The 288,358-nt window shown below is 38.3% G+C and overlaps 3 protein-coding genes and 1 long non-coding RNA gene across 4 annotated transcripts; 3 read left to right on the forward strand and 1 right to left on the reverse strand.

Moving 5' to 3' along the window:
* Positions 1-33,343: 33,343 nt before the first annotated feature.
* LOC149148517 (uncharacterized) lies at positions 33,344-241,666 on the reverse strand. Its single transcript, XR_016263098.1, has 2 exons — positions 241,482-241,666; positions 33,344-33,599 (listed from the first exon to the last, which is right to left on the reverse strand). It is a non-coding gene; the product is annotated as an uncharacterized LOC149148517 (long non-coding RNA).
* Positions 186,065-186,803, forward strand: LOC149148518 (uncharacterized). Its single transcript, XM_089438984.1, has 4 exons — positions 186,065-186,168; positions 186,289-186,381; positions 186,479-186,546; positions 186,659-186,803. The coding sequence occupies exons 1-4, from the start codon at positions 186,127-186,129 to the stop codon at positions 186,774-186,776; spliced, it is 321 nt and encodes a 106-aa protein (XP_089295110.1). The 5' UTR covers positions 186,065-186,126; the 3' UTR covers positions 186,777-186,803.
* LOC149148519 (uncharacterized) lies at positions 228,942-229,724 on the forward strand. The gene has a single exon (XM_089439058.1). It carries the CDS (start codon positions 228,945-228,947, stop codon positions 229,722-229,724), a length of 780 nt encoding a protein of 259 aa, XP_089295184.1. The 5' UTR covers positions 228,942-228,944.
* LOC149148520 (uncharacterized) lies at positions 236,686-237,495 on the forward strand. Its single transcript, XM_089439064.1, has one exon. It carries the CDS (start codon positions 236,689-236,691, stop codon positions 237,493-237,495), a length of 807 nt encoding a protein of 268 aa, XP_089295190.1. The 5' UTR covers positions 236,686-236,688.
* Positions 241,667-288,358: the final 46,692 nt, after the last annotated feature.

Consider the following 288,358-nt stretch of genomic DNA (forward strand, 5'->3'; position numbering starts at 1 on the left):
AACTACCGAAAGAGATGCCATTACTTATAAGAAGGTAAAATGCATGTGTCTAAGTTATCACTATCTGAAGAAAACATCTTTTTGTATTTTTGTTTAAGTTATTAGAATGATCATGCATGTGCTTTTAACTAGTTTTCCACTGCGCAGAGGTGGATCAAGGAGGAGAAATGCTTGGAAAAGGTTGGGAAGACTCGGAGAGGGTCTAAGGGATCCCTATCATCCTTTCAAAGAGTTTCACAAAGTCAGGATGCCATGCAACCGTGTTTATGAACTTCTACAGGAAGTCTGCAGGGGTTTCTACAGGATGTTCAAAGATTTCTACAGGATGTTCTGAAAATGGGATTTTGGAGCATGGATGGAGGGAAAAAGATGGAGGAATGAGTATGGAGGTGAAATAGGGGTGTGAAGAGGTCTAGGGCTTGGTGGATGAGGCTAAGGAGCGATTGGATTTGTTCAAGGGAGAGTGAAGCAATGTTGCACAAAAAATTAGGGTTTTGGGAGCGAATGGCAAACGTGAAGCAAGGGTTCTAAGTAGAGGGTGGAGTGGATGGTGCTGATGGAGAATAAGCAGATGAAGGGGTGGTACAGGTGCTATGCAAGTCGTTTTTCCAATCTGAACCAACAAAACTTATAAATTCAAAGACCTAGTTACGTTGATCTAATTTGCTAGCTGTTAGTAAAGAGAATGAACAAAAGTGTGACCTGCAATGAAACCATGTATTTTAACTCATGCAAATAAGAAAATGAAAGTTTGAACTCGTAACCAACTTCTACACATGAAAATCAAACACTAGTGATTTCATGGCAAAGCAAAATCAGTGTTTTTGTGGGCAGCAAAGTCATCCTAGTCACAGCTCCTGATCCCACTGAGGGAGAGGTGAAACCATAGATGTTTGTTGGCCTTTTTCTTGAAGCTTTTTCTGTTAACAACCTATCAACTAAATCTGAGCATGAAAACTATTTTACTCATCAAAAAATAAACTAGATAACAAAACAAGAGTTAGATCTAAATAACGAATTTTATTCTAAGAATGCAACAAAACACATAAAGATAAACGAAGGAGGTAATGGGCGCTTGAGATGGGCCCAACCCCAAGAGCTACAGCCTCCTAAGAGAGATTTAGAACTGGTGCAAAGCTGGATTCATCTTTATTAAACAAGAATCAAGAGTTACATCAAAACTGTCCACAAGGAGAGCTTGAACATGAGATGAAAGCAAAGCTAATCTATTGCATAAAAATCGAACTACAAACTAGCTAACTAATGGCTAAAACAAAATGACTAACTGGCTAACCAAATTGACTAACTACTAGCTACAAAAATGACTACCAACTAGCTAACCAAAATGAGGCCCTAAGCCTTCTTATTTATACAATTTGAGGACCCAACAGTCCTCCTAAAATTTAGGGACTTGGCTGCCCAAGACTTGTAGTTAACAGCAGTCCTACTTGACTTTCTTGGCTGCCCTTGTGCTCATTGATTTGGTGGCCTTTGAACTCCGAGCTGATGGTGGAGAATTCGAGGTAAGGGCCCATAAATGAGGGGAACACCTTCCTATAAATCCTCTAGCTTGTTCTCCCACGAATTTGGCTGCCAAGTGCTCATTAAGACCTTCAATTTTGTCTCCAAATTGACCAAAAAGGCTACACAAAGCACCCATTAGACTTGTTGGCATAATGACTAACCAAATTCACTCTATTAACATAAAAATAATCGAAAACATGCAATAAACTAATGAGAATGGTGGATTAAGTCAAATTAGGAGGTTGAATGAGCCCAAATAATTATCCATTTTTGGGGCTCATCAGGTGACCTGGGTGTGATGAAAATTACTTTGAAGTCGAACACGAAGCCTATTAAGTAGAGGCCATATCGCATTAATCCCAAATACAAGGAAAAGGTCCACTTGGAGTTGGACAGGATGCTTGAGGCAGGCATTATCGAACCAATGGAGGAATCTGATTGGGTGAGCCCAATGGTAGTCCAGGAGAAGAAATAGAATGTCGAAATAGGTATTTGCGTAGATCTAAGAAAGATTAACGATGCCTACATCCATGATCGTTTCTTGATGCCATTTACAGATGAGGTATTGGACAATGTTGGAGGGCAGGAGGCCTACTCGTTACTGATGGGTTCTCTGGGTACCATCAGATTAAGATTGCGCCAGAGACTAGAGCAAAACAACCTTCACGACAGAATGGGGTTGTTTCCAATGTACAGTGATGCCATTTGGACTCAAGAATGTGTTGATGATATTCTCTCGCATATTCATCGCGACATTGAAGGAATTTATTCACAAGTTTTTAGAGATATATTTTGATGATTGGACAATGTTTGGGTTAGTAAAGCACCATGTAGACAATCTACCCTTAATGTTGGATATGTGCCAAAGATATCAAATAGCGCTGAACCTGAAGAAATGTTTATTCTGCGTCCCCTTTGGACTTTTACTGGATCAAATGGTGTGCAAGCAAGGGATGATGGTGGACCTTGCCAAGATCATGGTGATAGTAAATTTTGAGGCCCTAAGGAGTGTCAAACAATTGTGCGCAACACTGGGCCATATTGGATATTATCAAAAATTCATCAAGGCATAAGCTCAGGTTACTGTGCCTATGAAGAAACTAATGAAGAAGGATGCTACATTTTTTTGGGATGAATAATGTCAACGCAGTCTAGATGTATTGAAGGAAAAGATGGTCATTGCACCGATCTTGGTCTTCTCAGATTGGAAGAAGGAATTCCTTGTGCACGTTGATGCCTTGTGTATTTACATTGGGAGCAGTGTTCACATAGGCCAGTGAAGGAGAGATGGATCACCCCATAGCATTTGCAAGAAAGAAATTATCAAAGGATAAGAATAATTACTCAACAACAGGGAGTGAAGGATTTGCTTTGAGGTAATTGCCAATACAGGTAGGATTAATGCAGTTCCTAACCACTTGTCGCGGATTGAAAGAGGGGAAGAGCCTACTAAATTGGAGGAAGGGCCGCCTGACACGCAACTCTTCACGTTGTACGTAGTGGATAATAATTTTGCATATATTATCCACTTTCTGACTACAGGGATGGACCCAAAAGGATACACCAGTCAGAAAAAGAGAGAGTTAGTAGTACGCGGGGCAGATTTCTCATTAATTGTAGGATATTTATATAAGATGGGTGCAGACAAGATACTATGATGATATGTGCCTCATTTTGAATGAGGTAGCATACTGTGTGAAGCTCATGGAGGGGCCGTTGGAGGACATTATGCAGCAAAGGCAACAACGAAGAATATTTTTCATGTTGGTTTGTGGTGGCCTACGCTGCATAAAGATTCTAAAGCATATTGTAGGGAATGCGATGCATGTTATAGAACGGGCACACCATCATGGAGGGACGAGCTGTCATTAAATCCTCAAGTGACATTGCAGCCATTTGAAAAATGGGAAATTGACTTTGTAGGACCGATTTATCCCCTAGGCAAGAAGGCAGGGGTGCGCTATATCATCATCGCGACAAAATACCTAACCAGGTGGGCGAAGGAACAACCGGTGAAGGATTGTACAGGGGCCACAACAGAAAAGTTCTTGTTTGAGTATGTGTTAACCAAATTTGGCTGCCCAAAAGTGTTAATGAGTGATCGTGGTATGCACTTCCTCAATGAAACGATCAACGCGCTAACCGAAGAGTTCCAAGTTTATCATAAAAAGAGTACACTGTATCATCCTGAGGCTAGTGGAATAGTTGAAGCCTTTAACAAGATCCTGGAAAACACACTGATGAAGATTTGTAACATGCAATAGAATGATTGTTACATGTGCGTATTAGCAGTACTGTGGGCATACAGGACTACTTGCAAAAAGAAAACATGTCAGACACCTTTTCGATTAGTCTATGGCATAGATGCTGTGATTCCTATGGAATATATCATGCCTACTCTCCGCATAGCAAATTTCACAGGGATGGTGGACCGTGGAGCCTTGGAAGAACGACTCGCGTAGCTAATGGAGCTCGAAGAAGACATATTCTTGGATGGATTCCATCAACAAGTTAAGAAGGAACGTGAAAAGGCTTGGTACGATTAACACATCAAGTTGCGCACATTCAGGGTAAATGATCTGGTCTTATTATATGATAATAAGTTCACTAAGTTTCCCAGAAAGTTTCAGATGCACTGGCTGGGGCAATATGTCATCAAAGAGATCAAAGATGGGGGCGCAGTTCAACTCACAAAACTGAACTGAGAGCCATTTCTAGGAAAGGTGAATGGAAGCCGATTGAAGCCATATGCAGGAGATATGGTACAATGCCTATATGACAGTAGGATAGTCTTAGTGCTCCAGGCAGCTGCAAGGGAGCACGAGACCATAAAGTACACTTCCTGGTTTTAGGGACTACACAGTAGCTGTTGACTTGTATGGGATTGACCAAGGTTCAGAGGTTATTTAGCCAAACAAATCCTAGTAATACTAGCCCTTTTGGCAACAGTTCGCGGAGCGTGGACTGAGGTCTCACCTGAAGTAGTATGGGAGGGTGCTATAACCAGGTTTCCGCACCCTGGGATGTTTGATGAGCTTTTGGCGGTCTGCGGTTTAACCCTGCGTGTATGTCACTACACACATCTATTAGTCGCTTGCAACCTGTGATGCTGCCTTTGCGCAGCCCTACTCGGGGCGCGATCCGTGTTATTACCCAACTTCCTCACTATTAACCTATTATTACTCGATTACTTGACTTATTTGTGTAAGTCTAGTGATATTTAACAGTATATTCAACCTTCGTATAAGTGTGTGTGTTAAGAAAAACAATATAAATGCATAGAACATAATACAAAAGCAGATACACATAAATTGGATTCAACTTCTCTTTATTATTCTTCGTTCAAGGTTATAGATTCGACACTGCCCTGTGTTTCAGCTGCAAGCCTCTGCACACTCAGCTGCAGAGCCTCTTCCTACTACTACGACCCAATGCACTTAGACTCTTACTTTATGCATGAACCATTCATATTCATCTTTCTCTTTTTCCTTTGCTCTCTCTTCGACTTAGAGCCTCGCTCTATTTATACAATCCTATGGTTTGCGAACCATGGGTAGGCCGACATGACATTACATTACATTACAAAACTTAGGGCGGACAACCCTATGACTAAACCTATACTTCGCGCGCCGCGCCCACAATTCGCGAAGTCTTATAATACATTTGACCAAAAACTGGGCTTTGAGCCGCAAAACATGCTATGGGAGGATCTTATTCCCAAAAGTAGGGGATCTGTGCACAAAAGCATGATGTCACAGTATCAGAAGCTGCGCGAAGGGAGATGCACTATGAAAGGAGATACCATGCATCATAGCCAGAAAGTGATGTTTAGAGTCACTGTTCATGATTTGACAGCTAGGCAATGGTTAACAGGAGTGGGTGGGTGGCATTTAAGGCCAAAATATTTGAATATCTGCCACCAAATCATCATTAATGGATGAATTTTGGGGGCAACAGTCAGATTTGAATTCAAACTTTCCTAGAAATTACGTGCGCCACTCCAATAGAGAAAACTTTGCACCCTTAGAATTTTTGAGTTGTGCTTCCTATCACTTATGAATCATGCATTCTTTGAAGATTTGGTCGCAAGACATGCATTCGATAATTTTCCCGAGTTAACCCAAAAATTCTTTGTGATACCATGTTAGGACCGGGACGCGCATAGACTGCAAGCACTAGAGGAATTGTCGCCTTTGAAGGAGTTGCTCTAGAGGTAGTGAGAATGGAAGCCACGACTTCTGTGCCTATGATGCCGAGGTCACCTAGGCTGAAGCCTAAACCTGTGCGAGAGACCCAAAAGCCGAAGAGAAGGTTCAAATGGAAAAGGAGCGCACTGCAAAGGAATTGGTTGAACAAGAACAATGCGACTCTAAGTAAAGCGACAAATCTCCTTCACCCGAAACCGAGGAGGAGGAGCAGTCTGTGCAGGGTGGTGGTGGCGATGAGGGTCAGAGTACCCCATTTCAGCTAAGGAAGCATAGAGAACAACAACAATAGGTTTCCCACAAGAAGACGAAGTTAGCTAAAATGCAGGCAGATCCTGTCACCCTGACAGAGGGTGATCATGACGAGATCGGCGACAAAATACACGACACTACAACCGAACTATTGCAAAAATTCGAGTAACAGTACATGTAATGGCTCGGAAATTTCTAAAAGGATCTGTGCGAACTGCATGTCCAAACTAGCAGAATACAGGTGGGTCCATGTCAAGTGAGCGACGCACAGATGAACCTGGCACCGGGGACAATTCAGGCTGCCGAACTGATACAGACATTGGACCTTAGAACAATTGCTTTACCAAAGGGGTCCCTGAGCATAGAAACAGATGATGAAAAGATCATGATCAGTACCCTTAAGAACACTGGCCTAAATATTGGAAAAATCCCCAACAAATTTCTTCATGCTTTGTAGGAAGGAGTGACAGAGGAACTGAGAGCCTAGGAGCGGTGTGCTCTCATTTTAATAACAGAGTACTGAGTGAACAATGATACGGCTAAGTTAGTTGAACTTTGCCTTACCTCTACCTTTTTCAGCTTCGAGGGAGAATTCTATGAGCAGACATGCGGAGTTGCCATGGGCTCCCCTTTGTCCCCTGTCGTGGCTAATCTCTTCATGGAGGAGTTTGAGTCTAAGGCTTTGGCCTCCTCTCGACTCTTACCAAAGCTTTGGAAAAGATTCGTCGATGACACTGGTGTTGTCTGGCCTCATGGACCTGAAGAGCTGGATCCTTTCTTCAGTCACCTCAATAGCCAATCCGCCGCCATTAAATTCACGATGGAAAAAGAAGATAATGGTTGTCTCCCGTTCTTGGATGTTCTCATCTCTAAGAAGGTGGATGGTTCCTTTTCTCATCAGGTATATAGAAAGAAGACGCACACTGAGCAATACTTGCATGCTTCTTCGCATCATTTCCCCGCTCAGAAGATAGGGGTTCTTAGCACGCTTGCCACCCGTGCTGTTAGAATTTCGGATGAGGAGAGCCTGGAGTCAGAGAAGGCTCACCTCCTAGAAGTCTTTGAGAAGAATGGTTACAAGAGGCACCTCGGTCAAAAAGCCTTCCTCAGGGCCAAGAAGGAGCCTTCAACCCGTAGGGTTCCTAGTGATCATATCTTGGGTGTGAATCTTCCTTACATCCAAGGAACCACGGACAGGATTGCGAGGATTCTGAAGAAGTATAATGTTCCCGCAACTTTCAGACCTCTCAATACTATCCGTGGCTCCCTCAGGTCGGTGAAAGACCCGATTGACCCTAAGGACATGAAGGGCGTCTATGTCATTCCATGTTCCTGTGGGACCCCTTATATTGGTGAGACGGGTCGCTCTATCAATCAGCGGATTAGTGAGCATTCGGTGGATTTAAGACATGGTAGGACCAAGTCATCGGCCCTGGCTGAGCATGCTGGGAAGACTATGCATCATGTATGTATAGAGGAGGCTCAAGTCATTGCCAAAGTTGCGCAGTTTCACCACCGAAAATTTAGAGAGGCCTTGGAGATTGAGAAAAGGCCAAACAATCTTAATAGGGATGATGGCTGGAAGATTAGCAGTTGCTGGGTCCCAGCCTTATCTTCCTAGCCTCCTCATTCCCCTGTTCTTGTTTGGTCCTAGGGTTTCTATCTTCCCCTTCCTTTATTTTCTTTTGGCAGATTTGTCCGTTTATTTTGGAGTTTTGAGTCTTTAATAAGTTAGGAATCTGTCTCGGGCTTATTAGTGTATTAACCTTAACATGGTTATGATACTATTGGGCAGTTTTTATTAGTTTTTCATAAATTTATTAATTAGTTCCTGATAAATTGAGTCCCCCTTTTTTTATCCTTATAAATATTAATGAATATATTTACCTTATGACATAATTGTATATTTACCTGCTAATTTGTTTGGGATTGGAAATTATTTAGTAGTTATAGAGTATTCAATAAACTTTTATTATTTTATATAACTTATTATTTTAAGGACCAGTACATTTAAATAAGGAATATGATATATTTTAAAGAACTAAATAATGAAAATCTAACTTACCAATGGACCATTAAGTAATTATTACATAATTACCTATTGTAACTAAATTATAAAAATAGTAGTGATTTATTACCATTCACTTGTATTTAAATAATAATTGAATAATAATAAATCATTTAATATATATTATATAATTACCAATGGACCATTAAGTAATTATTACATAATTACCTATTGTAACTAAATTATAAGAATAGCAGGGATTTATTACCATTCACTTGTATTTAAATAATAATTGAATAATAATAAATCATTTAATATATATTATATAATGACCATTTTAATTAAAATATTAATATTATACTATAGAAATAATATTAATAATATATCTATTTTTAAACTAACAAATGAATTCAATTATTTAATAATATATCTATTTATTATTAAATAGATATATTATTTATTAAGATGATTAATAATAATAAATTAATATATATTATATAATGACCATTATAATTAAATATTAAGATTTTACTATTTTGTTATTATTTAAATTATATGTGAATAATAATAAATCATTCAATATAGATTATATAATGACCATTATAATTTAAATTATTAATATTTGAAATAATATTGATAGTATTTTTATGAATTCCTTTATTTACCTATTTTAACTATTTCTAGAAATATTAATTAAACTATTTTAGTAGTTTGACCATGTTCATTAGGTAAAATTAGCCGTTAGCATTATAGCTGTTGGAGTCTCTGCACGCTCTATTTAATCTAGCTAAGCCAGATTGGTTCTTAAACTTGTCCTGACGATGAACCACACTGGTTGGTTCAAAACGCGTCGACAAAAGATTGGTTATGTGATTTTGCCGAAGACTATCTTAACAATGTTATGGATCACAAAAGTCTAAATTCCTTGAAAAAATGTTCGTCGAAAAGACGCAATCCATGAATGATAGGGATACTATCCAGGCGCAAAACTCCCAACTGGCACCCGCGGTTGCAAAGGCATGAAGAATAGTGCCAGAGTCACACATACCTGAGGACGCACAACTAGAGGTCAAGATCTGGAAACTAGTTGCAAGCGTACCAAGGTTTGCAATGTTCAGCGAAGTGATTGGGACCTATTTGGGAAGCCTAAGATGCAAATGACAGACAAATATGATGGGTAGGATGATCCGCGCATGCATTTGGCTAAATGGACCCAGGGTTATGGAGAAAATCCCCGACCTGAGTGGGTGCACTTATAGTGTCATACCCTGGATGTTGTCCCGATGAATTGGTACGTAGAAATAGAGGTCTGCCATGGTACATGTGAATGGTATGTTCTATGCGAGGGCTTTGTGATGACGTTCAATTTGATAGGTTTGACTGCATTAATGAGGCACTACAAGAAGTGAAAGCAGCTATCTTTCAGATACCATAGGATCCTTTGGACCTGATTCAGTCTGAGTGGGCTACTCAGCTAATGTGACCACTGAGGAATAAGATACGGATCCATAGAAGATTAACATTCCAGAAGCAGAAGGTCACCATGAGGTTAGAGGTCTAGAGATTGAGATCCCTGATATAACCACGCCGTTGAAAACAAAACAAGTGAACATTGGTATGGAGGTAGAACCTAAATTCGCCAATATTGGAGACTATTGAGACAACGCAACGGTGGATAAGGTTTCTAAATTTCTCTGCGAATACCATGATCTATTGCCGCCAAGTTTACAAATCTGAAGGGGATAATCAAGGACCTAGGCATGACGAAGATTACATTGAAACCCAATGCGAAGCTGGTTAAGAAACAACCTTACCTTCTCAATCCAAAATATAAGGAGAAGGCCTGCTTAGAGATAGATAAGATGCTTGTGGCAGGCATCATCGAGCTTGTGGAAGAATTTGACTGGGTAAGCCCAATGGTGGTGCAAAAGAAGAAGTAGAAGGATGAAATAAGGATATGCATAGATCTCAGGAAACTGAATGACACTTGTGTGCATGATCCTTGTTTGGTCAATTTAGTGTTGTCTAAATTGCTATCATTAATTGTCAACCCGGGGCTCGTAAGCTGATGAAGTGATATGTATAGTATGTACTTAAGTAACCTTTCCTAGTTCTTTTTGTCGTTTTTAGATGATGTTTGTGGTTGATTTAACTTCCTAAGATGGAGTGATGGATTTATAAACAGATGAGTGTGTGTGTGTATATGGTGATTACTAAATGCTTCTAGAACTTTTTAAAGAGAAAGCTTGAAAAGTGACTTGCAATGAAATTGAAAGTTCAAATGAAAGCAAAGCATTAAACAAAGTGACTAATGGCACTAGTCCACTATCTACGCTGTTGATAAGAACAAAAATAGCATCTATGTTAACTCAATGGGAAGTGAAAAACACTACTTTAGCTGCAAAACTTAAATGACAAATCATAACACTTCATTCTTTCTTAACACTCTGCCTCTAGCTGTAACTGTTCATGTGAAAAACAGTTAAGAAGAAATCAGTAATATGAGTCAAAAAGCTAATCAAACCAAGCTGCCACTCAATGATATTTTGGTCCAATAAAAGTTATATGATTATGATGAGAAGACCATCAAAAGGTTAGTAAGCAACTTGTCAAAACTTGATGAAGTAAACTAACAAATGAAACTACGTAAGCAAGGTAAAAATCAGCAGCTAAGACAAGACAACTTCAAATACCATCAGTGATAAAAGAAATAAAAACACACTATTCCGGGCTCCTAACACACCTGCATAAACAAACTGATCAGCTCTGAAAAGTGCTAGAAATGTAAAGGCATGAAATCAAACTGTACATTATTATACATGTTCAAAGAAATGAAAAATTGCAGAAATCAAACTATACATTATTGTACATGTGAAAATGAAAACAAAGAAAGGCAGGAAAATAAAGTTAAATGCTACTGTACATAGGTTGTGGTAGATGGGGGCCCTCCATCCACTCAACCAGCTAAAGATCAGCTACGTAGAGATGAGCAGAAACAGTGTTCTTTTATTAATTCAACATGTCAAAATACAGTGAAAAAGTGTTGTAACAACAGTCTTTTAAAACAGAGTTTTACAACCAAAATGATTACGGAAATTACAATAACAAAAGCTAATCTCTAAGCGTTGGAGAACACTTTATTTATAGGCACAGGGACAAATTGTCCTCTGCGTAAACTAAGCAACTACAGGCCTAACTAATTAACTACGCAACAACACGCAGGCAGCTCCGTGCACATTTGGAGGAAACGGTCATCATGGGGAGTAAATCTATGGTTAGATCCTGTCCCTTGCTGTCTTCGTGGCGTGGAGGAAGTGCCAGCTGTGGTTCCGTGTTTCAGTTGCTCACGCAGAGTCGTGCCACCGTCTGGAACTTAACTGTTTGACCGTGGGTACTCCTGCGTTGACCAGGGGCATACGTGACTGATTTGGCCCAACCAATAGCATATGATCCATGTAGACATCCATACCAACATGCCCATGTGGCTCGTTCCTGGAGAAGACACGTGGAGTATAGAAAACAACAAAAAGGCTGCAGAATCTCTGAACAACTGCGGAATTGCTGAGTAGCTGCGGAATTGCAGAATAGCTGCGGAATTGCTGAACATGTACTAAAATTCTAAACAAACAATCAATCATTAGCACAGTCAACAAGTCATGTTAAAAGACATATAATGCAATGAATTGAACAAGTTGATGGAGGAAATGATGTCAGAAGAGAGAAGTGAATAGGGAAAAGCTGTTGGGAGGACAGGTAAATGAGTGCAAGGTTGAGGCTCAACATACCCCCACTGCGAGGGTGTTGCATGTCCTCATGCAACCAAAACTTTATCATAATATTTCAGTTCACATGTTCGGATGCCTCTGCCAAGACATCCAACCTTCTCCTTTTCCTTCCTGTTGCCACATTTGTTCTTGGTTTCTTAACCAAGCATCTGAATTTCAAGTTGACCAAGGCTCTACTCAATTTCCTGCATTTCTTCTTCAATTTTCTGTTCTTTCTTTGCCAAAGACCCAAATGAAGCATTGTGTTATCGTGGATCATCTTGTCCATGTTTCTCTGTTCTTTTAGTGCTTCATTTTCCTGTTTGATGTGGCGGTTTAGGACCTCTAGCTCAAACACTTCTTGCTTCAAAGATTGAACCTGATGTTCGAGGGGCAAGACAATACTAGGGCCAGCGACATATTGCTCTATTGTTTCCAAATAATCATATGCCTCCTGCTGGACAGGGTCAATGTCAGGTCTTTGTCTTGGTCTAAATTCAAACCCTTGAAAACTGCTTTCTCTCTCTTGCTGGACAGGACTTTCCTCTCTTGGAGGACTTAGCTCAATAGCTAGTCGAGTTGGAGTCTTCTCAGGTGTGCCCAAATCAATGAAATGGGACTGTTTCTCTTTAGTCACACTCTTCTTCTGTATAAGTCTACTGCTTCTCCTTATTTGCGGGCTAGTACTTTTTGGTTCTTGCTGTTTTTGCTTTTGTTTCTTTTTGGATCTGGCAGTTTCATGAAGCTGAGCAAGCCTATGAGCTAATGTTTGGGTATCTTCTTCACTTGAAGGTTCAGGTGAAGGGTATGACTCTTGCAAAATAGCTTTTCCTTTATCCTCCTTTTGTCTTTTTGTTCTGCTTCCCTTTTTCTTTTCCTTTTGAATAGTTTCTTGAACAGTTTCTTGGGCAATTTCTTGAAGAGTTTTTGTAACAATTTCTTGGGCAGTTTCTTCAACTTCTACAGCAGTGTCTTGGGCAACAGTCTCTTCTTTCCCTTTTCTTCTACTTCTTTTTGGCACCCTAGGAGAGCTACTAGAGGCTTCTGCTGCCTCTTAAAAATGGTTTCTAACAAGGAATTTCTCCCATGTATCCTTTCTGATTTTTAACTGCTCCTCAATTAAGATTTTAATGAGTCCATGGTGATATAGGTGGGGCTCAATGTTTCCCGCATTTTTCTGAACAGTGGCACTCATTTTTTTCAGAATAGCTAGCAAGAAATAAGGAAGATTGATGGTATGTTCACCCATAAAATGCATCATTATCTTTGTATGATAAACATACATTATACCAAATCTGCCTTCACATGTTAAAAATTTCTGAACTAGCAAAAGTAAGGCAGTCCATTCCTTTTTAATGACACTTACAGGTATTCCTTTGGTGAAGATAGTGGTATCCATACCTGGATTTTTCAACATGTTCTTCCACTCCTGGCCTTCAACAGTTCGATTTTTGAACCAACGTTCCCCAGTACGAGGCAAAGTAGTTGCTTGAGCCAAGCTGCTCTCTGTGACAGTGAATTGTAGGTCTCCAATCTCCACAATATTTGTTTTTCCATCAAACGACCAAGCAAAGGCCTTGGTAACTTCCTTGTGATATCCTTTGAACTTCTGAATAAATTTTAACCACTTGGCCTTCTGCAGAGCATTCTTCATTTGTGGGTAACCGTCTAAAAAATTAGAACCTTCCGGCTCTTCTCTTAATAACTTGCCCATTTCGGTTACCAGCTCTCTTGCTGCTCTGACAGCGTTGTTTGAATACTGGAGAGAGAGTTTATACGAGAAAAACAGTGGTCAGCAGTGGGTATTATGGCTACAGCAGAATGGTCAGCAGTGGTATTACGGGACTGGTGGTCAGGGTTTTGAGCGGAAAGGTGAGGAACAGAACAGAGTATGTTCAGGGTGAAACAGCGTGATGAATGAAACCGGGAGTGAAAACGGCGAGGGCGTAGATAAGAATGTGAAGATGAGGTTATGCATGCGAGAAGCGGAGTTATGGGTAGAGGATACAACGGCCAAATCCCTGAATGTCGGGTGGCTGCGTACACTTGGCTGCGGAATGATCAATTGGAGAGCTGTGATACAACAGTACACGTCACTCTGGTACGAAGAATTTATGAAAAAGAGCATGTCGTATTAAGTTCAAATCACAGCGATTAGGGAACCGTTAGGAAGGCGGTGAGGTGGATTACGTAGCGTAATGGATGAGGATTATGAGGAGTGGATAGGGATCTTGTCAATCATTACATTACATGCCTCCTACCATAATCCGAAAACCATACATAAATGATATAACTGTTAGTTAGAAATTTAGAACATACCTTCGTATAATTGCATTTTGATCCCTAACCTTTGATTTATTGCTGCCTTTGTATATGCCATGTGTCCTTACTCTTTAATGATGATGGTGCTTTTGACTACAGATTTTTCTTTTTGAAACAAAGTTTGTTTTTGTTGCAGGAACAGAGTGTATTAGCTGCGGAATCTTGATATCAGCTGCGGAATTGGCTCCTAGCTGTGGAAATTGCAGCAACACTTTTTTGCCTGCACAAAGAGGATTAAAACAACTTGACTGAATGGAATAGTCCTGAGAGGGACTTTATTGGTGAAAATGGGATGGAATGAATGGACTGAAAGAAAATGGAGTGGAATGAAAATGATGAGATGGATGAGATGGATGAGATGGATGAGATGAACAGAAAAAAGAGAAAATATAAAGTGTCAGGTGACCCTAATTTTCACTTCATATTTTCTGCATAAGACCGCCAATCCAAGATTGGTTTTCAGGCTTATACAAGAGGTTTTTTTTTTTTTTAACTGAAAGAAACAAAGATCAGGCTAATGGAGGAGAAGAATTCTTCTCCACTAGCCTCATTGCAGAATCTTCTTGGAACAACTTAACAAATTCCTCCCTTGAGAGTGGCTTGTGGTAGACTTTCAATCCATGGCCATTCACAATGAGAGGAGTCTGAAGCTCATCAATGGTATTCACTCGAACTGCTTCATTTTTAAAGACTTCATCAATCTCATATGGCCCAAGCCAATGAGTTTGAAATTTTCCTTTGAAGTCCTTAAACTTGGAATCAAACAATAGTGCCCAATCTCCCTTCTGAAACTTTCTTTCTTTGATGTGTCGATCATGCCATTTAGTTCTTTGGTGCTGAACTAGATCGGTTCTTAGAATTTCATCTTGTCTTATTTCATCTAGCTCATTTAGCTGGTCCATTCTGTGTTTTTGAGCTTCTGATAGGCTCATCCCCAATTGAACTGCCATCTTGAAGGTCTTGATTTGGAACTCAATGGGGAGCAGGACTTCTTTCCCATAAACAAGTTCATAGGGAGAATGTCCTGTTGTGTTCCTCCATGTAGTTCTATAGGCCCATAAGGCTTCAGGAAGCCTTTCCGCCCAATCTCTTCTATGAAGATGAACAGTCTTGGTGACAATGCCTTCAAGGACTTTATTTGTAGATTCCACTTGACCATTTGATTGCGGATGGTATGGAGTAGATGTTCTGTGCTTGATCTTGTATTCCTCCATCAGCTTCTCCATCAATTTAGATGTAAATTGGCTTCCTTGATCTGTCACAATTTCTCTTGGGACACCAAAACGAGTAAAAATATCCTCAAAAAGAAATTGAACAACTGAATTTTCAGTGGTAGAAGGCAATGCCTTGGCTTCTACCCACTTAGTAACATAATCAGTGCAAACCAATATGTACTTCTTTTGCTTAGATGGTGGATTAATAGGTCCAACGAAATCTAGAGCCCATTTCTCAAAGGGTTCGATGCATACCTGAGGCTGTAGTGGCATTTCATTTGAAGGAGTTGGTCTCCCAACTCTTTGGTAGCTGTCGCACCTTCTAACATACTGCTTTGCATCTTTAAAGAGAGAAGGCCAATAATATCCTAAAGAAAGGATTTTATAGGCTGTCCTCTTGTCAGCAAAGTGTCCGCCGCATGGTTCATCATGACATGCCTTAAGGATGTCAGGCATTTCATCTTCCCAAACACATCTCCTGATCATACAATCTGGCCCTGTTTTGAACAATTCATTAGAAATCCAAGAATAATGTGAACTCTCCTGAATGATTTTCCTTTTCTCATTAGGAAATAAGTGTGGAGGTAGCTTCCCTGTAACTAGATAATTAGCAATATCTGCATACCAAGGAGTCTTGGTAGTTACTGCAAACAAGTATTCATCTGGAAACTTATCCTCTACAGGAGAATCTTCGTTAGTGTTTTGGATTCTAGACAAGAAATCAGCTACTGTGTTTTTTTTTCCTGGTCTATCTAACACAATAATGTTGAATTCTTGTAAAAGTAAAAGCCATCTTGTAACTCTACCATTAGTAATAGGTTTGTTCATGAGATATCTAATTGCGGAGTGATCAATATGGACAAAAGTTTCATAGCCGGTTATGTAGTGTCTAAACTTGTTGATTGCATGAACAACGACTAAGAATTCTTTTTCAGTCATAGTGTAATTTAACTCGGTGGGAGTCAAATTTTTACTGGTGTAATAAATGGCATAAGGGACCAAATCTTTTTGTCCCAAAACAGCTCCTAGAGTTGTGTCTAAAGCATCAGTAGAAATGTGGAAAGGGAGTTTCCAATTTGGCCCTCTCAAAATGGGTGCTTCAGATATTCTAGTCTTTAAAGCTTCAAAGGCAGTTTGACATTTAGGATCCCATTTGAACTCACAGTCTTTGGTAAGTAATTTGAAAAGAGGAGATGCTATCTTAGTGAAGTTTTCAATAAATCTTCTATAATATCCAGTAAACCCAAGAAAACTTCTAACATCTTTCTGGCAATTTGGAACAGGTAACTTGGAGATGACTTCTACTTTGGATCTATCAACTTTAATTCCATCTCCTGAAATATGATTTCCTAAAACAATTCCTTCAGTAAACATCATAAAACACTTTTCATGACTTAATGAAAGATTTGTTTCTTTACATCTAATTAGAACATTTTCCAAATTTTCTAATGCTTCTTCAAATGTGTTACCATATACTGTGAAATCATACATGTAGACCTCTACACAATCATGAATTAGATCTGAAAAAATTCCTAGTACAGCCCTTTCAAATGTAGCGGGTGCATTGCATAATCCAAAAGGAAGTAATCGGTAAGCAAAAGTTCCCCAAGGACAAGTAAATGTGGTTTTGTCTTGATCTTCAGGTGCTACCTGAATTTGATTGTAACCACTAAAACCATCCAAAAATGAGAAAAAAATTTTACCTGCTAAAGTATCTAATACTTGATCAATAAAGGGCAAAGGAAAGTGATCCTTAAAGGTTGCTTTGTTTAATTCTCTGTAATCAATGCAAACCCTCCATTTACCATTCTTTTTAGGTACTATGACCAAGGGAGAAACCCATTGGCTATCTGAAATAGGGTAGATGAAGTTTACATTGAGTAACTTCTGGAGCTCTTCTTTCACTATCTCCCTAAGATTTGGATTCATCCTTCTTTGAGGTTGTCTGATTGGTCTACTGTTTTCCTCAATGTAGATGTGATGAATGCAAGTCTTAGGGTCAATACCTTTCATGTCGGTATACACCCATGCAAAAGCAGTAGAATGTCTTTGCAAGACTTTGGTTAGCTCTTCCCGTTGGAATTTTTCCAAGTTTTTGTTAATGTTTAATGTTTTTCCTGGAAAGATTTCAATGGCAGAACTACCAAATTCTTCCATAGAGAAAAGAGACATTTGTCTAGATGATAGACACTCTATGTCAGAATCCAACTGAAATTGTGTAGAGTCATATTCTGAAGATGGTTCAAAATTTTCTAATGTATTCAGAATTTGACTATCTTCACTAATCTCAGAAATGGTAAAGACAGGTTGTATAGTATCTTCATCATCAACCCACTCATTATCTCCTATTTCTGTAATTGCTTTCGCTGGAGGATACAAATTGAACTTCTTTGTTGAATTGCCATCAGAAATATACATATCTCCAGACCTACAACTTATGAAAGCATCAGCTGTGGCCAACCAAGGTCTTCCTAAAATAAGAGTATGTCCTCCTAGATTGTTTTTGGGAGTTAAAATCATAAAATCAACTTGATATTCCCAAGAGTCTAGGGAGACTGGAATGTCTTCCAATACACCATCAGGTTTAATGATTGATCTATCTGCAAGCTGCAGTAAAGTAGGTGTAAAGAGAAGGTTAGGAAGTTTTAACTGGTCCATGGTCTGTCTACTCATAATGTTGATAGCAGACCCTAAATCAATCAAAGTATTTGGTATTTCTACCCCATTGATATGTGTTTTGACAATTGGACTACCGGGGTCTACATATTTCTGCATGGTAATCTTTCCCGTCATAATGTCTGCAACTTTTCCTACCAGGAGGATCTTTCTGGTATCTCTTGGTTTCCTTCCTGGTCTTTTAAGGCTCAACTCCTTTATTGTTTTTGCTAGAATGGGAATCTCTTTAATGGCTTGTAACAAGGGAATCTTGATACAGACATTCTTCAACTCATCTAGAAAATTATAGTCAGGCAACCAAATTTGCTTTTCCACTCCTTTGTCGATTTGTAACCTTTCAGGAAAAGGAGGTGTGGCCATAGATGTAGGTTGCTCAACTATGGGAGTTGTGGGGGTTGATTCTTTTTCTTTTTCTTTTTCTGTTTGAGTGTTTGGGTGTTGAAGGGATGCTTTGGAACCCTTATTAGCTCTAAGAGATTCTTCCTCAGAAATTCTTGGTTGTTGAACATTTATATAAGGTTGATCTAAGATTTTACCTGATCTGAGTTGTACTTCATTGAGAGGAACAATCATATAGGTAGGGAATGGTTGACCTTCCATCATGTAAGCATTTTTAGGTTCCTATTATTGGGGTTTGGCAATGGCTGAGAAGGAAGTTGATTTGACTTTTGTTGGGATTGGAACAAGAGTTGAGAGTTTTGATTTTGTGGAGAAGGTTGTTGTTGTTGAGGGAATGGTAATGATAGTTGTTGACTTTGATTTGGAAGTTGTGGAACTTGTTGATTCTGAAAAGATGGAGGATATTGATAGAATTGAGCAAATCTCCCATAAGGATTTTGCATGCTTTGCATCCATGCTTGAAAAGGATTTTGAGGTTGAGGCCAAGGTTGTTGCCAAGGATTCCAATTTGGTTGGGGTTGAAAATTCATAGAGTTGTTAAACCCTTGATTTTGTTGCCCCTGCCATGGTCTCCTTGCAACAAAACAAAGAGATTCAAGTGTATTTGGATCTTCTTGAAAGACTGCTTTGAGTCCAAGGATTGAAGGACAAACCTTGGTCTCATGGTTTTCTGAGCAAATTACATATGTTTCCACAACTTGTGCTTCCAAGGGACATTCCCTTAAAGCATGTTTCTTCCTACATTTCGGACAAAAGATGGCCAAGGCCTCAGCTTCTGCTTTTTGTTTATTGTGGATCTTAAGGGTGTCTAATTGTTCACTAAGACTCCCTAGGATGTCAGTTTTGAATTCATCAAGCATATTGCCGATCTCAGCCCTACTTAATGATCTTGTTGCAGATTTATTTGCTCTGAGGAGAGAAGGATCTCTAGGCCCTTTTTGAGTTTTTGATTTGCCCGTTGAGAGATGGACACATAACTCTGCTATATCAGAAAGTGGAAGCTGAGATATATCTCCCTTCCCCATCATATTCAAAAGATCTATCCATTCATCCCTAATGGCTTTTAGTAATAGGGCTTTCAAGGTCTCTTCATCCAAGTTACTCATTTTTGCTCTTTTCAAATTATACTAAAATCTTTCAATCAATTCCTCCAAATTCTCATCCTCTCTTTTTACCATTTTAAATACCTCATCTTTGTGGTTGGTGGGCATACAATAGTCTAGGTACCTATCCAAAAATGTCTGTTTCATATCATTCCAAGACCTAATGGATTGAGTGACTAACCCCATGAACCATTTCAAAGCTTGTCCTTTCAGTGTGGAAGGGAACAATTTGAGTTTTTGAGTATCATCCAAATAGTCATAAGTTCTACATGCGACTTCAAACTCAAATAAGAATGTTTCAGGGTCCTCATTCCTTGATCCATGAAAGTTTTGGAGGACAGATGGTGAGATGTTCTTCATGGTGGCTCGGGAATCCTCATCAACTATAGGGAATCCAAATGAGCTATCCCCATCCCTATTTCCTCCAATATTACCTCTACCTCCTCCATTGTTTCCTCCTCCTCCTCTACCTCTACCTCTACCAAATCCAGGTGCTTCTTCCTCTGCCATGGTAGTTTCCCCAGAGACTTCAGAGTCTTCTGGTTCTTCTACTAATGGTGTATGAGAAGGATTCCCTCCTTCTTCTTCAGGTGTTTCTACTTCTTCAATTATAATTTGCCTCTCTGGAGAAAGAAGGAAAGGATCTATTTCAGACTCGATGGAAGGTATGGGAGAGTCAACTCCTGCTTCTTGAATTCCGGGAACCCTAGGGCTAGGAGTGTCAGTTGGAGATAAGGGAGGTGTCTCTTGTCTATCCCTTGAAGTAGATGGACTTGTAAAAATCGAACTCTTGGCTCTAGCTAAAAACCTTCCCCTGGAATCTCTAGCTCTATGCATGTCATTTTTTTTTTATTTTTATTCAAGTCAGGTTAATAATTCTTTTTCTGATCTTCCACGTCACTCTAGGTGCAAGAAGAGAGCATACTTAAGAAACTATTAAACCAATAACTTTCTCTTTTCTGATCCTCCAGATCACTCTAGGTGCAAGAGGAGAGCATACTTTGAGAGGTTATCAATTTCCCTTTCTTGAAATTTTCTTAATTAATTTTTCTTTAGAATTGGCTACCTAATTTCACTTCCCCGGCAACGGCGCCAAAATGTTTGGTAAATTTAGTGTTGTCTAAATTGCTATCATTAATTGTCAACCCGGGGCTCGTAAGCTGATGAAGTGATATGTACAATATGTACTTAAGTAACCTTTCCTAGTTCTTTTTGTTGTTTTTAGATGATGTTTGTGGTTGATTTAACTTCCTAAGATGGAGTGATGGATTTATAAACAGATGAGTGTGTGTGTGTATATGGTGATTACTAAATGCTTCTAGAACTTTTTAAAGAGAAAGCTTGAAAAGTGACTTGCAATGAAATTGAAAGTTCAAATGAAAGCAAAGCATTAAACAAAGTGACTAATGGCACTAGTCCACTATCTACGCTGCTGATAAGAACAAAAATAACATCTATGTTAACTCAATGGGAAGTGAAAAACACTAATTTAGCTGCAAAACTTAAATGACAAATCATAACACTTCATTATTTCTTAACACTCTGCCTCTAGTTGTAATTGTTCATGTGAAAAATAGTTAAGAAGAAATCAGTAATATGAGTCAAAAAGCTAATCAAACCAAGCTGCCACTCAATGATATTTTGGTCCAATAAAAGTTATATGATTATTATGAGAAGACCATCAAAAGGTTAGTAAGCAACTTGTCAAAACTTGATGAAGTAAAATAACAAATGAAACTACGTAAGCAAGGTAAAAATCAGCAGCTAAGACAAGACAACTTCAAATACCATCAGTGATAAAAGAAATAAAAACACACTATCCCAGGCTCCTAACACACCTGCATAAACAAACTGATCAGTTCTGAAAAGTGCTGGAAATGTAAAGGCATGAAATCAAACTGTACATTATTATACATGTTCAAAGAAATGAAAAATTGCAGAAATCAAACTATACATTGTTGTACATGTGAAAATGAAAACAAATAAAGGCAGGAAAATAAAGTTAAATGCTACTGTACATAGGTTGTGGTAGATGGGGGCCCTCCATCCACTCAACCAGCTAAATATCAGCTACGCAGAGATGAGCAGAAACAATCTTCTTCTATTAATTCAACATGTCAAAATACAGTGAAAAAGTGTTGTAACAGCAGTCTTTTAAAACAGAGTTTTACAACCAAAATGATTACGACAATTACAATAACAAAAGCTAATATTTAAGCGTTCGAGAATGCTTTATTTATAGGCACAGGGACAAACTGTCCTCTGCGTAAACTAAGCAACTACAGGCCTAACTAATTAACTACGCAGCAACACGCAGGCAGCTCCGTGCACATTTGGAGGAAACGGTCATCATGGGGAGTAAATCTATGGTTAGATCCTGTCCCTTGCTGTCTTCGTGGCGTGGAGGAAGTGCCAGCTGTGATTTCGTGTTTCAGTTGCTCACGCAGAGCCGTTCCACTGTCTGGAACTTAACTGTTTGACCGTGGGTACTCCTGCATTGACCGGGGGCATACGTGACTGATTTGGCCCAACCAATAGCATACGATCCATGTAGACATCCATACCAACATGCCCATGTGGCTCGTTCCTGGAGAAGACATGTGGAGTATAGCAAACAACAAAAAGGCTGCGGAATCTCTGAACAGCTGCGGAATTGCTTAGTAGCTGCGGAATTGCAGAACAACTGCGGAATTGCTGAACATGTACTAAAATTCTAAAGAAACAATCAATCATTATCACAGTCAACAAATCATGTTAAAAGACATATAATGCAATGAATTGAACAAGTTGATGGAGGAAATGATGTCAGAAGAGAGAAGTGAATAGGGAAAAGCTGTTGGGAGGACAGGTAAATGAGTGCAAGGTTGAGGCTCAACAATCCTTTCCCGACTCCATTCATTGATTTAATGTTGGACAATGAAGGTGGCTAGGAAGCATATTCCTTCATTGATGGGTTCTCTGGGTACCATTAGATCAAAATTTCGCGAGAGGATAGGAGCAAGACAACCTTTGTGACTAGGTGGGGTTGTTTTCAGTACACTAATGTTGTTTGGATTGAAGAATGCGTCTATGATCTTCTCGCATGTAGTTATTACCGCGTTCAAGGAATTTCTTCATAAGTTCCTGGGGGTATACTTTGATGACTGGACTGTATTTGGGCTAGTAAAACGCCATGTAGCGAGCTTGCACCTGATGCTGGATACCTTACCAAGATACCAGATCACACTCAATCTCAAGAAGTGTATGTTTTGTGTTCCTTTTCGGAACTTGTTGGGGCATGTGGTTTGGAGACATGGACTGATGGTAGATCCCACAAATATAGCGATGATATTGAACTTGGAGTTGCCAAGGAGTGTGAAGCAGCTATGTGCTACCCTGGGACATACAGGATATTACAAGAAGTGTATCAAAGGCTATGCCCAGATCACCGCACATATGGAGAAATTGTTGAAGAAGGATGTCACATTCTGTTGGAACGATGACTGTAAGAAGAGCTTGGATATTTAAAGGAAAATATGGTCACCACGCCGATTGTAGTCTTCTCGGACTGGAAGAAAGAGTTTCATGTACATATTGACGTGTCATGTATAGCGTTGGAAGAAGCACTGACACATGCTGGCGAAGAAGGCTTGGACCATCCTATCACATTCGCAAGCCAAAGATTATCCAAAGCAGAGAAGAACTATTCCACCACTGAGAATGAAGGGCTAGCCATGGTGTTTGCACTCCAGAAGTATAGGCACTACTTGGTGGGAGGCCATTTTAAGATGTATATGGATCACTTCACACTGAAGTACCTAGTCAATAAGCCTGTGTTGGGAGGGAGGATTTGCAGGTGGCTCTTGTTGTTCTAGGAGTATGATTTTGAACTTGTTGTGAAGCCTAAATGACTAAGCATGAGACCAAACCATCTTTCGTGCATTGAAAGACGGGAGGAACCCACTAATTTGGAAGAAGGATTTCCTGACGCACAACCATTTTCAGTTCGCATCATGGATGGTCATTTTGAGGATATAATACATTTCCTAATGACAAGAACTGCTCCAGAAGGATACATTGTCTGGCAAAATAAGGAATTAGTGGTGTGCTCGGCAAATTTCTCTGTGATTGCTGGGCATCTGTACAAGATGGGGAATGATGAGATATTGCAATGATATGTACCTGAGTTCGAATGAAGCTGTGCCGCAGGAGGACATTATGCATGAAGAGAAACCACACAAAAGATTCCCATGGTCTACATGCAGGGTTGTGGTGGCCAACCCTTCATCAGGACTCAAAAACATATTGCAAGGTGTGCGATGTGTGTCAAAGGACTTGCATGCCATCACGGAGGGATGAGATGCCTTTGAATCCACAAATGATGTTGCAATCCTTCGAGAAGTGTGCGATAGATTTTGTAAGACCCATTCAGCCACAAGGAAAGATAGGAGCAAGGTACATTATCACCGCAACGGAGTATTTGACTCATTGGGCAGAAGCACAACCTGTGAAGGATTGCACTAGCACGATTGCTACAAAGTTCCTCTTTGAGCATGTATTGACGCGATTTGGATGTCTGAAGATCTTGATAAGTGAACGTGGTACAAACTTCCTGAATGAGATGATTAGCGTGCTAACGGAGGAATTTCAGATATACCACTAGAAGATAACACCTTGTCACCCACAAGTTGATGGGACAGTGAAGATGTTTAACAAAGTGCTCGAGAAATGCTGACCAAGGTTTGCAATGTTCAATGAAGTGATTGGGACCTACGCATACCTGCGGTATTATGGGCTTATCGAACGATATGAAAGAAGTTGACTGGACAAACCCCCTTTAGGCTTGTCTATGGGGTTGAAGTGGTAATGCCTATGGAGTATATTGTGCCTAGTCCATGCATAACGGCACTCATAGGTATGACAGATCATGAAACCCTAAAGGAAAGGCTTGCATAGCTCGATGAACTGGAGGAAGAGAGATTTTTAGCTGGATTTCACCAATAGGTCCAAAAGCAGTGCGAGAAGGCATGGCACGATCGACACATTAAGTTGCGCACATTTAAGGTAAATAACCTGTTTTTCTATATGATAGTAAGTTTGATAAATTTCCAGGGAAATTAAGGATGCACTGGTTAGAGCCTTATGTCATTAAGGAAATTACTGATGGAGGAGCGGTACAGCTGGTCAAATTAAATGGAGAACCCTTCCCAGAAAAGGTGAATGGCAGTCGCTTGAAGCCATACAACGGCGGTCCAACCATGTGACTAAATGATGGTAGCACAGTCTTAGTGCTCTAGGCAGTTGAAAGGAGGTGCAGGACAATAAACTACACTGCCCGAGTTGGGGAGCTGCGTGATTGGAGAAGCAAGGAAGTGTCACTAGGTGTGTGACAACACAGAGGGAGTTGCGATACCCAGGTATAAATCACACAGGTTGGTCGTAAAGTGACCTTTATGGTTATCGTTCATGAAAAGATGGCAGAAGTGAGGCCAAATGGAGCGGGCAGCCGACATTTAAGATGAAATTTATCGCTCAGATCCTTGAAAATCTGCCGCCAATTTTGCATTAATGAACTGATTTTGGGTGGAACGACCAGATTTGAATTGAAAATGCCCTATAAATTACAAGTGGTTGTTCAACAAGAAACACTTGGCATTTTGAGAATTAAGCAGTTGAGCTCTCAGTTGCATATGAATCATGAGAAATACGATCTTTTGATAGCTTCTAGGGTCTTTGAGACTTTGCTGACGGACATAAAAGAATTCTTGCAGAATATCATGTCAGCACTCCTCGAAGTTATAAATATTGAACAACTAGTAGAGGAGCCAGCATAGGAAATGGAAAGAGAGGCAGAAGTAACTGCTCCAGAAGTGGCTGAAGTATTGGCAGAGGTCCCTAAATCACCGATAATACCGAGACCGAAGCCAAACCCAACCAAGGAGACCGTGAAGGAAAAGAAGGGTAAGCAGCCTTCCATTTCGGTGCATGTGTCGCCAAGGAGAAACCCACCAAAGCCCACTGCACATGAGAAAGGCAAGGCTATAAACCTAGAAGAAAAGGAGGAGGATATCCAAGACATCCTAAAGGACGATGAGGATGTGGGAATGGAAGTAGAGGAGGTCGAATCCTAGGGTGCAGACCCTATTATATGATTGCCAAAGTATGTCCCTCTGCGCAAGCCTAAGTCTAAGGTCCCAAAGGAGATTGATGAGAGTAAGACTCCCTTGCAAACCCCTCCGCTACTGGATGAAATTGCTTTCAATGCACTGCTTTTGGCATGGGTGTCAATATTGAAGCTAGAAGATTGGGACTTGGCAGGCCACGAGAACTTCCCACACTTGGTGACTGAGCAGTTGATGCGCCACATCATAGACACGAATACAAGGATGACTGCATTGGAGCCATGGAAGTGGCTCAAGGGAGTAGAGAAGGCAGGGTTGCTCAACCTGCTCCAGGTGCTGCACTATAACCGCACCCCAGTGATAGTTTTGGTCATCAAGCAGCTGATGTGCTTGGTGCATGATGGGTGTCTGTGGCCAAAGGAGCCAATACCCATCACAGATAGGTTGATTCACCAAATAACACACCTGCCATATACAGGAAAAAATCTAGCGATGATCTTTTGTGGCAAGGGTGGTGAGTAGGCTCTCGTAGAGTCAATGAAGGATAAATTCAAGTTGATGAAGAAGCCTCGTGTGTATGCTATCTCCATCATATGCAACCCCACTGTGAAGGTAGAAACACAGATCCTTGGAGGGAAGGTGATGCAGAAGTGCCACATCGATGAGGTGTCGGTGCCTGTCATTGCGCTCGCACAACAGTACACTGAAGGAGTTCAGTTTAACTGGTCATACTACCTTTGTGGAGAGTTCCTTACGAGCTTCTGCGAAGAACAAGAGCTCAACAAGATGTTCCACTACTTGTGGCTCTTGTTGTCAATTGTGCTAGTAGCATGGGAACTAGTAGAGGATAGCCAGTTCCCTTCGGTCATGCCAGACCTCCCTGAAGAAGCGACATACGCTTCGCTATGCGCAACCAAGGACGTGCAGCTAGTTCGAGACAACAAGATCTTTTGGATCTTGATGGAAATGAATATCAAGATGGCCATCAATCGCAAGGCGTGATTTTCGCCCAGAGTGTACGCTAATCTGTAGAACTATGTCAAGTTCAAAGCCGATTTCCATCGAGTATCAATTAGGGTGTGGAAGGACCCTGTGTAAAAGTGGTACGACTTGTTGTATCTAGCCACAGATGATGCCATTGATGTGGTGCTTGATCAATGGCCGACGAAGTGGTGCACTACCACAGACTTAGCGGTGGGTGGAAGCAAGTCTGTTGCACCAAAGAAGAAGGAGGAGGCCAAGCTGAAGATGGCGCAGCTGGTCGAGAAGAGGAAAAAGAAGGCCACTGAAAAGGCCCAAGCATAGCAGACAGGAAAGGAGGTAGGAAAACAAATAGGTGGTACAGAGTGGGGCTTTGACGAAGACACATGTTCTATTTCACCTAAGACCGAAGAGGAAGAAATAGAGCAACACGACGTGGACCCTCAATAGATGTTCACCCACATTAAGCACACAAAAGAGCTGGAGAAGGGAGGGTCCAGAAAGAAATCGAAGGCGACCAAGACCTTGCTGGACCCTATCACATTGACGGAGGGTGACTTACATGATATTGGTGACACAGTTAGAGATGTCACCGCGAAGGCCCTGCAACATTTCAAGCAACAATAACAGATCATCCTAGGGCCATGCAGACCAGGTTGCAAGAGTTGCAAACCTGTATGTCGCAGGCTGGCACGATGTCTACCAGCTTGGCTATTGGCACTTCAGAGGATGTCGATATGTTGTGCAGGAAGACTTTCGGTGCGATAGTGTTGCCAGATGGGGCACTAACCGTGAAAAAGGAGATGACAGGCCCACTGTCAGTGCCTTGAAGGGAGATGGGCTGAACCTGGCAGCGCTTTCGTGCGAAGCACTCAACCTCTTGTAGGATGGAGTAATTGCAGAGCTGAGGACCTGTGAGCACCGTGCCCTCTAAGTTATCAATGAATAGTGGATCAAAAATGAACAGATGGCCCTCCAGAGAAATGTTTCCATCACCACTAAGGCCGAGGTGTCCAACCAGAGAAAGAATATTATGGAGGTCATGTAGGTTTTAACCCCGTATAGAAATTACCTGCATACGAATTCTAAAACACAGAAAATAAACAATGCGAGAGCATAACACATAAAACACATATACACGAAGATTTTCCCCTGGATCCCAAAACCAAGACTACCAACATGATTTTTCATTATATTCCTTTCAATTTTATAATACATATTTATATATGCCGAAGAATCCAATACCATGGACCGAAAAACCATCGCGCCAAAACCATGGACTAAAAACCATTGCGTCCAAAAAACATGTGCGAAAATCATGCACACAACAATAGGTTGGTCTGCCCAACCTAACATAGGTTCCAAAACGAAAACTTTCCAGGACACTACCCTGAACCCCATAAAGTGGGTTTATGAGTAAACCTCAAACCCCCTGTGACCGCCCCCGCTACACAATTGGTGCAAGGAAGGGGGAGCTCCACCCCCCCTCTAACCTCCCGGTTCACTACGTGGGCTAGTCGTGGAAAGAATATAACACAATCCAACAGGTCATGGAGGAGGCATGCAGAATGGTCCCAGAGTTGGCCATTCCGAAGGAGGAGCCAGTCGAGGTCTACATCCGCAAGTTGGCCACAGGGGTGCGTGACACTCACACTGAGATGGAACAGGTTCAGTTGGAGTTGAACTTGCAAATTAAAGAGCTTTAGTTGAGGGCCCAACCTTCAACATCGCTAGAAGTAAAGGAAAAACAGGAAACTGTTGTCACAGAAGCAGTCGCAACGGTGGAGAGTGCAGTAGAAGACTGCACACACTTGTTCAAGCAATCATTTGAGATCCTGACAAGCTTGCAGGAGGACCCAAATATACGGAGGCTAAAGACGGAAGCACGTGAACTCCAACAGCACTACGATGAAGTTAAGGGCACAACGCAAACTGTTACACTGACATAGAGGCTAGCCAAGCTGGAGGAGGCCAAGCTGCTGAAGGAACAAGTGGACGCAGCGCTACACATGGAAGCAGTGCTGAAGGCATGACTAAATCCCTAGCTGGAGGAAGCTTACGCAATCACAGGAAATATTGAAGGTAATCTTACGACTTTGTAAGCGACACAACAAAAGCTTCAGGCTCACAACGCAGGAGTAGTGACCGAGAAGATAGTGGAAGATGTGAAGCAAGCGACAGCTTAGTACATGACCGAGGTAGTGGTCATACAGGTCGAGCTGGATGGGCTTCACACGAAGATATCCATGCCTACCGAGTGACTCAAGTGTGAGTCACGATGTTTGTGTTGGGGGCTTGTTGGGAGCGGGATCCCCCAAGGGCAGTTTTGGGGCTAAAAGCCCATGTTCGAGTAAAATTTTGCAATATAATTGTAAAGACTCTGCATTTTGTGGTGATGGAGTGAGAAGGTGTCATGGGTCAAAAAGGGTAGTCCACCCTTAGTTTTGTAAAGTAAATCTAGCTGTAAGAGATCTGCCCATGGTTCGCGGGCCATGGGATTGTATAAAAAGAGCTAAGCTCTAAGTAGTTGGAAAGACATACCATGAGAGACGATGTAATGGAGTCATAGCTTTAAAGCAAGAAGTCTAGGTCTTGGGTTGTAGTGTATATAGAGGCTCTGCAGCTGAGTGCACAGAGGCCTACGGTAGAAGTCTATAGCTGAGTGGGGGAACCCTGCAGCTATGTGTGCCAGACGGGAAAAGTTTGTAAACCCTTGGAAGATATTAATATAGAGAGATATTCTGCAATTTCTGTGTCTTAGGTCTGTTGATGCATATGGATATTTTATGTATGAATTTACTTTATTATGCTTATATGATGTATGAATGATTGCAATCACATTAAATAATTCAATGCATTTACGAATATCTATTTACACGGTATTAACTTTAAATATTTGGTAAGATAAGCAAGTCACTTAGATTAATTGGGGAATCTGCATGACACACTACCATCGCAGCACGAAGGTACCTGGGCATCAGGTTGAGGCTGCACGAAGGTCGATCATCTCCTTTTGTGGAGGTATTAAAGGCCAGAATAGAGGATTTGTCTTGCAAGCCCTAGAGTGAAGCAACCTATGCGAAGGCAGGGATAGAGGGAATCAAATGACATCACAACCATCTCAGGGTGTAGAAACTTGGTTCCAACATCCCCCCATACTGCTTCGGTTGAGAGATCGGTCTACATTCCGTGGGATGACGCCGAAAGGGCCAGTAGTGTAGGGATTTGTTTGGCTAATTAATGCTGAACATGGGTCAGGGCCCCGCAAGCCAACAAAGTAGCTTGTCGAACAAGTAAAGCAGGTTGCTACATAAAGCATCGCTGAGGTAGAAGGTGTGAAGGTGGAGATGGGGGATCTTCACAGCAAGATCATCGCAGTAGACAAATGAATTGAGGGCAAGTCACGACCTTTATGTTGGGAGCCTATTGTGATAGGGTCCCTTTGGTCAGTTTTGGGGTAAAAACCCAAGTGTTGTTGTAAATTTTGATGAAAAGATGTAAAGTCTCCACGAATTGTGGACGTGGAGCGCTTAGTTAGTTAAGAGTCAAAAATGGTTTTTTCCCTTGTTTGTGTAAGGATGAGTTGGTTTTTGAGATCTACCGATGGTCCGTCGACCATGGGATTGTATAAATAGGTGTGCCTCGGAGAGTCTAAGGCAGATCTATGTTTTTGTCTATGGGTACGACGAAAAGAGTCTTATAGAGTTAGTGCAGAGAAGTATGTCTTAGATGAGGAAAATGATCTACAGATGAGTGCACAGAGGCCTAGAGTAGTGTCTACAACTGAGTTCATGGACCCTTGTAGCTGAGTGCAGATGGAATTTTTGAGTCTATAAACTTATATTGAAGATCAATAAAGAATAGTGTTGGAGAAATTCATTTATTTTATCTCTTTACTTGTGTTATTTATGCTTATAATCTCTGTTGTGATAAGTCTTATTAACTGAACACAATACAAGTTAAGTATTTACGTGAAGAATATAATATGATTTGTTACATTCATTAAGAACTTAAGTAGATCTGAATATATTATTATCTAACAATAATTTATGGTGTGCATAAGTAGATAATTCACATGTTCAGGGTCTGCAAAAGCCGATCGTAGACCTTCGCGAAGTTCTAGTGGCCATTCGAAGAGAGTTACAGTACCAAGTCCGTAGGGCTTATAGATTTGCACGGAGGTAGATCTAGGGCATAAAAAGGACATCGCACTGATGTATTGATGTAAAAACTTGGTTCCAGCATCTCCCCATACTGCTTTGGGTGAGACTCCAGTCTGCGCTACACAGGGTGATGCTGAAAGTGCCAGTAGTGTAGGGTTTTGTTTGGCGCAATTAATTTTGAACCTGGGTTAGGGCCCACTTAGCCAACAACTAGCAACTTTCATCCACAAGTTACAACCACACATGGCATCAATGCTGCTCATGATGGCCTTCCTCAACTCCTTGACATACCTCCTCTATGCCATCGCTTTTTTTATGCTACTAGCTTTGAGACAGTTGAACCTAAACAGTTGTAAAATGCCTCCACCAATAGGTGGATTACAAAAGATTGGATGTATAAATAGTATCGTACTAACACATTATAGTAGAAATCCATTCTCAATAATGTACTTTACCCCCTGAGTTAATTTTTCATAGGATTCCATATTCTGGGTCCTCCCGTGAGAGATTTAGGGTCAGTCTTGCTCTGACATCAAAATATTTGAGCATTCTCTACCCTAATTACCACTCAAGTGATTCTTTTTTTTAGACATAAAAAAATTATAATTATATTGATCAATGCTAAGTTAGTAATTGTTAATACTCTTGCTTTGACATGAATTAAAAAATTGAGATGTGAAGTGGATAAATTAATAGTTAAGGGTTTCCATAAGTTTTGGTGGTAGTAATCACTAGTAAGTCTACATATTCATCATTCTACTCCTACATAACCATTGAGGAAAACATAAATAATGGTGTAAAGTAATTTTACAAAGTATATTTATTTATATCTTATTTAAATTATGATGGAAAGTAATTCATGGTAAATATATTTCTTACCTAAACTATTGTCAAAGATTTTATTTTTGGATGGTTTTAATGCAAAGTTTAAGGATAAAATATTACCACAAAATATCTAAAAATCAGGCAAGAATATCTCAATGATATCCATAAATTATGCCATAAAATATGTGAGGTAATTATCCACAACATTTTTTTGTGCAAAGGTTACATTAAGACCTTCAAGTTATAGTCCAATGAAATATATACAAATAAAAGCGTGCTCATTCCAACCAGCTAGATTTATTGCATGCTTAAAGGTTTTAAACCTTAACGTGCACACTTTATTGAACACTATTGAAAAAACTAATAACAAGAAACACAAATTCTTTACTCTTAGAGGGGGGAACATTATTCATCCGTAAGCAGACTCTTTAAAACAATTATCAGTGTGCTCGCCTCCCATGTGGTTTCACATGGTCGTGGCTCCCTTCTACCATGGAATGCGTGGAACGTGTGTGGGGTGTGGTCAACTTTATTTTAGTGGGAATATTTTAAAATCTAACGAAGGTTCAATAATTGATTTGTTCCCCTCTTTAAGAGTTTGGATTTTTATCTCAAAATTGCAATGCAGTTAAATTTAACTAACCAACTTTCCGAGACTGGATTCCTATCAACTCGGTGTGCTTCCTGCCCCAAATTCCACTTCTGTTTCCACTGAATTCATCAACCCCATTTTATTCATTTTTAATTTCAATGTGGACATCGTTGAAACTTAACCTTGAAAAATCAACCACAACCCTTTTAATTTTATTATTAGAGATGTTCAAAATAAAAATAAAAATAAAAACTGGGTTAGCTACAAGATTGCCTAGGAGGCTCAACACATTATGGAAAATGCTTTCACACAAACACATTTAACATGGAAGAAAAAGTTGTTATGATTAAAAGGGGAAGGACAAACCAAGTTTGTTGTGAAACTGTTGTTTCTCTTGTCTCGAGAGAGTAATTGAAATCAATTTAGGAAGAAATTATATATAAGTTTTATTCCTGATATAAAGTTGTTATTTATTTTGTATTTGGAAGTATTTTGGATAAATATATATAGAATGCTTGATATTTCCAAGTAAATTTTATAGATATGGAGATTGAAACCAATTTGGACCAACATGTTATATAATTTTTCTTTAGGATGTTCAACTCTGGTTTATTTTTTCTTTGGGAGTATTTTGGAGAAGAATATACAAAGTGCATGATATATCCAAGTAAACTTTGTAGTTGGATTCAATCCACCAACTTCTTAGTTTTTAGAGTTTGTACGCACATAATTTAGCATAAAAATGACACAAATAAAAAAAATGTGAGTGCACAAGAATTTACATGGTAAAATCCTAATGATTTGTCAAGGAAACATCCATGAACAAGGAAAAATGATCTTATCATAGGAGAAATATTACAATGAGGCTTTCACATATATTTGGTCATCTCTTGGAATTATAAATGAAGTAGACAATGTTACAATAGTTTAGTAACTATCTTTAGGTTCATAAACTACCCCGGTTAGAATAACCACAACTATATTTAGAACAATAAATTTAGTTTTGAATTTTACTTTAATTAACTTTTGTCATATTATAACAATCTCCACTTGGACAAAATATTTCCTTATTCCTTGCCAAATCCTATCACCTTTTTTACAAGCAAGAGAAGCCAAACACCACTGTAGCTTCTCTATCAACACTGGTTTTGTAAATATGTATGCACATTTTTCTTGAGTGTGGACATTTTTAGGATCAATTCCACCTCCATCGGTAACCTATCTTACAAAATGGTACTTTATATAATCAGTATGTTTGGCCTTTCTATGATAAGTTGGATTTGTATCCAATTGTATAACATTTGACTATAAAAAATATAGTGACATTGTACTACATTCTCCCAAGTTCACCTAGAATACCCTTCAACCAAATTGTCTCTTTTCATGCATGTGAAATATAAATCTACTCTAACTCTATGGTGGATAAATCCAATGTTTATTGAAGCTTTGATATCCAACTGATAGATACCCCTGCAAGAGTAAAAACATATCTTGAAGTAGGGCTTCTTTTGTCCAAATCACTTGTACAATCCAAATGAACATATCCATAGACATAATAATTACAACTACGAAAGGTGATACAATAATCATCATGGCTTTTAAGATACCGAAGCACCCATTTTGCTGCAAACCAATTCCTTTTTTCCTAAATTTTCCATTAACCTACTGACAACACCCAATGCATGTGAAATATCTAGTCTAGCATAAACTATCAGATATATCATACTTCCTACTATATTGTCATACAATACATGAGACATATAATCGTTTTCATCTCCATTACTAAGACATAAACTAGAGGAAATATTAAAATGGGAAGTGAAAGGGATATTAATAGTTTCAAATAGTTCATCTTGAATTTCACAAGTATTTTTTCTATATACTTCTGCCATGAAAATTGGAGTTGAACATTTTTATTATCTATGTGTATTTCAATGGCCAAGATATGTCTTGCATCTTGTAGATCCTTCATATCAAACATCCTAACAATCTGAGCATTCAACCTATTGATTTGTTCCATGCTTTTACTTGCAATGAGTATATCATCAACGTAAAACAATAAGATAATGAATATGTTATTCAAAAATTCAAAGTACACAATGATCACACTGCCCTTCTAGTATAATCATGGTTCATTATGAAAGAATAATACTTTTTATACCATTATGTTGGTGACTACAGAGCATACCATGATTTATTGAGATTGTAAACTGATCTTTCATTTTAATGTTGCATAAAAGCTTCTAGTTGTTCCATATAAATCTCCTCATCCGAATCTCCATACAAGAACTTTGTTTCAACATCTATTTTCTCTAAATCCAAATCAAGCGAAGCAACTAGTGCCAACACAATACAAACAAATACAAGTTTAAAAATTGGAAAAAATATTTCATGGAAATCTATACCTTCCATTTCAGATTAACCTTCTGTGACTAGTCTAACCTTATACCTTTCAATATTACCATTAAAAACATTTTCAATTTGAAAATCCTTTTACATCCAACAACCTTTCTATCTTTTGGAAGTTCTACCAGATACCAAGTTGTGTCTCTCTAAGGAATCCATTTCTTCTTTCATCATTGCCATATGTTTAGAATTATTGATATTTTCTACTACTTCTTGATAATGAGAAGGTTTTCCATCATCAGTAACCAAAGAAACAAATGAAGTGAAATCAATATAACTTTTAAGAAATTATCATTCTTTTGTAGATATTCTCGATGTTGGTTTCTGACTTTAAAAATTTTCTTGAATGTCTTCACTATCTACAACTTCTTTATCAACAAAAGTTTCTTCTTATAGATGGTTTAGCCTCAAACTGGATTTGTTAATTTGGTGCATGTTCCTATAATTGTTTCTATTTCAAAACACATTCTGCATGATCTGATTTAATAAGGAAATATTCATCTTATATCACATCTCTACTAGTGACGATTTTGTGGGAAGTATGATACCAAAACCTATATCTCTTAGAAATATCATCATAACCAACAAAAATGTGTTTCTTTGATTCATGGTCCAAGTTAAAATGATGATTCTTAGGAGTAAGAGCATACACATCACCAACAAAAAAAAAATCAACCAATCACAAGGATGACTTATCCATACTTCTTTGAGAATTTTGTAGTTTATTACAATGGATTGTGATTGATTCACTTGATAATAAACAATATTGAATGTTTCTTCCCACAACTCTTTCTGGAAATTGCCATTACTTGGCACGCTCCTTGCTCTTTCAGGAAAAGTCGTGTTCATGGCTTCTTCCACACCGTTTTTCTTATAAGTATTGACTGTGTTTTTTGGTCTCATAATCCCAATTTCCATGTAGTATTATTCAAAAATAAAGAAATGAACTTGGCTTCATGATCCATTCTTAAACGTTTTATTGATCTACTAGCTATTTTCTTTACCATAGTTATAATTGTTTAAAATTTTTAAATACATTGGCCAGAGATTTCACCCCTACTTGGCCAACTAGTTAACAAGCTCGGCCAAGTTACCAGCTTGATCAACTTAATCTAAGGGCTCCACATTGAAAGAGAGTCAGGGTTGGCCCTCACCACAAGTAACCACCTTGCACACATAGCTACAGTTCTAACTTTTTTGACCTCTGACCTCGAAAGTGCTCGACCAAGCAATCACACCTAACTATGTTATTCGGTCTAAATCTTCACTAGTGGGCCTCGCTTGACTAGTTCAACTTCACTTCCTTTTTGAGGTGCAAGCTCACACCAAGTTGCATATTTTGACCAACTTTCCTAACCCTTAACCTAGAGGGTCTCACAGGAAAAACCTACTCCATTTTTAAGGATTTCAACACTTCAAAAAATTTCCATCTTTTTTCCTATTTTAGCATATGCATGTAACACTCATTTGACGACCATTTCTCAGTGCTTGCATCTAATTCAATGCTAGCCCTCCTAATATTATATGGTCTTGTCCTAGCCTGGAAATATGCATAAATATATATATACTCAAATAAACATAGTTATACTTCTTCTAAGGCCTCGGCCCAACCCTTTAATGCATGTATAGATATACCTATATAAAAAAAGGTTATGCTACCTAGGATTTATGGTTTATAAAACAAGGCCTAGTAGCCATTATTTTGATAAAATCATTCATATGGAAAAATTATACCCATTTTTAGTTACTCAGGAAATTCACTTATTTCTCTACATTGCACGACTAGGAAGAGTCAATTGAAAACGATCTAACCAATTGAATTACCTCGACTAGATAAGACTAGTTGAGATGACCTAAACTAGTCAACTTACCTTGTATAGAAAAGACCATTCAAATGACTCAAACTAGTCGATTTACCTCTACTAATAAGACCGTTTGAGAAACTCATACCTATCAACTTACCTTGACTAACAAGACCAATCAAAGCAATCCAACTAGTTGACTCACTTGACTACATAAGACTAGTCAAATCCTTTTCCTTAGTCGACTGCAATAAATGTGTCCCATGCTCTTCAAGACCTTTGTCATGTCTTGACCACTTTATACATGTAAGTGACAACCAAGCCATAACCTCATCATTTCATGACCTCAAATGACTAGTGTAATAACAATTTTGGTCCTCCCACAATGGGCCCCATGCTAGCTATCGAGCATTGATGTGGATGTTTGTCACCTTTTTAACCACATACGTGACACAACTTGTCGACTCAACTCAACCCTCAACCGACCATAGAATTCGAGTACCTTTGGATCGACCTATAGTGAAAATATGCAATATTCCTCACCATCAACTTATGCCTTATATTTTAAACATCCGACAATGTAATAACCATCATGTTAGACCATCATTGACTTGAACTTCTTGTTGAAAAGATTACCCATTGAGGGAATTCACACACATTCTTCCATATTATTCAAACTACATTCCACAGTCACATAGGGCCATCTTTGAGGTTTGTGTTTCATGAATGTGTTAGCTTAACAAAAAGGCCTTGAGACCCCTTATAACTGATGGGCCTCTAAATTAGACATGAATTAAGGCCCATGCCTTTAAATTAAACATAAATTAATGCCTATGACCATCCTTCAGCACATTGAACCTCTCTTTTTGCATTAGATAATGTATTTTTAACTTTAATATATTCATTAGGAAGATTTATGAATAATTGCATATTTGTGCCTAGTATTATTTATTTTTTGTGGAATATTATGAGAATATTGGGAATATTATGGAGATTTGGAGGAGGAGATAATTTAGGGACTTGTTCCCTACTATCGGAGGATGAATAAAAAATAATAAATCAAAAAGATATTATGGAATTATGGCACATATTGTGGAACTCCAATGATTGAGGAAATCTAGGAATATGTTCCCTGCCATTTAATGGAGATTCCTAGTATTGGGACCAGATCCACTAATTAAGGGATTTTGGTGGGGAAAGCTTCCTCCTTTCACAGGGAATGATTTCTAATAATTTTTTATAAGTACTAAGTTGAACTTTCCTATAGGGAAAGATTTTCATTAGTGTTCTTGTGGAGAGAACTCATATTTCGGCAACTCCATTGTATTTTCTTGTGGGGATGTAATTGTATTGATGAAATAATGAAGATTGGTGTCATGTTCAGCTTCTAAATCTTGTTCTCCTCCATATGTCTTTGAGTTTCATTGGGCTTGGCCATCCCAGGATCCTCAGAGCCCTTTTGTATCATTTTCTTTCCTTCTTTTCGCTTCTTATTCACATGCATCTCTTGTTTTTATTTATTTCTACTCCTGCATTCAATATTAATGATTTATTGATGTAGGATTGAGTTCAATGGTTAATATAAGTTCTTTGGAAGGATCAATAACATCATTTCATCCTCGGAAAATATTTGGAAGGTCATAGTAATCATTGAGCTACTTGGATTAGCTTTCTTATTCCCAAATCTAGATTTCTGGAACTCCTTTGTGGCAAAGAACACTACTGCTATTTTTTAGAGCATGCTAACAAGCTTCATTTAGGTTGGTTCCACTTGCATTAGATCAAAAAAACATTCTAGTTCATAACAAAAATTACCCCATTGCATTTTCACTTGATTAGGTTAGGCTTTTATAGATTTACTAGCTCACTAGTTATCGAATTTCTAGTTTTTCGACTAGTAATTTTGTGCTATTTTTTAGCATGGGTTAACAAAGGTATTTTTGAGTGATTCCACCTAGAATGGGGACCTAAGACATCCTAGTCAATAATTTTTTTTTCCCATCCAAGTCGGATTTGATTTCCTGGGTCATTCAATGAATTATAATTTCATATAGTAAATCTGTAACATCCTGTTGTAAATCAGGGGATCCTGTAGGAAATCCTGTAGCATCTTGTAGGAAAGCCTGTTTTGAGCCAGAATTGAGAAAAATCACCATTGAAGCTTGGATTAGGCATCTACTTGACCTCCATGCCATTAAGACCATTTTAAGCCGCTTGCTCCACACTTTTCTACCCTGCCAAAGTTCAAGGAAAGATTAGCATTTGCATTTATAAAGCAAAAATATTTTAAAAATGAGTTCTTTTATATTTACACATGCACACAACAGTTAGTAATCTCTAGACTAGATTTCATGCTCAATTAGTTTAAATCATTACATGTGATAAATAAAGTTAAGATAGGTTTATTTTACATTTAGTTCACGATCTTTATGCAATTAGAATAGGTTTCTTTCCTTGTACTTTCTTTCTTGCAATAGGTTAAGGTTCCATTTCGAACATTTCATTTTCTGCAATTAGTTTAGGATTTTATTTTAGTACATGCACTCCATTACATCATGACAACAAATGAAGGACACATTGTATGGTGTACATATAGTCGTAATACCTCTTAATTTTTTACAAACTATGAGTTGAGAATTAAAGTCGGTAGCCTTGGGAGTTGCAACATTCTTGTTGCAATACTGAGGGTCATCACTTTTTGGCGCCGTTGTCAGGGAGGTGTCAAAGCATGCATTGTTTTCTTCCCTTGTCAATTAATTTCTTTTTACTTTTTGCAAAAACAAAAATTATTTGCATTAAGCATATTTCATTTAAAAAATAGAAAAGTTCATTTCATTAGTGTTTTCATTCAATCATAAAAATAAAAATAAAAAATATCCAACACCAACCCACCCCCCCATTTGATCACTTGGTGCAGTAAGAGCCACATCACCATTCAGTTTTGCCGATAGAAGAAGAAGATGGCAAAGAACGTAGAAGAAATGGATGGATATTATGGCAATGAGGAAGATGCTCTTGGATTTACCATTCAAGATATTGATATCAATGTGCACATAAAGAACACCCCTCCATATTTTCTTCCAAAATTTCATGGTCTTAAATTGTTCATGAGTTTAGGGACCAATTCAATAAGATCATGGAATGATATGAAAAATATATTTCTAGAAAAATATAAAGATCATGATCTCAAAGAAGAAATATTTAGAATGAATCAAATAGAAGATGGGAGTCTAGGGGATCTAATAGAGAGGTTCATGTACAATGTTAAGAGGGAAAAACTACGTCATTTAGGATCCAACACACTGAAAACCCTCTTACTTAAAACAATTAGGGATGAGTGGATTGATCTCATTGATCTCATGAGTAGAGGTGATGTATACGAATTATCATTTGATGAAATTTGTGAAACATGCAAACACATATCAAGAGGAAGGGAAAGAGTAAGTTAATTAGCATTAAGATCGTGTTGTGCTCTACAACAACCCCCCATTTCATAACATTTTTATTCACACAAAAAATTAACATATGGAATGGGTCCCTTTTAAAATTTAATTGGCATCAATGCTTTTTGTGTTCAAAAAGGTATGATAATCAAATGAGTTTATGTATTTAAGCCTTTTTTGAATAATAGTGTTCTAATAATAAAGCAATCTTTTGTTATTGCGATAAAGCGATCGCAAGATCGCATATCGCAATGACATGAGAAATACATTAAAACGACACCTTGTTCTCCGCCGATGCGATATCGTTGTCGGCGATCGGCGATATTCCATGCACACCTAAAAAGGGCACATAACTCACGCTCCGACGCGACGCGATATCGGCGATCGGCTATCGGCGCTGCCTCATGTGGGAAAAAAACACTTTAAGTTATAAACCCCGACCCGATGCGATATCGCTATCGGCCGTCGGCAGGATCTCATGCACTTTGATAAGGCGCTCGGGTCTTACCCCGATGCGATGCGATATCGCAATCGGAAATCGGCAAATCACTTTATATGCACTTTGTAATGTTTCCACGCGCTAGTCCGATGCGATGTCGCTATCGGCACTCGTCAGGATCTTTTTCTAATGATTGTGTACCATCTATTCCCCGATGCGATGCGATATCGCTCATCGGCGGTCGGCATTCTAAAAAACTCATCGCTTGAAGCCTCGAAGTTATATTGATATCCAGTTGATAAAGCGCAAATTTCAAAATGCCGTTAAATGCAGGGATAAGGTAATGCATGTGTATTTAAAACCTTGCTCCTTCGATTAACGAACACTTGCGTTTAACCGCCAAAATATCTGTTGCACGCTTAAGGGGGTCATTCAGCCGGATAACGGTGTGATACTCATTTAATGAGTAGCAGGCCTTAAATCACGATTAATGCATATGCAATATCTTCCCAGTGATTGGATCCGCAGCCACTTTTGAGAATTAATATCACCACGCTTCAAATGATATATCTTTCCCGTTATGGATCGTCATTGTTATTTCCTTGTTATGATTTCTCTTGCATTTGTGTAGAATTCATCTGTTGAGAGAAGCCTGAGCATGATGGGGAAGAAATCCAAGAGGACCACGGGCTCCGCTGGTGCATCTGTTGTAGGACAAGCTGCCGCGGATAAGAAGAAAGGCCTAATTTCAGACACTACGTGCACTGGTCTCACTAGGACTTCATGGCAGGACACATATAATCTATTAGAGGCTGAGCAACCGAAAGTGATAGTGACAGAGGCTAGTGTGGATGTACTAAAGAAGTCCGATGCTACTCTCAAAGACTTGGCCAACTCCTTTCTTCACAGGATAGCGGCCAGAGAGCAGGTCCTTCCCTACACTGATGTAGTGCGCTGGGCAATCGAAGAAATTCCGATCATCGATAGAACGTTTCACACAAGGGATGGAAGGATTTTCGGGTCGTTCAAGCCAGAACACCTAAGGCAAATGTATCAATTGCCCGAGCCAGAGAAAATCTATAACAAAGCCTTCGTGGAGAAATTTGCAGCAGAAAATGAAGTACAATCTGAACCCATCCGGGATTGGAGGCAGAATCCGGCCAAACACAAGCACGAAAGCTCGGGTAAGTACTCTGTCGATTCTTTGGCTTCTCCCTATTGCTATGCAGGGATTATGATGTGTAGGCTATGGGGGTTACATGACTCTGCTAATTTCGACATAGAAATGGTTCCCCTGATGGAAGCAGTTGTTAATAGTATAATCATGGATTGGGCCACCATTCTTTCTGATAAGTTGGCCGTAGCTGTTCGTGACTTTAGAGCAAAATCCAGAGTTACCGAAAGGAAAATCCCACCATTTTATTATAGTGCTTACATTATGGATACCTTGTGCTTTAATTCTGAGTTTCCTATCCTCAGTTGGAGGTGGACCACCCAAGACCCCTCACCCATTCATTTATACCATCAGAAATTGTGGAAGTCCTCTTACAAGGACCATTTGTATCAAATTTGCAATGGTTTTATGGTTCCCATTCATTATTCCATTTTTGATCGGCCTATTCCCAAAATCTCCTATCTGGCTTCCTTCGACTTACCAGCTGTAGCAGGTTGGTTTGGAGAAGAGAATTTTACCTATATTAGGGTTTATGGGAGCCAGGCCAAGCCGCATGTTCTCCCTCTATATGTTCCAGACAAATTGTTGGCCCGAGAAATCTCCTACCAGATTATGGCCGACAGTGTCACACAAACTCTCAAGAAAGAAAAGAAGAGGGGCTGGCCCTCTTTTCCCTTGAGAATTAGTGTTTTTACTTTGCATGATCTCAAGCATGCAGAAAAAGAGGCAACAAAGATGCAAGCTTTATCTCTGGCCACTATCCCAAGCAGACTCTATGATCCACATAAAATTGTCTATACTGCCCTAGAACAGGCCAAATTAACAAAATTTGACCATCAAGAGGATATGTTTGATGACCTGTTCGTCGCTGCCGATACAATAGGCCAGACCAAAGAGCTTGCTAGAATGAGATATAATGATGAGACATTAACTGAGTTCAATAAACTTAGAGAGCAGAGGTTGCAAACTCTGCCTCTAGATTTATTGACAACAACCCCAGCGTCTTCCTCAAGCGAGCCTGGTCGGCAACCGACGAGCCAACCTCCTGTTACAACTAATGATCAAGAGAAACAACATGAGGAAAGACAAAAGATGTTGTAGGCAGAAAAACAAAGAAAAGAGCAAGCTGAGAGGCAGAAGAAGGAGCAGATAGAAAAACAGCAAAAGGCACAGAAGGATCAAGAACAGAGAAAGCAGAAAGAGATAGAGGAACTGAGGAAGAAAGAAGAAGAGGAGAAACAAAAGAAAGAACTGGCAAATAGGCAGAAAAAGGAATTGGCAGATAGGCAGAAAAGGGAGCAAGAAGAGAGACAAAGAAAAGAACTAGAGGAGCAACAACGAAAAGAGTTAGAGGAGCAGCAGAAGTTAGAACAAGAAAAAGAGCGGAGCAAATCCCAGACTGAGCAACATAAACAGACCTCCATTGATCCTGAATTGCTTAAACAATGGAACCAATTCGATTCCATTATCAGTGGAAAGGAAGGCTCCAAAGATACAGACTCCTCTAAGACAAGCGATGTACCAGATACCACTTCTTCTCAGGTTCTAAGCGGAACCAGAGGCCCACCCATTTCAAAGGATGTTGAAGTAATTACTATAGATCCTTCTGATCAAATTGTTCTCCAGGTGGAAGATATTCCTCCCGTGGATGTTTTCTATAGCCCAAAGTATAAAGCCATTGTTAAGCGCTCAAGGAAGAGACGAAGGCTTGATCAACCTTCTATCTTTCCTGAGCAAACGATCACGGGCAATGTAGTCTGGAAGGAGGAATTGGATCCCTCCGATGACCTAACCAAGCTGTCGCAGTATGTGGGAGCTTATTCTGCAGCGACTATTGACAAAGCATCGGAGGGAAGTCTTCTATTGAAGACTAAGGACCAGGAGATTTGTGCATTACAGGCAGAAGTAACCGAGGCGAAAAACAAGGCAGCGCAGGTAGAAGAGCAGTTGCTGGCACAACAGCAAGAAAACAATATATTAACCCAGCAACTGCAGACTGAAAAATAGAGAATCGACCAGAGCGCAATCCAGAAGCAGAAAGAATTGTCGGAGGCATTGGCACAGTTGAGAGAGGCGAATGAGCTGATGATGAAATCAAAAGACGAGCAAATAGCTCGACTATTAGCGCAGCTTGAAGACATCAAGGGCACCCATAAATTGGAAGATTTCAGAGCAGAAGCAGCTCAAATAAATGGCGCATTAATATCTCAGATTAGACTCCTATGCCAGCAACTTACTGAGGCTAAGCCATTATGCGAAATATCTACAGCAGTATGTCAGCAGATAGACAAAGCCAGAAATGAGCTAGATCAGGCCGAAGAAACCATAGCCGGATATCTTGATTGGCAAGATACTGATATGGGGAAGGCAGCGAACTTGCCTAGAATCTATGAGACATACAAAGACATACTCTTCATGGAGTGGAACACTCAAGTGATGAAAGCGGAAAGGGCAGCTTCAAGGTGTAAAATGATTGCCAGCAATATGATTGATTTAGTCAACAACACACTCTATTTGGAAAACATGATTTCCCAGTGCACACCTGGAAGCATAACAACAGCAAACATGATTGAACAAACAAGTTATCATGACTTGGAGGAAAGGGGAAGGTTAATCGCTGGAGTAAATACTTTAACCTCCGAGGCATATTGGCTCTTTCTAATCAAGCCACACACTCAAAGGTCGGCCCTCAAATGTTTAACAGATGCTCTTGGATGCCTGATCCCCAACATTCAAGATGCCACATATGATACCCAACTCACTTCGCGTCTCAACACTCCACCAGAAGTAGATCCAATGCTGGCGATATGTCAGCTGAGGTTTAAAGGCAAAGAGCCCACCTAATGAAGCATTGCTGCCGACTGCCAGATCACCAAGGAAGATTGAAAAATATTTATTGATGCCAATTTAATAGCTTTTCAGTTTCTTAGATATTTAGATTAGCTTAGTATTTATAGACCCTTTCATTGTTTTGGAAAGGGTCGTAAAATTTTGTAACAGACTTAAAGGCTGAAGTTTGCACTACTGTGCTTCAGCCTATATTCTTTTGTGAAACTCGACCGATAGTTCTTAATTTAACGAGAAGGCTGTTTTAAACAATTGCGCACTATTGTCTCTTGTTTGGAATGCTTTCTGGTTTGAAGGAAGGACTGCGACATAGCGATTAATATATTGGATTGTTAAGCAACTTACATGGTACTTTTATCTGCATATGTGTTCTTTCCTCTTATATGAATTGTTGTGTTATTATTGTTGCTATTGTTGAATACATGCATGCGCTGTAACAGTAAATCTTCATTTCGTTCCACTATTGGATGTTTTGTGATTTGCCCTCTCTCTTAATCATGCATGTAGCAATGATATGAATGACAAATTGTAGTAATTCGCTATTATCGCTCTGCATAACTAATTATGCAGAGCAATCTTAAATGTTTTAAACATCTATGCTTTAGCGTTAGAGTAATCTATATGCCTACCTTAAAGCACAGATTATCAAACGCTATGCTTTACAAATTGATAAGTCTCGGGATTAGATTATAGTTAGTATATTTCGCCAATAGTTTTAGTTGTTCGCTTATCACCACCATATATCATAAGTCACTCATCCATCCCGTTTACTTATAATTCTTGGGAAACTGGTCCCATTATCCCCAGTCGGAGCCACTATTCCAAACGGAAAAGGAGCTGTACTAAGGTCCGGACCGGGTGGTTTCCCCAATGTTGTTGCAACGATTTTCGGGGCATCAAAATTTTTGGCGCTAGAAGGAGGGCCTCAACTGTGAATGGCACATAAGTCCAAACCTATAAGCCATTCCAAGAGTATTTCCCCCTCTGAATCCCCTCGACCTTCCCATTTGCATACTGGTTCGCCGGTATCTAAACAAGGAGAAGGGGAATCAACTACCACTGCTCAAACCCATCATACCACAGAAAAATTAGGTCTTGAATCACCTGAAGTCCAGTCTCTAATCCACAAACTTCAGAGCTTCTCGATTTCACCACAGAAATCTGAGGTATCAGAAAGCAGTGCCACTTCACAATTCAACCTCACTCACCCTCTCACCAGACTTCAGAGCGAAAAACTCGGTATTGAACCCACTGGGTTTCCTTTACCTAAAAGGAAAAGGGCGAAGAAAATTACTGAAGGATCTGATAGTGAAGAGCTTTCATTCGCATCCTCCATATCATTTTCTCCTCTGCGAGGTCAACCATCCACTCCCCCATTGCAAATTGTCGTTCATCAGGGATCAGAAGCCTCAATATCCCAACCTATTCACTCCTCATCTTTATTCCCTTCCCATACATCTGGAATCCCAACAATAGTGTCAACCACTGTCGCTATCATAATGGCAGACCCATGGACTAGGCCAGGCGCAGTCAACATGCCTGCACCATTGCATGATCTACCAGATGCTCCCGAAAAATGGCTGCCTAAATTTAATCCAGATGATGGGACCCAGGTTGAAGAACACATCAACAATTTTATGTTAGCAGTTAACTTAAAAGGAGTGACAGAGCAAGATGTTGTTGTAAGACTCTTCCCTTACACCTTACAAGGATCAGCAGGATCCTGATATTTTTCCTTACCTTCTGGTTCAATTACCAGTTGGAACACATGCCAAGAGCAGTTTCTTACCAAATATGGAGATGATAGATCCTTAGCTACTTTAATAAACGACCTCTCCAATCTGAGAATAGAGCACAGGGAACCAATAAAGGAGTTTAATTCCAGATTTAATAAACTCCTGAATAAAATCCCTACCGCTTCTAAACCAAGTGAACAAATCCGAAGCGAATGGTATATTACAGCCCTACCTGCCAACATAGCTATTTTTGTAGACAGGGCTGGGAAACCTACCTTAGCTGAAAACATGAGAGAAGCACTTGCTGTTGAAAAGAGCATCAATGCTCTAGAAAATAAAGCTGCTTTGGAAGATAGAAAAGCTAAAAAAGTCTCGTTTAAATAAGATTCCAAGAAGAAAACCTCAAAGGACCCGTATGACATGGAAGGTTTACAAAAGGTCCTTAAAACATTGTCTAACGAAATGGTTGAAATAAAGAAGCAGGTGGCCGAAACCTCAAACAAAAGACCATTTAGAACTTATAAGAAAACAGAATCAAAGCTGCCCAATGTTATATCTAACGCAGATTCAGATCAAGAGGAAGAGGAAGAGGAAACAACTTCACAAACCGATGATGAGGAAGAAGTAGCTGAATGCCACGGAATGTGGGATTTTATACTCCCAAACTCTGATACCGAGAATGAAGAAGAAGCCTTTCCGGTTACTACAAGAAGTAAAAGTACTTCTGAACCCGCCCAGGCAACTTCAAAGAAGAGGAGCGCAGGTGCTGCTACAGCAAAGGAAAAAGTCCCCGCAAAGAAGTCACCTGTAGTAGTTCCCCAAAACCAGCCTTCAACTTCTAATTCTCCTTCAACATCCAAGACATTAGTGGTATCCGATTCAATGGAATATAGCATTGTTGATGACATGAAGAAAACTAAGGAAAATATAACCATGTTTGAGCTTAACAAATTAAAGCATCAACAAAAATTACTTCTTAAAGAATTAAATGTTGTTCCCTCTATTCCCCTTCCCAGTGCAAGAGCTGCCAACGATTCAGGTCAGCCTCCTGCAGGTATGGTTGAAGCTACTGATTCAGTTCTAATTGGAGATAAATCAAATTCTCACACTCCACCCTTCCTACTGACTTATGAGATTTATAATAGAAACCTGCACAACTGTTTAATTGATTCAGGGGCCTCATCTAATATAATGCCAGCTTCAGTTTGCTCTAAGCTGAACATTGAACCCCAGAAGTCTGCCATTCATATTGTAAAGTTGGATAGGACTAAAGTGCAGGTTGTGGGAGAAATTAATTCTGTAACCATCAGGTTGTCTGCCGACCCCAGGATTGTACAGAGGATTGACATCTTAATTGCCGACATACCTGAATTTTATGGTTTAATTTTGAGCAGAGATTGGTCCGAAAAACTGCATGGGTATATTTCCACAGATTGGTCACATATGTGGCTTCCCTACAAGGGAAAGCCAAATCAAATAAGGATCGATCGAGAGAAGCATATGACCCACACAGTTACTGAATTTGAGCAAGAAAACCAACCTGTGGCATTCAACAACAACATTCTGGGGAACTATTCGTCAGAATCATTCTTTGGCAACTTTGTTGCCCAACCATCTCCTTTTTCAGTCAATCATTTTACATCTCAGATTGAAAATTTTTCACAAACTGATAAGTCCAGATGTTTTAATGATGCTGAGAAAAATGTAGATATTTTTGTTAATACTCCTTTATTTTGGTCTTTATATTTTGATGGCTCTAAGTCCAGTGAAGGCTGAGGAGCAGGTTGCATTTTGGTTAGTCCACAAGGAGAAAATACAATGCTGTCTTGTAGGTTAGAATTTGAGTGCACTAATAACACAGCCGAATATGAAGCTTTAGTCCAGGGATTATATAAAGCAATCAGCCTTGAAGTGCGATATCTAAAAGTATTTGGCGATTCAGAAATCATTTTCAAACAGGAAGGAATGCAATTCATTGTCTTTCAAGTCACCTCAAGCATTATCAATCGCTAGTACAGGATCTTACCTCACACTTTTCAGCATTCAATATTTCTTCCATTCCTCGATCCCAAAATTCGGCAGCCGACCTACTGGCCAATGTAGCTTCTAAGCTTCTACCTTCTGAAGACTACAACCTTGATAGATTTTCTGTAGAATTACTGTTTAGGCCTTCAATTCCTGACAATGTCACTAATTGGAGAGTATTTAACCATGACGACGATATCTTGTGGTTTCTAACTTCAGAAAAATCCTATAACAATCAAGTTATTGAGGAAGATGATCATGATCTACAGATGAAAGAAACGCCTCAAGAAAATTCAATCCCTAAACCAGTGGTAAAGCTTGAAGACCTTTATGATATCAAAGACAGGTTTAAACCTGTAATTAATGCAAAGCTTCAAAGTTCTACCCTTAGGTTTGAATTGATAAATCTAGGCACTAACGATGCTCCTCAAAACATCAACTTAGAAATAGGACTTTCCCAGGAAGAAAAGGAAGCATTTATTAAACTATTAAGAAAAAACAAACAGGTCTTTGCTTGGAAATATGACGACTTGAAGACATATGATACATCTGTTATCCAGCATACCATTCCTATGCTTCCTGATCAGAAACCGATTCAGCAAAAGTTAAGAAAAATACATCCAAATTTGGAGAGCCAGATAAAGTCGGAACTTAACAAGCTCTTGAAAGCCAAGATTATTTTTCCGGTCCGACATTCAAACTGGGTCTCTAATATGGTGCCAGTCAGAAAGAAAAATGGCGACATTCGAATCTGTATTGATTTCAGGAACTTGAATAAAGCGAGCTTAAAAGACAATTTCCCATTGCCTACTATGGAGCAAATTCTCCAATCAGTGGCAGGCTCTGAATTGATGTCCTTTCTAGATGGTTTTTCAGGGTACAATCAAGTTCTGGTTCATCCTGATGACCAGCTTAAAACTACATTTAGAACAAAATGGGGAACCTATGCATATCAGAAAATGCCTTTTGGACTAATAAATGTAGGAGCGACTTTCCAAAGAGCTATGGATACAGCTTTCAGAGGGTTAATTAATAGAACAGTGGTGGTCTATCTAGACAACATAACTGTATTCTCTAAAGAGAGATCTAATCATTTGCATGATTTAAATCAAATCTTTCAGCGATGCAAAAGATATGGTATTTCTCTGAACCCAAAGAAGTCTTTCTTTGCTCTTGATCAAGGAAAACTCTTAGGCTTTATAGTATCCAAAGATGGCATTTATATTGATCCTGATCGGATTAAGGAAATTTCTGAAATCCCTTTCCCACACAATAAAAAATCGATGCAGTCATTTTTGGGTCAGATTAATTTTGTCAAACGATTTGTTCCATATTTTTCTCAAATTGTATTACCACTTCAGACAATGATCAAGAAGAATTCAGTCTTCAAGTGGGGATCAGAAGAAAAGCAATCTTTTGATGATATCAAGCAATCAATAATCAATGCCCCAGCCTTGAATACTCCCAATTTTTCTAATCATTTTACATTGTATACTATCTCATCCAACTCTTCATATGTTGTTGTACTTACACAACCGAATGACAACAACTTAGAAGCACCCATTTCATTTTTTAGCTCAAACCTTCAGGGTCCCGAATTAAATTATTCCGACGTGGAGAAACAAGCCTTTGCTGTATTCAAACCAGTCAAACATTACATACCCTTCCTTTTGAAAACTCACACAAAAGTTATAGTCCCTTTCCCAGCGGTAAGGCAACTATTAATTCAAAAAGAACTGGGTGAAAAAAGGGCCAATTGGGTCACAACGCTTCAAGAGTATGACTTAGAAATAAAGCCAGCAAAGATTGTTAGGGGCCAAGGTTTTTGCAGGATATTGGCAGGAGCATCAAACATTCCTGAATCAAGCGATATGGATCAGACTGAATCAATCAATCAGATAAGTGTCACTGATTCTGAATCCCAATATGAAGATTTAATATTTTATTTCAAGAATGATTACACTCCTCCAAATCTATCGTACAAAAATAAAAGGGCCATTAGATTAAAAGCAAAGAATTTCACTCTTATTGATGATGTGCTTTTTAGACAAAATTATGATTCTATCCTGTTAAGATGTCTTGAGAAACCTGAAGCTCAAAAGGTTTTGCAGGAGCTACATGATGGACCAGCAGGAGGACACTTTGGAGCAGACACAACAGCTCACAAATTTATTCATGCTCGATATTATTGGCCTACTCTGTTTAGAGATGCTCATGAATACATAAGAAAATGTTTCAATTGCCAAACTTCAAGTGGAAGACAACGGAAATCAGCTTTCCCTCTGCAACCTATCAACATTGAACAACCATTTGAACAATGGGGATTAGATATCATTGGGGAAATTACTCCACCATCTTCCAAACAACATAGGTATATCCTCACTGCTACCGATTATTTTACCAAATGGGTGGAGGCTATTCCTTTGAAGGCAGCGAATTCAGAGGCAATCATCGAGTTCATAGACCAATTCATCATTACCAGGTTTGGTGTCCCAAACGCTCTCGTTTTTTATAATGCTTCATATTTCTCAGGAAATGCTATATATGATTTCGCTATTAAAAGGGGATTTAAACTGAAGTATTCTGCTAATTATTATCCCCAGGGAAATGGTTTAGCCGAATCTACTAATAAGAATCTCATCAAAATCATTAAGCGAACTGTTGAATAGAATCATAGAAACTGGCACAAATCTTTAGTGTTTGCATTATGGGCTGATAGAATAACACAAAAGGCTTCTATAGGTTCCTCCCCATTTAATCTGGTATACGGAAAAGAAGCAGTATTGCCTACGAATCTTGTTCTACCCTCTTTAGCCCTAGTACAGTACATTGAAGAGACTCCTTCTTCTTCCATCCAATTTAGACATGACCAAATTCTTAAATTAGAAGAAGAAAGGGAAAAAGCCAGAATCACTCACGCCAAACATCAACAAATCATCAAGCATCCTTTGACTCAGCCTCATCCGGTTCCAAACAGTTTCAAGTTGGTGACTTAGTTCTCAAATGGGACAAGGCCCATGAAGATAAAGGTAAGCATACCAAATTTCAGAAAAATGTGGCTTGGACCATTTCAGATCTGTGAGAAGATAGGCCATTCAACCTTTATATTGCAAGACTTATCAGGGTTGAGAGATTCTCTCCCTGTTAATGGCCTGATCTTAAAGAAATTCTTTAATTGAGAAGGTAATCCCTTCTCCTCTTGGTAGATTTGCGTAGTTTGTAGGATCGGTAGGAAATAAAACTGTAGAGTATCCCCATTGACCTTTTGCTGTGTTTGAAGCTGTCTCACAAAAATAATAAGAATATTTGCTTTTAGATAGTAGAACCCTCAATCAAAAGGAATAATTTTTAGGAAATTAGATATCCTTGTGTTCTGAAATCTAACTTTTGAAGACTCTTCTCAAGATGTAAAAGTTCTGTGAATCATTTTCTGTTTTCAAAAATGGTCTCCAAAAGTTATCCATTTTAAGATAGAAACCAACCCATTTTCAACATCTTCAACTCTTCACCTGTCATCCATTTTCTCTTAAGGAGAAGATTGTTCACCCCTTTCACTAAAGTTTATGGTTACTCAGAGTGTAATTCTAAAATATAAAAGATTAAAGATAAGAGGTCTTATTACAAGCCTGCTTACCATGTTCATAGGAAAATAGTTTTACTGACATTACCAATACTGCCTACCAAAACAGGGTAATGGCTTGAAATTTCAAGACAAGAGGTCTCATCACGAGCCAGCTTGTTCAATTAAAATTATTACCAGTGAATGGCATTGTCAACAGCTGGCCACCAAACCAGGACAATGGCTTTTTATCTCATCAATGACAAAGAAGAAAAAACAGGTGAAGAATAAAATATGATAACATGTTTTAGATTCATTCTGTTAACTACACTTATGTGAATGGAAAAGTGAACAATACTATGGTTAAAAGGTATCCCTGTCGAGACTATAAACGTTTGCTGGCAACAGAGGCTCTACCTATGACAGAGGAGTTAATTATAAAGCTGACCTGGGAAAGTTTTCTGTTTTATCATTATAAACCAATAAAGGCCTATTTTAAAAACTTAGAATGTATTTATTTTCTTGAAACTAAATGAGAAGAGGTTATCAGAATAAGTTCATTTTGTTCAGAATGCATGGATATCCAGTTATATTAGAAGTTTCCCCTTCTGATTGAGTTTCTATTTTGGAAAAGCTTAAGTGTTTGTATTAGTTTCAGAGATAACTGGTTCTTCCAGCGAATCGCCAATGGTTGTGCTCTACAACAACCCCCCATTTCATAACATTTTTATTCACACAAAAAATTAACATATGGAATGGGTCCCTTTTAAAATTTAATTGGCATCAATGCTTTTTGTGTTCAAAAAGGTATGATAATCAAATGAGTTTATGTATTTAAGCCTTTTTTGAATAATAGTGTTCTAATAATAAAGCAATCTTTTGTTATTGCGATAAAGCGATCGCAAGATCGCATATCGCAATGACATGAGAAATACATTAAAACGGCACCTTGTTCTCCGCCGATGCGATATCACTGTCAGCGGTCGGCGATATTCCATGCACACCTAAAAAGGGCACATAACTCACGCTCCGACGCGACGCGATATCGGCGATCGGCTATCGGCGCTGCCTCATGTGGGAAAAAAACACTTTAAGTTATAAACCCCGACCCGATGCGATATCGCTATCGGCCGTCCGCAGGATCTCATGCACTTTGATAAGGCGCTCGGGTTTTACCCCGATGCGATGCGATATCGCAATCGGAAATCGGCAAATCACTTTATATGCACTTTGAAATGTTTCCACGCGCTACTCCGATGCGATGTCACTATCGGCACTCGTCAGGATCTTTTTCTAATGATTGTGTACCATCTATTCCCCGATGCGATATGATATCGCTCATCGGCAGTCGGCATTCTAAAAAACCCATCGCTTGAAGCCTCAAAGTTATATTGATATCCGGCTGATAAAGCGCAAATTTCAAAATGCCGTTAAATGCAGGGATAAGGTAATGCATGTGTATTTAAAACCTTGCCCCTTCGATTAACGAACACTTGCGTTTAACCGCCAAAATATCTGTTGCACGCTTAAGGGGGTCATTCAGCCGGATAATGGTGTGATACTCATTTAATGAGTAGCGGGCCTTAAATCACCATTAATGCATCTGCAATATCTTCCCAGTGATTGGATCCGCAACCACTTTTGAGAATTAATATCACCACGCTTCAAATGATATATCTTTCCCGTTATGGATCATCATTGTTATTTCCTTGTTACGATTTCTCTTGCATTTGTGTAGAATTCATCTGTTGAGAGAAGCCTGAGCATGATGGGGAAGAAATCCAAGAGGACCACGGGCTTCGCTGCTGCATCTGTTGTAGGACAAGCTGCTGCGGATAAGAAGAAAGGCCTAATTTCAGACACTACGTGCACTGGTCTCACTAGGACTTCATGGCAGGGCACATATAATCTATTAGAGGCTGAGCAACCGAAAGTGATAGTGACAGAGGCTAGTGTGGATGTACTAAAGAAGTCCGATGCTACTCTCAAAGACTTGGCCGACTCCTTTCTTCACAGGATAGCGGCCAGAGAGCAGGTCATTCCCTACACTGATGTAGTGCGCTGGGCAATCGAAGAAATTCTGATCATCGATAGAACATTTCACACAAGGGATGGAAGGATTTTCGGGTCGTTCAAGCCAGAACACCTAAGGCAAATGTATCATATTCCCGAGCCAGAGAAAATCTATAACAAAGCCTTCGTGGAGAAATTTGCAGCCGAAAATGAAGTACAATCTGAACCCATCCGGGATTGGAGGCAGAATCCGGCCAAACACAAGCACGAAAGCTTGGGTAAGTACTCTGTCGATTCTTTGGCTTCTCCCTATTGCTATGCAGGGATTATGATGTGTAGGCTATGGGGGTTACATGACTCTACTAATTTCGACATAGAAATGGTTCCCCTGATGGAAGCAGTTGTTAATAGTATAATCATGGATTGGGCCACCATTCTTTCTGATAAGTTGGTCGTAGCTGTTCGTGACTTTAGAGCCAAATCCAGAGTTACCGAAAGGAAAATCCCACCATTTTATTATAGTGCTTACATTATGGATACCTTGTGCTTTAATTCTGAGTTTCCTATCCTCGGTTGGAGGTGGACCACCCAAGACCCCTCACCCATTCATTTATACCATCAGAAATTGTGGAAGTCCTCTTACAAGGACCATTTGTATCAAATATGCAATGGTTTTATGGTTCCCATTCATTATTCCATTTTTGATCGGCCTATTCCCAAAATCTCCTATCTGGCTTCCTTCGACTTACCAGCTGTAGCAGGTTGGTTTGGAGAAGAGCATTTTACCTATATTAGGGTTTATGGGAGCCAGGCCAAGCCGCATGTTCTCCCTCTATATGTTCCAGACAAATTGTTGGCCCGAGAAATCTCCTACCAGATTATGGCCGAGAGTGTCACACAAACTCTCACGAAAGAAAAGAAGAGGGGTTGGCCCGCTTTTCCCTTGAGAATTGGTGTTTTTACTTTGCATGATCTCAAGCATGCAGAAAAAGAGGCAACAAAGATGCAAGCTTTATCCCTGGCCACTATCCCAAGCAGAATCTATGATCCATGTAAAACTGTCTATACTGCCCTAGAACAGGCCAAATTAACAAAAGTTGACCATCAAGAGGATATGTTTGATGACCTGTTCGTCGCCGCCGATACAATAGGCCAGACCAAAGAGCTTCCTAGAATGAGATATAATGATGAGACGTTAACTGAGTTCAATAAACTTAGAGAGCAGAGGTTGCAAACTCTGCCTCTAGATTTATTGACAACAACCCCAGCGTCTTCCTCAAGCGAGCCTGGTCGGCAATAGACGAGCCAACCTCCTCTTACAACTAATGATCAAAAGAAACAACAGGAGAAAGGAAAAAGAAGCTGCAGGCAGAAAAGCAAAGAAAAGAGCAAGCTGAGAGGCAGAAGAAGGAGCAGATAGAAAAACAGCAAAAGGCACAGAAGGATCAAGAACAGAGAAAGCAGAAAGAGATAGAGGAACAGAGGAAGAAAGAAGAAGAGGAGAAACAAAAGAAAGAACTGGCAGATAGGCAGAAAAAGGAATTGGCAGATAGGCAGAAAAGGGAGCAAGAAGAGAGACAAAGAAAAGAACTAGAGGAGCAGCAGCGAAAAGAGTTAGAGGAGCAGCAGAAGTTAGAACAAGAAAAAGAGCAGAGCAAATCCCAGACTGAGCAACATAAATAGACCTCCATTGATCCTGAATTGCTTAAACAATGGAACCAATTCGATTCCATTATCAGTGGAAAGGAAGGCTCCAAAGATACAGACACCTCTAAGACAAGCGATGTACCAGATACCACTTCTTCTCAGGTTCTAAGCGGAACCAGCGGCCCACCCATTTCAAAGGATGTTGAAGTAATTACTATAGATCCTTCCGAACAAATTGTTCTCCAGGTGGAAGATATTCCTCCCCTGGATGTTTTCTATAGCCCAAAGTATAAAGCCGTTGTTAAGCGCTCAAGGAAGAGATGAAGGCTTGATCAACCTTCTATCTTTCCTGAGCAAACGATCACGGGCAATGTAGTCTGGAAGGAGGAATTGGATCCCTCCGATGACCTAACCAAGCTGTCGCAGTATGCGGGAGCTTATTCTACAACGACTATTGACAAAGCATCGGAGGTAAGTCTTCTGTTGAAGACTAAGGACCAGGAGATTTGTGCATTACAGGCAGAAGTAACCGAGGCGGAAAACAAGGCAGCGCAGGTAGAAGAGCAGTTGCTGGCACAACAACAAGAAAACAATATATTAACCCAGCAACTGCAGATTGAAAAACAGAGAATCGACCAGAGCGCAATCCAGAAGCAGAAAGAATTGTCGGAGGCATTGGCACAGTTGAGAGAGGCAAATGAGCTGATGATGAAATCAAAAGACGAGCAAATAGCTCGACTATTAGCGCAGCTTGAAGACATCAAGTGCACCCAGAAAATGGAAGATTTCAGAGCAGAAGTAGCTCAAATAAATGGCGCATTAATATCTCAGATTAGACTCCTATGCTAGCAACTTACTGAGGCTAAGCCATTATGCGAAATATCTACAGCAGTATGTCAGCAGATAGACAAAGCCAGAAATGAGCTAGATCAGGCCGAAGAAACCATAGCCGGATATCTTGATTGGCAAGATACTGATGTGGGGAAGGCAGCGAACTTGCCTAGAATCTATGAGACATATAAAGACATACTCTTCATGGAGTGGAACACTCAAGTGATGAAAGCGGAAAGGGCAGCTTCAAGGTGTAAAATGATTGCCAGCAATATGATTGATTTAGTCAACAACACACTCTATTTGGCAAACATGATTTCCCAGTGCACACCTGGAAGCATAACAACAGCAAACATGATTGAACAAACAAGTTATCATGACTTGGAGGAAAGGGGAAGGTTAATCGCTGGAGTAAATACTTTAACCTCCGAGGCATATTGGCTCTTTCTAATCAAGCCACACACTCAAAGGTCGGCCCTCAAATGTTTAACAGATGCTCTCGGATGCCTGATCCCTGACATTCAGGATGCCACATATGATGCCCAACTCACTTCGAGTCTCAACACTCCACCAGAAGTAGAGCCAATGCTGGCGATATGTCAGTTGAGGTTTAAAGGCAAAGAGCCCACCTAATGAAGCATTGCTGCCAACTGCCAGATCACCAAGGAAGATTGAAAAATATTTATTGATGCCAATTTAATAGCTTTTCAGTTTCTTAGATATTTAGATTAGCTTAGTATTTATAGACCCTTTCATTGTTTTGGAAAGGGTCGTAAAATTTTGTAACAGACTTAAAGGCTGAAGTTTGCACTACTGTGCTTCAGCCTATATTCTTTTGTGAAACTCGACCGATAGTTCTTAATTTAACGAGAAGGCTGGTTTATAAAATTGTGCACTATTGTCTCTTGTTTGGAATGCTTTCTGGTTTGAAGGAAGGACTGCGACATAGCGATTGATATATTGGATTGTTAAGCAGCTTACATGGTACTTTTATCTACATCTGTGTTCTTTCCTCTTATATGAATTGCTGTGTTATTATTCTTGCTATTGTTGAATACATGCATGCGCTGTAACAGTAAATCTTCATTTCGTTCCACTATTGGATGTTTTGTGATTTGCCCTCTCTCTTAATCATGCATGTAGCAATGATATGAATGACAAAGTGTAGTAATTCGCTATTATCGCTCTGCATAACTAATTATGCAGAGCAATCTTAAATGGTTTAAACCTCTATGCTTTAGCGTTAGAGTCATCTATATGCCTACCTTAAAGCACAGATTATCAAAAGCTACGCTTTACAAATTGATAAGTCCCGGGATTAGATTATAGTTAGTATATTTCGCCAATAGTTTTAGTTGTTCGCTTATCACCACCATATATCATAAGTCACTCATCCATCCTGTTTACTTATAATTCTTGGGAAACTGGTCCCATTATCCCCAGTCGGAGCCACTATTCCAAACGGAAAAGGAGCTGTACTAAGGTCCGGACCGGGTGGTTTCCCCAATGTTGTTGCAACGATTTTCGGGGCATCAACAGATCGGTAAGTCAAGCTAAACTTGGAAATTTGTTTGATGACTTTAAAACAGGAATTCTTAGCAATCTAACCAAACAAGTAGAAATGTTAAGAATGCAAGATGAAGAAAAGAAGAAGTTTATATTTATGTTGTCCATGCAAAATCACAAGATGTTAAACATTGTCCATCACTACCAAGGTTGAAGGAAGTTTACCAAGAGGACAATGGAGCAAGTCAATTGCCAACGCAGATATGTTATGTAGCTCCAAGAGGACCATGGTAGCCTAGTCAACCTAATATGATGCAAGAGCCTAATTCACAATTTCAAGGTTATTCATCTCGACCTCAAAGTAATTGGAACACATCATTTTCTTGGCAAAATTGGCCATCTCAACCCCAAAACCAATCTTGGCAACAAGGTTGGCAAGGAACTTATGGGAGCCATCCAGAATATCCTCATTATTTTCCTCAACATCCTCCATACCCAACTCCATGTTATCCCTATCATTCTCCTCCACCACAACCACAACCCCAATCACATCCATCTCAAATATACAATCCCACTCAACTACCTGTACCACCATTTCCAAACCCATATAATGAAGTAGCTCATCCCAGTTATAATGTTGAGGTACAACACTTCTAAATATATCCTTTTGATCTCAATGGTATTCATCACAGCTCAGGAAGAACATTACAAGAAAGTGATTCCCTTGATGCCAATGAAGGACAACATGTAGAAGAAGAAGATTCAAAAGAGAAGATCAAAGAACCATGGGCTGCATTTGATGCAGAGCAGACAACAAAACTAGAGATTGATAAGGCTCCCTCATGGTTACTGTTAGCTTCGTTGGCGTTTGGCCCAAAAATGGATCCAAAACACTCCCAAAGTCTTCAAAAGTGCTTAAGATCATCCAAAGATCGAAACAAGCGAGGGAGGAGAGCCCTTGGAAGGGTAGAAATGCACTGTTGAGAGGCTAAAACACTTCAAAATCATGAAAAAACCATGTATCGGAGGCTTAAACTCAAGAATTCACAGCAGCGGTTAGATCTGGTCGATCAACGGCCTAGATCTAAGTGGAAAATCACAAGTCCGCAAACAAACAGGACTTTAGGTTGGGAAGAAGGCACCGCCGATCAGTGATACCCGATGATCGGATCGATAGTCATAATCGGCGGTCGTAGATAGTGGAAATCGGTGCAAGACACTGCCGATTAGTGATCATTGATGTTTGGATTGACGGGTCGCAATCGGTGGAGGCAAGTCGGTGGTTATCGGTGCAGACAATATGCAATGATCAAACGAGATCGGGGATTCAACGTTGACTGCTGATCACGCGATCAAATCGACGGCCCACATCGTATTGCCGGATCGCAATTGGGAAAACAAAGGGGCGCAACATTTACATGTATATGTGCGCAATGCGATAAGACCCGAACCCAATGGGTTTCAGAAGCAAAATGTATAATCTTTGAAATTTGCCAAAGCCAATTTTCAATGTATTTTTGTATGTTTTCGTTGTTTAAATGAAATACAAAGGAACCTTGGGGTAGTGTGATAGTGATGAAACCCAGATCCGATGGGTTTTCAGAATAAAATTGTATCTTATTTGAAGTCCAGGGAAAGCCATTTTCCATGTATTTTCAGTGATTTACGTATTTCACAATACAAAAGAAATATGCAGGGAACGGGACGAATGTGACTTGCGATAACCCAAAGGGTGGACCCAATAGAGGAATTAATCATTTTTGAGGACTGTTGAAATCCGAAAGAAACAGAAATCGGTGGGATTTTTCAGTATTGCATCATTTCTCTATTTATAACAGAAAGCAGTCATTGTTTGCATTTCAAAGGGAAAATAGAGGCCTGAGGACCCTTTCCACCTCACAACATAGTCCAGGAGACAGTTTGCCGGGAAAACAGAGGCCGGAAAGTGATCATGGAGCCATAGCACACACAGCTTTTCCAAACAAATAGAATGGTCATGGAGCAGACAACGCGGCTTGCCCAAAACATCAGAAGCATCAACAGCCCAACGCATCTCATAAAACCAACATCATGGGGCATCTCTAGCATGAGAGGGCTCCCAGATAGTGCAACAAACTATCCAAAATATTTGAATACGGTTATTCTTCTATCAGAAGAAGAAACCTCCAAGCCATGTTGGCCTCGTGAGAGATCAAACAGTTAAACAAGACAAAGGAATAGATTAAGATCTCTCAAGCCTTAGAAGGCTCAGATGATTGTAAAGAACTATAAATAGTTGAAACTAAGATGTAATATAGGTTCAACTTCTAGAGACTGTAGAGACTTTCCTACTCAAGCATCTCATCTTCATGCATTAGCAATACAATCTTCTTTTGCTATTATATGTTCAATGTTCATTTTCTCTTCTATTCTAAGCTTGCACTTGAACAGGTTGTTCATGTTTCTTTTGTGTCTAATGCTAAATAATTGTCATCTTATCTCTATGTTGATAAATTAGATTTGCAAGCTTCTCTACTGCTTGTAGCTAGCCATTCATATGTGGTCATATATGCATATACTAGTACAGTAAGTATTCTCTTTTGCTTCCTGTAGCTAGCCATTCATTTTTGTTTATATATGCATCTGTCAGTATGGTCAGTATTCCCCATCCATTCATTGGATCTACAAACTATTGAGCATTAGTGGTCTAAAGCCTTGTAAGCTGAGGGTGTTCATGCATGTCTTGAGTAAAAACATAGTTGAAATGGTTATATGGCTTGATCCAAACCATCATTTATTCCAATAGTTCAGAAAACAATATTGAAGATTTTATGTTACCAGGCATCTCCGAGCTGCAACCTAGGAGAGTTTCCTGGAGTGATAACATAATTGGTGCCATTGCTGAGGAGAGGAAACTAAAGCTCATCTTCCCTAGGAAACGACATAGATCCAGCTTTGATGATAGACAAAGTCTGGGCACTTTTTTGGTTGTAATAATCTATCTGGAAACTCTACTGGAGGCCGAACCTCTTGGCGACTCCACTTCATAGTTCTGGCTCAGTTTGTGAGGCATACTCAGAGAAATCCTCAGAAGTCACAAGCTAACTAAGTACCTGACCCTGAAAATATCATCAAAGAAAGAAATTTATTGCAGAAAGGAGCATTAGGTTTAGGTAAACCTAAACAATCTTCTATATCTCTTCAAGAAAGACCTGTAATAGAACAAATACATGTTGAGAGTATAGCATCCAATACTAGCAGTGAAGAAAAACTCTTAGAGATTCATAAAGCTCCTTATTCTTTAGGTTCTCCTTTTGTTGTAAGCCCAAAGGAAACCTCACCTCCTATCCATCATGCTCCTTTAGTCTTATCAGTCACTCCTCAACCCTCTATCATTCAGACTTCTAGTACTCTTTTAGCCACCACAACCATGGTAGGTCCACAAGCACCTGCCAAAATGGAAAGAATCATGGTTGCTAGGTATGGACCTCTAATACTGCCCACTCCTTTGAATTATATGCCTACTGGATAATATCAGAAGTATATGCCTAAGCTCACTGGGACTGAAGGTGTTTCAACTGAAGAACATCTTGATTCATTCTGTAGCTATGCTGATAACCTGGACATTAGTGAAGATGATGTCTGGATGAGAGTCTATGTCCAAATCCTAGATGGAGAGGATAGAAAATGGTTCAGAGAACTTACCCTAATATCTATAATAGACATTGAGGCTTTATACGATGTCTTTCTAAACCAGTGGGGGGATAAGAAGGATCGTCTTTACTACCAAACTGAGTTTAGGGACCTAAAAAGGGAAAATGGGGAGCTGCTGTCTAATTTTAGTAAGCGATTTAACCGCATGTACAACAAGATACTAGCTGAAGTAAAATGCACCACTACCTCTGCTAGACTCATCTATGCCAGTGCCATCGATTCTGACTTCTGTTTACTGTTGAAGGAGAGGCGATGTGCTTCTTTGGATGATATGCAAGATGTAGCCTTGGAAGTAGAATCCATCATGGCTGCAGAAAATCTCAAAGGTAATGCTGATAGAAGGAGACAGAGAGGCGAGTCTTCATCATCTTCAGATCCCAAGATCGATAAAATGGATAAGATGATAGATTCATTAGCCTCTGAAGTTTCCAAATTAAAGGTTGAGCAACATTCTGGGAAAGGAAGGGTTCCTAATACCTTTGTTCCTAGAGATCCAAATCCATATAGAAGAGCTAATGAGAAGTTGCAGATCTTGCAAAGAAGAAAAGATGCCAATGAAGACCAAAGGGTGAAGACCTCTCTTCAAAATGTAGTCATGGAGGAAGAGTAGTTTGAAAAGGATGATGAGATCCATTGTATGGAAGACAAAGGCAGTGCCCTTTTTTTTACCTTAGCTGCCTATGAGAAGTCATTATTAAATGACTAGATCAACCAAGAGTGAGACTGTGAAGCTATTCTACAAACTGAAGATCAGCACAGATATAATCTGAAGTCAAAGATGAATAATGTCAAGGAAACTCCTGCTCATAAAGCTATTGTCCCTGCAAACAAGAAGCTAATAAGAAGAAGCAACCAGTCGTTGATCCTATCATCCTCAAGGCTCCAGCCATAGAGGTAAGAGGCCTTGACAAGTCCCCTTCTTCTTTCAGTTTTCAATTAGAAATTCAGAAGCTAAGAATACTTATGCCTCTGATTGAACCAGTGAAGAATGAGTCCTTCAAGAAATCTATCCTTGAGGCTCTTGAGCCTAATGCCATCCAAGCTTCCACTGACTATGTAAATCTGTAAGATGACCAACCAGTGGTTATTCTCAACCCAATGATTGGAAATTGTGAAGAAAGATCCCTATCATTCTATGTCTCTCTGACCATTCATGATAAAATCCTTCATAATTTCCACTGGAGCGCCAACCATAATCCAATGCCCAAGGCTATCATGGATAAGCTCGTTCTTGACATTACCAATCCTTATCAGTTGACCTCTACGCAACTTAAAAACCCAGTTTGCCAGATCATAAAGGAAGAAGGCCCACAGATTTGGGACATGTTCTTTTATGGGGCTTTCTCTAGAAAGCTGCAGGAACAGGTGAAGTTCTTGTGTCCCCCACAGAGGAATACATTGATTCATCTTTTATATTAACTTTTCAGGTCACAAATGACACAACAGAGTATGAAGCAGACCTTATCATTCAGCAGGTGTACACAACCTTCCAAACAAAACATCCAAGGCTGAAAGCATATAGAGAGTAGGGGAAATATAGACCATCTCTACCTGATAATACCAAATGCTAGAAAGTTTTTGAAGTAGATGATCAAATAAATAGGCTTTTGAAAGTCTAATGAATTTTCTGATATGCACATTGACCAAGAGAAAGAAACTTTTGATACAAAGGTAAAAATGGTCAATTATCAATTTGGTGATTGTTTTCTCAAAAGGGATGCATTAAAGGAAGGAGGAAATGTTTTTGATGGCCCAGTTAATGGGTTATTCTTCAAACTTTATTTTGGTTAAGGCTTTCAAGCCTTGGTATTGTAAATATGTTTTTTCAAGTTTTTATTTCATGCTAAATAGACTCCATGCCCAATGCAACACTAGGAGGAAGATTTGATATTGTTTCTTACAGGAAAGGCATTGTTCTGTAGTTCTTGAAACCTCACAGGGAGGCTTTCATCCCTAGAAGGAGCCAGTGTTTTCTTTGTTGGAATTTGGCCCAAAAATGGATCTAAAACACTCTTGAAGTCTTCAAAAGTGCTTAAGATCATCGAAAGATCAAAACAAGAGAGGGAGGAGAGCCCTTGGAAGCGCAGAAATGCATTATTGGGAGCCTAAAACACTTCAAAATCACAAAAAAAGCATGTATAGAATGCTTAAACTCAAGAATGCATAGCAGCTGTTAGATCTGACTAATCAACGGCCCAGATCTTAGTGGCAAATCGCAAATCGGCAAGAAGAGAGGACTTTGGGTTGGGTGAAAGGCATTGCCAATCAGCGATCCCTGATGATCAGATCGGCAGTTGCAGAAAGTGGCAATCGGTGCAAGACACTGCCGATCAATGATCCTTGATAATCGGATCGGCAGGTCGCAATCAGCAGAGGCGAGTTGGCGCTTGTCGGTGCAGACAGTATGCAATGAGCGATCACGATCGGTGATTCAACATGGACTGTCGATTGCGCACACAGATCGATGTCCCACATTGCATTGGCGGATCACAATCAGGAAAACCAAGGGGCACAGCCTTTACATGTATATGTGCGCGATGCAATAATACCTGGACCCTATGGGTTTCGGAAGCGAAATTTATAAACTTTCAAATCGCCAAAGCCCATTTTCAATGTATTTTTGTATGTTTTATTGTTTAAACGAAATACAAAGGAACCTTGGGGCAGTGCAATAGCGATGAAACTCGGACTCGATCTGTTTCCGGAATGAAATATTATATTATTTGAAGTCCAGGGAAAGCCATTTTCCATGTATTTCCAGTGTTTTACGTATTTCACAATACAAAGGAAATATGCAGGGAATGGGCTGAATGTGACTTGCGATAACCCGAAGGGCGGACCCACTAGAGGAATTAGTGATTTTTTAGGACTGTTGAAATATAAAAGAAATAGAAATGGGCGGGTTTTTTCAGTATTGCATCATTTCTCTGTTTATAACAGAAAGCAGTCATTGTTTGCATTTCAAAGGGAAAACAGAGGCTTGAGGACCCTTTCCACCTCAACGTAGTCCGGGAGACAGTTTGCTGGGAAAACAGAGACTGGAAAATGATCATGGAGCCACAACACGTGCAGCTTCTCCAAACAAATAGAATGGTCATGGAGCAGACATCGCAGCTTGCTTGAAACATCAGAACCATCAACAGCTCAACACAGCTCATCAAAACCAACATCATGGGGCATCTCTGGCCTGAGAGAGCTCCCAGGCAGGGCAAAAAACTATCCAAAATATCTGAATATGGTTATTCTTCTGTCAGAAGAAGAAACCTCCAAGCCATGCTGGCCTAGTCAGAGATCAAACAATTAAACAAGACAGAGGGATATATTAAGACCTCTCAAGCCTCACAAGGCTAAGATGATTGTAAAGAACTATAAATAGCTGAAAGTAAGATGTAATATAGGTTCAACTTCTGGAGACTGTAGAGACTTTGCTACTCAAGCGTCTCATCTTCATTCATTAGCAATACAAGCTTCTTTTGTTGTTATATGTTCAATGTTCATTTTCTCTTCTGTTCTAAGCTTTCACTTGAACAGTTTGTTCATGTTTCTTTTGTGTCTAATTCCAGATAACTATCATCTTATCTCTGCGTTGATAAATTAGATTTGCAAGCTTCTCTACTGCCTGTAGCTAGCCATTCATTTATGTTTATGTATACATCTACTGGTATGGTCAGTATTCTCCATCCATTCATTGAATCTACAAACTATTGAGCATTAGTGGTCTAAAGCCTTCTAAGCTGAGGGTGTTCATGCATGTATTGAGTAAAAACATAGTTGAAATGGTTATCTGGCTTGATCCAAACCATAATTTATTCCAATAGTTTAGAGAACAATATTGAAGATTATATGTTACCAGGCATCTCCGAGTTGCAACCTAGGAGAGTTTCCTAGAGTGATAATAGTTACCATCAAATCCTCCATGTATTTAATAGAACAATCAACAAAAAGGGGAAGATTTGAAGGTCATGATATAAGAAGACATCCAAGATGGTGCAAATCAGCAAGTGGACCATAGGCATCACAACTATGTTGAAATATGGTTCTAGACAGTCACTAAGTTGCAACAATATTCTCTTCTTCAATTGTGCTTGGTATCATCAAGGTTAAATCATTTGGTCTCTGAAATCTAGGTACATGTGAAAGCATACATTTCAAGCCTACACATCATTTTGTCTATCATCTTGATGTGTACATGGCTCCATTGGAAGTATTCTTATACTTGAAAGTGATTTTGTTTTTCAAGTAGAGTAGGGTAGAAGAAAAAAAAATGAAAAATAAGAGAAAAAAAAAAGCTTAGTTGAAAACCTCCTTTGAGGCAACTCAGATTGGCTCATTGATTGAAAACCTCCATGAAGTGGTCAATGGGTTGTAAAAAAAGAAAAAAAGGGGAAAAAAGAAAATATCCTAGGTGAAAATATCCTTTGAGGTGCCTAGGTAGATCTACTAGTTGAAAACCTCCTTGAGGCGGCTAGTAGGCCTAGAAAAAAAAGAAAAAAGAAAAAAAATTAATCTTTGCTTCATGTATCTCTCTGATGAATGTGTGTACTCTCCAACATCTACAAGCAACAAGAACAAGTTGGTACCAAAAGGAAAATTGGTCAAGCGTAGTCAAAAGAAGTCAAATTTCGACTTTCTCCTCTTTTTCTCAAATGCTCCAACAAGGCCAAGGCCATGCAAATCCATTACCCTCATTTGTTTCCCCCATCCACCTATCATTTTAAAGCTTCTACCATTTAGTTTTCTTGTTGTCCTAAAAAACTACAGGATGCTCTGTTTTACTACAGGAAACAAAAATACAGAAAGCAGAAATTTGTTTTTGCCATAACTTCAAAACCATGCATCCATTTTCCAAACGGTTTCATGGGGAGATGCATATGGCTGATGGTAACATGCTCAAGTAATTTCAGAAAATTCAAGTGCACAGTTTTTGAGAAATCATCCTCCATCACCTACAACCTGTTTTGCCTTTTCTTGATATCTGTGCATCCATTTAAAAAGATGTTTCATGGAGACATGCATATGGATGATGGTAACATGCCCAAGAAATTTCAACAAATTCCAGTGCACGGATTCTAATAAATTTACCTCCATCACCTTCAGCCATTTTTAGTTTTTCTCAAGATCTGTGCATCCATTGACTAAATTTTTTTATGGGGAGGTGCATAATGATGATGGAAACATTCTTAGAAAGTTTTAGGTCAGTCCTTTCTATCGTTTGGGAGATATGGACAAAACAAGTCGGTTACAAAAGGTTGTCCTGTAAACCTACAGGATTCCCTGAAAACCTACAAGATCCTGTGGGAGATCCTACACGATATAGAAAAACACCTACAAGATTGGCAGTGAGTAGTTCTAAATGGAAAAACTAGAGGTTGGGTTCATCAGATAGTGATAAGGAGACATATACAGCTCTCCACATCCATCGAAGAAACATGACAGGGGGATTTAACAAGAGGGAACCCACCAACATAGTGAGGATTCATCAGCATCACCATCCAGTACTGACACATCAAGGAAAAACATCGAAGAAAAAAGAAGAATAGAAAAACACATGCAACAAATACAAACAAGGACTTCACTCTCCAACAAGAAACATCTACAGGGAGGCCGAGAAGAAACTACAAGAGGAAATATGATGAAGAAATTGGTCAGATATTCTTAAGGAAGGTTGATATAGGTTCCCAAAAACCTGCACATCAACATCAACTTAGCAGCAGCATGCATGTCACTCCAACAACCATCAGGTAGGTACGAGTATGCAATATTATTAACCTCTTCTGTTGAGCATATTATAGTTATAAATTTGTTGTCAATGCATGGGAGATGATGTTTTATAAGCTAAGGATGGGTCATCAGCCTCAACCGCCTTCAACTAGTTAATTGCAACTCACTCTTTCACTCATGCAATGTTGAAAAGCCAAATTATGAATGGTGATGATTGCAAATTCCAAGTCACCACAGCACTCCAAGCCCTCCATCCACTTCATATTCACTATCTATCCATCATTCATCCATCCCATTTCATAATTTCAAGAACAGATACTATCTCACCTTGAAAATTTCTTAAAAAACACAAAGCATCCTCTCAATTTTCACAAACCTACATCATTTCTCTTCACTCCCATACAGTTAGAAGACTCTGAAGGAAGAAGGAATGATTACTGTAGGAAGGAAAATTGTTGTTACAAGAATGAAGAAATAAAAATTGTGCTAAAACGAAAAATGACAATGCCTAAGAGAGACCTAATCAAAATAGAGAACTCCAAGGCCATTAGGCAACCATCTAGGCCACAAGAGAGAAGAAGAAGACAACAAAAGGAAATGAGGCATCCACCATCAAAACAGAACTCAAACTATAGTGATGAAAAGAGTCTTTCCAAGAGGTCTCTAATCTATTTCTAGCTTTTGTCCAAGGCCTAAAAGATGTTATAGAAATAAGAGAAAGGCATGGGAGTCAAGTTGAGGGCATGTCCTAGGCTCAAACTATCAGTTATGCTCAAAAAGGGTTTACTGTAGTTTTAATAGGGTTTCCTGTAGTTTTCACAGGAATTACTACAAGATTTCCTAGTTCTCATCTAAAGGTAGTTTGAAGGTTTTGTAGGTGTCCAAATGGTGGAACGAGGTAGCAAAATGTTGATAAGGATATGGAAGACCTTGCTAAACTGAAAAATATTCAAGAACCCATCTTAATAAGGGAAAGAAAGCAAGCTAATGGTCTCAAGAAAAAAATATTTTTCTTTCCACAAATATGTTTTTGGGCTTGTCCTTGCAGAAATTACAACCAAGATTCTTAATGCACAAGAAAGAGGCCACTAGGGCCATGGATGAGGCACAATGAGGTCACTAAGTTGCTCAGAGGATGAGCAACACTTTCAGCAGGGGGGTATGATGGGCCCCTAAATTAGACATAAATTAAGTCCCATGCCTCTAAATTAAACATAAATTAAGGCCTATGACCATCCTTTAGCACATTAAACCTATCTTTCTACATTAGATAATGTATTTTTAACTTTAGTATATTTATTAGGAAGGTTATGAATAATTGCATATTTGTGCCTAATATTATTTATTTTTGTGGAATATTATGAGAATATTGGGCAGATTATGAAGATTTGGAGGAGGAGATAATTTAGGGACTTGTTCCCTACTATAGGAGGATCAATAATAAATAATAAATCAACAAGGTATTATGGAATTATGGCACAGATTGTGGAACTCCAATGATTGAGAAAATCTAGGAATATGTTCCCTGCCATTTATTGCAAATTCCTAGTATTGGGGGCCAAACACTAATCAAGGGATTTTGGTGGGGAAAGCTTCCTCCTTTCGTGGGGAATGATTCTTAATCATTTTTTTTAAGTACCAATCGAATTTGCCTCTAGTGATATATTTTCATTAATGTTCTTGTGGAGAGAACTCATATTTCTGCAGCTTCATTGTATTTTCTCGTAGGGATGTAATTGTATTGATGAAATAATGAAGATTGATGTCATGTTCAACTTATAAATCTTGTTCTCCTCCATACGTCTCTGAGTTTCCTTGGGCTTGGCTATACCAAGAGCCTCAGAGCCCTTTTGTATCATTTTCTTTCATTCTTTTCACTTCTTATTCACATGCATCTCTTGTTTTTATTTATTTCTACTTCTGTATTTAGAATTAATGATTTATTGGTGTAGGATTGAGTTAAATGGTTAATGTAAGTTATTTTGCAGGATCAAAAGCATCATTTAATCCTCAGAAAATATTTGGAAAGTCATAGTAATCATTGAGATACTTGGGTTAGCTTTCTTATTCCCAAATCTAGATTTGTGGAATTCCTTTGTGTAAAGAACAATACATTTCTGCTATTTTTTGAGCATGCTAACAAGCTTCAATCAAGTTGGTTCCACTTGAATTAGATCACAAAAAAATCCTAGTTCATAACAAAAATCAGCCCATTGCATTTTCACTTGATTAGGTTATGCATTTTATAGACTTACTAGCTCATTAGTTCTTGAATTTCTAGATTTTCGACTAGTAATTTTGTGTTATTTTTTAGCATGGGTTAATAGAGGTATTTTTGAGTGATTCCACCTGGATTGGGGACCTACGACATCCTAGTCAATAAAAGAAATTGTTCCATCCAATTTGGATCTGATTTTCTTAGTCATTCGATGAATTATAATTTCATATAGTAAGTCTGTAACATCCTATAGTAAATCAGCGGATCCTGTAGCATCCTGTAGGAAATCCCGTAACATCTTGTAGGAAACCTTGTTTTGAGCCTGAATTGAGAAAAATCATCATTGAAGTTGGGATTAGGCCTCTACTTGACCTCCATGCGATCAAAAGAATTTTACCTCTCTTTCTCCACACTTGTCTCCCCTGCCAAAGATCAAGGAAAGATTAGCATTTTCATCTATAAAGCAAAAATATTTAAAAAATGAGTTCTTTTATATTTACACATGCACACAACAGTTACTACTCTCTAGATCATATTCATGCTCAGTTAGTTTAAATCATCACATGTGATAAATAGGGTTAAGCTAGGTTTCTTTTACATTTAGTTCATGATCTTTATGCAATTATAATAGGTTTATTTCTTTGTGCCTTTCTTTTGTTGCAATAGGTTAAGGTTCCATTTCGAACATTTCATTTTCTGCAATTTGTTTAAGATTTGACTTCAATACATGCACTCCATTACATCATGACAACAAAGGAAAGACACATTGTATGTTGCACATATAGTGCTGATACCTCTTAAATTTGTAAGAACCCCAAGTTGATAGTTAAAGTCGGTAGCCTTGGGAGTTGTAACATTCTTGTTGCAATACCGAGGCTCATTAATAACCATGAGAATTTCACATATACATAAGGCATCTAATCATAGGGAGATAGGAATAACATATCCATACATTAACAACGCTAAAACATGAATTCATCACACAACAACAAAACTCATCTTTTCAATGCATCAAGTATATAAGTAAGCAAATTATCTTATTAACTTCAAATGACTGCAACTGAGATTGGGAATCTAACTCACTATTCTCATTTACCAAAAGTAAGGGAGGTAAATGTCCAGGATAAGGAGATTCCCAATCTCAGTTGCAGAAACTCTAGGATATCAATCAAATGAACATCAGAGCTGAATTTACCAAGGAGCAGCAAAAGCTAACTGGCGCTTTGCAAAGAGAATGGGAAGATCGATGCTTGCAAGAGGAAATTTTCTGGAAACAAAAATCAAGAATACAACGGATTAGAGAGGGAGAAAGGAATAGAAAATTCTTTCATAAAACCACGATGGCTCACAGGGCACATAACAGAATCACAAAGCTCAAAGACTCTCAAGGGATAGAGCTTGTTACTCACAATGATATGGAATCAATCCTTGTACAACACTTCCTCAGTATAGCAGAGAAGCCCCCGGAGGATAGATCCAGGTTCATCAACCTTTTCACCTAGTGTATCCCTCAGTTGGTTACCAGAGAGGACAACCATAATCTTAATAGGCCAATGTCGGAAGAGGAGGTCAGTGAAGCAATTAATGAAATGCAAAATGGAAAATCCCCAGGCCCAGATGGATTCAATGTAGACTTCTTCAAAGCCTGTTGGGAAACAGTCAAACAAGACATACTTGAGGTTGTGGAAGACTCAATAAAATCCAAAAAGATTCTGAGGGGTCTTAATGCCTCATTCATAGCTTTGATCCCAAAATAGGAAAATTCCATGGCTCCGGAGGATTTTTGGCCCATAGCATTATGTAATGTGGTGTACAAAATTATTTCCAAAGTGATTGCCAATAGACTCAAGCCCCTTCTACCATCTCTCATCTCGGAGGAGCAAACTAGCTATGTGGAAGGAAGACAAATCCTCAACAACATCATCCAAGCTCATGAGGTAATACACTCTCTCAAAAGCAACAAACAAGTTGGTATGATCATTCAGTTGGACCTTGCAAAAGCCTATGACAAGCTAAGTTGGTCTTATGTCAGAGCAATTCTAAGAGCCTTTGGCTTCGACCAAAATTGGATAAGATGGGTCATGGCACTCGTCACCATGACCAGTTTTTCCATTTTGCTTAATGGAGCTCCATCAAGAACCTTTACACCCTCCAGAGGTCTCAGACAGGGAGATCTGCTCTCTCCTTTCCTATTTGTCCTCATGATGGAAGGGCTAGGCAGAGCAATCAAAACAGAAAATGTTGAAGGACAGATACAAGGAATCAAACTCACTTTGGATGGTGCAACAAACACTCATAAACAATTTGTGGATGACACAATGCTACAAGGCATACCCACAGTCAGGGAAGCCCAAGCAATAAAACACATCTTAAATGACTTCGCTATGGCAGCAGGCACAAAGGTATGCCTCAACAAATCGAAAGTTTTTTTTAACACTAACATTGCTATTCAAAGAAATATTACCATAATTCTTGGGTTTCAAAGGGATCAACTTCCATCAAAGTATCTAGGTATCCCTCTCACTGATAAACCTATAATCAAGAGAGTGTGGGAACCATTAATAAATAAACTTCAGGACAAGGTCAAAAAGTGGACATGTAGGACACTTAATTTAGCAGGACGCCTTGTGCTCACACAGGCTGTCTTGCAGGCAATTCCCGTTTTCATGTTCTCCGCTCTTCCAACTCCTAAAGGCATTAAACAGAAAATCAGGAACATACAGAGAGATTTTCTGTGGGGAAGAGGAGAAGAAAAAAAGAAGTGGGCCCTAGTTTCCTGGGAAAATATATGAAAACCTAAAAGCCATGGTGGTCTGGGGCTACATGACCCTGAACCCCTCAGTAAAGTTTCAGGAGCCAAACTTTGGTGGAGATGGATTAAGGAGCTGACTGCTCCTTGGGCTAAGCTTTGGAAACAAAAATATGCCAGGTATTGGCAGGAGAAGGATCACATTATAATGTTAGGGCAAATCAAATATCTAGAACCTTACATGGGAAAATAAAAGTATTGTTCAACAACATAGCTTCTGGGAAATTCGAGCAAGGAACCTTGCACGCTTTTGGGAGGATAATAGGCAACAGGAAGCCAACCTTTATAAGGAGGAATTAGTAGCTCTCAAAAGTGATACATATAACAAAGGTTTACTTATGGTCAAAGACTTCTGGGACCGGGATAGTAATGAAGGAAAATGGAGGAAGTGGAAGGATCTAGGCCACCGTGAGGGGAGTCCTATGAAAGCCCTAGCAGATGCTCTCTCCTAGGAACTACAACATAGAAGGATTCTGGTATCCTCCTTACCTGACCAATTAATATGGGGAAATAATGCTAAAGGTGACTTCAATCTCAAAGAAGCTAAATTGGAAGTATCAGGATTTAACTATTTGAATCTTAATCAAGTATGGAAAAAACTATGGCAGAACCCCCACTGGATGAAAATTAAGCTATTTATCTGGTTAGTGCATCAAAGGAAAATCCTAACTTGGGAGAATCTCCTCAAAAAAGGCTTTATTGGTCCCTCCAAATGTTACCTCTGCGACTTACATGAGGAGACGATGGATCACCTTTTTAACCTCTGTCCGTTTACATCCCATGTGTAGGACTGGGTGGCCTCAATTTTTAGACACACAGAATGGGATAACCTTAGCATATCCAACACTTTGAAGAAATGGAGGAAGAATTTCTCAGGACCTCTTAAGTTTGTAAGAACCTCGGGTTGATAATTAAAGTCCGTAGCCTTGGGAGTTGTAGCATTCTTGTTGCAATACCGAGGCTCATCAATAACCATGAGAATTTCACATATACATAAGGAATCTGATCATAGACAGATAGGAATAACATATCCATACATTAGCAATGCTAAAACATGAATGCATCACACAACAACAACACTCATATTTTCAGTGCATCAAGTATAGAAGTAAGAAAATTATCCTATTATCTTCAAATGACTACAACTAAGATTGGGAATCTAACTCTCCACCCAACCTTAGATGAGATACAACCAATCTTTCTTGTAGTTGTCACCCCAAGCTAGCTTCTATAGGTTTCTTTTACATGAATGCATCACACAACAACAACACTCATCTTTTCAATGCATCAAGTATATAAGTAAGCAAATTTTCCTATTAACTTCAAATGACTGCAACTGAGGTTGGGAATCTAAATCATTGCCCAACCTTAGATGAGATACAACCAATCTTTCTTGTAGTTGTCACCCCCAAGCTAGATTTCATGCTCACTTAGTTTAAATCATCACATGTGATAAATAGGGTTAAGCTAGGTTTCTTTTACATTTAGTTCATGATCTTTATGCAATTATAATAGGTTTATTTCCTTGTGCTTTCTTTCTTGCAATAGGTTAAGGTTCCATTTTGAACATTTCATTTTCCCCATTACATCATGACAAAAAAGGAAGGACACATTGTATGTTGCACATATAGCGCTGATACCTCTTAAGTTTGTAAGAACCCTGGGTTGATAACTAAAGTCGGTAGCCTTGGGAGTTGTAGCATTCTTGTTGCAATACCGAGGCTCATCAATAACCATGATAATTTCACATATACATAAGACATCTGATCATAGACAGATAGGAATAACATATCCATACATTAACAACCAATCTTTCTTGTAGTTGTCACCCCCAAGATAGATTTCATGCTCAGTTAGTTTAAATCATCACATGTGATAAATAGCGTTAAGCTAGGTTTCTTTTACATTTAGTTCATGATCTTAATTCAATTATAATAGGTTTCTTTCCTTGTACTTTCTTTTTTGCAATAGCTTAAGGTTCCATTTTGAACATTTCATTTTCTGCAATTAGTTTAATATTTGACTTTAGTACATGCACTCCATTACATCATGACAACAAAGGAATGACACATTGTATGTTGCACATATAGTGCTGATACCTATTAAGTTTGTAAGAACCCCAGGTTGATAATTAAATTTGGTAGCCTTGGGAGCTATAGAATTCTTGTTGCAATACCAAGGCTCATCAATAACCATGAGAATTTTACATATACATAAGGCATCTGATCATAGAAAGATAGGAATAACATATCCATACATTAAAAATGCTAAAACATGAATGCATCACACAACAACAACACTCATCTTTTCAATGCATCAAGTATATAAGTAAGCAAATTATCCTATTAACTTCAAATGACTACGACTGAGATTGGGAATCTAACTCACCACCCAACATTAGATGAGATACAACCAATCTTTCTTGTAGTTTTCACCCCCTCAGCTGAAATAGGGTCTTCAAAGGCTACACCATCTTTACCCACCATCTATTTAGGAGTCAAATACAATGATTAGGGAACCACTTCCCTTGGGCCTCCTCAACAAATTCTAGCTGTTCTACCTTTGAGCCTTTACTTTATTCAATATCAATTTAAAGGTTCCTTCACTACAACAAAAAATGGCATTGGCGAGGATTGAAAAATGTCACCATAAGTTCATTGGTGATGGTTAAAATGGATTTCATCACAAAAAATTGAACGTCACAAAAAGTGGTATCGCCAAAAGTATAGATGTTGTGGTGAAATTCAAGGTTCATCAAAAATAATGATTATAATGATAAATAGTGGCTGTCACCATTTCATATGAACAAAAATGATTTATGGTGATGGACCTTTCATGGCCCTTGTTATTGATGCATATATGACGATGTTTTTTGACCTTCACCTTTTCATATTTTGATGAGTGTTGAAAAGTGTCACCATAAACTCATTGCTGATGGTCAAAATAGCTTCCATCACCAAAGGTCACGTCACCAAAAGTATAGGTGTTATGGTGACATTCAAGGTATGTCATCAATAATAATTATAATTATGGATAGCGATTGAAACCATTTCACATGAACAACAGTGATATATGGTGACGGACCTTTCATGACCCTCACTATTGATGGATATATATGACAACATTAATTAACTGTCACCATTTCGTATAAAAAAATGACTTTTGATGATGGCCCTTTAACGACCCTCATTATTGATATACATATATATATATATATATATATATATATATATATATATGTATATATATATATATATATATATATATATATATGTATATATATATATATATATATATATATATATATATATATATATATATATATATATATATATATATATATATATATATATATATATATATATATATATATATATATATATATATATAGGGATGGATAGTGATCATCATTATTCCCTATGAATATTAGGGCACGATGGAATCAAACTACCAACCACTTGCTTGTAAAGCAAGTGCTTTTCCATTGAGATAAAGCTAATCGAAGAATTAGACCTGGAAACTTTAAAAATTCTAAATTCTTAAACTTTAATTAAATTATAAAACTTTGTAAAATCTTGGTGGATCTTTTACTAAACACACACAACCACGAAGGAAAAAATAAAAATAAAAATATCTAATGTCCCATCCTAACACTCATTATATAATATTAACATCTATATACAATTACATGAATCAATAAGAGCCACAATGTGACAATATCCCTGCTATAAGTAAGTAGTTCTACAAAAATGAATGAATCTTGAAATGTTCATTGGAATCATAGATGAGAAATGAAAGATATTATTGTGTGCATGGTCAAACCATACACTAGTTAAAATAATAATAGTTAGTTTGACAACCTAGGTACAAGATATTTAATGTGTGACATATGAAACATAGTTGAATTATTAAAATGAGATTGGTCACTTAATATATATTACAAAGGTATAGATAGAAATAAAATATTTATATTACCAAAAAAAACAAAAGAGTATGGATAGGCATAACGTTTCAAACTATTCTAATTTTAAAAGAGTGTATGGATATGCATATCGTTAGAAATTATAATTTGAAAAAGGATCCACACCATTTCCAAGAACTAAGAATATTTGTAATACCCAAAACCTGCAAAGGAAACACATATTAAATGCATTGAATATCCATTTGAATGATGGCAATCCTATAGCCTACCAAGGTTAAAAGATAAAGTTACAAAACAAACACCACTTCACCAATGCCAAATTTCATCTAGTTATTTTTAGAGATTTGAATGATCTAGGGGACTTAAACACTGTAAAGTGTGATATGTTGTAGGTCTCTTTGTTATCTGGGTTCCCATTTATATTTCTTTTTTATAGAGTCCTCTCTATTTTTAAAGTCTGGTGCCAAAGAACTTGAAAGAGGGATGGAACCAGGCCAAAATTAGTTGTATTGTTTGTATTCTTATAACCTCCTTCATATTGATTAGATTTACTTTTGGTCAAAGACATTTTGTTCAAATTATCTGTGAAGTGTTTATTTTCTTTTTGATCCTACAATTTCCAAGAACCAACTTCAATTTATTGTGAAACAATTGCCACAACTAATCCAAAGGTCAATAACTATGTTTCCGAAACTTAGACTCCAAAATGATAATTTTCTTACCATACCTTCTTGAGTTCCATATTTTGAAACACTATGCCCACTATTGTCGTCATCCTGACCAAATATGTAAAACCTATAACTTTTTGGACCCTACTTGTGCAATGTCTGCAATGAAGAATTTGTTGTTGGACCAAAGAAATACGACTCCAAGATCAAAATGTTCTTAGTGCTCAACCTCTAGCCTCTCAAAAGTATCTAATTCAAATTATCATATACCAAATTTCTAGATCTTGTAAATAGATAGTATCCTTATTTACAAGAACAAGGCTAGTTTAATAACAATTCCTTGCTCATGTAAACAAGCAGTAAATGCAGAAAAGACGAATCCTTTATACAATCACCATAATATTTCTTCTTTTTTAACTTTTCAAAGGTTTAAGAATATTAGAGAAAATCAATCTTATCAGAAACACTTATGTGTTCTAAATATTTCTTTAGGAAACCTACTATTAACAAGATAACATACCTTTTAAATAAACAAAACTTGAGACTAATTGGCACTTCTTGAAACTTTTGCATTAACTATAATAAATAAATCTCATAAAATGAATTAAAATTAGTATGAAGTATCTCCTTTAAATGCATAGTTGAACTACTTAGAAAAACACTAAAATATTTAAAAACAAGACACTTTATGCTAAATTGATAGTTAAAAAAATCCTATGCAAAATGAGGGTTGAAGAATGTCATCAAAGAAAATTCCCCTGAGAGTCAAGGGTGCATCCTTTAGATTTATTAGTTGGAACATAAAATTATGGAAGGGAGGATGAATTTATATAAAACCTAGTTCGTGGAATGCTGATAAAGGGAGAAAAATGCTTGACAAACTTCATGGAAGCAACACTAAGATGAATATATGGGGTGAAGGTCAATTCAAAGGTGGAATAGAGGCATGTCTAGTCTATGTAACAGAGTTGAGAATGAGTAAAAAATTTCCCGAAACCAACTATTTTACCTAAGGGTGCAAATCTTCTATAATCATAAAAAAAATTGGAGTTATAAACTTTGCTCGGTTTTGGGAAATTTGCCATTTCTTGAATCTTATTTAGAAGATATATATAGTTATCTTCCAGAATAGAAGGAATCCTATCCCCATTCAAGTTATGGTTGGTATTAACTATGATTTAGAAGGCCAAATTTTTATAAGGGGCGCATTCTCCCTAAGATATCATCTCTGCTGATAATTATACCTGAGGGCAAGCATCCACTCTCCTTAAGGAACATATAGGATATATATGGAAGGAAAAACCATTAAAGCATGTATAGAGGCTTTTTTAATAGTTGGAGCCATATCAAACCAATTAATTCATTGTTGTGACCATAAAATAGAAATCTGGGTGCGCTCTAAGAGGTGTGGAATGCCATACTCAAGTGGAAGGACCAGTTCAAGGATAAATATGACCTGCAACAATTTTTAATCAGACATGAGATTTATTTCAACACAAAATCCCGTACGTTTTGGAACAACTACACTCATTTACAACCTTTACGAATTTCACACCACTGGGTGATAGATATTGGGCACTATTCTTTCAAATTCAAGCCTTAGAAAGGTTTTGGAGTACCTTCTGAAGCATATAATCAGTTCTGAAATCTATTGCAGCTACAAGTCTTCATTGAGGAGAATAAACAATTATCTACAGACACACATTATTCCAGATTTGTAGTTATAAGAGGTTAGAGTCATTGTTGGTTGTTTAATGTAAGTTTCTTCATGACTGTTGAAATACATTTGAAAGTATCAATTTTCTATTGGGTTTATTATTTTGCATGGTACTATTTTATGTGAGCATTTATATGCAACCAAAATCCAATCCAAAATTTCAACCACATAAAATCCATAAACTAAAAAAATCAACAAGTGTGAGAAGTGTTTCTCAAAACACTTCAACCAAAATATTCATAAACAGGCTAGTACTCTATAAAATTTGGAAAGGATAGATTTGGTCTACTACATTTATATATACTTTGTCTATGTATTGGAGATTGTTTCTTTTGTACACATGTTAACCACCTTATGATCTATGGTTTACAAATGCAACCAACAAACCATGCACCCAAACTAGTCTACTTAGAATGCGTTAGTTTTTTGTTATCCACTGAAGCCTACTGATCTATTAGGCCTTAAAAGGCTAGTAAAATTACAATGTTAAAATAATATATGCATAACCTATTGCACGATCCTTCATAATATTTATCAAAAATGTGCCTTTATTGTAGTTTCATTCCTCTATGAACATCTTGTGGACTTGATGACAACATGCTTCATTTAATAATTGTCCTTTGTTCAATCCACGATAGACATAGATCTTGGGAGAATGTAAGTAAGAACTTCATCAATATCACTAATGGTCACATTCCCTACACTGTGATGTTGTCAATAATCAGGGAAGAACGACCTATTACCACCAAATTTTCATGGGAAAATTTGTGAATTTTCTATCTTATGATTGGCATCACAAAGTATATGAGAACAAAAAATCTTCTCCACAAGGAAACAAGGGCAAAACTATTCTAAATCCATCCATGATTGTAAGTAATTGAAATAGCATCTCAGCTTCTGCAAGATGAGAAACGTTATAGTGGTAATCAAGGAATATTATAGCTCTAAGACTCAACACAACTCACCAGTTTGGACTGAGAGATTCAACCCTAGCATATGTGAGAGACAAGCTTAAAGGAATGTGTTCCAGGGAGTGCTAGGTATCATGGTGGTGCATACCATGGAAGAATTGTATTGTTCAATGCTTCATTAAAATTAGTAAATCTTCCCACTAATTTCATCATGGACAAGATATAGTTGTATGGAAAAAAGTACCATGAGGATAAGGAGCCTCCTTATGCATAACTTGTGTTTGATTGTGCTACCAGGCTTAGTTTTGATTTCGATAGAGGCATCCTTAAAGGAAGTTTATGCGAAAGGATTATAAAAGGGGAATGCAACAACTTTTTATACCTTGGGAACTCTTGTGTGTTCCTCTTATGTATTATGTAGCAATGCATTTACCTTCTATACCAGCATGTCAAGCACATCAAAGTATACCTTCTAAATGAGCCATCAATAAAATGATTTATGGTTGGGGCAACTTTCATGCAACCTGTTACAAAGCCCCAACAATAAATCATTAACAATAAATCATTTTGTTTATGACTCATTTACAAGGTATAATTTGATGTGCTTGACATGGTGGTATAGAAGGGATATATATATATATATATATATATATATATATATATATATATATATATCACACATGCACATCCACATTATAGACTGTATCAACACATTTTGGAGTCTTAAATCCACCATGGATAAGTGTAGCTCACTGAAAGCACCATGTTATCTTTGCCTAGGAAAGAACAAGAGGTAAGGGGTCGAAACTTTGTGACATTCGTAGGTGATTCAACCAATCTATAGCAGCAATCAAGAAACCCTTTTCTGCATGACAAGTAGCCTCATTGTGGTGGAAACACATTGTTTCAAATAACATCTAACTTGAGTATGGTATGGAATACTGGGTAAATATGCATAAAAAATCAGTTAAGGTGCTATATGTTTGCAAACGAAGGAGACAATTATACTAGCATAAGGGCGTTCTACTGATAGATAGATTTGGAAGGTTGTTATAGAGTAGTTTTGGAGAGATTTTAACTAGTACACAAAACTTTCTATACTAACAACCTTGAGGTGAGCACAATACCCATTCATTACAACATCCACAATAATTTTCTTTTATAGTTGTAGCATTATTCCTTAAACTTGGAAAAATGTGTGAATTAGACCCTTTTATAGTGTTAAAGGGACTGTATTGTGGCCAACAACAGAGGAGTTCTTGTAGTAGCATATTGAGGGGATTTGTGTGGACTGAAGTATCTCACAGAACATTACAATAGAACAAAAATGGATATTGGCTCAGGGTTGAGAATATATGTTTCATTCTGGGGCTGCAAACAAAGTACCCCAACAAAAAGTCACTTTTGTCTCAACATCAATACATATACACATGGAGTTGGGGAGATGGCTTAACATTTGGGGGATTGACCTATCCTCCACTCAAGTACGAGCATGTGATCTCTGATACATTATTATGGCATTTGTGCATGTATGGAGATGGTTTACCTCTGATATGAGGATTTATCTAACCTAGTTCCATACTTCAGGGTTAGTCCATTGTTTTATTGGCTTGTAGTATTAGAACTTCTAACCTAGTTCCATACTTCAGGGTTAGTCCATTGTTTTATTGGCTTGTAGTATTAGAACTAGTGCACACCTTTGGAGGGTTATATCATGTACTTGGAATAGATATTTAGGTGACCACAAATGGATTGTTGATTTGGAGGGCTTTGCAACCACCATTTTTTATGGAGTTTGGTTTTTATGGAGTTTGGCTTGGTTTGGATGGGTCCTCAAGGTGGCTCTTCACCGTCCACACCACTTGGAGCCCTTTTTCATGGATCTATGACCTTTGGAAGTGGAAACCAGTTTTGAAGGCTTTGGAGGCCACATATGCCAACATTATCTCATTAATCATTCACTTGGATAACCTAGTGCCCTCTTTACTTTGTGGAACTTGAGGGATTTTGGTTACTCTTCACATTCCTTGCCTTGTTGATGCATCTTGGACACTGCACATGCATAGTGCCCATTAACCCCAAATATTGGGTACCCTTAAAGTTTTTGAGAAAAATGTATAAGTCAACTAATGGCCCTAGTTGGAGCAAATCTTTGTCAATAGACTAAGTGTGATCCAAGTGGATGTTGGTGGCCACTCGCCTATCCCACTTGGACCCCCACAACTATCCCTTTCATTTTTTCAGTGTCCTTAATTGTAGCAAAATTTACTATTTTTGGCAGGTTTTTCGAGTCCTGAACTTCCGGAGTCATTTTGAGGCCCTAAACAATGTTTTTTGGGAAAACTGGTAGTTCACTCAAATGTTTTAGTCCTCAGATAGATCTTTCCAATGAGGTATTGTGTGCATCAAATGAATATTGTATGCCAAAGTTACGACCTTGGGAAGTTGATGTACCAATTTACCCAAATGGGGCCCATAGTTTGGCGCTTCATCTCCTAGGGTTGGGTTTTTGGATGTTTAGGGTTTTCCATTGTTTCTCAAAAATAAATAGGCCTTTGATCCTCATTGTAAGACAGTTCAGAGACATGTAGCCACCACATCTCTTCTCAGAGATAAGCTACCATTGCCCTAGCTGGTTTATTTTCATTTTTGTTTGTAAGCATATTTTAGAAATTTACATTAATGAATGAAGCATTATTTCTGATACATCTCGGTATTTATGGTTATATCTATAATTTGTTGTGTTCCTATTTAAATTCGTATCAAAGTGATACCTATCATGCATTTGAGCTATCCCTTCACTAAATATTATATGTTTTTCGTGGGTAAAATTTGACTGAAGGAGACTTTTAGCAATAATAACAATCATATTTATGACAATTCTTCAAACCCTGAAATAAGAAATGTTGTGCCCAAAATGTGACACTTTATGATTTGAATCATGCCTTAAAAATAACAAGCTTGGTTTTCCCAAATGAAAATTACATTAGAAGCCAATTTTGTGTCCCCGTTGAACTACTTTGTGATCTTTATTGAAAATAGTGAATTCAGCCTCAACAAGACTCAATTCTTGAATGATGACATTGTCAAGAGTAGAATTGATTTTATTACAGCCTAAGGGGAATTATAGTTACAATGGTTAAGGTAGCGTCAATCCACATTCAATCACAGGTAGATAACAACATCAAAGATAAACTGAAATGGTTTGTAGTACCCTTCTTCCAACAACAATGTTGGGTTTCTAATGCTTAACCATAACAATCACAAACTAATTGAGTTAGCAAAAATTTGGAGGATAATGTGCAACATATTCTGACTAAATTTATGGTATAAAGGTTCCTAATCCTTACAATGAATTGACATCGGGTCTAACACCTTGAAAATTACACTGTTGTACTTGTGCAGTGTTGGGAGGATGGAGTCCCCAAGGGTAGAATGGAATTAATTAGTCATTTTTTATAACAAGTTTTGTAAAATATGTAAAGGCTCTACGATATATGGAAGTGGAGCGCGTAGATGAATAAGAGTCAAAGGGGCATAGCCCCTTGTTTTAAGTAAAGTTTTGAGTCAGTTTTGAGCCTCATCCATGGTCCGTGGACCATTGAATTGTATGGAAAAGTCTCTAAATAGTCAAGTCTTAGTGAGTCTTAGGACGAGTTGGGGAAAAAATTTGGATAGAGAATTGGGTTCATTGAAGAGTTTGCGAAGGAGCTAAGGCGAGAAGGCCCTGCTTCCTGTGCTTAGGTAGAGAAGGGGAGGCTCTGCAGCTGAGTGCACGAAGGCCTAGGTAGAGTCCATAGTTGAGTGTGTGAACCCCTGCAGCTGCGTGCACATGGTAGTTTGAGTCTGTAATCAGTCATTGAAGATAAATAAAGACAATTTTCCAAAGAGTTAATGAGTATTTTCGTCGTATCTATTTATGTTATATGCTACCAATGAATGACATGTTTTATGAAATAATGATTGAATGCTATGCGAATTTATTGAATATGTCTTAATAATGTATGAATGAATGCTTAGCCGCTTCCATGAAGTTTCAGATCATTTCTCTTATGTTTTATGACGAATAAAGTAGATCTACGCGAACTCCAATATAGGGTTACTTTTTTATGCATGTAAGTAGGTAAATCGTCTATTAAGGGTCTGCTAGGACTCATCGTGGACCTTTGTGAAGGCCTGAGGCCAATTTAACTAATTTTTAGTGACGTGCCCTAGAAGTTTATTGATTTGTGTGAAGGAAGATCCAAGGCACTCGAAGACATCACACTAGTCTTTGGATGCATAAACTTGGTTCTTGAATCCACCCATATTGCTTTGGGTGAGACTGCAACATGTGCTACGTGGGTTGTTGCCGAAAGGGGCAGTAATGTAGGGTTTTGTTGGTTGGCACAACTAACTCTAAACTTGGGTCAGGACCCCTTAAGCCAACAAATGGTTATGTTGCTAGGACGGGGATCTGCTTAAAAGAGATGTGTGATGTTGCATCATTAGAACCCGACCAAGAAAGAAATTAAAAAGTGGTTTGATCGGATGATTCGCGAGTTCGCGGCATAAGAAAAAAGGAAAACGCGCATGTCAAAGGAAGATTGGTTGAATAGATGTCTATATACAAAGATACACGAAATATTCTTCTGCAGCTTCCTAATTGAATTGTATGAGTGGTTAGCTAAATTGATAGAAAATCAAGGAAGCTGGAAGCTCAATAGTCCCTTAGTGTGGACTCCAGATTAGTGCGACGACTAGAAGCCTCTAAAAAAAAGATTGTGCGGGTTGTTGATCATTGACTCAATCAAATTTTGGGAGGATTTTTTATAGAATTTGCAGTTGATACCTCAGTCAACTATAGCGAAGATTCTTCAAAGGACTAGGAGGTAAGTATTTAATATCATTGAATACTTGGATTAAAATTCTATTATGTGAAAAAAGGGTAATGGTATTACCTTGATGTTCGAAGCTACACAAAATGGGAGATTCTTTAGAAATAGCGCAGGATCAGGAACAGAGTATAGCGCATTGGTTAGACTTCCCTCAAGTGACGATGAAGGGGTGGCATAGACCATGCCGTGAAGTGTTGTTCAGCTAATAACTTAGGGCATTCCTAGGGAAAGCCATCCATCCACTTGACCTCCACCTCCATCTCCACGACATACACCTTCACCTCCACCGCCACCATTCAACATGGTAAATGCAATGAACATGCCGATCTTCAAGGGCATGGGAAGTGAAGATCCAGAGTAGTTTTGGTTTGTTGCTAGCATTTTTTGGAAAATGAATCTAATCACCGATGATAATATAAAGAAGGCTCAGTTGGTTACCACCTTTAATAATCACACACTAACTTGGTACATTAAGTATTGTACTGACAATCCTTGTGCAGCGCTAGCAGAAACTCAGACAAATTTGAACAAAGAGTTTAGTGAACCAAAATATGACTCACAGTTGGTGATTAAATTTAAAGAGATCATGATGAAGGTTGAGGAGACGCCTTGGGAAATTGATTAGAGGTTGAAATGCCAGATCAGATAGGTTAACATGCACATCTTAGATAGCCATCATCGCAACTGGTTTATAGCGTCGCTTTTCCCCCATTTGAGAATTTCTCTATCACAACAGAATATAGATACACAGGCAGAAGCCTTGGAGATCATGATGATGATGCATGCATTACCTATTCAGGACATGAATCTAGGGGTGCATCAGATCCACTCACAATTAGTAATCCTACACCTAAAATTATAAAGTTTGAAGAAAGACAAGGAGAACAACATCAAAGATAAACTGAAATGGTTTGTAGTACCCTTCTTCCAACAACAATGTTGGGTTTCTAATGCTTAACCATAACAATCACAAACCAATTGAGTTAGCAAAAATTTGGAGGATAATGTGCAACATATTGTGACTAAATTTATGGTATAAAGGTTCCTAATCCTTACAATGCATTGACATTGGGTCTAACACCTTGAAAATTACATTGTTGTCATGACATGAAATCTGTGCAGTGTTGGGATGGAGTCCCCAAGGGTAGAATGGAATTAATTAGTCATTTTTTGTAACAAGTTTTGTAAAATATGTAAAGGCTCTACGATATATGGAAGTGGAGCGCGTAGATGAATAAGAGTCAAAGGGGCATAGCCCCTTGTTTTAAGTAAAGTTTTGAGTCAGTTTTGAGCCTCACCCATGGTCCGCGGACCATTGAATTGTATGGAAAAGTCTCTAAATAGTCAAGTCTTAGTGAGTCTTAGGACGAGTTGGGGAAAAACTTTGGATAGAGAATTGGGTTCATTGAAGAGTTTGCGAAGGAGCTAAGGTGAGAAGGCCCTGCTTCCTGTGCTTAGGTAGAGAAGGGGAGGCTCTGCAGCTGAGTGCACGAAGGCCTAGGTAGAGTCCATAGTTGAGTGTGTGGACCCTTGCAGCTGCGTGCACATGGTAATTTTTCATCATATTGCGATGCAATATGATGACAAATTAGTTACACTATGTTTCGTCGAAGGTAAGAAAGTTACCTTATTATAATGGTTTAACTGACATCAATCTGTTTCTAATTGACTTTGAACGTGGAGTGCCTAAGGACGACCACTTTTAGGCATTAGAGTTGGTGCTGCGCACTATGCCTGCATGATGGTTGGATACACATAAGGATAGTTTTTCTGGATGGAGAGGTTTACAGAAGAATGATGAAGCTATGATTTGGGCATGTTTATACTAGAATGACTGAGAAGTATAATGGAAAGGATGATCCACGCGATCACCGAGAAAAATGGGCAAAATCATGGGGGACAGAACCACAGCTATAATGGGTACACATATTTTGTCATACCTTGGATACAATACCCATGAATTGGTATCGTTGAAACAAAGCTCCGCCGTGGCATTGAGGAATTAGATGCGTTGAAGGAAGGTTTCTTATTGACTTTCAACTTTGAAGATGGATTTGCAAGCATCGATGAAGCATTACAAGAGATTAAAGCGGTTATCTTCAGAACATCAAAGGAACCTATCGAATGGACCCAACCGGACTAGAGAAACTAGCTCTGCCACGCATTGGAATACTATAAAGTGATCACTGAAGAGGAGGAAGAAGACCCAAGGAATATCAATATTCTGGAGGAAGAAGGGCATTGCAAAGTCAAAGGCCCACAAATAGAGAACCCAGACATCTCTACACCTTTGAAAACGATGCAAGTAAACATTGGAATTGAAGACGAACCAAAGTTCACGAAAATAGGAGATTATTGGGACGATGCTACAATAGATAAAGTTGTTGAATTACTTCGGGAATACCAGGATCTCTTCTGCACTAAGTTTTCGGATTGAAAGGGAATAATCGACGATTTGGCCATTATGAAGATCACATCGAAGTCAGATGCGAAGGCTGTTAAATAGAGGCCTTATTGTCTTAACCCTAAGTACAAAGAAAAGGTTCGCCAAGAACTGGATAAAATGATAGAGGCAGGCATCATAGAACCTGTTGAATAACTTGATTGGGTGAGTCCGAAGGTGGTCCAAGAGAAGAAGCAAAAGGGAGAAATAAGGATTTGCGTAGATCTGTGGAAGCTTAATGATGCATGTGTTTACGATCCATTTCCAATTCCATTTATAGATGAAGTGTTAGGCAATTTTGGAGGACAGGAGGCCTATTCTTTTACTGACGGGTTTTCTGGGTATCATCAGATCAAGATTTCCCTAGAAGATAGAAGCAAGACCACCTTCACAACAGAGTGGGGTTGCTTTCAGTACACTATTATTCCTTTTGGATTGATGAATGCGTCTATGATATTTTCCCACGTAGTCATGGAAACTTTCAAGGAATTCATTCATAAGTTCCTGGAAGTGTACTTTGATGACTAGACAGTGTTTGGCTTGGTGAATCGCCATGTAGAAAGTCTGCGCCTTATGTTGGATACATGTCACAGATACTAGATAGTGGTGAATTTAAAAAAAAAATGCATATTTTGTGTTCCTTTTGGGATCTTGATGGGTCATGTTGTGTGCAAGCAAGGATTGATCGTGGACCCTGTAAACATTGTGGTAATTGTGAACTTGGAGGCCCCTAGGAACGTCAAGAAACTATGTGCGACATTGGGACATATAGGTAGTATAGAAAATTTATCAAATCTTATGCTCAAATTATCGTGCCCATGGAAAAAATGCTAAAGAAGGAAGCGACATTCTGTTGGGATGAAGAATCTCACCGTAATTTAGATGTGTTAAAAGAAAATGTCATTGTAATTTAGATGTGTTAATTTAGATTGGTATTTCTCGATTAGAAAAAGGATTTTCATGTACATGTGGATGCTTCTTGCATTGCGTTGGGTGCAGTGCTAACAAAGGTCGGTGAAGGAGAAATGGATCATCCTATAGCCTTTGCAAGTAGGAATTTTTCAAAGGCCGAGAAACATTATTTAACAACTGAGTGCGAATTCAAGAATTATCTGTTAGGTGGGAATTTCAAGATGTATACAGACGATTCTGCCTTAAAATACCTGGTCAACAATCCTGTGTTGGGGGGGAATATTGCATATGGTTGTTATTATTTCAAGGGTATGAATTTGAAGTCATTGTGAAGCGAGTGAGGTTGAATGCTGGACCTAACCATCTATCGCGAATTGAAACAGGCAAAGAACACAATAATTTGGAAGAAGGGTTGCCAGATGCACAACTCTTTCTGGTGCACGTAGAGGATGACCATTTTGCAGACATTATCCACTTCTTAAATACATGGATGGTGCCAGAATGATATACAAGTCAACAAAAGAAGTAATTAGTAGTGTGCATGACCGAATTTTCAGTCATTACAGGACATTTGTACAAAATGGGTGCCGATGAAATATTGTAGAGATATGTGCCAAACTTTGAGCATGATAGCATTCTCGCTGAAGCTCATGGGGGAGATGCAAGAGGCCATTATACGGGAAAAGAAAATGCATAGAATATTTTGCGTGGAGGTCTATGGTGGCCAACATTACACAAGGATTGTAAGGCATATTGTAAGGCGGGCAATGCATGTCAAACAAATGGCATACCGCCGCAAAGGGATGAGCTACCACTACATCCTTAGGTATCTCTGTAGGCATTCGAAAAGTGGGTGATTGATATTATTGGGCCAATTCAGCCCATTGGAAAGAAAACAGGCGGGCGCTACATTATCGCTGCGGCGGAATATCTCACCAAATGGGCGTAAGAAAAACCTGTAAAGGATTGTACAGAGGCTGTGACAACAAAATTCTTGTTTGAATATGTCTTAACAATGGTTGGATGCTCGAAAGTGTTGATGAGCGACAGGGGTACACACTTTTTGAATGAAAATATTAGTGCATTGACTGATGATTCCAGGTCTACCATTAGAAGAGTACACCATATCACCCACAAGCAAACAAAAATGTTGAAGCTTTTAACAAAATGTTGGAGAACGCGCTGACAAATATCTACAATGTGCAGTGGAATGATTGGGATGCACGTGTACCTGCAGTGTTATGGGATTATGGGACTACTTGTAAAGAGTTGACAGGAGAATGCCATTCAGATTAGTATATGGGGTTGAAGTCGTAATGCCGATGGAATGCATTGTTCCTAGTCTACACATAACAACTTTAACAGAAATGGAAGATTGCTAGGCCTTGGAACAATAGCTCGCGCAACTCATGGAGCTCGAAGATGACTGATTTTTGGTAGGATTCCATCAACAAGTACAAAACGAAAATGAAAAATCATGGCATGATCACCATATCAAGCTTCACAGATTCAAGGTAAATGGCCTTGTACAGTTATATGATAGTAAGTTCAATAAATTTCTGGGTAAACTCTAAATGCATTGGTTAGGGCCATATATTGTCAAGGAAATTACAGATGTCGGCACAGTTCAGTTCACAAAGGGAAATGGGGAACCATTCTTGGGAAACATGAATGGGAGTAGGTTGAAGCTATATATGGGGGATTCTGCGCAATGGCTATATGGAAACATGATAGTATTAATGCTTGAGGTAGTTGCAAGGGAGCATGGGATTATAAACTAAACTTCCTGGTTTGGAGGAAAAAGTAGCAAGTGGGCTGCGTGAAAACTGATGAGGGTGCACCAGATGGAGCTGCGCTTAGAATGATGTGTGAGAGGGAAAGTTACTACACAGCCAAGCAGGGAAATGATCATTGGAGTTACTATTAAGGATGACATGGCCAGAAAGTGGTTAAGAGGAGAAGGGAGGTGGCAAATAAGGGAAAAATATTTGAAGATCTGCTACCAAAACAACATTTATTATCATAATTTGGGGGGAATGGATGGATTTGAATTCAAATTCCCCTATAAATTACATGTTTCAGTCCAACAGAGAACACTTTGCATTCGAAGTACTGGAGCCTTTCGCTATTTGACACATATGAGCCGAGCATTCTGTGAAGAATTTATGTCACTCACGAATTGTTCTTTAGCAACTCGAGAGTTATTTATGGAAAGAATGACTACCACTAACCTCGCCAAAGCCCTGAGTTTGAAAGCAGTTGTGTTCGAAGCGCCACAACCAGAAGTGTCTAGTATGGAGGCTACCCCTGCTATGCCCACGACGCCGAGGTCATCTACGTCGAAACAAACTATGGCTAAAGAAAAGAAGCTTGCTATGAAATAAAAGCAACTAGTCACGAAGGAAAAACTGAAGAAGCCTGTGTCGGTGTGTGCGTCACCAAGGAAGCATAGTGAGACACAGGTGAAGAAGAAAAATGATAAGCGACCAAAAAAAGTAGTGGACCTAGAAGAGGGAGAATTCCAGGGTATCAAGGATGTTGATGCCAAAGGGGTGGATCCTATGATGAGGCTACCTGAGTATATCCCTCCATGGAAGGGAAAAACTAAAGTCACGAAGGATCTTGATACAGGGAAATTTTCAGTTTCGACACCTTTGCTGCCTAATCAGGTTGTGTTTGAGGGTCCTATGCTAGTGTGCATTCCATTTCTTAAAAAGGAATATTGGGACCTTACAGACCATACAAAGTTTCCACACTTGGAGACTCACAAGTATATGTAGAAAATATATTATAATGACACAAGGGTTACAATTTTGTAGCCTATGAAGGGACCCGTAGCGTTGAGTAGTCAGGGTTGCTCAATTTCTTGTTAGTGCTGCATTTTCATCGCTCCCCCATTAATATGATCTGTGTGCGCTAGCTCCTAGAGCTAGTACATGATGGGTGTCTATGGCTAGAGTAGCCTATCCCTATCATCGACATTTTGATCCATAGGATCACTAAGTTAGCTTACAAAGGGGTGAACCTTGCCAAACAGTTTGGAGGAAAAATCAGAGAGAAAGAGTTGGAAGATAAGATGAAGAAAGAGTTTGGTTTGATAAAAAAGTCATGAGGGTACTCTATCACGTCCATATTATACCCCGTAGTACAGTCGGCTGCCCAGATTCTAGCAAGAAAAGTAATGAGAAAATATCTCGTGAATGAAGATCTGGCACTGGCATATCACTCACATCACAGTGTGTGTGGTGGTTTAGTACAACTGGGCCAAGTATCGGTGTCAGGAGTTCCTTGCGAACTGCCGAGAGGCCCAAGTGGAGAGAAAGACATTTCATTATGCCTGGCTTTTATTTTCAATTTTTTTGGTTGCTTGGAGGTTATTAGAGGATAGCTAGTTTCCTATGCACAAAGAAGAATTTCCAGAGGCAGCATGATTTGCCTTGTTATGGGCCTTGTAAGATCTAGAGCGTGTTAAGGAGACAAAGATGTTTTGGATTTTGATGGATATGGACATGCACATGGTGATTAACCAGTGGCCAAGGTTGTGTCCCACCTTGTACGCGCAACTATCAGCATATGAAGAATTCAAAGCTGAATTTCATAGTGTTTCAATCAAAGCACGCAAAGACCCTGAGCAGAAATGGCACCTGTTGCGTTATATAGTGACGGATATAGATATCCAAGAAGTTGTGGTCCTTTGGCTACAAGAATGGTGCATGCCTATGGAGCTAGATGCAGGAACAAGCACAAGCACAAAAAGCTTTGTTGCGCATAAGTGGAAGGACGTCGCTTAGAAATCTGCACGCACATTGGTTGTGCAAACCAAGAAGGAGGTTGCTATGACAACTACAGAGAAGGCTTGTATGGAGGAGTGCGTTGCCAAAGCATAGGAAGAGTGAGATAAGAAGGATGCAGAAGAAAGCGAGAAGTCTATTTCCCACCATACTGATGAGCAAGAGTTGTTAGAGCAAGGAGGCACTGGCAGTGAGGAGAAAACCACTCCCTTCATCCTGAAGAAGTAGGCATAGGAGCAACAAGGTGGGCAACAAAAGAAACAAAAGTCTGATAAGAAAACACATGTTGATCCCATGGTGCTGATAGAGGGTGATCTCGATGAGATCAGCAACAAATTTGGGACACGATGATAGAGTTGTTGCAACAATTTGAGAAGAAATACATGTAGACACTTGGGAGCATCCAAAAGGTTCTGCACGAGTTGCAGATCCAAGCGAACAGAATTCAGGCAGATGTCAGGAAAGCGAGTGGCACACAAGAAATGCTAACTTAGGGAAGGAGTGGAGTATCAAAGATTGAATGGCCTTAGGAGAGTCTTCCCTTTACCTTAAGGGTTAGTTTGCGTGGAGTCGGATGAGCATTATGCGGTGCTTCACACAGTAAAAGACATGGGGCAGAACCTTTCCGTGCTTCCGCTCAAGTCTCTTAATGCACTACATCAGGGGGTCACTGATGAGCTAAAGATCAGATAAAAACATGCACTCACTTACGTCAGCGAGTTCCAAGTCAATAACCAACAACTCTTTGTAGAAAAGACTCAGGGCATGAAGGAGTAGGAGGGGTTGTGGAGACAATGTCAGAACCTGGTCGCAACGATTGAGCAGCTTAAAAATTCGTACCTGAGTTGGGTATATCTGATGATGCAGAGGCGTCAACCAAGGTAAGGAAATTGAACGTTGTAGTGCACATTTCAAAGGAGAAGGTCAACAAGGTGAATTTCCACCTACAAATGCAAATAGTTGAGTTGCAGTTGAAGTTGCAGCCGACCACACTGTTGGAGGTTCAGGAACAAAGAGGTGCGACGATTAAAGAATCCATGGATTAGCTAGACGTCGCCAGTCAAGGGTTCAACATGCTCTTTACTCAGGAATTGGGCCTCTGGGATACACTGTAGGAGGATCCTATGCTGTAACAATTGAGCACAGAACTCAGGGAAGCGCAACAGCAGTACGATGAGATCAGTACGACAACATGGATGTTGGAACTAGTCCAGCGTTTCATGCGCTTAGAGGAAGGAAAAGAAAAATTGCTACAAATATAGGAATTGCAGAAGAAGAATTATGTGCCCAGCACACGTATTGAGCCTTGGATAGAGGAAGCCAACTAGTTTTCACAGACCATTCTTGGGAAGATGAAGGCTATGCAACAGACACAGAGGAATATGCAGCTAGTAGTAGATGGGCCAGCCACAGAGAAACTGGTCCAGGAGGTGCAACAAGCAGCATAATAGAGTATCGTGGAGCTACAGTCATTGACCAAGGCATTAAGGGAACTCTGCTAGAAAGTAGAATAACCAGCTGAGTGACTCGAGGGTGAGTCATGTTCTTTGTCATGGGGGCCTATTAGGATGGGGTCCACAGGGGCAGAATGGAATTAATTAGTCATTTTTTGTAGCAAGTTTTGTAAAATATATAAAGCCTCTATGATATATGGAAGCAGAGCGCGTAGATGAATAAGACTCAAAGGGGCTTAGCCCATTGTTTTAAGTAAAATTTTGAGTGGGTTTTGAGATTCACCTATGGTTCGCAGACCATGGCATTGTATGGAAAATTCTATAAATAGTCGAGTCTTAGGACAAGTTGGGGAAAAAGTTTGAATAGAGAATTGGGTTCATTGAAGAGTTTGTGAAGGAGATAAGGCAGGAAGGCTCTGATTCTTGTGCTTAGGTAGAGAAGGGTAGGCTCTGCACTGTGGAGGCTTGGGTAGATTCCGCAATTGCGTGTGCGGAACCCTGCAGTTGCGTGTGTAGGTTAGTTTGAGAATGTAATCAGTCATTGAAGATCAATAAATACAGTTTTCCAAAGAATTAATGAGTATTTCCAGTGTATCTATTTATGTTATATGTTGTCGATGAATGACATGTTTTTATGAAATAATTATTGAATGCTATGTGAATTTATTAAATCTATCTTAATAATTTATGAAATGCTTAGCCGCTTCTGCAAAGTTTCATATCATTTCTCTTATGTTTTATGACGAATAAAGTAGATCTACATGAACTCCAATCTAAGGTTACTCTTTGATGCGCATAAGTAGGTAAATAAATTGTTAAGGGTCTTCCAGGACTGATCATGGGCCTTCGTGAAGGCTTGAAGACTGCTTTAACTGAGTTGCAGTGACGTTCCCTAGAATTTTATTGTTCTGCGTGAAGTAAGATCCAAGGCGCTGGAAGACATCACACTAGTCTCTGGATGAAAAAACTTGGTTCTTGCATCCTCCCATACTGCTTCGGGTGAGACTGCAGCGTGCACTACGCTGGCTATTACCAAAAGGGGCAGTAGTGTATGGTTTGGTTGGTTGGCACAACTAACTTTGAACCTGGGTTAGGACCCCTAAGCTAACAAGTAGTGTTTTTTTGGATCATGGAAAGTAAATTTGGTATGTTTGTTGGCTTACTAAGAGTATGGAAGGATACTTGTCTAACCCACTATATATCAACAATATTAGCTGCAATGGGTGGCCTAATTTCATGCACTATTTACTCCTAGACACAATGGTTTGGAAGCCTTTATTTGGCAGTGACTACAAGGTATACCAGCTTGATTTTTCATTATGTTCCTTTCAATGTTATAAGACATATTTATACATGCTGAAGCATCCAATACCATGGACCGAAAACCATCATGTCCAAAACCATGGACCGAAAACTATTGCGTCCAAAAACATGTGTGAAAATCATGCACAAAACCATAGGTGGGTCTGCCCAACCTAACATAGGTTCCAAAACCAAATTTTCCGGGGCGTTGCCCCGGACCCCATGCAGTGGGGTTACCTACACCCTCAAACCCCTTGTGACCCTCCCACTACGCAATCGGCACAACGAAGGGGGGCTCCACCCCCGCTATAACCCCCCGTTACTACGTGGGCTAGTCGTGGAAAGAATATAACACAACCCAACATTCTCCCAGTTATTGTTTTCTTTCCACAGGGGGCCACAAGAGAGCTTATTCATTCATCCAGCCCTGCAATGGCCATTGTTTTTGTACACCAAGAGAACTTCTCAGAGTTCACAAATTTTTTCAATGCATCTGCAGTATTCTTCAAAGTGTCCACCTTTACCTGTAACGCTTTTTTGTCTTCTATCATATCCCTCAAAAAGTGATACTGAACATCAATGTGCTTTGTCTTTGAATGATATGGAGGGTTCTTTGCCAAGAAAATTGCACTTTGGCTGTTACAGTTTATCCTTATAGCTCCCTGTACTAACCCCATACTTGAGCACAATATCTGCAACCAAACTGCTTCCTTGCTTGCATGAGTGGATGCCATGTATTCTGCCTCTATAGTTGATAGTGCCACTATAGATTGTTTCTTACTCATGCAACTGATTGCACCTCCAAATAGGCTAAACACATACCCACTTGTAGATCTTCTTTGATCCAGATCTGCAGCCCATTCTGCATCAACAAAGCCACGAATATCCAACTCTTTGTCCAATCCTGGTCTTCCTTGGTAGCACAAGCCATAATCACTAGTGCCATGTAAATACCTGAAAACCCACTTCACTGCTTTCCAATGCTCCTTTCCTAGTTTTGACATAAACCTGCTTAATACTCCCACTTCATGTGCAATGTCTTGTCTAGTATAGACCATTGCATACATCAGGCTACCGACTGCGCTTGCATATGGAACACAAGACATGTCCTCTTCCTCTTCTTGTGTCTTGGGACACTGTTCAACAGATAACTTTACACCTACAGGAATAGGAACCTCCACCGGTTTACTATCCTGCATATTAAATCTCTGCAATATTGTCTCGACATACTTCCTCTGGTTTAACCAGAGCTTCTTCTTTGCCCGAACTCTTTTAATTTCCATGTGCAAAATATAGTTTGCAACACCAAGATATTTCATGTCGAATTTGGAGGACAATTGGGTATTCAAATCCTGGATAATTTCTTTGTCATTCCCAACGAGTAACATATCATCCACATATAAGAACAAATAAATAACATGGTCACCAATTAGTTTAAAATACACACAGTGATCTGCTTTGTTTCTGGTGAAGCCAAGTCCCTGTATAAATGTATCAAATTTCCGATACCACATCCTTGGTGATTGTTTTAACCCATACAGAGACTTCTCTAACTTGCATACCAGTTCTTTCTTACCCTTCACTGCAAAGCCTTCAGGTTTCCTCATGTAGATTTCCTCTTCTAGATCCCCGTGAAGAAATGTTGTCTTCACATCCATCTGTTCTACCTCAAAATCAAAAGCAGCAGCAACAGATAAAAGTAATCTAATAGAAGTTACCTTGGCAACAGGAGAAAAAATATCACCAAAATCAATTCCCGACACCTGGGAATAACCTTTTGCTACCAACCGAGCTTTGTATTTCTCCACCTTTCCTTCTGCATTTGTCTTTTTCTTGAACACCCATTTGCTGCCAATGGGTTTCCTTCCAACCGACAAGTCCACTAGATCCCAAGCCTCATTTTTGTGCAAAGATGCCATTTCATCAACCATGGCCTCTTTCCATAGTTTTCCATCCTCGGAATCTACTACTTCCTTCACAATTCTGGGATCATCATCAGTAATAGATAAAGCAAAATTTGAATAGAATGCAGATGGACTATACCTTTCTGGATGCCTTCTTTCTCGAATTGATCTTCTCACACTTGGAGTTTGTGGCTCTTCATCTTCTGATTCCTCCTCTGGTGTAGAGTCTGATTCTTCCTCCTCTAGCTCAAACTCTATCTTATCATGTTCCTTTGGTTGGACTTCATTTTTAATAACATCTTTCACCTCTCTGAACACATCTCGGCTGTACACAACCATCCTTGTTACTGGGTTCCAAAGCTTATAACCCTTTAAACCATCCTTATACCCAATAAAGATGCACTATTCATATTTACTATCCAATTTGGTTTGTTTCTCCTTTGGAACATGTACATATGCATCACATCCAAATACCCTCAGATGTGAAAGAGAGGGTTTCTTACCAGTGCATACCTCTTGTGGAGCTTTATCCTCTAACGCTAATGAAGGTGATCCATTGACCAGGTAACATGCTGTCTCCACCGCCTCTGCCCAGAATTCCTGTCCTAACCTGACACCATTAAGAATGCTTCATGCCCTTTCCATCAACGTCTTATTCATTCTTTATGCAAATCCATTTTGCTGAGGTGTATATGGAGTAGGTTTTTGTCATGCTATACCACACTTCTTACAAAATTCTTCAAATTCCTTACTGCAAAACTCTCCACCGTTATCTCTCCTCAGCACCTTTATCTTCTTCTCTGTCTGGTTTTCCACTAGAGCCTTGAATTCTTTAAACCTGTCAAAGACTTCAGATTTCTTTTTAATGAAATATATCCATGTATTCCTTGATAATTCATCTATAAATGATACATAGTACATATACTTACCCAGTGATGGAACGCTCACAGGTCCAAACACATCACTATGCACAAACTCTTATATCTGTTTCGCCCTCTTACCACCAGAGGGGAAACTCACCCGATCCTGCTTCCCATATACACAATTTTCACAGAAATCAAAATCCAGATAGCTATTACTCATACCTTCTACCATTCTTTTACCATGAAGTATTCGAAGGCCCTTCTCTCCAATATATCCAAGCCTTTGATGCCACAACATGGTCTTCTTTCCAGAGACCACTATATTTTCTACTTCACTTTCAGGACCCATAGAACTGTTGCACCCATCAACAAATGTGCTACCTTGCAGCTTGTACAGAGTTCCAATCCGAACTCCCTTCATCAATACCAGTGCTCCCCGAACCATCTTGTAGGTATCCTTCTCGAACACTATTTTTACACCTGCATCATCCAACTTGCCTATAGAAATCATATTTTTGGCCAATGCAGGAATATGCGGAACACCCGGAAGTGTTCTAACCCTTCCACCTTGCAACTTCAACTTTACTTTTCTGCGACCAAAAACTCTAGCCTTCCTATCATTCCCTAATAAAACATCACACCATCGTATTTCTCGTACTCACAGAACCACTCTCTATGGGGAGTGAAGTGAAAGGGTGCACTTGAGTCAATCAACCATGCCTCATGATCTACATGTGTACTTGAAGAAGCCAAGTATTGTTATAGACATTTTTGGGCACTGCGACCCAAATCATACATGTCCATAAACCAAGGACTCCTAAGTCCCTAAAAGTGTTGATTCACACCCTAAAGGAACAAGGTCAACTGATTACATCATCTCCCAGAAGTTCTCTATACAAAACTGCTCAAAACTGGTCAAAACTGGACCATACAAACTGTGCAATGCAGAAGGTGTGATGCATCCCACCTGCCCAAAGTAAAGGGTGCGATGCATACTGGATAGCCCTTCTATAGGGAGCGAGAGTGGACAAATGGCAAAGACAGTTTGCAAGGTGGATCGACATGGAATCTTCTAGAAACTTCTCCTATGATACTTGCCTCTCTGAATTCACCCAGGGATGAGTAAGGGATCATCAATCTCCAAGTGGAATCAAGAACTATCAGAGAGAGGACACTAATCAAATATTAGAAGCTGACTCACACCCCTACAATCATCTATATATGGATCCCTCATCCCAGAGATCCAGAGGCTGGAATTTTGTATCTTGTAAGGAAGTGCTTCTGGTTTCTTGGTGCAACATCATAGTGTTGGGTGATCTAAGCTTTTCATGAGGTGAAGAAGGGATTTCTTGCTGAGAGGATGACGTTGGGTCAGAACAATTGGTTGTAATCCTCTTTGCTATTTTTGATATTAATAAAGTTATTCAAGTTTTCCTCCACATTTTTGTATGTTTGATGATATATGCATTTGTGTGGTGAATATATATCTAGTCCTATATTGTTTATGATTGTAGATCTCTGTTCTTGGATAGTATTATGTTGCTTTGATTCCACAGGTGCTCTTTGAAGCTGGGTAGACGAAGGAAAAGTGGCAAGGATCTGTCAGAAGGGAGAGGAATCAAGCAAGGAACCAAGCGCAAGACTGATGTTGGTGTCCTTCATTCCCCTCTTATCTATTTCTCATAAAGGAAAACGAAAGTAGTTTTGGTTTGTTTGTTTCTAAGATAGCTACCAGTCTTAGTGGGACTAGCAGCTCTGAGTGGACACTAGATTTCCCGATAACAAAATGGAGACTCCGCTGGGGAACGAATAGCTTGTTTACTTTTATATATTTGTTTGTTTTATAAACATATAGACGGAGCCTGACGTCAAGCCAGCTAGCCTTCGAACTGCATTTGCTATTGAAGTGCAAAGTAGATCAATGCTGCTTTAGTCTATCTCCGGGTTTTGTTTATAAACTAAACAATTCATTTGCAAACATCCTAATTTCCCTAGTGGTGGCTCTAGTAACCTCCTTAGATCCACCCCTGTGATTTATGTTTACTGATTATCACTTGCTCGGCCTAAATCCCTGAATTGTGCTACAAACTGTGATCAAGAACTCGATCAAAAGTCTCGCACTGTACCATCGCACCCTCTCTTCAAGGCAATCAGTATGCATCACACCTCTCGTGTGCAGTAGGTGGGATGCATACTGGAATCCCTGTGTAACAGGTGCGATGGTCAGAGAAGGTTAATTTTTCCTTTAGACTTTGGTTTTTCTTCACTCTTTTCAGCTCTATTCAGGAGTTTTTCTGTCCGTAGTTAGTACACCTCTATGGAAACCCCCTTCCTTTCCATTATTCTGCCTCCATTGTGCAAAGAACTGTAAATGTTTTTATGTATTGTGCGCCACTTTCAGTTCTCTTTTACAAAGAAGTAGTGTATTGAACTGTCGTTTGTTGATTTGGAAGTGTCGCAAGTGTTGTTTTCAGTCATAGAAGAGAATCCAATTGTTCTTGATAGTCGATTACATTGTTACTCTTGTATTTGATTTGAATTAGTAGTTTTTCAAGTGTCGAAAGCAATTTTTCAATTCAAAATCGCAAAGTGTCGTCATTGTCTTCATTTTGTCTTGAAAAAGAACTTGTTAGTAATGTCACTTTGAAAAATAATTCAGATTTGTACTTAGCATTCTTCTTGTCATTCACACATTAAGAAGGCTGAAAACAAATACATGTATGTGCATTTGCATTTAGAATGCTTGTTGGTTTGATTTAGGACAATGCATATAGTGTGTGCTCTCCACTCTATGTTGAAAGAATATCATCTCTCTTTCTTTAGTAGCTAGGATTTTCATTGCAAAAAGAAGATTAAATGATCGTTTATCATCTTAGATTGCATTTTAGGAATTGCATATCTACATCATGCGGTGAACCTGAAAGGAAAATTTCTTAAGCAAGATCAACTGTAAAATAAATTTAATGAATCTAAAAACGCTTTGGAACCTAACGCACAACATTTAGAAGTCTAGGCTAGAGAAGTATTCCGGCGTCGTAAAGCCTAGTAATTGTTGCTTTCATTGCTGGTTGGGTGATTCCTCCACTTTGAGACGACAAGTGCCAGTGCGGACTTGTGCTCCCACGTACCATCGAGTATATATTGGGAGACCACAATATGCTATATCCTTTATCCATAGGAAGCCATGTCTTCCGCCCTATCGATCGCAATGCACTGAACACATCATTCAGGAAGATTGACTACCGTACCGTAAAAAATATTCTGCAGTTTTGTGATTGGTTTGGTAATCCCTATGTCTACATTTCCAGAGTAGTCTCTTTCATCCCTTTTCAGACTCCTTAAAGGAAAAGGTCCATCTGAGCACTTGTCACTTCAGGCTCATTAAAAATCGAAGGCGACTAGAGTCATCTTTTTTTTTTCTCGACTCTTAAAAATTGAAAAAACAAGTTGTGTCAAAGTGTCTAAAATTCATTTAATTCAGAAACTTCTTTCCCATTTATTTTTTGTTGATCGAGTAATCCGTATTCATGGAAGAAAGTCAATTGAAACCCTGTCGTTCGCGGAGGCTCACGAGTCAATCGTCTTTGTCTCCAGAATGAAAACTATTCCGAGCAAAGCGAACTCGTATAACCGGTTCAAAATCCCCTGGTAAGGTTGGAACAAGTGTTCCAACACCATCGGAGACTACGGTTACTCCAAAAATTTCTGGTATTCCTGCCTTTACAGAAGAAGTTCCGCATCCGCCAGAGGACAGTAGAGATAATCCTAGTGTGAAGGTAAACACTTATATTCCTGAACCAGCTCCATCTACAGCTGATTCGGAAGGTGTTATTCCCCAAACATCTGTCGCTGCAGAATCTATACCTTCTTCGGCATCGGAAATATTTTACGGACCTGATGGTCTTCCTCTTCCACCTAGATTAATAGCTATAGAAGAGATTGTGGAGGATCCCCCGTCTAGTACTCCATGGCATTTTGGAGTTGGGATTGCCCTATATCCTTCTTCGTCAGAAATTAGTCCACCGTTATCAAAAGCTCCTGTAGAATTGTTAGGAATTTTTTTGGATAGACTAGATATGTCTAAAAAATCGTCGACATCTAGGACTGTGTCATCTGACACAACAGCGGCAGAACTCCCTACTACTACTTCGACAATGTTTGTCGGCGTACCATCTGTCCGAAATAGCTCTCAATCGCTAGATGGGGTCCATCCAGGGGCTATTTCGACAGTATGGTCTGTTCCCATTTGTTCGTCTGGAATAATATTTGGAATATCTTATGTTGAGTCTCAACAAATTGATCCTTCACGGTGTCAATTTGGGCAGTCTGGTCCTCAAGGGCAAATCATTCCTCTGAGTTCTGGATTACCGCCGTATGGGGGGCAATATACCCTTTCATTGTCTCCTCCGGGAGAACAAACATACGTGAGTTCACAACAAAATTCAAGTTATGCTGGAATTACATCCAGTGGTTGATGCCAATATTGCCTCAACAACCAGGAGTTGTATACTCGATCCAACAATGTTTACCTATGTCAAATATACGAACTACGCCAACTATTGTGACGGTGTGACAAGTAAAAGCATTGCCTGTTGTATGCCAACCTCGGATTTCTCAGGTCGTAATGCAACAACATCTTGTCCCTACGATTCAACCACAATTTCCAACTAGTGGAATGACACAGGCCCAAACGGGTATTATTACCCCTCATCTTGATCAAACAGCTAGTATTGGGCAACAAAACATGGCTTCACAACCATGGCTGGTGCAATATCAACAACCGCAATTCCAACAAGCTTACCTAGGATCTAAGCAACAAACCTTTGCAAGTAATGGGCAACTGTATATTCAAAACGGTTACCATCAACCATTCCATAATGGTTATGCCCATCAACCTTACCAAATTTACCAGCATCAAATGCATTATGCTGGTATGCAAAGACCAACTGCTCAAGCAATTCCATCTTATCTTGGGTATGCTTCGCCAAACCTGAATCAACAGTTGCCCTTCATGGCGACTTTAGAGTTACCGGATCTAAATCGGCTAACGAATGATCCAATTGCTTACGCCCCTTGGTGGCTAGCGATTCCGCACAAACTTCCGTCAGATATTCCTATTTAATGGAAATCCGGGTGAAGACCCTTCGAATCATGTGATGACCTTTCATCTATGGTGTTCATCCAACACCCTGAACGATGATTTGATTAGGCTTCGCCTTTTTTAGAGAACGTTAACTGGTCCGACAGCAAAATGGTATATCGAATTACCTAGAGCTTCATTCGATAACTTCAGTACCCTACCCACAACCTTTTTAACCCATTTTCAGTTACCCATAAGGTACAAAACGGGAACAGAACTTCTTACCAATTTCAAGCAAATGACAGCCACTCACATATCCGATCATATTCATGAGTGGCAGCGTCATCGTAGAATGGTAAAAACATACGTTCCTGATCAGCTGTTAGCTGAATGGTTTATTAAGTCATTATTACCTTCCATTACAGAAGATGTGGCGAAGGGAGGAGTTGTCACTGAAGAGCAAGTTATTGCTCCTGCACAATATTTAGACTTGATTTATACTCAGTCTGGCACGCTATATGATAAAATCCCTAACGCTCCCAGACTGGAATTTTCCGTTTTTCCTCTTCCTAAATCAAACAATGACTCTCATGCACGACAAACACGAAATCGACAAAGGCTACATCTAAAAAAGCGTGTCATATTTCAGGTCAAAATGCAAATGAGGAACTTCTCGCCTCGGAAGTAAATGTCGTCTGAACTGACAAAGGAAAAGAAACCAAGCAACCAGGAGGCAAGAAGAAAACAAAGGGAAGAAGAAAAACAACAAGAGTTATCCCTTGAAAAAACTTCTGCAAACCCTTCTGGAGATAAGAAACCAAATCGTCCATGCCTTATATGTGATGAGGATCATTGGATGAGAGAATGTCCATATAGAGTTGAGCTTAGAAAATTCTTCAAAAATTCGAAAACCTCGACAGTATTGACATATCCGTTTCCAAATCCAGGAACAAATCTGGTTTCTAGTGACAATGCTTCCCAGTCCCAAGTGCTAATGTTGTTGGTTTTGAAGCAGCAAAACGATGCTTTGATATTGACAAGAAATAAAGATTACGGGAATCCACCTAACGATCAACCTAGTAGTTCGACAACAAGTTCGACAGAAGTTGTGCCACCCATCACTCCAGAGCTAACAATAAAACCGCCAAAGGGAGTGGTACACAAGTCGACATTTAATCCTTGTCCCAGAGCAGCACAACATTATAATATAGTGGAAGATCTGGTCCAATCGCCGTCCGCTATGTCGACACTTGAGGTACTGCGAAATTGCCCTCCCAAAAGCAGGCTTTATTATCAGCAACAGGTGGGATTGACCCAAAGGATTCCAATCTTGTGTCCTTTAACCACAAAGGATATGATCGTCAGTTACCGGCTCAACTAGCTTTCCTCATTCAAGTGAAAGCCCTCAACAAAACTGTTCATCGAACAATTATTGATGAGGGGGCATCTACATGTATTATGTCAATGAGTTGCTGGAAAACTTTAGGATCCCCACCCTTGTCGCGATCTTCGATGACATTAAAAGCATTTGATGGACGAACATATACCCCATATGGGATTCTAAGTAACTTGCAAGTTGAACTGGGGGGAAAAACATTAGAAATAGATGTTTAAGTAATTGAAGGAAACCTCGATTACAACATACTACTAGGAAGGCCCTAGACATATGCTATGGTTGTTGTTGTGTCGACCTACTTCAGGAAGATTTCATTTCGTTTTCAAGGAGGAATTACAATCGTTGACCAACAAACATTTCTCCCCAACAGTTCCCAAGTTGCGAGAAGCATTCCGATGATCCATGGAAGTCCTCATTCGCTTCAAAATATCGGAGTAGTCCTGCTAAAAGACCCTATATTAATGGGGACTTTCACCCTACCACCTCCAATAAATATGGTGGAAGTGACAATAGTGGGAACCTGCAATATGATATCTTCTATTCAAAAGATCTCAGAAAACGATATTAACATGGATCATCTGCAGGTATTGCCTCCAAGCCCAATAGAAATATTGTAGCAATCAATGTTTTCAGCATGGGAGGCAAACCTGAATCAACACTCATCAAGCGTTTGGATAGATAGGTCTAAGGAATATGGCACCCCTTCAGATCCTTGGTCGAAAGTACATTACACAGACGAAGGAATTGTTCTGTAAATGATAATTGATGGGGCGCCATGGGAAGATTACCACCATCATTCCCATCTTCCGGATTGTCAAGAAGATACTCCCAGTGACCTTCATCATCCCTCAGTTTTTTATTTCCTATCAAATACTGTAAACATGGTGGATTTCGAGCAAAACTTGTCCATTATTGAAGTGACTATCGCCATAAATATCTCGACCAAAACAGATGTTGTAGAGAATATTCATGTTGGCAAATGTTGTTCTCCTTCAGAACTGGAAATATACCAAGCTCTTTTTCGTGAATTCAGAGATATCTTTGCTTGGTCATATGGTGAGATGCCAAGCATTGACTCTAGCATAGTTGAACATGAAATCAAGATGTATCCAGATGTCAAACCAGTACGACAACAGCTACGGTAGGTGAATCCCAAGAAATCCGCTGCCATCAAGGCAGAAGTTGAAAAGCTTCTCCATGCTGGTTTTATTTACCCGGTTCCTCTAACTGATTGGGTATCAAATATTGTTCCTGTAATGAAAAAACAAGTAATAATTAGAGTGTGCGTCGATTATAGGGATGTAAATCAAGCTTGTCCGAAAGACAACTACCCTACACCCTTTATTGACCAGATAATTGATGAATGTGCCGGATGTGAAATTTTTTCATTTATGTATGGATTCTCCGGGTATAATCAAATAAATATCAGCCCACAGGACCAGTCAAAGACTGCATTTATTTGTTCGTGGGGAACATTTGCATACCGCAAGCTACCCTTTGGTTTAAAGAATGCAGGGGAAATTTTTCAGAGGGCAATGAATTATGCCTTCCATGACATCAAAAACATCGTTCAACCATATCTCAATGATATTCTGACTCATTCGCGAAAGCGGACCGATCATTCGCAGCATTTGAGAGCAATATTTCTACGTTGCCGACACTACAAGATACGACTCAATCCACGCAAATGTGTGTTCTGTGTTAGTTCTGGTCGTTTGCTTGGCTTTGTGGTCTCAAAGGACGGGATTCATCTCGACCCATGTAAGGTTCAGGCAATCATTAATTTTCCTCCACCTTCAAATTTGCTTCAGATTCATAAACTCCAAGGGAAAACAAAATTTCTGAGGAGGTTCATTCCAAATTACGCTGAACTTGCTAAAGGTTATACACTTCTATTGAAAAAATAAGTACCCTTCATCTGGGGTCAGGTCGCGCAAGCTTCCTTTGATGCTTTAAAGGAATCCCTAATAAAAGCATCATTAATGTACGCTCCTGATTATCAAAAAGACTTTAACCTGTATCTAGCTGCAGCAGATAAGACCATCGAAGTGGTTTTAGTTCAAGAAGACAATGGAATTGAACATCCTATATATTATTTGAGTAGAAACTTAAATGATACAAAAAGCAAGTACTCCTACGTTGAAAAGCTGGGTCTCGCAGCTGTTCAAGCGATACAGAGATTTCGACACTATGTCCTCTTTCGAAAAACTACCATTTTGTCAGATTGCAACCCCATGACTTATATATTGTCGCGACAGTTGCTGGGGGGAAAATATTCAAAATGGATAGCAATTCTTTAAGAGTTTGATCTGGAATTTGTAAAATCCAAATCGAAGAAATCCCTGGGTTTTGCAAAATTACTATGTGATTTCCCATTGTCATCCAACGATGCAACATCCGAAGAAACCATCGTGGACGAATCTTTGTTTCTGATATCCTCAAGCAATCTGTGGTATGGAGATATAATAATCTATCTCCAAACCCAAAAATATAGGTCTAATACCTCCTACTCGGAACGAAGACGTATCTGATATCAAGCAAAAGACTACATGATCGTCGGTGATACACTTTACCATCATGGTGTCGATACAGTTCTGAGGAGGTGCCTCACCCACGAGGAGGCCGAAAAGGTCCTGAATGACTGCCATTTAGGCACATGTGGGGAGCATCAATCTGGTTACGCTACAACGCAAAAGATTTTACGAGCAATATACTTCTGGCCAACAATGTTCAAAGATTGCATAACCACAATCATAAGTTGCCATGCATGTCAAATTTTAGTTAGAAAAAACAAAAGACCACCCACACCTCTGCAACCAGTAGTTGTTGTTGGACCATTTGCAAAATGGGGCATAGACTTCATGACATGTAACCCCACCTCAACCGGGGGGCATGGCTATATCATAGTCACAGTAGACTATTTTACCAAATGGGCCGAGGTGATGCCTACATTAAACAACAGTGGCAAAATGACTGCCCTTTTCTTTTTTGATCATGTAGTCTCCAGATTCAACATTCCACAGGCCATAGTAACAGATCATGGATCACATTTTCGCAATCACATGATGGTTGAATTGGCTGCCAAATTAGGGCTGTCCCACGACAGCTCTACTCCATATTACCCACAGGCCAACGGACAAGTTGAAGCAATCAACAAGGTCCTGAAGCGGATGCTGCAAAGGATGATTAGAGTCCACAAAAGGAGTTGGCACCTAATCCTGTACTCAGCCTTGTGGGCATATCGGACATCGGTAAGGAATGCAACCAGGTTTACACCCTTTCAACTGGTGTATGGACTAGAAACAATCTTACTAGTTTAGTGTGAAATCTCGTCCCTCAAACTCGCAGTCGACCTTCTCCCTGGAACTTCAGAAGAGGAGGCTCGTTTCATGGAACTAATCCAATTGGATGAAACCCATCATGATGCCGCTTTGGCTAACGAAGCCCATAAGAAATGAGTCGAGGCGCAATTCGACAAGAATGTCAAACCCTATGTCTTCTCAGAAGGTGACCTGGTCTTACTTTACGACCAGGAATCTGATAAATTGGGAGCAGGTAAATTCAAGTCTTTATTGATGGGCCCCTATATTGTTAAGCGTGTGCTAGCAAAAGGGGCCTACAAGTTAGTGGATTATAATGGGACTCCACTGGCGCAACCCTGCAATGGGTTGTACCTTAAGCGTTACTATGCGTGATTCAGCGTAGTAACCTCTATGCTTTTGTTACATTTTTGTTTTTGCTAAGGGTAATTTTTTTGGTTAGGTAATCCACTTTTTACATTTGTTGCAGATGTCGAACCTATTGGAATCATTTGTTGGATATGCCGACGGAGCGAGTCGTAGTTCACGGAACCTATCTTCTGCGGCCTGGGCCATCTTCGATCCGAGTAGCGAGTTAGTAAGTTTCAGAGGGGTATGTATTGGTCGCTCAACAAATAACATCACTGAATAGAGCGCGTTGATAGAATTCCTCTCTGATGCCATCACACATGGCATATGCTGACTTATCGTGAGGCTAGACTCACACTCGTCATCCTACAACTTACTGTTATCTACTCCGTACAAAATCCAACTATCTATCGCATGTTCCTAAAGGTCAAGATTTTGGAAAGGCAGTTTGATTCTATTCAATATCAGCATATTTCCAGAAACGTAAACACATTAACAGACTCATTGGCAAATTATGTGTTAGATAGACATTTGCAACATTTATGAAAAGAAGCATTTTATCAATATTTGCATCAGGATCACGTAACTAAACCAAAATAAAGCTCCGAAAAAAAAAAATAATAATAATAATAATAATAATATATATATATATATATATATATATATATATATATATATATATATATATATATATATACTATTTATGGTTTACACATAGTGTTCTGTAACCAAGACAAAATTGGTCAAAAGACCCAAAAACTCAAAATGCTAGGGGCACCCTAGTCTAATGGTGCTCATGAGAACAAGTCACCGCCTATGCAACCATGCGTAAAAGCCTAGTCCATCGACTCGGCACGCCAGTAGTATGTCGCTGCAACCTCAGAGGCAACTCGTCGGTCCTCACATCCGGAATACCAAGAGTGAGGCCCTCGACCTAATCCTGCAATGTTGAAAGAGCCTCGGCCACATCAAGGTCGCGAAGGACGTACTGCTGGTTGCACTGGTCCAATGTCTGCATGAGCACATGAGTTTTGATTAGTCCTGATAGAAGAAAACATAGAACATTATGAAAATAATAAACACGGATATGGTCAGAGAATTTACCTATGGCACCCCACTGTTCACCAGCCGGCAACGCTAAATCTGGGTCACCCCGAAAATCCATACCAGCGTATGGACGCTCGGCATAAACCATCTGCTGATGGTTGAACCACTCAAAGAAGGTATCAAAGAAAGAAATCTGGGACTGACCCGCATGCCGGGCCATGAAATCAACCCATCGTTGCATCTGTGGCTCAGTCGGCGGAGGTAAACCAAGTGAAATGTACTGTAATTGCATCAGTGGGATCTTTTCCAAGGCGAAAGCAGTCAAAATAGAACCATATCCAAAGTTCTTGGATCTTCCATTTTTCACCTAGGTCAGTTGTTCTTTCATCACAGGAAGTATTGCATCACACTAGTTGAACACCTTTGGTTCAAGGCATTCCAAGGCGTACTACATATAAGACCTGTTGGCGACATGAAAAGCCGCACTACCAGCCAGTCTAACAAAAGTGAATAGAATGGTCCTCAAGGACCTATCAGTGACGTCTTGGATATTGATCTTGCCGTCCCTACTCGGCTGAGATCCCTCTCTGTAGTACCCGGCGAATGTAATCTCTCACGGATTCACCCCCACAGACGGAACCTGATAATGAGATAGGGGCACCACGCCTCGATAAACTGGTCAAAAAATAGATGTCCCCGACAGTCAAGGGGATGGATTTACCCCTAATCTGGAACACTTGGTCGGTAGGATCCCATGCATTGAGAAAATATTGCAACAAGTTGATTTGTTGCCTCATGCTAGAGATGCAGAAAAACTTCAGAAGGCCACATTTCCGCAATGTAGTTACCATACCTAGATCATGTAAAGCAACCATGTCCTCTTCTTCATGCTCACATTCTCGCCATGTAACAACCATTTTTCTCTGATGAATCTCTGAAAAACAAACAAGAGAAGAGTCAAGGTCCTGATTTGGCAAAGTGCAGGCAAAACTTCCAGGAGAAAACAGTGCAAAAGTTTCCCTCCTTGCACCCATCGTACCCCAGCAGTGTACTAGGTGGGATGCATACTGACTCGCCAATGGCCAAGCTAGTATGCATCACACCTTTCGATATAAGAAAGGTGCGATGGTGCCAGGGAGAATTTTTCAAACCCTAGGGGCTCAGAAAAACCAGGAAACATGCTCAGAATTCAAAAAGGAAAGAATGCAATTGAAGAGCTCAGTTTTATCTCTTACCTAGTATAGACGGCACCAAGAATCGTCCATAGAATCTCCTGGAATGAGCTAGTGAAATTCATGGGGGAAAGCACCTCCAAAGCTCCAACAAACCAAAGTTCAAATGAAATGGTAAAATGAGAGGTAAAAACCACTTTTAAATTACTTTTCACGTAATTCAAGTAAATTATTAGTGTTTTAACTCATTTTTAAAACATGTATTGTTCATTTCTAACTGGTTTGATGAAGAAATTGAATGGGCAGTGCAACCTTTGAAGGAACAAAGTTGTCAGCGGTGAAATCAAAGTAATCAATGACCATTATCATCGAGCAGTTTTTATGTGGAGTTCAAGCTCGTTAAAAATTAAACATAAGCAATGAGCAAATGTTTCCCCCAGAGTTTAAGCTCATTTATTAAAAAATTAACCAATTTTCGGTAAATAACCATCGTGAATGCATTATCATCAGCTTTTACACCTTGGTTGTGTTCTCATCATCACCTCCACTCTGTTTTGGCCGATCATTCACCTCCATTTGATTGTTTACCCTTTTTGAGGAATAGTTGTGAAGAGTGATCCTGTTAGCCATCCTTGTGACACTGCCGTGATTGGAAAATTCCAAACCTTACCTGGAATCAGCTGCTACCCGAAATTATCACTCATTCCTCAAAAAACGAGTCTCCTTTAAGCTCTTTTCATCTGACTCGTAAAATATGAAAGGATTGTGGGGCAATTGGGCTCTTCAGCTCGTTAAAGTAACCGGAAGTTCTATCCCTCCTCTAGATTTTAAGTTTTTTGGACCTGAGGGATTATTACACAAAAAGATCCAGCGTTTTTTGTGTTCAACTCGTTAAAATTACCGAAAATTCATCCATTTTGTATTATTTTATATTTTTTCGGACTTAAGGGATTATATGACGAAAAAGGATTATTGGAGTTTTCTTTACGTCCCTTTCAAAATCTCTAAAATTGAAAAGGACCGAGTTATCTTTGTCGTTAAACGCGTTAAACCGAATAGCGACAAACTTGTCCATACAGACAAGAACGAGTTTCACCGTCGCTAGGCTCGTTAAAATATAGCGACGGGTTTGCCCGAAGGGAAAATTATAGAACAAGCATATGTTATCCTCCTCAAGCTTGACAAAAACAAAGAGGTACTAGTCAGCAATGACTGGGGAAAATTGGGAAGAAAACTTGAAGAAACTTTGTTGGTAGCAAGGTTGCTCTTGAACATGACACTTTCACTCCATTACAAAGTCGGGTTGGGTTATTCCGTTCACCGACCATATCACCATTGGTCCATCACACTATCCATATTTGGGGTTAACGCCACCAATCCATGTCAATGTCACCGGTATGTTCAAGAGAATTCGTTCAAAGAATTCACCTGTGTCTCATCCGCTGCAATACATTCACGCTCCATTCTTTCATGACCGCCACCGTGAACCTTTATCATCAAATTATTTTCACCTCCATTAAAATCATTTGCTTCATTCCGTGTCGTAGATGTGGGATTCATTAAGGCCCTCCTACGGCGGGTCGCTTCTTGTCGACATCAGCTCATTATCTAGGAGGTCGATTTAGGAACAACCCTTTCAGTACTTTGAAGCTTGCATGCCTTAATGGCAAGTTTCTCACTTCCGGTGACAGGTTTACATCAATGGCCTTCGACCGAGAGATTTTGTGTGGTGTTCGACGCCAAGTCCCTTTTTCACATCACGTGAATTGTACTGTCGTACCTTGAGGGTTGTTTGGTCAATTTAGTGTTGTCTAAATTGCTATCATAAATTGTCAACCCGGGGCTCGTAAGCTGATGAAGTGAAGTGTACAATATATACTTAAGCAGCCTTTACTATTTCTTTTTGTTGTTTTTAGTTCATGTTTGACTTATCTTCCTAATGTGATGTGATGAAGTTATAAACAAGTGAGTGAATGTGTGTGTATGTGGCGATTTCTAAATGCTTCTTGAAATTTAAAGAGAAAACTTGAACAATAACTTGGAATGAAATTAGAGCTTCAAATGAAAGTAAAGCATCAAACAAAAAGACCAATGACACTAGTCCAATACCTCTACTGCTGATAAGAATGAAAATGACATCTACTTAACTCAATTGAAAGCAAGAACACTACTCTAACTCCTCTAAAGCGATGCAAAAATTAAGTGACAAATCACACTACTTAATTCTCCCTTAACATTCTGCTTTTAGCTAAAATTGATCATGTGAAAAAAGAGTTAGGAGTGAATTAGCAATATGAGTCTAAAACTAAATAAACCAAGCTGCAATTGGATGATGTTTTGGTCCCATAAAAGTTAGTGAATTATGATAAAAAGAACCATCAAGAGATTAGCAACTTGACAAAACCTGATAAAGTAAACTAGGCAAGGAAACTAACTAAGCAAAGAAACTAATGAAAATCAAAGCAAAAGTCAGCAGTTTAGATAAGACAACTTCAAATGCCACTAGTGATAAAAAGAAGGAAAAGCACATTGTCCCGGGCTCCTAACAAAGTTGCAAAAACACACACTGATCAGTCATGAAAAGTACAGAAACGTAAAGCAGCATAATTCAAACTGTACATTAATATACATGTCAAAAGAAATCAAAATTGCAGAAATCAAACTGTATATTAATATACATGGTAAATTAGAAAAAAAAAGGAATGCAGGAAAATAAATTTAAAAGCTACTGTACAATGGTTGTAGCAGACAGGGGCCCTCCATCCACTTCAACCAATTAAAAGGATCAGCTACGCAGGTAAGAACAGAACTGTCTTCTTGGTATTAAATCAACACATAATAAAATACAGTGGGGAGCGTAAACGCTATGTAAAAGAGTCTTGAAACAGAGTTTAACAACAACAAAAGACTAACTTCCAAAAGCTAACTAATCAGCGTGTGCAAACGCTTTATTTATAACAGGAACACAAACTGTTCTGTGCGTAAACTAAGCTAACTAAGAGTTGTGCAAAAGACACGTTCAGCAGCACCGTGCACGGATTTAGGAAACGGTCATCACGGTTGATAAATCCACTGTTGGATTCTTGTCCCCTGCAGTCTTCGTGGCTAAAGAAGAGGCCAGTTGTGAGTTCTGTGCTCCACCTGAAGACGCAGAGTCGTGCCACCATTTGCAACCTTGCCGTTTGACCAGAGTTACTTCCACGTTGACCAGGGGTGTAGACTGCCAGTTTGGCTGAGCTGACAGCACACGCACCATGTACACAGTCATAAAAACTTGCCCATGTGGCTCTTTCCCTGGGGAACACCTGGAGCATAGCAAATAAGAAAATGGTTGCGGAATCTGGGATCGGCTGCGGAATTAGAGATCGACTGCGGAAACCCTATATAAGCTGCGAAATTGCAGCACTTAAACCAAAAATCTAAACCAACAGTCAATCATTAGCACAATTAGCAAATCATGTTAAAAAGTCCTATAATGCAATGAATTGAACAAGTTGATGAAGGAAATGATGATAAAAGAAGGAAATGAGTAGGAAAAGGCTATTGGGAGGATGGGTAAATGAGTGCAAGTTTGAGGCTCAACATACCCCCACTGTGAAGGTGTTGCATGTCCTCATGCAACCAAAACTTTGTCATGATTTTTCAATCCATATGCTCAGATGCCTCTGCCAAGACATCCAACCTTCTCCTTTTTCTTCTTGCTACCAAATTTGTTCTTGGTTTTCTAACCAAACACCTAAATTTCAAGTTAATCAAGGCCCTGCTCAATTTCTTGCATTTCCTCTTCAATTTCCTATTCTTTTTCTGCCAAAGACCCAAGTGAAGCATTGTGTTATCGTGGACAATTTTGTCCACCTTGCTTTGTTCTTTCAATGCTTCATTCTCCTGTTTAATATGCCAGTTCAAGACTTCCAGTTCAAACACTTCTTGTTTTAGAGATTGAACCTGTTGATCAAGAGGCAAGATAGTGCTAGGACCGACAGCTGATTGCTCTAAGGTTTCCAAGTAATTGTACACCTCTTGCTGGTTAGGGTCAATGTCAGGTGATCTTCTTGGACTTGGTTCATATTCAAACTCTGTTTGAGGGTCTTGCTGAAATGGGCTTTCTTCACGTGGAGGAGTGACCTCAACACGTGGGGAACTTGATTCAAAATCAAGCTGGGTAGCAACCTTTTCAGGTGTACTTTCTCCCAAGTCAATAAAATGTGGCTATTTGTCCTTAGTGACCCTCATTTTCCTTTCTATTCTGCTGCTCCTTCTCACAGCACTAGTGCTCGTTTGCTTTTGCAAGGTACTTTGTTTTTGCTTTTGTTTCTTCTTTGAGAGGGCAGTAGCATGGAGTTGAGCAAGTCTATCAGCTAGTGTTTGGGAGTCTTCTTCAATTGAGGGCTCAGGTGAAGGGTATGACTCTTGAACAATGGCTTTCCCTTTATCCCTCTTTTGTCTTTTAGCTCTGCCTCCCTTTTTCCTTTCTTCTTGAGCAATTTCTTGGGCAGTTTCTTGAACAGTTTCTTCAGCAGTCTCTTGGGCAGTAATTTCTTTCCCTCTTCTCCTACTTCTCTTTGGTATCCTAGGAGAGCTGCTAGAGGCTTCAGCTACCTCTTGAAAATGGTTTCTAAATAGAAACTTCTCCCACGTATCATTTTTAATTTTCAACTGCTCCTCAATTAAAATTCTAATGAGTCCATGATGAGACAAGTGGGGTTCAATGTTTCCCATGTGTTTCTGAACAGTGGCACTCATCTTCTTTAGACTAGCTAACAAGAAATAAGGTAGGTTGATAGCATGATCATCCATAAAGTGCATCATGATTCTTGCATGGTATACATACATGACACCGAAGCGGCCTTCACATGTTAAAATTTTTTGAAAAAGCAACAGTAATGAAGTCCACTCTTCCTTAATGACACGTACAGGGATTCCCTTAGTGAAAGTGGAGGTATCCATACCTGGATTCTTGAGCATATTTTTCCACTCTTGATCTTCAACTGTTCTGTTTTTGAACCAACGTTCTCCTTTTTGAGGCAAATCGGTTGATGTGGCCAAGGTGCTCTATGTTATGGTGAACTGCAGGTCTCCTACCTCCACGGTATTTCCATTAAATGACCGGGCAAATGCCTTTGTCACCTCTTTATTGTACCCTTTAAATTTCTGGATGAACTTCAACCATTTGGCTTTCTGCAGTGCTTCCTTTATCTGTGGGTAACCCTCTAAAAGTTTCGAACCCTCTGGTTCTGCTCTTAACAATTTCCCCATTTTTGGCTCTCAGTTTTTCTTGAAGCTCTGACAGTGGTATATGGACGCTTGAGGAGAATGCTCACGGGGAAAACAGAGGAATTACGGTTGTAACAGAGTAACCGTAATGTAATAAACGGTATGGTGTAGAACTTGTGATCGAGGTTTTGAACAAAGAGGTGAGGAAAAAGAACAGAGAGAGATTTACAGTAAAAACGAGAGTGGTGTATGAAAACGAGAATGGAAACGGTGGTATGAGAGAGTAGAGAACAATACGGCAATGAGTTTATGCATGCGGGAAATAGAGATATGAATAGATGAAGCAACGACCAAATCCGTAAGCGTCGGGTGGCTACGTACACTTGGCTGCGGAAATGATCATATGTAGAGCCGTAGTACACTGGTATACGTTACTGAGGTACGAGTAGTTAATGGAAGAGTAGCTCGTATTAAGTGTGAATCAATAGTAATTAAGGGACCGTTAGGAGGGTGATGAGGTGGATTAGGCGTGATCGTGGATGAGGAATGGACGATGAGTGGGATAATCTTGTCAATCATTGCATTAAGTGACTCCTACCACGATTTGAAAACCATGCATAAATGACATTAAACTGTTGGTTAAAAATTTGGATATACCTTCATACGTTTTGTCCCTTTGTTGATTATGGTGGCTAACTTTTGATTGCTTTCTGGCCTTGTAGGTGCTATGTATCCTTGCTGCTCTTTGATGATGATACCTCTGACTGTAAATTTTCCTTTTTGAAACAGAATTGCTTTGATTGCAGAGACAGAGTGTATGAGCTGCGGAAACTTGGTATGAGCTGCGAAAACTGCAACAACACTTTTATGCCTGCACAAAGATGATTAGAACAAACTTAACTGAATGGAATAGTCCTGAGAGGGACTTTATTGGTGGAAATGAGATGGAATGAATGAAGTGGAAGAAAAATGAAGTGGAATGGAGATGATGAGATGGATGAAATGGCGGATGAGATGGAAAGAGAAAGAGAGATTTTTTTTTATTTGGAAAATATAAAGTGTCATGTGACCCTGATTTTCACTTTATATTTTCTGCATAAGACCGCCAATCCAAGATTGGTTTTCAAGCTTATACAAGAAACTTTTTTTTTTTTCAACTGAAAGAAACAAAGACTAGGCTGATGGAGGAGAAGAATTCTTCTCCACCAGCCTCATTGCAGAATCTTCTTGGAACATTTTAACAAATTCCTCCTTTGAGAGTGGCTTGTGGTAGACTTTCAATCGGTGGCCATTCACAATGAGAGGAGTCTAAAGCTCATCAATGGTCTTCACTCAAACTGCTCCATTGTTAAAGACTTCATCAATCTCATATGGTCCAAGCCAATGAGTTTGAAATTTTCCTTTGAATTCCTTAAACTTGGAATCAAACAATAGTGCCCAATCTCCCTTTTGAAACTTTCTCTCTTTGATGTGTCGATCATGCCACTTAGTTCTTTGGTGCTGAACTAGATCAGTCCTTAAAATTGCATCTTGTCTTATCTCATCTAGCTCATTCAGCTGCTCCATTCTATGTTTTTGGGCTTCTGATAGGCTCATCCCCAACTGAACTGCCATCTTGAAGGTCCTGATTTGAAACTCAATGGGGAGCAGGACTTCTTTCCCATAAATAAGTTCATAGGGAGAATGTCCTGTTGTATTCCTCCATGTAGTTCTATAGGCCCATAAGGCTTCAGGAAGCCTTTCTGCCCAATCTCTTCTGTGAAGATGAACAGTCTTGGTGATGATGCTTTCAAGAACTTTATTTGTAGATTCCACTTGACCATTTGCTTGCGGATGGTATGGAGTAGATGTTCTGTGTTTGATTTTGTATTCCTCCATCAACTTCTCCATCAATTTAGATGTAAATTGACTTCCCTGATCTGTCACAATTTCTCTTGGGACACCAAAATGAGTAAAAATATCCTCAAAAATAAATTGAACAACTGAATTTTCAGTGGCAGAAGGCAATGCCTTGGCTTCTACCCACTTAGTAACATAATCAGTGCAAACCAATATATACTTCTTTTGCTTAGATGGTGGATTAATAGGTCCAACGAAATCTAGAGCCCATTTCTGAAAGGGTTCGATGCATACCTGTGGCTGTAGTGGCATTTCATTTGAAGGAGTTGGTCTCCCAACTCTTTGGCAGCTGTCACACCTTCTAACATATTGCTTTGCATCTTTGAAGAGAGAAGGCTAATAATATCCTAAATAAAGGATTTTATAAGCCGTCCTCTTGTCAACAAAGTGTCCGCCGCACGATTCATCATGACATGCCTTAAGGATGTCAGGCATTTCATCTTCCCGAACACATCTTCTGATCATACAATCTGGCCCTGTTTTGAACAATTCATTAGAAATCCAACAATAATGTGAAATCTCCTGGATGATTTTCCTTTTCTCATTAGGAAATAAGTGTGGAGGTAGCTTCCCTGTAACTAAATAGTTAGCAATATCTGCATACCAAGGAGTTTTAGTAGTTACTGCAAACAAGTATTCATCTGGAAACTTATCCTCTACAGGAGAATCTTCGTTAGTATTTTGGATTCTAGACAAGAAATCAGCTACTGTGTTTTGTTTCCCTGGTCTATCTAACACAGTAATATTGAATTCTTGTAAAAGTAAAAGCCATCTTGTAACTCTTCCATTAGTAACAGGTTTTTTCATAAGATATCTAATTGCAGAATGATTAGTATGGACAAAAGTTTCATAGTCGGTTATATAATGTCTAAACTTGTTGATTGCATGAACAACGGCTAAGAACTCTTTTTCAGTCACAGTATAATTTAACTCAGTGGGAGTCAAATTTTTACTGGTGTAGTAAATGGCATAAGGGACCAAATCCTTTTGTCCCAAGACAGCTCCTAGAGCTGTATCTGAAGCATCAGTAGAAATGTGGAAAGGGAGTTTCCAATTTGGTCCTCTCAAAATGGGTGCTTCAGATATTCTAGTCTTTAAAGTTTCAAATGCAGATTGACATTCAGGATCCCATTTGAATTCACAGTCTTTTGTAAGTAATTTGAAGAGCGGAGATGCTATCTTGGTGAAGTTTTCAATAAATCTTCTATAATATCCAGTAAACCCAAGAAAAATTCTAACATCTTTCTGACAATTTGGAATAGGTAACTTGGAGATGACTTCAACTTTTGATCTATCAACTTTAATTCCATCTCCTGAAATATGATGTCCTAAAACAGTCCCTTCAGTAAACATCATAAAACATTTTTCATGACTTAATGAAAGATTTGTTTCTTTACATCTAATTAGGACTTTTTCCAAATTTTCTAATGCTTCTTCAAATGTGTTACCATAAACTGTGAAATCATTCATGTAGACCTCTACACAATCATGAATTAGATCGGAAAAGATTCCTAATACTGCCCTTTGAAATGTTGCGGGTGCATTACATAATCCAAAAGGAAGTACTCAATAAGCAAAAGTTCCCCATGGACAAGTAAATGTGGTTTTTTCCTGATCTTCAGGTGCTACCTGAATTTGATTGTAACCACTAAAACCATCCAAAAATGAGAAATACTTTTTGCCTGCTAAAGTATCTAATACTTGATCAATAAAGGGCAAAGGAAAGTGATCCATCAAGGTTGCTTTGTTCAATTCCCTGTAATCAATGCAAACCCTCCATTTACCATTCTTTTTAGGTACTATAACCAAAGGAGAAACCCACCGGCTATCTAAAATAGGGTAAATGAAGTTTACATCAAGTAACTTTTGGAGCTCTTCTTTCACTATCTCCCTAAGATTTGGATTCATACTTCTTTGAGGTTGTCTGATTGGTCTACTGTTTTCCTCAATGTAGATGTGATGAATGCAAGTCTTAGGATCAATACCTTTTATATCGGTATACTCCCATGCAAATGTAGTAGAATGTTTTTGCAAGATTTTGGTTAGTTCCTCCTGTTGTGACTTTTCCAAGTTTTTATTGATATTCAATGTTTTTCCTGGAAAGATCTCAATGGCAGAACTACCAAATTCTTCCATAGAGAAAAGAGACATTTGTCTAGATGATAGACACTCAATGTTAGAATCCAACTGAAATTGCGTGGAGTCATATTCTGAAGATGGTTCAAAGTTTTCTAATGTGTTCAGAATTTGACTGTCTTCACTAATCTCAGAAATGGTAAAGACAGGTTGTATAGTATCTTCATCATCAACCCACTCATTATCTCCTATTTCTGTAATTGCTTTCGTTGGAGGATACAGATTGAACTTCTTTGTTGAATTGCTATCAGAAATATACATATCCCCAGACCTACAACTTATAAAAGCATCAGCTGTGGCTAGCCAAGGTCTTCCTAAAATAAGAGGATGTCCTTCTAGATTGTTCTTGGGAGTTAAAATCATAAAATCAACTGGATATTCCCAAGAGTCTAGGGAGACTGGAATGTCTTCCAATACACCATCAGGTTTAATGATTGATCGATCTGCAAGTTGCAGTAAAGTAGGTGTAAAGAGAAGGTTAGGAAGTTTTAACTGGTCCATGGTCTGTCTACTCATAATATTGATAGCAGCCCCTAAATCAATCAAAGTATTTGGTATTTCTACCCCATTGATATGTGTTTTGACAATTGGACTACCAAGATCTACATATTTCTGCATAGTAATCTTTCCCATCATGATATCTGCAATTTTTCCTACCAGGTGGATCCTTCTGGTATCTCTTGGTTTCCTTCCTGGTCTTTTAAGGCTCAACTCCTTTATTGTTTTTGCTAGAATAGGAATCTCTTTAATGGCTTGTAACAAGGGAATCTTGATACAGACATTCTTCAATTCATCTAGAAAATTATAGTCAGGCAACCAAATTTTTTTTCCACTCCTTTGTCGATTTGTAACCTTTCAGGAAAAGGAGGTGTGGCCAAAGATGTAGGTTGTTCAACTATGGGAGTTGTGGGGGTTGATTCTTTTTCTTTTTCTTTTTGAGTGTTTGGGTTTTGAAGAGATGCTTCAGAATCCTTATTAGCTTTAAGAGACTCTTCCTCAGAAATGCTTGGCTGTTGAACATTTATAGAAGGTTGATCTAGGATTCTACCTGATCTGAGTTGTACTTCATTGAGAGGAACAATCATATAGGTAGGGAATGGTTGACCTTCCATCATGTAAGCATTTTGAGGGTTCCTATTATTGGGGTTTGGCAATGGCTGAGAAGGAAGTTGATTTGTCTTCTGTTGGGATGGAAGCAAGAGTTGAGAATTTTGATTTTGTGGAGAAGGTTGTTGTTGTTGAGGGAATGGCAATGATAGTTGTGGACTTTGATTTGGAAGTTGTGGAGCTTGCTGGTTTTGAAAAGATGGAGGATATTGATAGAATTGAGCAAATCTCCCATAAGGATTTTGCATGTTTTGCATCCATGATTGAAAAGGATTTTGAGGTTGGGACCAAGGTTGTTGCCAAGGATTCCAATTTGGTTGGGGTTGAAAATTCATAGAGTTGTTAAACCCTTGATTTTGTTGCCCCTGCCAAGGTCTCCTTGCAACAAAACAGAGAGATTCAAGTGTATTTGGATCTTCTTGAAAGACTTCTTTGAGCCCAGGGATTGAAGGACAATCCTTGGTCTCATGGTTTTCTGAGCAAATTACACATGTTTCTACAACTTGTGCATCCAAGGGACATTCCCTTAAAGCATGTTTCTTCCTACATTTCGGGCAAAAGATGGCCAAAGCCTCGGCTTCTTCTTTCTGTTTATTGTGAATCTTAAGGGTGTCTAATTGTTCACTAAGACTCCCTAAGATGTCAGTTTTGAATTCATCATGCATATTGCCGATCTCAGCCCTACTTACTGATCCAGTCGCAGATTTATTTGCTCTAAGGAGAGAAGGATCTCTAGGCCCCTTTTGAGTTTTTGATTTGCCCCTTGACAGATGGATACATAGCTCTGCTATATCATTGAGTGAAAGTTGAGATATATCTCCTTTCCCCATCATGTTCAGAATATCTATCCATTCATCTCTAATGGCTTTTAATAGGAGGGCTTTCAATGTCTCCTCATCCAAGTTACTCATTTTTGCTCTTTTCAGGTTATATTGAAATCTTTCAAGTAAATCCTCTAAGTTCTCATCTTCTCTTTGTACCATTTTAAATACCTCATCCTTGTGATTGGTAGGCATACAATAGTCCAGGTACCTATCAAAAAATGTTTGTTTCATATCATTCCAAGACCTAATGGATTGAGTGAGTAACCCCATGAACCACTTCAAAGCTTGTCCTTTCAATGTTGAAGGGAACAATTTGAGTTTTTGAGAGTCATCCAGATAGTCATAAGTTCGACACACGACTTCAAACTCGAATAGAAATGTTTCAGGGTCCTCAGTTCTTAACCCATGGAAGTTTGGGAGGACAGATGGTGATATGTTTTTCATAGTGGCTCGGGAATCCTCATCGACGATAGGAAACCAAAATGAGTTATCCCCATCTCTATTTCCTCCAATGTGACCTCTACCTCCTCCATTGTTTCCTCCTCCTCCTCCTCTACCTCTACCTCTACCACCTCCTTCCTCTGTCATAGTGGTTTCCCTAGAGACTTCAAAGTCTTCTGGTTCTTCTACAAAGGGTGAATGAGAAGGAATTTCTCCCTCTTCTTCAGATGATTCTACTTCTTCAATTACAATTGGTATTTCTGTAGAAGGAAGGAAAGGATCTCTTTCTGATTCAAATTCAATAGAAGGAGGGGGAGAGTCAATTCTTGCCTCTTGAATTCCAGGAATCCTAGGGCTAGGAGTGTCAGTTGGAGATGAGGGAGGTGTCTCTTTTCTATTCCTTGAAGTAGATGGACTTGTAAAAATCGAACTCTTGGCTCTAGCTAAAAACCTTCCCGTAGAATCTCTAGCTCTATGCATGTCATTTTTTTTATTTTTCTTCAAGTCAGGCTAATAATTCTCTTTCTGATCTTCCAGGTCACTCTAGGTGCAAGAAGAGAGCATACTTAAGAAACTATTAAACCAATAACTTTCTCTTTTCTAATCCTCCAGATCACTCTAGGTGCAAGAGGAGAGCATACTTTGAGAGGTTATCAATTTCCCTTTCTTGAAATTTTCTTAATTTTTTTTAGAAATTAGCTACCTAATTTCACTTCCCCGGCAACGGCGCCAAAATGTTTGGTCAATTTAGTGTCGTCTAAATTGCTATCATAAATTGTCAACCCGGGGCTCGTAAGCTGATGAAGTGAAATGTACAATATATACTTAAGCATCCTTTCCTAGTTCTTTTTGTCGTTTTTAGTTCATGTTTGACTTATCTTCCTAATGTGATGTGATGAAGTTATAAACAAGTGAGTGAATGTGTGTGTATGTGGCGATTTCTAAATGCTTCTTGAAATTTAAAGAGAAAACTTGAACAATAACTTGGAATGAAATTAGAGCTTCAAATGAAAGTAAAGCATCAAACAAAAAGACCAATGGCACTAGTCCAATACCTCTACTGTTGATAAGAATGAAAATGACATCTACTTAACTCAATTGAAAGCAAGAACACTACTCTAACTCCTCTAAAGCGATGCAAAAATTAAGTGACAAATCACACTACTTAATTCTCCCTTAACATTCTGCTTTTAGCTAAATTGATCATGTGAAAAAGAGTTAGGAGTGAATTAGAAATATGAGTCTAAAACTAAATAAACCAAGCTGCAATTGGATGATGTTTTGGTCCCATAAAAGTTAGTGAATTATGATGAAAAGAACCATCAAGAGATTAGCAACTTGACAAAACCTGATAAAGTAAACTAGGCAAGGAAACTAACTAAGCAAGGAAACTAACGAAAACCAAAGCAAAAGTCAGCAGTTTAGATAAGACAACTTCAAATGCCACTAGTGATAAAAAGAAGGAAAAGCGCACTGTCCCGGGCTCCTAACAAAGCTGCAAAAACACACACTGATCAGTCATGAAAAGTACAGAAACGTAAAGCAGCATAATTCAAACTGTACATTAATATACATGTCAAAAGAAATCAAAATTGCAGAAATCAAACTGTACATTAATATACATGGTAAATTAGAAAAAAAAAGGAATGCAGGAAAATAAATTTAAAAGCTACTGTACAATGGTTGTAGCAGACAGGGGCCCTCCATCCACTTCAACCAATTAAAAAGATCAGCTACGCAGGTAAGAACAGAACTGTCTTCTTGGTATTAAATCAGCACATAATAAAATACAGTGGGGAGCGTAAATGCTATGTAAAAGAGTCTTGAAACAGATTTTAACAACAGCAAAAGACTAACTTCCAAAAGCTAACTAATCAGCGTGTGCAAACGCTTTATTTATAACAGGAACACAAACTGTTCTGTGCGTAAGCTAAGCTAACTAAGAGCTGTGCAAAAGACACGTTCAGCAGCACCGTGCACGGATTTAGGAAATGGTCATCGCGGTTGATAAATCCACTGTTGGATTCTTGTCCCCTGCAGTCTTCGTGGCTAAAGAAGAGGCCAGTTGTGAGTTCCGTGCTCCACCTGAACACACAGAGCCGTGCCACCGTTTGCAAGCTTGCCGTTTGACCAGAGTTACTTCCGCGTTGACCATGGGTGTAGACGGCCAGTTTGGCTGAGCTGACAGCACACGCACCATGTACACAGTCATACAAACTTGCCCATGTGGCTCTTTCCCCTGGAGAACACCTGGAGCATAGCAAATAATAAAATGGCTGCGGAATCTGGGATCAGCTGCGGAATCAGAGATCGGTTGCGGAAACCCTGGATAAGCTGCGGAATTGTAGCACTTAAACCAAAAATCTAAACCAACAGTCAATCATTAGCACAATTAGCAAATCATGTTAAAAAGTCCTATAATGCAATGAATTGAACAAGTTGATGAAGGAAATGATGATAAAAGAAGGAAATGAGTAGGAAAAGGCTATTGGGAGGATGGGTAAATGAGTGCAAGTTTGAGGCTCAACAAGGGTCATCATCATTATTGGTTATTCCTCTCGCGCCTGTTAACAGCTTACATCATTGGCTGGTAATCAGGCGATGTCTTTTCATGTTCGACTCCAGAACATCATTCACATGGATCGACTTGTACTTTGAGTGAAGATTGAACGAGATTAAAGACCTCGGATCTAGTTTCATCCATCCGGGCTGCGATATATATTCAAGAAAATAAAGACATCAAATGTACATCATTGCTGCATAGATAATCATCCAAACGAAGGGATGATGGCTCTACCAGAATCATCAGTCTGCACACAGATGATTGTCTGTCCTATGTACATGAAAATGAATTTTTAAAGCTGAGCATGGGAATGCCCGCTTCAGCTAGATCATGAAAATATTATGAAGATAATGTATTGTATTGTATCTTATTACAGGTCGCCTTCCAGCTTGAAAAAACTTCGGATCCTCATGATAAAGCATTTCACTTGACATCAAAAGATTAACGACCTCATGGTTTAGGGGGAAACTGTTATAGACATTTTTGGGCACTACAACCCCAATCATACATGTCCATAAACCAAGGACTCCTAAGTCCCTAAAAGTGTTGCTTCACACCCTAAAGGGACAAGGTCAACTGATTACATGATCTCCCAGAAGTTCTCCACAGAAAACTGTTCAGAATTGGTCAAAACTGGACCACACAGACTGCCCAGTGCAGAAGGTGCGATGCATCCCACCTGCCCAGAGTAAATGGTGTGATGCATACTAGATAGCCCTTCTGCAGGGTGCGATGAGCAAGAGTGGACAAATGGCAGAGACGGTTTGCAAGGTGGATCGACATGGAATCTTCCAGAAACTTCTCCTATGACACTTGCCTCTCTGAATTCACCCAGGGATGAGTAAAAGATCATCAATCTCCAAGTGGAATCAAGAACTATCAGAGAGAGCACACTAATCAAATCTCAGAATCTGACTCACAACCCTACAATCATCTATATATGGATCCCTCATCCTAGAGATCCAGAGGCTGGAATTTTGTATCTTGTAAGGAAGTGCTTCTAGTTTCTTGGTGCAAAATCATAGTGTTGGGTGATCTAAGCTTTTCATGAGGTGAAGAAGGGATTTCTTGCTGAGAGGATGACACTGGGTCAGAACAATTGGTTGTAATCCTCTTTTCTATTCTTGATATTAATAAGGCTATTCAAGTTTTCCTCCACATTCTTTTATGTTTGATGATATATGCACTTGTGTGGTCAATATATATCTGGTCCTATATTGTTTATGATTGTAGATCTCTATTCTTGGATAGTATTATGCTGCTTTGATTCCGCAGGTACTCTTTGAAGTTGGGTAGACGAAGGAAAATTGGCAAGGATCTGTCAGAAGGGAGAGGAATCAAGCAAGGAACCAAGCACAAGACTGAGGTTGGTGTCCTTCATTCCCCTCTTATCTACTTCTCATAAAGGAAAACGAAAGTAGTTTTGGTTTATTTGTTTCTAAGATAGCTACCAGTCTTAGTGGGACTAGCAGCTCCGAGTGGACACTAGATTTCCCTATAATAAGTACACATCCCCACCTTCATTTCAGGTGGTTTTCGCCTCTGCAAAAGGAGCATCATCAGATGCCTTTCCTTTTTTAGGAGCTTTAGATTTACAGTCCCTTTTGTAGTGCCCTTCCTTTCCACATTTCCAGCACACCACCTTTACAGGTTTTCCTAGAGATTTAGATCTCCCTCTAGATTTGGATCTCCCACTCGATGGATTATTTTTGTTTCTATTCTGGGACCATCCTCGTGCAGACAAGGCATCACCATTTTGGCTCTCCATATTTTTATATCTCATCTGCTCCATCAACAAGGATGAGACTATTTCATCAAACTGCAGGGCAGTTGCATTGCTCTTTGTTGCAATAACTAGACTATCCCACGAATCTAGTAGAGAACACAATAAACTAATGCACTTATCTTCATCTAAAATTTTAATATCAACAGATGCTAATTGACTTACCATATTATTAAATGTGTTAAGATGCTCTATCACCGAGTCTCCATCTTTCATCCTCAGGTTATATATCTTTTTCCACAGGAATAGTTTATTCACCAGAGATTTAGATTGGTACAAAGTCCCTAACTTGTCCCACAAAGCCTTCGTCGTAGCTTCCCCTGATACATTCAGCAATACTGAATCTGAGACACATTATTGTGCTCTTTGCCTTCTGATCCAACTTCTTCCATTCTTCATTAAACACTCCTGTGGGTTTAGTACCCCGATCCACGATGATCCACTGATCTTTATCCACCAACAAATTTTCCATCTTGAGTTTCCACAACTCAAAACTCTAACCATTAAATTTTTTGATCTCTATCTTTCCACTACTCACCATCTTCTTTCACCACCAGAATTGATATCATAGATCTCTTACTGAACAGGGTCTATGACAGGCCCGAATGAAGCCCTTCAGCAACAAAGGCATCCCCTTGAAGCCAAAACAACTTTGATACCAATTGTAGGTTTTAACCTCGTGCAAAAATTACCTGCATACAAATTCTAAAACACATAAAATAAACAATGTGAGAACATAACACATAAAACACATATATACAAAGATTTTCCCCTGGATCCCAAAACGGAGACTACTGGCTTGATTTTTCGTTATGTTCCTTTCAATGTTATAATACATATTTACACATGTCAAAGCATCTAATACCATTGAAAAAAAACCATCATGTCCAGAACCATGGACCAAAAACCATCGCGTCCAAAAACATGTGCGAAAGTCATGCACAAAACCATAACTGGGTCTGCCCAACCTAACATAGGTTGAAAACCAAAATTTTCTGGGGCACTGCCCCACACCCCATAGAGTGGGGTTACTTGCGCCCCTCAAAACCCCTGTGACCCCCACACTACGCAATCAGCACAAGGAAGGGGGCGCTCTACCCCCCCTCTAACCGCCCGGTTAACTACGTGGGCTAGTCATGGAAAGAATATAACACAACCCAACATTATGCCTTGGATCACTTTCCCATACATAGATCTTCAATCATTGAGTTACCTCCTATGACTCGCTATGAATCCTTTATATAGCTTCTTTCATTACAATACCATGGTTCACGAACAATGGGTAGGTCACAAAACATCTTACCTTCTAACAAAATAAGGGGCTTTGACCTTCCTAAAGCCCCTTTAACTCCTAAACCTTCGTGCTCTACTTCCTCAAAATGCAAATAATTTACAAGGATAAAAAGAATTATTAAAATATTGATCCCAGGGGACCCTGTCCCAACATGCCCCTAACACAAGTCGTGACTTGTCGTTGAGTCACTCAATTGGTGGCACCTCGATCTTGCAGGTATGTGGTCCTCTACGTAGTGGCCTTATTGTATTCTTCAATCAATTTCTCTTTGGTTGTGCCTTCGATTACAAGGCCCATTGTTCTCTGCATTTGTTTCATGGCCTTCAACTTTCCTTCAACTGACTAGCTTCGTTTGCCCAAGGTTGCGTTCTTGAAGATATGATGGGTGATGCAACTCATAAATTTATCTCTAGATGAGCTTTCCTTCCTGTAACTTGGTGAAACTTTGCACAGGAGCTATGTTTCACGCTATCGATGTGATTTCATTGAACTACCTATGCTTCCCTTTGATTTCCGCTTCAATCCTCTGCATAGTTGGATCCTCTTTCAACGAGGTTGATAGTTCCATGGCCTATTCAAATAACTGAGTGCAGCCTTTGACTGCTGCTTCCAAGGTGGCCATCCCTTCTTTAATAGCATCTTTGCATTGCTCTTTGACTTTTTGGAGGGGTAGTGGGTTGCATCTTAAGTTGTAGCTCTGAGATTTGCAGTTGCAGCTCAAACCTAACTTTGCTGATTTCTACTTGTGACTCCTTTAATGCAGCGGCGAGCTTCTGAATCTTATCCATAAGGGCCACCTCTACCTTAATCTGGAGCTCGGGGAGCTCACTATGGGGCTGTTGATGAGCATCAATATTGCAACAAAAATGTTGCAACTCTTGGGGCTACCGGCTTTACTGATTTTCTTGTCCTTCTGCATACAAGGCTATACCACATCTTTCTGTTTGCAGTTCTTTCTTTCTCCATATTTTGGGACTTAGTGAAGTTTTCTCCTTCTGAGATGTTTGCCAAAATTTACTCCTACATTCAGATTCTTCATGACCAAAGTTGTTGCAGATAGAGCATTCTATTTCATTTTCAAGAAGAGAAAAGTTATTGTAGGTTCGTTTCATGATCCCTGTCACATTCCTTTGATTTTGTTCTTCTCTAGTCATGATGGTCTTGTAAGCAACACATTGAGTAGCTTTGTGTCCAAAGTTATGACATGAAAAACATTGGCCATTAAAGAAGTTCCTGCGATTATCGAATCTACTGACCTGGTGATTGTAGTTTCTATTGATATTCATTCTTGAAGAAGATTGAGTATGATTTACCTGAGGTTGGTTGTAGCTTATGTTCATCCTTGAAGTAAATTGAGCCTGATTTACTTGATGATCTACTTTATGCTTTTGCTGACGATTGTCAAATTGTTCGCCGCTCTTTGCTGCATCAAGATAGCTTTTAGTGGAGGTTGATGGCTTCTGTGCTTGAGATGCTTCTTTAGTATATCCAAGACTTGTCTTTATCAGAGGAGAACGACGCACTTTGATAATTCATTTAATGTTTTTGATCCTTTAGCAAATCTAAGATTGAGAGCTTTTGTTTTCTCAATATCCTTTCTTAAACCCACAATTTCACATTCTAGTTTTTCATTGTGTTTTTCTCTTTCTGCAAGTTGGAATGTCAAAGTATCTATAATAATATTCTTTTCTTCTAAACAGATTTTGAGTTTAGATATTTCTTCATAAAGGTCATCTTCATCTAAAGCATCCAAGAGATCATCATCTTCAAAAGCCATCAGAAGTCTATAGTCATTACTATTTTCATCTTCATCATTAATTGATAGACCATCGCTATATTCATGCGTATAGTAGCTCTTCTTACTTACACTTTGTTTTCTATTCCATTTAGCTGATTCCTTACCTTTATGAAGCTTATCTTTCACAAGCAAAACATTTGAAAGGTAGTTTACCTCGGAATCTTTCGGAACCCTATTGAAGGTTCTTGACAAAGTTTGCTTCTTCCTCTCCTTCTGAAATATGTCCTAATTTGTTGAGTTCTTCTCTTCGTAAAGCTTTAAATGCGGCTTCTCTCATATCTGATGGACCTCCTTTTCTCATTTTGAAAGTAGTTAAGATTTCATGCGGCTGTGTCATAGTAATAGTTTAAAGATCCTGCTTTTCTTCTATGGCAAATACTTTTGATTCAAACTTAATAAGCAAGGATCTTAAAACCTTTTAAACTAAAGAAACTTCTTTTATCTCCTCACCTAAATTCTTCATGCAATTAACAATTTCATCTATACGTAAGAAGTAACTAGCTATAATTTCATCATTGTGCATTTTGAAAATTTCATATTGAATTCTGAGAGTTTGTAGTTTTGCACGTCTTACCTAAGTGTCTCCTTCATAGCTTAGAACGATATTGTCCCATATTTCTTTGGCGGATTTGAGCTGCATAACTTTGACAAATTCTGATTGTGACAGACTCCCTAATAATGTATTAATAGCCTTGGCATTGGTTTCATATTGCTTTTTACTTGCCGCATTTGTAGGAATTGTTGATGGAAATGTATATCCTCCTTCTACGATTTCCCATACATCTGTTCCAAGAGATTGAAGATAGGCTGTGGTTCTTACCTTCCAATAAACGAAGTTTCTCCCATCAAATATTGGTGGTCTGATGGATCCCTCTCTTTTGTGGTTACTCATGATGATGTATCTTCCTTCAAGCGATCAAGCTTCTTCTGAAGGACCTACTCTGATACCAATTGTTGGAAACAATACTAAGAGGGGGGGGTGAATCAGTATTAGCAAGTCAATAATTTTTCATTTCCATAATCAGATTCATATACACTACTTTAGTTAATGGAACTCACATGTATATGCAACTATGTTTAAGGTAACTAGCGTATATCCTGTAAACTTATGATTCATTTAATTCATCATATGTTGATCTTTAATCAATGCATCAGAACCCTATAAATAGTAACCAGGTGTAGTAAAAACAAAACAGACAGTCACACACATAAACACAAGATATAAGGTGGAAACCCAACGTGAGTGAAAACCACTTGCTACAATCGTCTCTATCTTCTTTTTAAATTAGAAACTTCCTTTTACAACTTTTGTACTGGTGCAGTCTTATACCAATAGACAAGCTTCCACCTGCAGAAGGCTACAACCTTCTCTCGTTCTCCAGCTTCTTTTGGAAGGGAGCTATGACCCCCTAGCTCTCACACTAGTTGATATGTTTACTAGCACGTAGGTGCCAACCTACAGAAGCCTACAACCTTCTCTTTTCCTCTAGGGACCACGTTTCATAAATTTTCAGACTGGATCCATCAATAGCATCACTCAATCATCAAATCAACCAATATCCTTTGCACCAACCACAACTGAATCAACCAATCACTTTGACAACCCTTCAATCTGATTTTTCAGAATGATGTAACCAGAATACAGTAACCAGAACCTAGAACACTGCAACAACAAACAGAAGTAGCTAAAACATATTTTATGAGGTATAGTCTACTTCAATGTGTCGAACCTGCGTACATACGCACTTTTCTCAAGACGAACCTGCGTACAAATATGCAAATCAAATTTAAGATTTATACGTTGTTTTGATATGCAGAACCAATGTGTATACGTGCCTTTTCTAAAGTGAACCTACATACAGATATGTAAATAATGATTTAAACTTTACAACAATTCCAGACTTCATTTATACCCAGATCATCATATTTACAGACTACAACATGTGCTAGTTATTCAGATAAATGATCAAATCACAAATAGATACTTCTCTTCAAGCCTTAAGATCTTGACCCATCATTAGATCTTATCCTTTATCAAGTGCTAAGGTTCATCCTTGGTTTAGATCCAGCTATGCACCATAACCCAATAACCTGTATACTAGATCTTGCTGTTCATCAGATATTCAATACTTGAGTACCTTTGCCTAATGATCTTCTCTTCCTTTTATAGTCTTAGGCATTACTCAACACCATGGACCAAAAAGCACTTAGGACCAATACCTTGGAAAAAATACCTGGGGTCAACAATTCAGACTAGATACCTTCGACCAATATCATGGATCAAAATACCATGGACCAAATACCATAGACCAAAACTTAGTTTTCCAACATGTATGCGCCTTTCTTTCTATGAGAGTGCACGTGTACGTTATACACTCTTTTTGGTCTGATAACATGTCTGTACACATGGCTTGGTCAGTGGGGAACCTACATATACCTCTCTTTTTTTTATTCTATGAGTCTGGACTGTGATCTATCATCTGAGTGAGTTGCCATCAAGGACAACACCTGTGTCATAGTGCCAATTCTGTGTCATAATGCCAACAATATCCCCCTTTGGACTTGATGGCAACCCCAAGTCACTCTCCACCTTTGTCATCAAGGGCAAAGGGTTATGCTCCCCCTGAGTACATGCTGAATTCTGTGATATGCTGAAGTGTGCTGATTGAGCTCCATGATCAAGTCCATGCTCCCCCTAAATATAAGCAAAGTCTACAAAAAGATGTTCTAAAAGAAGAATATGACTCTATACATACATCATAAATGACCTTCCTATCACCAATGGCTCATACATACATCCATCTCTTAACGAAGTGGGGATATACCAAGTTTGACTCATCCACCCAACCAAGTGGGGATATACATGTCAAAAAAAGAACATTACATCATCCATCCCATGCATAGTGGGGTAACAAAATAGGTCGTTTCATGACCTTTACATTAAAATATATACATGTTATATATCAAAAACCAAATATATGAGACAAGACCATGATAGTCATCAACAACTATCATCAACATCCAAATCAACAACCATGATCTCCCCCTGAACCTGTTCCACTGACTCAAAAACAACTATGTGAATTTGTACCAAGATCTTCTAAGATAATGCCAATAATACATTATTAGAAGTATATGATCCCCCTGAAGCTGTGCCAGATGATCACTGTCAAATCTGATCATTTCATATAGTAGAAGCGTTATCAAGGCATTATCATCAATCAGATATACATGAAGTTATAAACAACTTATGAGAGCCAACATATTACCATATGTCATCCATAGACTGTAACCATCATCAAGCAGAGTAGATAATTCACTTAAACCATATCAGACCCCTTTCATCCTGAGTCTGGCCCACTGCTTTTCCTCAAACCAAAATATACGCGACTATGTCCACAAAAACCAGCATATGTATGGGACTATGCTTCATGAAACTCCCATTTAACCACCTTTCTCTGAAACATATAAGTTTTAACAGCAGGATGATGCATCAACTACTCCCAGCTTCTGTCTGAGATATTCAAATGTCTCTCTGGGCAGTGGTTTGGTGAATATATCAGAAACTTGTTCTTTGGAGGGAGCATACTCCAATTTGACCTTTTGTTCAAGCACTTGTTCACGTAGAAAATGATATTTGATGGGTATGTGCTTGGTCTTGGAATGTATGACTGGATTCTTTGAAATATTGATGGCACTTGTATTATCACATAGAATGGGGATGGGTGGAGTACATGTGATCTGAATGTCTTGCAATGTTTGCATCATCCAAAAGAGTTGTGTGCAATAAGATGCAATAGCCACATATTCTGCTTCAGCTCTAGATAATGCAATTGAACTTTGTTTCTTGTTGAATCAAGACACTAATGTGGAACCCATATAGAATGCACCACCACTAGTGTTTTTTCTGTCATCAACGCTTCTTGCCCAATCGGCATCTATACATGCATGAAGTGTAAGATCTGTATCTCTAGGATACCATAAACCAAAATTTAGTGTCCCTTGAAGATATTTGAAAATCCTTTTGACTGACTGAAGGTGTGATTCCTTTGGATTTGCTTGGAATCTTCCAACTATTCCTACTGCATGCATGATATCTGGTTAGGTACTTGTTAGATAAAGTACACTGCCAATCATGGTTCTGTAGGTTGGTTGATGTACTGCTGCTGATTAATCATTTGAATTGAGACTGCATCCTGTTACCATTGGGGTATAGATTGGTTTAGAATATCCCATGCCGTATTTTTTTAAGATCTGTTTGAGATATTTGGTTTGTGATAGAAAAATACCATCTTCATTTTATTAAACTTGTAGACCAAGAAAATATGTAAGCTCACCAAGTAGGGACATTTCAAATTCCTGCTGCATTACCAAAGCAAAATTCCGACTGAGGGCTTCTTCATTGCTGTCAAAAATGATATCATCAACATACACAATAAGTATTAGCAATTTATTATTATCAATCTTTGTATATAGATTCCTATCCGCTGATCCTTTTCAAAAACCTTGTTGATTGAGATGTTTGTCAAGATGGTAATACTAGGCCCTTGGAGCTTGTTTTAGACCATAGAGAGTTTTTTTGAGTCTACATACAAGTTTTGCATCATTTCCAAGAATGAATCCATCTGTTTGCTCAATATAGACTTCTTCTTCTAAGTCTCCATTAAGAAAGGCAGATTTTACATCCATTTGGTATACTTTGAATATCTGAAAACTAGAAAGAGCAAGGAACATTCTTATGGCTTCAAGTCTAGCAATAGGTGCAAAATTTTCTTCAAAATCTATACCTTCTTGTTGAGCATATCCTTTACAAACAAGTCTGGCCTTGTTCCTAATAACTTCTCTGTTTTCATTCAGCTTGTTTTTGAATATCCATTTAGTTCCTATGATATTCTTATCACGAGGTCTAGGAACTAATTCCTAAGTATTATTCTTTTCAATTTGCTCAAGTTCTTCATTCATGGCCTTGACCCAACATTCATCTTTGCATGCTTCATTTACATTTTGATGTTAGATGGAGGAAAGCAATGCTAGATAGCTTGAAGCTTCTGCAATAGTTGTTCTTGTCTGCACACCTCCCTCTTTCTGTCCCAAAATTTGAGTCTCTAGATGATTTTTCTAAACATACCTGGATGGAGTCTTTTCTTCTACCTTTATCTGTTCTTCTCGTGCTTCATTGGCTTCTTCTTTAGAATTAGTCTGATTTGATGTGGGAGGATAATCCTCATTTTCTTCACAATCTTCAGTTTTTACTTGCTTTGGATTTTTGCATGCTTCATCAACCACAACGTCAATACTTTCAATAATTTTCCAAAGTATTTTATTATAACATTTATATTCTTTACTTCATGAAGAGTAACCAAGGAGAATGCCTTCATCTGCTCTGGGTTCAAACTCACTAAGTTTTTCATCAGTCCTTTTGATGTAAATTTGCTTCTAAAAACTTTGAAGTATTTTATAGTAGAAGTCTTACCATACCAAAGTTCATGTGGAGTTTTAGTGTTGTTTACCCAAACATTTGCTTGGTTGAGAATAGTGACGACATCGAATGCAGCTTCACCCAAGAAGGTTGCAGGAGTTCTAGACTCATCTAGCATAGCACGAGCCATTTGTTGAACAATTCTGTTGATTCTTTCTACCACTCCATTTTGCTGAGGAGTCCTTGCAATGGAGAATTGCCTTTTTATTTCATGTTCTTCACAAAAGTCAAAGAATTCATTCGAGGTAAATTCCCCCCCTCGATTAGATCTGAGGCATTTGATTTTGCGATCTGATTAATTTTCAACCAAGGCTTTGAAGGCTTTGAATTTTTCAAATGCTTCATCTTTATTCTTTAGAAGTCCTATCCAACACATTCTAGAAAAATCATCAATGCACAATATAAAGTATTCTTCTCCACGAGGTGACTTTTTCCTTGATGGTCCATGTTGTCGCATAGATTGTCACGACAACGATCAGACCGGGCGCTGTCACTCTGATCCCCGATCTCTCCGTTTAAGCCTGTCTCCCACGGCTAAGGGGGGTAGGCCCTATGGAAAAATGAATGACCAATTGTGAAACAGTTGGGTTGGGAGACACGAGGAAACAAGCACTAAATTGATTTTGTTAAGTTAATGGACCAGTGCCTGATTAAACAATTATTTATCAAACACTGTAGAAATATGAACTCATTAATAATCGTTTACCATCAAAAACATCAAACAAAGATTAACTTTTACCAAATGTGAGATAATCGATAAACACTCAATGGCTTAACAATAATTCAGCAATTAAAATTTCAAAAGATAAATGCTTTAAACAACCACGTAATTTCAAATGTTAACCAGAGATCACATTCATATAGCTAATCTTTAAATGATCATTCAAGCATGATAAACATTAATTCCCACATCAAAATTTAGCCTTAGCAGAAAAGATATATGACAAATCCCTGAGCCAAGACTGAAACTAGCAAAAAATTTCCAAATTTTGTTTATATTTTTCAAATAAAACAAAATTTAAAACTAAATGAAGCTTTAAATCTAAAATATATTATAATCTAAAAAGAATTTTTTTTGTCATTTTTATTTTATTTACTTCTAACAAAATTAAATAAAAATCTAAACTATAAGAAAAGAAAATATTTATGCCTTTTAAAGTTTTATAATTTTTATGGACTTTTTATTGTTATATTTTTAAAACAAAACTTAAAATTAAAATCTAAACTAAAACTAAAGCAAATAAAGATCTAACTAAGAAAAATAAAATGAAACTCAAATATATCTAAACCCCAAACTAAATTAAAATGGATAAAAAATATGGAAAACTAAAACATAACCCAAAATCTTATTATTTTTTTTTATTTAATTTAAATTCTAAACTATTCAAATCTAAAACCTAAAGTAAATAACGCTAAAACAAAAATTATAATCCTAATACTAAAATCAAACAAAAAAAATACGTTACCCTTACTTACGTATAGCAGAACAGAAAATCGAGTGATTTGTTTTGATTGCAACTGCAGGTTTGAGGGCGGCGACTGAAGAAATCGATCAAGGCAAACGGAGGAGATCCGCAGCTCGATGATGGACGCAATGGTTGCAGCGTGGAGGGACTGCGGGAAAGAGCAAATAAACGTGGGCAACGGTGTGAGGAATGCAGATGTGTTTTTTATTTTATTTTTTGCAGATGATCGATGGTAGAAGGAAGAGACAGCGGTATTGCAGATTTGGACGTGGATGTGGGTTGATTGAGTTTCAAGGTGCGGGCAGGTAATGAGCAACGAAGGGAGAATGGCCAGTGCTGCAACTTGAACAGTGCACACTGAAACAAAATTTCAAAATCGTTCTACATAAAAGAAACCCTCCAGGCAGCAGCAGAAAACCCTTGAATTTCTTTAGAGATTGTAAAAAAAAATTAAATCAATCCGCTTCAGATTGCCTGGTGGATATCCTAAAAAAACTTTTAAAACCTGTACCTGCAACCTGCAAATGGAAAACAAAAACCCACAAAATATATGCAAGGACTAAAAATAAAACCCTACAAATCAGCTACGAATTTACAATATTTACAGATCTAAGGCTCTTTAGTAGCCAAATTTGTCAATAATCCACAGTTATATTTTCAGAATTTAATTTTAATGTGAGATACGTCAGAAAACCCTGCATGCATTCATAAAAAAGTTCAAATGATAAGCCCAGGATGAAGAACTGGCTGGGCTCTTTCAGAAAACACAATCCGGGAGTTGGCTGGTTCAGCCGAGAACTTCCCCTAACGCCTGGTAATTTGAAAAAAAGGATTTCCTGCACAGCTTAAAATCAACCATTAACATAGAGGGAGAAAACAATAGTGAAACCCAGATCAAATGAAGATACTTGCCACTATATTTAAGAATCTAAGCTATCATTCAAACCCCAGAGATCAGATAAGATACCTGTGCCTAGATCAATCTTCATTAAGCTATCATCAATGGCTGAAAATAAAATTATGCAGAAAAATAAAACAATCTTACAACATTTTCAGAAGAGTAACACCAGCAAGATTTTTAACCCCAAAGTATTTCTTTATTGCACAAAAAAAAGAAAATGACTACAAGAGAGTTTTCTTTAGCACCAGACTCTTAGATCCAATCTGATCTCAAATGACTCATCGCACCATATTTAAAGGAAAAAATCTCAACGGCTAGTTTGAGTGATCCATGTCAAAATGATCTCGACCGTCGATGAGGATCAAGAGATCTCTTAATCTCATCTGTCGAATTTTTTCATGCATTAAAAAATTGAAATTCTGCATTTATTTACTCAAGAATATTATTATTTTATTATTTTTAAGTTTTTACTTTATTTTATTATTATTAGTATTATTATTTTATTATTATTATTATTATTATTATTTTTTAATTTTGTTATTACTTTATATATATATTCCTTTTTATTGTTTTTTTATCTTTTCAATTTTTTTTTTTTAATTTTTAATTTTTAATTTCTTTTTAAATGGATCCTCGAGCATAGCCTTTGGAAAAATCACCTAGGACCTAGGACATAGGACTTATGAGGGGATTAAAACATTTTCTAACCCTCAAGACACTCTACATCATGACTTTTACAATTTTACATCGCAAAGGTGAAACCCCATTTGACATAGACCCTCATAGACCACCCAGTTCTGCGACCAAATATAATCTAGCAGATCAACACACTAGGATTCCTCTAAGATTTTAATGACAAAATTCATTCCGGCTTTGGGGTTAGGCTAAAGGAAAAATCTGCCGGTCATGGATCGGTGAGACAAAAACCTTCCGGAACGTAGATTATCACTAGAAAATTAGGTCCACCTAGGAAATTTACATACATGACTCAACTCTGTTAAGATTATTTACAATTTACACATGCAGTCTGGGTTTACAACATAAATTTATCAAGTCGACGATGATTGTCGAATGGCATGGACACATCAATCAAGCGCTATCCCTTTTGCGAAAAAAGGGGGTGTACTGCTATGGGTAGTTGACAAGTAGTGGTCAACATCTGGCTCCACTTGGGGACACGTTGCTGCATTGTAGGAATGTGAGAATCCAGAATCTGCATCCACGCAATACACAATAAGACATAAGAAGCGTCCCTCCAAAAATCATCGTACAACATTAAGCACATGAAAGATATAATCTCTTAATTTATTAACTATCTAGAGAAGTAAATCTAATCCTAAAACAGAAATAAAATGTTGAAATAACAAGGAGTAGGGTTAGAAATACAATACAAAGGATGCCCCATGGCATCAGATGTGTTCAATATAGTGTATACTCAGCATTTGCCTGCTTTTAGGCAAATTTGTCGACTGCTTATCGGATGTGCCATGTCCAATTCTGCATATGGTAGGACTTTTTCCAATCTGAAAATCAAGCTGATCGTGGCCGTCTGATGCATCAAATCTTCTTCTCATTTTCTTTCTCTTGCACTTTTTCTTTGTGGCAGGCTGTATTACTAATGACGTGGAACTTTTTGTTTCAAAGCTCTTAGATGAAGTATGTAAGATATGTGTGACATGTCTTTCTTCATCTTGCATTTGATCTTTATCGTTTTTAATTTTATCTGGATCACCTTCAATTAACCACCTTTCAATCAAACCAATGACCTCCTCATAATAAGATGGAGCTTGTTGCAGAAAATGACAAGGCTCCTGATCTATTGATGTTCACTGGTTTCTTTTATCCTTAATCCACTGTTGAAATTTATGTATTTGTATTGTAATGGCATTTATCTGGCTAGAGTGTTCAACTTTCATAGCATTGATTTCCCTGGAATGATCTTCTTCCATGGTCAATAACTTTTTCTGAAGACATATCTGATTAGCTTCCATATCTTTTATTACTATATCATCTTTTTCCTTTATGGTCATCAAGCAATGCTGCATAAAGTTTATCTCTTTCTTATGATTTTCTTGCATGGTAGCTAACTGATTATTATGATCGAATGTCATGATAGTCATTTCTTCATCCATAGTTAATAACTTGTTTTGCATAGAATTAATTTCCCTATCATGATTAGCTTTCATGGTTGTCATATTTTCCTCTAAGCCTGATAACTTGCTTTGCATAAAACTAATTTTTGTGTCATGATTAATTTTCATGGCCTCAATTTCCTTTGCATGTTGATTTTGCATGATCTCCATCTCCCTATTACGTTTTTCCAGGTGGGTGCATAAATTTCTCACATCATTGGCGTAATTAGTTTGATTAATCTCCATATTTTTTACCAGCAGCATTAGTTCTTGTATAATTTTGTTATGATCTTCCTTTTCATTGTCAACACTATTTTTACAATTTGTTCCTACTTTTCCACTATGATCTGCAATGGTACAAGTGGATGGAAAATTCTGATATGAAGCACTGTCTTGAAATCTTTCATTGACAGCTGAACCTTTTATAAGATTACTTTCATTTTGTTGCACAATTTTAGGGGCACAAGGCGAGCTATCTAGATCACCATATCTATCTTTAAAAGAATCGACAATGTCTTTCAAAGAAGTGAAGGAATCTTCATGACAACTATTAAACCAATTCAAAGCATCATCTTCTAAAGAAAGGACAAATAGACGCATTTTGACATCTTCATGATTATACTGAGGAGATCTACAATACATGATCATTATACAAGTAAACCAACCTAGATGCTTTTTAACAGCGACTGAATCACCACCCGAGAACACAGGTAATTTAGAAATGGCCACCTCTGGAATATCATGGCGAACATTAGTAAAATGACATGGTTTAAACGAATAATCCATGATGAATAATAAGGGATCAAATGGATGACAGAAAGAGATCTATGCTCAAGAAAATTAGTAAATGAAACTAGTGGAGTCGCCACTTGAACAATGAGTCTAATTCTAGGATCCAAAAAGCAACCAACAAGCAGATATGAGGGAGGCTTCTTGTCTGGGAAAAATAAAAGAAATAAAATGGAGTCACCACCCAAACAAGAAACGAACTGAAGAGAAGTTGCTGATATGACGAAAGATAAGGCGATGTGAAGACCAAATGATGCCAAAAAATGTTCAATCTGCTAGCTCAAATGAGAGATGAGAAAGATGAAAGAATGATGAGAAATGAGAAGATGAATGATGAATGTCGTTGAAACACCACGGACAAAAACTCTATCCCCAGCAACGGCGCCAAAAAATGTTGTCGCACAGATTGTCACGACAACACTCAGACCGGGGGTTGTCACTCTGATTCCCAATTTCTCCGTTTAAGCCTGTCTCCCACGGCTGAGGGAGGTAGACCCTATGGGAAAATGAATGACCAACTGTGAAACAGTTGGGTTGGGAGACACGAGGAAACAAGCACTAAATTGATTTTGTTAAGTTAATGGACCAGTGCTTGATTAAACAATTATTTATCAAACGCTGCAGAAATATGAACTCATTAATAATCATTTACCATCAAACAACTCAAACAAAGATTAACTTTTACCAAATGTGAGATAATCGATAAACGCTCAATGGCTTAACAATATTTCAGCAATTAAAATTTCAAAAGATAAATGCTTTAAACAACCACGTAATTTCAAATGTTAACCAGAGATCACATTCATATAGCTAATCTTTAAATTATCATTCAAGCGTGATAAACATTAATTCCCACATCAAAATTTAGCCTCAGCAGAAAAGATATATGACAAATCCCTGAGCCAACACTGAAACTAGCAAAAAATTTCCAAATTTTATTTATATTTTTCAAATAAAACAAAATTTAAAACTAAATGAAGCTTTAAATCTAAAATATACTAAAATCTAAAAAGAATTTTTTTTGTCATTTTTATTTTCTTTACTTCTAAGAAAATTAAATCAAAATCTAAACTATAAGAAAAGAAAATATTTATGCCTTTTAAAGTTTTATAATTTTTATGCCTTTTAAAGTTTTATAATTTTTATGGACTTTTTATTGTTATATTTTTAAAACAAAACTTAAAATTAAAATCTAAACTAAAACTAAAGAAAATAAAGATCTAACTAAGAAAAATAAAATGAAACTTGAATATATCTAAACCCCAAACTAAATTAAAATGGATAAAAAAAAACGGAAAACTAAAACATAATCCAAAATCTTATTATTTTTTTTTATTTAATTTAAATTCTAAACTATTCAAATCTAAAACCTAAAGTAAAAAACGCTAAAACAAAAATTATAATCCTAATACTAAAGTCAAACAAAAAAAATACGTTACCCTTACTTACGCATAGCAGAACAGAAAATCGAGTGATTTGTTTTGATTGCAACTGCAGGTTTGAGGGCGGCGGCTGAAGAAATCGATCAAGACAAACGGAGGAGATCCGCAGCTCGATGATGGACGCAATGGTTGCAGCGTGGAGGGACTGCGGGAAAGAGCATATAAACGTGGGCGGCGGTGTGAGGAATGCAGATGTGTTTTTTATTTTTTTGCAGATGATCAATGGTAGAAGGAAGAGACAACGATATTGCAAATTTGGACGTGACTGCTGCAGGAGAGGCGTAGAAGGAAATGCGGTGAGGTTGAGGTGGGTTTGCTGGACGTGGATGCTGGTTGATTGAGTTTCAAGGTGCGGGCAGGTAATGAGCAACGAAGGGAGAATGGCTAGTGTTGTAGCTTGAACAGTGCACACTGAAACAAAATTTCAAAATCCTTCTGCATAAAAGAAACCCTCCAGGTAGCAGCAGAAAACCCTTGAAGTTCTTCAGAGATTGTAAAAAAATTTAAATCAATTTGCTTCAGATTGCCTGGTGGAGATCCTGAAAAAACTTTTAAAACCTGTACCTGCAACCTGCAAATGGAAAAGAAAAACCTAGAAAATATATGCAAGGATTAAAAATAAAACCCTACAAATCAGCTATGAATTTACAATATTTACAGATCTAAGGCTCTTTAGCAGCCAAATTTGTCAATAATCCACAGTTATATTTTCAGAATTTAATTTTAATGTGAGATACTTCAGAAAACCTTGCATGCATTCATAAAAAAATTCAAATGATAAGCCCGGGATCAAGAACTGGTTGGGCTCTTTCAGAAAACACAATCCGAGAGTTGGCTAGTTCAGCCGAGAACTTCCCCTAACACCCGGTAATCTGAAAAAAAATGATTTCCTGCACAACTTAAAATCAACCATTAACATAGAGGGAGAAAACAATAGTGAAACCCAGATCAAATGGAGATACCTGCCACTATATTTCAGAATCTAAACTGTCATTCAAACCCCAAAGATCAGACAAGATACCTGTTCCTAGATCAATCTTCATTAAGCTATCATCAATGGCTGAAAATAAAATTATGTATAAAAATAAAACAATCTTACAACATTTTCAGAAGAGTAACACCAGCAAGATTTTTAACCCCAAAGTCTTTCTTTATTGCACAAAAAAAAATGACTACAAGAGAAATTTCTTTAGCACTAGACTCTTAGATCTAATCTGATCTCAAATGACCCCTCGCACCCTATTTAAAGGAAAAAATCCCAACGGCTAGTTTGAGTGATCCATGTCAAAATGATCTCGACCGTCGATGAGGATTAAGAGATCTCTTAATCTCATCCGTCGAATTTTTTCATGCATAAAAAAATTGAAATTCTGCATTTATTTACTCAAAAATATTATTATTTTATTATTTTTAAGTTTTTACTTTATTTTATTATTATTATTATTATTATTTATTTTTTTAAATTTTTATTTTATTATTATTATTATTAATTTTTATTATTTTTTTTTATTATTTTATATATATATATATATAATAATTTTTATTGTTTTTTATCTTTTCAATTTTTTTTTTTTTTTTTAAATTTTAAATTTCTTTTTAAATGGATCCTCGAACTTAGCCTTTGGAAAAATCACCTAGGACCTAGGACTTAGGACTTATGAGGGGATTAAAACATTTTCTAACCCTTAAGACACTTTACATCATGACTTTTACAATTTTACATTTCAAAGGGGAAACCCCATTTGACATAGACCCTCATAGACCACCCAGTTCTGTGACCAAATATAATCTAGCAGATCAACACATTAGGATTCCTCTAAGATTCTAATGACAAAATTCATTTCGGCTTTGGGGTTAGGCTGAAGGAAAACTTTGCCGATCATGGATCGGTGAGACAAAAAGCCTTCCGGAACGTAGATTATCACTAGAAAATTAGGTCCACCTAGGCAATTTACATACATGACTCAACTCTGTTAATATTATTTACAATTTACACATGCAGACTGGGTTTACAACATAAATTTATCAAGTCGATGATGATTTTCAAATGGCACGGACACGTCAATCAAGCACTATCCCTTTTGCGAAAAAAGGGGGTGTACTGCTATGGGTAGTTGACAAGTAGTGGTCAACAATCCACATAAATCAGTATGAACAAGTTCAAGAGGCTTACTAGTTGATCCTTCCTTATTAGGGAAGTGCACTCTGGTTTTCTTACCAAATTGACATGATTTTCATATCGTATTTTCTGGGATGCTAATATCAGGAAGATCACGAACAACCTGGCATCTGCATGCTTGTCTTATTTGAGAGAAGCTTAGATGCCCCAATCTTCTATGTGATAGCCAATGTTCATCATTTTTTCTTAGATAGCACTGTTGTTGTCCTCTCTTGAGTATGTATAAGTTGTTTGGAGTTATTATACCTTTGATCACATTTTCTCTTGTATCAAGCTCACAAACAATACATCCATTTGATCGAAATACTACTTCATTTCCTTGATCACACATTTGTCTGACACTCAACAGGTTATGCTTTAGACCATCAACATAAATAACATTCCCAGCTTTAACTTTTTATTTTAAGAGAACAAAACCTTTACCTTTTATGACAGCATGAGTGTCATTTCCAAATGAGACCTTCCTTTCCTTTTCTAAGGCATTATATGAATAAATTTTTTCTTTGTCACCTGTCATGTGTTTTGAGAATCCACTATCAATGTACCGTTGATTTTCTTGTGCTTATGCATACAAGGCTATACCACATCTTTCTGTTTGTGGTTCTTTCTTTCTCCATATTTTGGGACTTAGTGAAGTTTGCTCCTTCTGAGATTTTTGCTGAAATTTACTCTTGCATTTAGATTCTTCATGACCGAAGTTGTTGCAGATAGAGCATTCTATTTCATTTTCAAGAAGAGAAAAGTTATTGTAGGTCCATTTCATGATCCCTGTCACATTCCTTTGATTTCGTGCTTCTCTAGTCATGATGGTCTTGTAAGCAACACATTGAGCAGCTTTGTGTCCAAAGTTATGACATGAAAAACATTGGCCATTAAAGAAGTTCCTGCGATTATCGAAACTACTGACCTGATGATTGTAGTTTCTATTGATATTCCTTCTTGAAGCATATTGAGTATGATTTACCTTAGGTTGGTTATATCTTCTGTTGATCCTTGAAGTAAATTGAGATTGATTTACCTAGTGATCTGCTTTTTGCCTTTGCAGATGATTGTCAAACTGTTCACTGCTCTTTGCTACATCAAGATAGCTTTTAGTGGAGGTTGACGGCTTCTGTGCTTGAGATGCTTCTTCAGTATATCAAAGAATTGTATTTATCAGAGGAGAACACTGCACTTTTTAATTTCATTTAGTGTTTCTGATCCTTTAGCAAATCTAAGATTGAGAGATTTTGTTTTCTCAATATCCTTTCTTAGACCCACAATTTCACATTCTAGTTTTTCATTATGTTTTTCTCTTTCAGCAAGTTGGAATTTCAAAGTATCTATAATCATATTCTTTCTTCTAAATAGATTTTGAGTTTAGATATTTCTTCATAAAGGTCATCTTCATCTAAAGCGTCCAAGAAATCATCATCTTCAAAAGCCATCATAAGTCTATATTCATTACTATTTTCATATTCATCACTAATTGATAAACCATCACTGCTTCATGCGTATAGTAGCTCTTCTTACTTACACTTTGTTTTCTATTCCATTTAGCTGATTCCTTACCTTTATCAAGCTTATCTTTATGAGGACATTCGGCAGCATAATGACCGACTCTTCCAAAAGCAAAGTATTTGAAAGGTAGTTTTCCTCTGAATCTTCTGGAACTTCGTTGAAGGTTCTTGAAAAAGTTTGCTTCTTCCTCTCCTTCTGAAATATGTCCTGATTCATTGAGTTCTTCTCTTCCTGAAGCTTTAATTATGGCTTCTCTCATATCTGAGGGACCTCCTTTTCTCATTTCGAAAGCAGTTAAGATTTCGTGCAGTTGTGTCATAGTAATAGTCTGAATATCCTACTTTTCTTCTATGGAAAATACTTTTGATTCAAACTTAGTAGACAAGGATCTTAAAACCTTTTCAACTAAAGTAACTTATTTTATCTCTTCACCCAAATTCTTCATGCAATTAACAATCTCATCTATACATAAGAAGTAACTAGCTATACTTTCATCATTGTGCATTTTGAGAGTTTCATATTGAATTATGAGAGTTTGCAGTTTTGCACGCTTTACTTGAGTGTCTTTTTCATAGCTTAGAATGATCTTGTCCCATATTTTTTTGGCGGATTTGAGCTGCATAACTTTGACAAATTCTCATTGTGACAGACTCCCTAATAATGTATTGACAACCTTGGCATTGGTTTCATATTTCTTTTTACCTGTTGCATTTGTAGGAATTGCTGATGGAAATGTATATCCTCCTTCTACGATTTCCCATACATCTGTTCCAAGAGATTGAAGATAGGTTGTGGTTCTTACCTTCTAATAAACGAAGTTTCTCCCATCAAATATTGGTGGTCTGACAGATCCCTATCTTTCATGGTTACTCATGATGATGGATCTTCCTTCAAGCGATCAAGCTTCTTCTGAAGGACCTGCTCTGATACCAATTGTTGGAGATAATACTGAGAGGGGGGGGGGTGAATCAGTATTATTAAGTCAATAATTTTTCATTTCCATAATCAGAGTCATATACTCTACTTCAGTTAATGGAACTCGCGTGTATACACAATTGTCTTTAAGGTAACTAGCGTATATCCTGCAAACTTACGATTCAATTAATTTATCATATGTTGATCTTTAATCAATGCATCAAAACCATATACTGGTTGGTTGTGTCCGCACAATCGACTCTTTCCGCCTGGACTCTCTAGTGACAAACAAGACAAACAAGAGAAATCCTTCTCTAAACATGCATTTACTATATGGGAAATCAAGTGTTTAGATCCTACCTGTAATCCAACGCTGTTGTAGCAGTCCAGCCCCGCTGATCCGGATGAGCTCCTCCTTCACTTTGAAACCTGCATACACTAACAATCAAACGATTAAATAGCACTTGATAATCTCATAGAATAAAACATATTTAACACATAGACCAAGGAGTACATGAAACAACTCATAAATAACAAGTTATTGAGAGGGGGGGGGTGAATCAGTATTATTAAGTCAATAATTTTTCATTTCCATAATCAGAGTCATATACGCTACTTCAGTTAATGGAACTCGCGTGTATACACAATTGTCTTTAAGGTAACTAGCGTATATCCTGCAAACTTACGATTCAATTAATTCATCATATGTTGATCTTTAATCAATGCATCAAAACCATATACTGGTTGGTTGTGTCCGCACAATCGACTCTTTCCGCCTGGACTCTCTAGTGACAAACAAGACAAACAAGAGCAATCCTTCTCTAAACATGCATTTACTATATGGGAAATCAAGTGTTTAGATCCTACCTGTAATCCAACGCTGTTGTAGCAGTCCAGCCCCGCTGATCCAGATGAGCTCCTCCTTCACTTTGAAACCTGCATACACTAACAATCAAACGATTAAATAGCACTTGATAATCTCATAGAATAAAACATATTTAACACATAGACCAAGGAGTACATGAAACAACTCATAAATAACAAGTTATTGAGAAGAATGGACTCATTTGCATTAATAGGTAACAAAAGGAACAAATACAACCTGAGCCTTGGTGTTGTGCAAGTCCCTCCCAGGGTCCATCAAGAGTTCTCCTTTACCTTGAAAAAGCTCACCCACTTCCAAATAGAACAAGCAAAGATGGCAATCTCTCCTCACAAGCTTCTAAATGGGAGTCCTAATTCCTGCAATATTTACCCTTAGAAATGTATAGCTTTCAACCTCTTCTCCTTCTGGCCCAATGCCTGTATTTATAGTGCTCAAGAGGAAGTTAATCAGGTCCACCATCAATGGGATAATCCCCTCTTTGGATGGGATAGCTCCCCTATTGATGGGATAAGTTCCTCTTTGGTAGGAGTGCATGAACCATCTGGAGGCGCTCAATACACGTCGAACAACCTTCTAGAATGCTCTAGAAATGACCACAAGTGACTTTTTAAAGATGAAACTTGCGCATTTTAACCTTTACAGGGGGAAGCACTTGCCCCTTTACATACAGAGCGTCCAAAGACACAGCTTTTGTGAAAATTGGGTGCGTATCCGCAGGTAAGGTTGAGAGAACCTGCGTCCCCAGAGATAAATACATTTAGAAAGACTTTCTCTCTTTTTTGGAGTTTGACATGGAGAGCAGAGGCATAAGACTTGCCTAAGAGGGTAGCATGACTGTTGATAGAGCCATACTAACTGTAAATAGTCATGGTGACATTTTTTAGTGTAACAGATTGCCCCCTAAAGTGCGAAGCCTGTAATAGATTAGGGTTTTGTATTATCTAGGAAGGGTGAAGCGCTTTATCATTTCAAGGATTATCTCGTGGAGAGCCTGGTCAGAACCTGCAATTTTCAACACAAAATACATGTATAAGATTATATCATCACTGAGGTAGGCATTCCCATACTCAGATTAAAACTTTAACTAACAGACTAACTACTCTGATACAGGAATCATCTTGTAGTACATCATAATCATAGACTTTTGTAGACACAGTATGGGCGCAGCCATCTGTTTATGATTAGTCTACTTAGATAATGAATACAAAACTCCTCACAGCCTGGATGGTGGAAACTAGATCCAGGGTCTTCATTTCTACTTCTCGAATTGGTACGATTCTAGCCATGCGAATAAATGAGTTGATGTCGAGCATGGTAGAAACCACTTGATTACCAGTCGATGATGTAAACTGTTAACAAGTGTGAGAGAGACCACCAGTAATGTCAATGGTTCTCAAAGTACCCAGTATAATCCATGAGATGTGAATGAATGAGTTGATGTCGAACATTTCATGGAATCCTTTGATCGAAAGTCAATGATGTGAACTGACGTCAAAGGCGAGAAACCTGCCATTGATGCATGCAGACTTCAAGGTACTGACGATTTCTAAGTCATCTCTCTAGATAATGTGCAGATGTCGATAGAAAGCGACCCGTTGCAGGCAAGCCCTGCAACACGAAATCATTGTTCAAGTTGAAGAAATGTTGCTGTAAGGACTGACTCAGGGATGGTCAAACGGATGACAAGTATTTTGCAGATGAAAGTTTTGCTTGCAGACCTCTTGAACACATAACGACACAACAGATGGCTTACTGATAAACAACTCAAAGTTAATCCCCGGAACCTGGCTGAAGACTTTCAAAGTGGTTTGATCAACTGTGAGGTAAAGGATTTCCCAACCCAGGTGAATGAAAAGTGTCGTGTTCAAGAGTGGTAATAAAGTTTCTTCTGAGACAAAAGGTAACAAATCGGCTCATTCTTCTCTCTTTTCCCCCACCATTTCTGGCAAGTACCTCTTTATTTTTAACAAGCTTGAGGAGGATAACATATGCTTGATTATAAGCTCATCCTTCGGATGAGTCCAACCTAGTTTTGATTCGAGCCGTAGGAAGGAGTGGTTCGTTCCTGTTTGTAATTGAACAGGTCCTTTACTGTGAAATGTTTAACGAGCCCAGTATAGGAAAAACTCGGCGTTTTTCAATTTTAGAGAGTCTGAAAAACTTAAGAAGACTCCAAGTTGAACTTTTTCGTAAATTTGTGTCCCCCAAGCCCGAAAAAGTATAAAATAATACCTGGGAGAACCGCTTGATCTTGCGACCAAGGAGTACTTTCATGATTAGTGTCTCTGACCTGAAAAGTAAAAAGCGATCAAGGACATGTCGTTTTATTTCCGTATTGAGTTTGAAACGACAAAAACCTGACAATCTTTTCCTGTTTTTACGGTCAGAAAAGAGCTATAAGGGGACCGTCCTTTAATTCCATTTTAACGAGTGTAAAAGAAACGCTTGGAAATCTTTTCATGTTTTAGGAGTCAGAAAATAGCTTAAAAGATGACTCTAAGGTTTCACTTTTTCGTAAGTTTTAACGAGTTCGAAAAAATGATAAAAAGTACTCATATGGCCGACTTTCGATTTAATTTACGAGCAGGAAAAGACGGAAAGAACTCGGCATTTTTATTTGTTTTACGAGAACGAAAGATAGCAAAATAATCTCGGTATTTTCATGAGTTTAACGAGTCTTGAAAATAACTGAAATTGACTCGAAAAAGGTTTCATTTTTACAAAAGCTTGAAACAGAGAAAAACTATGCTTCAAAGTAGTTTCATTTTTACACAAGCTTGAAACAGAGATAAAACTGTGCTTGATGCCCCCTAAGCATAACTTCTAGAGCGCATGCCCCCTAGCTTCATTTCATTCAACTAAGTACAAGCTGGATGGAATGAAGGCTCATGAACGAGATAGTTTGAAAGACTCGACCTAAAACTATAAGAAAATTATGCAAAAAACTGAAATAACTAACCTAAAAACTTAACATTTATAAGTAAGAAAATTATGCAAAAAACTGAAATAACTAACCTAAAAACTTAACATTTATAAGATCTCGTCAATCTCTCGACTCAAGTAGAGGAGGATTTGTTTCATTTTTTAACAAGTTTGACACAGGAAAAGAATTATGCTCGGATTCGGTTTCATGTTTACGCAAGCTTGAAACGAAAAACTATGCTTGTTATAAGTCCACATGCCCCCAACATATTGACGCAAATCAAACCCAGCATATTGACGCAAATCAAGGTACATGCCCCCCAAGCTTCATTGCATTCAATGAGGTGGATGGAATGAAGCTTTACTTTCAACATCTGAGAAAGACTCGTGGGAGATGTTTCATTTTTTAGTGAGGTTGACACAGGAAACGAACTATCCTCAAAACCCTTGTTTCATTTTTTAAACGAGCTTGACACAAGATAAGGAACTATGCTCATAACTACTTTCTACAATCTATCTAACAAAAACTCTACTCTAAAAACCTTGATTCATTTTTTAACGAGCTTGACACAAGACAAGGAACTATGCTCTAAAATCCTTGATTCATTCTTTAATGAGCTTGACACAAGACAAGGAACTATGCTCATGACTACTCTACAATCTACCTACTTAACCTACCCTTGTTTTATTTTTTAACGAGCTTGACACAAGACAAGGAACTATGCTCAAAAAGTTCGCATGCCCCCAGTATAATGATGCAAAGCTAGGTACATGCCCCCCAGGCTTCATCACATTCAACCGGCTGGATGAAATGAAGGTTTACTTTCAATATTTAACTTGAAAAGGGAGTTGTTTCATTTTTAAAGAGGTTGACACAAGAAAAGAACTATCCTCAAACCTGATTCATTTTTTAACGAGGTTGATTCAGTAACAGGAACTGTCCTCATACCTAATTCATTTTTGAATGAGGTTGACTCAGTAACAGGAACTGTCCTCAAAATCCTACTTTCTACAATCTACCTACATATCCTAAAATCTACCTGATTCATTTTTTAATGAGGTTGACACAGTAAAAGGAACTTTCCTCACACATCTAGTTTCATTTTTTAATGAGGTTGAGATGGGAACAAACTATCCTCGTGGACACCTGTTTCATTTTTTAAACAAGGTTGGCACAGGAAAAGGAACTGTCCTCGCAACATTGATCATGGCTTCCAATTGGAAGAAAGACATGTCAATGGACACACCTTGATCATGGCGTCCAAGAGGTCTTCATCAGAAGGAAGAATACTTCTCTGGAAGGAACACATGTCAAGGGACTCAAAAGGGATAAGAACATCGTGTTCAAATAATCCCATAGAGTTTTCCATGTCAATTACCGGATCTAAATCAATAGTGAGAGGCTCACTTACTTCGGTAACTGAAAACATGGGACCAGTTGCCACATAATTAACCCGTGGCAGGGTAGATACCACTTTAGAATCAGGAACATTTAGGGGTGTCATATTGTTGGTAGTTGAGACAAGACTAGGGAACGAAAGCTGGTCTACAGTCACAATACTGCCATTGTGAGGGAAAGACATCACGCGAAAGAGTTTCGATATGACAGCTTTCATTGCATAGACATAGTCTCGCCCAAGGAGTAAATTGAAATCCAAGGGACCTCGAACTACCATAAGATCAATACAGACAGTTTTACCTTCCAAGGTAATAGAAAACTTAGGAAGGATCCCTAAAGGTTCACTAATGGTTATGTTAAAAGCTTTCAGATTCTGCGTAATAGGCGCAAGCTGAGGGGAACCCAAAGCTTTCCAAACAGTTGAGGATAAAACACTAACAGAAGCACCTTCATCTACCTGAGTACGATGTATGTCCCTACCACCACCCTTGACAATGATTTGGAAAGGGATGGAGGAAGGAAGACGAGGTTCTGTCAGTCTATTCCAATCAAAGGAAAAGACCTCAGTGCTTGGAGGGGGTTCTGTAGAAACAGGTGAAATGCCCCCCGGCATAGAAGAATCTGATGTAACAAGAAGAACCTGAGCGGTATGAAGTTCACTCTCCAAAGGGAAAGTGTGATCGACCGAATGTGAAATTGAATCGACCACTTGATCAACTAACGGATCATCAACCTGAGTGACATGAGTTTCACTCTCCAATCGAAGAGTGTGATCGACTGTACTTGAATTTAAATCAATCACTCCATCAGTTGACGGTAGGTTGGGAGAAAGTTTACGGTAACCAGTTGGAAATTGTTGCTGTGGAACAATAAGGTTTTCCAACAATGTTGAGGCTTCATCCATGTGAGGGCAAATGTGAGTTTGATGACTCCCTTTGCATAACTTACAAGGAAACCTAACTTTACCCTTTTTCCCAGAAACCTGACTATCACTGGTTGATGGATCAATGGAAAGTTGATGAGATTTTTCTGACCATACTTCCAAGACCTTTGGAATACCAGGACAATTGACAAGGAAGTGGTCACCCTTACAAAGCCTGCAAGGGTATTTGGGTTTACGGTGCATGTCGGAATTTTCCTCAACACAACTAGCACTTACAGCCATGGTTGGTTGGTTGACTTCTTTCTTATCTTGCTTCTTCTTCTTCTTCTTCTTCTTCTTCCCTTTCTTCTTCTTCTTAGCCTCTTGGTTACTAGCATCAAGGTTTTTACCAGGCGAAGAGGAAGAAATGGAGGAAGAAAAATTAGGCGAAGAAGGTAAAGGGTCAAGAGAAGGTTGGTGATGTTGAGATGGTGAAATCTGTTGAGGTGAAGCATCCGGTTGAGATGGAACAATTGGAGTACTTTGGGCCAACGAAGTTGAAAATAACCATATCGGTAATCCTATTGTAAATCCAGGTAATGACAAAGTAGACATATAAGGAGGACCAACATTTCCAAAGTAAGGAAAAGTACTAGGATTCTCGTTAGGAGGGGTTCCTAGGTTGGTAAATTCCGGAACATTTGCCATTATATTCAACTTCAGTGAATTTTATTAACAATTTAAAACTAAAATTAACAATTGACAATTCACACTTAACAATTAAAATTCACAGTTCACACCTATGGTCTCTAAAAGTAAAAACAAACAAATTAACACGCGCTATCAAATCTAGGAGTCAAACCATACACAAACAGTAGCCTTCCGGACCGAAAACTCTAGTTGGTGATGAAGCCCAACATCGCCGAATTCAGTACAGAAGTGGTGGGTAGAACAGTTACCCCGACAACCTACTTAATGAATAGACTGGACCAAGTTCCTCCACTTTAACCGTCTCGAGTGAAGTGAACCCCCCAGAAAATCCAAGTGAGTCTAGCCGACGTCTGCTCCAGGTACAGTGGGATATTCCCTCCACCATCACCTTGGGTAGAACCCTAAAGATAATGGTCACTAAGGTCACCAACAACAAAAAATACACCTGGGGGAACAGTCTACGACCCGATAGCACGCTAGGGAAGAGTAACAAGCTCAATCCCCTTGCCGGCTCCTTGACAATAATCCAAGGTTTACCGACAAGTGACCCCAGGCTCCTCGACAATAATCCGAGGTTTACTGTTTGTAGTAGGTGCGTATCTGGCGTCTTTCCCAATGAAGGAGGATTGATCCCCTCACTGGTTCGGACACGGTCTCGTGCTTCTCCTTTAAGAGGAGCTTTCCCAAAGCATAAATGTAACAGTTGGATTTATCCTACCACAAGATGAGCTACTTGTTTGGTTTTGCTGTCTTGGAGAGTTAATTACTCTCCTACTCCAAGACACTAGCCTAAGCTATGTTGGTGTATCAGAGCCCTAGAAATATAAAAATTACTAGATGAATTTTAATTAAGCGCTGTGTTATTAAGGCTGTTATTACTCAAATGGGTAAATGGATATGAAACCAATGGTGTTATGACCCAACTCAACTGAATGCAATCGAATATGATAAAGCAATCCTTTCAATTCGATGAATCCTAACTAAAGTAAGGAGAGAGTTTCCATTCACTTCCAACAATGCAGATAATTGATCACTAAGAGAAAATATAACAAATTCTCTAATGCACTAATTTTATCAAGAAAAACTAATGCAAATCAATTCCAAACCATTTTTTTATTTTTATTTTTGTGTAAATTCAAATCAAAGAAAATTGATCTAAATCTACGATTGATTTTCCAAAATGTAAACTATGCAATTGTAATCTATGCACAATTCACTCGAAAAGTATGCAAATGTAATCTATGCACATTTTTCATTCATATTCCGAAAATGAGAATTCTAATTATGTAAATGTGATCTATGCAAGAGAATTCTCAAACACAAGATGATTCTAATGTAATCTAAGAACCAATCAAGTGCAAGTCGAGAAAATTGGGTGAGAGTTCCAAAGATCAAAACATAAAAACACTCAAAGGCGATTACCAAAAGCAAAAAGATGCAAAATTGTGAAAAGACTGAGACAAACCTCCAAGTAATGACCAAAGGAAATCAAATCAAGAATTTCTCAAAAAAGAGACTCAAAACACCCAATTGATGAAAGCTTAAAGCAGGAATGCCAATGAAACAAGCTTAGGTGAAGATCTTTGACAATGCCAATGAAACAAGCTTAGGTGAAGATCTTTGACAGGAGACTAATGGATCTGGGCAGTAAAAACTAAGAAAAAGCAAAATCTAAGAGAAAAAATGCAAAAAATGGAAATTTCTTAATTTTTAGCAGGGGACGCAGGCAACCAGTTAAGCCAGGTGCGGGCCCGCTCTGTGCACACAGCAACAGTGCGTCCAAGGACGCACTGTGCAATACTCAGAGGGTGCGTCCTACTGAAAAAACCAAGAAAAACGAAATTGAATCTAACCCTAAGCTAACCCACCCAAAAACAAAGTCACAGAGCCAAAAACCAGAAAGTAAATGACTTTTCTCATAGCAAAGTTGCATACAAAGGAAAAGACTTTCACATCAATGGAGTCCCCAGTATGGTCACCAATTTGTCAGGTGGAAAGAGTCGATTGTGCGGACACAACCAACCTCCCTAGGAGCCTAAGACTCTCTAGTGACAAACAAGACAAACAAGAGCAATCCTTCTCTAAACATGCATTTACTATATGGGAAATCAAGTGTTTAGATCCTACCTGTAATCCAACGCTGTTGTAGCAGTCCAGCTCTGGTGATCCGGATGAGCTCCTCCTTCACTTTGAAACCTGCATACACTAACAATCAAACGATTAAATAGCACTTGATAATCTCATAGAATAAAACATATTTAACACATAGACCAAGGAGTACATGAAACAACTCATAAATAACAAGTTATTGAGAAGAATGGACTCATTTGCATTAATAGGTAACAAAAGGAACAAATACAACCTGAGCCTTGGTGTTGTGCAAGTCCCTCGCAGGGTACATAAAGAGTTCTCCTTTACTTTGACAAAGCTCACCCACTTCCAAATAGAACAAGCAAAGATGGCAATCTCTCCTCACAAGCTTCTAAATGGGAGTCCTAATTCCTGCAACATTTACCCTTAGAAATGTATAGCTTTCAACCTCTTCTCCTTCTGGCCCAATGCCTGTATTTATAGTGCTCAAGAGGAAGTTAATTAGGTCCACCATCAATGGGATAATCCCCTCTTTGGATGGGATAGCTCCCCTATTGATGGGATAAGTTCCTCTTTGGTAGGAGTGCATGAACCATCTGGAGGCGCTCAATACACATCGAACAACCTTCTAGAATGCTCTAGAAATGACCACAAGTGACTTTTTAAAGATGAAACTTGCGCATTTTAACCTTGACAGGGGGACGCACCTGCCCCTTTACATACAGAGCATCCAAAGACGCAGCTTTTGTGAACATCGGGTGCGTACCCGCAGGTAAGGTTGAGAGAACCTGCGTCCCCAGAGATAAATACATTTAGAAAGACTTTCTCTCTTTTTTGGAGTTTGACATGGAGAGCAGAGGCAAAGACTTGCCTAAGAGGGTAGCATGACCGTTGATAGAGCCATACTAACTATAAATAGTCATGGTGACATTTTTTAGTGTAACACGGGCTGAATCAGTATTATTAAGTCAATAATTTTTCATTTCCATAATCAGAGTCATATACGCTACTTCAGTTAATGGAACTCGCGTGTATACACAATTGTCTTTAAGGTAACTAGCATATATCCTGCAAACTTATGATTCAATTAATTCATCATATGTTGATCTTTAATCAATGCATCAAAACCATATAAACATTAACCGGGTGCAGTAAAAACAGAACAGACAGTCACACAGATGAACACAAGATATAAGGTGGAAACCCAATGTGGGTGAAAACCACCTGTTGCAATCGTCTCTATCTTTTTTTTGAATTGAAAACTTATTTTTACAATTTTTGTACTGGTGCGGTCTTATACCAGTAGACAGGCTTCCACCTGCAGAAGGCTACAACATTCTCTCATTCTCCAGCTTCTTCTGGAAGGGAGCTACAACCCCCTAGCTCTTGTACTAGTTGATATGTTTACTAGTATGTAGGTGCTAGCCTACAGAAGGCTACAACCTTCTCTTTTCTTCCAAGGACCACATTTCATAAATTTTCAGACTGGATCCATCAATAGCATCATTCAATCATCAAATCAACCAATCTCCTTTGCACCAACCACAACTGAATCAACCAATCACTTTGACAACCCTTCAATCTAATCTTTTAGAATGCTGTAACCAGAATACAGTAACCAGAATCCAGAACACTGCAACAACAAACAGAAGAAGCTAAAACATATTTTATGAGGTATATGCTACTTCAATGTGTCAAACCTGTGTGCATACGCACTTTTCTCAAGACGAACCTGCGTACAAATCTGCAAAACAAATTTAAGATGTATACATTGTTTTGATATGCAGAACTAGCATGTATACTCGTCTTTTTTAAAGTGAACCTGCGTACAGATCTGTAAATGATGATTTAAACTTTACAACAATTCCAGACTTCAGTTATACCCAGATCATCATATTTACAGACTACAACATGCACTAGTTATTCAGATAAATGATCAAATCACATAAAGATACTTCTCTTCAAGCCTTAAGATCTTGACCCATCATTAGATATTATCCTTTATCAAGTGCTAAGGTTCATCCTTGGTTCAGATCCAGCTATGCACCATAACCCAATAACATGTATACTAGATCTTGCTCTTCATTAGGTATTGAATACTTGAGTACCTTTGCCTAATGATCTTCTCCTCCTTTTATAGTCTTAGGCCTTACTCAATACCATGGACCAAAAACCACTTATGACCGATACCTTGGACAAAATACCTGGGGTCAACAATTCAGACCAGATACCTTGGACCAATACCATGGATCAAAATACCATGGACCAAAACTTAGTTTTCCAACATTTACGTGCCTTTCCTTTTGTGAAAGTGCATGTTAACGTTATACGCTCTTTTTGGTTTGATAAACCGCGTGTACACGCGGCTTGGTCAGTGGGGAACCTATGTGATCTATCATATGAGTGAGTTGCTATCAAGGACAACACCTGTGTCATAGTGACAAATCTGTGTCATAATGCCAACAAGTTGCATCTTAAGTTATAGCTCCGAGACTTGCAGTTGCAGCTCAAACCTAACTTTGTCGATTACTTCTTGTGACTCCATTAATGAAACGGTGAGCTTTTTAATCTTATCCATAAGGGTAGCTTTTGCCTTAATTTGGAGCTCGGGGAGCTCAATATAGGCTTGTTGATGAGCACTATTATTGCAGCAAAAATGTTGCAACTCCTGGGGCTACCAGCTTTACCTTATCAACCCGGGGTTCATACAAACTTGGAGGTGATAGTGATGTATACACAAGTAAAAGTGATGGTTCTTCCTTTTATCACTATTCAACTGGCAAGAGACCACTAGGGTTTTCAAGCCAACTTCTATGGATTCAGAAGAAGCTTGATTACGTGATGAAAAAAAGAGGAATCTACTCTAGGAGAGAGCTTATCTACTGGAATAATGAAAAAGACTGAAATTCAATGCTAAGACACACCATTCCATAACTAACTTCTAAGAAACTATGCTTTACAACAATGTTAAGCTAACATGGATGAAATGCAACTATCCTAAGCATGGAATTTCAAAACATCAAACATCACTACTGTGCATGTAAAGGACTAAATTTAATCTATTTTTGTCTTTTTATTTTTACCATGAAAAATCAAGTGTGAGAACTAATCTCTTTTTGTGATGTGGCAGGTGGCTTAGGGATGTTGGTGGATGGTTGGAAGGTTTGGGAGACCATTTGTGGCTTCGTAGAGGTTCTCCCTCAATTCGGCCTCAAAAAAGGCCGCTACAGGAAAACCTACAGGATGTACTAGAAAGCTACAGGATTCCCTTTATTTCTACAAGATACAACCGAGAGAAAAACGATGGGTGTTGGAGGTGATGGAAGGCTTAGGGAAGGCGGTTGATGGGTGGAATGGAGTGAGAAAATTACTAGTATCAGTCAAAATTCAAAACCAAGGTTAGGAGATGGTTGGATTTGCTCAACATGCTTGGAGGCATTTCTATGTAAAATGATGAAATTGGTGAAGGTCTGGGTGAAATCAAAATAATTATGGTTGGCTGAAGTTGGAAGGTAGTGGCTTGCTATGAGATCTCTTTCTACTTCTAAAATACCTAATCTGCATCAATCATGTGTAATTACCAAAAGGTCATGTAAACAAAAAGAATTCTAATAATCTAGAAAAGCAGAATTTAATGAGCTAGCTGTCTACTTCATGCATGAGGAAAATTGTTGAATAAAATGGAATCATGGATGAGATATACTATAAGAATTAATATGGAAGAGATGGAAATTAAATCCTACACTTGCAAGACTCATCAAATGATGGTTCAAGTATAGTAAACTCTAAATCCTATGAGAAAATGGAAATATGTCTTTTTGGGGCTGCATAAGTGTCTTTTTCTCAATTCATGATCCCTGAAGGAAGAGGTGATGCCAAGACACCTACTGACAGCTTTCTAGTGCTCCTTTTATCCCTTCTAAACTGCTACTGAAGTAAAGCACAAATGGAAGCAAACTAATAAACAACTATCAAATCCACACTACTTGCAATGAAATACTTCTAAAGGCAATTTAACCATGAATCTATGAAACTAAGCTAAGCATACAGATACAAGAAGAGGAGCCTTTACTTCTAGGATTGGGCCCTAACCCAAGAGCTTCAACCCTCTGAGTTAACTTAGTGCTGGATCAAGAAAAAGATTATTCTTATTATCAAAATAGAAAATTACATCAAGCTCTTCCACAAGTCTGGAGCTCGAAAATAACTAGAGTTCTTACAGCCAAAATCCAAATCCTAATGAGCCTCTAGGCCTCTCTACTTATATAACTGAAGTCCCCAACGACTTCCATAACTCTATGGAGGCTCGACTCCCAAACTCGAGATGAACTAACTCTATGTCTATCACTTGCTCAACTACCTTTTGATCTTCATGACTTGGTTTCTTGCACTCTGAGCTAGTATGATTAATGGAGGAATATTCGAATGGGGGAGTAGTAAATGAGGAGGATTTACCTCCTATAATCTCTGTCCCTTATCCCATTCAAGTTTCAAACCTTAGTCTTGCCAAAATTCCTTGATTTCCTCTTCCAAGCCTCCATTCAATGCATATTAGTCCACTAGGTATAATATCTCACTTTAACTCATCTCATTAAACAAAATATAATTAAGGTCCATATAATTACCCAATGATGAGGCTCATCATCACCCCCTACTGAAAGTGTTGCTCATCTTCTGAGCAACTCAATCAATATCCGTGTCTTTCATAGCTCTAGTGGCCTCCTTGACATCCCATGCCTTTGTTGTGGTTTCATCTTCTTGTGCATAGAATCCTACCTTATTTTCTACCTCCTCCCACTGATTTCTTTCTTCCTCTTCCTTCCTTCCTTCTAACATCCCCAAGAGCAGTGGGGACTGAGCCTCATGCCAATCCAATTGACTTTGAGCCTTTGGATGGATTTCTTGTACATGGGTGTCATGTTCAGTGCTTCTCTCATCCTTTGAGGAGAGTGGTACTCTCTGATCTTCAAACTATATGGAAATGTATTCCATCTCCTTAGGCAAGCTTGCACGATGTCAACCCCTAACAATCTGAACATGTCCTCAAAATGTGTTATTGCTTTCTCTTGGGCAACAAGATACTGGGGTGCAAGTTGAGGATCATTTGCAATTAAGTTATGTGTATTGATGAGAGCCATTGGATTAGATTGCTCAGCTCTGATCATAAGAGGCTTTGTTTGTTCCCTTGCCATATCTTCTTCATTTATGCAGCCCTTGCTTCCTCATGGTTCATCCATGATGCGAAACCATCAACTGTAAATCCCCTAGCTTTGCATTAGGGTCCCATACATTCATATCTTTCAAGGCCATGTTATGCAAGTAGAACTCATACATCTTGGCCCTATCTTCCAATGTGCTTTGATCACAAAGATCAATTAACTGTCTATAATCCTGGAATGGCATAGTGCCTCTCTATGCTAGGGTCTTGATTTGGAACTATAGCCATTGTTCCTTAAGGTATAGTGCATAGGACTTAGCCGACATCCTACACTGGATTGCTTCCAAAGAGAGATTGGACATGGATGCCAATTGATTCTCTCTTTCTTACAACTGTCCTTTCAACCATGCATTTTCTGCCTCTAACTGATTTTTTATTATGGGCTTTCTGCCTCTCAAGCTACTTAGTTCTCTACCCATCTCTTTAAGATTCTCCTCGATGTGAACACTGTCCTCCACTCCCTTGGACTTGGCAATCTACTTCCATCTATGATTTCTGGCTCTCTCTTTCTCAAGCTCAAAGAATAATGGAATGGAAAATTTTTGTGGAATGACCCTGCCCCCCTCAATAAATATGTAGTAGGAGTCAAGGTTAGGTTGGGGACTAGTTTCACCTAGCTCCTCTCTTTTATTTTCTTTATGTATACTTCCCTCCTTATCCATTTTTTGAGTTTCCTATAGGTTTAGCAGAGTCTTCTGTAGGACTACCTCTGCTTCATGTAGGTCCTGTTGTTTATCCTATAGGATGTCTTTTCCTTCGGATGATGTAGATCTAGTTATAGGCTTTCTCACATAGGTGATAGGAAACTTAGGGGAGGTTTGTGTTGAGGATCCTTCTACTTGATCTTTTATAGGAGGAGCCATTTTCTCCTACTATTTAGGTGAGTCCTCAATAACAATGGGAACCTTGGTTGGAGTTTGGGGTTTCCCCTACACCTTTATGCTTGTATCTATTAGTGATTGCAGAAAGAAGTATTGTATGCTAATCCTGTGGTGAGGAGGTGTTTTTGCTCCAAACCTCAATTCTTCAAGAAGCCTAAAGTGATATCCATAAACCACACTATACCTACCTTCGCATGATATGTATTTTATAAGGTGGTAGCTTACCTCTTTCCACAGGTATGGTAGGCTTGTTCTCTTTACTCCATTCCTATCCTCAATGGGCTCCTCTCCCTTTAAAATGAATTTATTATTGGTATTCTGGCTATCTCACTTGTCTTCCTTTCTCCAGGGAAATCCTAGGGGAAGTGTGGTAATTCTGTGTATGAGTTCAGGGATGAGCTATATGGAGAGGCCTCTCACCACAATAGTGGCATGGGCTCTAGTCAGTGGAATGAGGGAGAGAGAAAAATCTTGGGCTACTTCATCATCATACCCCCTCAACTTCTCAGTATACCCCATCCAATTATGCCTTGTGAAGATTTCAAACATAGGGGGGTGTTGGTGAATTCTCATAGTGTTAATGGTCTCCCTTCTATTAAACCCCCTTTTCATTTCGTCTGGTGAATTTTGAGGAGCAGAGACGATTGATACAAAATTTAGTGCAAAAGGAAATGGGACTGAAATAATTGTGGAGACAATTCCCTTACACAGCTGTCAAATTCACTCAAACTAGGAGATTTTTTGTTCTATTCACTAGGAAAAATGGAAGGAAATGTAAAACCTGCCTCCTCATGTTGTTTGTTGTAGCCAACCCCTGTGTTTTCCCCTCAGAAACTTCTCTCGACCAATCCTGTGGACTGTTTGACTGTATCCTATAGGATTCCTGTGTGATCATTAGGATTTCCTATGTAATCTTGTAGGAAGTCCTGCACAGGAGAAAGATGGAATTTTTCTCTTCTGTAGGTTCCTTGGGTACGAGAGCGACTTTGCTAAACTGAGCCTCGAGGAGATGAATGCATGAGTGCATGGGGATGAACGATTATTTCCTCTTATGGTCGAGTTGAGTGAGGCGGTGTGCTATTAGCCGAGGTTCATTTTTCTATTTTTGGACCATTGGTCCCCACTACCACCTATTCATTCTCCTCTCCTCATAATAAACTCCCACTTCGAGCATCCGTAGCCTTAACTGCTTTCATCCTCCTCCTTTTTTTTGTTGACTTAACTGTTGCCATGTGTGGGAGGATCAACTATTTTGTTTTTGCTGACTGAACGAAGGTGGCCAAGTTAACTGGCCACCTTTCTCTTATAATCCAACTTTCTCACAACCTTTACATCTTTTAACTACATTATGCAAATGAAAGAGTGAAGCGAGATACTTACCTATGGTGATAATAGCTTGTTGCAGTTTGTTGAAGACCCGAGGTGCTTGTTGTGTGTTGGTTGTCTGTTATTTCTCCTTCCATTTTTTTATTGTCCTTTGATGATTCCCTTGATGTGTAGGTACCTGGTGTTGAATATGATGGTGTTTCTGCTGCTATGGAACTTCTTCTGCCCTTCGATATTTACGCTGGAAGCTTGCTGCAACTCATGATTTTTTTCTATGGGATAGGTTGCAATAGGATTTCCTACAGGATGTCCTGTGGCTACTTCTCCCTCAGAATTTTTAATCGCTTCCTCTGCTGAGACTTTGACAATGATGACATGGATAGAGAGGAGGTCTTGGAGTGTGAATAATGAGAAATACACTCAGGTGTTGTTCCCTTCTACTCTCTATTTCATTCTCCTCTGTGTTTTCTCTTTAAAACTGTGATTTTTTTTTTTGAGAACTAATTTTTTAATGACAAATGCAGGGGTGATCAAGGTGGAGAGAGGTATGGTAATGAAGTTGTGATCACCAGCCAACACCCTTTTGCAAAGTACCCTACACAATGAAAGCTCAGAATCCAAACACGATCTATTCGTCCCCACAGTGTGTGAACTTGGAGACCAAGGGCTAGTGTACCTGTAGATCTCTATTCAAACTTAAAAGATGAATTGTTAGATCATAAGAGATTTAGATCTAAACCCAACACGTAAGGCAAGATATTTGCACCAATAGATATTCTGTCATGCAACAAATGAAATAAAAATTATAAAGCGCATATAATATAGAGCATGAAAAATTACTAGCACATGCCACATATCAACAGATAAAAGAACACCATGAATTGAAACCCCAAAGTCTTTCTATTATGAGAAATACATTTCCAGCAGAGCAAGGTTTAGTATATGCATTACAGATTACACAATCCAAAGATGAGATGAGGAGTTTGATTGCTTCCTTATATAGAAAATGAGAGAATGAAACCCCTCCTGGTGGAAATGACGACTAGTTGGCTTGATCCTTGTCAAAATAATATTTTTCGTTGATCTTCTTTTGAAAATAACTTGATCTCCACCGTTGATTTTTTATTTTTGAGGAAAAATTCGAATTTATCTTAAAACCCCCTTTTTATTAATCCAAAAATAATATTTTGGACTAATATCCTCAAAAAGTTCACTTTGACTTAACCACCAAGGCTCTTAAAAAATCCATTTTTCTTTTGGTGGAGGACCCCAAAAAATTAATTCTTCTTTGACCCACGAGTTTTTGATTATTTTCCACCTGGAGAGAATTTAATTTCTCTCAAATTATTTTTTGACTTAGAATTAATTATTTTTTTGGCTTAGGATTTTTATTCAACTTTGCCAGAAAAATTAATTAATTGACTAGAGGGGATTAATCATTTTTTCCACCCTCAAATATTTTAGCCATGGTGTCTAACTATGAGTAACCATGTACTAAAATATTTTTTACATCAAAATATTACAAAATAATTTAACCCTTAGAAGAGGAAATACACATTTAGACATAGACCCTCAAGATACTACCAAATTCTGTGACACAATATGATCTAGTATGAAACCGAGTGTGTCTATAATAAAATAATTTAGCCATAGTGTCTAAATATGAGTAACCATGCACTAAAATATTCCTAAACACACTTTTACATTTACTCGATAAACACTAGGACTCATCTAAGACCTCGTCAAAGAATTCCATCCTAGCTTTGGGGTTATAACTGGGAGAAAAACTTTGCCGATTATCCGTGTTTACAAACACACATAATTTGGGGAGCTTAATTGGATGAAACAATTTGAGAAGCATCATAGGCTTACCTAGGTGTTATTACATGGCTTAATGGTGATACTAGCATCATTTACAATAAATTTTGCGGACATTCGGTTTACAATAATGAAATTGGATGCTGAATGGTGGTAATGATCCTTGAAAAATTTGTCTGGTGCTTTGTACTCTGCATCTTGTACTGTTGACAAAGTGTGGTCAATAGGGGCATTGCACATCTGTTTGCCTTTTGATTTCTTGACTGAGGAGGAGACATCTTCAGAAAGTTTGGAGGCCTTATTCCTTGATTTTGCCATTTGTGTTCTTAGGATCTACCTACCAGTTGTTAGGCTGAGACTGAAGGTACTGACTTTGATACCAATTGTTGGAAATACTAAGAGGGGTTGAATCAATATTTCTTTTCAGTTGTTAAATTATGCCAATTAAGATCATTAATTTAAACTAGGACACATGATGTACCACAAACGAATAATTTTATTAATAACAATGATGAGGACTCCGATCCTCTGACAAAAACTCAGGTTCCTGTACAAATGAAACCTATAACTCCTTTAGGGCTCCAAACCTAGATCAAGACTCCAATCTTCAATTACAGACTAGGCACCAACCTGTACAATCCAAGCTCCAACTCGGTCTACTTGAGGACACCAGTCCCCTCAACAGTTCAGGCTCCGACCTGGTTTTCCAGAAGGCTCCAACCTGTGTGAGGACTCCAATCCTCTAGGGCTCCAACCCTCTTAATCTGCTTCAATCCTTCAAGGTGGTTTCAATGTTGCTTCAAGACTTCCAATATCTTCTTCAACAAGTCCTGAATGATATCTCCCACAAAGTCTTCAAAGAATGTCTCCAAGAGTGTCCTCACTGCTGCTCCAAGTCTTCTTTGAGTAAATTCTAGAGATTGCTCCAACAGATGTCTTAAAGGGGTCATCAAGATCAGTCTCAACAGGTTCTCCCAATCAATTTCATGTCTCCAGAATACTTCATTGGGGGCATTTTGTGCTTTTGAGTTACATAACTGATTTAATTCATCCCAGATTTCTTTTAAACTCTTAGCCAAGTTGAGATGATGTAATCACATATCAAGGATTCCTAGTCTGATGATGGATTTAGCTTTATCAATCCTTAATCACATATCAAGGATTCCTAGTCTGATGATGGATTTAGCTTTATCAATCCTTTTAGTCCATTAGACAAGTTTGAAGTTTAAATGTTATCTTGTTGTGGGGGCTTTTGTTCCAAGTTCTAACCCACTGACAATGCTCCATATATTTAAATTCAGTAAGTACAGTTTTATAATTTGATTTTCCTGGTTTGAAAGTTTGTTCCGTTGAACTTTCCTAACATATGTTTCTCCATTTTCATGAAGAAAACAAAATCCATTTGCATGAATAAAACAAAATCCATTTTCATGAAGAAAACAAAAGGAACTTTCCTACTGGATATGTCTGAGAGCTTCAGGGAAACAAAAATAATAAATACATCCAGGTCTGCCTGCCATGCCAATATTGGTGCTGCCACAATATCTGTGTTTTCTTGAGTGGATGACTATGGCTCCCTCTGCGTCTGTGTATGGGTGTCTTTCTCTGCTGCTGGATGGTCTTCTTGAAGTTTGACAGAAATTTAGTCCACCGATAGCTGTTCAAAAGATCTGCAACATCTGTGTTTTTGTGGCAAGATACGTGCCATTATTTTTCTGCTAATGATATATGTTAGGAGAAACGGTTGTCTGAATGAAGATTTTCCCTAATGGATGCTTTATTTATAGAGCAATGTATGTGCAGGGATTGAGTTGTTACCATATTTACATTTCGTGGCTTTTGAAATCCTTGTAATCTGGGTATCCTTATTGAAGTCATTTCATTCAGGATTTTTGTTTTTGCGCTAGCTAGTTGTCTGCTGGTTGCTTTGATTTCATGGGCCAACTGATTTGCGAGCTATGTGTTGTACTGTAAACCTGTGCTCTGCAATCACTTGAAAATCTCTGTTTTTTTTGGTCAGTTCACAATTCGCTTGCTGTTGTCTAAAACAATCCACAGAAATTTAGTCCATCTATATCTGTGTAAAAAATCTGCAACATCTGTGTTTTTGTGGCAAGATATGTGCAATGATTTTTCTGCTAATGGTATATTTTATGAGAAAAGTTTGTCTGAGTGAAGATTTGCCCTAATGGGCGCTTTATTTATAAATCATTGTATGTGCGGGGATTGAATTGTTTCCATATTTACATTTCATGGCTTTTAAAATCCTTGCTATCTGGGTGTCCTTATTGAAGGCATTTCAAGTAGGATTTTTGTTTTTGCACTAGCCAGTTGTCCGCTGGCTGCTCTGATTTCATGGGCCAACTAATTTGCGAGCTATGTGTTGGACTGTAAACCTGTGCTTTGTAATGGCTTGAAAACCTCTGTTCTTTTTGGTCAGTTCACACTTCGCCCCCTGCTGTCTAAAAAAATCTTTGCTTCCTTGTGTTAAAGCAATTTCCTGTTACAGGTCAGAGATAAGATCATTTAGATGTCTACTGATATGTGCCCCAGCACAAGATTGAGAGAGGCTTCTCAATGAGCATGTGTTGGGTCCGAGAGAGTGTAGTGAAGGTGGTGATTAGTTTGGTATTTTCTCAATTGGGCCATTATCCCAGGATGGGAGCCAAAGTAAGTTCCGTGATTAATTTATTAATGAAAAATTGTTGATTGGGCATAAATCTGTTTGTGTGACTCAGATTGAGTGATTTTGCTTCTACCAAATATTTTGGTTAAGAACTTAGCTGTGTATTTGTTCAATTAATAATTGTTGGGAACTAAATACTGGGTGCTGGGTTTGGGAAATTCTAGCATGGTACCAGAGCACCTACTCAATCGATCTCGGAATTATAGCTGTTGAGTTCGTATCAGATTGTCGAAGCCAAGTTGGCTTGAACCATATGAATGGATATTTGATTAGCGACAAGAATTTTTTTTTCAGTGCTGAGAGATTTATTTGATTTTACTATTTTTTTGGGCAATTTTGAGTCAGAAAAAGGTACAATAAAAAAATAAAGGAAAATAAGGGTGGGAATTTTTTTATATATATTTTTTTTTTTGAAAAAAAATAAAAAATAAAAAAGGGGGTGGGAGCTCGTGGTGGTTGGCCGACAGCCCGACCCAGCCAACCGCCCCTAGGGCAACGAGTAGGTTGGACCACAACACAACACTACCACCCATCGGGTTGCGGCTGCAGATAAGCACTCAGACAGGTAAGACACGCACAAGGGGTGTCGACAGAGCTGGGCATGAGGGTGGAGCAGATCACGCAGAGGCAGCTGTGGAGATTCGGGCAGAGGCCGAGAAGGAAACAAACAGGTTGGTGGCCGACAAGGTTGTCGGGCCACCAAATCAGCTACAAAGCAGAGTGCGAGGTTAGCGGCTAAGTGGTCAACAAGCCAGCCTCCAAGCATAGGGGAGCATAGGAGTTGACCAGACGCGAAGTGTTGGATGGCGGCATGGAGCAACGATTGGTTGCACAAACCCAGTTTGTAGAGAGAAAGGACTAGTCGCAGAGCTAGCAGTGCTAGGTCAAGAGCTAGGAAGCTGTTGGCAAGTAGTCGCTAGACTGCGGTGTCGGGAGTTGAGAAGTTGACACTGTAAGAGGAAACGCTGTGGAGTTTAAGCAATTGTAGACAACGTGAAAAGAAGATAGGGTGTGGCAGTGACAGGCAATGGCAACACGATAGCGTTGGTAGGTGTTTGTAGACTGCAACAACTGACAAACTAACTCTTGGTTAGTTTGACAAGGATGACTATGGGGTTACATTATGAGGACATGTTGGACAGGGTGAGAAATTTCAACCCATGGAAGGAATAGATTGTTCTGCGATTTGAGGAGCAGGAGTTGTGGGAAATTGTGGAGAAGCTTGTCCCAATTGCGGCGGATCCTACTCATTTGGTTGAGTTTAAAAAGAAGAACGTGAAGGCTAAGAGAATAATCCTGGACTCCATTAGAGACCTTGTTATACCTCATGTGACAGGGAAGAAGTATGCCTTTGAGGTTTGGGCATCCTTAACCAAGTTGTACCAGAGTACAAACCAAAACAGAAAGAAGGTGTTGAAGGAGAAACTGAGAAAACACCAAGATGTCTGAAACTGACATAGTTGCATCATACCTAATCATGATGACTCAGATTAGAAATGACTTGGCAGCAGCGGGGTAAACTATTGGTAGTGAAGAGTTGGTCAGATTAGCCCTGAGTGGCTTTCCTTCAAAATGAGATGCCTTTGTATATGGGATTGTTGCATGGGAAATCTGCCCAGTTAGGATAGATTGTGGGATGATTTTGTATAGGAAGAGACAAAGATGTTCCAAAATTACAAAGCCAACATGGTGAAAAGGATGATGAGGAGAATTTTTCTCTTGCTGTAAAGGACAAAGGAAAAGTAAAGGGAAGTGGGGGATCTGCTTCCATGAAGGATATGAGCAAAGTGAAGTACTTTGCATGTCACAAGACTGATCACTATGCGAGCTAGTGTCCATACAAGAAGAAGGAGGAGGATCAGGTGGTTGCATCAACATTAAGTGAGATTGATGACTTACGAAGAAATTTGAGAAGAAATTTCTCTAGTTGCTTGTGTTTCTAACAGTGAGACTGTTGTGTATGAGGACAGTGGGTTATGGCTAGTGGAAAATAGAGCATTCAGTCACATGACGAGGATGAGGTCAATGTTTTGCAGTGTTTTAGAGATGGCTCAAATTGCAGTGTGTTAAGTGGGACTAGTACCATGCATGCAATGAAGGGGATTGGATTTGTCAGATTCCAGCTAGAGTCAAGAGGATTTCTGGAGGTGACAAAGATATTATTTGTTCCAGGGTTGATGGTACATGTGATTTTAGTATCAGCCTTGGAAGATGCTGGATATAGAGTTTTGTTCCTAGATGGACAGGTGCTTCTATATTCAAAGGGAGTGACCTTGGATGCAGCTGTAGTGCTTGGCATCAGACAGGGGCAGTCATATAGGTTGCTAGGACAACCTGTGGGTATATCCGAGGGGATCTTGGATATAGGATCAATGTCATTTGTTGAGAGGGAGCAAGTGGAAAGGAAGAGTGATTCTTCAGGTATTGTTAGGAGACTCAACTGGTATGATATGACATTGTTAGATGCTCAAGAGAAGGATCCTAGTAGCATGGTTGGAAGGTAGAGGTCGTCATATTAGATTCTGAAGTAGGCAGCATGATGTCTTCTACTTTAGAGGGAGCAGCTACAACAACAGATGGTGTGGTGATGTTAGAGACAGATTCAGGTGTAGGAGGTTCTTCCAGAAGTATCTCCCTCGCTAAGAGGGAATTTTGAGCCTTGTAGCTCAAATGATGTTTCTAGTCTTGTGTTTTGACTAGAAGGACCTTGAATTTCCTCTTTAGGAGCTTGCATGCGATATGTAGAGTGTGCAAGTGAGTTGCACGCATGTGAATGTATTGCATGTGACATGTGCATTTAAAGAAAGCTAAATTTATGATTTGTACTTGAGTTAAAGTAGAAAAAGCTAAAGATAAGATAGTTAACTAATGTAAAGTCACTTATCTTCAGTTAACTTGACGAGCTAATTTTGGCCATCAATCTTAGCTTAGGAAAGTTATAAATCAAGCCTAAAGTGAGGAACTAAGAGAGGAGCTAAGACACAACAATAGCACAAGATTGAGAGAGGCTTCTTAGTGAGCATGTGTTTGGGTCCGAGAGAGTGTAGTGAGATTGGTGATTAGTTTTTTATTTTATTAGTTGGGCCATTTACCTAGGACGGGAGCGCAAGTAAGTTTAGTGGGTTATTGAAATTCTAACTCTTATTGCCATGGGCATGGTGATCATCGCTAAAGTCATTGGATGTTCATTTCCTTGTGCACATCCTCATTGCTATGGGCACAATGATCACCATTGAAGTCACCGGGATGAGTTCATTGCCCATAGTCTAATTTTCCCCTTAAAATGTTTTTCTAAAAGCAAACTTTAATTAATCGAATTGAACTTTGAAACTTGGACTTGCCTTTTTGATAATTTCTTTCCATGGAATTGCCATGATCACAACCCTTGAAGCTTCTCTACTCTGGAACATATTTCTTTCAGTCTTCACACAATAGTGGTATTGGTCTAATGCCATGACTCTAGTTATACACATGCTACAAGAGATGTGGAATATAAACTTTTTATTTATTGGAGTCACTTTGAGTTGAGTTCGATATCATTATATTCATGTGGTTGTTAGGTGGGCTACCCACTTTTCCCTAACTACCTAGACCTTAATGACAATTCCTTACTTAATATTAGACACACTAACATGTCTTTATTGACTTGACATTGTTGACCTTCTGGAGAGCAGAGTTGCCAAGCAAGACACATTGTCATATGTGGACTAGGAAACAATGATAAATATAGGCAATCATCTCATAGATCGAGTTGGAAGAATCCAATTGCATGGTACAACTTATTGCAGAGTGTAAGGGCACCATGGGCATGTGGACTACAACAACGACAATTCAATGCAGAGGAAAAAAGGCCAAGTTGCAGGGTACAACTTATTGCAAAGTGGAAGGACACTATTGTTAGTTTTGGTAGCATCGGAAGTGCTCTAGCCTTGAAAATTGGTGGAGAGGCTAAGGCGCATGAGTTATAAAGAACCCAAAAATCGTTTGGTGACATTTCCCACGTATTGTATTTTATTAAAATAATTAATATTTTTAATGGGGTTCCTAAGTTTAAACTTAGGGAAATTAAAATATTAATGGATATTAATCATGTTAGCTACCTATACCAATAGGTTTCATATTTCATGATTGGCACTGAAAAGGTCCAAATATGCTCTGCTTTGATGATGCAAAGATCACATATTTCCATAAGAATACAATCTGTGCTTATAGCTTGGTATGGACTCAAATTTTGATGGATGGTCCAACAGTCTAATCTGGATCATGTCATGTTTTAAATTTTCAGTTGTAGAATAGAGAAAGAAGTCTGTCCAAACTATTTAATCTTGGCAGACAAGTAGTTCAGGTAGAGAAGAAAAGGCTCCCAACAGCTTAATCTGGGACCTTGGAAGAAATAAGGGTAGAAGTAGATAGAAAAAACAAAAGAAAAAGCCAAAGAAAAGAAAAGGCAAGTAAGGGTCTGCAAGCCTAAGTGCACCCTCCAAGAAGAAACAAAAAATGCTAGGCAAAGTAGCTGGGTAAGTAGATGGGGTTGCAGAAGTGGTATTCATTTCAGATTTAACCTTGATGGTCAAGATGAGAAAAGAAAAACAAAGAAGCATGTCTAACTTCCCAATTATCCCTTTTCCCACTCATTACTAACATCCCCTCATCAATTGAATCGCTTAGAAAAACTTGAGGTTTGATGGTGGTTTTTATTCATTGAAAAGCCACATTTCTTGTCTAAAAAATTCTTTTCATTTTGATCTACTCCCTAAACTAAGTGAGTTTCAAGTAAACTTAGTGATTTTCCCCCTCATTCACATTTTCCCCCATATTAACTCTAACTCTATTATGTAATTCCCCTATGTCACCCTTTCCCTAGTATTATTAACACCATGGTGTATAAACCCCAAGAATTCTATAAATATCCTCCTTTTAGCATTATAGCTAAATATGTCTGTCTAAGGGAGACTTTAGTCCACCTGGGACTATGCTCAAACCCTGTCAAGGGATTACTCTAACCCCTGGTTAGGAGTAATAACCTCTCCATAAACCCTAATCTCACCACTGCTAAAAACCCTCCATAAACCCCTTCTTCACAAATTAACCCAAAAAACCCCAAAAAACCCACCAAAACCCTCAATCCTAAGGTTTTCCGCCAAAAGTATTTAAGTGAATATTTAAATAAACCGGCGGGACCCCCCAACCTGCACGATCCGTCGGAGGACCCGCCAACCGTCCGATCCCCGCCGCCCAAGATCTAACGGTGGGCGGTCATTTTCACCCCCCGACCTGCCGACCTTTAGCGTCCGGGGAAAGTGGTTTTGGGCGCCGTACCCTGGACGCGTGTCAAACGCTGGGGTTGTTCGGAGCCCCCCTCCGCAATACCACTTATCAGCAAAGGCGGTACGGGGAACCCGCTTACCACCTTCCCATTACTGCCTCCCCCTTGCGTCATGCTTGCGTCATCCTGACGTAGCGCCCTTCCCCGCCCCTGCGCCGTGTGGCCCTCCACGTAACCCTGACACCTTATCCACCCGCCACCGTGTCCTGCCACCCTGGCCGACACCTCAGCTGCCATGTCACCTCCATACCTGGGCCCCACCATGATGTCATGCTGACGTCATCGGCGGAAAAGCGCCAATTGCACGTTTTGTCCAAATTTGTCGTTAAAAACGACCAAATTAGCCGTTTGCGGTCATTTTCACGCGCAAACGACGTCGCTGTTGTCAACCAGCTGCCGCGAAAATTCGTTTCCAGCCATCAAATTCAAGTTTCAGACCGCTACAAGTCAAGAATTTAGCTGCCTTAAGCCTTCACGGTCCAACCTGCAGGCTTTCAAGCTAGTTTGTCCAGGTATTCACCGTAAAGCTTACTTTTCACCCATGCATTCCTTTTCTCTGTAAAATTGCCATTAAAACACCTGTAGAAGTCCACATAAACTCTGCACCTACTACCTAAAACAAGCTAAGCTGACCTGTTGACCCCCAGAACCACAAATTCAGCATCAAAGCAGTCAATTCGCGGGCCAGAAACTGTAAAATTCTCCTCGAGGTGCTCGGCATTGTTCCCTTTTGCCGAGTACAGGCCAGCTGCAATTTCTACCAAAGGAAACCTCATACACTCTGCAACTTACCCTTTGCAACTCACATCCCAGTGAATTTGCAACAAAATACAGAAACCAACTTGCATTTCCCTCTGAGAAAAACACAAGAGACTTGGTCTACATTTGGCCTGTTACTTGAGTTCTCAAAGAACTTTGCAAACCATTACCATCACCTTATTTCAAAATCAAGTGTCACAATGGCTGCTTCTGCATCCTCATCCCTTAGTGTGGCTCCATTAAATCCACCAAATAAAGAGCTGGAGGCCCTGGCATTTGCTGACAAAGACTATCTTATTGAAGACTTTGAGGGTAGCAGAGACTTCTTGCAGACCTTCACTCAACTAAGAGAGGATTATAAGGATGGTCATGGTACACATGGGATATGGGAGTCAAACCTACCATATTACTGTCTCCCAGCTGTAAATGTCTTCCCTGAAATCATTCACCTATGTGCTGAAAACTATGATGTGCAGCACAGAGCTATTAGCACCCCATCTGGGAGGATCCTTTTCTACATTAATGTTGAATCCATCAACAAAATGTTACATTTTGATCAGACAGAGTTGCTGATCCCGTTTTCCATGAATTATTTGCTGGAGACTGGTGAAAAGATGACCAGTGAGGAGATTCAAAAGGTCACCAGGACATTCATGAGACCTGAGTGCCAGCCTACAGGGCCACCTCCCTACCTGGATGTCCATTTCAATGATGTAGGCAGGCTGTTACTGGACATGATTGCCTATGTGTTGGGATACAAAAATAGTGAGTATGTGGATAAAACAATGCTGGTTTTGCTATCTTCTTACAGCCCACGCCAACCCCCTGCCCGCAAATATAACTTTGCTAAGTTCATAGCTAACAAGATTCATGATCAGTTGAGCAGAGTGGACAGACAGGGGGTCTTCAAGTACTCGGCCTATATTTACCACCTGTTCATGTACTATCATTCTGAAGCCTTCCCATGCTACATCAGAAGGCTGGATCACAGAGGGGAAGGAAGATCTGTCATCTTCTGGACCTCTGTCTATCACAAAGTCAAAAATTCACCCTACACCTACTGTGAATTTGTTGACCAATTTGTATACCCAGTCTCTTGCCTGTTGATGAGGTCCCCTCCTCCCAGAATATCAAATGAGATCAAGAAAGCTCTACAGCTTTCCAAAAAATATAAAATAGGTGACTGGTACCTATATGAGAACCATACTGTCATTAGGGTCTATGGCTGTGAGCTCTGTCCATACAGGCTCCCAAAATATGTGCCTATGAGGTTATTTGCCTTGGAGTACTACAGGCAGTTGATTCAGTCCGACCTCACACATTTCCACAGTGCCAAGAAGAAGGCCCACCTCAAGTTTAAACACCAGTTGGGCCCCTTCATCATGAACAAGAAAGAAGGGTGGGAAGATGCAGACCTAATCCTTAAGGATAAATACAAGCTGTCCTATAGTTTTCGGTGGGTCCATTATGACCCTGAAGGTTTCATCACTACTAGGAGAAACAAGTATAGGCTTATAGGCATTAAGCATTGCCAGTACCCACACATTGAAAAATATGCCAACCTGCAAGAATGGCAGATGGATACTTTAGTTGAAAATCTAACTGAGGAAGAGACAATGCTTAAAAATAGGAGGGAGCTTGAAAAAACTATTGACCTAGACTATGTGCAGCAGGTACCTTTCAGACCGCCTTATTCAGTAGGAGAAGGGACCTCGGCCACAAGGACTGCACCACAGGCACCCTCTACATCAGCACCGGTCACAGACAAAGGCAAAGGCATAATGGATGCAGAGGAGGAAGCAGTAAAGGAAAAGTCTGCCCCTGTAACAGAGCAGCAGCCAGAACAGCAGCAAGGGCAAACTGTCCTACCACAAACTGGGCTGCCAGCAGCTCCAGCACTGCAAATTCCACCCCCACAAACTGAGCCAATAACTGCCCCGATTTTGCAGACCCCAGCACATGAGGAAAGGGGTACAAAAAGAGATAGAGAAGAGTCCACTCCCCTTAGTGGATCCTCCCACCAGCCAGAAGCCAAAAGGCAAAGAGCAGACTCCCCAGAGGTAGAAGACATTACTGAAGATGTCTTGGACAGTGCAAGAAAAGACAGGGAGGGCAGTCAGCATACAGGTACAAGCTCCTTTCAGCAGGAGCAAACTTTACAGCTCGGTTTGGAAGTGTCCTCCTCTTCCCAGCAGACCAAGAAGCCCAAGAGCACCAAGGCTTCTTTCAAAGAAATAAAGGCTCAGAATGAGCTGCTGAGGGGTGAGGTCTACAAGCAATTTATAGATGCTACACCAGCCCAGCAAGAGAGATTAATGTCTGTATATGACATTAAAGAAGAAAAAATGATATTTAGTCATTTCAAGCCTACAAAACCTCAGCCTACATCAGCTGCAGATTTTGTGAAAACAAGGGTGGAGGTCTTGGCCAAAGACATCCATCCCATGGACCAAATAGAACTCCACAAGCAAGCTGGAGAAATGGTTTATGCAACCTTGGTGGAGAGGGCAACTATGGCCCATGAGCTAAAAGAGTCCCTAAAGAATACCAACACACAGTTGGATTTTGAGAGAATGTCCTCTCTGGCCAAAGATAACAGAATAAAATCTTTGGAGGACATCATCATTGATATTGGACACGATCCTAGTGATCCAAAGGGTGTGAAGGCCCTCATGAAGAAGACAGATGATGACCTGAATGCATTGAAGAAGAGGATGAAGCTGCAGCCCACAGAGCACCCTCAAACAACAGAACTTCAAAAGAAAAAACAGGCTGAGGACCAACTAGACCTCCTAATGCAGCAAGACCAGAGGATCAGGGAATTGGAGAAAGAGCTGGAAGGAGCACTACAAGACAAATAGGCAGAGTCCACTTCCCAAGCTCCTCCAACTACTTCAACAACAGTAGCAACTTCAGGGGCAGCAGTGGCCCCCACAACAGAAGCAGCAGGAACAACAACAGCTCCAGATGCCAGCCCAAGTGTAGAGGAATTGACCAAGGCCGTCAAAGCAATGGAGATCCAGGCAGATGAAATAAAGAAGGCCAAGGAGAAGTTGGAAGAACTGGATGCCAAGTATGACAAGTCCAAAGTGACTGTGGCAGAACAGGGCAGAGAAATAAAGGCCTGAAAGGAAAAAATAAAGGCCTTAGAGAAAGAGTTGAATTTGGAGACTGCTATGGCCGACATAAAGAGAATACTATGGGCCAAAATTGGCCAATCCATCAGACAGCAATGGAGGTCAATAAAAATAATGCATGAGCAGATGGATTTAATGGGCCAAGCTCAAACAGAAATTCAGAAGGCCAAGACAGTGCTAGGGAACAGAGCAGAACAGGCAAACAGAATGATAGATTTCCTGAACAGGCACGAGAAGGAGGAATTGGCAGCCATAGGCATTCCCAACAGAACAGAGGCTGTCCTCTCTGCCAAGAAGGCACTAACTCTCAGGAACTATATACAAACAGTGGATAGGAAGTACTATGAAATGCAAGCAGATGTGGAGGAATACAGAGTTAAAATGGAAGTGCTACAAGCAAAAGGCCTGCCGAGCTTGCTTAGTGGTGCAGGAAAACTGATCTCTCCAGATCAAATGGCCAACAGGATGGCATCCACCATTGAAAATCAGATTATTGCATCAGGCAGTTCATCTGAACAAGCAGGGCCTCCCACAGGACAGAGCTTATATGACAAACTTGTAGGCCTGTTCTTCATTGAGAATGAAGTAAATCACCTGTTTGAAACCCCTCCCAATCTTTATAGACATACAAAGGTCAAGGAAACATTGATAAAGATGCGCATACATCAAATGCGTAAGGAGGATTGGTGGCAATTCATGCTTCAAATTTTTCCACGATAGCTTCAGTCATTCGGCCACTGCCAGCTCCAGGTCACTACAAGACAAGCAACATGACAAGTGTCAGCAGTTAAAGCAGCTAAAAAGTGACTCATCACACAGACAACGACAGCTATCCAAGTTTCAGACAGCACGTCTCTAGCCGACTCTAACAGCCATAAAGTCCAAATATCTTCTGACTATTTTGACAGCTGAAGCATTAAGAAATTACTGCAGCATTCACTCGTTCAGCTACTGCATTCCAGAGATTAGCATATCATAAATGAGATATTAACTCATTCGTTGATATTTTTGATGTAAATTTTGTATATATACTCCCCTGAGTAACTCATAAGGGGTTGGTAATTTTCTCTATGAGGCAAATGTATTATACACTTTCTGAATTATCTAATACAAAGGGCTGGATGAGCTCAGTGATTTCCTGAAATACTTGATGTCTGGATGATGCTCCATGTGCTGATGCAGAACCCCTGTGCTGTCCGATTAAATAACAAGTTTTTTCCTTAATCTTTGTTCTTGTTTTTCTTATGTTTATCAAATCATACTCATCTTATACTAAGCTAGCAGTAAAAAGAAAGAATAGTGCAGGACTTGTTTCACTACACCTTGTACTCAATTTTTACTACTGTAAATGTTTGTCTTCAGGATTACTATGCACATGAATTCTTAATTGCTCATGTAGCTATTAATTCTTTATGTATGAATATCACCCAGAAATTCTTAAATGCTCCTGGGTCAATATTCTCATTGTCTTACTCCAAAAGTTTATTGTAAGATTCTTAATTGCCTTGCATGAACTGGACACAACCCATCATTTTATGAAAGTTTATTTCTCAGACACTAAACTTGCTCTGCAGCATCACTACAGCAAATCACTCAGCACCTCAAAATAACTAAAGGACCACTGACTCCATAGCCCAATGGACTAGGACACCTTGGAGAATGCATAAACACCTTGACTGAATTACCATCCAACCAAAAACTTAAACAAACATGAATTTATAGCTAGCCTAAGAACACTATCAAAACAGAGACAAATCATAAAGAGAGAGCCCTCTCGGATTACAGTTTGGCTAGAAACTGTGGTCCAAAGATTGGTTAGTGGTTACCCCGGCTGTATTCCCTTAGAGTCAAAGGGAACAACCTGGGTGTTAACAAATCAAAATATGGGTGAAAATGATCTAAAAGGCAGATCAAGTCATGTTTTAATCTTAGCCGTTGATTAGAGACTTAATCTCGGCCGTTGAAGATTCATCAGGAAAAGCATAAAATGGAGGCTTGGGGTTTATTTGGAAATACACACAGAGGGAGAGAATTGATCCAGAGTTCGATTTCTGGGGCTAGGAAATTGAGAAATTCAAACTAAGTGATCATTCTGTAGCAGAGGGGCAGTGAGAATCCAAAAGAAGGACTTTCCAGAGAATACTAACACAGAGGCGGAGAGAGCTGACGCAGAAAAGCTACCTGTTACGCAGAATCCAGAACTGCCGGAACAACTGAAACTGCCAGAACAACTGGGAGAGTTGACGCAGATGACAGAGAAGGTGACTCAAGGCTGATGCAGAGGCAACACAAAAATAGCTGGGGTTAGCCAGCCTTGTCCCGGATTAGCGAAAATTTTGCCGGGTGAAGTGAGATAAAAATCACTCTGATTTTCTGCCAATATTTTCTCTGTAAAGGATTGCTATATGATCATCGTAGATTTGTATTAAGATATTTCTCCTGCATAATAATAATCCCTCAGAGCTGCTGCACTGGTTTTCCCGCATTGGGTTTTTATGGGGACTATTGTGTCAAAAAATAAGTGTGTCCTATGTATCTTGTTCTTTGCTCTATTTTTTGTTTCATGAGATCAAATTTAATTAGTGTAGGCTGCAGAAGTAATTTGCTTCAGTATTCAGAAGAATAACTTGATGAATATAGTTTAAAAATCAAGTAGGTGAAATAGATTCAGATTTGCTGCTGTTGGAAATACTAAGAGGGGAGGTGAATTAGTATTTCTTTTCAATTGTTACTTTTACCAGTTAGATCACTTATATTTATAACACAACATGAACAATAGAAATAAATGCTTTTATTAATATATTCTTTCCAATGAATCAAGTACAATATAGGTAGGGCTCCAATCCTAGATGAAGACACCGATCTTCAATCTCCCAGGCTCCAACCTGTTGCCAAGCACCAACTTGGACCTTAGTGAGGCTCCGACCTCTAGGGCACTGACCCCATCTTCTCAAGGCACCAACCTTGCGTTTAGAGGCTCCAACCCCTAGGGCACTAACCCTTCTCTGGTATAGGCTCCAACCTGGTTTCATGAGAACACCAATCCTCTAGGGCTCCAACCCTATTCTCCAAGGCACCAACCTTGTCTTTTCGAGGCTCCAACCTCTTGGGCTCCAACCCACTGCAATACTTCGTCAAGATATGTTTGGTAGTAACTCACGGTTCCCAAAATCTTCTTCACCGAGCCCTGTCAATCTTCAGCTCACTATAGTCTTCCACTCTACATCATCAATGACAACCTTATCTTCTTAGAAGGTATCGCCACTGCTCTTCATGTCACCCAAACAAAATCTCCAAGGTTATTCCATGACGACTTCAGCAATACATCATGGTCAACAATGTCTCCAAGAATGCTTTCAAGATCAACTACTACAAGGTGTCTTCACTGCTTCAAAATATTCTCAAATAGTCAAGTTTCTTTTACAAATCTTCAAGCTATGCTTCAAGAAGGTTTTCCACAGGCTGCCCCAAGTACTCTCTGCAATCTTAGATCTTCAATGTGACTCAACAAGGCCTTTAATCAATTCTTCAAAGGCTTCTTCAAGAGGACTGCTACAAGTTTAATAATTGCTCCAATGCCCAAAGGCTGCTCTCAAGTCTGCACATCAATTATTCAATAAGCTTCTTTAAGAATCCCCTAAAAAATATGCTCAAAAGTGTCAACAAATTTGCTTCACAAGAGGTCAATTATGTCTGCCCCAAATCTAAATAGATCTGCTCATAAGGTAGGCTTGTAGGTCTCTTTTATTGCTGTAATTGTTGTTGCTGGTTAGAGCTAGTAACCTACTGCTACAACCCTTTTAAACCTGCCCAACCAGTCCTTCCACAGCTGCAGCCTTGCTCCAAGATGATGTTGTTTCTACTCACTGCTCCTAGAAGACCCTACAACCTTGTTTCAAGGCCTTTCAACCGTTTCCCAACAGGCTGTAGCAACTTGGCCTTCCTCCTATAGCTGTACCACCCTACAACAGCTCCAAAACACCCACAGGAAACTCACACTTCTCCATTGCTGTAGTCCAAGCCTTTCTGTTCACTGTTTGCTGTGATAGTCCACAACAAAGATAAGCTATAGGATTGTAATCTGAACTGAAGTCTGAGGTAAGGGGACTGTCCCGAGCTCCAAAACTGTGCTTCCAAGAGACTGATCACAGTCCGAGCTTGAGTTAGTCTCCAACAGGTGACTTTCCTTCAAATCCGAGCCCTGAAACACGTCTCCACAGGTTGCTGCCACCGAGCTGCAATAGTCCAAGCTAGAAAGAAAATTTACCCCAAACAGTAACCTTTTAGTCCTCCTCGGCCTCTGTCCTGCTTCTCTGCCTTTTGTCCGAATTCTGTGTCTTCTTCTACGAATAGATCACCGAGTTAGATAATTTGAATGAGGAACTTAAACTCCAATATATACTAGTTTTTACCCTTTAATGAATAGACACGTCAGTTGGGCTGGAGGGCCGACATGACCATGGGGAAGCCGACCTGTATGTTTTCATTAAACATTAAATATATGTATTTTGAATCGATATTTTTTGTGTGCTGCCTTTGCTAGAATAATTGACACGTAGGTTAATCACAACACCTATTTTTCTTCATCCTGGGGACACCGAGATTAACCTTTTTCCACTGTCCAACCTGATATGTATTTTTTTATATGTTCAACATAGTTTACGACATATTCAAGAGAACATGTCAATCTTTGATCTGCCATGTGATGCACATGCATTATATATGTTAAAGATGGACCATATAAAACACCATGCAAAAAAGGCTTTGTCTGCCATGTCAGTGTTGTATCCCATCTGCCATCCGTCTGCCATGTGAGTGATGTCTAACAACATGTTGCTAAATCCTCCTTACACAAAGAAAACCAAGGGCTCTAATACCAAACTTGATCTAAATGGGAAAATTAGTTTTGATGTGCTAAATTCCTCTTCAGAATATGTAAAAGTGCTTAAGAATTCACGAGGTTAATTGCAAGTTTTAACATGAGATTTTGAGTGTTTTTTTATGTAAATTGCATGTACAATTTAACATAAACAAATGACTGAACAAAAACATATAACATACATGAACATCACCAAAACAGTATCACGATAACACATGATGAAAGAGTTCACCCTGCCTAGGCTACATCTCCTTGGTCTAGCTTCCAGAGACTTAACCCTCCCTATTATGCTCAAAATTGTGAATACACCAGTTTATAATGCTCGAATAGCTCTGAAACCTATTCCAATGGCTCCAGAATGCCCAAAAATGCATGTCTAGCCTCTTTTTGCTCCTGATTTGGTAAAAAACTGGAGAAGATATGGCTTCCCCAAGTCTTTCTGCTAATCGCACCTTAATTTCTCCAAAATTCGATACCATCCTACAAATTCGTCTCCAATTCCGCTAACTAAGCGTCAATTTTGCCTAGTTCCAGGTGAAATTGTCATACAAAGTAATTGCCCTATAAGGCCTTAATTCTGAAATTTTGGGACATATGGGGGGCCACGAGCGTGGGGCTAAGGCCAACGACCTGCCCCCGTCGATCGAGCCCCCACTTCACTTCGCCATGGTTGTATAGGGTGTGTCAATTTCACGAGCTGACACGGCTATGTGTGACAACATGAGTTAGAGGCAAACTCGGTTTTGTGCGACGAGTCATGCAAACTATGCAATGAGTTGTGTGGTTCGGTCTTATGCGACGTGTTGTGCGGACCCAAGCTTGGTTTTATGCAATAGTGGGCAACATTAGTTAAAGGCAATGAGTCGACACCGTGGGCAAGTCAACACGGGGGTCAGAAAATCGAAAAGGTGAAATCGGCTAAGTGTTGGGCAGATGGGCAGTTGTGGAGAGTTTATATGGTTGGGCTGACGTGTGGATAGGAAAACATATGGTTGAGCTGATGTGAACAAGTGGTGTGACATGATGGAAGTGTAGTAAGCTTGGAGGAGGGTCGAGCCCCTCATACGCATGGGCGTCGTATATATAGAGGAGGGAAACTTGGAGAGAAGGCACAATCCAAGTGAACTCAAGCAAGTGAGAAATCCATCAAAGGAAGGGCGAACAAGCAAGAGGATAAGGCGTAGGCGGGCATAAGACAAGGTCGAGGTTCGAAGCATCCACAACTAGAAATTTTGAAGAACTGCAGGTGTGGGTGCCTTGACACGGACATCATAGGTGCACATGACCTGGGGGGCGGACGCAGGTTGAGCGCACGGACTCGGCGGGTGAGTGCGGGCGCGTCGACCCAGACAGGCAAGCATACATGAACCGATGAGCAAACACGAGTGCAAAGTGGGCGTGACGACACAGAGTTGGGCACACACGACCCGAAGGTTGGGTGACCAGACAAGGCGGAGGCTGCAGGGCGAGAGTTAGGCACGCAAACACGATAGGTGTTACCTTGACTCGATGGGCAACCCGACCCGGTGGGAAACCCAACACGATGGGTAGCCGAGCTGCAAAATTAAGGCAAGGTGCAGGGTGACTTGTGGACTTTGTTGAAGGAAAATTTGAGGTTTCCACTCAAAGGGGAAATTGTCTAAGTGCGTAGACTTAGCTGGAAAATTGTATATTGTATACTTGTAAAAATATGAAATTATTATTACAGATTGGGCAAACATTATATTTGCGGAGTTGCCCCTCCCATTGAAGAAAAGTGTATTTCCCTTGTGCATATAAATGTGCATATAAATGATGATATGATGATGAAATGAATGTTTATTTCTGCTACATTGTAACACTACGTAGAATTGGAAGAAAATAAACTAAGTGTTGAAGAGTTAGGCGTGTTCCGTACTTATAAGTATTGGTGAAAAGAAAGTGGGTAGTGGTACTGCACCTGCCTATGTGAGGTTGAAAGATTACCGCCAGGATAGGGGCATGACAGGGTGGCATATGCCAAAGGGTTGGCCCCTTCCCACTCCATCGTGATTTCATGGGGTGGCACACGCCCAAGGGCTAACCCCATGGCTAACCCCATGGCTAGCTCTTATCCCAGAATGCGCAACACATGAACCTGAAATTTATGCGGCAACCATAATATGTTAAGAACCAGCTTATAGCGTATTGGCTACAGGTTGGACTTTGGACTTGGAGGTCATTGGTTCGACCCCCGCCTGCTGCTGCTCGGACCTTAACCCAATTTTTAGTGGTCCTTGGGCTGCCACGTGGCGACCTGTGGTTGGCCACCAACCAAACAATCAACTCATCCAAATCAACTCCAATAACATCGTGCCACTTGGAAACACACCATTCGTCGAAGGTCGAAAAATCACATGTATATTCACCTAACCGCATAGGCATGCCCAGTCAGTGCCACATCAACAGTACAGACTATTGACTGGGTTGTCTGCATTTTTTTTTAATTCGCATGTTTAGGAAAACAAATAGAACATGTTTCTGGGAGCATACGGAGTCTGTTTCGCGTGAAACGAGTTGCACCAGATTTAGGATGATGAGCACTATGCGATATTCAGGTTCCACACTGATCTGACAACTTTGAATTTTGAGCAAATTTTTGAGCACCTGATCAGTAGCAGTAGCGAATTTCGCAGAAGACTGTACCTGAACCGTGTCTCACCTAGACAAGTGGAGACAAGGTAAATAATTAATGCATTGTTGATGCTCTAATGCTCAATTTCAATAGAGGTTAGATTCATTGTTAGAGACTATGTTTTTACTATAACTGATACATCATTTGTAGAAAGTCAAGTGAAATTGCGAGAGTTCTCTAAAGGAGAGCATTTCCACACTGGGGAAAACAATGTAAACTTTGAAACGGGAACTGATACTGTTACCCGTTTCGTAGAGGTAGCAAAAAAATGACCCGATTTTCAAAAGTGGTGATGCAGAATACACATGTTTTTTTAGAACATGGTTTTTGGAACTTTAATTTTTTTCATGTGCATTAAGTTTGAGAATGGTAGTGATTTTCATGCTGATTTAAAAAAGTGAGCATTCTGCATCACACTCCTTTTTTAAAAGCCCTGTTTTTTGGCTTTAAATTTTTTAATGTATAAAATGTAAATAATTATTTAGTAAATTTGATAATTTTTGAAGTGGTCGTTTTCTCCACATTTTCTTGTTTTTTATTATATTTTTAAATTTTTATTTTGTGAGGTTTTTACTGTTTTGCATTTTTAAATTAGAAGGTCAATATTTAGACTTTTCGATATTCTACATATTTATACATCCTTAATTAATTTTTCAATCGACATGAAATAATTGTTTCTAAAAAACAATATTTTTTAACAATGGACATAAAAATAACAATTTTTAACATAAATATAACTAAAAAACTACACGTTTTGATAATTTTTTGTTAGAATTTACATGTCAAAATCACAATTTTTATACGATAATTTTAACTAAAAATGGTTAAATAATAGCTTTTTCTATGAATTTCAAGTCAAAAAAATAATAAAAATCACTTTTTTTTTCAAAAAATAATGATTAACTTAAAAATCAATGCAAAAATCACATATTACCAATATTGAACGTATAACAACCCTAATTGAGTGTTTATTCTTCTCATAAAATGTCAAAGTCAAAACATTGCAAAGCTTGATTTACAAGCATAACTTAAATTTAATCAACAATGTCACGTAATCCAAACTCTTCGTCCTCTAGAGTTTCATCATTGTCCTCTTCCACAATATTTTCTATTTCATTTTGCTCATTTTCCTCTTCTAATGGGTCTTTGATGTCTGCGAAACTCCCAATGTATGTCTTTCCAAACATCCTATGTAATGGTGGTTGGGGTTCCTTTGCCTTTCTTGCCACACATGATTCACTAAAGTCCCCTTTCTTCAACCCAATTTCTTGCATTGCATCTGGAACCCCAACCACCCGGGCCGCCCGCGCCCTCCATTATCATCATCATCATCATCATCATCATCATCATCATCATCATCATCATCATCATCATCATCATCATGGGTTTTCTCATATTATCCATAATCATGCTTTGGGTTTTATCGGCTTACCCTAAACCATGCCCATGGTTTTGTCAGATGACCTTAAACATGCCTACAAGAATCCCCGTCCACTTCACTCTCAAACGTGGTTTTTGGCTTACAACAAAAATACACTACAAAGTGGTTTCCCTGCACTTACATACACTGTCACAAGTGGTTTTTGACTTACCACAAACCTACACTGCCAAGTGGTTTCTAGCTTACCACAAACCTACAGTTACATACATTGTCATAAGTGGTGTCTGGCTTACCACAAACCTGCACTTACTTGGTGGTTTTATCATTACCACAAACTTTATGGGGCTACACATGCCTTATTAGGATTACATTACACGCTTAGGTACATAATCACTTCAAGTACATAATATTACAAACCTTTCAAGGACCACTACAAAAGCAACATAGACTTGTTTACAATTAACATGTGTGACTCATAACAGAAGTTAATTGTGAGTCTATTCCACAAACACACACAAACTTGATTGTCCATCATCCTTTAATATCTTATTTTGCTTCAACCACACTCTTCTAATGCCATCTTTAGTATCATATCTAGTAATCAATAATTCCTACAACTTTGTCTATTGTTAAAATGGTCAATTTCCAAAAAAGCTCAAATTCATGATAATAGTTAACCCAACTAATGCCACTATAACTAAAATTACGTCAATAACATAACACTTTCTAAAAACTTTAAACAATAGCAAAATAATTTCCGGTCATAATCCTCAACTCCTTACATTACTTTTGTTGCATTTGTGTAATTAAATACACAAAATTTATGGTAAGCAATTTCCATGGATAATATGTTTCCATAGCATGTGTGAACGTAAACAAAAAGAAACATTTGGTTATTTGGTTATGTGATTTATGAGGTGCCTTATAAAATTATTACCCTTCCACACGAATGAATTTAGCAATGCCATTAAACCAATTTTCGAATGTCATATATCTCACCTTTGAGTTATGATTTCGAATTTCCTTTCAAGCTGATGGTCTTCTTTGGGCCTGTGAGGTTGGTCAACTCTAATGTTGTAGGACGACCAGTCTCAACTGATTAAAGCCCACTACCTGGATGCCCATCTTTCTCAATGACCAACTATTTCAATAAAATATTTTGCATGTGCGCGGAACGTCAGAACGGAAAACCAGTTGAGATGAGATCAATGAAGCAAAGGATAACATGGAAAAGAAGACATTGTTGTCATAAATATCTTATTTAGTATATTTTTTATTTTCAATCGACCAAAGTAGTGATTGAAATTCAACCAAGTTGAATCGATTACTCAACCGACGTAGAAAAACATAATGATTACCACACATGTTGGGTTTACCCGTCACCTGTCATATATCACAATTTGTGAAGGAAAATTGTATATAAAGCTAATGGGTATACAAAGTGCTCAACCTGGTAATATTGTGAGATAATACCAATTGACTGTCATTTTTCAATGAATATGTCAATTGATTCCCAATAGAAATCTATCAAGATGGATGAAATAATTTAACCGTGATTCCTTATGTGTATATGAACAAATTGAGACTCTATTGACACATAAGCGAAGGAAATAACAAGAACGATCACATTCTGATATGGAAATTAAGGAACTCTCTCTCATGGGTTGGGTGGGTGAAAGGACCATTGATCAATTGAACCAATGATATATTTGTTTATCACGTCGAACAATGTAGTTGGAAATTAATAAAAAAGGTTTCGACCAAGTTGACTTGGATTCGGGTCCACTTCAATTTTTTTTGACCATGGCAATTACTTCACTTTGAAAGGTGAATAATCAACGTGGATAGAGTTCAACTTAATCTGGAATCGAATTTATGTAATTGTCTCATCAAATGTTAAATTGCATATGATTGAAGGTGTGATAGCATGAGCCAAGTCGACAACAACATAATTTTTTCATCCCTAAATTTTGTGTATCCTAATTGCACACAACTATGAACAACAAACATGTGAGAATATAATTTGACACATGAAATATTTGAAGTTGTCCAACATTCATCCTTTTCGATGGGTTCATTGTGTATATTTCTACAAATATAATTTGACTATGAAAATTTATCTGCAGCGCACATGCATTAAAGACCTCCTTGTACCCAACAGCGCCAAAGGCTTGAAGATCACCGTGAATATCTGTTTTTACAAGATGCCATGGCTTCCTACTTTCATATACGAAGACTTATGGCAGGTATATATATATATATATATATATATTCATGTTTTTACATTGAAATTCGCATTGTTTCGTGGAAATGTTATCTTGAAATATTATTAAAACTCTTTGTATTTCAACTTGAAATCTCCGAAGGCTACGCAACGAAACAGAGAGCAGAGGGCACAGCTCGTGGATGGGATAGTCATCGGTTCGAAGAATTTGCAGGCACTGCCAACAATAAACCAGGTTGGTTTCTTAGCCATATACGATATTCGATAATCTCACGAAATATGCGAATATTTTCAAAGGACGGATTGAAATTTAATTTCTTGAAATCGAACAGGACGTTCTAATAGTTTGGGGCGAGAAGGATCGACTTCGCAGGTTGGAGGAGGCCTATGTTTTACAAAGGTAACAAGCTCAGTTCCCTTATTGAACGATTGACCTTAATTCAAAAGAAATCAATTTCTCATCTTTAACATTATATTCTCGGCGGAGAAGTGAAGTTTTATGATATTTGCAGGCATATTGGAGAGAAGGGTAAGCTTGTGGTGATAAAAGATTGTGGGCATGCTCTTCCGCTGGAGAAACCCACGGATTTGAACCAGACGATTCTCAAGTTTCTCAAATCAGATAATTAAATGCAGAGTATGGAGACCCTGAAAAATAAATGGTGTCCTCTGGCGCCCGCGCCCTCGCCCGGCAGGCAGGGCGATTCCGGGAATCGCCCTGCCTGCCGGGCGAGGGCACGGGCGGTCCGGGTGGCGCCTGCACGAGGGGGCGCCATCGTGCAGGCGCCACCTGGGCCGCCCGCACCCTTGCCCGGCAGGCAGGGCGATTCCGGGAATCGCCCTGCCTGCCGGGCGAGGGCGCGGGCGGCCCGGGTGGCGCCTGCATGAGGGGGGGCGCCCTCTTGCAGGCGCCACCCGGGCCGCAAGCGCCCTCGCTCGACAGGCAGGGCGATTCCGGGAATCGCCCTGCCTTCCGGGCGAGGGCGCGGGCGGCCCGGGTGGCATCCTCGTGCAGGCTGTTCAAATGATTCAATATTGTAACTCTGAGGGGCGGGGCTGACTAGTTAGATTTAATTAAACGAGGGGCGATATAAGTGTAAGCCAGCAGTTTCATACTTTTCTCTCCTGCAATTTGTTTGCATATTCTGTGGCAGAGACGGTAACAGATGCCCTCGATCGTTTCTCTACAGCTTGAACTGCGTTTCTGGTGGATGAGAAGATAAACGGTCAATCGGCTGAAGTGGGAAACAAAAAACTCGTGTATCTCAAAGTGGGCGTCTCTACTTGGGATTGGTGTTCAGGGTTCTTGGAAGAGAACAACGGCTGAATTGGATTAATATCAAAGTTGGCCTGGCCATAATGGAAGCGCCTGAGGGAATCTGCAGGCGTTTTTTCTCTACTCAACTCATATGTTTCTTGTTTTTCTTCACTTGTGGGCTTGTTTCTGGAATTCCCAATTTGGCCACCAATCGGCTTACCCTCGGTTCTTCACTGACTCGTCAACAGAAGAGGACTTGCTTGGTTTCCCCCAATAAAACATTTTCCGCTGGATTTTATGAAGTGGGTCAAAATGCTTATGCTTTTGCCATATGGTATACTCAGACCCGAACAGTGGCCTCGTGCAGGCGCCACCCGGGCCGCCCGCTCCCTCGCCCGGCAGGCAGGGCGATTCCCGGAATCGCCCTGCCTGCTGGGCGAGGGCGCGGGCGGCCTGGGTGGCGCCTGCAAGAGGGCGACCCCCCTCATGCAGGCGCCACCTGGGCCGCCCGCGCCCTCGCCCGGCAGGGCGATTCCCTGAATCGCCCTGCCTGCCGGGCGAGGGCGCGGGCGGCCTGGGTGGCGCCTGCACGATGGCGCCCCCTCGTGCAGGTGCCACCCTGGCCGCCCGCGCCCTCGCCCGGCAGGGCGATTCCGGGAATCGCCCTGCCTACCGGGCGAGGGCGCGGGCGGCCCGGGTGGCGCCTGCACGAGGGCGCCCCTCCCTCATGAGATTAAATTTCAATCCGTCCTTTGAAAATATTCGCATATTTCGTGAGATTATCGAATATCGTATATGGCTAAGAACCCAACCTGGTTTATTTTTGGCAGTGCCTGCAAATTCTTCGAACCGATCAATATCCCATCCACGAGATGTGCCCTCTGCTCTCTGTTTCGTTGCGTAGCCTTCAGAGATTTCAAGTTGAAATTTTTAATAATATTTCAAGATAACATTTCCACGAAACAATGCGAATTTCAATGTAAAAACATGAATATGATTATATATATATATATATCTATATATATATATATATATATATATACCTGCCATAAGTCTTCGTATATGAAAGTAGGAAGCCATGGCATCTTGTAAAAACAGATATTCATGGTGATCTTCAAGCCTTTGGCGCTGTTGGGTACAAGGAGGTCTTTAATGCATGTGCGCTGCAGATAAATTTTCATAGTCAAATTGTATTTGTAGAAATATACACAATGAACCCATCGAAAAGGATGAATATTGGACAACTTCAAATATTTCATGTGTCAAATTATATTCGAAAATTGGTTTAATGGCATTGCTAAATTCATTCCTGTGGAAGGGTAATAATTTTATAAGGCACCTCATAAATCACATAACCAAATAACCAAATGTTTCTTTTTGTTTACGTTCACACATGCTATGGAAACATATTATCCATGGAAATTGATTACCATAAATTTTGTGTATTTAATTACACAAATGCAACAAAAGTAATGTAAGGAAAGTAATGTAAGGAGTTGAGGATTATGACCGGCAATTATTTTGCTATTGTTTAAAGTTTTTAGAAAGTGTTATGTTATTGACGTAATTTTAGTTATAGTGGCATTAGTTTGGTTAACTATTATCATGAATTTGAGCTTTTTTGGAAATTGACCATTTTAACAATAGACAAAGTTGTAGGAATTATTGATTACTAGATATGATACTAAAGATGGCATTAGAAGAGTGTGGTTGAAGCAAAATAAGATATTAAAGGATGATGGACAATCAAGTTTGTGTGTGTTTGTGGAATAGACTCACAATTAACTTCTGTTATGAGTCACAGATGTTAATTGTAAACAAGTCTATGTTGCTTTTGTAGTGGTCCTTGAAAGGTTTGTAATATTATGTACTTGAAGTGATTATGTACCTAAGCGTGTAATGTAATCCTAATAAGGCATGTGTAGCCCCATAAAGTTTGTGGTAATGATAAAACCACCAAGTAAGTGCAGGTTTGTGGTAAGCTAGACACCACTTATGACAATGTATGTAACTGTAGGTTTGTGGTAAGCCAGAAACCACTTGGCAGTGTAGGTTTGTGGTAAGTCAAAAACCACTTGTGACAGTGTATGTAAGTGCAGGGAAACCACTTTGTAGTGTAGTTTTGTTGTAAGCCAAAAACCACGTTTGAGAGTGAAGTGGACGGGGATTCTTGTAGGCATGTTTAAGGTCAGCTGACAAAACCATGGGCATGGTTTAGGGTAAGCCGATAAAACCCAAAGCATGATTATGGATAATATGAGAAAACCCATGATGATGATGATGATGATGATGATGATGATGATGATGGAGGGCGCGGGCGGCCCTGGTGGTTGGGGTTCCAGATGCAATGCAAGAAATTGGGTTGAAGAAAGGGGACTTTAGTGAATCATGTGTGGCAAGAAAGGCAAAGGAACCCCAACCACCATTACATAGGATGTTTGGAAAGACATACATTGGGAGTTTCGCAGACATCAAAGACCCATTAGAAGAGGAAAATGAGCAAAATGAAATAGAAAATATTGTGGAAGAGGACAATGATGAAACTCTAGAGGACGAAGAGTTTGGATTACGTGACATTGTTGATTAAATTTAAGTTATGCTTGTAAATCAAGCTTTGCAATGTTTTGACTTTGACATTTTATGAGAAGAATAAACACTCAATTAGGGTTGTTATACATTCAATATTGGTAATATGTGATTTTTGCATTGATTTTTAAGTTAATCATTATTTTTTGAAAAAAAAAGTGATTTTTATTATTTTTTTGACATGAAATTCATAGAAATTCATAGAAATTCATAGGATGTTGTTTCTTGTCAATGTAAGATGTATGTCGAACCTTTAAAAATTGTGCAACTTTAGGCATATAATGAATGAGTTTCATCTTAATGAAGATATATGAAAAAATATATAATTTACTTTACTAAACAAAATAAATCTATGAAAATATATAAAGCCATGTTTTTTATTTTATAGTTGAAAAAATTTCAATTTTTTTTGTATCTAGCATGTTATGGTTGAAAACATATTAAATTTATACTTAGGAAAGAAAAATGATATTCTACCAAAAACATTAGTGTGTTTTTTCCCGCATAAACAACTTTGTTTGACACATAAAAATTTGGTTTTATTAGCATTTTTTTTAAATACTGAAAATTGACCCTAAAAAAAAATCATTGTTCCAGTATCATCCATCTCATTTTGAAGCTATATTTTGCACGAAAATTTCATAGTAAAATTTTTAGTCACTGCCAATTTTAAAACATGTTCAAAATTGACGCCTAAAAAATAAAAACATCGTTCCAGTATACACACTTTTCGTTTTGAGCACTGTTTTTGATGTTTTTTTGGGGTTTTTTGGCCAGAGTTCCCGTTTTGAGTTTATAGTTCCCGTTTCATAGTTTACATTGTTGGAAATAGCCGCAATTGTAACAACAATTTTGATGTGCCTCTTCTTATTTACTGAAATACAAGTGGCCTAACCTTTTAGAGCAGGGCCTGGAGATGTAACTCGGGGGGGTGAATTCCGTCACCAACCTTGGCATCATTCTATATTGATGTTGCATGATTATGTGTGTCATTCCCTTTATGATTAACTTGCTCAGATGAATTAAATCATTATTTTGAAAGACCCATTTAAAACTTGCCAAGTGTCAGAGCAATATTCTTCTACGATTTCAGATTAGAAAACAAGATATGAAGGACTCTACAAGGTCATTGGAAGGTCACTACTAGAATTAGTTCATAGTACAAATCATCTAAGCGAATTATGGCACCGAAGGTTGGCTCATATTCATTATGATGCTCTTCCAAAATTGGAGAACTTGGTCTCAAGGATTCCAAAGGTTCAAGCCCATCATGAGGGAGTATGTTTGGGATGTGCTAGTGGAAAAACGACAAGGGGACCATTCCCCTCTGGTGAAAACAAGACCAATGACATCCACCATCTCATTCATTTTGACATATGAGGACCAATGTTTGTGCACTCTATTAGTGGATATCTTTACTACATCACATTCATTGATGACTTTTCAAGGAAGACATGGATGTACTTTCTGAAGCATAAGGATGAATGCTTTGAAACATTTGAGTTCAAAGCATTGATTGAAAATCAAATAGGGAAGAAGATAAAAATATCCAGGTTTGATAATGGTGGTGAATACATGTCAAATGAATTCATTAACATTTGCAAAAAGGAAGGTATCAAGAAGGAAATAATTGTTCTATATACTCCCGAACAAAATGGTCTAGCTAAAAGGAAGAACAAGTCTATGGTAGAAGCCACTTGAGTGATGCTCCATGATCAAAAGTTGCCTAAATTTATTTGGTTTGAAGGTTCACATGCTGCCGTATATGTTCAAAACAGGTTGCCTCATCAACCTTTGGAAAACAAAACTCTCGAAGAAGTATTTACAGGTGTGAAAGCCAACATTAGTCATCTCCACATATTTGGATGTCCCGTATATTTCCATGTGCCGAATGACAAAATAAGCAAATTGGAAGCTACAGGAAGAAAAGTTACGTTTGTTAGGTATTGTGAAAATTATAAAACATTTAGAATATATATTCCTAGTCAAAGGAAGGTTGAAATTAGCAGGGATGTTACATTCGATGAAGATGCTGCTCTTGGAAAAGTGTTGAACCTCATAATTACCCTCTCCTTAACAGCTTCTCTCACTTCTTTCCCTTTCTTTTCCATAAGATTACAGATCCCCATCAATGATAAATGATAGGTTTTGTATTAAGGAGGGCATTAAATGATTGACATGTTATATTTTTATGTTTTTTCTATTTGAATAAATTTTTGCAAATCAGCTACAGAACACAGCCTATTATGCAGCTAACTGTGTATTCTGAAAGCTGAATTAAGGTTTGGTTTGATGGCCAAGTTTTGGTGCATTGGAGGTCGAGTTCTGGTTTGGTTTGAAGGCCAGTTTTTGGTGTTTTGAAGGATGAGTTCAGTTTGGTTTGTCGTCACAGTTGCAGTCTTGTTGTAAACCAAGTTGTGGTCTGGTTTTTGAGATGGATGAGTTCTATTGGAGAACTTCTGCAGGATCTTTGCATAATGAGTTTGGTTGGATAAGGTAGTGTTAAGGGAGTTGTTAGTTGAAGTAGTTGTGACGTTAAGGTGATATCCTGATTAATACCTATTGTGGATAGGTGTGTAGTAAGAATAGGGTTATCATGGAAAATTTTGTGGTAGGCCTGTGGGATACATAAGGTGAGTGTTTAGCACAAAGATTGATAGGCTACATGAAGCAGGCATGTTCCCAGTGGATCATTTGCATGCACATCCTTGAAAATCCATAATATTTTCCATTGAAGTATAAATCTCTAAAGTTGCTATGTAGTTGCATCCATAGATAGTGAAGTTGTTGCATTAGGCCTCCTTGGAGAGTGAAGGTGACAAAGTCGGGAGCATTTCGACTCCAATACTCCATATAGCCAAGCACTAGTCTTAAATCCTAGTTTGATCACAACAAATTTCTTCTTTTCTCCCCCTCACCATTTTTTCCCTAACCCTAAAGGGTCTCCTAGTGCCTAGTGTGAATTTCATTAGGGTGGTTATATTGAAGTGCAAATTGGCAAGCTACTGCGTTTGGGTTTTCTCTGAGTGCCCTCCAATTTTGAAGCACATCTTGTGGCTAGATTTGGAGAAAATTCTAGCCCTAGCTCTAATATCATTTCCTTCCCCTAGGCTCTTTTGGTTAGCAACTTTTCTTGGGTCATTTGTTCTTGAAACTCATTGGATGTTAATCATTCGTTGACCCTTATCATCTTTGCTGGACCTAGGTATCTCATTCTCATTGAAATTTGCAAACTCCACGCCTTGCTCGGATCCACCTAGACCTCCCTTATGGTCCCCAAGCCTTCAAATGATTACTATATCACAAAACCATAAGAGAAGTCTTTGTTGAGAAATGACAACAAGAAATTCCAGTTTAATTTGTCCTTGAATTAAACTGTGAATTAAAATTGAATTCTATTCTCATAGCAGCTTGTAAATAGTTAATTAAGTTTAATTAACTTAGGAATTTTGAGTTGGAAGTCTCTCTGTAGTCACGTATATGTTCTCCCTAAATTTTATGGGTCCAGGATGAGTTTATTTGAGTTGTAATTAGATCACCTAGTTTGATTCATTTATGGACATTTAAACTAGTTCTAACTGTTTGTGGAACTAGTAGAGGTCTAGTAGTGAGTTGGTGCACTGGTGCATCCTTAGTGCTACTCCAGCTAACTGAAGATTCCCTCCTGAAAAACTTAAGCATGTCAGTTCAGAGAAAGATCCAATTGAGACTAGAGTGTATGAACAATGTACTATCAGTTGTAGAATGATCTGAGTTGTACAAATCATGCATGGAATTAGAAGAGGACCTAGATTTGGATTTCAAAGTTACGGAAGAAGGAATCCCAAATTAAATATGGGCTATTCATCTCAGGTATTGCGCAAGGAAATAGGGGCTCAATAGGCAACAAAAATGGGCTAAGTGTTGGTCAGTGCGGGCTTGTGAGACAGAGAGTTGATCATACTGGTGAGAACAAACTTTGTAATATCACTTAGATTTCTGATTAATGCAATAGATAGTTAGGCTTTTGAGCAGTGGATATCCCTAAAGAAACAATTATGTTATGTGTCTTTGATTATCTTCCTCTTGTCGATTATTGTTTTCATCGATCTATTGGTTTCAACTGTTTAAAGAGTAGAGTAGATTCTTTTCTTGTGCTTTAGTGCATTACATGAGCTGTGAATCTACAGGAAAATATACATGGTATCAGAGATAAAGGACATGGGTCTCATGCATTATTTTTCAGGCATGGAAGTATGGTAGGGTGATGGGGAACTGTTTTTGTTTCAGGGAAAGTATGCCAACAAGCTACTCAGGAGGTTCCACATGGAGAGAAACAATCCCATGGAGGCTCCTCTAGCAGGTAACTGGAGGAAGGAGGATGCTACTTAAGGGGAAGTAGTGGAAGCTACTATTTATAGTCAGCTTGTGGGTTCAATCATGTATTTTGTGAACTCACAACTGAATATGTGCTATCCAGTTAACCAACTTAGTCAAGTGATGGTTAGGCTTGCCAAGATGTATTGCAAGGCGACAAAGCTTGTGTTGAGATGCCTAAAGGGAACTATGAAGTATGGATTTTGGTATTAACAGACAGATAGAGTGAAGCTTCAACGCTTCATCAATGTAGATCGGGCAGGGAGTCCATCCGACATGAAGAGCACATCATGAGGGATCTTCAGTATTGGGTCAAAAACAGTTTCTTGGTACAGCATGAAATGAAGATTTGTTGCACTTAGTTTGGAAAAGGTAGAGTACACGGCTGCAAGTCAGACAACATGTGAGGCCATCTGGATGAAGAAGATTCTGGTTGGTTTTTTTGGTCAGTAGATGGATCGAACTGCGATTTATTGCGATAATCAGTTTGTATCAAACTCTCTAAAAATCTAGTTTTTCATGATTGGTCCAAGCATATTGATATATGATATCATCATCTTCGAGAATGTATATTAAGGCAGATTATGTTGTTGCGGTACATTCCCATGAAGGAGAAAGATGTTCACATTTTGACAAAGGCATTGTCAAGATGTAAATTTGAGTTTCACAGAGACAGGATCGGGGTAGCTGATAATCCCTTTCTTGTTGAGAGGGAGTGTTGAGAAATGGCAATAAGAAATTTCAGTTTAATTTGTCTTTGAATTAAAGTGTGAATTAAAATCAAATTCTATTCTCATAACAACTTGTAAATAGTTAATTAAGTCTAATTAACATAATTAGCTTAGGAATTTCGAGTTGGAAGTCTTTTTGTAGTCATGCATATGTTCTCCCCAAATTTTAGGGGTCTAGGACGAGTTTATTTGAGTTGTAATTAGATAACTCAGTTTGACTGAGTTATAGATAGTTAAACTAGTTCTAACTGTTTGTGGAACTAGTAGAGGTTTAGTAGTGATTTGGTGCACTGGAGCATCCTCAGTGCTACTCCAGCTAACTGAAGATTCCTTCATGAGAAACTCATGCATGTCAGTTCATAGAAAGACCCAGTTGAGACTAGAGTGCAGGGACAATGCACTATCAATTGTAGAATGATATGAGTTGTACAGATCATGCATGCAATTAGAAGACGACCTAGATTTGGATTTCACAGTTATGGAAGAAGAAATTCCAAATTAAATATGGGCTATTCCTCTCAGGAATTGTGCAAGGAAATAGGGGCTTAACAGACAACAAAAATTGGCCAAGTAAGTGCGGGCTTATGAGGCAGAGAGTTGATCATACTTGTGCATGAATTGTTCTTGTGAGAACAAGCTTTTCATTATCACTTAGATTTCTAATTAATGCAATAGATAGTCAGGGTTTTGAGCAGTGGCCTTCCCTAGAGAAACAATTGTGTTACGTGTCTTTGATTATCTTCCTCTTGTCAATTATTGTTTTCATCGTTCTATTGGTTTCCGCTATTTAAAGAGTAGAGTATATTCTTGTCTTGTGTTTTAGTACATTACATGAGCTATGAATCTACAGGAAAATCTATAGTCTATATTTCTCTTTAGGAAGCCTTGATCTAGTTGTATAATTCATATTGAGTATTCTTCCTTCCTAGGTTTTAGGCCTTCTCCCATAAGCCTTTCTTGGAATAAGCCTTTCTTGGAGAGCCTTTATATTGCTTTTGAAGCAAGCAAGTAATTATCTGAGCCTCTCCTTTGAATGGGCCTTGGAAATCATATTGTACATTGTTATTTACCTTATCTTTCTAGTGATTTCCTTCATACCGAGACTCCTCCCATCGGTGAAATTCCATAAAAAGTAGGGCACATTGACTAAAGTGATAGGGTCCTTGTCCTGTTGTTTTCATTCGGTCTAGTAGTAGTCCCTTTAGAACCCCTCCTAGAACCCTTGCTAGATTGTGTGGTAACAAGACCTTCAATGTTGTAAAGGTCTGTTTCGGTCCAAGTGTGTTTAAAATCTCTATGTAGCATAAATACATCTACATTGTTGAGTACAAACTGTTAAGCGGGAAAAACTTCTCTTTGAACATATAATAAGCCTAATGAGTGATAGTTGAACAATGAACGACAAGAGTTGAGGAAGTTGAAGTTCCAGAATGGTAGACCTATTTAGTAAAATGTTAAGCGGGAAAAACTTCTCTTTGAAAATATAATAAGCCTAATGAGTGATAGTTGAACAATGAACGACAAGAGTTGAGGAAGTTGATGTGCCAGAATGGTAGACCTATTTTTTATTAAATATAGGGAATTGACATGTAGGAGATCAAGTCTAAAGATCCAAGTCGAAACCTAGTTGAAGAGAAAAAGGTTAAGGTGCACAAGTAGAGTGGCTGTGATCAAGCTTGATGGTGCAAACCTAAGGGTTTAATAGTTAGATGACAACTCACTGAAGAATTTGTTGAGGAATAGAATTTATTGATGACAGATCCAAGGAATAACTTGAATGTGTAGGTTAAGCCTTCAGTTTGTTGAGTTGGTGCTCAGTTGGGCAGGATTGGTGTCTCCTATAGGTTGGTGCCTACATTTGTTGAGTTGGTTCTTAGCTAGGGGAATGAAATATTATGTAGGTTGGTGCCTACGAAAGTCGTAAGTTGCTGCTTACTTTGTACAAGAAAGTTTACAAAATATTTATAGAAAGTTTACAAAATATTTATAGAGAAAAAATGTATAAGTGTTTCTCATATAAATATTTGTGTTTGATGATTTATGTGCATCAAATGTTTTAAAAGATTAAAATAGTTAAAAATAACGAAATAGAGATTCACTCCCTCTTAGTATTTCCAACATTCGTAACCTTGTCGATGGACCGGGAACCCACATTGCTATGACATTGATTTGCTTTATGAGCTCAACCAACTGTGTAGATCATATCTTCATACCACCCTTATAATAGTCAAAGTTATAATATTAGTGATTATCACATTGATAATTGAAAAATTGAAAATATTTGTTTGGTGCTTATGACCTTCCCCAAGGAAGGGCTATATGTACATCTAGGGAAAACCAAGCTTATCAATTCACAATTTCAAGGGAACTGTTTCAAAAACACCCTAATGATTTGCTAAGGATATAGTAATTTCAAAGGAATGTATTATCCTGCCTTAATAACTTCATAGTACAAACCTTTTTATATCTTTCAAGAGAATGTATTAGTCTTCCTTAATAATTTTATAGTACAAACATTTTATACTTGTCTATAGCAGAGTGTCCTGTAATCACTGTAAATTCAAAATAACTTGACTTTAGCCCATAGGGGAGAGCTCAATTGGTGATGGCCGTGTAATGAAGTATCATGCAAACCATAAGATTCAATGCTCAAATCTCCATAGGCCAAACCAACAAAAAAAAGAAGAAGAAAACTTGAATTAGTTAAGTTGTTTCAAATATAATAAATTTATTATGGTTTTAGTTTTCAAATACATAAATATTAAATTGAATATTTGATAATTTTTTTTTTTTTTTTTTTTCGAAAATTATATTCCAATTTTTTTAATTAGATAAGAATCTTGAAATAACTTATTTTATCTTCTTTAAAATACATTTCTTAGATATAAAATTAAATAAAAAATATAAAGTAAAAAATTTGTGTTATAATTTGAAAGGGTACTTATAATTTGTATTGTATATTAATACTTTAATAACTAATTAATTTATATAATAACATAATTAATTCACATTTTAAATTATATTATTTTACTTATTTCACATGGATGATATAGGCGAAGTGTCATTCATCATTTATTATCAGTAAATTGAAGCCATAGTCTAACGAGGTGTCATTTTTGCCTGGAAAACGATGGAAATTCCAACATGATTTTGGTAAAATCTAGCAAATGTTTTTAGAAATCCGGGTTATAGCTATCAAGATTCAAGGATGGACCCTTAATCAGATGGACGTAAAGACTATATTCCTCCATGGCATGCTACAAGAAGAAGTATATGTTGAGCAACCATGTGGATTTGAAGTAGGAGATCATAAGACACACATTTATAGATTGAAGAAGGAAATGTATGGTTTGAAGAAAGCCCCTAGAGCATGGTACACCTGCATAGACAATTATTTGGTGAAGTTGGGATTCATAAGAAGCAATGTTGATCCCAACCTCTAATTTAAGGTAGTCGAAGGTATGCCACTGATTTTGGTTTGATATGTCGACAATCTATTCTGGACAAGTAATGAGCCTTTGATGATCGAGTGTAAGAGGAAGTTATCCTCTGAAATCAAGATGAAGGACCTTGGAATCATGCACTATTTTCTAATCTTTGAGGTGTGGAAAAGGCCTAGTGAGATTTTCCATTCACAAGGAAAATATGTTGTGAAGTTGTTGTAAAGATTTGGAATGATAAAATGCAAGTCCCTACCCCACATTGATGGAAATAAACTTCAAGAAGTTATGTGGAGAATCTATAGGTCCTGATTTGGTGAATCCGTCCGATTATAGATAGTTGATTGAGGCTCTGATGTTCCTTGTGAACACCCGTCCAGACATATGCTACACAATGAACATGTTGAGTCAACTGATGACTGAGCCTCTCCATGCACATTGAGCCGCTGCCAAACACATTTTGAGATATTTTCAAGGGACAATTACATTTGGTATGAGATACTCTACCAAAGATGTTCAACTTCATGGATACACCAATGTTGACTAGGTGGGAAATGTTATTGACAGAAAAAGTACGTCAGGATGTTGTTTTAGTCTTGGATCTGCCATGATATCTTGGATGATAAGGAAACAAAAGTCTGTAGCATTGAGTACCGTTGAAGCAGAGTATATTGCCGCTAGCATAGCTAGCTATCAAGGAGTTTAGTTCAGGAAGCTCTTTGGAGAGATTTTTGAGCAAGTCCTAGACACTACAGTGATATATTGCGACAACAAGAGTGGTATCCGTCTGGTATAGAATCCCGTGTTCCATGACAAGTCAAGAACATAAAGATCCGATATAACTTAATTCATGATATGGTACAAAGAGGAGTCGTTCGACTCCATCACATATTGACAGATGAGAAGATTGCAAATATTCTTACTAAGTCTTTGCCTAAAGGAAAATTCTTGGTCTTCAGAGAGCAACTTGGACTGATGGACGTGACCCCTCCTGATAAAGGGCACCATTGATCGAGGACATTGAGCGATACTCTTCCCCCTGTTTGAGCTCCCAGGGTGAGGAATTGAGATAGAGGGCTCATGGGGTTGAGGGAACTCTAGACAATATTGTATCACCACTATAAGTTACCCATAGGGTTGGGTTAATAGCTCACCCTATCTTGGTCTTTGCAGAGTATACCCCAGTTGGCATCATACCCACAAGTTGGACTTGTTGGGATTATCCCTCCCCATCTGGCCAACGGGTGAGGAGGCTTGGGGGCGTGAGATCCTTACCTTTGGTAACTCGAATATCTCACCCAAGCTAGGATTATGATCCATGTGTTCTACCACATGTTGTTGGGAAGATCAGTGAGCAATAGGATGGGTTGACTAGTAGCTCCCCTACATCACCTATTGCTCGATATGGGTTGAGTTATATCTCCCCCATGACATATTCTGGGTAGTAGCTCGATGACATATTCTGGGGAGTATCCCAATGACATTTCTAGGGAATAGCTTGATGACATATTTATGGGTAGTAGTCCGTCGACATATTTTCGTGTAGTAGCTTGTTGACAGACATTCCAGGAAGTAACCCGCTGACAGATATTTCCGGGTAGTAACCCGCTGACAGATATTTCTGGGTAGTATCCCATTGATAGAGATTTTAGGTTGTAGCCCGATGGACAGAGGGTGGTAGCTTTTTCTCCCCGTGATTCTTCTTCTTTAGATTCGAGAATCTTACAGCAGATAGAGTTGAGCATATTTGTACACATGATGACGAGATGACACATTGATCAATAGACAAGTTTTATAGGTGGAATTCTCCCTAGTTGAAAGCGAGTGTTAAAAATATGCAACTGCGGTCAAATTCCACTTTGGACTACTCATTTGATGGAGGTGATATTGGCATTGATTTCCTCTTTCCAAGGGGAACAAAATTGACTTAAAGATCACCTCATTTGGACAAGTAGAAGTTGGTTTTTCATTCATGCACCCACTCATGGATATTGGACTAGGTCGACTTCACCCTCATGCACACTTGGACAGGTTGGCATCAACATCAAGTGGACCTTGTTGGACACCCCTATAAGCCTATAAATATAAGTGACCTTGAATCTCATTTGGACATCACACCATCAAGCATCTTCTTCTCTACTATCTAATTTGGTTCGGTACATTGGCGAAGGAAAAGGTTGTACTCAGATCCGAAGGTCGCTCAAAAGTTAGGATTTATGTTATGGATGCTGGCACAGTACTAAGGAATTTTGACTCTGGTCACATGCATACTATATATAAGAGAGCGACCAGAAAGCTATAGTCGCTCTCATTCTAACTTGATGAGAGCAACCCAGGGTTTGATTGTAGTTGACTATACTTAGAAGTTTTCTGAAGCTGTCCGAAGTTTGAATCAAGTTGTCCATGATATATTTGACCATTGTATACATGTGTCTGAACTTTTTGGGTTGTATTATTGAGTATTGGAATCATTATACTCTCTATTGAACTTCTTACAACAATATAATAGAAGAATAATTTGAAAGGGTTTCCCCCTTGTGGGGTTTTTCCCTAGTTTTGGATGAAATTTGGTGTCTCTTGTTGATGTGTTGATTGTCTTCTTTTTCATTGTTTATATTGTTTTATTGACAATTAGTGTGATGCATGTAAAGACTAATTGTAATTGGAACTATTGTTAATATTGATAATTGATGTTTGGAATTGGGCTAAAGTAATTGATACAATATAGAACAATCATAAAAATTAACACGATTTGGTACAAGAGGAAATAAGGCGAAACAACAAAGACAAGACCTCATCCAAGGGTGAGGATGAGGATAATTGTGCCTTGAGTGAAAATGAAAAGATGGGGAAAGGGAAGAAATCCCAATGCAAAGGAGATTGCAATCAAGGGGGCAAGAAGAAAGACTTGTCCAAAATCAAGTGCTTTCACTGTCATGAACTGGGACATTATGAAACGAATTGTCTACACATGAAGGCAGGCAAGAATCCCTGAGAGTCCACGAGGAGTGGCAGACGGTCGGCGGGAAGAGAGCAGAAGAGCGGAAAACCAGAGTTGAAGGTTTCTGCGCGGGAGTTTCTCCATGGACGTGTGCAGAGGAGGGAGCTCCACTCCCTCCTACCATGAGGTAGTGGTTAACAAGAGAAAGACACCTCCAGATTCAGGCTGAGATAACACGATGGAAGGAGGAAAAAATGGGGAAAAGGAAACAAAAAGTAACAAGGAGAAGGAGAAGGATGGCACAAAGGACAAAGAAGAAAATTACAAAAAACAGGGAACAAAAGACAGGAAACAACAGGGACCGTGCAAGCCCAAAGCTGAAGTCACTCCCAGAGTAATCTTAAATAACCCTGACATGCAGACCCACAGGGAGCACATGTAGACTTATGCAATCATATGCAAATTCATGGGACTATGGCCCACCGAAAAGGCTTTACAAACATGGATCAGATACCACTGGAAGCCTAAAGGAAGCATTGATCTTCATCTAGGATCCAAGGGTTTTTTAACTATGGTGTTTGTGAACATTGAGGACAAAGAGAGAGTGTTTGAAGGTGGGCCCTACTTCTATGCAGCAACAGGCCTCTACATGCGGCGTGGATGATGAACTTCATGCCGGAGTGGGAAACCTTTACCTCAGTCCCGGTTTGGGTAAGACTCTATTCGCTTCCTTTGGATTATTGGCAAATAGAATCACTAACAACCATAGGAAATAAATTAGGAAGGTATGTCAAAACTTCTGAAGCCACAAGAAGGGGAAAATATACCTCCTTTGCCAAGATTTGTGTAGAGATGGACCTATCTAGAGCACTTTCAGATGAGGTCATATTGGAGGTTTATGATGAGGAATGGGTGCAAACGGTTGACTACGAGCATATTCCACGAGCATATTCCATTTAGATGTCGAAAATGTCATGAACGCGGGCACCTTCTTAGAGATTGTCCTCTCAGTAAGGCAGAGAACAAAAGCAAACCTAACACAATGAAAGAAACAGATGGTTTTCACAAAGTAGCTCACCAAGGTAAAAACAAACATCACCAAAGTGGAGACCAAAAAGGGAGGCCAAATCAGTTCCATATTCTTGAAAAGGAGGAAGATGCAGCAGTTGAAAATCAAGTTATGAAGGATGGAGATGATAAGAAGGAAAGGAAGAAGAACAAGATCAGGAACAGGTAAAGGAAAAATAGAAAGGGATCATGATGAGTGAATTAGAGATGGATATGGATCAGGAAATGACCCAGAGTGAGATGGAAATGGAAGACAATGAGTTACAAGAGATTCTCGACAGAGAAAACCTAGATCTAGAAGGGTTCTTGAGTAAGGGAACAACAGGTGGAGTAGAATCTATACCACAAGAGGAATGCAATCGAATAAAGTAGTTATTCTTATGGAAAACTTAGACAAAGGGCTTGGGAGAAGATAATAACATTGAAAGACAGGGCAAGCAGGGAATGAAAGCGGTAAAATCAACTCCAGGATTGGCTCCAAGAAACCTGGGGAAAAAAAGGGGCAGAAAAAATAAGAATGAGCTATTAATGGAATGTGGAAAGCTCATGATAGACTTAGGTAAGATGAAAGACCTAACCAGCTACTCCTTTACCAATCAGTAATTATGAAGTTTACAACTTGGAACGTCAGAGCTCTAGGAAGCAAAAGAAAACAGAGAATGTTGAATAATAGAATGAAAAAGGTAGCTCTAGATATAATTTTTGTCCAAGAAATGAAATGCTCTGTTCAAAAGATAAGACAAATCCATAGTAAGTGGCTCAAGCAGATATGAGTTTATGGAAGTGAAAGCAGAAAATACAACAGGGGGTATCCTCATCCTTTAGAATCCCCAAAAAATAGGTATTATTGATGCAGAAGCATCACAGAATTATTTATCAGTTGTTATATAGCCAATAGGAGACATGGACACTTATCTTGTAACAAATGTTTATGGCCCTCAAAGGTTAGATGAAAAAATCAAGTTTATTGAGTCCTTAGTGGACCTTCGAAACAAATTTGCAGGGCTACCGTGGGTTATAAGAGGAGATTTCAACATGATTAGATCTCTCTCGAAGAAAAAAGGGGGCACAAGAGCACTAAACAAAGATTCCTCAGCTTTCCAATGTTTTTCAGAAAACATGAAGCTAGTAGACATTGAGACAAATAATGGTCTTTGCACTTGGAACAATAAAAGAGGAGGGGATTCCCAGGTAGCTTCCAAGCTAGACAGATTCATGATCTCTGAAGAGCTCATGCTTCTAGACAAGGAAATAATAGTAGATATTCTTCCTTTTGGAGGCTCAAATCACTGGCCGATTCAAATGGAGATCAAGGGCATTGGCACCCCAAGAAACAAACCGTTTAGGTTTGAAAATATTTGGCTTTCACACCCAGATTTCATCAGCAACATTGGAAAATGGTGGGCTGAAGACCTGCAGATTCAGGGATCATCCATGTTCCTACTACATAAGAGATTAAAACACATCAAGCAGAAGCTAAAGGAATGGAACCAGAAGGAATTTGGAAATATTTTCACAAGTAAAAAAATTGTGGAAAACAAAATCCTAGAGCTCAACCAAGCTCTGATCAAGAATGGCTTTGATAAAGACAAAAATGATCAAGCAGATAAATATCACCAAGAATGGGAAATGCTACGTGAAAAAGAAGAAATTTTTTGGAAACAAAAATCCAGGGTTCTATGGCTAAAAGAAGGAGAACGAAATACTAAATTTTTCCACAGATCTACCATTGCGAACAGAACTCACAACAGAATCTCTTTGATCAAGGACGAGAATGGCCAAATTCTTCAATCCCATGAGGAGATAGATGTAGTGTTAGTAAAGCATTTTCGGGACATTGCCAAGGAAAACCTTTCAGGAAGAGAAACTTTCATTAAGAACTTAATTAAACATATACCTAAACTGGTATCCAAAGAGGATAATTGTAATCTCAATAGACCTGTTACTGAACAGGAGATTAGTGAGGTCCTCAAGGAAATGCAAAACGGCAAGGCACCAGGTCCAGATGGATTTAATGTGGATTTCTTCAAAGCCTGCTGGAATATTGTTAAAAGGGATATTGTTGAGATTGTCGAAGACTCCAGGCGGAACAAGACCATTTTGAAAGCTCTCAATATCTCCTTTATTGCCCTTATTCCAAAACAAGATAATGCTCAAACACCAAAGAGATACAAGCCCATCGCCTTATGCAATGTTGTCTACAAGATAATTTCCAAGGTTGTGGCTAATAGACTTAAACCCCTGCTGTCCATGCTCATCTCCGAGGAACAAACAAGGTACGTAGAAGGAAGACAAATTCTGGACAACATAATTCAAGCTCACGAGGTGTTTCATTTGTTAACTTGCAACAAGAGAGTAGGCATGATCATGTAACTGGACATAGCCAAAGCACATGACAAAGTAAATTGGATGTACATCAAAAAAGTTCTCATAGCGTTTGGTTTCAATCATAATTGGGTCAGATGGGTCATGGCCCTTGTGACTTCTTCCAGCTTTTCAGTTTTAGTGAATGGCTCTCCTTCTGAACTTTTTCTCCCTTCCAGGGGTCTTAGACAGGGAGATTCGCTTTCTCCTTTTCTCTTCATCCTCATGATGGAAAGGCTGGGGCGGTCCATCAAGCATGCAAGAGAAATGGGAAAAATTCAAGGACTCCAACTTTCGGAGAATGGGCAAGTTCTGACTCATTAATAGTTTGTAGATGATACCATGTTACAGGGAATTCCCACAGTTAAAGAAGCACTTGCTTACAAACAAATTTTGAATGATGTCGCGAAGGCCACATGTATGGAATTAAACCTTTCCAAATCAAAAGTCTTTTTCTTTAACACTCATATTGCCATCCAGAGAAATGTCTACAGAATTTTAGGCTTTCAAAGAGAATCCCTTCCCTCTAAGTATTTGGGAGTTCCTCTTACAGCTAAACCCCGACACAAGAGTATATGGGATCCTCTAGTAACTAAAATGCAAGACAAAGTTAGGAAATGGAAAATAGATCTTTAAATTTAGCTGGTAGATTGGTTCTTACTAGACCATTTCTCTAAGCGATCCCAATATTTATGCTATTAGCCCTCCTAGCTCTAATAGGAGTCTTATAGCAATTTCAGAATATTCAATGAGATTTTCTTTGGGGCAAAGAGGAAACAAGGAAAAAATGGGCTTTAGTCTCATGGGAAAAGATATACAAACCCAAGAACCAAGGAGGCCTGGGTTTGGACAATCCTGAGATTCTCAACAAGGCTCTTGGAGCCAAACTTTGGTGGAGGTGGGTTAAGGATCCTAAAGGTCAATGGGCAAGCATCTGGAAGGAAAAATATGCCAATGCCTGGCCAGCTTCTGAAATCATACGTATGACTGGAACTGTGAAAGGCTCCCCCATATGGAACAAGGCATGGGAGAATAGAGAAGTGGTTCAAAAAAATAGTTTCTGGGAAATCAAAGAGGGAGATCTGGAACTTTTCTGGGAGGACAAATGGCAACAAGAACCTAATCTACTAAAGGAATAATTTTTAGGCCTCAAGCATGAGACTGACAATCAAGGTTTAGTAAAGGTGAAAGACTTTTGGGAGAATCCACATAAGGTTGGAAAATGGAGAATTTGGAAAAAAATAGAGCACAGAGAGGATAGGACCCTCAACAGTAAAGTAGAGTCCCTTAGGAGAATGCTGGATCAGAGAATAATTTTAGTAACGGAAGGGCAAGACCAACTGAGATGGGGTAACAACAAAGAGGGCAATTTCAATATTAAGGAACCTAAAGGTTTTCTCCTTGATCAGGAACCCCAAGCTCCAAATAAAGCTTGGTAGAAGCTTTGGAGACACAAAGGTTGGATGAAAATCAAACACTTCATGTGGTTAGTTGACCACAGGAAAATTTTAACCTGGGACAACCTTAAAAAAAGGGGCATGCTGGGACCCTCCAGATATCAACTCTGTGAGACCCATGAGGAGACTATCGATCATCTTCTCAATAGCTGTATCTTCACCGACAGGATATGGGATTTTTTTACCAACATTTTCAAACAGTCTGATAGAGACAAAGAAAGTATTGCTAACACTCTTAACAATTGGAGGAATAATTTTTCTGATAATGAAGTTCTCAATTCAGCCTGGGATCTCTTGCCGAGCTTCATTATTTGGAATGTGTGGAAAGAAAGGAACAAAAGAATATTCAAAGAGGTAAAGGCTGACTCACTTAGCCTGGTGAAGATGATCGTAAAACAACTTAAGGAGACAGTTGGCGCCGCAGTTAGGAATCTCCCCAAAAATCCTCCCTTAGGAGAAGAGTTAAGAATCTTCCAGCTGTTAGACATGCAGGGGCTTATTCCTCAAGGTCTAGATAGGAAAGCAAGCATGAGAGATAAGGTGGAGGAATTCTGGCATCCTCCCCCTGAGGGTTTTTTAAATTACAACAATGATGGAGCTTCCAAAGGCAACCTGGGGGTGGTTGGCTTTGGGGAGTTCTAAGGGATGATATAGGTAGCATAATCTCCCTCTTCCATGGACACTTCGGAAAATCCACTAACAACATGGAAGAACTAAAGGCCTTGCAACAATGATTAGAATTTTTGATATAGAACAATTGTCAAAATGTCATAATAGAAGCGGATTTAGAGTTAGTCATAAATGCAGCCAAGAGAATCAGTAATGGAACAGGACCGGAAAAGGTCACAAAACATTGGAGGTTAACTCAGGTTCTACATAGGATTCAAGTACATCTACAGGAACTTCGTATAGTCAGATTTAATCATGTGAGGAGAAAGGCCAACAAATTTGCGGACATTCTAGCCAATCAAGGTGTCAGCTGCAAGGACAACACAATTTTAAGGAGGTGGAGCACAATGGTGTAGAGTGATCTGAAAAAACTCTGTCATAACCAGGCGGAGGAGGACAAAGAAGAGTATAGAAGAAAAAAGATGGAATCCAACTAGTTTTGGACAACGGTCAGAGGGCTTCACAAGGTTGGACTGAAAGGTACACGATGGGAGGTAAGACAAAGTTGGCGGCATTGTTGACCATGATCAGGAATATTCTCTGCAACTGGCGACAGAGTTTCCCTGACCGAAGAAAGCAACATCTAAACTTCTGGATCACCCTATTTGTCCATTGGCTGATTTCAATTCTGCCCAGGGAGCGGTTTCATAGCAATCACACCGCTTTTATGTCAAAAGTGGTTTTTATTTTTTTGGCAGCAATGCCATAGAGAGCAGGACACGTGCTGGTGGGCCCATTACAAAAAACACTCTTCTCAGTCCCTAAAGGGCGACGACTTCGGGCGCACAATTTTTAGCTCAACCGTCCGATGCAGCGAGGGAGATCAATGCTAGGGATCGAATGAGCAGTGTGGTGGGGCCCCATCGCATGCTAATGTCCGACATTCTTGGTGGGTGTGATATGTCCCTTGACCATTGGATCCAATTTTAGAAATCAACGGCGACGATAGGTCAAGCAGGTTGGAGGCGATGCTAGTTAAGCGGCGTGCTTCTCTCCTTTGTGATTTTGTTTGGAGCCGTTGGATGGGGCCTGCTGGTTCTTCACTGCAGATTCTGATGAAAGATTTGTTTTTCGGCGGGTTTAGCGTGGGACCCTCTTTGTTGTATGGTTTCGTTGGGGCTCGATTCTCTCCAGGTCTTGGATGGCCGGTGGGGCCCTTTTTTCTTTCGTTCTGGTCCGTCCACTACTTAGGTTTATTTTTGGCTTTTCCTGTTTAGCTTTGATGTGTTGAATGGTAAGTTTCTAGTGTCGAGTCTTCTGCCTAGGTCCGTTCTCGGTTCCTTTGGGAGGCTGATCTCCTTCACCACTTTTTAGAGTGGCTTTTTGTAAATTCTGTATATTATTAATGGTAAAGAAGATCCTACTCTTGCTTCAACGAAAAAGAAGGCAGGCAAGAATCCCTCAGGATGAGTGACGGGTGAGTCTTTGGCTTCATAGTTCAAGTTGGACTTCACCCTCATTGCATGCATGGCTAGCAAAGTGATGGGTAGTGTGTGGTATCTAGATAACGGTGCCTCATTCCACATGATGAGGAACAAATAAATTTTCAATGACTTGGACAAGAAGGATCCTTAGGTGCGCATCGAGATGGGAGATGACGGAAGGTATAACACGATCAGTATTGGTACAATTACTTTTTGGAGGGAGTATAGCTCCCCTCTCATGCTCAAGGATGCGATGTTTGTACCGGGTCTGAAGAAGAATCTAGTTTCCATAGCTGTGTTGGAAGACCATGGCTATGATGTGATATTCAATAAAGGGTAGGCTTTCCTGAGACACATCGCCACAGGACAAGTGAAGCAAATTAGGGTTTGAGTGAAGAGCCTCTACAAATTAGATGTGGAAGATTGTGCAACATTGGGCACAAAATAAGAGAAGGTGCAGAGCTGAGATGCTGATGAATTAGGGTATATAAGATTTTTCCATTTGCATCATGCCACTTTGAAGATCATACAACATATTTATACATACCTCCCTAAAGGAGCACTAGAGCAATGTGATACATGCAAAGGGTGTAGGTTAGGGAAGTTCACAAAAGCCACCTTCAATTAGCGGGACAACAAAGTGCATGTAGTCCTTAAAAGGATCCATTCTCATGTCGATGGAATTTTCTCGATAGTCTCCACTGCCAAGCACATGTATTATGTTATATTTGTAAATGATTTCTCATAAAAGTGCTAGAACTACTTCATGCAAAAGAAAGACCAAACATTCTCCAAATTTTTTGAATTTAAAACATTTGCTGAGAAAGAAATTGGCAAGAAGATGAAGGGTCTCAAGAGTGATAATGGAGGTGAGTACGTGTCAAATGAATTTAATCTATTTCTTGCAAAGGGAGACATTCGAAGAGAGTTGACAACACCCCATAACCCACAACAAAATGGGGTGGCTAAGAGGAAGAAAAAAAGTATCATGGGAGCAACAAGGGCGATGTTGCATGACCAAGACCTACCACTGCACTTGTGGCCTGAAGCATGCAACACAACAATCTATTTGCAAAACATGTGTCCTCACAGGATTCTTGGCATGAGTACACAACCGAAAGCTTTTTGAGGGAAGAAACTAGATGTGTCACACTCAGGAAGCATGGAACACAACAATCTATTTGCAAAACATGAGTCCTCACAGGATTCTCGGCATGAGTACACCAACGAAAGCTTTTTCAGGGAAGAAACTAGATGTGTCACACTCAGGATCTTTGGATGATTAGTTTACTAGCATATGGGCTAGAAGATCCACTAGATGAACAATAAATTAGCAGCGACAAAGGAAATTAAGTAAATTCAAAGTGGAAATGTCATATAACTAATGTGACTACTGCAACTATTTTTTTTTTCTTGTAGAAAAAAGTCGTAATTTTATTCATATGAAGAAAATTACATTTTGTGGATGCTTATAACATATGCATATGAGATGTTCCTAAAAATCAAGATATATAAGAATAAAAAAATAACAAGAAAGAAAGTATTGTTCCAATTGTCCTATACTTTCCTGCCCTTCTTCTTCTCCACTCTTCGCCAACCTCCAGTGTTGGGAGTGGGAGCAATTATAGCAAGTTGGTTTTCCATTGTATTCATTGGTTGTTCTTTGTCAGATTCCGATCCTTTGGAACCATGTGTTGGTTTGGTGCCACTTATTTCCAGTTGTAATTCTTGTTGCTATTTCAAGTTATTTTGCCCCAAGTTAGGCTCCTGGGTGTTCTCTTCCTGTATGTTTTCCTGTCTCATTTGTATCTCTTTAGGTTTTATCTTCAATTCCTCCTCCTCCAGCGGTTCGGCATGTTGCCAACCTTTGGTTTTTTTCTGTTGTTTCTTATTCCCTTTAAGCTCCTTACTGACCAGTGGATAGGCATATTGTAGGTGCCCTGTCTGCAAGAATTCGCGACATCTAAATGTTGTGTTCTCATAGTCAAGCAGTTGTGTCCACAGTGAATTATTAAAATTCAATGTGATGTGATCTGGTAGTCCTTGACTCAGGTCCACTTCTACACATATTCTGGCATATGTGAAGATTCCCCGAATAGCTCTGTCTTCATCTGTTTTAAGGAACTTTCCCAAGGAGTTCCCAATGGCTATTAAAACTTTTTGATGCCAAAAATGTAGTGGGAGGTTATGCAACCTTACCCAAACTAGCATTGTTGAAACTATCATGGTATTGGCATCGAAGTTCGGGAACCAGGGGGTGATGAAGAGACCAGCATTGCCCCAAAACCAAGGCCCCTGATTGATGATGTTGTCTTGTTCCTGTTCTGTGCTAAATCTAACTATGAAAAAACCCTTAGGGCATAGATATATTTCATAGTTAGGTGACCATGATGAGAAGATCCATTGATGCAGTGCATCCGCTTTTGGCCAAAAACCATTAAATCTACATATAACAACATTGTGGGCTAAATCTGTGTATAGATCAGTTACCTCCGGTAGAGATACTGTAAGCATAGGTGATTCCAGCTTCTGTTCCATGATGTAGGGGCTTGGTAGCTCTGTTGTGGGTGCTGGTTTGTTTTGCAATGGTTCCTTTCCTTTGACTGCATCGCGAAAGGAGCCTGAAGTTTTTGAACTGGCTCCCTTGCATCTGCCTCGCAGTCTCAGGTTGAGAATGATAGTTGAATCTTTAATAACTCCATAGTCCTGGAGTGAGTGATGGTCCTGCAAGCTGAGTCCTGAATATATCAGATTTTGGTATGTTGTTGGGGTTCCCAGTTTGATCTGGATCTCCTTTTTTAACTCTTGAACGCTCATCCCTTTTCTGATCTGTACACAGCAATGTTTGCCTTCTATCGATTTGATAAATATTTGCGTCAGATATGCATTCATACATGGTGGATCAACCTTGTCTAGGCCTCGATTTGCTGGATCTTGGTTGTTGTAAGCCACATCTGGCGGGTTGATGGCAGATCTAGGGTTTATATGTCCTCCCACTGTGGGAATGAGCTGTCTAGCTCCTATCAGCAATATTCCAGGTACTACTGTAGTAGATTCGCTGTGTAGTCCGACAGATCTAGCGCATTCGGCATCGATTAACCTATTTACCCATCTCTTTTTTCTCTGAGGTGCCGATGTTTCTGCTCGCTGTAGGTGGTTTGTCGCAGCTCCTTCTGCAATGGTCATATGTTCTGCATCTTCTTTTAATCCTCGTTTCAAGCCCTCCCCTCCTCCGTAACCGCGGGTCTTTGCAGCTGTGGGGTTCCTGGCATAGACATGAGCAGCGAGCGTTGCTTCTGCCTGGCTTGGGCTACTGGATATCTTGGACACACACAGATCTGCTGGCGGGACCAGATCCGCGTGAGGGGAGTGTTGGCCGAGCTCACGCTTAGTATCGATGTACCCTTTGAGTAGAGGTGAACCATTCCTTTCGAGCAGAGGTGGCCAGAAGCGAGCAACAGGATCGCCATCATCTGAGAGCCCGGGCAGCAGAGGATTCTCCCACTTCCAGAAGGACAGTCTCATTCATCGAAGTAGAACCATGACTACTGCAACTATTATAACAAAGCGCTCAAATAAATTGCAAGAAAATACTTTCCATGAAAACTTTATAATTAACCATGCATGAGTACTATAAACAAAAGCAACTTTTAGAAATGCTTTGCAAAAATAAATAGATGCATAAACATAATTAATAGAAGAGGGATTTGGAACACTTTGGGTGGGCCTTAACCCAAGGAAGCTCAAAACCCATAGAAGAAAGCCAAAGTAAGAGTTGAATTAGGACATCACTTCCATTAACTTAAAAATTACTTGTACAATACAAAGTTACAAAACTCGCTTGGAAACACAAATTTAGACTTTTCTCCTATTATTCACACTCTTTTATACATGTCTATTGGGCTATTTGAGCCTCTTATTTATATAATGACTGGGGAGAAACCTCCTTGAGGGGAGGAGTGCATTTCCCTAAAAAAAATCCATATAAAAGGGGATTTTTCTTACTAGGCCACCTCATAACAACAAGAAGGCACATTAAATGCCCTTATCCAGTTGAGTTGAGATTTTCCTACAATAGGGAACAATTACCATGAATATTTCTAGCTGGATCTTATTGAATTATGTGCAAAATGTATTCAAATCCTGCCAAATACACATGTTAAGGCACATAAAATAGGAAAAACCTCATTTACTTTCCTAAGAACTAACTAAGCAGGGAAAGTGTGTCTTTAAGTGAAAAAGGTAGGTTTAATATAACTTGTATATGCACAAGAGGGTTTAGATGGGACTTGTGTTTTACCTATTTGGAACGCCCATCAAAGTCCTCCTTTATTTTCTTAAGGGCATGAATAGTTCCTTGAAATTTCTAACGGTGTTAATAAATTTCAATGGAGACTGAAGAAGAAGTGATAATTAGGGGCGAGGGGAGCGTTCTCAGTGTCAAGTGAAAATAAAGTTCCTTCTCCATAATAGCTAGGGTTGTAGGACTTATCGATGATTTTATCCTCCCCTCAAATATCTTTCCATTCACAATTCACCTAGTGTTAAGCTTACCCATGTTATCCCATCTTTTTATGGAAGCAGTAACAAAAATGAGCATTGATGAATCAAATTATTGGTATGTATAATGCTATCATAGTTAATCCCAATGCCTTTTAGTAGTACCTCGTTTAAATCTATTTCAATGCATGTTTTTTCTACCACTAAGTTGTATAATGCCAAAGTGTGATAATCAATCTTGATGAATTTTTCAATCTTATCCCAATTTGCCTTAGGAGATTTTTCATCCAAAATACCTCATTGAGATTGGGTAGTTTTGTTTAGATTGGTATCTTGGTGATTCCCTCACATGGTAGGTTGAAACTTCGAATCCAATTTTGAACATATAAACAAGATGCATTATTGAAATGAGTTTATTTTGTCATGATTTTTTCCATATCTTGCATGCTTTGGAGAGAAAAGTAACAAATCCCATTGAACCAAAATGAATATTAGGTGTGTATCCCATGGATTGTTATCCATATCCTGCATGGTTTGAACAGAAAAGTAGTGAATCCCATTGAACCAAAACAAATTTTAGGTCTGTAGCCCATGGATTGTCCCCATTTAGTTGTAGCCAAACCATTTAAGGCTTTTATAGAAAGATAATTTCCATCACTAAATTTCCTAATAAAAGTTTTGCTAGAGTATTTGAGGATGGTCCCTTGAATCTCCTCATAATGGATATCTACAATTGTGTTTCTTGGTCCGTTCTTTATGAAATGTGTTCGATTTTTTTCATTTTTTTGGTAGGAAGGGTTGCCATAGGAGGGTTGAAAGGAAAGAAAGTTAGGTATGGAGGGGCCTTCCTAGTTATATAGGTTATGCAATAAGTTTGCGAGAGAATAGTAAAGAGCAAGTAAAGATTTAGGAATAGAGGATGTCAACATAAGAATCTATATATTTTTAAAAGGCAACATATACAAAAGAAGGGAATCTAGAGGTAGGTAAGTGGATGACATTGATTGCGTCTTCTGTGCCTCTGATGTGTCACATCGAAGGGATAGATTGATTCGGGGATGCTAGGTATGACATGTGGGATTTGATAAGGAGTTATTAGGTGGGAGGCGTAGTAGACCATAATGATGGGATGGAGGGAAGGAATGAGGGTTTCCATAGTCAGGAAACTATTGGGTGTGTGTTATATTCTTTGCACGACAACTCCCATGTGTTGTATGTTGTGATAGGTGTTGGGGGGGGGTTCATTTTGCATGGGTAAGCAAAAACCCCTCTGCATGGGGGTTTGAGGGAAACACCTCTAAAAAATTTGGGCACTTTTTTACATCATTTTATAGTGATTTTGTGGCACCCGGATGTTCTAGTCCAAGATTTTATAGTTTCAGCTAAGGAACTATGGTTGTATTCGAATCTAGGATAAATGGATTGACAATTTATCGATGTCGTGGGACACACACACATAGTGATATTATAAAGTTGAATATATACTGAAAAATCTTTCTAGTTTTCTTGCTTTGGGTTTCCGAGGTCAAATCTTTGTATTAATGTGTGTGTTTGCCATTACATCTTTTCTGTTTATTAAGAATTTGTTTGCAACAATTATTTGAATAGGGTTAAAATCTACATGAACTAGAGTATTAAGGTGACCATGGCTATAGGAATTAGAGCTCGTCCATTAATGCATATAATTATCTTTCATCCATCCAACTTAATTAAATAATCTAAATAAAGCTAATTTTTTTAAAAGAAAAATTTCCAAGGATTTTTTTTTCAACAAGAATCACCTTTGTACAATGACCTCACTTTAGCTAGTGCAAGTATCAAGATCATTTGGTGTATAGGAAATCCAAACATGAAGAAAAATAAGTCTTCCCTAAGACACAACACCTTATAGTCTTATCAAAACACGAGCAATGCCTTGGCAACCCCACATATGCAAATAAATGAGCACACTCTAACTCATAAGGAGACTTAAGAGTCTTGACTCCCACCTAAGAGATCATGAGACCACTAACCACTTTGATAGTTAGAGGCGGTGTTATATCATACTCAAGGCAAATAAAACTCCATATAGTTAAAACACTTTTAAATAATCATAATAAAATGATTTTAAATGATAGTTGATGCTACTAGAAAACAAATGATTCCACTAAAAGTAGCCTAAATAATGAGCATAACGGATAGTAACTTTTTTTTGTAGATATTGTCTAGGCTAAAACTACATACTGGTCCTCGAGTAAGATCTAAAGTTGCTTTTGATCAGCTAAGATTTCATTTTCCTCAAATTTAAGGAAAAAGGTTAGTGGACCCAAACCAAAAGACATCTCACAAGAGTGAAATTTGTGCCCTTATGAACCACCAATAAATATGTCATGAAGTATGATTTTTCTTGAATAAAGATGATGAATGAAAACATAGTCTTAATAACAATCACTAATAGGTTAAGTTATAATCGATTTTATCATCTTAAAACTAAACAAAATAAAAACATTTTAATACAATTTCTAACATTAACTTATAACTCTTCCTCAAATATATGAAATAGAGTAAAATGTGGAAGAATATATATATATATATATATATATATATATATATATATATATATATATATATATATATATATATATATATATATATATATATATATATATATATATATATATATATACCATGTGACCCAATAAAAATTATTATATTCCAAAATAACCTTAAATCAACCCATATTAATTAATAACACTACTAATAATATGATTAACGAAAATGACATTCTGAATAACAACATAGATCACAAAAAAAAGCTGAAATCAATAACTACCAATAACTCAATTGACTCGCAATAGGTTTCGCATATCTCGAAAATAAAAGACATTGGGAAAAACCTGACTCTACTACTGTTTATAAAAACCCGACTCTACTACTGTTTATAAAACCTGACTCTTTGATATATATATATACGTGGGTTTCCAGCATAATAGTAGGTTTGAGGTGGGGCGGAGGTGTACATCAACGTCGTTGGATTGGGAACTTCCAATGAACGAAGGTCTCTTCGAGTGATGAAGCTTTAATAAATTAGACATAGGAAGGGTTCGGACTAGCGCACGGAGCACTGCCGAGAAATGAGGCTCGAGAAGTGTTTGTTTTGTTCATATACAATTTATCCCAGACAAGGGATCCAATTCATGCGCAATGATTGCAAGGTACTTCCCATTTTCATTTAACCCTTCTAATTATCAGTGAGTTAATATTGATGAAACGCGAAGGGTTAATTTTCTGATGGAAAAATGGATTTAAATAGTAGCCCATCCGAAGAGGCCATCTCCAGTCGGAGTGCCTAAACCCCAAAAGTCTTATTCAAAGACTCTTTTTCGGATTTGTTATGAGCCTTAGCTCACTCAGGACTCCTTGCGTATTAGTCTGGCATCTGCTAGCTCACTTCATGTACTATGTGTGCACATTTTCGAAAAACCCATGGCCTTTTACCGCCTTCCCACGTTGATTATCTATAATGGTTCTTCGTTTATAGTGGCTACTTTATATGGATGTTGTGCACGACACTTTTATTCAACCGTGAAGCTCTTACGATATGTTTTTCAATTTCTGGTTATAGGTAGTCAGGTCAATTTCCCCAAACTCATGTGCAATTGTAGTTACACATTGTGTTTTCAACAGAGCTATAACAGATTTATTCAGATAAACCATCTCCCACGGTTTAGATTTATTGCGCTAGCAGATTATTTTGAAACTACAGGATTTTAACTGCATTGAATAATACCTTGCTTGGTTCAAGGAAATCCAAACATGAAGAAAAATAAGTCTTCCCTAAGACACAACACCTTATAGTCTTATCAAAACCCGAGCAATGCCTTGGAAACCCCACATATGCAAATAAATGAGCACACTCTAATTCATAAGGAGACTTAAGAGTCTTGACTCCCACCTAAGAGATCATGAGACCACTAACCACTTTGATAGTTAGAGGCGGTGTTATATCATACTCAAGGAAAATAAAACTCCATATAGTTAAAACACTTTTAAATAATCGTAATAAAATGATTTTAAATGATAGTTGATGCTACTAGAAAACAAATGATTCCACTAAAAGTAGCCTAAATAATGAGCATAACGGATAGTAAGTTTTTTTTGTAGATATTGTCTAGGCTAAAACTACATACTGGTCCTCGAGTAAGATCTAAAGTTGCTTTTGATCGGCTAAGATTTCATTTTCCTCAAATTTAAGGAAAAAGGTTAGTGGACCCAAACCAAAAGACATCTCACAAGAGTGAAATTTGTGCCCTTATGAACCACCAATAAATATGTCATGAAGTATGATTTTTCTTGAATAAAGATGATGAATGAAAACATAGTCTTAATAACAATCACTAATAGATTAAGTTATAATCGATTTTATCATCTTAAAACTAAACAAAATAAAAACATTTTAATACAATTTCTAACATTAACTTATAACTCTTCCTCAAATATATGAAATAGAGTAAAATGTGGAAGAATATATATCTATATCTATATCTATATATATATATATATATATATATATATATATATATATATAGCATGTGACCCAATAAAAATTATTATATTCCAAAATAACCTTAAATCAACCCATATTAATTAATAACACTACTAATAATATGATTAATGAAAATGACATTCTGAATAACAACATAGATCACAAAAAAAAAGCTGAAATCAATAACTACCAATAACTCAATTGACTCGCAATAGGTTTCGCATATCTCGAAAATAAAAGACATTGGGAAAAGCCCGACTCTACTACTGTTTATAAAACCTGACTCTTTGATATATATATATATATATATATATATATATATATATATATATATATATATATATATATATATATATATATATATATATATATAGTGTTTCCAGCATAATAGTAGGTTTGAGGTGGGGCGGAGGTGTACATCAACGTCATTGGATTGGGAACTTCCAATGAACGAAGGTCTCTTCGAGTGATGAAGCTTTAATAAATTAGACATAGGAAGGGTTCGGACTAGCGCAAGGAGCACTACCGAGAAATGAGGCTCACTGCACATTGTGTTTTCAACAGAGCTATAACAGATTTATTCAGATAAACCATCTCCCACGGTTTAGATTTATAGCGCAAGCAGATTATTTTGAAACTACAGGATTTTAACTGCATTGAATACTACCTTGCTTGGTTCAAGGACTTACAACTATTACTTGAGAAGTCTTTCACCTTTACTAAACCTTGATTTTTAGTCTCATGCTTGAGGCCTAAAAATTCTTCCTTTAGTAGATTAGGTTCTTGTTGCCATTTGTCCTCCCAAAAAAGTGCCAGATCTCCCTCTCTGATTTTCAAGTAACAGTTGTAAGTCCTTGAACCAAGCAAGGTAGTATTCAATGCAGTTAAAATCCTGTAGTTTCAAAATAATCTGCTAGCGCTATAAATATAAACCGTGGGAGATGGTTTATCTGAATAAATCTGTTACAACTCTGTTAAAAACACAATGTGTAACTACAAGTGCACATGAGTTTGGGGAAATTGACCTGACTACCTGTAACCAGAAATTGAAGAACACATCGCAAGAGCTTCACGGTTGAATAAAAGTGTCGTGCACAACATCCATATAAAGTATCCACTATAAACGAAGAACCATTATAGATAATCAACGTGGGAAGGCGATAAAAGGCCATGGGTTTTTCGAAAATGTGCACACATAGTACATGAAGTGAGCTAGCAGATGCCAGACTAATACGCAAGGAGTCCTGAGTGAGATATGGCTCATAACAAATCCGAAAAAGAGTCTTTGAATAAGACTTTTGGGGTTTAGGCACTCCGACTGGAGATGGCCTCTTCGGATGGGCTACTATTTAAATCCATTTTTCCATCAGAAAATTAACCCTTCGCGTTTCATCAATATTAACTCACTGATAATTAGAAGGGTTAAATGAAAATGGGAAGTACCTTGCAATCATTGCGCACGAATTGGATCTCATGTCCGGGATAAATTGTAGATGAACAAAACCAACACTTCTCGAGCCTCATTGCTCGTCTGTGCTCCTTGCGATAGTTCGAACCCTTCCTGTGTCTAAGTTATTAAAGCTTCATCACTCGAAGAGACCTCCATTCATTGGAAGTTCCCAATCCAACGATGTTGACGTACACCTCCACCCCACCTCAAACCTACTATTATGCTGGAAATCAACGTATATATATCAGGGATGTCGGGTATTATAGATAGAAGGAGAACCAAAATGCCAGGGTTTATATGTTCCGGTCACATTACTGATGTTTTCACTTTAATTTGTTTTTCCCAAGGTTTTTATTTTCGAGATATGCGAAACCTATTGCGAGTTGATTGAGTTATTGGTAGTTATTGATTTCAGCTTTTTTTTTTGTGATCTATGTTGTTATTTTTTTGTGATCTATGTTGTTATTTAGAATGTCATTTTCATTAATCATATTATTAGTAGTGTTATTAATTAATATGGGTTGATTTAAGGTTATTTTGGAATATAATAATTTTTAGTGGGTCACATGGTATACATATACATATATATATATATATATATTTTATTTTTTTATTTTTTTTTTCTTTCACATGTTACTCTATTTCATATATTTGAGGAAGAGTTATAAGTTAATGTTAGAAATTGTATTAAAATGTTTTTATTTTATTTAGTTTTAAGATGATAAAATTGATTATAACTTAATCTATTAGTGATTGTTATTAAGACTATGTTTTATTCAAGAAAAATAATACTTCATGACATATTTATTGGTGGTTCATAAGGGCACAAATTTCACTCTTGTGAGATGTCTTTTGGTTTGGGTCCACTAACCTTTTTCCTTACATTTGAGGAAAATGAAATCTTAGCCAATCAAAAGCAACTTTAGATCTTACTTAAGGACCAGTATGTGGTTTTAGCCTAGACAATATCTACAAAAAAAGGTTACTATCTGTTATGCTCATTATTTAGGCTACTTTTAGTGGAATCATTTGTTTTCTAGTAGCATCAACCATCATTTAAAATCATTTTATTATGATTATTTAAAAGTGTTTTAACTATATGGAGTTTTATTTGCCTTGAGTATGATATAACACCGCCTCTAACTATCAAAGTGGTTAGTGGTCTCATGATCTCTTAGGTGGGAGTCAAGACTCTTAAGTCTCCTTATGAGTTAGAGTGTGCTCCTTTCTTTGCATATGTGGGGTTGCCAAGGCATTGCTCGGGTTTTGATAAGACTATAAGGTGTTTTGTCTTAGGGAAAACTTATTTTTCTTCATGTTTAGATTTCCTATACACCAAATGATCTTGATACTTGCACTAGCTAAAGTGAGGTCATTGTACAAAGGTGATTCTTGTTGAAAAAAAAATCCTTGGAAATTTTTCTTTTAAAAAAATTAGTTTTATTTAGATTATTTAATTAAGTTGGATGGATGAAAGATAATTATATGCATTAATGGAGGAGCTCTAATTCCTATACCCATGGTCACCTGAATACCCTAGTTCATGTAGATTTTAACCCTATTCAAATAATTGTTGCAAACAAATTCTTAATAAACAGAAAAGATGTAATGGCAAACACACACATTAATACAAAGATTTGACCTCGGAAACCCAAAGCAAGAAAACTAGAAAGACTTTTCAGTATATATTCAACTTTATAATGTCACAATATGTGTGTGTGTGTGTCCCACGACATCGATAAATTGTCAATCCATTTATCCTAGATTCGAATACAAGCATAGTTCCTTAGCTGAAACTATAAAATCTTGGACTAGAACATCCAGGTGCCACAAAATCACTATAAAATGATGTAAAAAAGTGCCCAAATTTTTTAGAGGTGTTTCCCTCAAACCCCCATGCAGAGGGGTTTTTGCTTACCCATGCAAAATGAACCCCCCCCAACACCTATCACAACATACAACACATGGGAGTTGTCGTGCAAAGAATATAACACACCCAATAGTTTCCTGACTATGGCAACCCTCATTCCTTCCCTCCATCCCATCATTAGGGTCTACTACACCTCCCACCTAATAATTCCTTATTAAATCCCACATGTCATACCTAGCATCCCTGAATCAATCTATCCCTTCGATCTGACACATCGGAGACACAGAAGACGAAATCAATGTCATCCACTTACCTACCTCTAGATTCCCTTCTTTTGTATATGTTGCCTTTTAAAAATATATAGATTCTTATGTTGACATCCTCTATTCCAAAATCTTTACTTCTCTTTACTATTCTCTCACTCTACCTATAAACTTAATGCATAACCTATATAACTAGGAAGGCCGCTCCATACCTAACTTTATTTCCTTTCAACCCTCCTATGGCAACCCTTCCTACCAAAAAAATGAAAAAAATCGAACACATTTCATAAAGAGGGGACCAAGAAACACAATTGTAGATATCCATTGTGAGGAGATTCAAGGGACCATCCTCAAATACTCTAGCAAAACTTTTATTAGGAAATTTAGTGATGGAAATTATCTTTCTATAAAAGCCTTAAATGGTTTGGCTACAACTAAATGGGGACAATCCATGGGCTACAGACCTAAAATTTATTTTGGTTCAATGGGATTCACTACTTTTCTGTTCAAACCATGCAGGATATTGATAAGAATCCATGGGATACACACCTAATATTCATTTTGGTTCAATGGGATTTGTTACTTTTCTCTCCAAAGCATGCAAGATATGGAAAAACTCAGGACAAAATAAACTCATTTCAATAATGCATCTTGTTTATATTTTCAAAATTGGATTCGAAGTTTCAACCTACCATGTGAGGGAATCACCAAGATACCAATCTAAACAAAACTACCCAATATAGATGAGGTATTTTGGATGCAAAATCTCCTAAGGACTCTTTGCATATTAGTCTGGCATCTGCTAGCTCAATTCATGTGCTATGTGTGCACATTTTCGAAAAACCCATCGCCTTTTACCGCCTTCCCACGTTGATTATCTATAATGGTTCTTCATTTATAGTGGCTACTTTATATGGATGTTGTGCACGACACTTTTATTCAACCGTGAAGCTCTTACGATGTGTTTTTCAATTTCTGGTTACAGGTAGTCAGGTCAATTTCCCCAAACTCATGTGCACTTATAGTTACGCATTGTGTTTTTAACAGAGCTGTAACAGATTTATTCAGATAAACCATCTCCCACGGTTTAGATTTATAGCGCTAGCAGATTATTTTGAAACTACAGGATTTTAACTGCATTGAATACTACCTTGCTTGGTTCAAGGACTTACAACTGTTACTTGAAAATCAGAGAGGGAGATCTGGCACTTTTCTGGGAGGACAAATGGCATCAAGAACCTAAACTACTAAAGGAAGAATTTTTAGGCCTCAAGCATGAGACTGACAATCAAGGTTTAGTAAAGGTGAAAGACTTCTCAAGTAACAGTTGTAAGTCCTTGAACCAAGCAAGGTAGTATTCAATGCAGTTAAAATCCTGTAGTTTCAAAATAATCTGCTAGCGCTATAAATCTAAATCGTGGGAGATGGTTTATCTGAATAAATTTGTTACAGCTCTGTTGAAAACACAATGCGTAACTACAAGTGCATATGAGTTTGGGGAAATTGACCTGACTTCCTATAACCAAAAATTGAAAAACACATCGTAAGAGCTTCACGGTTGAATAAAAGTGTCATGCACAACATCCATATAAAGTAGGCATTATAAACGAAGCACCATTATAGATAATCAATGTGGGAAGGCGGTAAAAGGCCAGGGGTTTTTCGAAAATGTGCACACATAGCACATGATGTGAGATAGCAGATGCCAGACTAATACGCAAAGAGTCCTAAGTGAGCTAAGGCTCATAACAAATCCGAAAATGAGTCTTTGAATAAGACTTTTGGGGTTTAGGCACTCTGACTGGAGATGGCCTCTTCCGATGGGCTATTATTTAAATCCATTTTTCCATCAAAAAATTAAACCTGCACATTTCATCAATCTTAACTCATTGATAAATGGAAGGGTTAAATGAAAATGGAAAGTACCTTGCAATCATTGCGCACGAATTAGATCCCATGTCCGGGATAAATTGTAGATGAACAAAACCAACACTTCTCGAGCCTCATTGCTCAGCTGTGCTCCTTGCGCTAGTCCGAACCCTTCCTGTGTCTAAGTTATTAAAGCTTCATCACTCGAAGAGACCTCTGTTCATTGGAAGTTCCCAATCCAACGATGTTGATGTACACCTCCGCCCCACCTCAAACCTACTATTATGCTGGAAACCCACATATATATATCAAAGAGTCGGGTTTTATAAATAGTAGTAGAACCAAAATGCCAGGGTTTATATGTTACGGTCACATTACTGATGTTTTCACTTTATTGGGTTTTTCCCAATGTCTTTTATTTTCGAGATATGCGAAACCTATTGCGAGTCAATTGAGTTATTGGTAGTTATTGATTTCAACTTTTTTTTTGTGATCTATGTTGTTATTCAGAATGTCATTTTATTAATTAATATGGGTTGATTTAAGGTTATTTTGGAATATAATAATTTTTATTGGGTCACATGGTGTATATATATATATATATATATATATATATATATATATATATATATATATTTCTTGTTACTCTATTTCATATATTTGAGGAAGAGTTATAACTTAATGTTAGAAATTGTATTAAAATGTTTTTATTTTATTTAGTTTTAAGATGATAAAATCGATTCTAACTTAATCTATTAGTGATTTTTATTAAGACTATGTTTTGATTCATCATCTTTATTCAAGAAAAATCATATTTCATGACATATTTATTGGTGGTTCATAAGGGCACAAATTTCACTCTTGTGAGATGTCTTTTTGTTTGGGTCCACTAACCTTTTTCCTTACATTTGAGGAAAATGAAATCTTAGCCAATCAAAAGCAACTTTAGATCTTACTCGAGGACCAGTATGTGGTTTTAGCCTAGACAGTATCTACAAAAAAAGGTTACTATCCATTATGCTCATTATTTAGGCTACTTTTAGTGGAATCATTTGTTTTCTAGTAGCATCAACTATCATTTAAAATCATTGATTATTTAAAAGTGTTTTAACTATATGGAGTTTTATTTTCCTTGAGTATGATATAACACCGCCTCTAACTATCAAAGTGGTTAGTGGTCTCATGATCTCTTAGGTGGGAGTCAAGACTCTTAAGTCACCTTATGAGTTAGAGTGTGCTCCTTTCTTTGCATATGTGGGGTTGCCAAGGCATTGCTCGGGTTTTGATAAGACTATAAGGTGTTGTGTCTTAGGGAAGACTTATTTTTCTTCATGTTTGGATTTCCTATACACCAAATGATGTTGATACTTGCACTAGCTAAAGTGAGGTCATTGTACAAAGGTGATTCTTGTTGAAAAAAAAATCCTTTGGAAATTTTTCTTTTAAAAAAATTAGTTTTATTTAGATTATTTAATTAAGTTGGATGGATGAAAGATAATTATATGCATTAATGGAGGAGCTCTAATTCCTATACCCATGGTCACCTGAATACCTTAGTTCATGTAGATTTTAACCCTTTTCAAATAATTGTTGCAAACAAATTCTTAATAAACAGAAAAGATGTAATGGCAAACACACACATTAATACAAAGATTTGACCTCGGAAACCCAAAGCAAGAAAACTAGAAAGATTTTTCAGTATATATTCAACTTTATAATATCACAATGTGTATGTGTCCCACGACATTGATAAATTTTCAATCCATTTATCCTAGATTTGAATACAACCATAGTTCCTTAGCCGAAACTATAAAATCTTGGACTAGAACATCCGGGTGCCACAAAATCACTATAAAATGATGTAAAAAAGTGCCCAAATTTTTTAGAGGTGTTTCCCTCAAACCCCCATGCAGAGGGGTTTTTGCTTACCCATGCAAAATGAAACCCCCCCCCAACACCTATCACAACATACAACACATGGGAGTTGTCGTGCGAAGAATATAACACACACCCAATAGTTTCCTGACTATGGAAACCCTCATTCCTTCCCTCCATCCCATCATTAGTGTCTACTACACCTCCCACCTAATAATTCCTTATCAAATCCCACATGTCATACCTAGCATCCCTGAATCAATATATCCCTTCGATGTGACACATCGGAGACACAAAAGACGCAATCAATGTCATCCACTTACCTACCTCTAGATTCCCTCCTTTTGTATATGTTGCCTTTTAAAAATATATAGATTCTTATGTTGACATCCTCTATTCCAAAATATTTACTTGCTCTTTACTATTCTCTCACTCTACCTGTAAACTTATTGCATAACCTATATAACTAGGAAGGCCCCTCCATACCTAACTTTCTTTCCTTTCAACCTTCATATGGCAACCTTTCCTACCAAAAAAATGAAAAAAAATCGAACACATTTCATAAATAAGGGACCAAGAAACACAATTGTAGATATCCATTGTGAGGAGATTCAAGGGACCATCCTCAAATACTCTAGCAAAACTTTTATTAGGAAATTTAGTGATGGAAATTATCTTTCTATAAAAGCCTTAAATGGTTTAGCTACAACTAAATGGGGACAATCCATGGGCTACAGACCTAAAATTTGTTTTGGTTCAATGGGATTCACTACTTCTCTGTTCAAACCATGCAGGATATGGATAAGAATCCATGGGATACACACCTAATATTCATTTTGGTTCAATGGGATTTGTTACTTTTCTCTCCAAAGCATGCAAGATATGGAAAAAATCAGGACAAAATAAACTCATTTCAATAATGCATCTTGTTTATATGTTCAAAATTGGATTCGAAGTTTCAACCTACCATGTGAGGGAATCACCAAGATACCAATCTAAACAAAACTACCCAATCTCGATGAGGTATTTTGGATGCAAAATCTCCTAAGGACTCCTTGCGTATTAGTCTGGAATCTGCTAGCTCACTTCATGTGCTATGTGTGTACATTTTCGAAAAACCCATGGCCTTTTAGCGCCTTCCCACGTTGATTATCTATAATGGTTCTTCGTTTATAGTGGCTACTTTATATGGATGTTGTGCACGACACTTTTATTCAACCGTGAAGCTCTTACGATGTGTTTTTCAATTTCTGGTTACAGGTAGTCAGGTCAATTTCCCCAAACTCATGTGCACTTGTAGTTACGCATTGTGTTTTTAATAGAGCTGTAATAGATTTATTCAGATAAACCATCTCCCACGGTTTAGAATTATAGCGCTAGCAGATTATTTTGAAACTACAAGATTTTAACTACATTGAATACTTCCACCAGGGTTGGAATTTCGATTTGAACTTTACATATATTAGTGTTTTATTTATTTTTAATATTGACTTTATTGTTTTAATTATTTTTTTTAATTGTAATAATTGAAACTTATTTTTTATTAATTTTATATAAAAATTATAATATATATGATTTATTTATATACTATTAAATATAATATATATATATATATATATATATATATATATATATATATATATATATATTATATATATATATATATATATATATATATATATATATATATATATATATATATATATATATATATATATATATATATATATATATATATAGTTTATAAATAGTATATAGAAAATAATAATCAACCTAAATTATATAAATATATTTTGCTTTAGAGAAAATAGGGAGTGGTTCGAAAAATATGGAATTGTTATATATTATGTTTTTTTTTTTTTATATATATATGAGGATCTAATAAAATGTTGATAATTCTATAAAAAAAAAAATATTTCAAATTTAAGATTACAATTATAAGTAAGATTTAACAATATTATTAAGATGTTGAAATGCTAAGAAAATTTAAAAGTTTAACTATATAGATTAATATTCAAAATCAAAGTTCAAATAAATATTAATGTAGATATGAGGATTTCAACATAGAACAACTTCCTTAATTTGATATGCCTTTGTCTTTACTTCTTCTTCAAATAAATATTAATATAGATATGAGGATTTCAATATATAGCAACTTCCTTAATTTGATATGCCTTTATCTTTACTTCTTCTTCAAATAAATATTAATATAGATATGAGGATTTCAATATATAGCAACTTCCTTAATTTGATTACCCTTGTCTTTACTTGTTCTTCTTATTTTTCCATTCGAGTGCTTCCATCCGCTTCTAAGTCTTCACATCTTAGCTCAAACCTCTTCCTTAACCATTGCACTTGTCTTTACTTGCTCTTCTTATTTTTCCATTTCAATGCTTCCATCCTCTTCTAAGTCTTCACATCTTAGCTCAAACCTATTCCTTAACCATTTCCCTCGTCTTTACTTGCTCTTCTTATTTTTCCACACCCAGTTCAAGATTGACTCCAAGGAAACTGCCAGGAAACTGCAAATTTGCGCTTCAGGTTAGTGGTTGAATTTTTTTTCTTCAAACACTATGGGTTTGATTGCTGCTACGTTTTAATTTTTTATTTAATAAGTAATTTAATTTTTTATTTCACAAGAGATTTGTATGTGTAACTGCTCACAACCTTTTAAAACAAGGGTTTATCATTATGCAGAATATGGTTTCTTGGCCTGGAAATTGACATTCCACTGAAAGTTTCTTTTGGTTTTCAAAAAACTTCTGGGTTTTTAAACTTATTTTACAGCGAATAAATCTGTCATTCCACTGAAAGTTTCTTTTGGTTTTCAAAAAACTTCTGGGTTTTTAAACGTATTTTACAGCGAATAAATCTGTTAAAACTTCAACCGACAGTGATAAAAACAAAAATTATTTTTTGTTTTTAAAAAGATTATTGGCTAAATTATGTATGAGTGTTAATCGCCTTTGAAAATTACGATAAATATATGAAAATTTTCAACATAATTATTTATTAAATGGTAATTTTTTAATATATGAAAATTTTCAACATAATTATTCATTGAATGGTAATTTTTTAATCAAAACTTTATTAGTGAAGGGTTCATTTATTATGAGAACATCACTCTTGAAGGGAAAATTTTTTAATATAACGGGGCAAAATTTTTAATATAAAGTTTCTTGACGGGAAGAATAAGAACCCAAAACGTAAAAAAAAAATTGTATGATGGGTAAAGAGAAATCCAAATTCCAAACACTGCATCCCACCAATTGTTACTTCGTTTTCTTGGGGATTAATTTACCTATTGAAATTTGACTAATAGATATTGAATTTCTTGGGGATTACTTTACCTATTGAAATTTGACCAATAGATATTGACTCAGTATCATCTAATAGATATTGAATTTCTTGGGGATTACTTTACCTATTGAAATTTGACCAATAGATATTGATTCAGTATCATCCCTTCCAGTATTTTTTTTACTGGGGCAGAAAAAAAAATTATATTGAAAATACAAAAATTCTTACTTGTTGTAACATCCCTACCGCGTCATAATAAACCGTATGAGATATTTACGGGTGCAAACTGTTCGCAGGCTATTTTCTGGCGGGGCTTGCAGTTTCGGTTTGGCGTTATATGTATTCCACGTCGGATAGTTTGGTGCCACACATGTCATATGCATGGCGGAAAGAACTTGGCGATAGACGAGTATACCTGTTAAAATGAGAAAATGAGAGAACGCCAAATTGACCACAAATAAATTTGGCGGTTGTACGCTATTGTTTCTTGGTAAAAACAGTGCCACTCGTTTAGTTAAGCCAAGCGTTAACTTAATGGTTTTTTAATGGCAACTCCTGCCTAGGATCCTAGGATCCGTTTTTTTTGGAGATGGTGGGCTATGTGTAACCCGCTGGAGTCTCCACGGCAACAGAGAGAGGAGTGCCGTTACAAAGTTCGGGAGAGAAATGGCTGGGGATAGTTAGCAGTTAGGATCGGAACTGATTCTTGGATGGAGAAACCGATACCTTTCCTGATTAATGAAGTCTCTTTTCTTGGTCGAGGGGGCTACATGTTCGGCACATGACCTGTTCATATGAATTCCAATCTCGTGTTAGGTGCTCTGCTATAATTTGGGCACATGACTTGTTCATATGAACTCCAACATTATGTTAGGTTCTGAGTTGGGAAGTATCGAGAACCAATCCTTTGCCTGTATGTCGAGTAATAACATGGACAGCAATTTGCAGGGACCGTTAATCTCTCCTACAATTGAAAAACTGAGACCTGCTTCTGCTGCTCAGTGCCAATATTTGCAAGGTGAAGACGCAGTGGCCATGGAAACTGAGATGTCCAAGTTCGGATGGACAATGTATTTGGATCAGTATGTAGATAGTTGGAGAAATAAGTATAGAACCAGCGATGACGATATTGAGGAGAAGCAGAAGAAAAGTTCGATGTTTACGGAGGATGCAAAGAGATATCGAATTTATGACTGTCGTGCATCAAGAATTACAGGAAGGGAGGAGGAGTCTTCGCTGGTTTCCGATGCTTCGTCTGGTCCCCAGCAGCTTCCTCTTCCTGTGCAAGATATTGAGTATGAGAAAAGGCGGCGAACGACTGGTTCATATTCATTGGTTGCTATAAGAAAACCTGATGTTCATGTCAATAAAGATCAGGATTTGGAATGCATTGCATCTTGCTCGTTCGCGGATGTGGCTCCAAGGAAGAATGAAATGAGAACGATAAAAAAAGATGAGCATGATGATCTATTACTTCAGGACACAGCCACCTCTCCTATGCACAGCCTAGAGACGGACGTATGTATTCTCCTCCGTTCCAGAAGAGAGGCGTATGTGTTCTCTTCTGAGGGCATCAGCTCCAGAAGAGATCAGTTGCAGAAGATATTGTTTACTGCTTTTAAGAGAGCCTAGTGCGCGGCTGTAGCGGTTATCATTCTTCCTGTGATAGATAAAGAGATCTTGCATCAAGGAATAAATGGTTGTGATCGAAGATGGGATCTTAGTTATAAGGTTGATCTATAGAGGCGGAAACACATATTTAAATTCCACGGTTAGGTTCTTGGTAAAGCTCAATTTATTTGGTTGTCTTTATTGACTACTAATAACTAGGTACGCCGAAGCCTTTTACTTTGCATATTTCAATATTATACATGCACCATGATCTGTTATGTGAATGTGTATAAGGAGAACTCAAGCTATTTTCTTAGTAAAGAAAATATATCTCTACATATAGATCAAGATTGTTATTATGACATGCTTGCTCATGCACATGAGTAGATATTAAAAGATCTCTTTAAAGGTTGATTATTGTTTGAATAATATTGTAACTAATCTTGTTGCCAAGATTGTTGATGACTGCATTGACAGGAAACGATGGCAGATGGTGCCAAGGAAAGTGATGTTTAACATTATGGCAGGAAAAAGGATTATTCGTCCATGCAGATGAAGTCAAGCTGCAGTATTGCCCATTGCTAGAACAATTATGCCACAAGGAACTTTGCATGTGGCGGTATGTAAATAAAAGATTACATGTAAATGGTATTAGCTTTTAGCTAGTTGTGTGACAGCTTAATGATAATTCATTGTAAAGATTTTAAGACAATGGTTAAGGGATGGAATCCCTTATAAACCATTGAGTGAGGGGTGAAAACCCTCACGAGCGTTTAATAATAAGATTAAACGTTTGCTGGTTTTCACCCTACGGGGTTTCCAGGGTATATCCGTGTTCTATGGTGTGATTGATGTGATTGCCTTATGTGTCTGTTGATAATGATGGGTCCTTAATGATGATGGTTCTTTATTTGATGTGACAACCATAATGTCTTAGTACATGATTATCTAACATGGTTAAGGATATCAAGAAATGGATGCGTGGATTCATGAGACAGTTATGTTATTACAGTGATGGTTAAAGGTTATGCAATGGTTATGAAATTTACTGTCCTTGATGGCCATTTACTTGATGTACTAATAAATATTATATTTAATGGATAATGATGAATTGTGGAGTTGTGAATTGGTTAATTACTTGTGGTAATTTGTATGAAAAATTCTAACTCCTTACTTTTACATGCGAGGTTACCGGGGTATGTGTCAAGTGGTATCAGAGCCAAGTTTGCAGCACTGCCGCCTTTGGGAATTGGTAAGCGGAAAATAAATTAAGGTACGCCACCAACGAGCATTAACTCAGGTATGAGTTTAATCATTCACATATTGATTTACATAGTACACTACTTTTGGCATGATATGTGTGATTCATATCTATAACTTCTTTGGGTAGTAAGCAATAAAGTTGTTGCCTAACTACATTCATAACATTGGATTCCTGATGAGGAAAAAGACAATGAAACTTTTGTCACACTTACAAACAAAATTGAACACTCATTACACTTAAGAACAATATTGAACACTCATTGAAGAAGTGACAACCAACTACCAACTTTTGATTTGCACATATGGCAATAACAACAATGCATATATTGAACTAGATTGAAAATTACAATGAACGAAACTTAATGAGCCAATGCATGAATATAAATCAGGGGGAACATCCTTGAATAGGATGAAAAATTGTTTTAAAAAGGACATTAGAAGAACCCCTTTAGATATTGAAAAACATGCAATGAGTCAAGCAGCGAGACTTGAGTGTCATAACTAACTTTTGATTTAGCCTTGTCTTGGATGCATGAAGATGATTGGTAGTTGAGATTGGTTAGTGTTGTATGACTAACCCATAGAACGTATATGCATTAATTGAATTGGACTAAGATTGTTACAGTTCGTAACCAAGTGAAGGTTGATTGATGTCGCATGCATGGAATGTGTGTATGAAGATTTTTACTCTCTCGGTGCTATAGACCAGTTGTGCATGAGAAGAGTTCTTAATTTTATTCACCATGAGAGTGCATGATGAATAGTATATGCTTATGTCCTAATAGTTTTAATGATGATTACCTTCTAATTAACTGAAATCCATTAGCATGGTATGTGCTTATGTTAATCATTACTTGTTGGGAGATAAAAACCATTGGAGCCTCGATTTAATGATGGTTGAATTTATCTCTACTATGGGAATGATGGATTTCTTATGCATGTTGCATTCCAGTGTGAAGTTAAGGGTAGAGGCATGTTCAGTGGGTAACATTTTGAGGACCCATTCCTGGTATGATTACATGCGATAATTATTCATAAATAGACTACCTGTGTTAATACAATTGTCAGTAAACTCTAACTACCTTCCCCAGCTATAGATGCTTCCAAAGGAAAAGGAAGCAAGGAGAAGGAAGAAGACCGTGCTGTAGGGACAGACGGAGATGGGAAAAAGAATCGCTAAGTCTGGTGATGACCAGATAGAGCAAGCTTTGGGTATCAGAATCTTGCAGAAAACTCTAATGACTAGATAACGCTTGATGGGCATGTGAGTATTCCCTTGACCATGCTTAAGAAGTTGGAAAATGATAACTATAGTGTATTGATGTTAATGATTTTCGTAATGTCTCCTTGAAGTCATTATTCTGAAAAGGTCACATAATAGTGTTATGATATTAGTTGCATCTAGCATCAAGTGGTAACTCTGGTGCATATGCGACACTTAGGAGATTATGCTTCTAATTGCATAAGTAGAGCCATTGCTTCCGGTAAGGGTGGTTTAACTTGTTAGTTATGCATGTTGATCCAAGGATAAGATAAGTGTCTTGTTCACTTACTTGAAGAACACGTATGAATGTTTTATATAATTCTTAGTAGAGAAAGTATTTGAATGCATGCAATAAAAGAATGGTTCTTTTATAGATTTTCTTGGTAAAGAAAACAGGTAGTTCCTCCTAGTAGGACTAGTAGTTCCTCCTAGTAGGACTACAAGTGAGTCTTGTGTGTGAAATGCTTGTCTCTTGTCTATAAAATCCTTGCTAAATATAGCTAAAGTATCTTCTTGAGAAAAGAGGATGAGGTATATAATGTCCTGAGGACATAGCATGGAAGGTGGCCAAGTTTGCTTGAATTAAAATATGTATCTTTATTTGATAAAAGCTTCTTGGGAAATATATATAATGTACCCAAGATTTGGAGCATTCATTGTGAAACTGATTGCCGGGCAGAGAGAAGCAAGGACAAATACTCCGCAATTGCCTGGCCTTCTTCTTCAACCTCGATGTCATAGTCTGCTACTAGATCTCCCCTCACGTTATTTACAATATCTTCTTCCATCTCCTTATCTCGCCCTTTCACTTGTCCTTCCAAGGTTGCACTTTGAGGCTGTCTTTCTTCCTTAGAAGCTGCAGAACCTACCTCTGCACGGCCCTGGCTAGAAGCACTCGAACCCGCGCCTACATTTTGGAGTTGTTGAAGAAGCCTGCCTATTGCTTCTTCCCTTGTACCTCCATGTAATAAGGCACTCGAACCAACGACTGCATTTTGGAGTTGATGAAGAAGCCTGCAAGGCACATTCTTAGTTATCTTTGATCATGCATGTAATGCATAATCATTTCACTAGGACTTAGAAACTAACTAGAATCATAATGCAATTAGCGTATATATATATATATATATATACGCTAATTGCATTATGATTCTAGTTAGTTTCTAAGTCCTAGTGAAATGATTATGCATTACATGCATGATCAAAGATAACTAAGAATGTGCTTCTAGGCACATAGATATTCATCCCTAAATTCTTGAGGAAAGAGTATATTACATATATACATAAATATAGTCTCATCTTAAAGAGTATGCATACTTCATGTATGAAGATGCAGGATTTTATGAGAATTTTCTTGAAAATAAAAATAGAGGTTCTTTCCTTAAAGACACATTAGAATAGTGTTCATACAAGAAACAAAATCCTTACTTGTTTCACGAAAAGAACTATGTGCATCGAAGTAAAGTAATTGTGTCAGGAAAAGACATGTTGCATAATGGTAGCTATTGTGACTTTGAAATTGTAAGTCGGTGTGTACTTAGAGGAAGGGGTCATGTTAGCTTCTTTGAAATTATTAATCTCTTGGAGAGATTGTCTTGTTGGATGAGCTGTGTTGATTGCTTGACTTGATGCATAAAGGATAATTAATCCTTGTTTTTGTATCTTGATTTTTATGCCTAAAGATAGATATCTTTAATAATTTCTGGAAAGGGAATCTTGAGAAACCCTCACATCTGATGATAGAGAAATGAGGATTAAAATGACTTCCTTTAAGAAAGAGGTATGTGGTTTGTCATATGAAATGATGGTGGTCTTCTAGTGAAGGGAATAAGTGTTGCATACATTAAAGAAGGGCTTATATGATAAGCAATAGTATGCACAAAGATTAGTCATTGTGACATAAGAGTTATGTTCTTGTATGTTAGAGAGATTATGTTTAATTACATTAACAATGCATGACCCAAGCTAGCCATAGTAAACGTAGGATAATACTCCATTAATGATGATTTGAATTGGAACAACAGACTATGGCAAAATTGGGAATGCTGAGAGTATTAACTCAACTGTTGTTGACATTTATACATTAATGAGTATTTGCATATGCTTTTATACATGACAATATTGTATGCATGAACATTCTTGGAAATGGAATACATGTTAACTGATGCATATTTATAACTAACGTTGCTGATGGGATTAAGTAGTGGTAGCTTAATGGCAACAAGAAAACTCATCACATAAATTGCTGCAATATGAACTGCAATTATAAATAAGAAAGAATGATGTTGTATGATATGCATGGATTATGTTATTGGAAAATTTGCATGCATACAATGTGTATGATGGATATGTTTCCCATCAATCTTGATGTTGTGGACCCATGATGAGGGATGAGTGTAAATGCATGGTGTACATGCATGTTTATTTTGTAATGATAATGATTATATGGTTCATTGCGTAATTACTTTGAGAAAGAGTAATAAAAGAGAAATTTAACATGCCAGACAGTTGCAGATAGTTGGGTTGATGACAGTTACCTGCCTGGAGGGTTGATTGTACTTGTCTGTCCGGATTGTGAAAGGCTTGAATGCCTTGGGTTGATGACAGTTACCTGCCCGGAGGGGTTGATGGTACTTGTCTGCCCGGATTGTGAAAGGCTTGAATGCCTTGGGTTGAAGACAGTTACCTGCCCGGAGGGGTTGATGGTACTTGTCTACCCGGATTGTGAAAGGCTTGAATGCCTTGGGTTGATGACAGTTACCTACCCGGAGGGGTTGATGGTACTTGTCTGCCCGGATTGTGAAAGGCTGGAATGCCTTGGGTTGATGGCAATTACCTGCCCGGAGGGGTTGATGGTACTTGTCTGCCCAGAGTTGGGTTCATGGCAGCTACCTGCCCGGAGGGGTTGATGGTACTTGTCTGCCCAGATTTCCTCTCCCTGGAATCCTTGAGCTGGTGGGCCAGTGGAATTCCATGTTAGACCTGGTAAGGTCTCTATCAAAGAAACTGTCTGGATGTGAAAATGACTCGATTTGGCTGTGGAAACCAGTTCCCATGGGTTGGGAATTCTTAGCCTGTTATGGTTCTCATAGCTAAAGAAATGAACGAATCAACTATATGATATGTTGAAGATGAATTTTACATATAGTTGTGTAAAATATATTATGCACATTTAACAAGAAATGAGCTTAGTGTCCAATAAGGAGTTATTCGAAAATTTAATTCCTTTATTGTATTATTAATTTTGTGAACATCTTAGTGGGAGCTAAGACAGTTTTTGCTGGATGCAGTGATAGACTGTTTTGATGATTAGAGAGCTAGGTGCTCTTTTGGTACTTCTCGAAGTACTTTGCGGATGTCTTTAGTAAGAATTCGTTCAGTATACACGTGGAACGGTGATTTATCATTTGATGATTAGTATTAGTGCTCTTTAAGTACTTGTAAAAGTACTATGATTTAGAAAGCATCTAATATTGCACAATTGATTGCTAGTCAAAAGTATCTCATTTGACTCAGAATATTGGGACTAACACGATTGAATTTGTTAGTCATACATTACAGGAATTACTCACCATGGAGGATTGAAGAATTGTCCAACCACTACTAAAATGCTTACATGAAAGTATTCATGATTTTCAAGCATAAGATGGTAAGTTATGGTAAGTTAACACAGAGAATTGTTTATTATGAAAGCTTATGACTATTGATGTTTATAACTAATGATCCTTCTTATGATTATATCATTACTATTTGGTGTGGACTCGATGGTGGTACCATGAGTAAAACCTCAAGTTCTCAATGAAGGATGAACACCGAGGACGGTGTTCCTGTTAAGGGGGGGAGTATGTAACATCCCTACCGTGTCATAATAAACCGTATGAGATATTTACGGGTGCAAACTGTTCGCAGGCTATTTTCTGGCGGGGCTTGCAGTTTCGGTTTGGCGTTATACGTATTCCACGTCGGATAGTTTGGTGCCACACATGTCATATGCGTGGCGGAAAGAACTTGGCGATAGACGAGTATACCTGTTGAAATGAGAAAATGAGAGAACGCCAAATTGACCACAAATAAATTTGGCGGTTGTACCCTATTGTTTCTTGGTAAAAACAGTGCCACTCGTTTAGTTAAGCCAAGCGTTAACTTAATGGTTTTTTAATGGCGACTCCTGCCTAGGATCCATTTTTTTTTGGAGATGGTGGGCTATGTGTAACCCGCTGGAGTCTCCACGGCAACAAAGAGAGGAGTGCCGTTACAAAGTTCAGGAGAGAAATGACTGGGGATAGTTAGCAGTTAGGATCGGAACTGATTCTTGGATGGAGAAACCGATACCTTTCCTGATTAATGAAGTCTCTTTTCTTGGTCGAGGGGGCTACATGTTCGGCACATGACCTGTTCATATGAATTTGAATCTCGTGTTAGGTGCTCTGCTATAATTTGGGCACATGACTTGTTCATATGAACTCCAACATTATGTTAGGTTCTGAGTTGGGAAGTATCGAGAACCAATCCCTTGCTTGTATGTCGAGTAATAACATCGACAACAAATTGCAGGGACTGTTAATCTCTCCTTCAATTGAAAAACTGAGACCTGCCTCTGCTGCTCAGTGCCAATATTTGCAAGGTGAAGACGCAGTGGCTATGGAAACTGAGATGTCCGAGTCCGGATGGACAATGTATTTGGATCAGTATGTAGATAGTTGGAGCAGTAATTATAGAACCAGCGATGACGATATTGAGGAGAAGCAGAAGGAAAGTTCGATGTTTACGAAGGATACAAAGAGATATCGAATTTATGACTGTCGTGCATCAAGCATTACAGGAAGGGAGGAGGAGTCTTCGCTGGTTTCCGATGCTTCGTCTGGTCCCCAGAAGCTTCCTCTTCCTGTGCAAGATATTGAGTATGAGAAAAGGCGACGAACGACTGGTTCATATTCGTTGGTTGCTATAAGAAAACCTGATGTTCATGTCAATAAAGATCAGGATTTGGAATGCATTGCATCTTGCTTGTTGGCGGATGTGGCTCCAAGGAAGAATGAAATGAGAACGCTGAAAAAAGATGAGCATGATGATCTATTACTTCAGGACACAGCCACCTCTCCTATGCACAGCCTAGAGACGGACGTATGTATTCTCCTCCGTTCCAGAAGAGAGACGTATGTATTCTCTTCTGAGGGCATCAGCTCCAGAAGACATCAGTTGCAGAAGATATCCAGAGGAGATCAGTTGCAGAAGATATTGTTTACTGCTTTTAAGAGAGCCTAGTGCGCGGCTGTAGCGGTTATCATTCTTTCTGTGATAGATAAAGAGATCTTGCATCGAGGAATAAATGGTTGTGATCGAAGATGGGATCTTAGTTATAAGGTTGATCTATAGAGTCGGAAACACATATTTAAATTCCACGGTTAGGTTCTTGGTAAAGCTCAATTTATTTGGTTGTCTTTCTTGACTACTAATAACTAGGTATGCCGAAGCCTTTTACTTGGCATATTTCAATATTATACATGCACCATGATCTGTTTTTGAATGTGTATAAGGAGAACTCAAGCTATTTTCTTAGTAAAGAAAATATATCTCTACATATAGATCAAGATTGTTATTATGACATGCTTGCTCATGCACATGAGCAGATATTAAAAGATCTCTTTTAAGGTTGATTATTGTTTGAATAATATTGTAAGTAATCTTGTTGCCAAGATTGTTGATGTCTGCATTGACAGGAAACGATGGCAGATGGTGCCAAGGAAAGTGATGTTTAACATTATGGCAGGAAAAAGGATTATTCGTCCATGCAAATGAAGTCAAGCTGCAGTATTGCCCATTGCTAGAACAATTATGACACAAGGAACTTTGCATGTGGCGGTATGTAAATAAAAGATTACATGTAAATGGTATTAGCTTTTAGCTAGTTGTGTGACGGCTTAATGATCATTCATTGTAAAGATTTTAAGACAATGGTTAAGGGATGGAATCCATTATAAACCATTGAGTGAGGGGTGAAAACCCTCACGAGCGTTTAATAATAAGATTAAACGTTTGCTGGTTTTCACCCTACGGGGTTTCCAGGGTATATCCGTGTTCTATGGTGTGATTGATGTGATTGCCTTATGTGTCTGTTGATAATGATGGGTCCTTAATGATGATGGTTCTTTATTTGATGTGACAACCATAATGTCTTAGTACGTGATTATCTAACATAGTTAAGGATATCAAGAAATGGATGCATGGATTCATGAGACAGTTATGTTATTACAGTGATGGTTAAAGGTTATGCAATGGTTACGAAATTTACTGTCCTTGATGGCCATTTACTTGATGTACTAATAAATATTATATTTAATGGATAATGATGAATTGTGGAGTTGTGAATTGGTTAATTACTTGTGGTAATTTGTATGAAAAATTCTAACTCCCTACTTTTACATGCGAGGTTACCGGGGTATGTGTCACTTGTGCAGGTGATTTTTATATTTTCAATATCAATCATATTTTCCAGCAGAAAAAAGGGTACAGAAATGGATGATACTGAATCAGAACTCTGATCCTCTGTATGATGGTCATTAAAATGACACGTATGATGCTCATTAAAATGACCGTGTCAGAACTCTGAGTCTCTGTATCAGTTTTGTATGGTGAACCATAAAAATTAAAATTAAAATTAAAAGTCCAAAAATAAAGAACAATTAAAAAAAGTAGAAAGAAAATAAATAAATAAATAAATATTCAAAACATTAAATATTCAAAACATTTAAATAATATTGGCTCAAAAAAAAAATTCCAGGTGAAAAAATTAGATGGGTTAGATCTCACCATCTAGGGTTTCCCTCGTTTCCCTAGAGACATATCAAAAAGACTTATTCTTGATTTCGAAGTTGATCTTATTCTTTATTTCGAAGTTGATATTAGTTTCTCTATCTGGTGGAAAGAAAGTGACCATCCTGACCCTCACTTAGGAGGGAATTAGCTCTAACGGAGTGCTGTTTCGCCGAGAGAGCGCTTCTCCCAAAGTTCCTAGAGCTCAAGCGCTTCGCCGTGCCGAAACTTGATCGAAATGACATATATAATGTAGAGCAAGAGCCAATGAATTTCTCACAGAATCATGAGGCCCAGAGAACTGGGGAGGAAGGGGGGGTAGGGGGGGATGGGAGGGGGCGAGCCTAACATTTCACTCTACAACTACGTTCCTTCAAATTGCGAGGAACGGGGGGATGGGAGGGGGCGAGCCTAACATTTCACTCTACAACTACGTTCCTTCAAATTGTGGGGGCCTAAGCTTGCGGACCCTTCAAATGAAGGCCGCCATAAAAGAAACGATGGACGAAATGGTCGATCGATATTTCAAGGCCCGAGACCGCTACCACTTGATCCAGCCTTTCCCGAAAGAGTCTCTTCGCATCGCCGAGCCTACTCGAGATATCCATTATATATGTTATTTTCGTTAGTTCTACAGATCCTTTTTAGTTTGTCTGAGCCTATTCGATATATCCCCATTATATATGCTATTGTCGTTAGTTCTACAGATACTTCTTAGTTTGTCGTTTTTTAGTTTGTCCGAGCCTATTCGATATATCCCCATTATATATGCTATTGTCGTTAGTTCTACAGATCCTTTTTAGTTTGTCGTTAGTTCTACAGATCCTTTTTAGTTTTTTAGTTTGTCGTTATTAATCCTTTTTAGTTTTTTAGTTTGTCGTTATTAGTTCATGTTAAATCTGTATTTAAAATAAATTTATACTAATAAATTTATACTAATTACCACACATTCAGTTCATGTTAAATCTGTATTTAAAATAAATTTATACTAATTACCACACATTCAGTTCATGTTAAATCTGTATTTAAAATAAATTTATACTAATTACCACACATTCTATTAATTACCACACATTCTATTAACGACATGGGAAGATTATGGAAACATTCTATTAACTACATGGGAAGATTAATAGAAACATTAGATCCCTACAGTTTGAAAGATTATGGAAACATTACATCCCTACAGTTTGAAAGATTATGGAAACATTAAATCCCTACAGTTTGATATCAATTCATGGAAACCTCCTCCATAATAGAAGACTTTTTACTCCTGCCTTGGCCCATAAAGGATTTTGGAAGCTAAATAAGGATTTTGGAAGCTAAATAGGTTACATTGGAAACCTCCTGCATAATAGAAGACTTTTTACTCCTGCCTTGGCCCATACAGGATTTTGGAAGCTAAATAGGTTACATAAGAATGGCTTAACACAAGGTGGCCAGATGAATAACTTGTTATAATCATGGCTGAGCAACTATGGAAAAGATAATCAATAATAAACATGTACAGCTACTTAGCACTAATCTATGTACAGCTACTTAGCACTAATCTTTTTAAATTCGCAAGATTTAAAGTACTTCTTCTGAATTTGGAAGTCCTCCCTTCATAATTCATCTGCAAGCTTTAATGGACAGTAAACACAACTGCCTACGGAATGCAACTGCCAATGGAAAATCAGTAAAAACAGAGGGAACAGGTTATGTTACAGGCCAAGGGTAACAAGAAACATAAATTCTTGCAATGGAAAATCAGTAATGCCGGAAAGGTGGTAAGAGTTCAGGAGCAGGCTCTGTGAGCTATGGCAGGACCGGCCCTGACGAAGGATTCTACCAAGCATTCAGTGATAGAATTTAGCACCCTGCATATTTTCAGCTTGATTGTGGATCTTGACAGACTATACAGCAACAATAAGATTCAAAAATGCACCACCAGTCACCTATCTTAATAGGAAAATCTGAACAGGGCTTGTAGATCACTACAGACTTCTTCAATTTGTGAATTATTGCCCAGAACATGTTGACTAAAACCATACTCTAAACAGATATCTAAAACATGCTGACTAAGGCCAATTCTGATCAGAGACACTGAGGATAGCCGGGTTTTAATTCATACTTTTCACCCATATTATATTCTTTAGGATAAAGCCAAGCCGGGAGTGCTTCAGTAGTCCAAATAAACGGTGACTGCTATGCTATTGATCGAACTTTAAACACTATTCCAGGAGCCAGAATAGAGATGGAGAAAAATAAAAGAGCAGTGTGTCTGTTCTGCTTCAGAAGTAAAACTTCACTCCGGAGACTAAAAAAACTTAAATTTTATCCAGTCTTTCATCTCATTTATGTATTTCTAAAAACACCCAGACTTTCATCTCATTTATGAATTTCTAAAAACATCCAGACTTAGAAACTGTAAACTGTAAGAGAATAGAAAGACTGACCTTTTCCAGGTGCCTGCCTGCCGAGGGGAGTGCGTCCTTGTACCTCCAGCAAGACCAAAACCAGAGCGCAAAAAGACACCCGAGCCCTGCGCGACCAGAAAAGCTGGCTAAAAACTCTACCACAAAATGAGGTTTTATAGACGCTTCATGGATTTGAGGCCGGAGGAAAAAGGAATTGAGCGTGTCATTCTATAGATGAACATGTAGAGGAAAAGAGTCGTTTGCTGACAAGTGGCTAAGAGGAAGCACGTCGAGCATCAGGTGTGCATGGGCGGTAAGACCTACCAGGGTGCGTGCGAGGTGGAAGAAAACTGGAGAGCATGCATAGGGTTCTCGCATACCTGCTGGGCTTTGATAGGCTGAGATTGTATGTGAAGACATGGTTGTGGCGACCTGGTTGGTTGCTTTCAGCACGCGGCTCCGACCGGCAGCTCCCACACCATCTGCAAAACAAAATAGGCAACATAGTTCATAAATCATCTTTAATATTGCCATCTATCATGATGCTATTTGCAATACAGGCCATAAATTTTAATAATTTGATTATGAGAGTTAAATAAAACAACTGGTTTCTTTTCTATTCTTTATTTAAAAAGATTGGTGAGTTCATTTAACCTAAATGCTATTAGGAAATTGTATTGCTGGTTTAGAATGGTTATAATCAATGGTATGCTTTTTCAATTTTAATTTTCCGTCAGTTAAAGAGTATCTAGAAGTGTTTGTTTAAAAAAATGAAATGAAATTAATTTAATATAAATGTTTTTTATTTTTATTTTAATCATTATTATAATAATTTTTTTAAAAATAAAAAATGTAGTTTTAAAGTAATGTGTTTTATATATAAACATAAAATTTAAAAATCAATTTAATTTAAAAAAAAAAAAGATTTTTCTTTATTATATATATAAAATAAGAAAAATAATGTTATGTTCTATTTAAAAAAAAAAAAATTAAAACAAAAATTATATGTATATTATTTTTTAAATATTATAAGGTTTTGTATTAATTATTTTAATTTTTAATTTAGAAAGTTTTTAATTTTTTATCATTTATTTAAATTTATTTTTTTATTATTATGGTTATAAGCTAAATGTTTTTTTAACCAATATTCAATTTAAATTATTTTTGTAAAGTAAAAACAAAATTTTAAATTGAAAATTTATTTGAATGAGTAAAGTCTGTTTAACTTAATTGCATTTTTGGAACTTTTAAATTGAATATTTTAATTGAATGAAAATTTAATTTAATTGCAATTAATCTAAACCCACCTTACACATTTTAGCAAACCATGATTTTGTGATCCGAATTGGATCCTCAAACACTCGTATAGTTCTTTGAACTCTGTAAAACTCATACCGAAGATTCAAAGTGCTATGGATGTCGAGCTTATCATAAATAACCTCTAAACAATGGCAATTTGTGGTCAGCACAGAGCAACAAGGACCCTCGGTCAAAGCGCACAGACCGTTGGCCCATGGTAACTGCGCGCTGGTGCAAATTGGCAAACTGGAGGTCAAATCCAAAAATAGAGGCAGTTTATGATACGCGGAGGGCATCCCCCTCAGTGAAGGAAAGCCCTGAGCGCTCGGTCACGAGGAAAGTATAAAACCATATGGAAATCGTCGATTTCCTCAAAAGGCGGGCCCTGCGCTAAAACCGGCAGGATATCGGAATGACTTCAAGGGGTAAGCGGGTTCGACCGAGTCCTGCCTGATGCCATACAACGGGTGACACGCGTCCGGCAGATGAGAGAGAAATCCGCTCACATCGCGCAGGTAAAGGGCATGCTACTTACCCACCCGATATGGACGAAGACCGTAGGATCTGGAGGCCCCAGATCAATGGCGGAGAAGCAATCAAATGGATGATCAGATTCGACATGGAAATAGGCTGCGGCAGATAAGATTTGAGATCTGGCATGACTGATGAGTTGGCAGAGGAAACAGTTTCGCAGGCGATCTTGGTGCAATGGAAATAACAACCATTCAAAGAGAACTGACACTTAGTTTGTAAGGAAACAGGTGGCCACCTCTCTGTGAAGCGTTACAATGATGATGACGTAGAGCAAGGGAATTCCAGTGGACAGAGGTAGGAGATCCAGAGAGCCGGGAAGCAAAAACAAACAGTCAGGGAGCAGATTAGCTTTAAGCCACAAACGGACAGAGGAAGTAGGGGGAAGCAGGAAATGAGAGCAAAGAGAGAGAGAGAAGCAAAATTGCAAAGAACAGAGAAACTGAGCTGACCTGCAGAGCAAAGGTAGCATCGAGCAGATAGAGACAGAGAGAGTTCAAGAGTTTGTGAACTCCAGGGAAGGCTTGAGAGGTTCAAGCAACTCTTCTGCGTATACTTGTCAGGTATTGACTACCAAATTGGACTCATACCACTAAGACCAGTTGAGGTTGAGTTTCAGTAAGGGGAGTCTATGTACTTTAGAGACTTGGGGGATCCAAGTACAGTCCTACTGATCATCATCTGTTGAGTGAGACTCAATTTGAGCTCATTGTTGTAAAACTCTACTTTTTAAGACACAATAGAAAGGCCACCACTGAAGGTTGGACCAGGAGATGTAACCTAGGAGGATTGGGTGAACTCTTTATTAAGCTTGTTGTGTTTTATGTGTTTTCTTACTGTGTTTTCTCACAGTTTCAGTGTTTGTGCATTACCAATCTTATCGATCCGTTGCATAAAATAACATAGGCACACCCCATCACATAAGTCTGTAATACCTTCATTAATTAACTGAGATCATTCACGAGTGATTTCAAATCAAGTGGTATCAGAGCTCCTAGGTTGTTTAAGGTTAGACAAGCTTGTGTTGGATTTTGTTGTTGAATGCTAACTATATTAAAGCTTAAATTAGGAGAAGGAGAGTTGGTCGAAACTAACCCAGAAATTGGAAGAGTCTGTCCTAAGAAGAAAATGTCAGAAGAAAGTCCCTTGGGACCAAACCCCCAATTTATAGATAGTTTCTTGGCCATGAGGTCCATGGTAGAGGAAATTTATAGGGAGTTTAAGAAAGGTAAATATGTAGATTCATCACACTCCAAAGAAAAAGGAAAAGAAGAATCTCTCCTCCATGGCCACTCAAAAGGCAAAGGGAAAGAAGCAAACTTTCTCACACCTCCTAATAGCCCTGAACATAAAAAGAAGACGTCTTTGATTAAATTAGATGTTAAATTTGATTTACCAATATATGATGAAGAGTTGAATGCAAAGAAGATGGATAATTGGATCAGACAGATTGATGTTTATTGCAGAGTGCAAAGTATCGACTCAGAAAAGAGTAAGATTCAGTTGGCCAGCCTACGCCTTGGAGGCATTGCCTTGGTATGGTGGGAAGGCAGGACACAAACTGACATGAAGAAACATGGTAAGATTCTCTCTGTCTTGATTAAATTTGTTTCTAAAATCAAAAAGCAGTTCTATCCACTAGCTTACATGCAGCAAGCCATGATGAGGTGGCAAACTCTTCGCCAATTGAAAGGGAAAAGTGTACAAGGTTACACCTAAGAATTTAGGAAAAGAGCTTTGATTGTAGGAATTTCATTAGACTCACCTGAGACTCTATTGAAGTACATAGGTGGTCTACACAGCTACATGAGGCACACTATCCTCATGTTTAATCCCACTAGTATAGATGAGGTATCTGTGCAAGCTACGCATCTAGAAGCTAGAGGAATGAATGGGAACCCAGAAGTTGGGGGATCATCCAAACCCACTACAAGCAAGAATAAGGAGAAAAGAAAACAAAAATGGAAAGAGAGGAAGGCCAATGCTGCACAAAAGACAAAGTCTTCATGCACTCACTGTAAAAAGGATGGGCATGATGATGAACACTGCTAGATTTTGCATCCGAAGCTGAGACCTAAGAAGTTCGAGGGCAAGAAGAAGAAGACTGTTGCAGCTATTCAAAAGGATTTGGGGTCGGACTCAAGAGATGAAACAACTATTGCAGCCACAGGTATATAAGGTAAAAATTCTTAAGCATCTACTAGTAATTTTGTACAATCTACTAATAATGAAGAAAATGAGAGGAAAAGACAAGAGCTTTTCCATATTTGAGTTATTTCCAAGCATCAAAATATTGATACTTTGTTTCATAGTGGCTCATAAGTAAATGTAATTTCTGAAGCAATTGTAAAGAAGTTGGGATTACTGACTACACCTCACAAGAAAGCATACCCATTAGGTTGGTTAAGTGATAAAGAACAACTACAAGTGAGTAGCCAATGTAAACTTAAGTTTTCTTTTGGGTCAACATTTGTAGATGAGCTTGAGTTAGATATAGTTCCTCTGGATATATGTGGAATTGTTTTAGGAAGTCCTTACTTGTATGATAGAAAAGCTATTTTCTATAGAGATGAGAACAAGTATCTATTCGTTAAAGATGGAATTGAATATTTTGTAAGAACTCATAAGCTCAAGAATAATTATACTCTCACAAATTCAGGGCCGATGAAATGAATTGTAAATTCATACAAACAATTTTTACTGATGGTTGTAAAGGAAAAGAAACCTGATAAAACCAACATATTTGAGGGCTGTGATGCTAAACATCAAGCTGATTTAGAAAAAATTGTTTCAGAATATGATATCTTGTTTCAAGAGCCTAAAGGTCTGCCACACAAAAAGGAAATAGTGCATGATATTAATTTGCAGCAAGATGCTCCATTGCCTAACATCGGAATGTACAGGTTGTCCACTTTAGAGAATGCAGAAATCAAGAAGGAGGTGCAGGAGTTGCTCAAGAAGGGGTTCATCATGTAACAACCCAAAATAAACATGTAATTAATTAGATTAATCAAGTAATCAACATGAAATTATCCACTAATGAACATCAAAGTTCAAAACTATGAGTAGAGACACTTACCTGTAATTTCAGTTGAAATCTGCTAACTACAACAAGGTTTTGGGGATGACTCTCCACCCAACCGTAGGCTCAATTGTACAAAATCTTTCTATAACTGGCCACCCCAGAGCCCTCAACCAACGTACTACTATCAGAATATCCTTTGTCTCACAACACTATTCTCCCAAGAGAATGGATGGTGGAATCATGGAATGATGGAATGCCTCTCATCTTTCTCACCATCTATTAAATAGAGCAAACATTGGAAGGGGAACCACATGCACACACTCCATGTCTCTACATGAAACTTTATTGCTTTCTTGTTTTATTTCTTTTGTTTTTACTTTTTGATAGCTTTACTAATTTTTACTACTTTCTTGTTTTATTTATTTTTATATTTATTTAGAGCTTTAGTATTGTTATTTATTATTTTATTATTATTTATTATTTATTTACTATTACTATTTTTTTTTATTGTTTATTATTTATTTTCTTGTATTTTAATATTATATTATATTATTTATTATTTATTATTTTTATTATTATTTATTATTTATTATTAAGGAACATTACATACTTCCCCACTTTAAGGAACTTCATCCCGAAGTTAAGTTGAATTATCTATTATTTATTATTTATTATTAAGGGACATTACATATAGTTATTTATTACTCCATGTTTGCCCTACACTCTCTGTTGAACTAGTATAACTAGCAGGCATCGAAAGTTTCACAACACCCGGAAAATCTCAAGGAATCTCTGTCCTTTTTCCCTCTTTCGGAACTAGGCATAAGCCTTCCCGGTCTGTATCCTACTCCAAGGCTGGCCCCAAGGCTCATGCCTGACTCAGACCTCATCTGCCCCAAGGCAGGCATCCGGTACAATACTCAATGACTCTGGGCATCTCGCAAGGCTGCCCACTCCCTCCACAACTACTAAGGCGCACAGCCCCAGGCATTGAAATCCTTACACCCCCACCAGACTTCGGCATCCCAATTCAATAACAGGCACCTAGGCTAGAACATTAGGCACTTGGCCTCCTCAAGATGGTCCCATAGCCCTTCAAGTGCTATCCATCAAGAGCTATCCATCAAGAGCTACACAAGACAAAGGAACCACTAGCATATGTAGTGTTGATTGAGTTTCTTCCCAGCCCATATGGTGTTACTTATTCTCCCTCGTGCATATCGGCTCGCATGAGATCATCAAATAAACCGGCCCTCTCAACCCATTTGTGGAGTCCTGTGAATCATCACATCTCAACATGCAACCAATTCATTAGCTATACCATCATAGTATCATAGAAAATAATCCACATGCCAAGTCTTGCATGTCATTATGAGAACATCATCATTGTTAATTGCAACATTGTGAATAATAACGAACTGCATACTCATGCATGTCATAAATTTGTACGCAACTATCACATGCTTCACCTCATGAAATACCATCATAAGTTATAACATCAACATATTTACATCAAAGATATATCATGACTTCACATAATAAATGAACCACATGTCAATAAACCTCATATTATATCATCATAATTCCTATGCCACGTTATGCATATCATATCCATCATGAGTATTCAATATTAAATACCTATCATCACGTAGTAAATGAATATTTCAATATACCTTGACGTAACATCATCATGCCTATGCATATCATCATCATCATAAGGATACATCATCACTATTGTAACAACTATATAAATATGAACCACATGTGCATGATCACCCTCATACCATCATATCATGAATCATCATCAATATGAGAAACATCTTAATACTCATCAAATATAGAATAATACTCTATAAGCATTCTTATCATGATTCATCAGAAAAATCAATTTCATTTACTTTACAAACTTTCATCTATGAACTAAGATTATTCAACATCCATCTAGGATCTATATTATCTCATCAGTGTTATTAGTGTTATGTTTTCATCAAGATACCAATTACTTTTTCAATAATTGTTTCCACTTCTTTCAACTAGGAAGTTGACCATTTACACCATAGGTATAATCATCTAAGTACATCGTTAAATTTCACATGAGCCTCATCATCTTGAGTCTTAATCTCTCATCATATATTCTTCCTTCCCCAAGGAAATTCTGGTGAGATTCATTGTTAAGATATTACTAGTCATACAATCATTATTTAAATCATCTATCTCAAAATTAAAATCCCTTGGTTTTACATCCATTTACCCTTTGGCTTACTGATTCCAATACCACTATATGCAATTGCATATAAACACTAGGTCATCATGATTTAATTTTATATCACGCTTAATTTACTTGCATGAGGGTTTGTTGATCCATGTTGACTTATACATACATCACTTAACAATTATCATTTTCATCTACAAAAATATTTTCTTATCTCGTCAAGTTCCTATCTCAATACCACTTGATTGCTTTATCATAAATTCACCCTTCTTCAAGTTGGACAAGAGATTCTTGCTCATTAAATAATATCTTTATTTTAGATTTTGAAACAGTGGGAAACACTACTACCATCATTGTCCATGAAAAATTTGAATGTGTGGTGTTTTGTGTGTTGGCAAGGTAAATCCCCTTTGCAGACAGAGGCGATCCCCACTAGCCCAAAATGGGTCTAGCAACAATCAAACAATGCTATCACACAAGTTCCTAATTGCAAATTAAAGGTGGATTATGAGAGCCTACTTGGATTCCAACGCTAGTGTTGTAGAAGAGTTGACACTCCCATTCCTTTGCTTCGGCCGGTCACGATCCTCCCGATCTCCGTGAATGGACACCTACACATGCAAAGAACGACACAAATACAAGCATAAAATCCAATAGATGCGATTATATATCGGTCAGAGAAGATATAACTCAAATATCATCACAATGAACAACAAGAATGGAACCATAATGATAGTCATCTATTATTGATAATCAACAAAGGAAAATACAACCATAGTTATGACATCAAATCCTCCTTTGGCTGGGTGATCAGCTACATATGTCTTGCAAAGCTTGTCGGGATTTGGAACAAGCCTCTCTCTCTTTGATTATGAATGCAAAGAAGACTCTTACAGCAATCTCTCAGACTTCTGACAGTATAATTCTCCCTATGCTCCAAACTAGCTTGTCAAATGCAACAGAACAAGCTTTTATAGATGGAGGAAGAGGAGGAGATACAATGAATCAAGACATCCATGGGATTGGCATTATCCTCAAAAAGCTATTATGGATAGAGGAAAGGGAGATACGATGAATATCGACATCCATGAGATTGGCATTATCCTTAAAAAGCTTCATCAGTCGAAAGGAAAAAACCTTCGGGCGTGCGTTTGTTATAAAGCTTTTCCAAACTCGGTTGGTGCGGGTATAACTCTGAGACAGAGCGCCAATTGGCGCACCCTCTTTGGAGGATTCCCCCATTGGCGCGAGTAATACACTGTGGATCCGCGCTAATGGAAAAAGGGAAATTTTTAAGGATATTCTGCAGGAGATGTCTTCAGGGCATATGAAGTCCATACTTAGGGGAACATAATGCAAGTGTTTTCAAGTTATGTCACTTCTCACAGGTCCCGGAATGAGTCCTCCGAAGTGTGGGAAAGGGATAACAGGGACGATGACAAATGGTGACAAATTACTGTGTAACACTGTGGGAACAAAACTTGATAAGTTTCTCTATGTGAAGTCCCACTCATGAAATAATGAGTGCAAATCAGTTAAGTACAACCTCTATTAATTGACTCTCACTTGTTTTGTCAATATGTACACAATCCCTCTCAACGTATCCTTATAAAATTTCTAGCAACATTCCTTCTATACTTCAACTATTAAACTATGTAGATCATCACCATGACCATTACCAATCATGTTTCTCGGTCCACTCATCAATACCCTTAAAAGAACTTTCTTCTTAATAGAACATCCCTTCATTTCCTCCTACCCGCTATTCATAGATATATTTTTATTTTTTTCTTCGTCTTAATTTCCTAATATTCCATGTCTATGAGATTCAAAAATGGAAACTTCTTCACTTCATTCTATTTTATGAAATTGACTTTAATTTCTCACCTCCAGTCATTGTGGTTTCTTTTCCTTCTCTCTTAGAAGCATAGCATTGATACACTTTGGAAATGTTGTTACTATTCCTCAACTTGGGTAATACCCTATAAATAAATTCATTAAGATGGCTACCAAATGTAATTTTCTTATCATTTCCTATTTTAAGACATCAACATAATAAAATTTCCTGATCATACATCTTGTTATCCATAATTCATAGTTAGTAACCTATGGAAAACTTTACAATGTGGCTCTCCCATTAGAGGGAAAAACTAGTATAGATGTTGTCATGCACACAACTTATCTAATCCAAGTTGACCATAATCACATTAGTTATCATCATTAGAAAAATTGCAAGTTTCTCCTTTCCATTTCTCCTTAGACAACTTTATCCAATATATGTAATTAACCTTGAATCACGAAACCTCATGTAACATCATACTCAACATCATAACAGTTAATTAAACTAAACTGAAATCATAGTGTATGATTTAGATGTATCATAAAGTTTAAACAATAAAACATGTTTTTATATGCTCCATAAAAGTATCTGTCTTAGCTAAGTAAGAAATCCATCAATGGAAATTTTCATAAATTTGATAAGCAATCATCATTTCGAACCTCAGAAATCATACTATTACTGGACTATATTATTTTAGTGGTGTGTGCACTTTTAAATTTAATTCAAGGTGTGTATCAGCTGTTCTTGAATATCTCTTTTATGTATGCTTAGTACTGTGTATGTTATTTTAATCACAATTTGGAAGAGAAACACCTACAATATACTGTCTACCAAATGTTATAATACCACAGTGACCCAACAAGTAAACTCAGATTTCTTTGTGGAAATTTCTAAGATATTCCAAGTGGGTATCTTTTGACTATGACTGATATAAATGAGTATTTTTGGGGCCGGACCATTTTTGGGCAGAATATATGTTTCATGCTTGTGATTTAAATAGTCTACGCTGTTCCTAAACTCCCATCTAAATAACTCGAGAAACATGGATTCTTGCTGTAAAGAAGACTTTGCCCTTAATATTAAACCAATTATTCAACCAGAAAATGCAAGACTGAAATGCAATGAAAATGCTCTAATGAGACAATGTAGATCAAGAGTATTGAATAACCTGCTATCCAAGATTACAATATTACAAAAAACCTTTTCCAATGAATCAATAAGTCACAACAAAACTATATACCTTTAATCATGTGACTCATTTAGAATTTTGCTTTGTTATATGGTTGTAATGGAATATAAAGTGTACAAGCACAAGTAGCTAGAGATAAACAAGCTGTCCATAGAGAGCTATGTGAGCAACACCTTGGATTAATAAATGTTTAGATTAGTGAAGCACTGTCACACCTTTAGTTGTTGTAGTTGATTATAGCACTATTCATTTTATGAAACAACGTTTAGAAAATGGTAAGAGGATGCAAGCACAAAAAACTCAAGAAAATGAGATTTCTATCAGTGGTTTTACCATGCAATGCGATTCTAATGAGAGCAGATAACCACATAGGAAAAGGTATCTAAACCAGAGAAGAAATAAGAAAGGAGGCTCATTCCAATACTATTGCAAATATCAATCTGCTGTCTATAAAATGGCACAATAATGCATGATAAAACCAATGAGGAGGTAATGAATGCACCAAACTTTAAGTTATAACAATGTTAGTCTGCTGTCAAGAAATCTGATTGTTGTAGTTTATTGCCAAGTATATATTAGTCCTTAGATACCAAAAATCAATAACTAATTAAAGCAAAACTGTAATGTGATGTGAGTCACTAGATGATCCAATTAGTCCACCAAATCACTTCTCAAATGATCACTGAATGCAAGATAAGGAGTACTAATGATCTAGATTCAAGCTTAGTGCCAAATGCAAAGGTAATATATCATTGTAATGTCAAGATCAGACCTATATGATATCCCTTAAAAAAAATCAGATTTCTAACAGTGAAATCAAGTCAGCTGCATATGCATGCAATGATAGCCAAACACTTACATTTGATCCTCCAAAACAGATGGTGATACCCCTGGAATTTTAGGTCTCACTTCCATAATTTAATATCAGACTTTTGTAATGATTATAAAGAAATAAGCTGGCTGTAGCTAGTTTAACAAGTATATTAGTCTACCAAAGCCAGATCAGTTATCAAAATGTGATGAGAAAGAAAGTTGAAACTTGAACAGTAAGTAGGAGGTGCTTACTATGATGAGACAAGTTCAAATCTTATGGACACCTTGTCCACCATTCATGAATGTGGTGCGGACCAATAAAGTAAATTTTAACTTAGCACCAAGCGAAGGTATGCTAAAGTTCTGACGAGTGAGAAAAAATGATGCCACCGAAAATAGTAAACGATATATGGCAGAATTAATCGAAATGGAATTATAACATCCCGTGAGCAAGATGACGAGATCTATCATCCTGGGAAAGAAAAGGCCTGACCCATCTTAAACATGAACATGTTGGAAGTGAAATAAAAAAATGTATTGCAAGAAACAAACGTAAAAGGTAGTTATAAAAGTAACTGAGCTTATTTTAAGTGGGACTCTCAGACCTTGCACAAGGGAGATTTGGGTGGCTGGAAAATGAGGAAGGAATGAGACTAAATAGCAATCTTCATTAAAAGATAACATAGGGATGTCCGAGGAAGCAATAACAAAGTGTTTTATGGTGCTCTATTCAATTGGACAGCCAACAGTCAGAATGGAACACATTATGTGCTCTTTCCCTATTTTTTGTGTAAGATTCCTTTGAATTTTTGTCGTGAGTGTTTGTTTACTTTTTGCAGTATTTCTTCTTGCTTTAGGATTTGACCTACTGTAATCTTGCCATAAAACATCTTCAGCATAGAACCAAAAATAGATTAGGGTGCAAATCAATTTCAATAATGAAAACCTCAAAAAGGAATTTATCTTTAATCAAGTCACATGTCCTATTAATCTTGATCACAGAATAAGATCTTAAAAATCCAGCTTCTTTTATCAAATTCTTGATTAATTCCCCTTATACTTTTCTTTCTCCTCGACCAATTTCAGATTTAATTCACTTTTCTATCTATTTCAATTTTGATTCAAGAAGAGATTAAAAAAAACATGACTGGGTAAGAAAAGGAAATTCTGACTTTAAGAGGCTATCTGGGTCCGACCTGTATAGTTAGGGTAAATAATGATCACGATGGAATCAAATTTGAAAATGAATTGTATGTAATTCTTTTTTTAAATCGCATAACTATAACATAATGAATAACACTAGATTAAAATAAAAATAAAAATTACATGTGAAAATAAGCTGATAGACAGAAAATATACCGATCTTCAAGAGAATTATACATCGTCAATTATGGGTAGATTATCACCATCCACGAGTTTATTAAGTGTGACCATAACTATAGAGCAAGAATTTATAAATATTGTCAAATCACACTGCTGAATTGATAACTTGCATGATCAACCAAACAATTTCAAATTTGGTAATGGTCTGATTGCATGCCATGCATTAGGGGAAAAATCTACAAAACAGGAGATTGAAATGAATCAAGAATCTTCAAAACTTTGTTGAATAAATTTGGCATGGTTAATAAATATCTAGTTAAAAATTCACTGGATAATTAGCACAACAATAATCTAAGTATCTTGGCTCTTATTTTATGCTTCTTCAGTGATGAATCTTGATATTGAGCGACTGATAGTATTATCATAGTGTTTGGTTGCATTATTCGAATGGTGTCTTTTGAGCGTACAAGGTCTCTACGTCAACCTTCTTTTCTTGTCTTTTACAGTTCATCAAATTTCTTTCTCATCACATTTTGATAACTAATCTGGCTTGGTAGACTGATATACCTATGAAACTAGCTACAGCCAGCTTATTTCTTTGATCTTACAATAGAATCATTACAAAATTCCGATATTAAATTATGGAAGTGAGACCTGAAATTCCAAGGGTATCACCATTTGTTTTGGAGGATCAATTGTAAGTGTTTGGCTATCATCGCATGCATATGCGGGTGAAAGTCAGAGAATACTTGACAACAATAAAGATTACAAGGTTGTATAATGTCAAAATACTTGACAACAAGAGAGATTATAAATGTGCTGTATTACTTTTGTCTAAATTGTAAATGATATTATGAATTTCAAAATTTACATAATATATATATACCTATATCTATGTGTGTGTGTGTGTGTGTACATACATACATATATATATATATATATATATATATATATATATATATATATATATATATATATATATATATATATATATATATATATATATATATATATATAGGTGTATGTATGTATATATATATATACACACACACACACACATATATATAAGGCCATAAAGAAATAAAATAAAATTAGCATAAAATAGCATAAGTTGGCGCAAGCATACTATCATAAATGAAAAGGGCACATCATGCATAGCTACCTTGCTACATGTATAGCATGTTAAAAAATAAGATACAATGAAAAACAGACTACTACTAGCCTACTAGGCTTCAACCCCCTATAAGAATGGGAAATTGAGAGCAGACATAGAAAATAGAGGATTAGTCCCACAGTCATGAATGAACTACATTGGCAAGATCTGGTATAGATGACTCATAAATCCCATGGTGGATTGTATTCAAGTAGCATTTGGCAAAGTGGCAGTAACCCCACTACAGGCATACAATGTTAACAAATACAATATAATGTGAAATAAACCACCAATAGGCTTTAACCCCTATTAAAATGGGAAATTGCAAGCAGAATAAGGAAATAGTGCAGTAATCCCACAATCATGAACTGGTCAGCAATCATAAGCTAAATGGTGACACTACAACATACAAAATACAAAATCACAAAAAGACATACTTATTACAAGCAGACAATGAATGATTTCTTCACTCCAATGTAGTGAAATAACCTTGTAGCATCACCAGTTGCTCTGCATATGAGACACTACACAAACCTCGACACAATTAATGGACCATGCACAAATTTAATTGCATCTTTCCGCACACCCCACAATCAAAAGTCATCAAGGGCTTGCTCGAAAGCAAGAGCAGGAAATCCACATCTAGAAAGTTCATTTTTAGACACGATTGCATGCCATAAGGTCCAATATCAGAAACTTGGGATAGCCAAAACAATCATCAATTAGCACATAGGTACTGCAAATTTTATAAACCCACCAAGGATTTCAGTTTCATAAGCAGATCCAAAATATTTCTAATATTGTTACTGTGAAGCAAATGAAAACAACTACTTCACTGATAGCTCAAAGCCTCAAGCAACCATCTAAGAGAATCCGGATACTTGAAATTTAATGAGTATAACGAGAATCTTACAATGGACAGGTGAAATAGCTATTTAAAACAACAGTTTTGGTAATTAATATCTACAGCCTATGAAGACACTTGGGCCAAAATGCCATCCACAATAATATAGATTCTTAAAATTCTGCAAGCTGATAAAAAAAATCAGGAAGATCAACTAAAACAGCCTAAGTGTGGGAACTCAAAATTCTGCAATCTCACAAAAGATTGGGAATTCAAAGAAGAATGAAGAACCATGTAAACAGAGATTTGGAATTTAATAGCAGATTAGCAATTCCAGCATTAATCAAAATCAACTGCAATTGTAGTGTACCAAATGAGCCTTGCAGAGATATGAAATATGTTGTTCAAATATCAGTATTTCAAGGATTATTGAGAGACATAAATAATGTTGTTGTAACATTAATATTCAACATCATAACAATTAATTAAACTAAATTGAAATCATAGTGTATGATTTAATTTGGTGGATTTATAAAATTTGCAGTACCTATGTGCTAATTGATGACTGTTTTGGCTATCCTGAGTTTCTAATATTGGACCTTATGGCATGCAATCATGTCTAAAAATGAACTTTCTAGAAGTGGATTTCGTACTCTAGCTTTCTAGCAAGCCCTTGATGACTTTTGATTGTGGGGTGATCCGGATTTAGACAGGAACGCAATAGATTACAGAGATAACCATAAATACAGAGATGCAATAACCATCAACACAGAGATGCAGCGGAAATAATGCTTCATTTCATTAATGGAAAATATTGAAATATGCTTACAACCAGAAATGGAAATAAACCAGCTAGGGCAATGGTAGCTTATCTCTGGAAGAGATGTGCGGCTACATGCCTCTGAACTGTTCCGAACTGTATTACAGTGAGGCTCGAAGGCATATTTATTGTTGAGAAACAATGAAAAACCCTTCACATCCCGAAACCTAACCCTAGAAGATGAAACGCCAAATTGTGGGCCCCGTTTGGGTAAATTGGTACATCAATTTCCCGGGGTCATAACTTTGGCATACGATCTCCATTTGATGCGTACGATAGCTCGTTAGAAAGATCTATCCGAGTACTACCACTTTGGGAGGCAACATCGGTCCATGGAACCATGTTGCCCCAGATTCCCCAAAAAACGTCATTTAGGGCCTCAAAACGGCTCCGGAAGTTCAGGACCCGAAAAACTACTAAAAAGAGTAAACTGTGCTACAATTTAGGAAACTGAAAAGACTAAAAGAGACAGTTGTGGGGGTCCAAATGGGTTGGTGGGTGGCCACCAACATCCACCTGGATCATTCCTCCCCCCTTAGGAAGCAATGGTCCCCATTGCGTTGAGCTCCTCCATCTGCTGAACTTGTCCTGCAATTTCTGATGTGTCCAGTGATGGTGGGAAGCATGGTCGACGATGGTCCACATTGAACATTTGGTGCAGGCAAAGGAATGGAGGAATGATGTGCTCCAAAGCATTGTTCCCCATAGCCTTGGTACTGCTGTAAGGACCATGTCGGAGTGGTTTGAGCTTCTGATGGGTTCTGGTAAGGCGTTCTTTCTGTCGATGCAACCAGACTTTGTTGCCCACCTGAAACTTGTGTGGTACCCCTGTGGGTGAGGAGAAGTTTTTCCTGTGTTCTGTCATGACCGTATCCCTTTGCTGCTGCTGCGGCATGGAGGAACCCTTTGCAGGGGTCATGGAGGTAGCAACGATCTTCCCCTTACTTTGGGAGTGAACCAGACAGATAAATTTCCTGGTCTGTGAAATGAGCTTGCTGCCTTTCTTAGCAGTGATCAAAGATGTGGCGGTAGGTGGGGCTACCTCTGGTATCCTGTATAATGAATTATTCAAAGAAATAATGACAACACGAGGCCTTGACTCATACACAGCATGTCGCCTCCACAAGTATGGCTGGCCTAACAATACATCACAAACATCCAAAGGTGTAACATCACACAATACCTCGTCTGTGAAGGGCTTGATGCTGTATGGAAGGCGGCACTGTTGGCGAACTTTCAGATCTCGTCCTTCGTGAAGCCACCCGATACTGTATGGCTGTGGGTGTGGTGTAGTCGGTAGGCCCAACCGCTTCACGACCTCTGCTGAAATGAGGTTCTTTTGGCTGCCACTGTCGACAATGAATTGTAGCGGCGAACCCTTCACCCACATCTGTGAGTGGAAAAGACGCTCCCCCTCTTCTGGATCTGTGGGCTCATCTTTCTGGATCTTGGCGGTGGCAATAGTGGTGCTAGGATCCGCATCAATGATCTGCTTGCCTTTACCATTCCCCTTGTCAAGTTCTGGCTCAGGGTCTGAACATGCATCTGATTCAGAAGCCTTCAACTCAGCCACCAGCGACTGCTTGGTCCGACACTCACTTGTGTTATGAGTGGGACTCTTGTGGAACTCACACCACTTCCCTGTGTCCTTCTTCAGCTTCATGGTGTTGTTCTTTTCCTGCAGCTTTGACGGGTTGTCTTGGGTCACCCCGCCTTGGCTTTGTCCTTTGGGCTTCGGATTTGCAGATCCAAAGTCTCGCTTCTTCTGTTTGAACTTTTGCTCGATTTTGACAGCATATCGGTATGCTGTGTCGAGTGAGGGGATGTTCAAGAACCCCATCTCTTCCTGGATGTATCTATGCAGGCAGCCGCAGTATTTGAGTACCAGATGCAGCTCAGAATCTTTGATACCCAACTGTGTGCGAAGGGTATGAAAAATGTTTGTGAACTCCGGCACATCTTGGTCTCGTCCCTGCCGCAGTGTGGTCCATTTGATATATTTGTCCTCATAGCTTCCGACAGGGTAGTACTGCTCCTTGATGGCATCCCAGAAGTCATTCCAAGTGGGTGCGGCTGAAAATAGTGAGCCTGTACTTTCATCCTTCTGCTCGCAGTAGGTTTCCCACCAGTCCTTGACGTGGGGGGCTGCTTTGAGAAGAGCGAAAACAATCTTTTCCCGATTTGAAAATTCATGAACAGAAAAATACCCATCTAGCAGATTTAACCATTTATCTACGACATCTGCGTCTATTTGACCCTCGAATATGGGGATTTCAAAATTAACTTGTACCTTAAACGGTGTGGCGTTTCCAGAGTCGCTGTTGAAAGCCGATGCGTCGCCTCTGGGTAGCCGCTGAAGAATCTGCGCAAAGCTATGCATCATCGCGTTCCTTTCCCGCTCGAGGACTTCTTCGAGCAAGATTTTGATAGGATCTACTGCCCCCTCGTCTTTCTTCTCATCCGCCATGGGAGGCCGTCGGGATTTGCGAGGCTGGTCTTGAAAAGGTTCGACCAGTTCAAGCCCTAACTCCTTATATCCCGACCTCGTTGGGGACATGCAAAGAAAAACAGAGAAAAAGCAGACCGCTCTGATACCATTGATCCAGATTTAGACAGGAACGCAATAGATTACAGAGATAACCATAAATACAGAGATGCAATAACCATAAACACAGAGATGCAGTGAAAATAATGCTTCATTTCATTAATGGAAAATATTGAAATATGCTTACAACCAGAAATGGAAATAAACCAGGTAGGGCGATGGTAGCTTATCTCTGAGCAGAGATGTGCGACTACATGCCTCTGAACTGTTCCGAACTGTATTACAATGAGGCTCGAAGGCCTATTTATTGTTGAGAAACAATGAAAAACCCTTCACATCCCGAAACCTAACCCTAGAAGATGAAACGCCAAATTGTGGGCCCCGTTTGGGTAAATTGGTACATCAATTTCCCGGGGTCGTAACTTTGGCATACGATCTCCATTTGACGCATACGATAGCTCGTTAGAAAGATCTATCCGAGTACTACCACTTTGGGAGGCAACATCAGTATATGGACCCATGTTGCCCCAGATTCCCCAAAAAACGTCATTTAGGGCCTCAAAACGGCTCCGGAAGTTTAGCACCCGAAAAACTGCTAAAAATAGTAAACTGTGCTACAATTTAGGAAACTGAAAAGACTGAAAGAGACAGTTGTGGGGGTCCAAATGGGTTGGTGGGTGGCCACCAACATCCACCTGGATCATGGGGTGTGTGGAATGATGCAATTAAATTTGTGCATGGTCCATTAATTGTGTCGAGGTTTGTGTAGTGTCTCATATGCAGAGCAGCTAATGATGCTACAAGGTTATTGCATTGCATTGGAGTGAAGCAATCATTCATTGTCTGCTTGTAATAAGTATGTCTTTTGTGATTTTGTATTTTGTATGTTGTAGTGTCGCCATTTAGTTTATGATTGCTCACTAGTTCATGATTATGGGATTACTACACTATTTCCTTATTATGCTTGAAATTTCCCATTTTAATAGGGGTTAAAGCCTATTGGTGGTTTATTTCACATTATATTGTATTTGTTAACATTGTATCCCTGTAGTGGGGTTACTGCCATTTTTCAAAATGCTACTTGTATACAATCCACCATGGGATTTATGAGTCATTTGCACCAGATCTTGCCAATGTAGTTCATTCATGACTGTGGGACTAATGTTCTATTTCTTGAGTCTGCTCTCAATTTACCATTCTTATAGGGGGTTTAAGCCTAGTAGGCTAGTAGTAGTCTGTTGTTCATTGTATAATATTTGTTAACATGCTATACATGTAGTAGGGTAGCTATGCATGATATGCCCTTTTGATTTATGATAGTATGCTTGCGCCAACTTATGCTATTTTATTTTATATCTTTTATGGCCTTTTACATAACAATATATATATATATATATGTGTGTGTGTGTGTGTGTGTGTGTGTGTAAATTTTGAAATTCATAATATCATTTACAGTTTAGAAAAAAGTAATACAACATATTTATAAACTCTCTTGTTGTCAAGTATTTTGACATTATACAGCCTTGTAATCTTTATTGTTGTCAAGTATTCTCCAACTTTCACTTAATTAGTCATCAAGCTCATGTATTTACTGATTCACAATATATAGGTTTTATCTTTTCTCCTCTCTTGACAAATACGGTATGTTTATCTAGGTTAGTGATTATAATTTACAAGTCACAACCTAAGATTGAATTTCAGTTTACTTGAGGAGTCATAATGATGACCTACAAAATTGAAGTGTCAACATTGGAATTTGTGAATACTTGTAAACTAGGTGGATTAACGAGAAAACATTGAACATGAAGCATAAGAACATATGTTGTTGGAAATTCCAAATGATACTTCAATAAGAATATGCACATTTGAGAATGTATAATGGATAACCAAAATATGAATAGTGATCATGAAATTTTAATTTTGGTGTTGAAGATTTAAAAAATAATTGTGCAACAAATAATATCTTAATGATGAATTTCACTAAATTTCATTGAGCAAGAAGAATACATGGCTAAAGTTAGAGGCCATTTAAAATTTAATGATGTACTTAAAATGAGTATACCTATGGGGTAAATGGGAAACTTAGTAGTTGGAAAAAGTGGGAATGATTATCAAAAAGTAATTAGTATCTTGATGAAAACATGACACTAATAAGATTGGTGAGATAACCTAGATCCTAGGGAGACGTTGAATAATCTTATTTCATAGTTGGTATTCAGAATTGATTCATGACAAGAATGATTATAGTATTATTGTTCTATATTTTATGTGTATTGAGATGATTCTCATATTTATGATGAGGTTTCATGATATGATGGTATCAGGATAATGATGCACACGTCATTCTTATAGTGATGATGTATCCTTATGATGATTCTGATATGCATAGGCATTATGATGTTATGTCGAGGTATATTGACATATTCATTTACTACGTGATGATAGGTATTTAATGTTGAATACTCATGATGGATATGATATGCATAATGTGGCATAGGAATTATGATGCTATAATATGAGGTTTATTGACATGTGGTTCATTTATTATGTGAAGTCATGATATGTCTTTGATTCAAATATGTTGATGTTATAACTTATGATGGTATTTCATGAGGTAAAGCATATGATAGTTGCATACAAATTTATGACATGCATGAGCATGCAGTTCGTTATTATTCATAATGTTGCAATTAACAATGATGAATGTTCTCATGATGACATGCAAGACTTGGCATGTGGATTATTTTTTATGATACTATGATGGTATAGCTAATACATTGGTTGCATATTCAGATGTGGTGATTGCTAGGAAATCACAAATGGGCCGAGAGGGCTGGTTTATTTGATGATCTCGTAGGAGCCCATACCTGCGAGGGAGAATATGTAACACCATATGGGATGGGGACAAACTCAATCAACACTACATATTCCAGTGGTTCCTTTGTCTTGTGTAGCTCTTGATGGATAGCTCTTGAAGGGCTATGGGACCATCTTGAGGAGGCCAAGTGCTTGATGTTCTAGGCTAGGTGCCTGTTATTGGATTGGGATGCCAAAGTCTGGTGGGGGTGTAAGGACTTCAATGCTCGGGGCTATGCACCTTAGTAGTTGTGGAGGGAGTGGGCCAACCTTGCGAGATGCCCAAAGTCATTGAGTACTATACCGGATGCCTGCCTTGGGGCAGATGAGGTTTAAGTCAGGCGCGAGCCTTGGGGCCAGCCTTGGACTAGGATACAGACTGGGGAAGCTTATGCCTGGTTCCTAAAGTGGAAAAAAGGACAAAGATTCCTTGAGATTTCCCAGGTGTTGTGAAACTTTCGATGCCTACTAGTTATATTAGTTCAGCAGAGGGTGTAGGGCAAACATGAAGTAATAAATAACTAAATAAATAAATATTAAATAATTCAACTTAACTTTGGAACGAAATTCCTTAAAGTGGGGAAGTATGTAATGTCCCTTAATAATAAATAATAATAATAATAATAAATAATATAATATAATATTAAAATACAAGAAAATAAATAATAAACAATAAATAAAAAAATAGTAATAGTAAATAAATAATAAATAATAATAAAATAATAACAAACAATACTCAAGCTCTAAATAAATATAAAAATAAATAAGACAAGAAAGCAGTAAAATCAGTAAAGCTATCAAAAAGTAAAAACAAAAGAAATAAAACAAGAAAAGCAATAAAGTTGTATGTAGACACATGGAGTGTGTGCATGTGGTTCCCCTTCCAATGTTTGCTCTATTTAATAGATGGTGAGGAAGATGAGAGGCATTCCATCATTCCATGATTTCATCATCCATTCTCTTGGGAGAATAGTGTTATGAGACAAAGGATCCCTGGCAGTAGTACATTGATTGAGGGCTCGAGGGTGGCCAATTGTAGCAAGATTTTGTGCAACTGAGCCTACGGTTGGGTGGAGAGTCATCTCCAAGACTTTGTTGCAGGTAGAAAAATTCAAATAGCATTAAACTAGCATTCCGCAGGTAAGTTGTCTCTCTCTTCACTCATATTTTTGTAATTTAATGTTAACTAGCTGATAAAGTTCTTTTGATTATAAACTGCTTGATTAATCCAATTAATTATGTGTTGTTATTTCGAGGCTGTTACATATGGTATCAGAGCACTTTATGTAATAATGGAGATCAGAGAACTTTTATGCAAAAACAAATTTCCGAGAAGAATTGCATCTACAAAACAGAGGATTGACAGTTTAATAATGAGATTAACATAGTAATTTCGAAGAATTGCATTTTGCATTTGCTAAAATTAAGTGTTTCTTCTGAAATATCATAATAATTCATTACGAATAAGATTTTGATAGAAGAGTATGGAGAAAAAGAAAAGAAGATTAAAATTAACGAAAAATTGAAAATTTTGGTAGTTAGCATACTAGAGTATTAGAATAATAAAAAAATGTCTTCCATTAAAAACAAAGTTATTTAAAAGTAATCATACAAGATTATATTTAATTTGACACCAATAAAAGGAACTAAATATAGAACAAGCATGTTTATGGGTTAAACCCCCAAAGCATGAATTCTTTATGAAAGTGAAAAGCGAATGCAGTGTGCAGCTCCCTCCCCTCAATTACTAGCACCTCCAATGTTCTTCCTTCAATGAATTAATCATCAAGTTTAGTGGTATTAAAAATCATTTTGGATGATTTGGGTACACTGGAGCAGCTAACTGTATATTTGGGTATGGATATGATAAATTCCTTTCAATAGATAGGTCAGTTGGATATAAAAAAAATGAAAATGCATGCGTATAATATTATAATGATTTACCTCAATTGAGAATTATACTTTGGGAAGGAAGATTGCATACCTAGTAACAAAAATTACTTTCACCATGTTATAAAAAAAAGGAATGACATTAGTACATTTTTCCAATACTAGAGCAAATACCCACTACTAACCATATTAGCACAAATAGAATACACAGAAATAAAAATGATCTAACGCTAAAATTGAGAGCTCAAAGGCATTGCTTCTGCAACCAGAAAAGTAAAGAACTTCAAAAGGCTTCTTTTGTACAAGTTGGTGTCACACAGCGCACTAACTTCCATGGAAATTTCCTCTGCACACGTTGGGCATTACGTAGGGCACAAACTTCCATAAAGCTTGATCATGACAGATGCTAGTCTTTCCTCCAATGCCTAAACAGACTTAATAAATTATACTGCTGCCAAACTTTTCTCAAATGTTGTGAGTACACATCCAATGCATTCTCAAATTAGGCATGTCAAGTACCTTCCTGAGCAGAGCTTTCTACTCATGCACCACTGTAGACCCCTCATTATAAATATATTTGATGCAGTCCTTGCCAAAGTATTCTCATCATCTTTAAATAATCCTCACATCAAAAACTTCAAATTGCACACAAGTTGATATGCAAGGAATGGTAGTCTTGGTTTCACAGCCACCAAGGACTGTAGTAAGAGACAGAATCTTGGTTGATATCCACCAATGCCATTTAAACCAGTCTAAAAACACAAAATAGTGCGCCTTGAACATGATAAAATGTCGGCTCTTGAGTGAAATACAAAACCTGAGAATTTGTAACAATGACATTAGAAAGTGGGACACTGGGAAAAATTCCCTTTTTCCCCTTTTGAGAAAGGGAGGGAAATGTAGTTATCAATGCCCAAGAGACAACCAGGTTAGAGGTTAGTAGAATAAATATGTTGAAAGTTGAAACTAAATATTTACCCATTGACATGGATGCATGTTATCTGTAAAGTAATATTCTAAACTTTTGCTGCAAGACTAGGTTCATAAGGCATTCCAATGAGATTGTTTCGCCCATTCAACTGTGATCTAGTTTGCGTGTAAGCCCTATTTTTTGGCAACCACTGCCAACTTCGGTCGCTCATGTCATAGATTAATGATTGCCACCCATGGTTCAAGTTCAAAACTATGGGTATAACTCTTACCTGTGATTTTGGTTGAAGCCTACTAACTGCAACAAGGTTTTGGGGATGACTCTCCACCCAACCGTAGGCTCAATTGTGCAAGGTCTTGTTACAATAGCCACCCTCGAGCCCTCAATCAACGTAATACTGCCAATGAATCCTCTGTCTTAGAACACTATTCTCCCAAGAGAATGAATGATAGGATCTTGGAATGATGGAATGCCTCCCATCTTCCTCACCATCTAATAAATAGAGAAAACATTGGAAGGGGAACCACATGCACACACTCCATGTATCTACATGCAACTTTATTGCTTTCTTGTTTTATTTCTTTTTGATAGCTTTACTAGTTTTTTTACTATTTTCTTGTTTTATTTCTATTTATTTTTATTTAGAGCTTTAGAATGGTTATTTATTATTTATTACTATTTTTATTTTTATTATTTTTATTATTCATTGTTTATTATTTATTTTCTTATATTTTTTTAATATTATGGTTATTTATTATTATTATTATTATTATTATTATTTAGTATTTATTATTTATTATTTTTATTACTTATTATTTATTATTAAGGGAGGGACATTACATACTCTCCCGCTTTATGGAACTTTGTCCCAATGTTAAGTTGAATTATTATTATTATTATTTATTATTTATTATTTATTACTTCATGTTCGCCTGACACCCTTTGCTGAACTAGTATAACCAGCAGGCATTGAAAGTTTCACAACACCTAGGAAATATCAAGGAATCTCTGTCCTTTTTCCCACTTTCGAAACCAGGGAAAATTTTAAGAACCCCCCCTAAATTTATAAATATAATAAATGGGCGAATCTCCATGGTATATAGGAAAAATGGAAGGCGATTTTATCAATAATATAATATGTATATATAATTTTTTGGTCAATCTCTCACCAGGCATGGCGAATATTTTACTCAATTATAAAATCTTGTAAGATCTTGGCGAGTCTTTTATTAACTAATAAAACTTTGTAAAGTCCTAGTGAATCTTAGCATAGGCTACATGGTGGTTTAATTCCCCCATTTAAATAGGCTACATTCCAGGTGAATACCATGGGTCAATACCATGTGCCATTTTGGTGAATACCATGGGTCAATACCATGTGCCATTTTTATTTTTATTAATTCTAATATTAGGGTTAATAATGGTTTTTTGGATGGTATTAATAACAATCTAGTCGATGGTATTTGTCCCATAGTATTTTGGCCATAGGTTTCACCTAAATATAACCCATTTTTTGAGTGTTCATAAATATAAGGTGACTTATGGAGTAAATATAAAAAAATGTTTTATTTGTTTACCATACCTCTCATTTATTTATATTTTTATTAATTTACCGTACCTCTTTTACAAATATGGTATTTGGCCCATAGGATTCACTTAAATAAAACCTCTTTCTTGAGCCTTCATAAATAGAACGAGGGTTATGGATTAAATACAAAAAGACGTTTTATTTATTTACGATACGTTTAGTTTATTTATATTTTTATTTATTTACCATACCTTTTGAGTAAGTATAAAAAGACGTTTTATTTATTTGCCATACCTCCACTTTACTTATATTTTTATTTGTTTACACCCTTACATGTATATAAGGTGACTTATGGAGTAAATATAAAAAATGTTTTATTTATTTACCATACCTCTCATTTATTTATATTTTTATTAATTTACAATACCTCTTTTATAAATATGGTATTTGGCCCATAGGATTCACTTAAATAAAACCTATTCTTGAAAATGGGCGAATGGATTCACTTAAATAAAACCTATTCTTGAAAATGGGCGAATGGAAGGTTGTAAGTCCTAATTTCAAGGGCTAAATTTACCTTTTTTACCTCTCCCTTAAAATAAGGTGGGCTATTTGAGGTGATTTGTAAAAATGTACTATGATACAAAATATTCACCCACTAAAAATTTAAAACCCCTTAATTTCGCCAAAGGGCGAACATTCGCCCCTAAAATTATCCTTGTTCGAAACTAGACATAAGCCTCCCCGGTCTGTATCCTAGTCCAAGGTTGGCCCCAAGGCTCGCGTCTAACTCAGACCTCATCTGCCCCAAGGCAGGCATCCTACGGTTGGGTGGAGAGTCGTCCCCAAGACTTTGTTGCAGGTAGCAAATTCAACTAGCATTCCACAGGTAAGTTGTCTCTCTCTTCACTCATTATTTTTGTAATTTAATGTTAACTAGTTGATAAAGTGCTTTTGATTATAAATCGCTTGATTAATCCAATTAATTATGTGTTGTTACTTCGGGGTTTTTACATATAGAAAAGCTCACTAAATCATTAACAGACCTCTCGTATATCATCTAAAGGGTACCTTACTTCAAAACTTATATTTATTTGCTTATGCGCAACTGTGGAGATTTCTGTATTCAATGTGTCAAAGAAGCTGGACTTAAAAGTATGATTACAACACAGATTCTAAAATATGTGAAGTTTGAAGATTCTCTAGTTCACTATTGATATATCAGATTGAATTCTTGTACGATTAAGGTGTTTCTTGACAAATTGGATAGCAAAACCTAATTAAACAGTAAGGTATAGTTAATATAGAAATGAGTGCAAACTAAGAATTGCTACTGAATTTTGCATAAAATAGACCTAACCAAAAAAATAAAATAAGACCACAGTTAATGCAAAAACAACTTACGAATCAGCTATTTAGATTAGGTTTATATTAAAAAAAACCTAAAGCAAGCCAAAAATGGCTGGTTTGACACAAGACATAAATAGGGATATCTATGATATAAAAACAATTTAGTGCTTTGGCTAGAAAATAGCAATAACCGAAGATGAGACATCGGATAAAAAATATTGACCTGAAACCCCCGATGAAAAATGGGTATAGCAAATATTATGGGCTGAAATCCAAGATCAAGAAAAGAGATATTGGTCTAAAGGTGAAAAATATGATGGATGGCAGAGATGTTAGAGATGTGATAAGCCTTGCAAGAAATTTACTATTCACTCCTTACAACCCTTTCGGTTATGCCAGAGAAAATTCTTAAAACTCCTAATACGATGATATGCCGCTAGATCTTGGTCAATTAAGAGGAAGAAGAACCATTGGCTTCACTAGAAAATTAACTAGTCTTGCACAATGAATGTTAGAAGAACTCCTGGAAAATTTTGCAAAGGATTTTATTTATTAAATTCCTCACTAAAGAGCAGATCAAATATTTTAACGGCTTTTTGCTATTAGATTGGCTTTTAGTTTTTTGTTTTGTTTTGAAAACCCTGAAATTAAAAATTACGTGTACAGCAAGGGTTTGTAGACCAAAAGGGACATGCGGCCTCCTTGAAGTAACGATCCTAAAACTTTCAGAACAAGTCGAGTTAAAAATTCCCAACAAAAAAAACATTTTTTTTTTTAAGATGCCTATAGTCCCTAAGGGTTGAGCTTAAGCCTCTGATACCATATGTAACAGCCCAAAAGAAACATGTAATTAATTAGATTAATCAAATAATCAACATGCAATTATCCACTAATTAACATCAAAGTTCAAAACTATTAGTAGAGACACTTACCTGTAATTTCAGTTGAAGTTTGTTAACTGCAACAAGGTTTTGGGGACAACTCTCCACCCAACCGTAGGCTCAATTGTACAAAATCTTGCTACAACTGGCCACCCCCAAGCCCTCAATCAACGTACTACTGCCAGGGTATCCTTTGTCTCAAAACGCTATTCTCCCGAGATAATGGATGGTGGAATCATGGAATGATGGAATGCCTCTCATCTTCCTCACCATCTATTAAATAGAGCAAACATTGGAAGGGGAACCACATGCACACACTCCATGTGTCTACATGCAACTTTATTTCTTTCTTATTTTCTTTCATTTGTTTTTACTTTTTGATAGCTTTACAGATTTTTATTGCTTTCTTGTTTTATTTCTTTTTATATTTATTTAGAGCTTTAGTATTGTTATTTATTATTTTATTATTATTTATTATTTATTTATTATTACTATTTTTTTATTGTTTATTATTTATTTTCTTGTATTTTAATATTATATTATATTACTTATTATTATTATTATTATTATTATTATTATTATTTATTTGTTATTTTATTATTATTTATTATTTATTTATTATTACTATTTATTTATTGTTTATTATTTGTTTTCTTGTATTTTAATATTATATTATATTACTTATTATTATTATTATTATTAAGGGACATTACACATCAGACCTAGCACATCACCATGTGGGTCTCCAATTGTCTTGGTGAGAAAGAAAGATGGCTCGTGGAGAATGTGCATTGATTACCGAGCATTGAATAAGATAACGATAAAAAATCGTTATCCCCTTCCTCGCATAGATGATCTATTAGATCAATTGAAAAAATATATTTATTTTTCCAAGTTAGACTTTCATAGTGGATATCATCAGGTCAGAGTTGCAGAACAAGATGCATGGAAGACTTCTTTCAAAACAAAGCAGGGATTGTACAAGTGGCTAGTTATGCTTTTTGGCTTAACTAATGCTTCAGCTACTTTCATGAGAATAGTGAATGATGTACTCAGAGCTTTCCTTGATGATTTTGTTATTGTATATTTGGATGACATTCTTATATTCAACAAAACATGGAAAGAACATTTAAAGCATGTTAAGAAGACACTAGATGTTTTGAAAAGAGAAAAACTTTATGTTAAACTCTCAAAATGTGAATTTGGTAAAACATCTTTGAATTATTTGGGTCGTATAGTAGGGGGTGGTGAATTGAAGATAGATCCCTCTAAGGTTGCAGTCATTGTAAACTGGCCTAAACCCAAATCTGCTACGAAAGTTAGAAGCTTCTTAGGAGCAGCACAATATTGGAGAAGGTTCATTTCTAACTTTTCCTTAACTGCAGCTCCCTTACATGCTTTAACAGGATTGAACAAGGTGTTTCAGTGGGGAGGCAGATAGCAGAAAGCCTTCGACACCTTGAAAGAAAAGATTAGTACAACACTAGTACTAGCACAACCTGATCTTCAAAGACCATTTGAGATCCAAACAGAAGCCAGTGACTATGTCATGGGAGCAGTGTTGATACAACACGGTAAACCCATATGTTATCATTCGAAGATATTTAATTCTACAATAGTTAACTACCCCACATATGATAAAGAATTGTATGCATTCGTACAGAGTGTGAAAAAGTGGAAACATTACTTAATGGGCAAAGAGACAGTTATACATACTAATCATCAACCACTTCAATATCTACACTCCCAAACTAAGTTGCAGCAATCAAGGCACTATAGATGGATGGGTTTTCTACAAGAGTTTCATTGAGTCATCAGATATAGAAAGGGCATACACAATAAAGTTGCAGATATATTATCTAGACTAATTATAAATGCATCCACTATACTTAAGCATAATTGAGTACTGCAAGAGAGCTATATTGAACAATATGCTCAAGATATAGGGACTGACTCTTGTATCATTTGGGAAAGTTATTCATTCCACAAACTGAAAGAGTAAAGATAATTCGAGAAGCACACACTTCTCTAATATCAGGTCACTTTGGTGTAAGTAAAACAGTTGCACAGCTGTAAATATTTTGTTATTGGCCAAAAATGAATGAGACAGTTTCTAGATATATAAGAGGGTGTACCATGTGTGCTAAAAGACAGCCCAGCAATAGAAAATTAGGCTTGTACACTCCACTACCAGTTTCTTCTCATCCTTGGGAAAGTGTTTGCATGGACTTTGTTGGAGGACTACCTAAATCTAGGAAAGGTCATGACTATTTATATGTTGTTGTGGATAGGTTCAGTAAAATGTGTATTTTGATACATTGTAATAAACATATTACAGCTGAACAAACTGCAAAGTTTTTCTTTCAGCATGTATGGGTTCATTTTGGATTACCCACTTCCATTATATCTGATCGAGATACTCGAATTGTTGGGAATTTTTGGTCAAGTCTGTGGGAACTGATGGAAACCAAACTGAAGAAGAGCACAGCTTTTCATCCTCAAACAGATGGCCAAATAGAAGTGGTCAACAAGACAGTGATCCAGTTGCTCAGAGGTTATTGCAGCAAGCATCCCAAACTTTGGGATGAACATTTATGTTATGTGCAGCATGCTTACAACCGAGCTAAGCATTCTTCTACATAGAGATCTCCTTTTGAGACCTGTTTTGTTTTCACACCAAGGTCTCCCTTGGATTTTGTCTTCGGTAAAGACATAGTAATTGATGGACATAGTGATGTGGACAAGGCAACCAAGTTCATTGAAGAAATCCAGTAGATTCACCAGGCAGTACAAGAACGACTGGAAAAGAGCCAAGCAAAGTACAAGGCAAGGCATGACAAGCATCGGATGGAGCATAGTTTCCAAGTTGGTGATCAAGTCTGGCTGTATATCAGCAAGGACAAAATGCAAAGTGAAGGTAAAAAGTTAAAGCCAATAAGGTATGGGCCTTTCAAGATACCTGAGAAAATTGGTGAGAATGCTTTTCACCTTGATTTACAGCTTACATGCACATCTACTTAGTCGTTAATGCAGAAAGCTTGAGACTATTTGAACCTTCACTAATTGAAGATCCCAAAGAGTAGAGTCAATTGCCTTCTATTAATGATCTGTTACCTGAATATCTCAATGAATTACAGGAAGACACAGTTCTGGACAGGAAGGTGAGGACGACGTGCAGGGGAGATGTTGAGTACCTCAAGATTGGACTCAAGGGTTCAGAGCCAAGTAGTGCAAAATGGATGGACCCTCGGTCAAAGCATGCAAACCGTTAGTCCATGGTAACCGCGTGCTGGCGCAAATTGGCAAACGGGAGGTCAAATCCAAAAACAGAGGCAGTTGCCGATGAGCGATATCACAGGGTGTCCCCCTCACTGAAGGAAAGCCCTGAGTGCTCGGTCATGCGGAAAGTATAAAACTGTACAGAAATCGCTGATTCCGTCAAAAAGTGGGCCTCATGCTAAAACCGACAAGATATCGGAAGGACCTCAAGCGGTAAGCGGGTTCGATTGAGTCCCGCTCGATGCCATACAACGGGTGACACGCGTTCGGTGGATGAGAGAGGAAACTGCTCACATCGTGTGGGTAAAGGGCATGCTACCTACCCGACCGATATGGATTGGACCATGGGATCTGGAGGCCACAGATAACTAGTGGAGAAGCAATCCAATGGATGACCGGATTCAATAGGGAAATAGGCTGAGGCGGATAAGATTTGAGCTCTAGCATGACCGATGAGTTGGCAATGGAAACAGTTTTGTGGGTGCTCTTCGTGCAATGGAAATAACGATCGTTCAAAGGGAACTGACACTATGTTCGTGAGGAAATAGGTGACCACCTCTCTGTGAAGCATTACAGTGATGATGACGCAGAGCAGGGAAATTCCAGCGGACAGAGGTATGACATCCAGAGAGCCGGGAAGAAGAAATGAATAGTCAGGGAGCAGATTGGCTTTAAGCCACGAAAAAACAGAGGAAGCAGGAAAAGAGAGCAAAGAGAGAGGGAGAGAGAAGCAAAATTATAGAGAATAGAGAAGCCTAGCTAACCTGCAGAACAAAGGCAGCATCGAGCAGATAGAGACAGAGAGAGTCCAAGAGTCTATGAACTCCAAGGAAGGCTTAAGAGGTTCAAGCAACTCTTATGTGTATATATGTCAGGTATTGAGTACCAAATTGGACTAATACCACTAAGACCAGTTGAGGTCGAGTTTCAGTAAGGGGAGTCTTTGTACTCTAGAGACTTGGAGGATCCAAGTACAGTCCTACTGATCATCATATGTTGAGTGAGACTCCATTTGAGCTCACTGTTATAAAACTCTGCTTTTTAAGACACAATAGAAAGGCCACCATTGAAGGCTGGACCAGGAGACGTAGCCCAAGAGGATTGGGTGAACTCCTTATTAGTCTTGTTGTGTTTTATGTGTTTTCTTACTGTGTTCTCTTACTGTTTTAGTGTTTGTGTATTTCGCAATCTTATCGATCCGTTACATAAAATAACATAGGCACACCCTAGCACATAAGTCTGTAATACATTCATTAATTAACTGAGATCATTCACGAGGGATTTTAAATCATTTTTCCCATAATATTCTTCTCTAATGGTAAAATTACATTAAAAAAAATTAAAACTAAAAATAAAATAAAGTAAAATTAATAATTTTAAGAACAATGAGATAAAATAATTTTTGGTCTCTAGGTTTTCACAACTAATGGATTTTCCAATGGTATTCTTATGCAATGATTAAATTACATTTAAAAACAAAATAAAATTAATACTTAATAAATAATAAATAAAATAAAATATAGTAAAAATAAGGATGGAGGTTTTTGGGCTCTAGGATTTCACAATTGGTGTCAACAAGTCGAAACCCTCAAATAAATGACCATACATTAACACCAAAAGAGATCAAACAAACACACACCTTAGAAAAAATAAAATTAAAAAGCACACTTTTTTATTCACTTTAAAATATGTAAAATTTGGCCAGATTCACAATATAAGCATCATTTTGTGCTTGACTACTTGCTTACACACTTTCTCTTATTCTCCACTCTAACATGCCTCGTAGAATTACGTAGATTTATAAAAGTAAATCTGAAACTAATTTTGGTTTTAGATCCTAAACTAACTCCTACAATCTCTCTAGATCCTAAAAATGCTCTCATGATCCACAAAATCCTCACCTAATCTTACCCTTAACTAACTCCAAGAATATCTCTGGATCGTAAAAATCCTCCCATTCCACAAAACCCTCACCTAATCCTCAAATCTCTCTAGCTCTCCCAAATATTCTCAAGATATCTCCTAAAGAGTAGATCTAATTACAATAATTATCATTCTCATACAATTCTCCTAGAACATAGGAAAATACATTCAAACTAAACAATTAAATGCATAGAAATATAATTAAATTTGCAACATCATTCACTAAACATAAAAAGAACATAAAAGTTTTTATTTAATTTAATTTAACAAGATTAAATACATTCATAACATAAATTAATTTATTAAGACATAATAATGAATTGGGTTAATCATTATTAGTCACTAAGTATTAATTATTATTTATTTTTAATCATTCAAACATAACTTAAAATTAAAATAATCATATAGTTAATAAAAATTAATCAATAATACACACAATGATTAATTAGTTCATAATCACTAATTAATATTAATTATGGGTGTTAATAATTATTAATCACTAGGTATTAATTATTATTTATTATTTTTATCATTCAAACATAACTTAAAATCAAAATAATCATATAATTAATAAAAATTAATTAATAATACACATAATTATTAATTAGTTTATAATCACTAATTAGTATTAATTATGAATTAATAAATTTCTAATCCTAATTTTAATCTTAAAGAAGAAAAAAAACTAGACATTTAATTAGGAACTAAAAATAAAAATGAAAATAAAAATAAAAACAATAATTAAAATAAAAATAATTATATAATTAACAACAAAATAAAAATAAAAATAATTATATAATTAACAACAAAATTAAAAATAAACAAATTTGAATTAAACCTGTGGGCTAGTATTCATTTCCAGACCAACCCTAACCTTATTTATCAACCCTATTGAGTTCTGACTTATTCATTCTTGGATCTATTCCTGAAGATGAACCACCGAGGTTGGTTCGAAACGTCGATTCCAACAAACATGAATGCGATGACTCCGGAAGATAACACTACATAGAACATAGATCGCAGAAGCCTCAAATCATTAATTCAATCAAACTTTAGAAACTACTCCCTCAGTGAAATGAAACCCTAGGTTAGATGCTCCTACATCATACTCCCCATGTAAAAGAAAGTGATGGTCTCCTGACCTTATGTCTTCATAAACAAATTAAACTCTTCCAAGATCCCAAACTATAATTTTTCGTTGAGCATTTGTTCGGTCATGTTGTTGTTGTTCTGTTGTTTTCTTCTTCTGCCCTCTAGGCTTCCAAAATTTATGTTGCAGTTCCCATCTTCCTTCAGTCATTTGGAATCACTGTCATCCTTCATTTTTATCTTTTTAATAAAGCTCTTTTGAGGCCCTTTCAACATCATCTTCCTCATCACTTCAATTTTTATGTCCAACTTCTCCTCTCGCTTGTATGAATTACTGCTTCCTTGTAACATTGTTGTTGTTGTTTTCCACTAGCATCTTGATGCTTGAAGCTTCCTTAGTCATTTCATGCATTCCTTCATCTTTTTAAAAGGTGTTACATCTATGTTGGGATTGATTATTGTTGTTTTTCACTAAGTGTTCTATTTCCTTCATGGAAAACTTGTCTTTATTTTCCTTTGAATTGTTGTAATTGACTATAATTTTGTTTACTTCACACTCTGGCCTCGATTGTCCAACCATTTTTTCAAAATTCTCAATTTTTCATTTAAATATGCATTTCTAAGGTTGTCACCTCTTGCTTCACATGCTGGACTCTTCTCGTTTATGTTATCACCCTCTTGTGTTGAATGAAAGAAAATGTCATTCTTGGGTTCTTTCATCAACTTCTCTAACAATTTAACTTCCTCTTCAAGCATAGTATATGATTGATTCTCTTCATATCTCTGATCCTCTTTCTGACTATCATCATAAGGCAACTTTTCCCTATTTACTACAACAATATATGTATGCATATGCAAATCCTCCTTTGATATCTTCGTCTTAAGGTCTTTATGCTAATTTGAGTCCTCCTCATCATTATATTCCCCAACCAATGGTCCTTGATCTAGTTTTGAATAGTAAGATTTGTCTTCCTTGTACTCAGTTATTTGGAGTTCCTCTTCCTTCAACCAGATTCTCATCACGTGCCTCATCTTCTTCCTTAGTTTCCTTGGAATTTTTTTTAATAGCCCATTTCACCTTATTCTTCATTCGCCATCTACATATTCTTGCATTTTCTTGTAGCAACTCCATTAGTACGCTAAGTTGTACTTTAATCTCAACTATTCCTCATTCAATTTCCTCTTGAGGCATCCTCTTCATCTTCATGCCATTTTCCTTGACATATTCCTCCATCCTACTATAATTTCCACTAAAATCCTTGCCATGACTATCAATAGCCATCTTCACTTTTCCCTATGTGAATTGATGAGCCCCAAAAATGGACAATTATTTGGGCTCATTCAACCTCCTAATTTGACTTAAAACACCATTCTCATTAGTTTAATGCATGTTTTTGATTATATTTATGTTAATAGAGTGAATTTGGTTAGTCATTATGCCAACAAGTCTAATGGGTGCTTTGTGTAGTGTTTTTTGTCAACATGGAGACAAACTTGAAGGTCTTAATGAGCACTTGGCAGCCAAATTCGTGGGAGAACAAGCTAGAGGATTTGTAGGAAGGTGTCCCCCTCATTTATGGGCCTTTACCTTGAATTCTCCACCATCAGCTCGGAGTTCAAGGGCCACCGAATCAATCAACACAAGGGTAGCCAAGCAAGTCAAGTAGGACTACTGTTAACTCCAAGTTTTGGGCAGCCGAGTCCCTAAATTCTAGGAGGACTGTTGGTTCCTCAAATTGTATAAATAAGAGGGCTTAAGACCTCATTTCAGTTAGTCAATTTGGTTAGTCAGTTAGTCTTTTTGTAAGCCAGTTTTGGCATGATGTTAGACTCATGATTATTCAATAAAGGCAGGCAGCTTTGGATTCAATTCTGAGTTTTTAAGGGAGCGATAGCTCTCAGGTTAGGGCCCAACCTGAGAGCAATAGACCTCCTCTTCCTTGTATTGTTACTTGTTTCCTTGCAACACTTTATTTCCTCTGTTTTGACATGCATTTAGAATTTACAGTCTGCTGATTTGATTTCTTTTATGTGATTGAGTAGGATTAGTTTACATTTCAAGTGCTTTCAGTTGCTTATATTAGAGTAGGAGGATTGTAATTCATTAGAGCTCCAAAAAAGGTTGATAGTGCACTCGCTGCCATCTCTGTTTAGAGATTGGGGGTGTGGGCTGTACCAACCACCAAAAACGCAGTCTTATGCTTTCATGCAAGCTGCCACATAGTCATTTCAATTATAGATCCATTCATGCATTCTGCTCTTGAGCACTACTGCTTCGTTCCAACACCATGCACGATATTTCTCCACACTTTACATTGTTGTTCATTGGTTTAATAACACAGTTAGAATAGGTTGATGGAATTCTCGGTTTTGTGCAAGATATAGAGGATTTGTTTCTTTTACACTACATAGCATCACTTTATCGTGTTCTTCTTCTTCTCAACCAAACCTGAATCCACTTGCCCGACCTCTGTTCAGCTCATTAGCCCTCCAACCCTTCTACTTCTCACGTAGCTCCATCTTTTCAACTTTTCCTTGCTTCCACCCTTCTATTCACCAACCAACTGTACTCACTCTTTCCTCACCTCAGATCTCTGTCCCTGAGCCACCACAAACTCCTCCTTCACCTTACCCATTCACTCATACCACTCCTCCACTCCTCCATCACCCAAAACTCCCACTACAGCACATCCTTTAGAAGTTAGCAGACTTCCTGTAGAAATCCCAAGTTTCCTGTAGGATCCCCAGCAGACATCCTGCAGAAGCCTGCAAACTTGGTTGCCGAGCACCTGAACGTTGTGGACTTCTGTGGACTGATGCTAGAAATCCTCTCGGACCTCTCCTAGCCCTCCTGACCTTTCCCAAGCTTTCTCTCTCTTTGCACCACCTCTGCACAGCCAAACCCTAATAAGAAACAAAACCATAATCACTCTAACCACTTAAGCAAAAATACAAAAACAATGTTCTTCTTAATGGAAGTAGTTTAAGTTCATGCATTTCATATCACTAGTAGTAATGGCATCATTCTTAGACATTTGCACACCCACCATTGCATCATAGAGATTAAGCTAGTCAGATTAGGGTTTACTAGGGTTTCCATGTTTTGGTTGGCTTTCAGTTCATTTTTGCAAAGTAGATTACTTTCCTTTGAGATAGCCTTCGTCCATCATTTAGAAAGCTTCTTCTGAGAACATATAGAAGTTGGCTTGAGCCTTAGCGGACTTGTGCCAGCTGACCAAGTGACAGTTGCGACAAGAGCTAGTACTTGTGCATTCAGCACCGTCGCTTCCAAGTTTGTACGAACTACCGGGTTGATAAAATTAGAGATAGGAAGCTCCAGGAGTTGTAGCATTATTGCTACAATACTGGAGCCCACCATCTTTTTCCCTTGCAGACATCCTGTAGAAGCCTACAAACTTGGTTGTCAAGCACCAGAACATTGTGGACTTCTGTGGACTGATGCTAGGAATCCTCTGGGACCTCTCCTAGCCCTCCTGACCTTTCCCAAGATTTCTCTCCCTTTGCACCACCTCTTCAAAGCCAAACCCTAATAAGAAACAAAACCATAATCACTCCAACCACTTAAGAAAAAATACAAAAACAATGTTCTTTTTAGTGGAAGTAGTTTAAGTTCATGCATTTCATATCACTAGCAGTAATGGCATCATTCTTAGACATTTGCACTCCCACCATTGCATCATAGAGATTAAGCTAGTCACATTAGGGTTTACTAGGGTTTCCATGTTTTGGTTGGCTTTCAGTTCATTTTTTCAAAGTAGATTACTTTCCTTTGAGATAGCCTTCATCCATCATTTAGAAAGCTTCTTCTGAGAACATATAGAAGTTGGCTTGAGCCCTAGCGGACTTGTGCCAGCTGACCAAGTGATAGCTGCGACAAGAGCTAGTACTTGTGCATACAGCACCGTCGCTTCCAAGTTTGTACGAACTACCGGGTTGATAAAATTAGAGATAGGAAGCTCCAGCAGTTGTTGCATTATTGCTACAATACTGGAGCCCACCATCTTCTTGGCGCCGTTGCCGGGGAAGCGTCAGGGCATTGGTGATTGTCGCCTTTCTTCTATTTTCCACTACAATCTTCTGCTAAGTAGTTTATTTCATTTCCATTATGCAATTTAGTTTATGCAAAAGTAGATTAGCATTTCCCGCTTTCATAGATTAGCATTTCAATTCCGCAATTTCATTTCTGCAAGCGTAGATTAGCATTTCAATTCCACAAGCGTAGACTAGCATTTCATTCGTGCAATTTCATTTGAGCAAAATAGATTAGTCCTTTCCTGCTTTCATTTCAATTATGCATTTTCATTTTAGCAAGATAGTTAGTTGCAGTTCAATCTATTTCAGTTTTGCAAGTAGAAGTAGAAAAAAGCAAAAATCAACCAAAAAGATTTCATTTCATGCCTTGTAGGAGTAGAGATAAGTTAGAAAAATGATTGCACAACACCCCCACTGCTTCACACAGCCAACGTTCTCTCTTCTTCGATGGCTGTGATTAAAGAACTCCTGGGTGGACATCAAGGCATATTTAAAGAACCTCTAGGGAAGAAGAAGAAGAAACCATTCCTCTGGAGCAAATGGCTACAAGGAGAAATGTTGGGAGCAGTCCCTTGTCCAAAGACGAATTTGAAAATCAGATTGAAGATTTCAAGAGTGATATGAGGCAGTTTCTTTCCATGCAACTGGATACCTTGCGGATCCAACAGAAGCAAGAGGAATCCAAGAGGGCTTTGGTCATTTTTTGTCCTAGGTGCACTAGAAAGCATCCTAGGAACGAATGTCCAATGTACTCCATAGAAGTGTGTTTTGTCTATGAAGAATACCATCCTACAGATCAGTGCCCTTCCTTACCCAGATTCAAAGCTGCATATTAGAGAGCCAAAGGAGCCACTGAATCACTCTATTACATGAACCAAAGTTGGCCGCATGGACCTAGATCTTACCAGCAGGAACTGCAAGGGACACCCAAGACCTATTATGACCCCTATCAAGCCACTTTCATGCCTTCTTGGGGTCCCCCTGCTCATCCTTCCTGGTTCACACCTCCTCCTTGTTCCTTCACAGATCCATATTATTCCCAACCAGTTGCTCATTCATTTCACTCTTATGCTCAGCCACAGCCTCAGTGGAATGCACCTTATCAGGAGTGGAGGCCCAAGTACAACTCTCATCCCGCTCATTTTCCTCCACCACCTGCTCATCCACAACCATCACCTCCTCCTCCACCAAGGCAACCCCAAATGCCTACCCAACCACAATGCCATCCATCTCCATCTCAATTTCACACCTCCACTCAAATACTTGTACCACCATTTCCAAAACCATACCATGGAGCAGCTCAACCCAATTGCAAAGCTGAGGCACAACATATCCAAATGACTCCTCTTGAGCTCAATGATCTTCACCATAGCTCAGAAAAAGAATTGCAAAAAAGAGATCATCTTGAAAGCATTGAAGGATCACATCCATCAAAAGAAGATTCAAAGGAAGAGATCAAAGAACCATGGGCTGCACTTGATGAAGAGAAGAGATCAGAATCAGAGATCGAGAAAGCTTCATCATGGTTACCATCAAATCTTCCATGTATTCAAGAGAAAGATCAGCAAAAACTGGAAGATGAGAAAGTCATGTTAGAAGGTGACATGAAACATGATCCAGATCAGCAAAAGAACCAAGGATATCAAAGCTACTTTGAGATATGGTTTCAGAAGGTCACTAAGTTGTAGCAGTACTTTCTTCCTCAACTTTGTTTGATCCCTCCAAAGCCAGATCATTTGGTCTCTGAGATCTGGATACCTATCCAAGCATGCATTTTGAGCCTCCACATCATTTTGCCTCTAATCTTGATGTGCACATGGCTCCATTGGAAGTATTCTTATACTTGAGAATGATTTTGTTTTTCAAGTAGGGTAGGGTAGAAAAAAGAAAAAAAATGAAAAAAAAAAAAAAAAAAAAAATGAAAAAAGAGGAAAATAGAAATCTAAGGTGAAAACCTCCTCGGAGGTGCCTTAGATTGGCTCATTGATTGAAAACCTCCATGAGGCGGTCAATGTGTTGGAAAAAAAAGAGAAAAGAGAATAAGATCTTTGGGTGAAAACCTCCCTTGGAGGCACCCAGGGTAGACAATTAGGGTGAAAACCTCCATGAGGTGCCCTAGTTGTTTTTTTCAAAAAAAGAGAGAAAAAGAAAAAGAAAAATAAAGCTAATCCCCATTGAATAATTTCATGTTGCAGCAATGACATTGCAGGTTGCAAGAAGGACGTTTCATGATAGGAGGAGCACTTAAGTCAAGGCTAAAGGAATTTTTCTTGTGCCTTCTACAGGAAGCTCTGTATTTCTACTGGAAACATCCTGTAGAACCTGTGGATGAGCCAAATCCAATTTCAAAAGTGAATCTAATGGTGGGTATCTGTTGATTAGGCCTAAAAGTACTTGTGTGTCCATCCCTTGCCTTTCTCCATCATTTTTCCACCTCCTTGTGCTTCTCATTGTGCTCCTACAGGAACTTCCAGTAGAAATTGTGGGAAACTAGACATGGACTTCAAAAAGTGGTTTGGCGAACATGGTAGCTTCCTCAAGGGTTCAGAAGCCCTCATGCAATCTTCCAACTCCTCCTCCATCATCTCCATACCTGCATCACAGCCCAAGCTCAGTTTTTCCTTCCATGCAAACATTTGCAAAATGCCTTGAAGCAAAAATCCATAGAACAAAATTTGTTTCTGCCATAACTTGAAGACCATGCATCCATTTGACAAACCGTTTTATGGGGAGTTGTACAAGGGTCATGAAAACATGCCTGAGCAGTTTCATGCCGTTCCGGTGCACGGTTTCCAAGGAATCAGCCTCCATCACCATCAGCGATTTTTGCATTTTCTCCATATCCGTGCATCCGTTTTAAAACCTGTTTCATGGGGATATGCATGTGAGTGATGGTAACCTACCCAAGCAGTTTCAGCCGATTCAGATGCACGGTTTCCGAGAAATCGAGCTCTGAAATCTTCAGCCATTTTCCATTTTTCTCGAAATCCGTGCATCCATTAATCACGATTTTGCTATGGGAGATGCATAATGATGATAGGAACATGCTCACCGAGTTTTAGATCAATCCGGTTTACCATTTGAGAGCAATGGCAAAAACAAGTTCTGGTTTTGTGACCATGCAGCAGCAGCAGCTTGAGGGTGCAGATCTGAGCATGGAAACAATTTCCTGGAGCTTAGATCTGGCCAGAGGACACCTGCACAAGAAAAAACAATCAAATATTAGCAGCCAAGCCACATGCAATCAAAGGATCCAAGCATGCAGCAGCAGAATCAGAGCATGCAGCAGCAAAAAGCTTCATAAGTAGCCGTTTGACTTCAGGTATGTGACTAAACCTTGTTCATCTGTTTGCATAGATCTAATCTAAAGAATTGCATGAATCAATGAGATGGTGAGATTTAGTTAGGAAGGTAGCCATATTCGATTGCACTCATCTAGGCAAAAATCACACAGCATGCATGGGTAAGTCATTCACGTGGAAGTTGAAAAACACAGTTAGTGGTAGATCAGTTGAACTCCAGTGCACAAGACATCAAATAATTACTGATAGAGGAGAACATACAGTTTATAACATCACTGTAGTTCGAATGAAGACAACACACGTTTTTTCCAGATCACCACAAATCACGCTGCAGTTAAACAACGCTCGGCTGAAACTCTCACCACTCTTTGTTCAACTACGGTCAACTGAAGCACATGTCTACCACTTCCAGATCAGTTAACCAATGGTCCTCTACAAGTTTTCTTCCTGATTTCTTAGATTTCTGTCTTTTTTAAAAAATCTCCCACCTATCACACTCTATAGGCGTTTCTACAGGAAGCTGTGCTACAAGAAACCCAGCATACGAAGAAGCTTGGACTGTTCACGTCGAGGGTGGAAATTCTCAGTTAGGTAGGCCTGAACATAACTTTCCCATGCAAATATTCAAAAGGTGGTGAATTCAATGTGTTGAGGGGGTAAGGAAAATGTGAATGGAAGTCTGTCTACGAATTCAAAAGTTGTTTTATTATCGCTGCCTGGAATTGTCTTCATGGTCTGCATGTGAGATTTTCTCCAGGGTCTTGAATTAAAATCTCTCTTGTAGAAAAGATAAATCACTGTCAGGGCTAACCTGTGTGAAAAATGTGAATTTTACATGGTTATATGTATGCTGGTGGGTGTGAAAATTAAGCTCTGCACTCTGTCTGTGAGAGCCTAATTTCATTTTGACAGTCAAGTTTTGGGGCAGCAGCAGCAATATAACCAGGGAATTGGTGAAAAGGGAGATACAAACATCTGAGAAACCCTGTCTTGAGAATCAAAGGAGGAAACCATACACAAAATTCCCCTTCTGATCAGAGCACAAGCCAAAACAGTGCATTATATCTGAATTCTGGCCAAGGAACTCACTTCATCCAGCAGTGAGAAAAGGGAGCATATTGAGGCAGAAGAGAAAGCCAGGGGTAAGGAAACCCAAGACAGACCACCACAGGAAATGCCACAGGTAAAGCAACAGGAAAAGCTAGAGGTAAAGCAAGAAAAAGGACCAGCTGTTGAGACCAAAGCTGCGGGTGAAATAAAGACACAAACACCCCGGAGGAAACAATTGCAAAGCAGGGCAGAGAGGACTGAAAAAGTCCAAACAAGTGAAGACAAAACCAAGGCAACCACACCAAAATTAAAAGGGAAGACACCCCCAGCCACGCAGACCAAAATAGTGAAGACACTTTCTACAGGAAGCTAGAAATCAGGTACAGGACTTTCTACAGGAAGTCCTGGAAACACTATTTTGGCTTGGTTCTGATTGATTGTCTTGTGTCTCCTTGTTTCACTGATGTTTGTGAAATTTATAAAAGAGGAAGGTGTTTTCAACTTGGGACTTGGGTGTGTTCGTATATTGCTACTTATTCCATTTACTAATATGCTTAAGCACAATAACCTGCTTACCAAAGCCTTTGAAAAGTGGGGTGATTTGGTGATGGCTTCATTCTGCTAACTGGTCCAACTTAGCATTTGAGGATTGTTGGCAAGATGTTCATCTTTGATTATTTCTCTGAAGATCTTACTTTGGAGCTGAGAGGTGATAGTTTGATGGTATATTTGCTTTCACACAAAATGCTGGTGAATTGTCTTTGACAGAGAAGAGGGCACCATTTCTTCCATATGATTGCATATACTTGTGCACTCATAACAAGGCTGAGGATTCACTAAGAAAAGTAGCAGACAGTGAGGAAGAAGAGCAGAAGGGCGAGAAGACGAAGGCTGCCACAGCGAAGCTGAAAGGAAAAGCACCCTCAGCCAAGCAGGATATAGTGGTGTTGTCTGTTTCTACAGGAAGACAAAGGACTGTTTCTACAGGAAGACAAAGGACTGTTTCTACAGGAAGCCAACGAACTGTTTCTACAGGAAGTTTGAAAAGAGGGAAGCCAAAGGAGAAAACAACCGAGATGTTAGCCAAAGAAGCCACCAGGGCCATCAAAGAGGAGGAGAGAGATTGGTTGCTCAGAGGATGAGCAACACTTTCAGTAGGGGGGTGATGATGAGCCCCAAAAATGGACAATTATTTGGGCTCATTCAACCTCCTAATTTGACTTAATCCACCATTCTCATTAGTTTACTGCATTTTTTTTTTATATTTATGTTAATAGAGTGAATTTGGGTAGTCATTATGCCAACAAGTCTAATGGGTGCTTTGTGTAGCCTTTTTGGTCAACTTGGAGACAAAATTGAAGGTCTTAATGAGCACTTGGCAGCCAAATTCGTGGGAGAACAAGCTAGAGGATTTGTAGGAAGGTGTCCCCCTCATTTATGGGCCCTTACCTCGAATTCTCCACCATCAGCTCAGAGTTCAAGGGCCACCGAATCAATCAACACAAGGGCAGCCAAGCAAGTCAAGTAGGACTGCTGTTAACTCCAAGTTTTGGGCAACCGAGTCCCTAAATTCTAGGAGGACTGTTGGGTCCTCAAATTGTATAAATAAGAGGGCTTAAGACCTCATTTCAGTTAGTCAATTTGGTTAGCCAGTTAGTATTTTTGTAAGCCAGTTTTGGCATGATGTTAGACTCATTATTATTCAATAAAGGCAGGCAGCTTTGGATTCAATTCTGAGTTTTTAAGGGAGCTATAGCTCTCAGGTTAGGGCCCAACCTGAGAGCAATAGACCTCCTCTTCCTTGTATTGTTACTTGTTTCCTTGCAACACTTTATTTCCTCTGTTTTGACATGCATTTAGAATTTACAGTCTGCTGATTTGATTTCTTTTATGTGATTGAGTAGGATTAGTTTACAGTTCAAGTGCTTTCAGTTGCTTAGATTAGAGTAGGAGGATTGTAATTCATTAGAGCTCCAAAAAAGGTTGATAGTGCACTCACTGCCATCTCTGTTTAGAGATTGGGGTTGTGGGTTGTACCAACCACCAAAAGCGTAGTCTTATGCTTTCATGAAAGCTGCCAAACAGTCATTTCAATTATAGATCCATACATGCATTCTGCTCTTGAGCACTACTGCTTCGTTCCAACACCATGCACGATTTTTCTCCACAATTTACATTGTTGTTCATTGGTTTAATAACACAGTTAGAATAGGTTGATGGAATTCTCGGTTTTGTGCAAGATATAGAGGATTTGTTTCTTTTACACTACATAGCATCACTTTATCGTGTTCTTCTTCTTCTCAACCACGCCTGAAGCCACTTGCTCGACCTCTGTTCATCTCATTAGCCCTCCAACCCTTCTACTTCTCACGTAGCTCCATCTTTTCAACTTTTCCTTGCTTCCACCCTTCTATTCACCAACCAACTGTACTCACTCTTTCCTCACCTCAGATCTCTGTCCCTGAGCCACCACAAACTCCTCCTTCACCTTACCCATTCACTCATACCACTCCTCCACTCCTCCATCACCCAAAACTCCCACTACAACACATCCTGTAGAAGTTAGCAGACTTCCTGTAGAAATCCCAAGTTTCCTGTAGGATCCCCTGCAGACATCCTGTAGAAGCCTGCAAACTTCGTTTCCGAGCACCTGAACGTTGTGGACTTCTGTGGACTGATGCTAGGAATCCTCTCGGACCTCTCCTAGCCCTCCTGAGCTTTCCCAAGCTTTCTCTCCCTTTGCACCACCTCTGCATAGCCAAACCCTAATAAGAAACAAAACCATAATCACTCCAACCACTTAAGCAAAAATACAAAAACAATGTTCTTTTTAATGGAAGTAGTTTAGTTCATGCATTTCATATCACTAGCAGTAGTGGCATCATTCTTAGACATTTGCACTCCCACCATTGCATCATAGAGATTAAGCTAGTCACATTAGGGTTTATTAGGGTTTCCATGTTTTGGTTGGCTTTCAGTTCATTTTTGCAAAGTAGATTACTTTCCTTTGAGATAGCCTTCGTCCATCATTTAGAAAGCTTCTTTGAGAACATATAGAAGTTGGCTTGAGCCCTAGCGGACTTGTGCCAGCTGACCAAGTGAGAGCTGCGACAAGAGCTAGTACTTGTGCATACAGCACCGTCGCTTCCAAGTTTGTACAAACTACCGGGTTGATAAAATTAGAGATAGGAAGCTCCAGGAGTTGTAGCATTATTGCTACAATACTGGAGCCCACCATCTTTTTCCCCTGCAGACATCCTGTAGAAGCCTGCAAACTTGGTTGCCGAGCACCTGAACGTTGTGGACTTCTGTGGACTGATGCTAGGAATCCTCTGGGACCTCTCCTAGCCCTCCTAACCTTTCCAAAGCTTTCTCTCCCTTTGCACCACCTCTGCACAGCCAAACCCTAATAAAAAACAAAACCATAATCACTCCAACCACTTAAGCAAAAATACAAAAACAATGTTCTTTTTAATGGAAGTAGTTTAAGTTCATGCATTTCATATCACTAGCAGTAATGGCATCATTCTTAGACATTGCACTCCCACCATTGCATCATAGAGATTAAGCTAGTCAGATTAGGGTTTACTAGGGTTTCCATGTTTTGTTTGGCTTTCAGTTCATTTTTTCAAAGTAGATTACTTTCCTTTGAGATAGCCTTCGTCCATCATTTAGAAAGCTTCTTCTGAGAACATATATAAGTTGGCGTGAGCCCTAGCGGACTTGCGCCAGCTGACCAAGTGACAGCTGCGACAAGAGCTAGTACTTGTGCATACAACACCATCGCTTCCAAGTTTGTACGAACTACCGGGTTGATAAAATTAGAGATAGGAAGCTCCAGGAGTTGTAGCATTATTGCTACAATACTGGAGCCCACCATGAACTTCACCTTGTTCACTTGTGAACCACACTAAGCCTTTGCAATAACAAGTTTTTTTCACCCTGCTACAAGTAGCTCACCATACTTCTCTCTGAACTTGGCCTTTTGGTAACACTAGTTCTTCCGTTAATCCTTCTTAGCTTTCTCTGCTCCTTTAGCCTTTGACACTCTCAAGAGCTTCATCTGCTATTTCCTTAGACAATTCTCTGAGATTTTCAATTTCTACTGCAAGGGTTACCATGATCTCTCTTCCTCTTTCAACAATCACTTATGGATAGTTCCTTCAATAGATGTTATTTCCCAATGATTCTTCTTTCTTTGCTCCAATTCACGGCAAGGTCCTTTCCGCTACCGATCTTCTCAAGTTTCCTTGAAACTGTCATTACAGTTGCCTGGTTTGATTTTGATAGATTTGTTTTATGAGAACCCACATTCATGCTCGGAATATGGCACGGGGGTGATTGGATGAAGCGAGACTTGGTTCATCCAATCTATGGTCAGGTGGAACATGAAAGTCCCAGACTTGTTTGGCCTTTGCATTCATCGATAAGATCTCTCTTTCTCCTTGATATTTTATGGGTAAATATATTTGTTTATATGTGGCTTATATGGCGGTTAAAGCCTTGATATTTATGTTGTTGATATGTTGGTTATGAATGAGTTTTATGATAGTAATAATGTATGGCTCTCATCATGTTTTGGTTAATCATTGAATGCACAATGAATATATGACTTAATATATGGTAATTCAGTTATTGTGATGAGGCATCAATGATTCTTAGTGATTCTCAGATAAGTATTAGACCCCCATGTTCAGATATGTTGTTTAAATGTGTAGAATGCATATTTATGAAATGTTTGATGAAATGCTTGTCATGGCTAGTAAGGGTCCAATCAAGTCCTTGTTGAAGTATTTTCATTTGTACCATTGTTTTGATGTTACTTTTCATTTCTGAAAGTTTCATGGAGTTTTGTGTAGTGACCTGAGTCCTCGCCCTAAAAAAGTGGCACAAAATCTGGAGTCGCTGGCACAAAATTACCTGGAAAAGTCCCCAATCGCATGCATGCCCATGTCAAGGGAGAGACTGAGGCTTTAAGGTAGAAAAATGTCAGTTTGTCTCAGGGGTTGGTCACCTAGATGGCTCCTGCGAGTTATGTTGCATGTGTAGAAGGTCAGCTTGTCTGTGTTCCATCGGTTCCACTTCCTTAACTATTACATAGGAAGTTGAATCATATCATGGTAACTCTTTGTCACATGTTTACCCCAGTTGACCGGTTGCGAGGAGGCTATTACAAAGATTGAGTCAAGT

Source organism: Pinus tabuliformis, chromosome 9 (genome assembly GCF_031772625.1).
Source record: "Pinus tabuliformis cultivar Carrire ecotype Pingquan chromosome 9, CPIR1, whole genome shotgun sequence".
Classification (NCBI taxonomy): Eukaryota; Viridiplantae; Streptophyta; class Pinopsida; order Pinales; family Pinaceae; genus Pinus; species Pinus tabuliformis.

What these genes read in the sequence shown, in the direction of transcription:
- LOC149148518 (XM_089438984.1), top strand. Translation starts at nt 186,127, where the DNA reads ATGCCATGGCTTCCTACTTTCATATACGAAGACTTATGGCAG. An exon ending in TATACGAAGACTTATGGCAG is followed by an intron (nt 186,169 to 186,288) that starts GTATATATATAT and finishes AAATCTCCGAAG; the next exon opens with GCTACGCAACGAAACAGAGA. An exon ending in CACTGCCAACAATAAACCAG is followed by an intron (nt 186,382 to 186,478) that starts GTTGGTTTCTTA and finishes GAAATCGAACAG; the next exon opens with GACGTTCTAATAGTTTGGGG.
- LOC149148519 (XM_089439058.1), top strand. Translation starts at nt 228,945, where the DNA reads ATGAACTCCAACATTATGTTAGGTTCTGAGTTGGGAAGTATCGAGAAC.
- LOC149148520 (XM_089439064.1), top strand. Translation starts at nt 236,689, where the DNA reads ATGAACTCCAACATTATGTTAGGTTCTGAGTTGGGAAGTATCGAGAAC.